Genomic DNA, 288358 nt, shown 5'->3' with positions numbered 1-288358 from the left:
GATACAAGCCGCTTTTGCAAGGTTTCGGGTGTGAAGAAATGACCGCTCACGAACGATTAGCGTTTTCGAAGGAAGAAGAAAAAAAACAACGTATGGGATCCAACCGTATTTTCCGAAAAGTATCTCGCGTCTTTCCAAAAACCCGGTTACTTCCAGCAGCCCTGTTCCTTCGATTCTTTTACAGGTCAGCCTTTAAAACATACTTTTTATCATGCAGAATTTGGAAGTTGTGTGTGTGATCCGAGGTATGGGAATATTGGGGTGCGACTCGATCATCCCTATTATTTGAAAAATAACGATAAGGGCTATAATGCTTGCGCGAATATTTTTAAAAGCGAACCCGATTTCCCGATCCATCATGTGAAACTGTTTGCCTATTTCTACATGTTTGATTATTCGCCGGTCGCGTTCATCGAATTTGAGAATTTAGACCCGACTCAATTATCCTATCCTTTCAATTATTACGTGGTCCAATCCAAGAAACACCATCTACAAATCGAAGAAACGTGGCCTTTTGACTACATGCAATATGTTTTTAAGTACCTTCCCTTTACGGTGCATACGCGTCACTGCCACGAAGATCCTATTTTTCATGTTAAAACGTGCTACGAAACCATTATTCGACAAAACCAGCTCACGCGTTGCCAGTTGATCGAGCAAGAACTGGATGGAAAATTAAGTCAACACGCGAACGCCTACACGCTCCTGTATCGATATCCCGTATGTCTTTTTTCAGAGAAGGATCGACGCGTTCCCGAAATTTATCAAGGCCATGTCGTTCTCAATCCTTTCCATTTACTGTTGAAAACCCTCCCAAACCTTCTTCGATCGAACGGTATTCAGATGAAACCGAATGAGGAAGGCATGTGGCATGTCACGTTTGCTCGAGCTCCTTATGTAGAAACATATGCGGCGACGTTAGATCCAGCCGTCTTTCCCGATATTAAAGGAGAACCCACGAAAGCGTTGGAAAAAAATCATATCTTTTAAGGAGAAAGAGAGAGAAAATCAAAATAAAAGAAAGGGAGACATATAATCAAAATAAAAATGAAACGCGCTCATGAAGAATCCGAAAAGGAAATGGACCATGGAGAGGGGGATAAGGAGGAAGAAGAACCTACCCATAAACGAATTAAAGAGTCGGACGTGTCTCTATTATTAGAGCTTCAAAATAAACACACAGATCCCGGTCAGCAAATGAATCGAGAATTGGAAACGGCTCGCGAAAAATATCTCGTTTCTTATCTACGGAAAGTCATTGAAAAACTGCCCATGAGTAAACATGTTCTAGATTCAACGACCGAAATTCCAGAAGGCTACGAAGGATTTTTAAAAATGTACAGTATCGCTAAAACATGCGTCCATTCGGAAATTCAGTTAAAAAAATTGATGGCGTTTAATTCCATCTTTGACATGTTGAATGGCGTGATCGGGAAAGTCATTCACAATAAATATATTGCTCCATATTTAACGAAACTCGACACCGATCACGATTTGAATCGGGCTTTTGCCGTATTCCAAGAAACTCTGCAAGCAGACGATACGAACGTATCCACGGAACTCCATTACGTTTCGTTTTTGATTCAAGACGAATTGTCAAAGAAGGAACCTCTCAAAGTCCCCAATCCTTTGTATAATCGTTTCACACAGCAAATGTATGCCGTCAGTAAATACGTGACAAGTATATTAATGGCGATCGCAGCGAATCATGCAACTGCATCTACGCCTGACTTTGAAATGATCGGAACACCTAGAAAAGGAGAAAAATAACCAATGAAAAAAAAACTTAGGAATACGAAAGTCCATTAGTAACAAAACATGACAATGTCAGTTGGAAAATTTTTCTAAGAGCTGAAAAAAAAAAAAAAAAAAAAAAAAAAAAAAAAACACCTTTTTGTTAATTTTTATCATGTCTTTAGACATGATAAAAATTAACTCTACCCCCTTTTTTTCTTTTTGTTGTGAATGATGTCTCACCCTTTCTAAAACTAGATTTCTAAACAAAAGAATGAGTCATATCGTTCTTGGAAATTTATTTTAGAAACATGTTGACACCTGATTCAAACCAAAATAGGGGTGAGGGGTGGTAAAGTTAATTTTTATCATGTCTAAAGACATGATAAAAATTAACAAAAAGTTTTTTTTTTTTTTTTTTTTTTAATAGTCGGTTTGATGTGGACAAGAAGTTACCCTTTTTTAACCAGAATAAACTTTCACTTAAGTATTTAAATCGTCAGTCAGTGCTGTGGCTTGGATCCAAGCTTATACTCCATCATAGGAAAAACCTTCTTATTTGGGTCCATATTCTTAAAAAAATTTCTTTTTTTGAATGTCTATTCTCCATTCGATAAACCACGCAACCAACACCAGAAACACGATCCATCGATACTGAAATATATAGAAGAGTTTAGGAAAGAAATGAAATCCATGGAATATAGTTTCGGCCGCTTCATGGTACCGTAAACGCCGATCAAGGTTGACGAGCTGTTTAACCGGTTCAGGAGCGATTAATAATTGTCTGTCTTGATTCACCAAAATCACGGAATGAGCCCAATCCACCTCATTTAAAGAATCCACGTTGAATTTTTCTGCCGAGGGGTAATTGGGATAAACATGTTCCGTTACATATCGTAAATGCGCGTCTAAGAGTTGAGCTGTAAAAATAATATTTTTGGGATACGTCAATAACAATTGACTTCTTAGAAATTCTTCCTGATAAGGAATCCAAGCTGATGAACGATCAAGAATCGTTTCCATCATGATATTATTTCATCTACTCTGTTTTTTTCTTCTTTACCTATTCCAATGTTTCATGTACCGAAATTTACTCGTCTATTATTCGGGACAATCGATCCCTTTTCATTTCAATCTTCTTCAATGGTATCGACAAGTCCATCAAGAAATCACATAATAAAGGAATCATTAGTGGATAAAACAATGTTTGGTTTTAATCTTCGTTCGACTCTCGCCATAACCATTTTAATATGCCTGGTGACAACACTGGTCATCATGGCCCTCATCGTATATCGTCTCTCCTACGGCAGTGTGGCTTTCGTTTACGATGCTGCTGATCCGAATAAAGTCACGACCAAAGGAACGACAGCGAGCGATTTCTGGGCCAACAATAAAATGTTGCTCATTGCTCCAACGGTTGTCAATGTGATCAATATACTAATGGTCGGTTTATTACTTTACGTGTAACCGAAAAGAGAATAAAGACTAGATTCAAAAATACATCACGATGGATACAAAGGCTATCATGGTAATTATCTTATTAGGAACTGTATTTGTCTCGTTACTCAATTTCGTCTACCTGGCAACAGCTATTTACAGTGATGCGACACCCAAAACAGGAGCCGAACATTTTAATCAACGCAACTGGATGTTTTACGGAAATATAATGTTACATATTATAGCTCTGATGCTAGGTGGAGGCATTTTTATGAAAAAGTAATGATTTAATTAAAAAAAATATGACAAGACCTACCCAAGATGAATCCAAAATCTTTCAGAGAAATACTTTCATAGATAACGATGAGTCACTCGTATTCATAAACACGTTCAAGGTGATGAACGGGCGTAACTTCAATCCAAGAAGAAATATACCAACAACTGCTTTTATTGACATCTTGCCCACTCAAGAAGGAAGAACAAGAATGATCAGAGTCAGCTAGAAAAATTTCCCAAAAGCTGAAAAAAAAAAAAAAAAAAAAAAAAACACTTTTTATTAATTTTTATCATGTCTTCTAGACATGATAAAAATTCACTCTACCCTCCTTTTCATTTTGAATGATGTCAACATGTTTCTAAAAATAGATCTCTAAGAATGAATCATACTTTTCTTGGAAATCTATTTTTAGACACATGTTGACATCATTCAAAACGAAAAGGAGGGTAGAGTTAATTTTTATCATGTCTAAAGACATGATAAAAATTAACAAAAAGTTTTTTTTTTTTTTTTTTTTTTTTTTTTTTTTTTACTACTAGAAAATATTTTTCTCAGCTCTCAGAAATTTTCCCAGCCAACTCGATTGACCAGACATCACCATTTTCTTACAATAATGAACTTTCACTTATTCATTTAAATCATCCCAGTTTCACTTCAAAAAATCAGTCTGTGCTATGACCTGAATACAAGCTTCTGTTCAGTTATGTTAATAATATATTTTTTGTTTCTTTGGCTTTTCGCGTTTAGTTTATGTGATTCGTCTTTCGCTATAGAGATCCAATATTTTATAATGGCAATTTTGATTTAAGATGGTCACCATTTTCGCCATTTTCCGTAGCGCTTGATCTGCTCGAGTGTCCATGTTGCGTCTATCTTCATAAGACATATCTAAATACAGCTCATTGGCGTTCGGTTCAATATTTATGTGATACACTTCATGATTGCGTTCTTTGTCCATGAGAAACTTGAACACATCAAATTCATTTGGCCGGCGATCGGATTTGAACGGTTTCAGGACTCTCGGACTGTAAAGTCGTTTCCTCTTCGGATCAAAGACGAAACCCGGACAAGGTCCACCTTTTTGAGAACGAACTTCCACCTCGTCCGGTTCGACATCTTCTTCGACCTGTCGGCCATTGTCGGAACGATACTGTAATTTAAACCGTCGCCAATTGTCAATAAACGCGTCGAGAGTATCCTCCGATTCTGGAAAATATTGTCGGTAAAGCGTTTCGGCTTGAGTTTGTTCTTGGGGTAATAAATTGGCATACTCCACATATTCAGTGAACAATTTCCGGAAAATAGGATCTTTCTCACTTAAATAAGTGGCCATTTCATCCAACGTCATTTCGTATAACTGTTCGACAAAATTCATGATGGAAGTGCTTTTTTCTTCTTATTATTATTATTGAATTTTCAAAGCGGACATTATATCTTCCATTCTCTCACATTGATAGCGGTATTTTAAATATTTGAAAGATGTGATGGCCATGAGCGCTAGAAAAATGACGAGCGTTAAGACCGTGAAATGAAATTTAAAGTGAGTTTCTTCCTCATGCACAATCAACACGCAAATGGAATAGAGTAATCCGCCCGCTAAAGCAAAGATACCGAACGGTTCTAGCTTCGAAATATTCATGGGGATCCTAAAAGCGACTGGGCAACTCTCAAGTTAGTAAATACTTTATTCCAAAATTCTTCGTGAATAGCGAGCGAATTTTATAAAGAGGCCTGGAACGTTTCGTACTGAGGCAGAGTTTGAGCAAACGATAAAATACAGTCTTTGGGATTCTGCATCGGCGTATGAACTAACCATTCGCGTAACCGGTTCCACGTCTCGGGCCAACATTGAATTTCTTGGTTGAACCGATCGGCAATCGAGGGACCGAACGTTTCATTCAAAAACCAAGAAATGCAAGCTACAGTTTGTTTCATAATCGTTTCTGAATTCATGGTTCCTTATTTTTAAATATTTTTTTTCATTTATTTCAGAAAAAGAAAAAGAAGAGCAAAGAATGAATCATTTAGACGAATTGTTTCAGTACCTTCTCCAACACAAGAAAACAATTGTGTTTGGGAACCTGAGTCGATTACCCTATGTGATCAACAATTACATTTCCAAACATTTATCCCACCTCACCATTTTTGTCATTTGTCCCTTTTATACGTACCAGTCTTCCCCTCATGTGCGTGTGATTAAACCGGAAGAATTGAGCACGAACACGTGCGATTTATTATTCTACATTGAACCTTTTCCGCATGCCGTTTTACACCACGACATTAAAACGGCTCAACACCTCGTCATTTTAACGAGCCACATGATTTTTATCGATCGATACCATACGTGTTCCTATTTATTCTATTTTCATTTCCCGGGAAGTTTAGAAAGGTATATGGAAAAAACCAAACAGCTGATGGATTTGGAACAGACGTTCCTTTACAAAACGGATCTACCCGAAGTTAAAGAGTCCAAGAAAGCTCTTTCGATCGGTCCTAGTCCTACCCTGGATCGATGGATCAGTCCCGAGAATCCCGATCCGACTCCCTTAGAAAACACGTCATGGATTTTAATCGATCTCACGTCCTTCCGGAATACGTCGTCACTGTTATTTCATTTTTGGACAGCTTTTGATTACATGCTGAATCATATCGATCGCATTGAAGGCTGGCAATTGTGTTTTAAAACGTCCGCGGAAGCTCGTGCTTATAAGAAACTCGTTCAGAAATGGATCGATTATCTCTGTTGTAGGGAATTCCAGCACGGGAACGTGTTACAATTGAATGAAATTCTCTCCCTCACGCCTTTTTATCGAGCAGGGACGGTCGATCTTCCCATTATTTTAGAAAAGAAACGATTCGGACCTTTGGAATATATTCTTTGCACATCGGTTCAAGATGCGTATCGAGCTTCTATGCGATATAACTTAGATCCTGTCGTCGGATCCGTGTTTCGATTGAAATAAAGTCAGAATGAATGATCCTAACGAGGATGATGTTTCGAAGGAAATTCCACCTCTTGGAACACCCGAAGTTATTTATTATGACGATATTCTACCTTCACAAATTCAAAACCAAGTCGACCTTCCCGACGATTTCGAACTTCAATTTCCTCTCCACACGTATGCCAAATCCGATGTAACCACTAGCCCTTACATTATTCGACCGTCCGTTTCTCCTTCTTCTCGAAGTTCGAGTCCAAGTTCAAGAAGAAGTCCAAGAAAACGCAGTCCGAGTCCAAGAAGGAGCAGAAGTCCAAGTCTAAGCAGGAGCAGAAGTCCAAGTCCAAGAAGAAGAAAAAGTCAGAGAAATCGTAGTCGTAGTTTAGAAATACGTCATTCTAGAAGAAGAAGTCCTGTAAGAAGAAGTCGTTCGGCTTCCTTTTCATCGTCTGCATCTTCTTTTTCCTCTCCTTCCAATATCAATCGTAGAGGAACACAAAGACCCATTCGTAGAAGACCTATGAGAAAACGTCGAGGATACGTTCTTGGATCTCGAACCGTTCGTGTGGGTCCTAATCGATTGCTTCATAAATATGGTAACCATTCCATTACGTTTGTGACCGAAGGTGGGGCCCACATACGAAATAAGAAAATTCCCAATAAAGCTTGTCGATATCTATTAAGTCATTGCTCACGACGGCATCCAACAGCTCGAGATCGATTGCCACGACAAGCTCGTATTGTTTTGAGAAAGAAAAGAGCTTAAACACAACGAGTTGAAAAAGAAACAATATCCAAGCAATTCAACAAAATAATAAAGTTCACTTACCAAAATGTGTATATAATAGACTTTAACTGAAGCTCTTTCGAGGCTGGTATCCAAAGCACAAACTGATCTGAAACCAAAACTCGAGTAATTTAAATAGTTAAGTGAAAGTCCTTTTTCTGGTTTTATCGATCGAACCAACTGGAAAAAATTTCCAAAGCTGTAAAAAAAAAAAAAAAAAAAAAAAAAAACTTTTTGTTAATTTTAATCATGTCTTCAGACATGATTAAAATTAACTATCCCCCTTTTTGTTCAAATGATGTTAATCTGTTGTCTCGATATATTTCTAAAAATAGAACATGACTCATTTCTTTCTTGGAAATTTATTTTTAGAAATATGTTCGAAAAGATAAGACATCATTCCCAGACAAAAAGAAGAGAGAGTTAATTTTTATCATGTCTAAAGACATGATAAAAATTAACAAAAAGTTTTTTTTTTTTTTCGCGAAGCTAAATTTTTTCCTACTACCCAACTTTTGCTTCTCCTTTCTACCTCCCCCCCTTTCGTTTCACAGTATATAAACAGCTGGAGCTGAGACGATTTTCTCATTTCATACTGAGGACAAGATGGATCAGGAAAACACTGTAACCCTGGAGCCTTTGACATTACCCTTGAAGGATCGTCTCAAGTACGTGTTGGATGAAGTCGTGCTGGAAGAATTTAGTCAATCTAATTTGTTTACGACTAAAACCACCGTTCAGTTGAGAGTTTTAAAAAGAATAGCTAATATGATGATGTTTCCGTGGACCTTGATTCAAGATTTGAAACCTCTTGTACCCGTCCATCGATACTGTTTAAATACCATTTGGCGTTTATGGATGGATGTGCAACAGCAGTTGGTACAAAATAAAACCATCTCCACGCCAGATGAATGGAATATGATCGAGAAAGTTTTATCTAAAGACTATTCTAGATCGACCGATCTAATAAGACTTTCCAACATCTTATTCAAACGACAGGAAATACCTAAGATAGAAGTGTATAAATTATTTGCCGTAGACGGATTGCTGGGCGAGGATCTGCAAAAGTATGTTTTTAATCTACAGTACGGAGGAGATGAAAAAACACCTTTAAACGAACAAGAAGCTCTAGATTTTAAAGCAGTTCATGCTCGAATCGTCCGTTGTTTATATCACGAAGTTTCCAAACGATCGGAATCTCTTCTCTACGTGGATGTGATTCGACGTACTATAGAAGAAATAATAAACACTACACCTTCTACCAGTGATGAAGTAAGCGAATGGGGTGCATTGTATTTAAAGTATCTTGGAGAGGATCTATTTTCAAATATATTTTACGAAATTAAAGTCTGGAAGACGAAAGAATTGGAACAATACCAGGCGAAAAAGAATCAACAAGAAAATAATTCTCAAAAGAGAAAGAATGTGAGAGAGGATCCTAGAATCAAGAAGAAAAACAGAAATAATATGTCGGACCCTACTTTAGCTTCGAGTGATTATTTCGACCCTTCGATTGTCGATTTGCAACCTGTTCGTTATCCTTCTCCCAAGAGTCCACCTCCATCGGAAAAGGGGGAAGAAGATCCTATTTCTCCCGAGAGTCCACCTCCATCGGAAAGGGGAGGAGAAGATCCTGTAGAAGCTTCCTTCGAAAGACTAGAGTGTGAAGATGAAAATGTAGAAACTACAAGTAGTGAACAAGGCAAAATGAACCCCTAGAGACTCGGAACATTTTTTCCATGGCTCTTTAATGGAATATAAAGAGGGGACAGTCCAATAATTCATTGAAGGTATGTGGGAGACTATATATATATTTTTTTGGAATAGATTTAAATACTTTAGATGCACAAATATTAGACGAAATGAACTTGTTTTTGTCCTTTACAAGAAGAACTACTAACCATGATAAAATGTTTTTCGAATAGCATCCTTTCCAAAATATTTTTTCATCAGGTTCCATCCTCAACTGTAAAAACTGATTTTGACAAGATTTTATAGATAAGATAGTTCATTAAAAAACATTTTTGAGAACTGGTTTTTATCGCTATTCCATACGCAACTGTAAAAACTAAAATTTATAGGATTTTATAGTTGAGACAATTTATTTTTTAATTAAAAAAAAATTTTTTTTGGAACATCCATCGCTTTTCCGATTTTATGGTTCTCCCAGTATAATCAGACAGTCGGTCACAAAAGTATTCGAACACCGGTACCCTATCAGAAAATGACAAGATGGCGTTTTTTTTTCTCTTTCTCTCTGTGTGTCGTGTTATTCCATCCTAGGTTTTCTTCCCCCCCCATCTTGGAAAAAACTGGAAAAAATTGGTCACGATCTCTTTTTGAATGGGGAGATGCCATTTTGAGAAAAAGCTGACGACCCTATCTTGGAGAATGAACATGACCGCTCTACACACCCTTTTACTCTCTCTCTCTCTCTCTCTCTTTGAATTGGGAAGCCATTTTGGGAAAAAGCAGACGACCCTATCTTGGAGAATGGAAATGAACGCCTCTCCCTCTCTCTTTGAAATGGAAAGCCATTTTGGGACCCTCTATTCTTCGGGAGGGAGAAAACTGAAGTCTGCATTTCGCTGTCTCTGAATACGGAAAGCCCTTTTGGGAAAAGCGGACCCTCTTCTTCTGATCTTGGAGAACTGGAAATGAACGCTCTACACGATCTCTCTTTGAATTCAAAAGGTATTTTGGGACCTTCTAATGTTGGAAAACTGAAATGAACGCTCTACACCTCTCTCTCTCTCTCTCTTTCTCTGAAATGGGTAGCCATTTGAAAACTCCCTAACTTTGGAAAAAAACAGAAATGAACGCTCTACACCATCTCTCTTTGAAAATGGGGGGTGTCATTTTGAGACCTCCCTCCCCTAAACTTGGAAAAAAAACTGAAATGAACGCTCTACACTTTCTCTCTTTGGACATGGGTAACCCTTTGGGGACCCTCTCCTCTTGGTAGAAAAAAAAAAGAACTGAAGTGAAGGCTCTACACAATCTCTCTTGGAATAGGATCCATATTTCGGGAAACGTGGATCAACTCATGCTGGAAAACTGAAGTGAACCACCAAGATTGGACTCTATATAATATTTTTTTTAATTGACATCATGACCCTCCTCCAATTTGTTATTAAAAAAAATTTTTTTTTGTTTTGGTTTTTATCCCATTTCCGATGTGATTTCAGAAATGCAATTCCATAACAGTTCAATTTCATTCGAGGTTAAATGATCTAAACAGTCTTTGACCCACCCATCCGTATGATTATTTTCTTCTCCTTCCTGTTGCACCAAATTTTGTAAGTCCATATAATCATTCCATACGGGAAGGGCTGGATCCTCACAAGGCTGTCTTGAAACACTTGGAGTCTCTTTGGGATGAGTGGAGGGATCTAGGATGTCTGGACCCGGCTGCGATTCTACCTCCATGATTTCTGGACCCGTTGGAACTTGTTTACCCGGCTGAAATTCTACCTCTACGATTTCTGGACCCGTTGGAACTTGTGAACCCGGCTGTGATTCCGCCTCCATGATTTCTGGACCCGTTGAAACTTGTGGACCCGTCTGACATTCTACCTCTACGATGTCGGGACTTTTTGAAGCTTGTGGACCCGTCTGACATTCTACCTCTACGATGTCGGGACAGGTTGGAGAAGAAGAAGAAGAAGAAGAAGAGGATACTGGAAGAGGTTCTGTCTGTGAGGAGTCCGAAAGAGGCTGCCTGTTGGAACAAGTCGGGGAAGAAGAAGAAGAAGCTTCTGGATTCTGAAGCGGATCTTGCACGCCAGGTAGGTTCCGGTAAGTCGACCGTTTTTTAAGAGGTAATTTTTTTTCTTCCTCCTCATCTTCAATTGTGATGACTTCAATTTCATTCCGTTGCCGGGTCGATTTTGTTTCGGGCCATGACGGTTTGGTCCAGCTCCTCTTATCATCTAAGGAAGGGATGGGTAAAGGTGGCGGAGGGTTTTCTTCTTTTTCTTGAAACATCATCGGCGATTGGAAAGAAATCTCCTCTTTCAATTGTTTCCAAAGCGAGTACGAGCACCGATCGACGAGAAAGAGACTCTTCTGGGTTGTGACGATGAGATATTGCGTTTTCGGGGGAACGACATAGTTTTGAAAAGGTCTTAGAATATATTTCTTATATTTCATCCTGTCGCTGACTTTAAAACTTCTTTCCTTCAGATTGGGGGACGATGATTCGTAATAGGCGAGAGGAGCGGCTGTGGTTTGAACAATATGAACTTCGTCCTCAGCCGTCGTTCTCACTCCAAACGTAAAATATCGTTTCGTGAGAAAAATATTCTTCCACCGAAAACTCGTGCGCGGATCCGTATATCGCCGGTCTGTTTGAATGGGCCGTCTCAAAGCTCGATCCATCCGATTCCAAGAGAAGGGAGATTCCTCTTTCGTTTGTTGCGATTCGAATAAATTTCTGTATATATTCTGAACGAGCAGGTTGGAGGATTCGACATCTTGGTTGAAAGAAACGATCGCTTGATGAGGTGGTAAATGCGGAATAAATGTCGCACAATGACACGCCAAAAAAATTTTCAAGTTGGAGATTTGCTTTAGCATCTTCAAATCCTCCCCGTTCGAAATCCGTTGAGTTGGAAAAACGTCTAACAGCGACATGGCTCCCAATGGAAAAGAAATGATCTCGCCCAGTACTCTCGTCTTTTTATATATATAGACACACACAGACACACATAGAGGCTCTATGACGTCCGTTTTATTTCTTTTTTTTTGTTTCTCTCTCTCTTCTTTCCAAGAAATCTTATCTCCATGACCTCTTTTTCTTTTCTTAAAAGATGAATGTGTGTGGGAATGAGGAAGTGAAAGTAATAATTTAATAAACAAAAAATTATCCAACCATGACCTTCTTTTTTTTTTTCAAAGTCACCCTTTCCAATCCAAGGACGTCCAGAGATAGAGGAAGCAGGGAGAGAGGAGGAGGGAAGGGAAGGTCACACTCTCTTTCTCTTTATAAATAAAAGGGGAGAGCCCCAAAGTCGTATTTTTGTCCAAGTGGATCATGAGGAGGCATCCCCAGCTCACTACGTGTATTCCTTTCAAATATAAATATGTTGATCTTTCCTTTTATATCATCCAAGGAGTCGTTTACCTGAAAGCCTCCGATTTTTCCAAATGTGCGGGTTATCATACCGTGGGGAGTTATCAAAAGATGCGGGACGAATTTTTGTCCGACGAAAACGTGTTGATGGCTCGTGACATTCCACCTTTGGATGCACAAATTTTGTTAATGAAACGAGCCAAATATTTTTACACGTCCCACTTTCTAACCGTCTCGCAAATGAATAGGATTATGGATAGTCTTGAGAAGACAAAAGGGATTCTCGTTCATTTTAGTGAATGGTTGCACAAATGTTTTCACGAACCTCTCTCGATCGAGAAGACTGGGAAGAATACTTATTATATTCTTCTCGAGGACTCTCCTCCTTCGTCTCATCTTAAAGAGGCCACGACTTTTGAAAAAATCCTCGAGCAAGAAAAAATAGAATGGTGGAACAACTACCCCATACCTCTCCCCGAGCATCAAGAGGAGCCTGTTCAGAAGAAAAAGAAAAAACCTTTCCAAAAGCCTATCCTCATCCTCCTCGATAATGATGGGGATGAGGAGAAGCCTGTTCAGATTCCTCTCAGCTTGTCAAAACCCGTCGAGGATGAAAAACCTCTCCCTTTCTCAAGACCCCTTGAGGAAGAGAGACCCCTCGAGAAGGAGAGATCTCTCCCATTCTCAAACCTCCTCGAAGATGAAAAACCTCTCCCTTTCTCAAGACCCCTCGAGAAGGAGGGACCTCTTCCTTTATCAAACCCCCTCGAAGATGAAAAACCTCTCCATTTATCAAGACCCCTCGACACTGAGGGACCTCTCGATTTGTCAAGACCCCTCGAGGATAAGGGAACCAAAATTTCTCTCTCTTTCGAAGAGGAGGGACCTCTCAATTTGTCAAGACCCCTCGAGAATAAGGGAACCGAAAATCCTCTCCCTTTCTCAAGACTTCTCGAGGAGGAGGAGGAGAGACCGCTCCATGTCTCATGACAGGACCCCCCTCTATCTCTTGAGGATCCGAGGGAAACGATTCCTATTGAAAAACCATCTATCGACGATCCCCAGAAAAGGTCTTCGGAGGAGATTAGACTTCCATGTAGAAAATGAATCTGCCACAATCATCATCATCATCATAATAATAATAATAATAATAATAATATACCCCCTTCTCAACAACAGAATCCTACAACATTTGCAGATAAATGCATTCAAACCAATCCCTTTATAGTAACCCTTTTGATTGGAGAACCCGTGCATTAGCCTCGAAAAAAAAATGAGATTGTAGACTGTTTCTATGATCAGAATGTTAAGCCAATAGATAAGTCTAGCTCAGAATTTTTCTTTTTAAAAGAAAATAAATAAATAATCCAAAGACTATTCGAAAATATAAATGGTAAACTCTCGAGTCGACTGGAAAAAAATTTTCAGAGCTGAGAAAAATTCTCCAAAAAAAAAAAAAAAAAAAAAAAAAAACCTTTTTGTTAATTTTTATCATGTCTGAGACATGATAAAAATTAACGACCCCCTTCCCTTTTCGTCTGGGAATGTTGTCTCACTCTTTTGAAAAACAAATCGTGATTCATTCATGGAATGATTGCCATTAGCGAAAGGATGAGTCATGGTCTATTTTTAGAAAGGGTGAGACATCCTTCCCAGACAAAAAGGGAGGGTCATTAATTTTTATCATGTCTAAGACATGATAAAAATTAACCAAAAGTTTTTTTTTTTTTTTTTTTTTTTTTTTCATTAGAGAATTTTTATCTCACCTCTGAGAAATTTTTTTTCTCCCAGCCGATTCGAGACTTTACCATTTGTTTTTAAGAATGATTTCTCCCTGATCTATTATTTCAAAATTCCAAGTTTCGCTTCAGAACCATCTGTGCTGTTGAAGAAGTAACGTGATATATGTATTTTTTTTAATGAGTTCTGTCAAGATTGAATTGTGCAGGATCGACCTTGCGAATTTCTTCTCTGTGTCTTTAAATAATAATGATACCGAACCGCTTTTTGTAGAGCGCAATGGAAAAAACCTTTTGTATGGTTAGGACAATTCATGTGTTCGATCCCATTGTATTTGAGAATCTCTTGCGTCGATCCCGAAATGCAATAAATGGATCTTTGCAACCATTTCTCTAAAAACTGCCGTTTCATTTCTCCTCGCACCCAAATCATGGAAAAAGGTTCCGTCAACATCGTTAACACCCATGGAAAAAAACTGTACGGAATTTCTCCTTCGTACCACGACAAGCCGTGATAATAATCACTCGCCCACACAGTGGTTCGTTTTTCTTTCTCGGTGAGCATTTGCCATGGAAACGGGGGTTTAAAAACAAATACCCCTCGAGAAGTACCGTCCAATGTGACGTAAGCCAATTCTTTCACAATAAAGGCTCCTTGAGAATCGTAGAAACCTTCAAAGTCGAGCACGAGTTCCATGTTTTTTATTTCTTTTTCTTTCCAAGGTGACCTTTATTATTATTATGATGGATGTGTATTGAGATACGCACGATATTATTCAAAAAACAAATATATATACGAATGTGACCTTTCCCAGAATTTATACGACCTGTCACGTGCAACCTTCTCTCTATATATATATAAAAGAGGAGACGGCGAGAGAACGCTATCCATTTTTTCCTTCAGGACACACAGCGAGAGAGAGAGAGAGAGAGAATTTTGTTTTCTTTTTTTCCTCAATTGAAGAAGATGGACATTTTGAGTGCCAAACCTCTCAAAGATTCCTACATTGTTCTGGACATGGAATACTTTCACTGTTATGATCCAAAGACGGGAGATATATGTTTCATCTTGAAAGAACTGGGCTACATCACTTGCGATTTAACCTTATGCGGATCCATGATTTTTCTCCCTCCTGTCCATTACGATGACTTATCGTCCCGCAATCAAGCTGTGGTCAACCAGACTACAAATAACCGACACGGCCTGCAATGGACCGAGGGTCGTCTTTCCTACGAGCATCTTCCTACGATCCTGAAAATACTGACCGAAAATGTGGAGGTGATCTACGTCAATGGATACGATAAAGCCGAATTTTTCAGCAAGCTCTGCCAGCGATCCGTTTACGAGTTTTACATCCCAGGGAAAACCGAGTGGCGGAACAAGTCGAAATGCACGCGACACCAATATTTCCAAAAGATGATTCATTGTGCCGAGAACAAGGTGAGAAATTTTCGATACCATTTGATGGAGGGTAGTTACGTTTTCCGGAAATTACATTGTTACCCTTCCGAGAGCAAAGCTGTCGAAGACGAAGAGGAGGCGGAAGAATCTCCCCAGGAGAACTCGTGCGACGATGAGGAGGAGGAGGAGGATGAACTTTCTAATAATAATAATAAATGTCTAAGTTGGGATGCTTTAGAGACCCAAGAATATTCGTCTCAACCCTTATCTCACCTAGACCTGAAAGAGGATCCTCAAGTGTACTCTTTGTGGTCCTCTTCTAAAATTTGGTCTTGGAGAGAACCCTTGAATGTTCATGAATGAAATGGTATGTAAATCCCTAGAGAAAAAAATAGAAAAAAAAAGTTCCTTTTTTTTGTAATGTGTTGATTTCTTTCCAATCCCATTTCTTTTCCATAACTCCAGCCCAATCGACGAGAAGAAGAAGAATTTTCCAAGTTACACAAGACGAATCTTCCAAGTTACACAAGACGTAGAAAGATTTCACAAGGATTTATAAATCACACGCTCCCACATGATATATGTATAGAGAGAAAAAGACCCTCTGTTCTCTAGCCAATACGTCAAGACTTCCCTAAACTAAGAGAGACCATGAGTACCGAGGAAACCTTAGCAGAGCAAGTGGAAAGACTTTCAAAGAGATTAGAAGAGTTAAGACGGGATAGATTTACAGTTCCGCCGACTAAAGAGGAAACTATCATCGATTTCAACAAACCGCTGTACTTTCATCCTCTACCCCAAAGAATGAGACGAGGGGACTCGCCGTTGAACAGTTCCAATGAGAAACAAAATGTCACTTATTTGAATAGTCAATTTCAACACATGAATATTTCATAAGTATTTTTTTGTTTTTTTCCCTAAAGCGTAGGGAGATCGGATCAGTAGTTTTTCCCTTTTCATCGTCGAAAAAGATTGGGAGGAAAAATCTTTCTCAGCTCTCTCAGAAAAATTTTTCGGCCTTTAAAAAAAAAAAAAAAAAAAAAACCACTTTTGGTTAATTTTTATCATGTCTTAGACATGATAAAAATTAACTCTATCCCCCCCTTTTGTCTGGGAATGTTGTCTCACACTTTCTAAAAATAGACCATCACTCCTCCTTTCCTAAAGAATAGAATTCCAAGAATGGGATCTGGTCTATTTTTAGAAACGGTGAGACCCTATTTCCAGACAAAAGGCGGGTAGAGTTAATTTTTATCATGTCTAAAGTTCAGGGTCCATCCATCTTCTTATGTGAAACGGTGACCCTGACGAGATCGAGATAAACAAGTCCTGTGAGTTGTTTTGTAATCTTGACGCGATCCAAGAAAGACTTTTTATTTTTTTTTTTTTTGAAATAGGCAGGGAAGAGAGAAAATGTTCTCACGACCCTCAGATATCTTTTCATAAATATATTTTTTATCAAAATGTTTCTTTCATTCCGATCCTTTTAAGAGGTTGGAATGACCCTGACATTTAGATGGGGTCGCGATCCCGACAGATGTCGTGCGAGTATAAAAGTGTGTGTCCTCCACGAGATTTCTTCAGAGAACAGAAGAAGACGTGAACTGAGCTGGTAAGTCCCTTTGGTCCTATGAATATGGTTATCTATAAAATTGATTTGATTCTTAGTTTTTTTTAATAATCATAATAATCATAACTTCATTTAAAAAGAACTCTCTTCTTAACCCTTTGAAAAGAAAAATGTCTCTTTCAAGACGACGACTCTAAAACGTTTTATTGTTTTTTTCCCCTTTTCTAGATCTTCCCTGTTATACATATATACCTTTTCGATTCTTTTTTTGCTCCTGTTTGTGGGAGACATCACCGTATTCATCGCCATGGCGTGTTCAGAAAACTTTATCGTGCTCGATCTAGAGGGTTTCCAGTCCTACAACCACAAGAAGGGTGAATTTACCTACGTTTTAAAAGAATTGGGCTATGCGACAAAAGATTTTTTGACCGTAGGATCGTTGACGTTTGCTCCTTCTCACCCCTTCCACCAACTGAGTGACAAAAACCAAAAGACGAATGCCTGGCTGACGAGAAACCGGCACGGACTTCGTTGGAACGAGGGTCATATTCCCTACAACCATTTAGGACGCATTCTCCAATCGCTCACTCACAGCTTCTCCACGATTTATGTGGTGGGATGCCAGAAAGCTAAATTCTTTGCTAAAGCCTTGGATTATCAAAAACCTGTGACGGAAATTTATGTGCCAGATGGAATCATTTGGAAGTATCGGGAAAAATGTGCCCGACATCATCAAAGGAGGAAATATTTCCATTGTGCCGAAAACAAAGTGCGCAACTATCGATGGCATATTACGGAAGGAGATTTTCATATCAATCACGTCTATCCAGACGGAACGGAGAAAGAGGAAGCAGACAATCCTCTGCAAGTTTTTGATAAGGCCTACGATCAGTTAGAGAAGGATCCGTCCCCAAAAGCGTACGATAACCTCATCCAGAAATGGGATAATCTGTCCTGTTTCCAAGTGATGGAACATCCGGATGAGCATACGCCTTTAAACTTGATGGGCTCTTCTACTTCTTCTTTGTCGTCAACTTCCTCCAATAACTCGAGGAAGACGGAGGGTTGGGGAGACATACCTGAAAATATTCCCCATTACGATCCAGCAGCCTGTTGGGACGAACCTTCCAAAAAATCTCATGAGACCCCCAAAATATCTTCAGAGGATCCAAAGACAAAATCCACTGAGTGTTGGGACATTGAACGGACGACTCATGCTCCAAAATCCACTAAGACTATGTCCACTGAATGTTGGGACAATGAACGGACGACTCATGCTGCAAAATCTACTGAGACTATGTCCACTGAATGTTGGGACAATGAACTGACGACCCATGCTCCAAAATCGACTGAGACTATGTCCACTGAGTGTTGGGACGATGAAACCGAAAAGACGACAGAGAATTGGGATGACCGTTCTCAAAAGTATTTGAATTGATATATACATAAACTCAGGAGAAAAGAAAAAGAAAAGATTTTTAGAAATAAGTAGGGAAAGGTTCTCCGCTTTCCCTATATTTATGGAAATGGACTGAGAAGAGAGAGAGAAAGAGACGAATCAGGAGACCAAAAAAAATGGGTCTTGGAAGGAATGAGTGCAAATGCATTCGATTCCTTCCGAGACCCATTTTTTTTGGGTCCCTCTCTCATCCAATCTTGGAAAAGAACTTTGTCCTATTTTTCTAGGTCCATTCAAAAAGAAATGAATCTATCCATAAATTTTCTTAAAAGAAAAAAAAAAACAAAAATATCCATTACCTCTTGACGGTCCAAAGTCGAGAATCTTGGAAAAAATCATCCACTCTCCATCTAGTCAAGCTTCTCTGTAGAAAATCTAGTAGGTGCATCTGCATTCTTGAACACCCGGCAGTTATTATTGGACGCGAAACGTCGAATGCTGAAATAGTTAACAGTGAGCCCATTCTTAAAGAAACGGGGATGTTTTATTCATCCAGTCGAGTGCGGAAAATTTCTGAGAGCCGGAGAAAAATTTCTCTGGTTGAAAAAAAAAAAAAAAAAAAAAATATACCCTTCTTTTAGTCTGAAAATTGATGTCTTCAATTTTTCAAAAATTGAAGACATCAATTTTCAAATTTTCAGACTAAAAACGGGGGTAATTTATTTTTCAGAAACTTTTCCCAGCCGACTCGATGTGAATAAAACTTTACTGTTTGTTAAGAATGTTATTTAATGGATCGATTTCAACCTATCGAGTTTCGCTTGAGTTCCGGTCGTGCTGTGGGCCCACCTGCATACAAGTTTTCACCTTTTGGAATAGAATAAAACTTTACTGTTTGTTAAGAATGTTATTTAATGGATCGATTTCAACCTATCGAGTTTCGCTTGAGTTCCGGCCGTGCTGTGGGCCCACCTGGATACAAGTTTTCCCCTTTTGGAATAGAATAAAACTTTACTGTTTTTTAAGAATGTTATTTAATATATCGATTTCAACCTATCGAGTTTCGCTTGAGTTTTAGATGTGAATAAAACTTTACTGTTTTTTAAGAATGTTATTTAATGGATCGATTTCAACCTATCGAGTTTCGCTTGAGTTCCGGCCGTGCTGTGGGCCCACCTGGATACAAGTTTTCCCCTTTTGGAATAGAATTTCCGTCAAGGTAGGCTACTTTTCCTATTTTTGCGTTTTTTATGTCATTTCATTTGTATTACAATATACTGAAAACGGGCGTTCGAACTGATTTCTAGGCTATTTCTATACAAATGGAGCTCTATCCAAGAAAGAAATGATGTCTTTTTTTTTATTTTGTGGACTGCCAATTTGTATTGGAATATACTGAAAACGGGTGTTTGAGTCGGTTTTCGGTATATTTCTATACAAATGGAGCTCGATCCAAGAAAGAAATGATGTCTTTTTTTTATTTTGTGGACTGCCAATTTGTATTGGAATATACTGAAAACGGGTGTTTGAGTAGGTTTTCAGTATATTTCAATACAAATAGAGCTCAATCCAATAAAGAAATGATGTCTTTTTTTTTTTTATTTTGTGGACTGCCAATTTCTATTGGAATATACTGAAAACGGGCGTTCACGTCGGTTTTCAGTATATTCCAATACAAGTGGAGCTGGATCCAATAAAGAAATGATGTCTTTTTTTTATTTTGTGGAGAACCAATTTTGTATTGGAATATACTGAAAACGGGCATTTACGTCGGTTTTCAGTATATTTCAATACAAGTGGAGCTCGATCCAAGAAAAAAAATGATGTCTTTTTTTTATGTTGTGGACAGCCAATTTTGTATTGGAATATACTGAAAACGGGCGTTCACGTCGGTTTTCAGTATATTCCAATACAAGTGGAGCTCGATCCAAGAAAAAAATGATGTCTCTTTTTTATGTTGTGGACAGCCAATTTTGTATTGGAATATACTGAAAACGGGCGTTCACGTTGGTTTTCAGTATATTCCAATACAAATGGAGCTCCATCCAAGGAAATAAATGATGTCTTTTTTTTATTTTGTGGACAACCAATTTTGTATTGGAATATACTGAAAACGGGCGTTCACGTGGGTTTTCAGTATATTCTAATACAAATGGAGCTCCATCCAAGAAAAAAATGATGTCTTTTTTTTTATTTTGTGGACAACCAATTTTGTATTGGATTATACTGAAAACGGGCGTTCACGTGGGTTTTCAGTATATTCTAATACAAATGGAGCTCCATCCAAGAAAAAAATGATGTCTTTTTTTTTATTTTGTGGACAACCAATTTTGTATTGGATTATACTGGATACGGGCGTTCACGTGGGTTTTCAGTATATTCTAATACAAATGGAGCTCCATCCAAGAAAAAAATGATGTCTTTTTTTATGTTGTGGACTGCCCTATTTTGTATTGGAATATACTGAAAACGGGCGTTCGAGTCGGTTTTTAGTATATTCTAATACAAATGGAGCTCCATCCAAGAAAAAAATGATGTCTTTTTTTTATACTGTGGACAGCCAATTTTGTATTGGAATATACAGAAAATGGGCGTTCACGTTGGTTTTCAGTATATTCCAATACAAATGGAGCTCCATCCAAGAAAAAAATGATGTCTTTTTTTTATGTCGTGGACAGCCAATTTTGTATGGGAATATACTGAAAACGGGCGTTCGAGTCGGTTTTCAGTATATTCTAATACAAATGGAGCTCTATCCAAGAAAAAAATGATGTCTTTTTTATGTTGTGGACAATCAATTTTGTATTGGAATATACTGAAAACGGGCGTTCGAGTCCTTTTTCCGACTATTTCTATACACATTCCACTATATTAAAATGACGTTATGGTTGAGTCCAAACAGAGTCGTCCCCGGACAGAGTCGTCTCCGGGCAAAGTCGTCCCCGGACAATTTTATACCGAATTTGTATAGAAATATACTTAAAATGGGCTTGGAGGGGGGGGCGCTTTCTAATATATTCCTATATACATTCGGTTGCATTCAGAAACAAAAAGAATGTCTTTTTGAATGGACAGGATGACTATGGAAACCGGATCTCTCTCTCTCTCTCTCTCTCTCCCAAGATTGGATGAGAGAGTTCCTCCTATTTGTATTGTAATATACTGAAAACGGGCTTTCGAGTCAATTTCTAGAATATTTCTATACAAATGGAGCTCTATTTACGAAAAAAATTATTTCTTTTTTATTTTGTGGACAGCCCTATTTGACATGATAAATGACATGATTTATGACATGATTTATTTTGTGGACAGCCCTTCTAGACATGATAAAAATTAACTCACCCCCCTTTTGTCTGGGTATGTTGTCTCACCGTTTCTAAAAATAGACCAGAACACAGTCTTTTCTTTGAATTCTATTCTTTAAAAGGATGAGTCATGATCTATTTTTAGAAAGTGGGAGACAACATTCCCAGACAAAAAGGGGGGTGAGTTAATTTTTATCATGTCTAGAAGACCTGAGACCTGATAAAAATTAACAAAAAGTGTTTTTTTTTTTTTTTTTTTACATCTCATAATTTTTTTCTGAGCTCTGAGAAAATTTTCCTAGCCGATCCCATTTCGTTTTTCGACTTTCACTTTCAACTCTTCACTTTTCTATAAAAGCATTCCACGTTTCTGTTCAGAACAGTGTCTCTCTCTACCCAAATCTGGAACCCTAGTCACGAGAGAATATGAGACTAGAAAAATAGTTTAGCTTATTGATCTAAAAAATGTCCCATGCTAGAACTCAGAATTATAATCAGAGCGGGCTTTCCAGTATCCACTTCCAAGATTTTAGATTTGCCTCTCCCAAGATTGGAGGAGAGAGTGGCCCAAAAAAATGGGTCTCGGAAGGAATCGAATGCATCTTGAAATGCACTCATTCCTTCCAAGACCCATTTTTTTGGTCTCCTGATTCAACTCTCCAGTCTATGGAATAGGGAAAGCGGAGAACGTTTCCCCTTCTTTAAGCGACTGGAGACCATAGCGCATCATCATCATCAACATCATCTTTCTGATACTTTTCAACGAAGGCTTGATGTCTCTGGATGATTTTGGGGGATGATGGATCCCGAATTGAGTGATGAAAAAGAGAGGACTCTTTTTCCTTTCTTGTTCGTCTTGCACAGTCTCTCGGAGGGTGATATACGTTTCCCCGTCCTCCTCAATTTTCGTCAGAGGTCTCATGAATATTTTACACATCCAAGGGAAGAGCGACTTGTTATGCAGGGATTTCGAAGCGACGAAGGCCGCTTCATTCGAAGTGAGGACAATCTGGTTCGGTTGACCCCATTCTTTGGAGTAGTTGTCCAAATCGCCTAGTCGAAGAAAATGGTGTCGATTAGGAAAAAAGACTTGGAGAACACTCGTCGTATGCGAGACGTTCGTAGGCAAGAGAGTCAAGATATCTTTGGCATTCCAGTACAGGAATCCTAGATCCACATACGCGTGCACGTAATAGTCATCGTTATATTCCAGTTTGAGCAGCATGGCTTTTGTGTTTTTTTTTTCCGTTCTCAAGGCGAAACACTCGTCTGATATGAACAAGAGCTCGCTGGCGATCCGTTTATATAGACTCCTCAGAGAGAGAGAGAGAGGGAGAGGGGAGGAGGAACAAGGTTGATGAATTCTAAAATAAAAAAAAATGATAAAACATGAGTGTTTGTGAAGGTCATAGAGAGATGATTATAAAGTTGTTTTATTTTTTATTTTCTCAAAAGAAAAAACCAAAAGGGTCCCATTCCATACGACATGGCCTTTGAGAAGGTGACGGGGTCGAAATGGGTGAAGATGGGTAGCGTGAAGCGGGGGACACCTGGATCAGGATTCCCGATTAGGGTAGAGAGGGAGGCGTGTTGCCTTTTATAGAAAAGAGAAGAGTTGAAAGTGAAAGTCGAAAAACGAAATGAGATCGGCTGGCAAAATATTTTCAGAGCTCAGAAAAAAATTCTGAGATGTAAAAAAAAAAAAAAAAAAAAAAAAAAAAAAAAAAAAAAAAAAAAAAACTTTTTGTTAATTTTTATCATGTCTTCTAGACATGATAAAAATTAACTCATCCCCCTTTTGTCTGGGTATGTTGTCTCACCGTTTCTAAAAATAGACCAGAACCCAGGCTTTTCTTGGAATTCTATTCTTTAAAAGGATGAGTCATGGTCTATTTTTAGAAAGTGGGAAACAACATTCCCAGACAAAAAGGGGGGTGAGTTAATTTTTATCATGTCTAGAAGACCTGATAAAAAATTTTTATCATGTCTAGAAGACATTTTTTTTTTTACATCTCAGAATTTTTTTCTGAGCTCTGAAAATATTTTGACAGCCGATCTTATTTCGTTTTTCGACTTTCACTTTCAACTCTTCACTTTTCTATAAAAGCATTCCACGTTTCTGTTCAGAACAGTTTCTCTCTCTACCCAAATCTGAAACCCTAGTCACGAGAGAATATGAGACTAGAAAAATAGTTTAGCTTATTAATCTAAAAAATGTCCCATGCTAGAACTCAGAATTATAATCAGAGCGGGGCTTTCCAGTATCCACTTCCAAGATTTTAGATTTGCCATGGGTGACATGTTCCCAAATTCATAAATTCTTCAATTATAGTCCCCTTCTTTGACAAATGGCTAAGAAATTCTTAAAGAATATCATGATAAAGATTTAGCTATCTATATATAACATTATGTTTTCTTTTCAAAAACAAAATCCAGTCTTGATCGAAATGGATTTTACACACAATTTATTGTATCCCCACCTTTCCAAGATTGGCTTGAAGAAGTGATAAAAAAAATGGGTCTGGAAGGAAAAGAGTGCATTTCGAGAAAAGAAAAGAGGACCCTCTTTTTCTCGCAATGCACCCGTTTCCTTCCAGACCCATTTCTTTTGCCTCCTCAGAACTCTCTTTCTTTTCTCCTCCCTCTCTCTCTTAAGAGGGATTGAAAGAAAGAGGCTAGATGGAAAAGTTTCTTTTTTTTTCTTTCGAGAAGATAAAAAAAAATTTTGAGGAGGAGCAAATTTTTTTTTTGGGTGGTGGTGGTTGTTTTTTTTAGAAGGTGATGACTTTAGTGACATTTAAAGAGACCACCAGAGGATCCGTTTGAGTCTCGACGACCTTTTCTTGACGGGGGTCTGTCTGGCAATAAGCGCTGGCATATTGTTTAGGGTAAGTAGAAGAGTCCGTCATGCCTGGATGAGGCGGTATGTAGCGCACTCCCAGATTAAAGAGGGTGATGAAGGGAAATTTCTCCCCCGGATAGAGCAGTCGGTAAACGGGTTGATTGGGTACAACTCGAACCAGCGGCTGAGTTAAAATGCTATACACCCAGGCCAGAAGCTGATTATTTTTAGGATTCTTTTCGGCCAGATCTAACATTTCTTCGCTGGAGAGGACATATCCCTCTTGAGAACTGCCGAGACTTTCGAGATCTTTTATTTTCCTGAAGACGTGGTTTTCGTCGAAAAACACGGAGAGAATGTCCCAGGTTCTTTTACTGGAAGTATGAATCAGAGGCAAAATGTCCGTAGCGTTCCAAAACAATCTTCCGTCATCCACATAACAATGAATGCTCACAAACTCATTATATAAGACGCGGATCATCATCTTGAGTAGAAATATGGATACGCACAGCAGTCTCTCTCTCTCTGGGAAATAGAGTCTGTCTTCCACTCGCCTCTCTATATATACGAGAAGACCACGTGATGGGCGACGTGACGGTTGACTTATAGAAAAAAAAATCAACTTTGTCTACCTCTCTCTTTCTATGACCTTCTATTTTTTTTTCCTAAAGGACACCCCGTCACCTTTTCAAAAGTCATGGGATTGAGAGGAACGAAAGAAAAAAACAACCATCCTTTGTATACTACCTATGACCTTCTCCTAGAGACCCCTGTCATTTTCTTCTCGAGAGCTACGTGATGACAGCTTTTTTTTTATTCTAGAGTTTATCAACTTTGTAGACACATGACCCCGTCACCTTCTCAAAGGCCATGTCGTATGGAATGGGACCCTTTTGGTTTTTTCTTTTGAGAAAATAAAAAATAAAACAACTTTATAATCATCTCTCTATGACCTTCACAAACACTCATGTTTTATCATTTTTTTTTATTTTAGAATTCATCAACCTTGTTCCTCCTCCCCTCTCCCTCTCTCTCTCTCTCTGAGGAGTCTATATAAACGGATCGCCAGCGAGCTCTTGTTCATATCAGACGAGTGTTTCGCCTTGAGAACGGAAAAAAAAACACAAAAGCCATGCTGCTCAAACTGGAATATAACGATGACTATTACGTGCACACGTATGTGGATCTAGGATTCCTGTACTGGAATGCCAAAGATATCTTGACTCTCTTGCCTACGAACGTCTCGCATACGACTAGTGTTCTCCAAGTCTTTTTTCCTAATCGACACCATTTTCTTCGACTAGGCGATTTGGACAACTACTCCAAAGAATGGGGTCAACCGAACCAGATTGTCCTCACTTCGAATGAAGCGGCCTTCGTCGCTTCGAAATCCCTGCATAACAAGTCGCTCTTCCCTTGGATGTGTAAAATATTCATGAGACCTCTGACGAAAATTGAGGAGGAGAAACGTATATCACCCTCCGAGAGACTGTGCAAGACGAACAGGAAAGGAAAAAGAGTCCTCTCTTTTTCATCACTCAATTCGGGATCCATTATCTCCCCAAAATCATCCAGAGACATCAAGCCTTCGTTGAAAAGTATCAGAAAGAGGATGATGGTGATGATGATGATGATGATGATGATGATGATGATGCGCTATGGTCTCCAGTCGCTTAAAGAAGGGGAAACGTTCTCCGCTTTCCCTATTCCATATATTGGAGAGTTGAATCAGGAGACCAAAAAAATGGGTCTTGGAAGGAATGAGTGCATTTCAAGATGCATTCGATTCCTTCCGAGACCCATTTTTTTGGGCCACTCTCTCCTCCAATCTTGGGAGAGGCAAATCTAAAATCTTGGAAGTAGATACTGGAAAGCCCCGCTCTGATTATAATTCTGAGTTCTAGCATGGGACATTTTTTAGATCAATAAGCTAAACTATTTTTCTAGTCTCATATTCTCTCGTGTCTAGGGTTCCAGATTTGGGTAGAGAGAGACACTGTTCTGAACAGAAACGTGGAATGCTTTTATAGAAAAGTGAAGAGTTGAAAGTGAAAGTCGAAAAACGAAATGGGATCGGCTAGGAAAAATTTCTCAGAGCTCAGAAAAAAATTATGAGATGTAAAAAAAAAAAAAAAAAAAAAAAAAAAAACTTTTTGTTAATTTTTATCATGTCTTCTAGACATGATATTTATCATGTCTTCTAGAGTTAATTTTTATCATGTCTTCTAGACATGATAAAAATTAACTCCCCCCCTTTTGTCTGGGAATGTTGTCTCCCACTTTCTAAAAATAGACCATGACTCATCCTTTTAAAGAATAGAATTCAAAGAAAAGACTGGGTTCTGGTCTATTTTTAGAAACGGTGAGACAACATACCCAGACAAAAGGGGGTGAGTTAATTTTTATCATGTCTAGAAGGGCTGTCCACAAAATAAATCATGTCAAATAGGGCTGTCCACAAAATAAAAAAGAAATAATTTTTTTCGTAAATAGAGCTCCATTTGTATAGAAATATTCTAGAAATTGACTCGAAAGCCCGTTTTCAGTATATTACAATACAAATAGGAGGCACTCTCTCATCCAATCTTGGGAGAGAGAGAGAGAGAGAGAGAGATCCGGTTTCCATAGTCATCCTGTCCATTCAAAAAGACATTCTTTTTGTTTCTGAATGCAACCGAATGTATATAGGAATATATTAGAAAGCGCCCCCCCCCTCCAAGCCCATTTTAAGTATATTTCTATACAAATTCGGTATAAAATTGTCCGGGGACGACTTTGTCCGGAGACGACTCTGTTTGGACTCAACCATAACGTCATTTTAATATAGTGGAATGTGTATAGAAATAGTCGGAAAAAGGACTCGAACGCCCGTTTTCAGTATATTCCAATACAAAATTGATTGTCCACAACATAAAAAAAGACATCATTTTTTTCTTGGATAGAGCTCCATTTGTATTAGAATATACTGAAAACCGACTCGAACGCCCGTTTTCAGTATATTCCCATACAAAATTGGCTGTCCACGACATAAAAAAAAGACATCATTTTTTTCTTGGATGGAGCTCCATTTGTATTGGAACATACTGAAAACCAACGTGAACGCCCATTTTCAGTATATTCCAATACAAAATTGGCTGTCCACAACATAAAAAAAAGACATCATTTTTTTCTTGGATGGAGCTCCATTTGTATTAGAATATACTAAAAACCGACTCGAACGCCCGATTTCAGTATATTCCAATACAAAATAGGGCAGTCCACAACATAAAAAAAGACATCATTTTTTTCTTGGATGGAGCTCCATTTGTATTAGAATATACTGAAAACCCACGTGAACGCCCGTTTTAAGTATAATCCAATACAAAATTGGTTGTCCACAAAATAAAAAAAAGACATCATTTTTTTCTTGGATGGAGCTCCATTTGTATTAGAATAAACTGAAAACCCACGTGAACGCCCGTTTTCAGTATAATCCAATACAAAATTGGTTGTCCACAAAATAAAAAAAAAGACATCATTTTTTTCTTGGATGGATCTCCATTTGTATTAGAATATACTGAAAACCCACGTGAACGCCCGTTTTCAGTATATTCCAATACAAAATTGGTTGTCCACAAAATAAAAAAAAGACATCATTTATTTCCTTGGATGGAGCTCCATTTGTATTGGAATATACTGAAAACCAACGTGAACGCCCGTTTTCAGTATATTCCAATACAAAATTGGCTGTCCACAACATAAAAAAAAGACATCATTTTTTTCTTGGATCGAGCTCCACTTGTATTGGAATATACTGAAAACCAACGTGAACGCCCGTTTTCAGTATATTCCAATACAAAATTGGCTGTCCACAACATAAAAAAAGACATCATTTTTTTCCTTGGATCGAGCTCCACTTGTATTGAAATATACTGAAAACCGACGTGAATGCCCGTTTTCAGTATATTCCAATACAAAATTGGTTGTCCACAAAATAAAAAAAAGACATCATTTCTTTATTGGATCGAGCTCCACTTGTATTGGAATATACTGAAAACCGACGTGAACGCCCGTTTTCAGTATATTCCAATACAAATTGGCAGTCCACAAAATAAAAAAAGACATCATTTCTTTATTGGATCGAGCTCCACTTGTATTGGAATATACTGAAAACCGACGTGAACGCCCGTTTTCAGTATATTCCAATGCAGATTGGCAGTCCACAAAATAAAAAAATGACGTCATTTCTTTATTGGATTGAGCTCTATTTGTATTCAAATATACTGAAAACCGACTCAAACGCCCGTTTTCAGTATATTCCAATACAAATTGGCAGTCCACAAAATAAAAAAAAAAGACATCATTTCTTTCTTGGATCGAGCTCTATTTGTATTGAAATATACTGAAAACCGACTCAAACACCCGTTTTCAGTATATTCCAATACAAATTGGCAGTCCACAAAATAAAAAAAAGACATCATTTCTTTCTTGGATCGAGCTCCATTTGTACTGAAATATACTGAAAACCGACTCAAACACCCGTTTTCAGTATATTCCAATACAAATTGGCAGTCCACAAAATAAAAAAAAAGACATCATTTCTTTCTTGGATCGAGCTCCATTTGTATTGAAATATACCGAAAACCGACTCAAACACCCGTTTTCAGTATATTCCAATACAAATTGGCAGTCCAAAAAATAAAAAAAAAGACATCATTTCTTTCTTGGATCGAGCTCCATTTGTATAGAAATATACCGAAAACCGACTCAAACACCCGTTTTCAGTATATTCCAATACAAATTGGCAGTCCACAAAATAAAAAAAAAGACATCATTTCTTTCTTGGATCGAGCTCCATTTGTATAGAAATAGCCTAGAAATCAGTTTGAACGCCCGTTTTCAGTATATTGTAATACAAATGAAATGACATGAAAAATGCAAAAAGAGGAAAAGTAGCCTACCTTGAAGGAAATTCTATTCCAAAAGGGGAAAACTTGTATCCAGTTGGGCTCACAGCACGGCCGGAACTCAAGCGAAACTCGATAGGTTGAAATCGATCCATTAAATAACATTCTTAAAAAACAGTAAAGTTTTATTCACATCTAAAACTCAAGCGAAACTCGATAGGTTGAAATCGATCCATTAAATAACATTCTTAAAAAACAGTAAAGTTTTATTCTATTCCAAAAGGGGAAAACTTGTATCCAGGTGGGCCCACAGCACGGCCGGAACTCAAGCGAAACTCGATAGGTTGAAATCGATCCATTAAATAACATTCTTAACAAACAGTAAAGTTTTATTCACATCGAGAGACGGCTGGGAAAAGTTTCTGAAAAATAAATTACCCCCCTTTTTAGTCTGAAAATTTGAAAACTGATGTCTTCAATTTTTGAAAAATTGAAGACATCAATTTTCAGACTAAAACGGATGTATTTTTTTTTTTTTTTTTTTTTTTTCAACCAGAGAAATTTTTCTCCGGCTCTCAGAAATTTTTCCGCACTCGACTGGATGAATAAAACATCCCCGTTTCTTTAAGAATGGGCTCACTGTTAACTATTTCAGCATTCGACGTTTCGCGTCCAATAATAACTGCCGGGTGTTCAAGAATGCAGATGCACCTACTAGATTTTCTACAGAGAAGCTTGACTAGATGGAGAGTGGATGATTTTTTCCAAGATTCTCGACTTTGGACCGTCAAGAGGTAATGGATATTTTTGTTTTTTTTTTCTTTTAAGAAAATTTATGGATAGATTCATTTCTTTTTGAATGGACCTAGAAAAATAGGACAAAGTTCTTTTCGAAGATTGGATGAGAGAGGGACCCAAAAAAATGGGTCTCGGAAGGAATCGAATGCATTTGCACTCATTCCTTCCAAGACCCATTTTTTTTGGTCTCCTGATTCGTCTCTTTCTCTCTCTCTTCTCAGTCCATTTCCATAAATATAGGGAAAGCGGAGAACCTTTCCCTACTTATTTCTAAAAATCTTTTCTTTTTTTTTTTCTCCTGAGTTTATGTATATATCAATTCAAATACTTTTGAGAACGGTCATCCCAATTCTCTGTCGTCTTTTCGGTTTCATCGTCCCAACACTCAGTGGACATAGTCTCAGTCGATTTTGGAGCATGGGTCGTCAGTTCATTGTCCCAACATTCAGTGGACATAGTCTCAGTAGATTTTGCAGCATGAGTCGTCCGTTCATCGTCCCAACACTCAGTGGATTTTGTCTTTGGATCCTCTGAAGATATTTTGGGGGTCTCATGAGATATTTTTGGAAGGTTCGTCCCAACAGGCTGCTGGATCGTAATGGGGAATATTTTCAGGTATGTCTCCCCAATCCTCCGTCTTCCTCGAGTTATTGGAGGAAGTTGACGACAAAGAAGAAGTAGAAGAGCCCATCAAGTTTAAAGGCGTATGCTCATCCGGATGTTCCATCACTTGGAAACAGGACAGATTATCCCATTTCTGGATGAGGTTATCGTACGCTTTTGGGGAAGGATCCTTCTCTAACTGATCGTAGGCCTTATCAAAAGCTTGCAGAGGATTGTCTGCTTCCTCCTGAATCCTCTCCTCTTTCTCCGTTCCGTCTGGATAGACGTGATTGATATGAAAATCTCCTTCCGTAATATGCCATCGATAGTTGCGCACTTTGTTTTCGGCACAATGGAAATATTTCCTCCTTTGATGATGTCGGGCACATTTTTCCCGATACTTCCAAATGATTCCATCTGGCACATAAATTTCCGTCACGGGTTTTTGATAATCCAAGGCTTTAGCAAAGAATTTAGCTTTCTGGCATCCCACCACATAAATCGTGGAGAAGCTGTGAGTGAGCGATTGGAGAATGCGTCCTAAATGGTTGTAGGGAATATGACCCTCGTTCCAAAGAAGTCCGTGCCGGTTTCTCGTCAGCCAGGCATTCGTCTTTTGGTTTTTGTCACTCAGTTGGTGGAAGTGATGAGGAGGAGCAAACGTCAACGATCCTACGGTCAAAAAATCTTTTGTCGCATAGCCCAATTCTTTTAAAACGTAGGTAAATTCACCCTTCTTGTGGTTGTAGGACTGGAAACCCTCTAGATCGAGCACGATAAAGTTTTCTGAACACGCCATGGCGATGAATACGGTGATGTCTCCCACAAACAGGAGCAAAAAAAGAATCGAAAAGGTATATATGTATAACAGGGAAGATCTAGAAAAGGGGAAAAAACAATAAAACGTTTTAGAGTCGTCGTCTTGAAAGAGACATTTTTCTTTTCAAAGGGTTAAGAAGAGAGTTCTTTTTAAATGAAGTTATGATTATTATGATTATTAAAAAAAAACTAAGAATCAAATCAATTTTATAGATAACCATATTCATAGGACCAAAGGGACTTACCAGCTCAGTTCACGTCTTCTTCTGTTCTCTGAAGAAATCTCGTGGAGGACACACACTTTTATACTCGCACGACATCTGTCGGGATCGCGACCCCATCTAAATGTCAGGGTCATTCCAACCTCTTAAAAGGATCGGAATGAAAGAAACACTTTGATAAAAAATATATTTATGAAAAGATATCTGAGGGTCGTGAGAACATTTTCTCTCTCCCCCCGCCTATTTCAAAAAAAAAATCTTTCTTGGATCGCGTCAAGATTACAAAACAACTCACAGGACTTGTTTATCTCGATCTCGTCAGGGTCACCGTTTCACATAAGAAAATGGATGGACCCTGAACTTTAGACATGATAAAAATTAACTCTACCCGCCTTTTGTCTGGAAATAGGGTCTCACCGTTTCTAAAAATAGACCAGATCCCATTCTTGGAATTCTATTCTTTAGGAAAGGAGGAGTGATGGTCTATTTTTAGAAAGTGTGAGACAACATTCCCAGACAAAAGGGGGGGTAGAGTTAATTTTTATCATGTCTAAGACATGATAAAAATTAACCAAAAGTTTTTTTTTTTTTTTTTTTTTTTTTAAAGGCCGAAAAATTTTTCTGAGAGAGCTGAGAAAGATTTTTCCTCACAAATCTCAAAGAGGACCACAAAGAGTACACTTTAGGATCCTCTTTCAGGTCTAGGTGAGATAAGGGTTGAGACCAATATTCTTGGGTCTCTAAAGCATCCCAACTTAGACATTTATTATTATTATTAGAAAGTTCATCCTCCTCCTCCTCCTCCTCCTCATCGTCGCACGAGTTCTCCTGGGGAGATTCTTCCGCCTCCTCTTCGTCTTCGACAGCTTTGCTCTCGGAGGGGTAACAATGTAATTTCCGGAAAACGTAACTACCCTCCATCAAATGGTATCGAAAATTTCTCACCTTGTTCTCGGCACAATGAATCATCTTTTGGAAATATTGGTGTCGCGTGCATTTCGACTTGTTCCGCCACTCGGTTTTCCCTGGGATGTAAAACTCGTAAACGGATCGCTGGCAGAGCTTGCTGAAAAATTCGGCTTTATCGTATCCATTGACGTAGATCACCTCCACATTTTCGGTCAGTATTTTCAGGATCGTAGGAAGATGCTCGTAGGAAAGACGACCCTCGGTCCATTGCAGGCCGTGTCGGTTATTTGTAGTCTGGTTGACCACAGCTTGATTGCGGGACGATAAGTCATCGTAATGGACAGGAGGGAGAAAAATCATGGATCCGCATAAGGTTAAATCGCAAGTGATGTAGCCCACTTCTTTCAAGATGAAACATATATCTCCCGTCTTTGGATCATAACAGTGAAACTATTCCATGTCCAGAACAATGTAGGAATCTTTGAGAGGTTTGGCACTCAAAATGTCCATCTTCTTCAATTGAGGAAAAAAAGAAAACAAAATTCTCTCTCTCTCTCTCGCTGTGTGTCCTGAAGGAAAAAATGGATAGCGTTCTCTCGCCGTCTCCTCTTTTATATATATATAGAGAGAGAAGGTTGCACGTGACAGGTCGTATAAATTCTGGGAAAGGTCACATTCGTATATATATTTGTTTTTTGAATAATATCGTGCGTATCTCAATACACATCCATCATAATAATAATAAAGGTCACCTTGGAAAGAAAAAGAAATAAAAAACATGGAACTCGTGCTCGACTTTGAAGGCTTCAACAGCACAGATGGTTCTGAAGCGAAACTTGGAATTCTCAAGGAGCCTTTATTGTGAAAGAATTGGCTTACGTCACATTGGACGGTACTTCTCGAGGGGTATTTGTTTTTAAACCCCCGTTTCCATGGCAAATGCTCACCGAGAAAGAAAAACGAACCGCTGTGTGGGCGAGTGATTATTATCACGGCTTGTCGTGGTACGAAGGAGAAATTCCGTACAGTTATTTTCCATGGGTGTTAACGATGTTGACGGAACCTTTTTCCATGATTTGGGTGCGAGGAGAAATGAAACGGCAGTTTTTAGAGAAATGGTTGCAAAGATCCATTTATTGCATTTCGGGATCGACGCAAGAGATTCTCAAATACAATGGGATCGAACACATGAATTGTCCTAACCATACAAAAGGTTTTTTCCATTGCGCTCTACAAAAAGCGGTTCGGTATCATTATTATTTAAAGACACAGAGAAGAAATTCGCAAGGTCGATCCTGCACAATTCAATCTTGACAGAACTCATTAAAAAAATACATATATCACGTTACTTCTTCAACAGCACAGATGGTTCTGAAGCGAAACTTGGAATTTTGAAATAATAGATCAGGGAGAAATCATTCTTAAAAACAAATGGTAAAGTCTCGAATCGGCTGGGAGAAAAAAAATTTCTCAGAGGTGAGATAAAAATTCTCTAATGAAAAAAAAAAAAAAAAAAAAAACTTTTGGTTAATTTTTATCATGTCTTAGACATGATAAAAATTAATGACCCTCCCTTTTTGTCTGGGAAGGATGTCTCACCCTTTCTAAAAATAGACCATGACTCATCCTTTCGCTAATGGCAATCATTCCATGAATGAATCACGATTTGTTTTTCAAAAGAGTGAGACAACATTCCCAGACGAAAAGGGAAGGGGGTCGTTAATTTTTATCATGTCTAAGACATGATAAAAATTAACAAAAAGTTTTTTTTTTTTTTTTTTTTTTTTTTTTTTTTGAGTTGGAGAATTTTTCTCAGCTCTGAAAATTTTTTTCCAGCCGACTCGAGAGTTTACCATTTATATTTACGAATAGTCTTTGGATTATTTATTTATTTTCTTTTAAAAAGAAAAATTCTGAGCTAGACCTATCTATTGGCTTAACATTCTGGTCATAGAAACAGTCTACAATCTCATTTTTTTTTCGAGGCTAATGCACGGGTTCTCCAATCAAAAGGGTTACTATAAAGGGATTGGTTTGAATGCATTTATCTGCAAATGTTGTAGGATTCTGTTGTTGAGAAGGGGGTATATTATTATTATTATTATTATTATTATTATTATGATTGTGGCAGATTCGTTTTCTACATGGAAGTCTAATCTCCTCCGAAGACCTTTTCTGGGGATCGTCGATAGATGGTTTTTCAATAGGAATCGTTTCCCTCGGATCCTCAAGAGATAGAGGGGGGTCCTGTCTTGAGACATGGAGCGGTCTCTCCTCCTCCTCCTCGAGAAGTCTTGAGAAAGGGAGAGGATTTTCGGTTCCCTTATTCTCGAGGGGTCTTGACAAATTGAGAGGTCCCTCCTCTTCGAAAGAGAGAGAAGTTTTGGTTCCCTTATCCTCGAGGGGTCTTGACAAATCGAGAGGTCCCTCATTTTCGAGGGGTCTTGATAAATGGAGAGGTTTTTCATCTTCGAGGGGGTTTGATAAAGGAAGAGGTCCCTCCTTCTCGAGGGGTCTTGAGAAAGGGAGAGGTTTTTCATCTTCGAGGAGGTTTGAGAATGGGAGAGATCTCTCCTTCTCGAGGGGTCTCTCTTCCTCAAGGGGTCTTGAGAAAGGGAGAGGTTTTTCATCCTCGACGGGTTTTGACAAACTGAGAGGAATCTGAACAGGCTTCTCCTCATCCCCATCATTATCGAGGAGGATGAGGATAGGCTTTTGGAAAGGTTTTTTTCTTTTTCTTCTGAACAGGCTCCTCTTGATGCTCGGGGAGAGGGATGGGGTAGTTGTTCCACCATTCTATTTTTTCTTGCTCGAGGATTTTTTCAAAAGTTGTGGCCTCTTTAAGATGAGACGAAGGAGGTGAGTCCTCGAGAAGAATATAATAAGTATTCTTCCCAATCTTCTCGATCGAGAGAGGTTCGTGCAAACATTTGTGCAACCATTCACTAAAATGAACGAGAATCCCTTTTGTCTTCTCAAGACGATCCATAATCCTATTCATTTGCGAGACGGTTAGAAAGTGGGACGTGTAAAAATATTTGGCTCGTTTCATTAACAAAATTTGTGCATCCAAAGGTGGAATGTCACGAGCCATCAACACGTTTTCGTCGGACAAAAATTCGTCCCGCATCTTTTGATAACTCCCCACGGTATGATAACCCGCACATTTTGAAAAATGGGAGGCTTTCAGGTAAACGACTCCTTGGATGATATAAAAGGAAAGATCAACATATTTATATTTGAAAGGAATACACGTAGTGAGCTAGGGATGCCTCCTCATGATCCACTTGGACAAAAATACGACTTTGGGGCTCTCCCCTTTTATTTATAAAGAGAAAGAGAGTGTGACCTTCCCTTCCCTCCTCCTCTCTCCCTGCTTCCTCTATCTCTGGACGTCCTTGGATTGGAAAGGGTGACTTTGAAAAAAAAAAGAAGAAGGTCATGGTTGGATAATTTTTTGTTTATTAAATTATTACTTTCACTTCCTCATTCCCACACACATTCATCTTTTAAGAAAAGAAAAAGAGGTCATGGAGATAAGATTTCTTGGAAAGAAGAGAGAGAGAAACAAAAAAAAAACAAATAAAACGGACGTCATAGAGCCTCTATGTGTGTCTGTGTGTGTCTATATATATAAAAAGACGAGAGTACTGGGCGAGATCATTTCTTTTCCATTGGGAGCCATGTCGCTGTTAGACGTTTTTCCAACTCAACGGATTTCGAACGGGGAGGATTTGAAGACGCTAAAGCAAATCTCCAACTTGAAAATTTTTTTGGCGTGTCATTGTGCGACATTTATTCCGCATTTACCACCTCATCAAGCGATCGTTTCTTTCAACCAAGATGTCGAATCCTCCAACCTGCTCGTTCAGAATATATACAGAAATTTATTCGAATCGCAACAAACGAAAGAGGAATCTCCCTTCTCTTGGAATCGGATGGATCGAGCTTTGAGACGGCCCATTCAAACAGACCGGCGATATACGGATCCGCGCACGAGTTTTCGGTGGAAGAATATTTTTCTCACGAAACGATATTTTACGTTTGGAGTGAGAACGACGGCTGAGGACGAAGTTCATATTGTTCAAACCACAGCCGCTCCTCTCGCCTATTACGAATCATCGTCCCCCAATCTGAAGGAAAGAAGTTTTAAAGTCAGCGACAGGATGAAATATAAGAAATATATTCTAACACCTTTTCAAAACTATGTCGTTCCCCCGAAAACGCAATATCTCATCGTCACAACCCAGAAGAGTCTCTTTCTCGTCGATCGGTGCTCGTACTCGCTTTGGAAACAATTGAAAGAGGAGATTTCTTTCCAATCGCCGATGATGTTTCAAGAAAAAGACGAAATCCCTCCGCCACCTTTACCCATCCCTTCCTTAGATGATAAGAGGAGCTGGACCTAACCGTCATGGCCCGAAACAAAATCGACCCGGCAACGGAATGAAATTGAAGTCATCACAATTGAAGATGAGGAGGAAGAAAAAAAATTACCTCTTAAAAAACGGTCGACTTACCGGAACCTACCTGGCGTGCAAGATCCGCTTCAGAATCCAGAAGCTTCTTCTTCTTCTTCTTCCCCGACTTGTTCCAACAGGCAGCCTCTTTCGGACTCCTCACAGACAGAACCTCTTCCAGTATCCTCTTCTTCTTCTTCTTCTTCTTCTCCAACCTGTCCCGACATCGTAGAGGTAGAATGTCAGACGGGTCCACAAGCTTCAAAAAGTCCCGACATCGTAGAGGTAGAATGTCAGACGGGTCCACAAGTTTCAACGGGTCCAGAAATCATGGAGGCAGAATCACAGCCGGGTTCACAAGTTCCAACGGGTCCAGAAATCGTAGAGGTAGAATTTCAGCCGGGTAAACAAGTTCCAACGGGTCCAGAAATCATGGAGGTAGAATCGCAGCCGGGTCCAGACATCCTAGATCCCTCCACTCATCCCAAAGAGACTCCAAGTGTTTCAAGACAGCCTTGTGAGGATCCAGCCCTTCCCGTATGGAATGATTATATGGACTTACAAAATTTGGTGCAACAGGAAGGAGAAGAAAATAATCATACGGATGGGTGGGTCAAAGACTGTTTAGATCATTTAACCTCGAATGAAATTGAACTGTTATGGAATTGCATTTCTGAAATCACATCGGAAATGGGATAAAAACCAAAACAAAAAAAAATTTTTTTAATAACAAATTGGAGGAGGGTCATGATGTCAATTAAAAAAAATTATATAGATTCCAATCTTGGTGGTTCACTTCAGTTTTCCAGCATGAGGTGATCCACGTTTCCCGAAATATGGATCCTATTCCAAGAGAGATTGTGTAGAGCCTTCACTTCAGTTCTTTTTTTTTCTACCAAGAGGAGAGGGTCCCCAAAGGGTTACCCATGTCCAAAGAGAGAAAGTGTAGAGCGTTCATTTCAGTTTTTTTCCAAGTTTAGGGGAGGGAGGTCTCAAAATGACACCCCCCATTTTCAAAGAGAGATGGTGTAGAGCGTTCATTTCTGTTTTTTTCCAAAGTTAGGGAGTTTTCAAATGGCTACCCATTTCAGAGAAAGAGAGAGAGAGAGAGAGGGGTAGAGCGTTCATTTCAGTTTTCCAACATTAGAAGGTCCCAAAATACCTTTTGAATTCAAAGAGAGATCATGTAGAGCGTTCATTTCCAGTTCTCCAAGATCAGAAGAAGAGGGTCCGCTTTTCCCAAAAGGGCTTTCCGTATTCAGAGACAGCGAAATGCAGACTTCAGTTTTCTCCCTCCCCAAGAATAGAGGGTCCCAAAATGGCTTTCCATTTCAAAGAGAGAGGGAGAGGCGTTCATTTCCATTCTCCAAGATAGGGTCGTCTGCTTTTTCCCAAAATGGCTTCCCAGTTCAAAGAGAGAGAGAGAGTAAAAGGGTGTGTAGAGCGGTCATGTTCATTCTCCAAGATAGGGTCGTCAGCTTTTTCTCAAAATGGCATCTCCCCATTCAAAAAGAGATCGTGACCAATTTTTTCCAGTTTTTTCCAAGATGGGGGGGGGGAAGAAAACCTAGGATGGAATAACACGACACACAGAGAGAAAGAGAAAAAAAAACGCCATCTTGTCATTTTCTGATAGGGTACCGGTGTTCGAATACTTTTGTGACCGACTGTACTTCATTCCATGCAGCTTCAATTCTATTTTCTGGCCAGTGATGGCATGGCAATCTTCCGGCAACTCATGATAAGATGAGTGAGAGATCTAGAGAATGTGCTCATCAGGACAACACTCGAACACATTCTGTCTCAAGGAACATCAGGCCAGCGCAGGCAACATAAGGTCGTGTATCATCTTGTTGAAAGATGGCGTCACGCAGGCCTTGAAGACAGGGCACAGCCACGGGCATTAACACATCAAATGTAAAGACATTTGCCCACATTACCGGTTATGGGAACAAGACGTAACCAGGATGAAAGCGGAATGACACCTAGGTGCTGGGCTCATGTGATTTTCACGAATGCAAGTTGGCAACGTCATTCTTCTCTGTGCCTCTGCACACGAATGCGCTCGTATCATGCTGTACGCAGAATGGGTTTCGTCTGAATCACGATATGGTGCACTCCTGTGCCCAGTGTCGTCGATGACGTCCACTGTAGGTGCACCTGTTTCTGTTGTAGCGTCATGGGAAGCAGCAACAGTAGTCACCGTGCTGACTGTCCGTAGTGCTGCAGACGTCATCTCACTGCCCGCAACGTTCTCTCGGGTTTTAATATCCCAAGGTCGCTGAGATTTTGCACGGCGTTCACTATGGACCCATTGATCTCATATTCGCCTTACAGTCATGGGATCCCGACCAACACGGCCAGCAATGTCGCGGAAGAATGAATCGTAGTCCAAAGAGTCCACGATCTTTCCGTGGTCGAATTCCAACGCATACTAGTAAGAGTTTCTTCTTTTTATAGGGGGCGTAATATAATCTTAATCCGAGCAACTAACGCTTAAATACGATTTCTGAATGAAAAACCCGTTGTTCAATTTTTTCCTCCCCATGCACATGCAATGCAGATGGTATTACTCATACATGCTTTGCGCACATGCACTGGAATGCTAATTGTTCTTATATCCAGGATGTAGTACTTCTAGTTCATGCAAATTTGACATTTATTGCATGTCGCCTTCATGCTGTTGCAATTTTAATAGGCCGTAGCGTAATGTTATCAGCTGACAAACAAGTACTGTTGCAAATAAATTGAAATCGATCGTACGTACATACAGGTATACATACAGCCTATAACATAGAAATCGACTCATTGAGAAGTTATCCAAATAGGTAGAAATTGCGTATGGCTATACCTTACGACGAAATATGGAAATGATTAACTTTTAGTGTTGAATGATTGACAAGCTATGGAGCTCCATCGGAGTATCCAGATGAAATGGATAGCTGTGTCAACACCTCTACACTCCACTGCTCTGCTAACTAAACTATGGACGGATGGTACATAAAACGGAAGATATTCCACTGATAATGCATAACTTCCAAGCAAGTATGGGTCAGTCGATCTAGGTGGACTGTACCAACGTCTCTGAGACGGGCTCGTCAAAAGTACGAGCAGATGTCACTATTTAAGAATAAAGGAATGAGGGTGGCCGCAGGATAGCTAGATATTTGGATCCGAGCGATGCGACCATTCTATGATGTTGACAGGAATGGGTGAACCATGGTTATAGAGAGCGTCAAGAATGTAACGGTAGAGCAAAAGCGACTGCAGAACGCAAGGACAAAGTGATCATCCGAACGCCCTCGGGGCTGAAGTCACAGAAGGCATTGTCTCGGCTACCCATCGTCATTGCACACCGTTAAGCATGTTTGCAGCGGTGCCGGAGGTATTCCACCTGGGATCTAACTGACTGGAATATAATTGCTTTCAGCGATGAGTCCTGCTTCGAAGTGAGTTCCGACACTAGCGAAGACATGTCTGGAGTACGAACTAGCGAAGACATGTCTGGAGACGTTCAGAACAGCAATGCATACTCATCTGGATACTGTCAACGAGACAACCAGGAGCTATGGTATGGAGTGCCATTTCATTTGACAGCCGGCCTCGTTTGGGTGTGGCACCCTTATAGCACGGCAGCACTTCGATGAGATTCTAGCCCTTTATTTTTTCCCTTCCTTTCACGGATCTCTGGGCTTACATTTCACCAGGGTAATGCTCGGACGCACACGGCATGCCTTTCTGCTAATTGTTTTCGTGCGTCTCCAACACTTCCCTAGCCGGCGCGATCGCCAGATTTCTCCCCAACTGAGTACGTTTGGGCTCCGAGGAGCCATGTCCGACCCTCCCTGGATGGCGCAGATCTATCTTGCCGGTCTGAAAGTATATGCCAAGGAATCCTTCAGGAGCACATCCGCCAACTCTACGAGTCAATGCCTAACCGGATTAGAGTTTGCATTAGGGCTAAAGGTGGGCCATTGCATTATTTATTTTGCTTTTGTAGCTGTATTTCCTAAATAAAAAATTAAATTCCTATCACACTATTTCGTTTTCAATCATCTACAGATTTTCGTCTCATTCAGATAACTCCTTTTTGGTGTGTCGTTTTATATGGTACAGAAATGCAACTGAAATTGTAGGTTAAATTAATTGAATATGGCGATGTTTACAAGGGGTATCTTCTTAAGAGGAACGATGCTTTCATGGAGGACTTATTAAGATAAATTGGCTCATATTTACGTTACGCATGGGGAAACCACTAATGGCCTTTATTTGTGTGTCTTTCTAATAAAATCTTACATAGACTGCTATCTATCTTACAGCTAGAATAGAGTATTTTCACAGGCTGATTTCATAAATGTTATCAAAATAATGTTAGAATTAATGAATTGGTTTTTCCTACATTAAATAATTCCTTCACTACCTAAATGCTTAACTTTCCTCTTATTATTCTTTAAATACCAGGGACACAAGTGCAATTTCTCCCATATTAAGGTAGATCTTTTTTTCAGTGTCCTTCAGCTGTTTATGAAAAATACTTTAGCTATATAAATTCTATTTTCATTTTGAAATAAAGATTATTTACAATATTTTCCTTATTTGCTATAACACTTCAGTTTTGCATTGATAGGACAATCAAATTAACCTCTTTTGCAGTTCTTGATAAAGATACCTATAAATCTGAAAATAAGGCATTAAATTGTTTTAAATTTTACATACTGTGCATGTAAGTAATTTTAGAAAAAGTTATATAATTTCATCTTTAAATCTATGGAAGATTTAAGGATGCTTTCATTTGAACTGCTGCCATGGTTTTTGTGCTAAGAAGCATCTTGTTCTAGGCAGATAGCACTTGAAATGCATATGCTTATGATTAATAAAACATTAAACCACATGGTCAAAATTCAGTGTAAAACTTGTCATCCTTTTGTAAAATGTTTTTCAATACTGACATGTAAAGTTGAAAGCCTTGTGAACTTTCTTCTTCTTGTTGCTTTATTTATACAAGATAATCTATACTGTACAATGGTTCTATCTATAACGCATTTTATTTCTCTATGTAACATTGTAATTTACTACTCTTGGTATTCTGAATAACTATTTACAAGAAATTACTCTTGGTATTATAAAAATTTCTGAAACTATTAATCTCAATGTTTTTGAAAGAGAGTTTTTTCCCCTCCTTGAATTTTGCATTTACAGTAAAAGAACTTTAAATGCAAGTTTAATGCAAGACATACAACAAAAGTGTCATCAATTATGATAAAGCAGAATTTATTTTACTCTGTAAATGACAGCACATGTCTTATAACTCACAGGTAACCAGTGGCTGAGTGGTAAAAAATCACTCAATACAGGCAGTTCCTATTCGATTTCAGAAGAGTTGGGTTGGCTGCATGGGTGTTTTCATGGTTTTCCCTACGTGTACCATGTATATGAGCTAGTTTCCCCAAGAAAGTCCTCCACAAAGGCACCCTCTCCTTAGAAAGAGAACCCTAGTTTGCTTTGCAATAATCAACTAAACCAAACCAATTATGACTCACAGTTCAAAATATCTCTAATATATTAAAAATATACCAAGTTTATGAAATGAATTTAGTTACATAATGTGAATGTGCCTAATTTCTTATTAACAGTTTCAGATATATACATACCTTAGAATTTATGATATACTGAGATTTATAATAGCCTGAGATATCTCAATAATTACTTTTGTAAAAATTAAGTAAGTTTAATTAATAAACTGATCACTAAAATTTTGAAATTCTGTAATAAATATAATTTTTTAAAATAATAAATGATGATTAAGTAATAAATGAAAGTCCCAAAACGTGCTCTGAAATGAAAATATATAATTTGGCAAACGTGCTCTGAAATCAAAATATATTTGAAAACATAAGATTGTGTGAAAATATATTTGAAAACATAAGATTGAAAACATAAGATTATGTATGCAAAATAAAGTGCAACTCATTAGCCAATGGTCTTGTATTTATCTTTTTCTATCATCGGCTGCTCTAGGAAACTTTTGCTTCAGCAGAATCCAAATGCCTACATGCCAGAAAGAATATGACATTCACGCCTTCTCTGAGATTTGATACATGAAACTGAACTAAGTTGAGGTGACAAATTCTGTTTGACTATTAGGATTATCTGGGTTGCTTGTAGAAGGCTGACTGCTATCTTGGGGTTTAGATGAATCAAGATGACAACCTTTTTTTACTGGTTACATATTTAGTAGCATTTTTTGGAAGTTTTCTTCTGTCAATTTTAGAAAACCTTTAGGAATACCTTCAGATTTTCTTCATTACTACCAGAAAAAGTATCTGGTTTTCTTTTAAGATGCAAGATTTCATTACTTTGTGTACTTAATTTATCTATTGTCAGGAAGTGTAGCCTGCTATAGAAATAAAAACCCATTCCTTTCATTGCATAACATTAAGAGTTCTCCCCTTTTTTTTTGTTAAATATTTTTGGCAGTTTTCAAAGGTGAATTTATGTAAAGATCAATCTATGGAGTAGATTTGTCGAGCCATACATAGTATCCCTTGATTAATGATTCTATAGTCTGATCCAATTCCTGTACTACCACTTTGATAGTTTCAATATCTATATAATTCAGTAGTATTCTTCAGTAAATGAAGTACCTATCTTGTTATGAAGTATTCACGCACAGGCTCATTCCAATCAATCTTTCCAAATGGAACAACATCACTCGCTGGCGTTCTAAGGCTGAAACCTGAATGCATGATATATACAAGGTATGTCTTATGAATGTGTACAATTATGATTTTTATGAAGGGCACACTTTTAAACTGAATACTTTGCATAATAAGCATTGAGCAAGTTTTTAATTACACAAGTATTTTTGGGGTCACATGTATGAATACAAGTCATTTGCAAAATGACAACACAATAGTCTCAATATCACAGCTTAAAAACAGAAAATAAGTCCATTACTGTTTAAGAGAAAAATGTAAAAATACAGTGCAAAAATTTATTCCATCATAACAAAAATGTGCCCACCAGTGCTTGAGCAGTAAAGTTGCTCAAAGCTGGTAGTTTGACCTGACTGCAATTCTAGGTAAACAGATTGGCTGCATGTGTAATGAGGATACGAGTGAGTGTCTTTAGAAAGTCCTCTATGAAAGCATGCTTCTGCTTATGCAAATAGCGCTCACATACTTTGCCATAAACAAATCATGCAGACCAAGCCAAATCAAATTAAAATAAAAATAAAAATCACAATAAAATAAGTCAAACTATTACTAAGTAAGTAAATTAAAAAGTATGTAATTTGAGTTTAGCTGTAATTCTGTAAAATGTCCTATGCATTATATGTTTTTTTCAAGAAGGGAGGCAATTAGCTAATCTAGAATCAATATTAGTGTTAAACATATTAGTTGAATAACTGTATTGCTCTTACATGAGTAACAGATTTTACATGTTTCATTATTTACATGCCTTACAGATTTTCTATGCCTCATTATTTACATAGCTTACAGGTGTTAAATGCCTCATTTTGTTTTTATTTGGTAAAAAAGGAGATAATAAATTTCATTGCAAAATATTTTGATAGGCAGTTATGTAGATGACTAATGATATGAACTCTATATTCACCTATCATGTAAATACTATTCCTAATATACATAAAATTTAATTTTTATTTGCCTTTATAGTCAACCCTCTAAGGTATAATATACATGGCTTAAGAAATAATTTCTGTAATACAATGTATTTTGGAATGTGAAACATGAATACAGAAACATATTAAGTGCAAAGAACATAGAGAATAAAATGCCATTTTAATCACAGATATTTACAAGAAATAATGCTTGATATTTATCAGAATTGTTCAGATGAACTGTTACTAACTGCAATATATGCATTACAATGACAAAGAAGTGATTGGCATATACTTTGAAAGCTATTCAGCAAGTCTCTGCTGCAGTGATGCTAATTGGCTGACAAGGTCTGCAGTAGAATGAATCTCTGTTTCGTAAACAAGATCCACTGTCATTGTAATGCATGAAGCTTGCATTATCTATTTGTACAATTCATTTATAATTCTCAAATATCTTGCTGTAAACATAAACAATCAGTTTACTTAATTAAATTAAATAAATCATGAAGGAAATACTGCAAAAATTTTCACTATCACATTCTGTAAGTTGGAAATGATTTATATTTATGACAATTAAAATCAAAAATGAAACAAACTATTTTTAGTTTATTCTTATAGCATTCAAATCCACTTTTATTAACTGCATACATCATTATTTTATGACATCAGGAAATATTAATTTATTAACATTTATTAAGACTTCTCAGTTCATAACGAACTACATATATATAAAATACTATAAAGATGAGGAAATGTTTAATGCAAATTATTCTTTCCATTACATAATGCATGTAACTAAATATGTGTTTAGTGTGTGTGATTATGACAAAGCCTCGAGGGCTATCTGCCTAAGGGAAGAGATGCCTTCGTGGACGACTTTCTAAGGGAACTGGCTCGTATACACGTTACACATGAGGAAAACCACGAAAACGCCCATGCAGCCAGCCCGTTCACAGGATTCGAACCTCGGATCGAACTACCAGTGTTCAGCGACTTTACCGCTCGGCCGCTGGTGGGCAAATATGTGTTTAAATACTACAAAATATGTATCCTTCTAGTAGGTTTAATGAAATTTTTATATTTATACTGCAGTTAAAAAATGAAATACAATACCATTGCATTTTGTCGATAAGACTTGAGAGCATTACTATGTCTAACAGCACACAAATTTATTGCATACATATTTCTAAAAAGTTTATATTATTTCTAATTCGTACAATAAATACTAAAATATTAAATGTGCTACAGTCAAAAGTCGTTAATCCTGACTCGTCGGGACTTCGGCGATTTTTCCGGATTATAGATCATCAGTTTAAATCTGGTAAGATGACATGCAGAAATTACAAAATTAAAAATATGAAACCGTAATTTGTGAAATAAAGAACAATTATAATCTAAAGGGTATCAAAATTTACGAAAAAAAGCTTAATATTTATTTGTTTACTTTATTAAACATTTCTTTCAATGTAAGTTGTTTAAGTTGCTTCCTTTCATGTGATAATACTTTCTCTTTAATTCTATTAAACAGACATAATTTCTTGTTTAGTTACAAAGTTCTGCTGTTCAAGTCCTATAATTGCTTTAAATCATATCAAAGACGGAGTACATCGACATGAAATACTACATTTAGTAAGGAATTATAAGCCAAATAAAATAAAAACATCTGCCGTGAAGATAAGGATAGTGCTGACAGATTAACTTCCAATTCATTACGCGTCACGGCGTTTCCCCCTTTCCCCCGCCGCAGAGCAGCGTGAAATTGATAAACAGATTTCGGATTTCGAAACATACTTTCGCTTTGTAAATCCTTTACATATTAGTAAATATATATCTGAGATTCTATTTGACATAATCGAAAGTTCAAGCTTACTTTTATAAAATTGCTCTGACAATCTGCAAAAAATAATAAGCCGGATCCAATTCGAAGATTAAGGAACAACGCAATCTGCAACATTAATTGAATTAGATAATTTTAGCTTACCTTTTACCGTCCGTTATACATTAAACGCTCATGCGCACACATATATTTGCAGCCGTAAAGGTCTTACGCGCACGCGTAAACGCCTATGCGCGTGCGTCAAAGCGACGCATGGCAGAAAGTTTGTAGCTTTGAGGTCCGGATTATAGATCATTCCGGATTATGGGTGTCCGAATTAACGACCTTTGACTGTATAAACTAAATATCGGACTGAGGCTACAAATGCCACAGAACAAATATACTGCAAATATGTTTAGTCTGAGAACTTAGGTCTGTTTAAGCCAGATACTTCTAGCAACTGTGAAGTAAAACTGCCACTCTATAGGCAAATTTAAAGTTCCTCTGAATTCAGATTACTGTACATAACTATGAATATGATATGAAAGCACACATTGACTTATTTTATTGCACTACGATATGAAAGCACACATTGCAAGAAAGAAAGTACAAGAAAATGTTTATAGATTACTTGCAATCAATGCATAAAAAATAAATACTGAAAAGCTATAGAATAAACCATGTTTGAACATCGATAAGTAGAGGGAAGCATAACAAAGCAAATGAAAACAGAAAATAAAGCATTAAATAAATATTTACAGGTGCAAGACACTTATTTTTACATATATTATCAATATTTTATATTTTATTAAATTATGTGCTATTTCTAATTTAATACTCTTTGCTTGATAAGCAAACAGCAAATATAATATTTTCCGAATAAGTATCCAGATCTGCTGCTACGGATAATCCCTTTGCAGGGAAAAAGTATCACGCTGTCCTTACGTCATCGGATGACAACCATAACATGGTCTACCATAATAAGCTGTTTCTCCCCGTTTTGGCGTTAAGGCTGTTCTCCGAACCTTATCCTTTGGTTCCCCTATGTATACAGGGTAAAGCCAAGGAGGTTAGAATAGAAGGAGGGAAGGTTCAACTCAAACCGTGAATCTTGGCGGCCATGTTACTACTGTCGGTGTGTAAAACGCAAGGAGGTTTCTAACCTCCTTGGTAAAACCTAATCAAATCCCTGAAATATGAAGAAACGTCATTTTTGAAGGCTAGGCTTTAATGTTATACACATGCATTTAGATTTCTATTTCTTAATAATTTTATGTACATAGTAAATTATGGATATCATCTTTATTACTTTAAAACAAAAATTTAACAATAGCGAAGCATTTCATTATGAACATATTTTTACTGAAAATACATGCACCACACAGATTAGAAAGACGTATGTTCCACTGCCGTAATGCATTGTATTGACGGAACAAATATGGACGCCGCTTGTTAGGTAGGGTTCATTCCCCGATAGTGATGGTAACTCCTACTATTCTAACCGCCTTGGGTAAAAGCGGCAGTGAGAAAATCTCCCGGTGCCCCCCTTTCCCGATTACATAAGGACCTTTACTGAAGTGCGCTCTTTTATTGATGCCCTAAGCATGTGCTTATATTGCTGAATGAGCATGTGCTTATATAGTTATGCACATAAAATTAATCCATAATTTACTACGTTAGATTTCTACGTTACTTTAGATTTCATCGGCACCGAAGGAAGAAATACTGACCCCTTTTGGAACTTCTGATTTAAGAGAACACTTCTTTCTATGACATGAATAGTTCAAAACTTCTTCTGTTTGTATTGATAATAATGATATAAAATTTCTTCTGGTTGTTAAAAGACAATTCTATTGAAAAATACGTCGTTAAGTTGTAACAGACGCTCAAGGTTACCATTGCTTTATTAATAAAAAGTTCTAATTTTAATTTTTCTACATATTTTGTATGTACTTATGCGCTTGAAAAGGACCAGTAGTCACTTTGCCGTCGTTAGCCAGTTACTCGTCGTTAGTCGCTTTGCCACTTAGTCGTCAGCCAATCCGATGGCGCATACTCATTCTCAGTTGCTGTTTATTCGCGCCAATCAACGAGGTAGGAAACAACTAAACTAAATGAATACCATGTTTTGTTTGTTTTCAAGTTCGTACGAAGTTTGGTTTCAAGAGGCGTATCGCTGCTTCTGTTTTAAATTGTGCCTTTAATGAAAATTTTATTCGAAGCAAAACTTTAAAAATGGATTTGTGCTCTCAGATTCAACACATTTTGGGGATACCTTTTATCTATGTTAAAAAGTGTTCCGATGATGAAGCTTTATGCGTGGTTAGTTCACATATCATATAGTTATTGCTTACGAACAGTTCTCTTGTTATGCTTTATTCATATTTGTGCTGTAATGTGATTATATTTAAAAGGGACGTAAATATGTTTGTTTTATCGACCTCGTTTCGCGAGTTCATTTGTGTATAGGTACGAAGGAGAAGTTTTAATATTATGAGTAGAGGAGCAAGATTTCCCTCAGTGAATAAATATTTAAGTTGTATATATATTATATAAGTTGTGTGTTTTCCGTTTTATGAACTGATATGGAGATTTCTCATATTCTGCTGTGTCTGTCTGATTGTTATCGTACTAAATCGAATAATTTTGTAGTGAATAATAAAAGTGTTCATTCATTAATATAAATTAAGATTCAAATGCCCCGCCGCGATCATCAAGTAAATTTCTGTTCACCTGTTTGCATAATGCCTTCGCCTCCCATGCGAATATTTTTTAAATTATGTGAAAGTTTTATTTTCGGTAAAAGTATATTTACGGGTACTTCTTAGCGATATTCGGCGGTACATGAATACCAAGTTTCTGCAATTCTTTGCGCATTCCCTTGACTTTATCCATACACACGTCGACATATTTTCACTTAAAAAAAACATCAGTGAATTACACAAACTTGCCATTGCGCACTCCTTTGACTTTGTTCATGTACACATTGATATATTTTCACTTAAAAAGTCAAAGGAGCACCCAATTCTAGTTAAAAGTATATTGGGGAAAGTGCAGAATCACCCACTGCTTGGCACGTTTTTAAGAATTGCACATACTCTGTATCCATGAACACATCGACCTATTTTCACTTAAAAAAAAAAAAAAAAAAAAATTCCAGAATTGCACAAAAATGGCATTGCACACACCGTTGACTTTATCCTTGCACACATCGACCTATTTTCACTTAAAAAGTGAAAGAAAATCGACAAAAATCCAGTTATTCTTACTGTTGTAGAAAGTGTAAACAAATAAGTGAGTGTTTCTGCACTTTAGCCCAGTATATTTACAAAACTTTTCAACTACTCAGGTTACCATAAATGAAACAACAACTTTGTGATAATACAAGAGGTACCCTTCAGTCTACTCTAACCTTAGCGGTTTATTAAATTGTAAATGGCTCTTTTTTAAAATATTAGATTTATTTAAAAGAAATGTTAAGAAAATAAGAGTTATATGTCTTGATGAAGGTCTGTTTTGTTATATTTCTAAGAATTGGTTACTTATAATACTGTTTATATGAACTGTAATGGAATTGTGGTGGTCTGTTAAAGGTTATATCACACAGATAGGTTTCAAACAATAGGCAGCATTGTCCTTATTCTTATAGTGTTATAATTAAGGGCAGCCTTCATAACAGTGCCCCATCATAAAGGTGCCCACATCCTTTTCCAGATTGAAAAGTCAACCTTTTTAAGGGTGCTCTAGCATTAAGGAGTATGCATGCTTATGAAGATCAATATCTAACTTGAAAAAACAAACTTTATAAAGCTACAGGCACCTTATGCTAGTGCACCCTAATGCAAGTCCAATTTTCATTTGTCTTATGGGTTAAGTTTGCAATTAAATGTGCAATATACAGTTTTGGTATACTGCAAAGGGGGATATTTATTTTTAAATAAATTTGAGTATGTGTAAAGCAAGTAGAATTTATGCATGATAAAATGGCATTTAAACTGCATAATGAGAACAAAAATGACATTTGGGTCATTCTTCACAAAATTTGGAATATCTTCAGAAGGTTGGGGGATGATAGTTACGTGTAACTTAAACTTTGTCACATGAGACATTTAAGAAATTATGGTGAAATTGCATAGAATTTTTAGGAGATTTAAGGAAATGCATATTCAAGGATGAGACAAGATTAAATGATCCATGGCTATGATAATTGAAGATGCGTTAAAAGCTCGACTGTCCAGAAAGTAGTTCAGACATAAAAGCTGAAAAATTTCATTGGCCTGAAACATGAAAATAAAACATCCTACCTGATTATGAAATTTGGCGGTTGATCTCTACATTATGGTAACTTGGCGTTTTTTTGGCGAAAATTTGGCAACCAACTCTCCTACAGCAACCCTCTATTTTTTTTTTCCCGCCGCCATTTTGTCTTCACGAAGTAAAGACATGTTTCTTTTCTTTTTATCTACTGAACACTTCTTCCGACAATCTAATAGCCGAATTACACTTATGCTAGAAATTTTATCTAACAAAACTGCTTAATCATGACAAATATTCACTGCAAAATTGGGAAAAAGTGCACAATACCATACTCCTTACGCGTTTTTCAAAATAACACATACACATAAACCATGTACACGCCGACTTATTTTTACTTAAAAAAACATCCCAGAATTACACAAAAATGGCATTGTGCACACTCTTCACTATATCCATGTACACTGCTTTTTTCTCATAAATTAGAAAAATTTCACGAAAATACATGACAATTTTCTGAATCTTTAAACCCGGTAAAAAGAACATATATGAAATTACCTGATCGCGAAAAAGTTTATACCCTTTCCAAATAGAACATTTCCACATATAAAATAAATAAAATATCCTAAAACTTTTACCTCTAAATCATCTATTATATTATACACGTCACCAACGAATTCATACCGCGAGCATTACAAATACTTAGTGTCAAATATTTAAATTATTTCCATGCACGTTTACTTCAACTTAAACGTATACCAAATTCCTACAAACATAAAATTCACAAAATAACTATCATTTAATTAAAATATCACTAAACCATGTATACGTCGACTTATTTTTACTTAAAAAAACATCCCAGAATTGCACAAAAAAGACATTGCGCACACTCTTCACTATATCCATGTACACTGCTTTTTTCTCGTAAATTAGAAAAATTTCACTAAAATCCATAACAATTTTCTGAATCTTTAAACCCGGTAAAAAGAACATATATGAAATTAATCGCGAAAAGTATATACCCTTTCCAAATATGAACATTTCCCCGTATAAAATAAATAAAATGTCCAAAAACTTTTACCTCTACATTATCTATTATATTACAAACGTCACTAACTAATTCATACCGCAAACATTACAAATGGTTACAAATACTTAGTGTCAAATATTTAAATTATTTCCATGCACGTTTATGCAAATTACTTTACTTCCACCTTACATTTAGAACAATGCATAAAAATAATATCCTCAAATAATTAAAAATACTAACTTACCTATTCTTCAGAATCTTGATTACGTGTCCGATAAACTTTTCTTATTTATGTTTCAGGATCTTTAAAATCATACTTATAGTTCACACCAAGGTACCAGGTAAAATAAATAACTTAATAAAACATCTTTACTTCTATCTCACACAACCTTAAAGAAACACTTATTACTACCCCTTTCAATCCCACTAAATACCCATTTCGAATTCACTTCAGTTAGGGCCATGGGATCCAAAAATTAACGAACACTGTTTCACACAACACAGAATAAAGGCAAATACAAAATTTCCAGATTTTTTCCCGATTTCCCCCCTTTTCGAATTAAAGAACCGTAATTCGTCCATTAATATCACATGATCTCTCATTTCCCTCACACAAAATAATGCGTAATCGGAACTGAGTACTGCTCACATTATTACCAAAGTCCCAGGTAGTAACCTTTATCGCCTCCAAAATGTCGCCAAACTACCAGTTACCATATTGTAAAGATCAGCCAATTTGGCAGAAATGTTGCTAGATGCACTAATCATTCCAGAAGAAGCTTAATGGAACAGGTTGTTTTTTTATCTAGTCGAATAATAAACAGATGAACTTTACTGATGTAGAATATAAAAAACTTAAAATGGTTATTGTGATTTTTTTCTGTTGCATTGCCATTGATAATCTGTTTTCAAATAAATCCCATATCGGGCCTTTATTTATACCAAGATCCTGTAACTTAAAAATACTTCATTCCATGTTGTCCCAAAGAAGCAGGGGTTGATCTTTGGATTATGGTAACTTGGCGATTTTTTGGCGAAAATTTGGCGACCAACTCTGCTACAGCAACCCTCTATTTTTTTTTTCACCGCCATTTTGTCTTCACGAAGTAAAGACATGTTTCTTTTCTTTTTATTTACTGAACACTTTTTCCTACAATCTACTAGCCGAATTACACTTATGCTAGAAATTTTATGTAACAAAACTGCTTAATCATGACAAATATTAACTGCAAAATTGGTAAAAAGTGCACAATCGCAAACTCCTCGTGCTTTTTCAGAATAGCACACACACATAAACCATTTACACGTCGACTTATTTTTACTTAAAAAAACATCCCAGAATTGCACAAAAATGGCATTGCACACACTTTTAACCTTATCCATCTACAGTGCTATTTTCTCATAAATTACAAAAATTTGCACGAAAATGCAAAAAAATTCTGTGAATCTTTAAACTCGGTAAAAAGCACATATATGAAATTACCTGATCGTGAAAAAGTATGTACCCTTTCCAAGGATGAACATTTCCACGTATAAAATAAATAAAACACCAAAAACGTTTACCTCTAAATTATCTATTATATTATAAACGTCACCAACGAATTCATACCGCAAACATTACAAATGGTTACAAATACTTAGTGTCAAATATTTAAATTACTTCCATGCACGTTTACTTCAACTGAAACGTATACCAAATTCCTACAACCATAAAATTCACAAAATAACTATCATTTAATTAAAATATCACTAAACCATGTACACGTCGACTTATTTTTACTTAAAAAAAACATCCCAGAATTGCACAAAAATGGCATTGCGCACACTCTTCACTGTATCCATGTACACTGCTTTTTTCTCATAAATTAGAAAAATTTCACGAAAATGCATGAAAATACTCAACGTATTTTACTCAAATGTATTCCAAAATACTACAAACATATAACTCACAAAATCACGATCATTAAATTAATATACAATTAAATTAAAAAATACTACTTAAAATATAAATAAGCTCATACATTAAATTAATAAAAGTTAGATTACAATCCTAATTACTTTAAACTAAATCATTTCTAATAACAATTTTCCAATAATACCATATTAATTTATTTACTCCTTACATTTAGAACAATGCATAAAAGTAATATCCTCAAATGATTAAAAATACTAACTTACCTAATCTTCAGAATCTTCATTACGTGGCACGCACACTTCCACTATTTCACACAACACACAATGAAGCTTAATACAAAATAATATAGTACTACAGTTTTCCAAATTCCCCCCCCCTTTTCCGATAAAAGAACTGTAATTCATCCATTAATGTCACATGACATATCTCATGATCTCTCATTTCCCTCACACAAAATAATGCGTAATCGGAACTGAGTACTTTTCACATTATTACCAAAGTCCTAGGTAGTAACCTTTATTGCCTCCAAAATGTCGCCAAACTACCAGTTACCATATTCCAAAGATCAGCCAAAGCAGGCTCCAAATATTAATATTTTTTTCCTAAATTTGAGAGAAAAAACTTACATCCTTCTATACAAAAATTAAAAAGTCTTATTGAGAATTAATTGGGTTTATGTAGCACCAAAATCAAGTTCTTATGATTTTGATGTGATGTCAAGCTTATTCATTTTTAGTGCTTAACCCACTGTTTGGCAACAATTTGTATGTGCTATTATTATAATAAGCTCTGTGATGATGTTGCAAATTTCTTATTTACTTAATTTTACATGGAAAAGTATTTTTCTTAAATTCTGAAATATTCCAGTTACTTGAGAATATTTTCTGGATAGTTGAATGCCAGATAGTCGGCTTTTACTGTACAGTCAAAAGTCGTTAATCCGGACTCGTCGGGACTTCGGCGATTCCGGATTATCGATTTTTCCGGATTATAGATCATCAGTTTAAATATGGTAAGATGGCATGAAGAAATTACAAAATTAAAAATATGAAACCGTAATTTATGAAATAAAGAACAATTATGATCTAAAGGGTATCAAAATTTACAAAAAGAAAAAGCTTAATATTTATTTGTTTACTTTATTAAACATTTCCTTCAATGTAAGTTGCTTCGTTTCATGTGATAATACTTTCTCTTTAATTCTATTAAACAGACATAATTTCTTCTTTAGTTACAAAGTTCCGCTGTTCAAGTCCTATAATTGCTGTGTTGAGAATACCAACTAATTTGTCAATCGAAATGTTTTCGTTTTCAATAACCTCTGGGTCACTTTCTTCACTATCGGAAGCGAATTATAATGACGATGAACTTGATTTAAATCATATCAAAGACAGAATGAAATACTACACTTAGTATGGAATTATAAACCAAATAAAAAACATCTGCCCTGAAGATAAGGATAGTGCTGACAGATCAACTTCCAATCCGCCGCGTGAAATTGATAAACAGATTTCGGATCTCAAAACATACTTTCGCTTTGTAGATACAAATTACATATTAGTAAATATATATCGGAAATTCTATTTGACGTAATCTTTATAATCTATCATAATCTAATAGTGACGTTTCTGCCCTCCCCCTCTGCCGCAGAGCAGCGTGAAATTGATAAACAGATTTCGGATTTCAAAACATACTTTCGCTTTGTAGTAAATATATATCGGAAATTCTATTTGACATAATCGAAAGTTCAAGCTTACTTTTATAAAATTGCTCTAACAGTCTGCAAAAAATAATAAGCCGGATCCAATTCAAAGATTAAGGAACAACGCAATCGGCAATATTAACTGAATTAGATAACTTTAGCTTAGCGTATAACTCCGTTACAATTTAATTGCGCATGCGCACAAACATATTCGCAGCCGTAAGGGTCTTACGCGCTGTCGTAAATGCCTGTGCTCATGCGTGAACGCGACGCATGCGCAGAAAGTTTGTAGCTTTGAGGTCCGGATTATAGATCATTCCGGATTATGGGTGTCCGAATTAACGACTTTTGACTGTAGTAAGTTACAGGCTTTCAGCAAATAATGTAATTTATTTGTTAATTTATTACTGGGTTTTCTGAATAATTTCTCTTTAACATTTAATTAAAATTAATTTAGGTTTTAATTAGCCTGTGCAGAGATATACAGGGTGTCCTATTAAGACCACCTAAACTTTGCATAGCCAGATTCCTTGCTTGGAATACCTAAAAAATGCCCAAAGAACTGAACTTGTACTATTCATAGTTTTCGAGATAAACATGAAAGAAAAATATGACATCATACCCTGTACAAGAAAACAACTTTATTGAAAACATGAATATAGGTATTTGCATATGTTTACATGGGAAGATGTTCAAAATGATCCCAGCATGTTGAGGTATGTATGTGCATTCCGTGGAATGATGTTATAATTTGAATTGTATTTAAAAGGCTGCATCTAGTAGCTATCGGTAATCTTTGCATGGTGATAATGTATTCCATTCGTGAATATTACAATATGTACTTTATCTTTGGTCAGTATAATGGTAATGCTTTATGAATTGCTAGGGAGTATGACGATCTCTATTAGTCACGACGTCCTTCTGATGCCAAAGTCATCTACAAGTTGGACAACAGGCTTTAAAAAGTCAAAGAAGCACCCAATTCTACAGTAGAGCCAAACAAAAATACATAACCTCAATAAACTACATTTTAAATTAACAATAAAATAACATAAAAAAGGAAATTCATCTTATGTATCTAAGTACTACACAAAGCAAATATCCACTTGCCTTATTTCGAAATTCCTGCGTCACACAAAATTCCTTAACAGCATCCAAAAACTTCCTAAAATTATCTGAACTAGAACCGTATATCAGTGTTGCCACATAAATTCACAAAAATAAGAGTAAAAAATATCCTCCGTAGTGTGCCGGACTGTCAGTGGCATTTTTTGCAATAAACCCATTCAAAGCCATCTGAATGATCTTTATGTTCGACCATACACATTTCCTTCCTACAAACAGGACACTTATAATAGCTACTAAGTAAACAAACCTTCACGTACACACCAGTCAATTATAGTCAAAAGTCATTAATTCGGACACCCATAACCCGGAATGATCTATAATCCGGATCTCAAAGCTAAAAACTTTCTGCGCATGCGCCGCGTTTACACATGGGCATAGGCGTTTACGTGTGCACATAAGACCTTTACGACTGCACATATGCGTGTGCGCAAGAACAGAATACGTTTTTTGGGTGCGCGTTTTATGTATAATGGACAGTATAAGCGTATATTGATGATTGCGTTGTTCCTTAATCTTCGAATTGGATCTGGCTTATTATTTTTTGCAGACTGTAAGAGCAATTTTATAAAAGTAAACTTGAACTTTCAATTATGTCAAATAGAATTTCCGATGCTGGAGCTCCCAAAGGATCTACAAACGAAAGTATGTTTCGATGTCCATCAAACAAAAAGTGGAATTGCTGCAAAAAATGGATAAAGATATGAAGGTGACAAGAGAGGTTAGTGAAAACGAAACAATTTCGATTGACAAGTTAGTCGGTATTCTCGGCACAGCAATTACGGGACTTGAACAGCGAAACTTTGTAACTGAACAAGAAATTATGTCTGTTTATAGAATTAAAGAGAAAGTATCATCACATAAAACGAAGCAACTTAAACAACTTACATTGAAAGAAATGTTTAATAAAGTAAACAAATAAATATTAAGTTTTTTTTTTTTTTTTTTTTTTTTTTTGTAAATTTTGATACCCTTTAGATCATAATTGTTCTTTATTTCATAAATTACGGTTTCATATTTTTAATTTTAGAATTTATGCATGCCATCTTACGAGATTTAAACTGATGATCTATAATCCGGAAAAATCGATAATCCTCAATTGCTGAAGTCCCGACGAGTCCGGATTAACGACTTTTGACTGTAATGCTCTTTTCCCCTCTTTTTTTTTTTTTTTTTTTTTTGTTCCAAATTGTACAGAAACTTCAAATTAATCTTACCACATGCAGCCTTTCTACCGTCTAAACCACAAAACAAGCAATGTACTTCGTAACCAACACACACCACAAGCCCTTGCAAATATTTTCCTATCATTAAAAATTTACCACAATCATGCAACTGATTATGTCATACTATGTTTTCCATAATATTCAATTACTTGGGTTACAAAAAATTAAGCAACTTCATGGGAATACAATGAGCACCCATCAATGTACTCTAACCAAGAATTTATTTTTAGTTAATGAAACCTATGGTTATGGGGTTGTAGACATAATCAGACTAGATTTAATTGCTTGGAATGATACTGTTTTTTCATAGTTAATAATAAATCTTAGGTTAGTGTTGCCTGATTTGCTTTTGACCATGGACATAAAACAGGTTATGACAGAAAGAATTTCGCGATTTGGGAGTAACATAACTGTGATTTGGAAGAGTTACTGTAATGGGAAAGCAAACTGTCAAATAGCGACATAATTGCCATTTCAGAGTAGACCACAACTTTGTTAAGAGAATATCCCACTTTTGTTGTAGAGCAATTTATTTTCAATCATTGATAGCAATGCAGCTTCCCACCCATATTTACTTTTAGCTTAGTTGATGGAACCCACCAAAAAAAAAAAAAAAAAAAAAAAAAAAGGACATTTACTGTTGGATGTCTAGTTTTGAATGTTCTGAAGGAGGCTTTAAAGTAGGATGAAGTTGCTGCTCAAAATGACTCTCAATGTCCTAGACAACTATCCAGAAAGTAATTAGTGCAGGGCCATCACTGGAGTGATGTTTTGTTTAAAGCGAAAGAATGCACTGATGTAGAATAACATTATGTGTACTTTTAAAGAATAAAAAAGGAATTTTCACATCTTATTTGGTTTGGACTTCCCAAATCAGGGAGTTCTTTCTTAAGCACTCTGTTGAAACTAAATAACGTTTGCATAATCCGAGTTCAGAAAACAAAACATTTATTTTACATATTTTAAAGAAATAACGTTCTGAAACAACATGTTTCATCTACACAATCAATCGACGCTCTCACCAGAGCATTACGCCATCAAACTTGGCACACATCCAAAAGTTCAAATTGAAGAATTACAGAAGCGTTGTTGCCACACAAGAAAAGACATATAGTTACAACTTCACACAATAATAAAACAAAAACACACTTTTGAAAAATAGACAATAATAATAAAAATAGTAATAATAAAATTCTTAACAATATTTTCTCGATTATGCAACATCCTCCCCCCTTTTTGAGTCAGTGGCAAACGACTCAAAAACATATGTTATCCTATTAAAAAGGTCTAGTACATTAGGCTTCTTAACAAGCCGTCCTGACGACGTAAATTTCTGTTTTATATGCTGTACGTCAGTCTGATCGTTTTTCTTATCGTCGTTAACGTTAGGCTCTTCAAATAAATAATTTTCACTTAGTTGTATCTCTAGTGGATAAATACGCTGAACGGGCCTTATGAAAATCCCATTCTGAGTTTTTAGTTTAACTGTTCGAACTTTGCCATCCCGACCAGGAATTTTCTCTATAATTTTACCCAAAGGCCAATACAAGCGTTTTTTGAAATCATCGCCTATTAAGACTATCTCCCCAATTTTAGGCAACCGGGTTACTTTATTTTGTGGTTGTTTCATTATTAATTGCCCCAAATATTCTTTTCGGAAGCGGTTCCTTAAATCTTTAAGAAGTTTTGTGCGGTATTTAATTCTTCTCAAAAAATGCTGAGGGTCAATTTTATCTATATCTGCTACATTCGAAGTACAATTTTCAATTAAAAACATTGACGGAGTTAAAGGGATAGCATCTTCAGAGTTCTCCGAAATATATGTTAAAGGTCGAGAATTAATTACCGACTCACAATCGCAAATTAAGGTTTCCAGTTCTTCATAAGATAAAACCGATTTTCCCAAAGAACGTCTTAAAAGTTCTTTAACCATGCGAACTAGCCGTTCCCACCAACCTCCCCACCAGGAGGCTGTTGGTGGATTGAATTTCCATACTATTCTCTTTATTTTTGCCTCATTCTCTATTATGTCCCAGTTAAGTTTAGACATTTCGTTATACATTCGTCGGAAGTTAGTCCCATTGTCAGAATAAATGGTTCGTGGTCTGCCACGTCTGGCTATGAATCGTCTTAAAGCCAAAAGAAAAGATTCTGTTGATAACGAAGTCACCAGTTCTAGATGGATTTCCCTGTACACAGCGCATGTGAAGAGTGCCATCCATACCTTCTTACCGTCTTTCAAAAACAATGGGCCAGCTAAATCTACTCCCAAAATTTCAAAAGCCCTATAATCTCCTACGTGATCTTCAGGAAGAGGAGTCACTTCGCAAGACATCGGTTTCGCTTTATATCGTTGATATATTACACACCCTTTTAACACATTATGCACAGTTTTACGTTGTTTTAGTATCCAGAATCTTTCTCTTAAAATAGATTGAAGCATTTGAGTTCCAGCATGACAATGTTTCTTATGAACTGACTCAATTAACAATGTAGTAAAGATACATTTACTCGGTAACAAAATTGGTGTTAAAAATTCAGAATTGTCTTTGCGTTCCAATATTCTAGTTTTAACTCTTATAATTTTTTCATTATCAATGAATACATCAAGTGGATTAAGAGCTCCAATGTCAGGGAAATTTGAGCTTTGAACCAACCGAATCAAAACTTTTTCGGAATTTATGATTTCAGCAACAGTTAGTTTAGATTCTTTACACAAATTTGACTTCTTCCTACAGTTAGAAATAAAACGTAACACCCAACCGGTTACACGAATCATTTTTTCATAATCAGAAACTCTTTTTGCATACCAAGGAGTGGTATCCTCTGAAAAGTTAACATTAATAAGTTTTACCTTCCTCTTTTCCAAGTCAGCTTCGCTCGGCTGACAAACAATATTGGTAGGCCAAAATTCAGGGCTTTCTCTTAGCCAGAGAGGTCCCTTAAACCACTCCGAGTTAATCATTTGTTTAGCAGAGCAACCTCGAGATAACACATCTGCTGGGTTCATATTACCAGGCACATGCCTCCATGATTCAGGTTTTGTCAACTTAGTAATTTCTTTAACACGATTGCTTACAAAGTTTGACCAATTACCAGGATTTCTGATCCACCATAATGCGACTGTGGAATCACACCACAAAGTTACATTTATATCAAAATCATTAAGAGCTTTACAAACAGAATATAATAATCGGGATCCAATGCAACAGGACATTAATTCCAATCTAGGAATCGTCAAATTCTTAATAGGAGCTACTCTAGATTTTGCTCTTAAGAGAGTAAGTTTTACACTGCATGTATCAACACTTCTCGCGGAAATACATCCTGCATAAGCATATTTGCAGGCATCGACAAATACATGCAATTCAACTGTTGCAAAGGTTCCAATGAATCGGGGTATTGCCACATTTTTCAACAAAAGTATATCAGATAACCACACAAAAAATTTACTTACAAAATCATGAGGCAATACCTCGTCCCAAGAAAATTTCAACTTCCATGTTTCTTGTAACAAAAGTTTTGGAAGCAAAGTTATTGGTGCAAGTATTCCAATTGGATCAAAAATTGATTGTACAATAGACAGAATCAGTCTCTTAGTTACCTTAGTATCACAAGTTATCATATTTACATTTATATTACACCTTAAAGTATCATTGTCTAAATTCCACAATATTCCTAAAAGAGGTGTGTCCCCAGAATGTTTTGTAGTATATTTGGAAGCAACATTGCTCTCCCATCCCCTTAAATTAAATCTGCCTCTCGACATAAGACTTTTGGCCTTTTGAATTAAATCCTCTTGTTCCTCAATATTGTAAACACCCGTAATACAATTATCTACATAGAACGAATTTTTTAATTTGTCAGCCACATCTAAAAAGTCAGATGGACAATTATTCAAGAGATATTTAATAGACGCACCTAGTAGATAAGGGCTGCAGGAAACCCCAAAAACTACTCTGCAGTGCCTATACACTATTTCTCCCTCATCACTTGGATAGAAAAATCGCAAGTAATCTCTATCCTTCGGAGAAATTCTTAACTGCAAGAATGCTTTCTCTATGTCTGCACTCAGACCAATAGGAAAAAATCTCATTCTGTCTAAAATATCAGGGACTAATTCTATTAAATTAGGTCCTTTCAATAAACACTGATTCAAAGATGGTTTTCCCTTTTCACAAGATGAAGCATCAAAAACGGGTCTTACCTTAGTGCTTTCACTATTCATCTTAATAACCGGTCTGTGTGGTAAAAAGTGGCATTTATTGTTTAATTCCTTTTCCGGAACCTTTTCTATAATATTTAAATTTTCCCACTCTCTAAACACTTCTTGATATTCCTTCAAAGAATTATTTTCTTTTGCCCTCTTTATCATTTTTTGATGACGTGTCAAAGCAATGCTTTTATTATCTGATAAACTAGTAGATTCACATTTCCAGAGTAATTCTAATTCATATCTACCATCGGGCCGAATAGATAATTTATTCTGAAAATCAATCTCGTAGTCGCAATGAAGATTTTTCGTTTTACTATTTTCCGTCGGGTCGGAAATACCCAAAACTTCAAGCTCCCATAAAGATTTCAAAGAAGCATTATTTACATGCAAGGAAAGACTTATTAGGGCATTATCCCTGACAGTATCATTTTCTTTACCCATAACCGTCCAACCCAGTTTTGTTTTGACTGCAGTTAAACCAGAGGGTAATTCTAGGTATTCGTCAGTTAACAGTTTACCAATGACATCTGCACCTATCAATAAATCAATTTCACTTTCCTCGCAAAATGTGTCACTGACCTCAATTTTCCTGCTTTTCAATTCCTCTATAATCTGAGCATTCTTGATTGTTGGAACAAATCCACATATCGTTTTTTCAGAAAAAGCTTCAAAACAACACCTAAAAGTGTTATCTAAACTGCTTATGTCAATAGCAAAAACAGAATGGGTTACAGGCGCAGTTTCCGCATCTTCATGAATTTTGGAGAATTGGCTCCAAAAGCCTAAAAATTCTCTTGCATCTCCAGAAAATTTTTTCAGTTCAAGTTTAGGAAGTTTGAACTTCCTGTTTTTATTTTCTTTAGGATCCGAAATCGAAAGTGAAGCAATATCTGTAGTAACATTCATCGAATTCAATTGTCCAATTTTATTCTGAAGTTTCACCTTTAAAGCTATAAAGGAATCTCTGTATCCTTCAGCCGTATTAAATTCATTCTCGAAATCAGCTTCCTTGGTTTGTTCTAAAACACTGCTTTGAGTACTGTCCAAGCGTTCAAATTTGTCAATTAGTTGCCCCAACAACACTTGCAATCTCTCAGGATCCGTACAAGTAGGCAATTCTTCTTCCACAATCTTCGTAGTTAACGTAAACGAAGTACGTTCACTTTTACGTTTTGCTTTTAACAACTCCATTTTAACAAAACGCCTAAATCAAAATTACTCGAAATCACACAAACGTCCTGTCAAACGGACGCCAAACTTTTATGTTGAAACTAAATAACGTTTGCATAATCCGAGTTCAGAAAACAAAACATTTATTTTACATATTTTAAAGAAATAACGTTCTGAAACAACATGTTTCATCTACACAATCAATCGACGCTCTCACCAGAGCATTACGCCATCAAACTTGGCACACATCCAAAAGTTCAAATTGAAGAATTACAGAAGCATTGTTGCCACACAAGAAAAGACATATAGTTACAACTTCACACAATAATAAAACAAAAACACACTTTTGAAAAATAGACAATAATAATAAAAATAGTAATAATAAAATTCTTAACAATATTTTCTCGATTATGCAACACACTCTGTAGTATGACCTTTACTGTTACAGCTGTAGCATATACAGTTTGTATAAATGAGCAGCTGAATAAGAAATAAAGTGCATAATGTTAATGACACCCTAACTGACTCCATTAGTTTTCTTTCCTATATTATAGTTGACTTGAAGGATTATTAAGTGCTGATCATGAATCTAATGTAAAATTGGTACTTCCTAATTATCAACATCCTGACTGAAAGATTGTGAATTTATTACTGACTTTGGAAGGTATTTTTTAACTCATTGATTTTAGATATGTGTTTGGGTATCATTATGTCTGTTTCAATTATACACTCTGTGCCTTCTATATTTTTGCATTCTTTTTTAAAAGGCATGTGTTGTTCTTGGAGGTAATTATAATCCTAGTTGTTCTTCACAAGATATCATGGATGTGTATTCCTTTGTCAAACAGTGAATAAAGCAAACAGCTGTTGTAAACAAGATATGGCTATCTTAAAACCAGTTTCTGACCCAAAGTCTGATACTTTAGTTGCAATCTTTCACATTGCATTTTCATAAAATTCGATGATTCAAGAAGTACAGCTTCATAGAATATGAATTTTTTCATTCTCTATTCTTGGGTAATATGGCATGTTTCTGAAAAAATTGGTAAAAATATATTTATGGGTGCCCCTTGGCATAAATTAGCATTTTTGGGCGGTACATGGATACCAAGTTTGAGCAATTCTTTGACTTGATATTTTATCTTTGTGTAGTGGCAATTTTTTGGGCCCAAAATCACCGCTACACAAAGCCAAAATAAAAAGTCAAAGAACTGCCCAAACTCGGTATCCACGTACTCATCGACCTGTTTTCACTTAAAAAAAGGTCAGAGAATTTCACAAACTTGGCATTGTGCACTCCCTTGAATTTGTTCATGTACACATCGATCTATTTTCTTGGAGCCAACGAAAAGTATATAATCTCAATAAACTACATTTTAAATTCAACAATCAAATAACATAGAAAAGGAAATTTATCGTAGCACTACACAAAGGAAATATCCATTTACTTTATTTAGAAATTTCACTGTCTTCAGTGAAACAGAATTCCTTAACAACAGCCAAAAAATTTCCTAAAATGATATGAACTACGAGGGCCATCCAGGAAGTAGATTACGTTTCCGTCTGTGTCCGCTAGGGGCGGGGCTAGCGCGGCCATCTTGGGGTCAGAGCGTTGCGCAGCTCAGTCTGCATCTAGCCGTGCTAGTGAGAGGTTCGTGCTGTGCTCCGTTCAGATACTGTGATGGTTTGAAATGTCTGCGTTAATTGAAAATCCCGCGAGCTGCGAGGTGCGCTCAGTAATAAGGTTTCTGACTGCAAAAAACTGTAAACCGATAGAAATCTATCGGCAGCTTCGTGAAGTGTATGGGGACAACATTATCACTGAAGGTGGAGTGCGTCAGTGGGTCATAAGATTTCAAAATGGCCGAACCAATGTTCACGACGAAGATCGAAGTGGGAGACCCAGCATAGTGACCGCCGAACTTCTCGAAAAAGTCGATGCTAAAGTCCGTGAAAATCGAAATTTCACAATAACGGAACTTTCTTTGAGTTTTCCACAAATTTCGCGAAGTTTGTTGCACGAAATCATCAGCGAAAAGCTTGGTTACCACAAGTTTTGTGCAAGATGGAAGGCAAGAAGAGGTAACGAAGTGGTTGAAGGCGCAGGCGGCCGAATTTTTCGACGAAGGAATTTCCAAGCTCGTACATCGCTACGATAAATGCCTTAATTTGTATGGCGACTATGTAGAAAAGTAGTATTTGAGTGTGGCTTTCATCTGTATATAATAAAATTTGTTTCCTATACTTTATTTATTTTTTTATTCCAAAACGTAATCTACTTTCTGGATAGCCCTCGTAGAATCTGTATATTGGCATCTCCACATAAGTTCACAAAGATAAGAGTAAAAAATATCCTTCGTAGTGCCGGTATCTTTTGACGTTTGACCATTCACATTTCCTTCCAACAAACAGGAAACTTATAATAGCTACTAAGTAAACCTTCATTTACACACCAGTCATTTAATGCTGTTTTCCCCCTTTTGTTCCAATTTGTACAGAAACTTCAGATTAATCTTACCACATTCAGCCATTTTACCGTCTAAACTGCAAAACAGCAGCATATTTCCTAACCAACACACACCACAAGCCCTTACAAATTTTTTCCCATCATTCAAATTCACCACAATCACGCAATCAATTACGTCATAATAAGGTTTTCATAACATTTAATTACTCGGGTTACCATAAATGAAACAACTACTTCGCGATAATACAAGGGGCACCCTTAAATCTACTCTAACCAAGAAATGTAGTGCATTCGTTTCATGCAATCTTCATAGTCCCAAATATACTGATAAATCAAATATACTGATTTGATTTGCTCAAATGACAAATACAAATGTACTCAACATAAAGAGAAATGCTAATTAGAAAAATTACTTTTGAATTTCAAACGTAAAAAAACAATATGCAGTCAAGCATATGTGTGCTAGTCGAATACTTGCTTTGTCACAAAAATGCTTTTTGGCAATATCGTGTGTTACCTCATTTATACTGTTTGGTGACATGTTTCATTGCCTTATCATTGATTTTTCATGATTTTTCGATGGGATTGTTGATAATCAGAAAGTACCAAAAAATCTTATGATAACCATTATTTCACCATTTGTGTTAAAAATTCTGCTTATATTAATCTTATACCTTAACACTGCTTAATATATTTGTTAGCCATATATAATGTAGTGTAATGGAATGATTCCTAAATTATTGCTATGGTGCTTTAAGGCACCATGGTGCATAGTGGAAAAATTCTGATTTATACTGGATGCTGAAAACTGAAAATATTCAGGAACAACTGTGTTAATATATTTGATCTATAAAAAAAAAATAAATAAATAAATAAAATATAAAAAAAAAATAAATACAGATAGAAATTTTATTTTAAATCAAGTATTTATAAAGTAATGAGAAATGACCTTATAATAATTCGTGGACATGATAGGTTACTTTTTTTAAAGCATAAATTAACCAGATTTTATTGTAGCATTTATTATATATATATATATATATGCTGTTATTTTATTATAGCTTATATTTTATTTAATTATACAGAATAATTCTGATGGGGTTAAAGCATTTTCCCAAGAATTAGAATGTTCGATTTTTGTTGTGGAGATGAAAAATCTTACTCTGATAGGTGTTTAGAATTTTTTGGTGAATGTCTCTACTTTCTTGGAGATCTCTATAGTAGCATAGCTTGCATATGAAAGAGTTTTTTTCCATAATAGTATGACTAATTTTTTCAACCTGCCAAATACAATTTATTAGTTTACTAAACTTTTAATTGCCTTTTTCATTATATTGTTTTGTTATCTTTCTTATTTATCTCAACAAATACAGCAAACCTGGAAGCCTTTTTAATAGTTCTCTTTAGCACTAAATGTTTCCATTAACTTTAGCATGGAATTATCATGTATATCTCTTTGAAGCACTTTATCTGGCAGTTATTTGTATTTCAGAAAAGGAAACAAATTCTTTGCTTTTGTTTGAGAATGCCCAAACCTATTTTTAAGAATAAATCACTTTTTATACTATAAATTGAAAGAGCATGTGTGTATTGCTTCTCCCTCTCTAAATAAAATATGAATCTTGATAAAATTGTTTTTTATAAGAACTGTGCCTTGAAAAGTCATTGATAAAAACGATATAAAACTGTATTTGTATCATGTTTGATTCTTTGTATCATTAATTTGATGCAGTTTTGCATTTGTTGAGCATAAGAATATTTTATTGTAGTAACTGATGAAATGTTTGCTAATAAAGATTTTAAGATACACGTCTTTTTTTTTTTCCATCTTACATATCTTTTACTTCCCATCTTTCCCATCTTACTTACATCTTTTTTTACCATCTTAGGTAAACAGGTATTGCTCAGTATAACTGCTTTTTGCATCTGCAATTTATCTCATAATAGGTCTTCCAGCAGTTGAGAGGCTAATAGATGGCATTGTTATTTTATGAAATCCATGTAGTTTTTTTTACAGTAAGCTTAATTTTGAATATTAATGCCAAAAGTTTTGTGTAATTTTTTCATTTAGTGAAACATTTTGCACAACTCCGTTGAAATGTATTTTAAATGTTTTATATTTGTATATTTTTTATACAAAAACTATTTGAAAAACTTCATGTTTTGGGGGACATCAATTTTGTCTTTGGATTGAAAAATACTAAGTTTAGTGTTGCAAATTGCTGAATAACATTTTATTAATAATAGCATAATTTTAAGTACAGTCAAAAGTCTTTAATCCGGACTCATTTTGACTTTGGCGATTCCGGATTATAGATCATCAATTTAAATCTGGTAAGACGGCATGCAGAAATTATAAAATTAAAAATATTAAACTGTAATTTATGAAATAAAGAGCAATTATGATCTAAAGGGTATCAAAATTTACAAAAAAAAACTTAATATTTATTTGTTTACTTTATTAAACATTTCTTTCAGCGCGCGCATGCGTAAAGCATACATTACGCATAGTCGAAATTAGAAAATTGCAACTAGAAAACTATTTGATGTGTATTCGTGATATTTATAATGACAAGGAATTTGATTTAAATCATATCAAAGACGGAGTACATCGAGATGAAATACTACATTCAGTGAGAAATTATAAGCCGAATAAAATAAAAACATCTGCCCTGAAGATGAGGATAGTGCTGACAGATCAACGTCCAGTTCATTGCGCGGTGCGACGTTCTTCCCCCCCCCCCCCAGAGCAGCGTGAAATTGATAAACAGATTTCGGAATGGTTAGAGAAACAAAGGATATGCCTTTATCCATTTTTTGCAGCAATTCCACTTTTTGTTTGATTGACATCGAAACATGCTTTCGCTTTGTAGATCCTTTGGCTGCTCCAGAATCGGAAATTCTTTTTGACATAATCGAAAGTTCAAGCTTTCTTTTATAAAATTGCTCTAACAGTCTGCAAACAATAATAAGCTGGATCCAATTCGGAGATTAAGGAACAACACAATCTGCAACATTAACTGAAATTAATTTTAGCTTATAGTGTCCGTTATACATTAAATGCGCATGCGTAAACGTATTATGCACATGCGTAAAGGTATTAAACGCATATGCATAATGCTTTTATGCATGCGCAGAAAGTTTGTAGCTTTGAGGTCCGGATTAAAGACTTTTGACTGTATCTATAATTTTTAGGGAATTGCTCTTCTTCGCCATGTAAGTTGTTTTGCAATTGATTGTAAACTAACTCTGAAAGTTTTTTTTTGTTGTGATGTTTTCATTCTTTCCCTTAAATTGTTTTTGTGCAAAAAATGTCCTTTTAGAAAGTTTAACGTAATGCAGTACTTTATGCACAAACCATTTTGCTGAATAGAAGTGATGCCAAAAGGCAAAACAAAGTTGTAAATAAAAAAAAACTGTAAATAGTTTTTATTACTATGATGTCATCTTTTTATTACTTCCCAAGTGTTGCAGGACTAATAATGCTTAAAACAGAGATTATAGTGATAACAAAAGTGGATTGTATGCCTACAGTTTCAAGAATGTGTGTGGTAGTGTTCTACAGAAGTAAAATCTTTAGACTTTTAATGTGTGACCCATTAAACAAAAATTTTAATTAGTAAAATATGGAAAAAATTTGCACTGCCTCTTAATTATTGGCTGTGAAATGTAAATGGTCTCGTGATAACAGTTTCATGTGACATTTGATACATTCAGCAACTGATTTTTTTTCATTTTGCATTGAAACAAGCTACCAGAATTTAATAGATGTCACTTTTATAACTGTTACTAAGTAAATATCTTGCCCGAAATCACTAACCTTATACTTACAGCCCTGTGTTGTTTTCTAATCAAGCAAATAATTAGAATTTTGATAATCTTCTGTTCTTAGGAAAGCAGCCAAAATATGTGCAGATACATTAGCAATAGCAATTTTACACTAAAAAAAAAAAAAAAAGACAGAGTGTAAATTGCACCAGAGCCCAGCTCCAGTACTTCTTAGTTTTTAATATTAATAATTCTAGTGGGAGCACAGTGAAGCCTTAAATGAGAAGGGCTGTGGCACTTCCCACATAAATCTAAAACACAATTTTGGCAAGAAAGTTTTCTGATATCGTAAAATTTTATTTAGTAATAAGTAAATCGTGAAAATCGATTCTGACTTCTGAATGTATTATCATTCTCTGGGAAACAACCCTTGGACGGAGGTTGAGACTTAAAGAAAGAAAATCCCCAACATATCAAAAATTTATTCTGTAGGAAGTTGAATAACTAGTTTGTTTGAGAATGAAAATAAGAGAATATATTTCATTCCCCAAAGTACTAGAAATTATCACACTAATCATGCCAACATATCTACTAATAAGTATTAGCAGTGTCAGTTTCAATTTAAAAACAAGAAAGGGGAACCATTATGTTCTTAAATATGCTTCAAGTAGTAGCAGGCTAAACATAATTAAATACTAAGATGCATGACTCAGGCATGGGCAGTGTTAGAACATATCCATGCAAAATAGCACCTGCAGCCTTTTTGAAATGATGTAACCAACTATGCAAGAGGACCACTTGTGCATATGTTTGTTTTCAGTTGATAGATAATTCCTTGGATATAGAGCAAATTTTTCACATCATGTTCCTATACTTCTCCATTCAAATTGTCTTACATACTCTCATATTCTTTGTTGGTATGCTGTTTTATCAGTTTTCATTTGTGTTGTAAAAAGAATGAGCTTTGTTTCAAATAATAACAATTCTTAATCCTTTGAAGCATTTCATTACGGCATAGAGTCATTAGGTTATTTTGAAACAAGAGATGTGAAAAATATGCAGTGCCCTCACAGGGACTCGAACCTGGATCTCTCAAATATGCTACCGTTACACCATGAACACATGCTGGAAGGAGGGAGAAAATACCTTATACACACCCCTTTTTAAAGGCTAACCAGGGATTAGGAGACCCAATTGCCAAATCCTGGTGGTGATGAATTATTGCCCACCACCTTTTAATTTGAATGCCACTCTAGCGTCATTAGGTTATTTTGAAGCAGAAGATGTGAAAAATGTGCAATGACCTCACCGGGACTTGGAACATGGACCTCTCAAAAACCTGGACCTCTCAACATAAAGGCATGCTGGAAGGAGGGAGAAAATACCTTATAACTGCTTATTTAGAACTTGAATTCAATCAGAGCCCAGCTGTTTCTTAGTGAAACTATAATTCCAGTCAGATCCCCAAATAAGACAAGCTTTAGGATTTTATTTAATTATTTATCATTGATTTAACTTCATTTTTTAATTATTAATAATTTATTTTATTCACCTTTCTTGATTGCCTTCCAAAGAGCTCCACTTCTAAATTTAGAAATGAAGCTCTGCCACAACTGTGCCAAATATTGAGAACTGAATATTTTTTATCCAGAGATTATTTCAATATGAGGTTTTGAGAATGGAACCAAGGTGAATTTTATAATTTGGGGCTTGCTAAAGGATGAATTTGCAATTAAATTCTTTCAGGAAAAGTAATTAACCATAAAGAAAGACTTAAAATAACTGCAGTTATATTTTCTCATAGGAATGCTTCTCTAATTTATTGGTAGGTTTACCATTGCTACTTCAGGCTACGTTTTGTCTTCCATAAACATTTGGTAAAGACTGCTGCCTCTTTATTAGAAAAGTGCTGGAGTTTTTAACTTTTTATTATGACTAGAACTAAAAGTAGTAATTTTTGTTCCATCGTAATGGCATATATTGAATAAATCCATAAATTTTATCTGAGTAAAATAGTGAAAAAAGGTATTTAGAATAGCAAAACTATCTGACTGAGTAGGAAATAAATACTCTGTATAATTTTAAGGGAAGAGAAGTCAAACTAGAACATCATAACGTTTTAAAACAAACTTCTTCAAACAGATGTTGAAAAAATGTAAAAAATAATATTCCTTATGCAATGAAATGTAAGATGGTGATGAATCTTCATGAGTGAGCTATGATGAAATACTGGAATATGGAGTTAGCTGTATGGCCTATGAGACTGTGTTAAGTTTGACAGTGTTGTAGCTTTGCTCAGGATTGAGTAAATTCCTCCAAGAATGTTAGTGTGCCTCGTAAACAAAAAAATTGAAAATCCTGATAAGTTTTAATTTTAATTATGCATGTTGTAAATAGTATGCTATGTATCATTCACATAAAACAATTGCAGAATTCATTTCTTAATGTTATACAGTACCAGTTTTGGCTTATCTAGGTTTCCAGTTTGCCATGCATATAAAAATCCTCAGGAATATAGTGTATCTATGTTCTTTAGACGGTTATTTATGTCCTTTTAAAATCTTTGTCAGTGAGGTAATTCAAATCTCCATAAAATTTTTATGCTGTGGTTTTTTTAGTTGAGTGGAAATGGTCTAACTACATTAAGTTGTCATTGTTTTCCTCTTGGATGATGTAAAGCATTAGCTAATTCCCTTAGAAAGTCTCAGAAGCATGCACATAGTTTGCCATAATCAATCCAATCTGGATCATTTTTGGGGGGAGTGAGATACTATAGAGCACTGTTTGCTGCAAATAGGATAATTCTAAGTGAATGTGTTCAATGAATTATTACTTTCTCAAATGTATTTCTTGTCATTTATATAAAATATGAGAAAGGACATTATCATAATTATAACCTTTCTTTTATCATCTGTGTGCATGAAAGTGCAGATCCTACATATATCCATGCATGCAAAGTACCATAAAGCTTTGAAATTGCAAAATTTTCCCTGTTTTGCAGTGTTTCAAAGATAGGACTTCTTTTTGAATTTATTACTGGAAGTGCTGAAGGCATTTTGAATTTGGAGGCCATACATACTTTCCTATAAGTAGATTCTCCTTCTGCAACCATACATCACTTCATCTGAAAGTTAAAAAGCAAAGCTTAACAAATTCATATTAAAATTTCATATTACCTGCTGACAAAAACAGGTAATATATTTTTAGCAAAGGAAACCCTTGAATAAGGAATTGAACTCATGCAAAAAGGGGGAAGATATGCAAATTAGTTTAATATATCTGCAAAGTAATTATTGTAATATGGCAGGATCATTAGCAGACAAGTGAAAGTTGGTAGTGATTGATGAAACACCTTGTGACATAAATTGCTCTGTTTTTAGGCTTATCAATGACAGAATGGATAAAACCATTGAGCATTGGTAGTTTGACCCAGGCAAATGGCCTAGCTGCATGTATTTTGTAATTTTTCCTATGTGCAACAAATATATAAACCTGTTTCCTTGGGAAAGTTGTCCACAAAGGCATTACTTCTTCAGGCAAATAGTGGTGGTGGGCCTTGTCTTTATCAGTTAACCAACTAGCCTAGCCAGTCTGTAGTTTAACTTATGTAACAGTAGGAAATATTAAGAAAGCCTGAAGTTTGATACTAATACTAAGTCAGCAGCTCATTGGAATAAATACTATCATTATGCAAGATGTTTAAAAAGGATTGCACCACTAAATGTCTCTTGAATGGTTGGTATTTCTTATTTAGTCTAATTTTAGCAGTAACTATCATAGCATAATCATTATAGGATTCCAACCTAGAATTTACAGCTGTAAGTGTGGAACCTTGAACTGGTAAGCAAATAATCACTTTAGCTCAGGAAACAGAAACGTAAACTCAAGAAGGTTTAATTACCCGTTATTGCTCAAAATAAGGATTAACAGATGGCCCTTTTCTGAGGACGTATAGAAAAGCCTCCACTTGGACTTGAACTCAAAAGTACTAAGAAAATCAAACTTAACTAATTCTTAACTAAAAAAAAATATAGCTGAAGCTATCAAAATTCTATAGGAGTTGGCCCCTAAATGCTAATTAAATGGCAAAGCTATCAAGGGCCGGAAATAGGCCGAGCATAGTAATAGCTTAGAGAGAGTGTAGGCAAATGCATGCTAATCAGAATCTGTGGCTCTCTAATGAAGTCAGAGGAACTTCGACCTAAGTACTGCTCTTCCTTCATTTGCATTAACAGCAATTTTAAAAACACTCTCTGGCAGGAAATTTGTAAGCTAAAATTAGAATGGACAGGAAAGTAGCTTTAACTAAAGATAACAGAAAATTACCAATGAAGACATTTTGGCAAACATTGGTTAAAAATAATATCTTATATTATTAAAATTACTTAGTTATGTTGTGCTTGATTCATTATAACAAATATTAAAACCTTTATTGGCAAGAATGGTCACAATTTTGGGATTGTGCTTGATTCCTTACAACAAGGATTGAAAATCTTTGTTGGCAAGAACAGTAACAATTTTGGTATCTGTCTTATGATTTTGAAAAAGAGTGTTCTTAATTATTTTTTAATTAAAACATACTTACTGCTTTCCTGCCTGTGTAGTATGTGTACATTACATATATATCAAAATATGTCATTTTTAAACTGTTAATTGATTTGTAGTGTGAAAATATGGTTTGTTGCATAACTTATGATGGAAGTTACATTATTCTTCATAGTAACTTGTTTGATTTAACAAAATAGTAGTATTGTAGCTATTTATATATTTTAAAACATTATAGGTGCACAGAAGCTGGTTACCATATCTTCAGAAAGGTTTGCAAGTTCCTGTTGAACTGCAGGAAAAGGAAAGTGTTGATGAAAACCTATTAAAATTTTTCTTTACATCGAAAGATATTTCAGATCCTTCATGGAGACTTATAGCAGTGTATTGTTGGCAGAAACAAAAAGGAAAAATTCGCAGGTATAATATCTTTTAGTGAATTGCATTAAAAATTTGATTAAGATTTGTTATGTCTAAACATTTTAGAAGGATCAGAACTGTAAATTTTATGTCTTTAGATTAGAACTGATTTTATGCAAAAAAAAACAGTGTAACGCTTTTAAGTTAGTGGAAGAAATATCTATAGTGTTAAATTTTTAAACTGTTTAGCATGCATCAGTCAACAAAATTTACCAGTTATACCATAAAATGAAGTATATTTATGAAACTTCTTTAATCTGATTAATATCATATATTTTCTTTTAGTATTTTTAAATGTTTAATAATATTGTTGTGCTGAATGTATTCATCAGTGAAATTGTAGCTGTAGGAAGGTTTCATCTAATTATCTAGTATTTTCTGTGGGATGTTCTTATGTTCTAGCATCTCTAATTCTAGGATGAAATAATTTGTGCATTTTAACTTTAAGCTGTTGAATTCTAACTTCTGTACGGAGATGAACTGCTTTTAGGTCACCATTCGCTATCTACCCATGGTTTGCAGTGTTCAATCCATAATTCCAATGATTAGTTGCCTTAATGTGCTGTGTTAGTCATTCACATGTGAATTGCCTTTAAAATGTATCCTTCATTGAAAAAAAAACTAAAGCATGACTGTTTCATCATCATCTGCATGCTATAACATTTCATGTGCATCATTATCAGTTTTCCCAAGTTAATGAAATTTAGTCACACCTTTCCTGTATTTTACTCTACATTCATGTGTATGAGACATCTTCTTTATGTGCCACACTAAAGCAGCAACAGCAAAAGGTTAAATTATAAAGCACATTTAACTGGATGAATAAGTTCTTTCTAATATTTTTAAAATGTTTAGTGTGATTGTTGAGTTGAATATACATAACGGTGAAATTAAAGTTATAGCAGATTTCTACTCATTATCAGATGTTTTAAGTTGTTACATTAAAACGAACACACTAGCTATTTTATGTTGAAGTGCTGAAGGCAGGACTAAATAACCAAAGGGAATAAACCTATTGACAATTATGATGAGGAAGGTAATAACCAAACTAAGGCCAATAACATAAGAAAGAAGTGGGTATTGATATTCTAACTTTGATTTGCATGCTTTAAGTTTTGCCATTCAGCTTTACAAGAAGTTCAGAGTTCAGTGAAAATATACTAAATGGAGCTTAAAGCATAATAGCTGTCTCCAGTCACTTTCAACAAATACTAAATTCCAGCATGGTATTCAATATCTGGCACAATAAGCTATACATGAGACTTACCAATATATATCTGACAAAACCCATAACAGGGTTATCACATCCAGTACTGAAAAATCAAAATAAATGGAAGCAGCCTTATAAAAAAAGATATAAATGGAAGCAGCCTTAAAAGTCATTAGTCAGTTCTGTGGTTCTTTATGGCTTATCTTTTAAAGTAACTCACATTCCTGTAAATTCACAGTTTTTATAAATAGCAATTGTTTCTAACCCTGTTGCATTCTTGTGATGAAAATATCATGAGAATCTTTTGATCATGTTTAGCATATTTAATTGGTAATTTGAAGTGCCTTTTATTTATATGATATCTATTTTAGCAAGTGCTTTCTTTATGATAAAAAAAATATAAAGCTATTGATGATCACCAAATCTAAGGGCTAAGTTTTTCCTTTTAAGATGAGATAAAAAGTTCAGATTTCTAGTCTTGAAAGCATTTTTGGGAAATAATGCATGGAATGCATTATTTCCCAATGCATTCTATTATTCTTCTTATTATTATTTATTATTCTTCTTATTATCATTCTTATTTATTATTCTTCTTATTATCATTTATTTATTATTCTATTATTCTTCTTATTATCATTCTTATTATTATTTAATGCATTATTTTTGGGAAATAATGCATTCGTTGTACAGTGGTTAAATGAAGGAAAGGCTGTCTGTAAAGTGGGGAATTTCATTAGATATAAATACAAGTTGTGGGAAAATACTTTATAATGCACTTTAATATTATTCATTTAGCAAAGTTAAGGACCTTACAGTAATTGGGAGAAATACCAGCAATTGTACAATGCAAGAATGCAGTTTCATTTTATTTGAGTAAAAGAAAAATTAGTCACAACCCTTTCAATACAGCTGTAGTGTCGCTATATATCCATGATAAGGGCAATTATGTTTGACTAATTGTTTTTCTGTATTTTAAAAGGATTTATTGCATGGTGTTTGCACATTGATTAAAGGTATAAAATGTATTTTGGTGATTCATTATCAGTTACAGATAAACATATGATTTCATCAGAATAGTAATGCCATTAAAATCAGCTAGAATTCTTAAATTTCTTGAGAAGCATAGGGTTAAATTATTTATTTATGCTAGGCAATCAAGAGCCATCTGCTTTAGGAGAGATGCCTTCAGAGAAGATTTACTAAGGAAAACTTTCTTATCCATTTTATGCATGAGAAAAAAACACAACCACATGCATCCATTATGTCCAGTTACTGAAATATTAACCTGCAATGAACTACCAGTATTCAGCAGCCTTATCCACTTATTCCTTGGTAAATATGTGATGAGAAGGAAATAGCAATTATACATAGACATATTGTTGAACAAAAGAATTTAGGCAGCTTTTCATATTCAGTCATTGATGTTGATTGCTGCAAAATGATGCTTAAGGTCTTTTGACTGATAAAAATTATCTTGTGTCTTTCTTTCGTTAAACAAGTAGCTTCGAAGCTTCGTAAGGAATAAAGAGATAGCAGTGAGATTATCATTGAACTTTCTCTAATCTAACATCACCTGTCATCTTACTTTATGGTAAAAATATTTGAAGATGATTTTGAATTAACTGCAGACATTTAATTATATTACAGTTTATTTAAAGAGTGCATTCTGAAAAGTAGAAACTGATACTAAAGGTTATGAAAAAACTACAGTAATGCAGGACAAAGCATGTTGACAGTTCACTTTTGAGATGACTGTCATTTGAAGTATGTTTAATTCATTTCGATGATATTAGACTTGTGAGTGACATTTGGAAACTATTAGAAAAGTGTAATCTAGAGCTGAGTCCCAAACAATTTCACTACAAAGTCATTTTCACACATGTGCCGAGTTTCTGAGAAAATTGAGATATCTCATGATTTGTGTGCCTTCAAGATGTTCATCAATTAAATAGTTTTGCCTTTATTATTGTAGATTTATTACTTTAAGGATTTTGCATTGATTAATGGAAGCAAAACTAAATATGTTGTAGATTAATTGAGTGTTACATATACTTGTTTAAGTCACTGAAGAATTCTTTGAGGTCCATTTCCATATAAATTTATTCTGAACCTGAATATAAGTATATTCTCATTACAGATGTGAACACTGAAGGAATCGTATTTTGTGGAAAATTAAGGACCATAAACATTTTATTTTCAGTTTCAGTAAAATATGCTCAAAGTCTGAACAAAGTAACTATGTGACCAGGAAAGAAGCGTTTGCTGTTACAAAGCAGTAGAGCATTTTTATCATTATTTTAACTGCAAATCTTTGTACAGGAATGCTAATGCCCTTTCAAAAATATCCTTCATGGAAAAGACTGAGATAGTGCATTTACGACAAAGTTATATTTCCTGTGGTCAATCTGTAACTATTGTTAGGGCAGCAACTGGCCTAGGATGAAAATTTAGCCGAATTGTATGGTAATGAGAGCTACTATGGGTACATTGACAACTTTGCTTTCTGCTATTCAAGATCCCTTTACATGCCTCTGGATGTATAGGAACAGGAAGCACCATTCTGAGAAGGCTGGTAGAGGCTGGACTGACATCTGCCAATGAGTCGGAGGCATCAACAACCATGCTTATTTTGGTGTCACAGCCAGGAAATTCAGAATGCATTGGATTGGTGTTTTTAGCAATGCACCATCATTGTCATTCATTATGGGTAACCAGGGAATCTGTGAGTTCAGAAGACCTAACTAGTGCTGCTGATCCCACATCATTGGAGTGTAGTAAAGATCCAGCACACTTTGCATTACCATTTGGGGAGCTATTGCCTGTGATACTATGCCACATTTAGTTATTCTCTGAAGCTTTTTAATGGCCTCATAATGCACTGATGTCCTTCAAATGGTGTATTCTGAATATTGCTACATGTGTTGGAGCTCATCTGTGAGCAAGATAATTCCCATCAGAACATGGCAAAAAGATCCAAGGAATGTCTGCATGGTATCACAAACTTCCTTTGACCTTGAATATTGCTGCATCTCTGAGGGGGCGATCTATAAGTATAATGCTTATCTTCACATGACAAACAGCCCCAGAGAATATTTGCAGTATCAGAACCCTTTCTTAATTGGCCAGATCTCCAGATCCAGTTGAGCATTTATGAAGTATGTTATAATGGCAGCTGTAGCCATCTCACATTGTGTATAACTTGAGCAATTACACTAATAAGGTGACTAATAAGTAACAGATCTAAGCATTTTTCGTCAATTAAATTGATCAATTGATATTGATGTTTAATCATTTTATCATCTTTTGTCTTCTGATTGCTCATGCCGTAATAAGTTTCATAATGATTAAAGAGTTTGCTCATGCAAGTAGAATTTTTTTTTTTTTTTTGCCATGGATCATGTATTGAGGAAGAACAGTTTGTATCCTCTACTGTCTTCATTTATATATGTAAATAAGGAAGAAATTGTGACAATTCTCAAATGCACATTTTTTTGGTTTAATGATCAGCCAGCAACTAGAAGATGTATAGTTTAATTGATCCATAGAGCATCACTAGTTTCCTTTACAGCACTCATAATAGAATGATGTAAAGATATATTCTAATGGTATGTTATAAATGAAAAGTTTCAAGTTGGTTCCAAAATCCTTTTTTTGGGGTATGAAGTCATAAAATTGTTGAGTAGCATTATGAGCTGAGTAGTGTTGTGTCGCATTATGTTGATTAGTTCCTAAAAATAAGATATTGCTGAATTTCTGATAGAGCAGATGAAAAGAAAAAGGTAATGTATATTTCAAAAGATATATAAAATAGAATCTTTATTTTCAGGTCCTAAAGGAAATTTCAAGAAATATTTTCATCCTAAGAATGGAATAGCAGTTGATGAAGTTATGATAAAGCACAAATGAAGATTGGCTATTTTGCAATATACATTTATGAAGCTTGTAAAATATGATCTGAAAATGTGGATGCTGTGAAGAGAATGATCCAAGCATGAGATGTTTCAAGTTTCTGGAAATGCTTTTGGACATTTTTAGGAATGAAAAAGATGGTACAAAGTGAGGTGTTTATAAAAGGAAAATATTAGACTACACTGCACTGTGAGAGATATAGAAAAGTGAAGATATTAGAAGGCAAAGATATATTTTTGGGTGGTCACACTTAAAAATGTCCTCGCCACCAACAATGTTTAAACTAAGAAAGTGGTTTCAGCAATAGACTAAAATCATCTATGGTATTATTACCATGTGTTCGTCCAGAATTTTACATCAGAAATAGATTTTTTTTTCTATCTAAGAATAGTTTTCTTCACTGTAGCCTGTTTTCACCTGGGATGTGAGATATGTTGTTAAGGAAGTAGATATTCATTATGGAGAGAAAAGTGAATCTTTGAAAACTGCAGTTTGTACCATTTCACGAAATGTAAAGAAAGGTTTATTTACCAATTATTTGCATTTTTTGAAGTGTATGTTATTATGCTATTTCTACTTCCATGTCAGAAAGTTCTGTTTTTGTGTAAATTTTTGTGAATCATGAAAATTGTGATTAAACAGACTTGTGTTAATATCTGTTCATCAGGGCATCCATGTAAATGATGGAGAAATCCATGATAAATGTGCTAATATAGCATAGAAACTTGGTCATACCATTCTGTGAAAAAAAAAAATCTATTCATTAGAGAAGTCAGTACTTAAGTGATTTATTTTAAAACGTTTAATTTAAATAGTGTAGTGTTAAAATCTTACTTCAGTAAGCTACTGTTCAATAATTTTTAATTTTTTATATATATTATATGTTTTTAGCATATTATATGTTTTTAGCAAATTTAGTATCTTTATAACTTATAAATTAAATTAATTTCATTCAAAAATTGAATTTCTTTTTATACCATTTAAATACTTTAGTAATAATTGAGACATTATGTAAAATCCTCAAAAGTTTATAAAAATGTAATTTCATGTATGCAGTTATATTAAACATAAAATATGAATGGTAAGGAAGACTTCTTATTGTTAAGGTTGTTATTAAGACTTAAATGTTAAATACTATAACTTTTTCCAAAAAATGGCATACTGAAACCTTAACATACTAAAAGGCACTTATCATACTTATCTATAAAATGCTAAGCTTTGTGCTCATGATGCGCTTTTTAAAATCATTATCCCTAAATGCTTGGTTTTCCTTCATAAAATCAGTAGCTGAAATGTGACTTCTTTCTTATGTAATAATAATTATAATGTCTTGTGGTGTGGATTTGTACATTTTTAACTCATTCTTTTATGCAATTAAAAAGACAAAAGAATGTTTGGAGGTATTCAGAGTAGCCAGGAGGATAAGACTGCCGAGTACTGATAATTCTAAGCCCATCATTCACCCTGTTTTTTAATGAACCTTTTACATAGCATCATAACAAGAATTGGGAACACATATTTTATTAATATTTTTAAGACAGTTCTTTAAGAAAAATGTAAGCTTTGGTTATGGTTTTCTAAAGTTGTATTGTTTTTGATAATTAGATGACTAGACATTATTTTTTTGTTCTAATTTGACTTTTGATTACTTTTCTGTCACTGTCAGAGTTAAAAGCTGTGTCTTTATAGCCCCCCCCCCCGGGTAGATGTTGTAATTTTGTGTTATATGGGGATTAAATGAGCATAAATAATATTCGAAACAGAAATAAAAATTGTGTTTTTAATATTTTTCTCTATACCATAGAGTACATTTCTGAAATTGATGAAAAATAGATTGTAACAATGATAATGTGACTTCTTTATTGAAAGTTTTTAATAAAAAAATCTGTGCAAGTTTCTTTAACTGCTTCCCTTACAAATTTTTTTTGAAAAAAAGTGCAAAAAATCATCACATTTTTTTTTTATTTTATTATTAAATACAACAAAACAAAACAAATCAAAATATGTAGGTTTTAAATTGAATTTTTAATTTTTTGAAGGTGAAGGTGTAAAAGCTTTTATTTTTAATATTAGTTTGCTATCCCGAGTTATCTCGGGCAAACGAAAAAAAGTTAAATATTAATCTTTGTATGATAGTTTTTGAAACAAGGGACAACACAGAGTGATACCTGACATTCTACACTGATATCTGGTCTCTTTTCTTACTGGCTTACCGCTGGAATCTTTTTCACGGGAGCACAGAGTACACTGTCTCGTTGGATTTTATTTATTTATTTATATTTTTTCCCCCTCTTCATAATCACTATCTGAAAAATCATTGCTTTCGCTATCTTGCATCATTGCCATTATATTATTTTTTTCCAACGCATGCATCCTTCTTTACGCATTACTAATCCACAAGCTAACGTATACTATACAATAGGGAAACACGCGACCAGTCCCTCGAAAAGAACCACGCAACCAACAAAATTTGGCAAACTGCCAATCAAAGCTGAATATTTCTTTGATTTCCTCCAAATCGAGTAAAACCGTGATAAAAGAAATTGTACTAACAAATTCTGCTTCGCCCGAGTTTTCTCGGGATAATAATTAACTGCAATATATACGAACCCGAGATAACTCGGGATAATCAGCAAGCGGTTAAGTAATCCCTCTGCTGGAAAAATGCAGCAAGCTCCAGAACACTATTGATCATTCATTTCATTTCCGAAACTCATTTTATGCATTAATTGTCAGTTTTGCAAATATAATGTTACTATTAATGCATTGTGCAATTCAACCACAAACACCTAATAAAATATCAATCAGTCACTATCTGAAAGGAAGCCCACCAGCGGCTGAGTGGTAAAGTCGCTGAACACTGGTAGTTTGGTCTGAGGTTCAAATCCCGTGAACGGGCTGCCTGCATGGGCGTTTTCATGGTTTTCCCTATGTGTAACATGTATACGAGCCAGTTTCCCTTAGAAAGTCCTCCATGAAAGCATCCTTCCCCTTAGGCAGATAGCCCTAGTGTGCTTTGCTGTAATCTCAATTAACAAAGCCAAACCACTGTCTGAAAGGTAATAAAGCTGTCTTCCCGCCCGCCCCCAAAAAATACAATATTTCAAAAGTGTAAATGAACAAAATAATAAGTAAAAACTAAATCTCTTCTAGAATCCATTTTATATTTTTGCTCAGTGGCCCTAAATACTACTTCTAACAAAAAACATTCTGTATTGTTATATAATGATATTTGGAATAGTTTAATAATGTTTATTTTTTCTTTGTCCTGTGTTTCATTATCACAAGAATGTTGAGCTATCAACAATGGTGTTTTCAATAATCAGTATTGCCCCATCACATTACAGTTAGAGTAGTTAAACTACTGGTTCTACATTCTGCACTAGTTGCTCTTGAATAGTGGCTGCAGAAAGCTGTCTATTTTCTCCCTTCCTCTTTATTATTACTGTTACTATTACAATCAAAAGTCTTTAATCCGGACTCGTTGGGTCTTCAGCGATTCCGGATTATCGGTTTTTCTGGATTATAGATCATCAGTTTAAATCTGGTAAGATGGCATGCAGAAATTATAAAATTAAAAACATGAAACCGTAATTTATGAAATAAAGAGCAAATATGATCTAAAGGGTATAAAAATTTACAAAAAAAGCTTAATATTTATTTGTTTACTTTATTAAACATTTCTTTCTACGCGCGCATGCGTAAAGCATACATTACGCATAGTCGAAATTAGAAAATTGCAAGCAGAAAACTATATGATGTGTATTCCTGATATTTATAATGACGAAGAATTTGATTTAAATCATATCAAAGACGGAGTACATCGAGATGAAATATTACATTTAGTAAGGAATTATAAGCCGAATAAAATGAAAACATCTGCCCTGAAGATAAGGATAGTGCTGACAGATCAACTTCCAGTTCATTGCGCGGCGCGACGTCCCCCCCCCCTGCCCGCAGAGCAGCGTGAAATTGATAAACAGATTTCGGAATGGTTAGAGAAACAAAGGATATCCATTTTTTTAATCCATTTTTTCAGCAATTCCACTATTTGTTTGAAGGACATTGAAACATGCTTTCGCTTTGTAGATTCTTTGGCAGCTCCAGAATCGGAAATTCTTTTTGACATAATCGAAAGTTCAAGCTTTCTTTTATAAAATTGCTCTAACAGTCTGCAAACAATAATAAGCCGGATCCAATTCGAAGATTAAGGAACAACGCAATCTGCAACATTAACTGAAATAGATAATTAGATAATTTTAGCTTAGCTTATAGTGTCCGTTATACATTAAACGCGCATGCGTGAACGTATTATGCGCATGCGTAAAGGTATTATGCACATGTGTAAACGCATTATGCACTTACGCATGCGCAGAAAGTTTGTAGCTTTGAGGTCCGTATTATGGACGTTCGGATTAAAGAGGATTCGGATGTTCGGATTAAAGATAAAGTACGGGTATGCTGTATTATTATTTGGATGAACAAAAAGGAAAATCTGGTATTTCCAGCTGCTGTTGTTCCGAATTAATTCCGTGCATCTCTCGCATCATTTATCAAAGCGAATTGCAATGTCCTAGAGTTTTAAAATGCTTTTTCATGTGTGTCACTGCAAGATGGTTTAATGATTTTATTACTTCTTTTCTTTAAATATCATTTTCATTCTTGCAAATTAATTTATACAGTAAATATACCCTGCATCAAAAAATGACTGCTTACATGGAGAAAATTTTTTTTTTACCTTGATGAAGCTTGAGCAGTGAGGAGACAAGAATGAAGTGATTAAAACTGAATAATAAGCATAGGTCTGTGATCAATACATACTATTATGATGTATAACTGAATCTGGTGGTAGTGCATGAGTATGTTCATTCTGGCTTTTTCAAACTGGCATCTAATACTATCCTGCTGCTAGTTAATGTGTAACTGCTAATTAAGAATACGCACATTGCGATATTGCTGTAACCAGCATCATAACGTGCTTCTATGTGTCCAATTGAAAAGGTCTGGAGATGTTGCTAATTGAAGGTTGTTTATAACATTATGATGACATTTTGCCTTACTTATAAATAGCCTCCAGTAAGTGTAACAGTTTTAGCAATACAAGAAGTAGCAGATTATTGCTCATATTGTAGATGTTAAAGTGATGTATAGTACGGGTAATGATTTTCCCAACAGTAACGGCATCTTTAACTGTGTGTATGCTAGAGAGTGAGCATCAGTAACCCGGCTTTCTTTATGTGCTAATACTCTGGTCGTCGGAGGCTTATGAAAGCCGTAATCCATTGCTGAACGCAATATGGCTCCAATCCGATATTTTGGTCCAGACATCAGAGTAGCTTTCGGTGCCCAAGATTTAGTGGCGCGCATCGCAATAGACATCAGTTTTCTTGCAATGATGTTTTGTGACATTCCTGTGGGTAAGTTTTCTGAATGACACACAGCAAAGCTATTAGTGTACAGCTTTCACCGCTATAGTTGGTTGCTTGCATTGTTTTGGAGATCTTTCAGACTGTCATCCTAGACCTGTTGTTGTCTTCAAGACAGTTATGGACACCCAGTTGGAACTACTAGTGTTAGTGTCTGACTACGTTGTTGCTCCGATTCCTTTTACTCGTCGTTGCAGATTTAGTGTCAGTACATCTCAAAATTATGGTATCAATACTCGTGAGCATTGGTGGAATGACCCGCCGTTTGCTTCGCAGCCCCGTTTTCAGTAAAATTTGCTGCACGATGATTTGGGATCCCCTTTTGATTCGATTGGACGGTGGATTGTTCTACGACAGCATACCGAACGGCGTGCTCCAACATGCGTAATCCGTATTCACTCTTACATAAATTACTTGTGGGGGAGTATAGCTTTCACGTCGAGTTTTAGGAAAGACTCCTCTTATTATCCAGCTCTCTTAATGAAGATTACATAGCAAGCTTTGAAGATGCATTATTCACCTGTAATGGTTTCACTATAATTTCCATGACAAGTAGCGAGCAGTGGCGTGCCATCAGTGGACTAGAGTGACTTGGCTAGTCTCCTCATATTTTATGCTTGAACACTTTCAATAACATCATTTTTACCTAAGCCTCCTCATATTTTATGTATTGACACTATGAAGAACATCATTTTTAGCTAACATTCAAAAGCATCAAAAGAAACACCATTTTACCTCTTTTGAAAAAAACGTATCATTCGAATGTAGTGGGGTTTTCTCGCGAAAGGGAGGACATTGAATTTCTTTGGCTGTAAGCCAAAGAGGACTAGCTTGCTTTAACCTGTTTCATGGGTCCTGTACACATACTGTTAACTACTGGTGATAAGTCAAAAGAAATTTTAATTTTCTCGCGATTCTTATTAGCTAAGTTAATTTAACTTTTATCGCTATGTTGTAGTTCGCCTTCATGAAAACATTCTTATGATATATGAAAGAATTCGAAATAAAATATATTGATGCAGTAACTCCAAGATGCAGTAACTACGGAAAGAAAGCGGTGTGAAAAGCTAGTCCTTATTCAAGAGATAATTATAAAGGATGTGCTATCAATCTTTTAAGACGTTTTATGACAATGCTGTCAGAAGCTGTCAGTGTTGCAATCCTATGGTGTCGATCGCTTGTCTGTCATATTCTTTGGGTTAATATATTTAAAAAAATCATGATAAAAAGCAGATCTCCACATTTTCTCGATTGTACTAGCAGAAAACATTATATCCATCATTCCAAAGTGGAATATTATATAATTTTAAAACAATGAAAATAAGAAATAATCCGTTTTGCTGATCTTGTGATCTTTCTTACGTAAAATGGTTCAAACTAAATATTTAGTATGACATCCGTCAGATTAAAAAAGTTACTTATTTATCACGGTACAGTCACTTGCCCTCTTTATCCGATTTTCATAAATAAGATTTTATAAAATAAAATAAAATTTCATAATTCAGAGCATATTAACCATTGTTATAGTTATTAGTCACCAAATTATATTGTTAGGATTCGCAATCAAATGCAATAAACCATGTCGTTATTATCACCTATCTAAGATGACCTAATCTGAAAGTGACCAGTTTTCCCGAGAGCATAGATAACCATTAGTACTGAATTTCACCCTTCTAAGAAAAGCACCATCGTCCGTTAGCGGTTATCTTAGAGACGGTAGTAATTTTTCTTCATATCTAGTCCTCATCGGTTAAAATTACGGCATGCCAAATGGGAACCAGTTATACATGTTATTGCTTGGGAAAACCAGGTGTAGAATAGGTAAAGTGTTAAAGCTTAGGTTGGAGCCTTGATACATTCCTACTTTGGTACTTCTGAAAGTTGAAGAACGCACATTTACTGTTGACAATAAAGATCTTATGCTGAGGAAGGAGTTAATGAGAGGTATCATTTTTGTGTCAAAGTTGAACTCCATCATTATCAGGTGAGAGACCTTTTCCACGTTTAATATAAGGAGAGTCTAGCATGATAGTCATCTCAAAAATATTCCTTGGGATGACGAGAAGCCTATTGGCATATCCTAGTTTATGAAGCAAGAATATGTCATTGCATACATTAAGAATAACCATAAACTAAAAAAAAAAAAAAAAAAAAAGTTATCTGTGTTTAATCGCCTTCGAATCGATAAACTTTTATTATTAGTCTATGCCAGGCAAAGGCTGTATTTTTGTCATATTTTAAATTTCATGTTGGCGTGCTTCTCTTCCAATTTCATCTTTATTGATTTGATTAATCACACCTTGAATGGTTATAATAAAAAATTCGGTCCTATTCTTAATCTTACTTTCTAGATCTGTGTTACACTTAGTCTTATTTTAGATATTTTCTGCCTCTGCCATGTTCGTGTATGCTCATTTGTTACATGTTTGAAATTCTGAATTTTGTTGCTAAAAGATACAACTATGTTTATTTTTCAACAGCAGGATAGTAGTATGTTTGCATATGATCGCATCAATTCACTGCCTCCATGCTGTTGGGTATGCTGGTTAGCGGAACCCAGTGTCATATCTTTGGGCCTGAGTCCCAAGCCTAGAGAAGGCATGGATGTCTATAATTATGCATCCCTCTTTGTGGTGCAATATCCGTCAGTTCCTGCGATGCACCTGAGACAACATTCTTGGTGAACAGACGTCTAAATGATTGTGGATTTGGGCATTCCTGCTTTGTTGGCTTTTACTAGAAGCGTGTCTGAAGGTCAGTAGTATATCTCGTGTAAATCAGACGAGGGAAGAAAATTAAAGAAATAAGAAAAAGTATTCCTTTTTTAGGAAATAAGTTAGGTTACTTAGATGAGTTTCGGATGATCTGGTAACACTTGGGCATAAAATTTTTTGAAGAAATTCCAAGTGGAACAAGAAAGTACAGAAAGACTTATCAAGTGAGTATAGAAACGCAGTCTCTCGAAATATCAGGTGAAGATGTCCTGTCTTTGACGATATTTATTATAGTGTTTTAATAGCTAAACAAATTTAATTAAGGGAACGAGTAGTGCTGTTATATGGTTGGGTGCTATTTTTCCGAATATCTGTGTTTAGTTTACAAATTTTTGGAAAAAAAAGTGGCAAGCCAGAGGAAACATTATGCAATTAACTAAACGAAGCTAATTGCATATTTAGAAGATATTTTGAAAATTTCTTGAATTAATCGTGAGCATATTTACGCGGTAGCTTTGCAAATCAAATGATTGGGAACATCGAATATATTCCAAAATACGGCTTAGCATTTAGGGGGGGAGGGACTGATCCGTTTTGTTGTTTGTCAGTCACGGTGCATAACGTTTTTATTCATACACCTTAAATAACAGTCTCTGCTTTATTTTCGGTAACTGCCAATGCAAGCGCAAGAATTACGTAATAAAGTTTTTAAAATACATTTAACATTATAAAATGGAAATACATTTAATTTATTTTGATTGAGCTCTGACCGTAGTATAACTAACAAGAGGATGCCATCGTAAAGGAAATTCGAGAATTTACTGAAGGAAACTTTCAATTTATCAGTGCCTGCATCTGTAGAATGACAGGTGTCAAAATGATAGAGATTGTAATGATGATGAGTACGAAATTAAGAAGTGGTGTGATCAGTTAAATTAAAGAATGATAAAAAATGAAAAGAATACAAATAAACTATTAATCTCCCTTTATTTAATGTTTCTAACAGGATTTTTCAAAGGGTCAGTATTTAAAACATCAAACGGGGACGATTAATGAGAGCCGAAAAACATTGTGGAGAACTCTTTATTATTATTATTTGTCCACTGGCCCAAGAGCTACCAGCTTTCTCCACTAGGGAAAATTCCTGTTCCTGACTGCCGTCAGTGAAGCACGTGCTCACCTCTCTTCCGCTTCGTGATGTCTTCGTAGCTGTGATATGACTTTCATGATTTTTTACGTACGTGGACTTGCTACCTATAAAAATGCTTATCGTGCGAACTGTAATCAACGTGATTGTGTATCAGTGAACGTGTATTGAAATATATATCTTTTTCTAATTGTTAAATAAAAATGTTAAAATGCTCGAGGCAAGCTATCATCGTTTTATCTGCAGCAACCCAAAGATGGCATCCTTAGACGAAAGCCATAAAGGGTGACCCGGACGTGATTTGGACACGCAACCTTCTGAACCCAAACTTCACTGAATGAACTCTTAAAAATTCACGTAAAAATGATAAACGCTCCGTTCCTTGGAACGACGAACTGAATCAGTCATTTGAAAATGTAAATACGACCTTATTAATGCTGCAACTCTCTCCTATCACTCTCCTAACCAAAAGCTGAGTATTATGATAGACGCTTCTGACATTTCCATCCGAGCTGTTTTAAGCATTCGACACTCTAGTAACTACCAGCCGCTAGGATTTTTCTCACGTAAGCTGTCCCCCACCGAACAAAAGTACAGCACATATGACAGAGAGTTATTATTTATTTATGCAGCTATAAACTATTTCAGGCATAATCTCGAAGGTCAACACTTCACTATATTTACTGATCACCGAGCTCTAACTTATGCATTCTCATCAAAATCAAATTCTGCTTCCCCGAGACAAATTCGGCATTTAAATTACATAGCTCAGTTCAGCACAGATATTCAGCATATATCAGGTTCCAGCAATGTCGTCACAGATACTCTCTCGCGTATTCAAGGCATCGATGCCAATGCACTGCTGGATTTCACACTTATTGCCCACTCGCAAGCCACCGATAAGAATTTAAAACGTTCTGAGTGAAGACTCAAACTGCTCATTGAAATTCCTGTCATTGCAACTTACTCAGGACCTCCAACTATCGTGCGATACTTCTAACAACAGACTTCGACCTTATGTACCACTTGACTTCAGAAAAAAAGTTTTTGACTGTTTCCACAGCCTGTCGCACCCAGGTATCCGGGCTTCCAAAAAGCTCATACAAGAAAGATTCGTTTGGACATCCATGCTAAAAGACATTGCCAATTGGACTTGTTCCTGCATCATGTGCCAACATTCGAAAGTTACCCGGCACACACATAACCCTTTGGAAAAAATCGTGATGCCCTCCGAACGATTCGACCATGTTCATATAGACATCGTCGGTCCTCTGCCACCATCTGACGGTTATCGATATCTACTCACCTGCGTTGACAGACTTACTCGTTGGCATGAAGCTTTTCCCATTCAGGACATCTCTGCTGACTCTGGCTCGACAATTCATCTCCGGTTGGATTGCACGATTTGGTATACCATCCATTGTGACAACTGATCAAGGTCGACAATTCCATTCCCACTTTTTCGCCTCTCTGACATCTATGCTTGGAATACGCCGAATTCGCACTTCGTCATACCATCCTTCCGCCAACGGCATAGTGGAACGTTTCCACCGCGACTTAAAAGCAGGTCTAAATTGCCATAATGACCACCCGTTGGACTACATCACTCCCTCGTGTGCCTCTTGGTTTACGTTCTTCCTTCAAGCAAGACCTCGCATGTACATCCGCTGAACTTGTCTACGGCACAGCCCTTCAATTACCATCTGAGTTCTTTCAGCCATCCTCTGCTCCAGTCTATCCAGCATCCTTTTTCCAGACTTTCCGAGAGGCGATGAAGAAGCTGTCTCCGACTCCTACATCATGCCACAACAAATCCTCCCCATTTGTACACCATGCACTAAGCACTTGCACTCACGTGTGTGTGCGAAACGATGCGGAAAAATCACCACTCACTCCTCCATACGATAGACCCTTCAAGGTCTGTGCACGTAACAGTAAACATTTTACTGTTGTCGTGCGCGACAAGGAAACCGTTCTGGGAATAGACCGACTGAAGCCTTTTTTCTTCGAAGCTTCAAACACTCAGGTTCCTGTGACCAGCAATCCTCCTGCTTCCCCGGACCCAACTGTTTCTCCAGATGCTCTTCCTTCGATCGACCTTACGCTTCCTCCCAGTGCTCCACCAGTCGTCACACGATCGGGAAGACGTGTGCGCTTCAACACCAGGTATTTGTGAACTGGTTCTTTCATCGTACCTTTGGTACTCGAGGGGGGGAATACTGTGATCTCTTTTATTATTATTTGTCCACTGGCCCAAGAGAGGTCGCTACCAGCTTTCTCCCTCTTCTCCACTAGGGAAAAATTTGGACTGCTTACTCTGTTCCTGGCTGCCGTCGGTGAAGCACGCGCTCACCTCTCTTCCACTTCGTGATGTCTTCGTAGCTGTGATATGACTTTCATGATTTTTTTACCTACATGGACTTGCTACCTATAAAAATGCTTATTGTGCGAACTGTAATCAATGTGACTGTGTATCAGTGAACGTATATTGAAATATATATCTTTTTCTAGTGTTAAATAAAAGTGTTCCTCGAGCTAAGCTATCATCGTTTTCTCTGCAGCAACCAAAAAATGGCATCCTAAGACGAAAGCCATAACATGTTTCATTCTTCTCGACATTATATGACTAACGTGACCATTTATTTTTTGACTCAAAACGAGACATTGGTTATTTAGGTCAAATTATAGGTAGTCAATGAAAAAAACAACGCTTTTTTAAAGTTATTTATTCAGAAAAAGTTAGTTGGCTTAAAAGTTACGAATCACAAAATATAGATACCCAAAATGTTTAGTTATATTTATATTTATTAGAAGAACAAATTTGTTTTAATATAGCTGGTGACGATTAAGTAAGAATAAAACTCTTGGCACATTTTTTTTTTATATTCACCTTAATTATCAACATCGCCTTTAGAACTGAAATTTTTAACTGGGTTTTCTCAGATGTCCACAATTTGTTCATAACAGAAAATACTCTTTCTACTGGAGCATTTATAGCAGGCAATCATAAAATATATTCAATTACAATAAAAAAAGTTTTCATGCTGAAGATTGTTGGCGCGAAAGTGTTTGAATACTTCCACCCAACGGGTTTCCGTGGAAACATTTAAATTATTCCATTCCGTTATTTTTTGCGATGTAATGTAATTAGAAATTAATGAAAATTCGTCAAAAACTTCAGTATCTTTATTACAGTCAATATATTGCTTTTCAATTAATACATCCAGAGATTTTTGAATGTCTTCCCAAGTGGGGACCTTTTTTAAATCTGCCCAATAACATATCTCCATTTCTCTGGTAAGAAAGCAAGTCCACTGATCCAGATACTCACGGCTTGTTTTATAAAATTCTGTAGCCGTTCTTTTCACAAATTCTTCATCGATATCAGTACCACTATCTTTCAATTTTAACATTAATTGACGAACCATAAATGGAAGAAACTGATTGGTCTGTTTCTGAGTTAAATTGTCTTTTAGTTGATTGATTTCTTTTGCAGCTCCAATTGCCGATACAGTCTGACCTTCATGTTTTAAGACAGCTGGATAAAAGCTTGCTGACTGAGCGTGTAAAAAATAAAACCACAATACGGATGTGGAATCTTCAAAAAAGTTTTTTAGTAACAGGGGACATTTTTCAATACTCAAAAAGTAGCTTTTTAACGGCTGATACAATTTTAAAACCCTCTTCAAAGCAGCCATAAGAGCAAGCCATCTGGTTTTGCTATAGCCGAGCATTTGTTGATATTCCGTTTCAGTTTCGGCACAGAACTCCTTTAGAGCTTCAACTCGAATCGTATAAATAAAAAAATATATATATATATTCACAATAACGCTTTCGTAATCTACGGGTAGACCATCTGCAGCAGATTTTATTGCATTGTGAATTACAGGGCTCCACATCCAATACCTATTAATTCTTTTTTCAGAGATGATTGTAATTTCGTTAATACATTGTTAGTTCCTCGCCTAACTGCACCTCCGAAATTGACGTTTGCATTGTCCCCACAAAATGCTACGACTTTTGCTGTCAAATTATTATCTGTCAACACTTGGTTTAAATAATTGACAATGATGTCAGAAGTTTTACCAGGTTGGTCTTGGAAATCTAAAATTTTTACTTGCACACCTACGTAAGGTTGAAAAAAGCGCACTACAATGGGGTATATTTTCTTGTTACCGTGGTTTGACGCTTCGTTTAGTATTGTAAAACAATTGCACTTATCACTTTTAATTCTTTCATTGCTGTAGGCGTCAAAACATTTACTACAATAGCTTCTGATTTCGTACGCGCGCATGTAAATTTGGGATCAAAACATGATTGAATCAATTTCGATGCACAATCATTAGAACGAAAACTGTGATTTTCTTGTATCTTGTGATAAGCCCAGACGCCTTCTGCCGCGGCGATATCCAAGTCCTTCAAAGTTTTCTTGAAATTTCTTGAAAAATTTTAACAATGAGAACTCGAAGCGGCGGCACGATCGGCATTTTTATGTTTGCGAGACTTTAAATGCTGTTCAATATCACCGCCCCCACTGTGAGAAACACTAAATTCTGTACAACACTTTTCACATCTGACGGAGTATGTATTTGCTTGATAAACGGATATTTTTCTTGTAAGCTAACATTGAACGAACACTTGCGTTTCGGCATTTTAACTTGTGATTCCGAAGCAAAAGAAATTTAAATTATTTACTACACGAGCATCAAACAAAAACAAAACAAATAGCGAGAAGTGGGCAAATGAGAAGTTTGTCAAACAATAGTCAATAAGTCAACAAAACACGAGCGATATGACGTCTTGGCCACTCTCGGCTATTGTTGCGTCGACGACGAAGCGGTCTCGCTCTCGCACACCGCTAGCTCGCGTCCGGTTGGTGCGGGAGTCACATCGTGGCGGCGTGCAGGGCGGTGGCCGGCCGTCTGCTACTCAAATTTTCGCGCGGTTTCTGAAAACGGGACAATTTTGCATCCCATAGTCCATTTTGGGGACACCGGAACTCGTAATTGTAAAAAGGGACAGTCCCGTTCAAAACGGGACGTCTGGTCACGTTACTCAAGCCGTTGTAAGTTAATTTTCTTGTTTGCAAAATTATTTTTCTAATAATGTCAATAAGACTACCCCTACATGTCGCTCCTCACTCTATGAATTACAAGCACAGAAAATAATAATAAATTTTAAAATAACCTAAATTAAACAGTAAAAATACTAAATTACGAAACCAAAGCATACTGAAAGAAAAATTTGAAAAATTGTACACATTTACTTTCGAAAGCGTTATTCCTTTAAATTAGAGATGTACTGACATTTCGCAATTATTTTTTGTTTCTTTTAACCTCCGAATATGCCATATTACAATGTCGCCCTTAAACTAGAAGAGAAACCAGCTAACTTGACAATCAAAATCGTAAAAACAACCTTGTATTTAGCGTAGGTATAATGAAACACTCAATCGATTTCGAGGGCAGCTAAAGGTCCCTCCTCATCAGGGGAAAGAAATACCTAGAAAGAAGAAAATAAAGGAGAAGGAGTCTCAGAAACACGTTGTCCTTATCAGCACTGCACGTGGTTATAACTGGATTTTTAATCAGAGTTGCACTGGCCGCCTACTTTTACTGAGCCAGGCTATCTGATCAAGCATAAAGGACAAGAAAAATTAGCGAATTTAAAATAGGGAGCGAGGAGCAAATGCACCTTCACGCTCAAAATCTGAACTTCAAATAATGGAAAGCAACCACTCAACGAATTTTTATACTCTCTGGTAGTACCAAACGCGAGGAGGTAACGCCATCTATCGGCAAAAATAACTGAATTAAGATAGTAAAATTTTAAAGGCATTGGGAAGGACTGGATTGGACTTCAAATCATTAACTAAACCTGCCAAATCTTTGTGAATGTGAAAAGCCTCAAGAAAATCCAATTCACCTATGGAAGAAGCCTTTCGGATAATTTTTGCAGACCCAAAGTCAAAATTATGGTTAAATGTCCAACTATGATACGCTATTGAAGACTTGTTAATTTCGCCTTTTCTGACATAAGATTCATGTTCCGTGATACGAAACTTCAACGCTCTTTTGGTTTGGCCAATATATCTTAAACCACACTGACACGATATACTATAAATTCCCCAAGAATTCAAGACAGAAACGCAATCTTTTAGAATCGAAGGGTGAATTTTATTAATAGGGGAGAAACCGACTTGAAAATTGAATTTCCGGAGAATCCGTGCAATTTTATAGCTAACAGAAGGATAAAATGGAAGCATGACAAGGTCATTCGTGTTATTTCTAACAGTGGAATGTCTTCTTTGATGGGAATCTGAAAAATTTTTAACGGCTTTATCAATAATCACGGGAGAAAAATCCACGGTCAATCGCAACTGCTCTCAAATAATTAAGTTCATTGGTAAGCAAAGATTCAGAGGAACAAACTTTAAGCGCGCGGAATACATAATAGTAAAAAGAAGCCATTTTTTGCTTAACAGGGTGGCAGGACTTGGCATGGGGTGGTAAACAAACTGCAAAGGGTTTACGGTACACGGTGGTGCTAAAATCAGTTTCATTGCGGATTATAAGAATATCAAGGAAGGGGAGGGAATTGTTGGATTCAATTTGAAGAGTGAATTGGATGGCTGGATCAATTGATTTCATAATAGAATCTCGGATAAATCCTGTTTATAACCGTCAAAAAGTGCGAAAGTGTCGTCAACATACCGAATCCAAATACGAAAAGATAGTTTATCAAATAATTTTATCTCAAAATAGTGCATATAAATGTCAGCAAGTACCGGACTGAGAGGATTACCCATAGCCAATCCTTCAACTTGACGAAAATATGCATTTTGGAAAACAAAGTGGGTTTGACTCAGAGAAACTTTAGTAAGCGAAACCAACTCATTAATTTCAGTATGTGTGAAGTGAAATTCCCGAAGCCTAGTTTCAAGACAATTTAGTGCTCCTTCGACCGGAACATTAGTAAACAGTGATTTGACATCAAATGAAACCATAATGGAACAAAGTGGAGAAATATTTTTAAGTTTATCAATGACTTCAACAGAACTTTTTACAGTGTGAATATTGTTAGCAAGTAGAGGAGAAAATCTGGAAACTAAATATTTGGCCAAATGATATGAAGCAGTACCTATGTTGGAAAAAATTGGTCGAAGAGGAATACCGGTTTTGTGGACTTTTGGAAGAGCATAAAGCCTAGCGCAATTAGTAATAGGTGGAATAAGTGATTTCTTCAACTGAGTTGGCAGAATGTGGGAAGATTTAATAGCACTTTTAACTTTCGTGAGGTCCGAAGTTGAAGGATCTTTAGGGATCGAGCAGTATGGGCCTTCATTTATCAGTTTAGAGACTCTAGTAATATATGTGTGTTTGTCCATAACAACGATCTGTCCGCCCTTATCAGCTTTAGACATAATGATATTAGTATCAGAATGAATTTCACGTAAGATCTCATTTTCCTTTTTGCTAAGATTCGAACCCAAAGATTTGTTGTTAAAATTAACTTTATGAGTAATTAGGTGGCGGATTGTATTAGCGTAGGTATAATGAATAACCTTGTATTTAGCGTAGGTATTCATTATACCTACGCTATATACAGGGTTGTTTTTACGATTTTGATTGTCACATTAGCGTGTTTCTCTTCTAGTGTAGTTTGTGCTATGAACCGGCATTTTCGAGAATATTTTACAGTTTATTGTTTAACCACGTGCACCATTTTATTTACTTCTTTCCACGTGGTTATTAGTTTTTCGGATTTGGTTTATGCTATCAACCGGCATTTTCGAGGAAATTCTACTTTTTATCGGTTTACCACGTGCACGATTTTGACTTTCGCTGCTTCTTTCCACGTGGCTATTGGTTTTCAGTATTGGATGTTTCTCTCCTTTTGGAATGTTTTTGTCATATGTTGATGAAAATTGTCTTCATTATTTATTGGTGTTTTTTCATGTTATAAGTAATTACTTGTTTGGACTTTCGGAATTATATTTCTTTTGTTCACTTGTTTCTTGCTTGTACCCTTTTGAAAATATGTCCACTGACAGGAACCGATTTTGTAAGTTACGCCTTAAGCGTACGAAATGCTTGAATCATCTACAGTTTCTACTTAAATGCAAACATCAAAATATCATTCCCAAATTTATACATGTGAAATGTAGCCTTAAAGCTTCCGTTCACGTTTCAAAAATTTTGCATAAATTCAAATTGGCACTTCTTCGTCATATAATAAGGGACACGCGCAAAACGTTTATCTAAAATTGAATTTGAATTATATTACCTCCATTTAAAAATTGCTAATTCAACTAAAATTTTTTCCTCATTTGAACATACATCCTGGTCTAGAACCGATACCGTTTGTCAACGGCTTAAAAATGTGCTTTTTTCTAAATTCCTTAAACTCGCACACCAGTCGGATAGTCCCACCTATCTAGCTGATCTTCCCACTGTAAACGTTAACCCCATCGTTAATATCTCCAATAGGAATCTTTCGGAGGATCAGTTAAAAGTATTAAAATATAATTTCAACTTTTCAAAGACATCTAAACCTTCAATTCCTCAAATCATCGCCCCTATAGAAAAAGGCCTTTAAATTCTCCAAAATTTTGGAAACGCAGAAGGATACAATCCGCCACCTAATTACTCATAACGTTAATTTTAACAACAAATCTTTGGGTTCGAATCTTAGCAAAAATTAAAATGAGATCTTAACGTGAAATTCATTCTGATACTAATATCATTATCTCTAAAGCTGATAAGGGCGGACAGATCGTTGTTATGGACAAACACACATATATTACTGGAGTCTCTAAACTGATAAATGAAGGCCCATACTGCTCGATCCCTAAAGATCCTTCAACTTCGGACCTCACGAAAGTTAAAAGTGCTATTAAATCTTCCCACATTCTGCCAACTCAGTTGAAGAAATCACTTATTCCACCTATTACTAATTGCGCTAGGCTTTATGCTCTTCCAAAAGTCCACAAAACCGGTATTCCTTTTCGACCAATTGTTTCCAACATAGGTACTGCTTCATATCCTTTGGCCAAATATTTAGTTTCCAGATTTTCTCCTCTACTTGCTAACAATATTCACACTACTTATTAACTTTTGTTTTCCAAAATAAATATTACAAGCAAACTGAGGGATTAGCCATGGGAAGCCCCCTCAGTCCCATCCTGGCTGATATCTACATGCATTATTATGAATCAAAATTGTTTGAAGCTTTAAACTTCCCGGCATGGTTCCGCTACGTAGACGATACTTTTACCCTGTTTGAAGGTAATAAAGATGATTTAAATAAAGTTCTTTCAACAATGAATTCTATTGATCCTGCTATTCAGTTCACTTTTGAACTTGAGACTTGCAATTCTCTTCCGTTTCTCGACATTCTGGTCACACGTAACACATCCAACTTCAGTACTACAGATTACCGTAAACCTTCATCGGTTTGCCTTTCACCACACTTTAAATCATGTCATCCGACTAAACAAAAGTTAGCTTCATTTTATTCCTATGTTTTCCGTCCTCTTCAAGTTTGCTCCTCCAAACTAGCCCTTGATGAAGAACTAAATTATTTAAAAGCAATAGCTATTGACAGGGGCTTTTCACCCAACATTATTAATCAAGCAGTTAAAAAATTCTCATCTCAACTCACTAAAAGCCACACTCTTATTTTAGGAGATTATAAAAATTCTGTTGTCATTCCCTTCTTTCCATCAATTAGCTATAAAGTTGCACATATTTCGCAGAAATTTAACTTTCGGGTTGTTTGTTCTCCCATCAATAAAATTCGGACTTCTATACTCAAGGACCCCATTCCGGATATGAATTCCTGGGGTATTTATAGGATTCCTTGCCAGTGTGGTTTAATTTACATTGGCCAAACTAAGAGAGCCTTAAAATTTCGCGTCAAAGAACATGAGGCATATGTTAGAGAAAAGGAAACACAGAAGTCTTCTGTTGCTCAACATTGTTGGTCCGAAAATCACACTTTCAATTTTTCTGCTGCTAAAATTATTCAAAAAACATCTTCCATTGGAGAACTGGATTTTCTAGAGGCATTTCACATTCATAAAAATCTTTCTGTTCTAGTTAACGATCCTAATTCCAATCCAAATTTGCCTTCAGCTTTTAGAGAAATTATGTTTTAGTTCTGGTTTCGCCAACAGATGGCGCCACTTGCTTATTCTTCTCCAGGCTTTCTTATCTTATCTAATCATTATTTCCTATCTTTTTCATTTGCGGTTTTGCAGCTGAAGATGGTGGTTCGGTAAAACCATCGAAACTAGTCCTGTGAAAATTTTGTAAATATAACGCTGATTTTTGTTGTTTGACTTCTGAATTAATATTCACACTGTAAAAAATTCTGTTGAAGTCATTGATAAACTTAAAAATATTTCTCCACTTTGTTCCATTATGGTTTCATTTGATGTCAAATCACTGTTTACTAATGTTCCGGTCGAAGGAGCACTAAATTGTCTTGAAACTAGGCTTCGGGAATTTCACTTCACACATACTGAAATTAATGAGTTGGTTTCGCTTACTAAAGTTTCTCTGAGTCAAACCCACTTTGTTTTCCAAAATGCATATTTTCGTCAAGTTGAAGGATTGGCTATGGGTAATCCTCTCAGTCCGGTACTTGCTGACATTTATATGCACTATTTTGAGATAAAATTATTTGATAAACTATCTTTTCGTATTTGGATTCGGTATGTTGACGACACTTTCGCACTTTTTGACGGTTATAAACAGGATTTATCCGAGATTCTATTATGAAATCAATTGATCCAGCCATCCAATTCACTCTTCAAATTGAATCCAACAATTCCCTCCCCTTCCTTGATATTCTTATAATCCGCAATGAAACTGATTTTAGCACCACCGTGTACCGTAAACCCTTTGCAGTTTGTTTACCACCCCATGCCAAGTCCTGCCACCCTGTTAAGCAAAAAATGGCTTCTTTTTACTATTATGTATTCCGCGCGCTTAAAGTTTGTTCCTCTGAATCTTTGCTTACCAATGAACTTAATTATTTGAGAGCAGTTGCGATTGACCGTGTATTTTCTCCCGTGATTATTGATAAAGCCGTTAAAAAACTTTCAGTTTCTCATCAAAGAAGACATTCCACTGTTAGAAATAACATTAATGACCTTGTCGTGCTTCCATTTTATCCTTCTGTTAGCTATAAAATTGCACGGATTCTCCAGAAATTCAATTTTCAAGTCGGTTTCTTCCCTGTTAATAAAATTCACCCTTCGATTCTAAAAGATTGCGTTTCTGTCTTGAATTCTTGGGGAATTTATAGTATATCGTGTTAGTGTGGTTTAAGATATATTGGCCAAACCAAAAGAGCGTTGAAGTTTCGTATCACGGATTATGAATCTTATGTCAGAAAAGGCGAAATTAACAAGTCTTCAATTGCGTATCATAGTTGGACATTTAACCATAATTTTGACTTTGGGTTTGCAAAAATTATCCAAAAGGCTTCTTTCATAGGTGAATTGGATTTTCTTGAGGCTTTTTACATTCACAAAGATTTGGCAGGTTTAGTTAATGATTTGAAGTCCAATCCAGTCCTTCCCAATGCCTTTAAAATTCTACTATCTTAATTCAGTTATTTTTGTCGATAGATGGCGTTACCTCCTCGCGTTTGGTACTACCAGAGGGTATGAAAATCCGTTCAGTGGTTGTTTTCCATTGTTTGAAGTTCAGATTTTGAGCGTGAAGGTGCATTTGCCCCTCGCTCCCTATTTTAAATTCGATAATTTTTCTTGTCCTTTATGCTTGATCAGATAGCCTGGCTCAGTAAAAGTAGGCGGCCAGTGCAACTCTGATTAAAAATCCAGTTATAACCACGTGCAGTGCTGATAAGGACCGCGTGTTTCTGAGACTCCTTCTCCTTTATTTTCTTCTTTCTAGGTATTTCTTTCTCCTGATGAGGAGGGACCTGTCGCCCTTTTTTCTAAGTCATATTCTATGTTAGCAATGTGTAGGGGTGCCAAAATTTTCATTGCCTGCGCTCACTCTTGCACCGTTTGGGAAGGCTTTTCTGAAGTAGTACTGAGTTTTAGAGTCTCTTGCTCTACAGTGCGCCAACAGAATTTGAACTGAAGCCCGCTGTGTCGTAGGACTAATGCTTTATGGCGAGGTTTTGAGAAATTCAAAAAGTGAACATGTATAGTTTAATTTATTTGATTATGACAGAGCAAACTAGGTTATCTCTCTAAGGGAAGGGATGCTTTCGTGGGGGACTTTCTGAAAGAAACTAGGTCGTATGCATCTTACACATTGGAACTTAAACATTCCTGAAAACGTAAACATCAGTTTCTCAATACTTATTTTTCATTGGTGTGCGCTCGTGCTTCCCATGCATATTCACTTTAAGGTTTTGGATAATTGCAAAATTTATACGAAATCAATGAAAGGAAGGTTTCAAGCTTTCCTCGATAGAATAAAAAATCTGTATGTGATTGTTTTGTACATCTGTTTTCTGCTTCTTATATCACTTTCAAGATTGCCGGTATGACCATGAATATAATATAAAATTTATTTCTAGTATTCAGATATGCTTCTGGTGCATCTCCGTCTGTGGTTACACTCGTTTCGATGCATTTGCGAGCCCTAACTGCCATGTAATCAATGTCTAATAGCATTTCCTTGTAGTCTAGATTCATCTTATGAAGAGCAAAATTCGACAGCTAACTTTTCTTACAAAAATTTGCTTATGTGTAATGTATCTTATGTTAATTAACCAGCTATTATAATTTTGATGTTTACTATAATTTCTTCTTTCCGTTTTCCTGATCAGAATGTAAATTAACTTTGAATGTATTTAAGCTGAAAGTTTTTAATCTTAGTTGAGAGAGCCTCTGGCAGTCGCGTGTGCTTTTAGTACGTAGTTTCGTCAGCTCTGTGCAAAAGTAATAATTTGGCCTCGGTATTCTCGCTAGCCGATGCTTTAAATTGTGCAGCAGTAAAATAATTTGAGCCAGCATATTTTTTATTTTATTGCATGTGTTATCTTAGACTAAATTATCAGAGTTTTAATTTAATTGTCTGTTATTGCTTAATTTAAATAGCCGTAATGGTAGTTTTGTCTGTAGCACAACTCGTGCCTTTGTGTTCAATTTAGACTAAAACAAAAAAGGTTTTTTTTAAACATACTTCAGGACTTTATGACTATTTAAAACATATCGATAACTCTGCAAGATCTGCAGAACTTGACTTTAGTTCCCAGGTACAAGAGTAATTCTACACATGTTTAAGCTCATAGGCTTAGTTCATAGAACTTGGGTTAATGAAACTTTCTAAATCGTGCCCCCAAAAACTCATCATGAAAAGGGATTCGTGTTATTGTATCTTATTTGCTTTTTTTTATAATGTGTACTTTATTAACAGATCTCTAGGGTATACCGACGTATATGAAGAACTGCGTACCTAATATGTTGTAGGAATACCCTTGGCATTCAAAACTGTTTTGAAATTTTTCCGAAATAGAGTCATACGAGTTCTGAATGGTGATAATAATATTTAAGTCTTGTGTTTATGCAGACCAGGGAAGAAGTGCAACTTCATCTCTACATTCTTCAAACTACGACTGAACAGTTTGGTGAATAGGGCATTATCATCTTGAAAGATGCATGGAAACCAGTATCTGAGCACTGAGTTGACATGGTCGCTTAAAATGGTTATGTATTCAACAACATTTATTCTTTTATTTAAAGCCGTAATTGGACCTGTTTCAAACCCCGATATAGCTATCCAGAGCATAACTGAACCACTACTACGTTTTACTGAAAGAAGCAAACAGTCTGGATCTTAAACCTTTGCTTGTGTTTTCCACGTATAAACTCATCCTGGGACGGGAAGTAATGTGAAGGTTGACGCATCTGAAAATAGTACTTGTTTACATTGATCAACATCTCATGTTTTACTTTCCTAATACTATTTTAGTTTCTATTTGCATTCTATTTTGCATATCTTTATGAAACAAGAAATCTTGAGGTAGCAGCGAATGTGTCGAAACTGTATTTTGTATATTGCTATTAAGTTTAGCTGTCACATTCTTCGCAGTATTTTTCTTTTTCGTTTAACAGTCCTTTTTAACATTCAGGCTGTGCCAGAGTTTCGTTTTCCTCCCGCAGTTGTGTCAGCAAGTGATGTTTTGCCAAGAATAGTATATGGTATTATAAGTTAAAAATAGTATTTTTCGATATCCTCATTAATTTTACAACTGTGGTTACAGTGAGGTTTAACAAGCCGGACACCAACAGTCTGTTCTCTTTGGAACTTAAGTCACGTATTTGTGTTCTCTATGAACTAATTTTTGCAAATCATAACTGAAATTTTCAGTTGTACACAATTTTGAGAATGTATTTAAAATAATCACGCAAAAGAAGTAATGGCTTCCATTACAGGTTACTCTGCAATCGATAGAAATAAAGTATAATTTTTTAAGCCTAGTATTTCCTTTGTTTTGAATAGCCACTGTATCTTCTACAGCTACTAAAAATATTATTCAAGGATCTCAAAATTGCTGCTGTTTGAATGCATCCGTATTGTAATTTTCTATATCTGTGGTTCTAAAATTCTGTAAATATTTTTTGGGTGTTATGTGCGTAATTGTTTTGTCAACTTGCTGTGTAGCTCTGCGACATCTTATCAGGTTCAATGTTCCTTCTAACGTTCTTCGGGAACATGCAAGGACCTGACTCGGAACAGAGAGCTTACTAAAGCTATGTTCACTAATTGTGGGAAGTAGACAGGATACACAAGAAGGGTATACAAAACCCTTTATTTTTCTCTATTTACAAAAACTTCCGTACTTCGGAATACACAGACCCGCTACTCGGGGTATAACGTAAAAATATAAAAATAAAACTAAACTCTAATTTAACTTTAGAATAATAAACGTGGAAGATTGGCCTTATATTAACAGGAAGCGTATGTAGTACAGAGAACTGTGAACACTACAATACGTTTAAAATTTATCAAGAGGATTAAAACCTCTGGCCTGGAAGGCAACAAGCAACTGCGTAACTTCTAAGGTAAGCGGCCTGCTTCATCTCACTGCTTCCTCTCTCTCGCTTGGCAAAAAGCCACAGCTTAAATACTTGGCGTTCGCCAGACAAACTTTGCATAAAAACCTTAACGCTTATAATTCTGGCCGGAAGTAGAAAATAAGAAGTGATAGTAAAGATTTAAAATAAAATAAACGTTAGTAAAACTTAAGATCCTTACATACTTCCCGCCGGAGTTAATTAGTTTGAAACTGAGGTCTAAAACGACCTTGTTGAAAACTTTTAGCTCTAGAATCTAACGCGAGGCCAATCTTTTACAAATATTTTTCGCTAGAAACTAAAAATTTAAAAGAAAGAAATTTGATTTTACAATAGCAGCTCCCAGGATACACAAATTTTTTTTCATCTGTACTGCATCCAAACAGGAGCTCTTATTCAAATCTGGTTCCTTCCAGAGATCTGGAAGGAAAACTAGTTTAATGAAATGTTACACAATGAAATGGCAAGTAACATGTATAATTATATTTCACTTAACATTCTTATTTCATTCATGACTATTTTAATTATCTCTCCCCGTGCTCTCTGACATGTGTTGTAAAAGAACACCAAACACGAATGTGTTTCTGTCTACGTGTTCCACACTTCCTCCTACAATCAAAACACTAACGTGTTAAAATTCAACATAACAAGACCTCTTAACACACCCTAATTTCAACTCTAAACCCTGAGGTACTATTCTAAAAGTGGCTAACTCTAAAGTGTAGCGTCAGAGAGCCTAACTACATCATTCAACCTTTAACACATATTCGCCATGCTTTAGTCTTTTTACAGTCACACGAATAAAAAAAAATTAACATTCACTTTTACCATATCACGGTATTTCTTAACATTTAAAATAACAGTTCACATTGTATATAAGAACATATCAACATGCCGTTAATTTTACACATTTGAAAACATACATTAGTAGTACATTGTTAACTTCTATTCTTTTCAAAGCAAGTGCCAATTCATTCTACATTGAAATACTACATTTCAAAAAGTCTTTCAGACTAAACTTCTTTCTTGCTAGAATGTTTTAAATAAAATTTATACAATAACTTTTTACAATATTTAAGTCTTTACACAACGCTATTATACATCAACTTTAGTTTTACGCGCGACTAATTGAAAAACATAATATCAAAATCGGTAACAACTGATTTCTCGCCCTTTTGGCGATAAAGGTAGACCTCGCATGAGGTAAAACTTGAAATCTGCCACTTGCAGTAAGAATGAAAGATTAACTTAAGTTTGCAAAGTAACATAAAATTTTACTTATCTTTGTGATATTCGGACATCCTTTTCTGGGCTCAGTCTTTAAAGGTATTGCAGATAGTAGTTTGATTTATCCTCCTTCTTGTACGGGCTCTCCCTTCAGTGCCTTCCTCTGGAAGCTTCCTTTTTTCACCAGTTCGGTCACCCTTGAATACCTTCTTCTTCTCCTCTGTTTGTGGTCTTGGCCGTTTGATGGCAGCTGGTCTTGGCGGAACCGGGAAACTTCTGTCGTGTTCCTGCTTGGACCTCGTTGCTGGCCGTTCAAATTTTCCTTGTAACTTTTCCTCCGCCGCTGATGGCCCTTCCGCAGTTCGGCTACATTTACTGCGGAGAGTCCTGTCGGATGAGTAGATCTTCCGTTTTAGAGCCGGGTTATAGTTGCCGTCATTTCTCCTGGTCCTCTTCACATACGTCGTCCTTCTCCCTTCTTCATTCTGGGGGTGTTCGTGAACTCTCTTCTCTGGACGGTGGAACGGCTTCTTTTTCTTGCTCCCTTCAATTTTTCCGCGGGGAAATTTTCTTTTCACTTGCTCCTGCCTCTTACTGGCTTGCCCTTGTACTTGTCGTTTTTCCACCTCTGGAGCTTGTGCCTGCGGTGTCTGCCGTGCCGGATCCTGCAAAAGATCTGAAAATATTTGCATTTTATTACGATCGAAGTAGGGTTTGATTTGATCAATGTTTGCGGAGCAGGTTTCACCATTTCTGGCTTTTAACACTACTACAGCGTGAGTTATTTTTTCTATAACATATGGTCCTTCAAATCGTGGAAAAAATTTGGCAGTCTTATCTTCTGGTGCTGAAGAAAGTGAATGCTTAATTTTTAAAACTTCATCCCCTACTTTATAAGTTACTCCCCGTCGTTTCAAATCATAATAGAGCTTCTGTTTTCTTTGTGCTACTTCCGTATTCTTCTTTGCTTCCTTAATTAGTTTTTCTGTATCACCCATTTTAAATTCTGGGGCTCTTTGTTGCACATAAAATAACTTATCTAACGGCGTTATAATCTTTCTGCCTAGAAATAACTCAGCAGGAGTTTTGCCCGTTGTATCATGTTTTGCGGTCCTAAGGGCGAAAGCAAATTCATTGACATAGTTATCCCAGCTTTTATGAAAATTTTTAACATAACTACGGATAATTTTCACTATATTTCTATTGACCCGTTCCGCTATATTTGATTGCGGCCGATACGGGACCATTTTTAAATGACGTATGCCCAGTTTTTGGCACATGTCTTCAAATATATTACTTACAAATTGAGGACCATTATCCGATATAACTTTTAGGGGCGCCCCGTATTTTAAAATATACTTATTTAAAATAAAATCAGTAACTAATTTCGCGGAGGCTCGTTTTAAGGGAACAATTTCGGTCCATTTACTAAAATGATCAACCATAACAAGGAGATAGCGACTTTTATTTAACTGACTTTTTGGGAAAGGGCCCAATAAATCGATGCCAATTATTTCATTTGGAAATTCGGATTTAATACTATTTAGAAACCCGGCCGGGCTGAAATTAATATAATTAACGGCTTGACATGTTGGTCAGGACTGGACATACGCCCTTGTTAACTTTTGCAGTTCAGGAAAGTAGACTGCCTCGCGTACGCGTTGGATAGTTTTTCGAATACCAGCATGAGAAGCTAAAGGGCTGTCATGGAGCTCCTGCAGGATATTTAATCTAAGACTAGCTGGGAAAACAGGTCGAAATTCGTTGTTGGAATTCGTAGTTTTTGTATAAAATAATAGACCATCTATTAGTTCGTAATGGGCCGCCCTATTTCTTATCGCCACAATATCTTGGTGGCTAAAATTTTCAGGATCCTTCAAATACTCATAAATGCTTCCAAACTCAGGATCCTTACCCAGTTCAGTTATTACAGTTTCTCGGGAATTTATTGTACATGCTGTAAGCATTGCCACCTTTACGGTATTACCTTGTTCGTCTATTTTAATTCTTGATAGGGCATCTGCTACGATATTTTCCTTTCCGGGGGTATGCTTGATTACCAGATTATATTCTTGCAGCTTGAGTGCCCATCTTATTAACCTTGGGGATAAATTTTTCCCTGAGTACAATCTAGTTACCGCCGCATGATCAGAGTACACTGTTATCGGCGCCTTTCCAAAATAGACTCGGAACTTTTGCACTGCTAACAGAACTGCAAGTGCCTCTCTCTCGGTCGCGGAATAGTTTCTTTGTGTTTGATTTAAAGTTCGGCTAAAAAATGCCACGGGCTGCTGATTTTGCGAAAGTACCGCTCCTACCGCATAATCCGAAGCATCCGCTGAAATTTCTAAATTCTCATCCTTTTCAGGAAATTTCAACACAGGGGCTTGCGTTAATGCTTGTTTTAATTTTTCGAAAGCACTATTGGCTTCGGCCGTCCACGAGAATCTTGCCTTTTTCCTTTTTAATTTTAACAATGGTTCAGCAATAGCTGCAAAATTTTTTATAAAGGACCTATAATATGAACAAAGTCCTAGAAAAGAAGAGAGCTTCTTCGCCGTGGTTGGAGTCGGATACTTTTGTACAGCAATTATTTTTGATTCGTCTGTCTCGATTCCTTTTTGAGATATTTTGTAACCTAAATATTTTAATTCAGGGGCTGCAAATTTGCACTTTTCGATATTAACTTTTAGACCGGCCTCATTTAATAAAGAAAACACCTGTCTTAAATCCTGTACATGTTGGTCGAGATTATCACTAGTAATAATGATATCGTCTAAATAGATAAATGTGGACTTTCCAAGAACAGGTCTTAACACAATGTCCATGCATCGCTGAAATGTTGCCGGGGCCCCTGAAAGGCCAAACGACATACGCAAAAATGCATAAGTGCCAGACTTGGTTATAAAAGCAGTCTTAGGCACGTCTTCAGGCCTAACCCCTATTTGAAAATAACCAGTCGTTAAGTCTAAAGTCGTCATAAATTTGGTTGATTTTATGTTCCTTAGAATTTCTTCAATGATCGGTAACGGATATACCGGATATTTAGTTATGGAGTTTAATTTACGGTAATTGATAGCGAATCTCCACCTTTTTGGATGCGTCAAAGGATAGTAATTATTTTTCTTACATAAAACCACCGGGCTAGCATAACTACTTGAGATGGGCGTTATGATCTTTTTACGTAACATATCGGTAATATGCCATTCTATAATTTTTTCCTTATTCTTATCATACCGGTATGGTTTTTGACGAACTGGCATTGCATCTCCGGTGTCAATACTATGGTTAGTAACCTGAGTAAATCCTGGAATATCACCAAATAACGAAGCAAATTCACTTACCACTTGTCGGATTCTTCCTTGCTCGTCATTAGGGAGGTGGTCAAGTTTTAACATCGGCAGTTCAGCCTTTTCAGTACGAACTGGTTTCATTGTCAGCTTAAGGGACGCTTCATTAAAATCTAGTGTTGCTTGTGCGTCTGAAAGAAAATCTATCCCTAAGATTATATGTGCTTGCAGATTCTTTACTATAAAAAACATCACCTCTACTTGTTCGTCCTTGATACGGACATATAGCGGTACTTTACCTATACACTTACATAGTTCTCCTTGCGCCGCTAACACTGTCGTATTATCCGAATTATATATGCGGTATTTCCGAAAATACTTCCTAAAAAAAATCTTCTGCAACACAGGAACACTGCGCGCCTGTATCCAGGAGTGCGGTGGCTGGGAAATTATTCACCAACACTTCAATCTTCGGAAGAGTCAAATTTTTCACCATTACTGTATTTAACTTAAAGGAAGAGGGGTTTTCGTGGCCTTCGGATTTCCGCACCCTCTCGTCAGCAGAAATCCGTTTTAGTTTAAATTATTTTTCATTTCCGTGCTTTCCTTCTTTTTCCCCTGGCCTTGAGACTTTTTTCCTGGCTTGCTATTGAACTGTCGACGTTCGCCGGCTGTTTTTGAATGCTCGGGTTTCCTTGCCCACTGATTCGCTTTGCTTCCGTAGCCGTGTGCTTGAGTTTGCTGTAGTCTTGGCGTACCAAATTGGTTTCGCTGTTGATATTGGCGTCTTCTTTCGATGTCCGCCGTTCTTCTACTTTCAAACTGGATTGCTAGCTCAAATAACTTTTCCAGTGTAGTCGGATTTCTTAATTCAATAAAGTCTTGCACTTGGGGCAGTAACCTCGGCAAAATCACTTGAATTATTTCAGGATCCGGACGGTTTCCATACAAGAGTTTGAAGACGTGAATTTTTCTTAAAATATAGCTTGAGAGGTTTTCGATTCTTTGTTGATATATACTAAAAAGTTCCGTTTCTAATTTCGCACGATCCCTTACAACAGGGAAGGCTTTTAGTAGGGCAGTCTTGAAATTTTCGTAAGTATAGGTGGGACTTCCTGCTTGCCCCAAGAGACTTCTGCCTATACATTTGAACCAGTTAAGCGCTTGGCCCCTCAAAGCGCTGGTAGCTAAGGTAACTTTTTGAAACTCGTGCACGGGGTAGAGCATGAAGTGGTCATCCAATTTTTCCAAAAAACTGGTTACCGGTGAGTTTCCATTAAATGTTGCTTCTGGTTTCATCGAAGCGCGCATGGTCTGGACAATGTAACCAAATCCTTCCAGGGCGGCAGCTGGCATTTCTGGATTTTGAGCCGTTTCTGCAGGCAGCACAGGTTCTTCTTGAAACTCGGCCATGGTTATTCTTTTTCGTTGGGCGCCACTATCAGGTTCAATGTTCCTTCTAACCTTCTTCGGGAACATGCAAGGACCTGACTCGGAACAGAGAGCTTACTAAAGCTATGTTCACTAATTGTGGGAAGTAGACAGGATACACAAGAAGGGTATACAAAACCCTTTATTTTTCTCTATTTACAAAAACTTCCGTACTTCGGAATACACAGACCCGCTACTCGGGGTCTAACGTAAAAGTATAAAAATAAAACTAAACTCTAATTTAACTTTAGAATAATAAACGTGGAAGATTGGCCTTATATTAACAGGAAGCGTATGTAGTACAGAGAACTGTGAACACTACAATACGTTTAAAATTTATCAAGAGGATTAAAACCTCTGGCCTGGAAGGCAACAAGCAACTGCGTAACTTCTAAGGTAAGCGGCCTGCTTCAACTCACTGCTTCCTCTCTCTCGCTTGGCAAAAAGCCACAACTTAAATACTTGGCGTTCGCCAGACAAACTTTGCATAAAAACCTTAACGCTTATAATTCTGGCCGGAAGTAGAAAATAAGAAGTGATAGTAAAGATTTAAAATAAAATAAACGTTAGTAAAACTTAAGATCCTTACAATGTTGTATTTTGTTCTATAGTATATTTATATACCATGTTTCAGCATTCCATTGTGTTTCTTTGTTTTGAACAGGCACTATATTTTCTAAAGCTACTAAAATGTTATTCAAGCATCTCAGAATTGCTGATGTTTGAATGCATCCAAATTATAATTTTTTAAAGTATGTTGTTCTAAAATCATGTAAATACTTTTAGTATTATGTGCATAATTATTTTGTCAACTAGATGTGCAACTGATATATTTAATATTTTGTTCCATAAGATATTTATGTGTCATATTGTAGCATTTCATTGTAAGAATTTCTTCTAGGTTTTCAAAGCAACTTGAGAATTCATTTACATCAAATCACATCACGTATGCGCAGCTTATTGACTATATTACGAAGACAAATTATAAAAATTTATGGGAACAGGCTTGGAGAAAATATAATGCTGGTGATATTCCAAAGAGGAGCAAGCATAAACAGGTTTGTTAACAATATGCCAGTATAAGTTTTTTTTTGGTATAAAAATGAATTTTTAAAATCTATATGGTTCAGAATAAAATAATATATATGATTTATGCATGGCTTAGCTAGAGGAGGCAATGGGGGAATATGTCCCTGGCCGCAGCATCCAGAGGGCGCCAAATTAATAGTACGAAATTTTAGAATTAAATGTTTTCCATGCCTGGCAAACAGGAGGGAGCGAAATTTTCTGTTGTCCCCGAACTTAACTAAACTGACGATCCAAAAAATTATGACCATCCCCAAATCATTTTTCAATGAACTCGTCTGGATGACTTGGAAGGCACGTGACCAGGTGGGAATTGTAACTGCTGCGGGAGAGGCTCAGGAATCATTCTTGCTCTTAGTTTTGCGAGTGAAAGGCTGCTGATCTAAACGAATTTTATAGAGGGCAGATTGTAAGGGCCCGAAGACTCGGAACGAATATCCTCGAGACTACACGACTGGTAGTACGTTGATGAACTGCCGTTGTTAGTGTTTATGCAAAATGGATAAGTGACGGTAAAACCAGCAATAAACGTTAAGGTGTTAAGAACGTTGGAGACTGTCCCGCTTGGTACAGCAAAATCGGCGCCAGACAGTGGCTCAACTGACAGCCCAATGCAATGCAGGTCCAAGTGTTCTGGAACACAGTTCAGCAGACACTGTTGGATATGGAACGGCGCAGCAGACGTCCCTCTTGTGTGCCTCTGTTGACCAAGCATCATTGTCAAGTGCGCCTACAGTCGGCCGGGGAACATCGAGACTGGACCATGTATAAGTGGAAGACATTTGCTTGGTCGGATGAATCACAATTTCTCGTTCATCATGTCGATGGTCGTGTGAGGGTATGCTGTCTTTCAGGCATACAATTGCACCTTCCCGTACAGCAGGTCATACACAGGCTAGTAGTGGTGGTATTATGCTTAGGGGGACGCTCTCATGGGCGGCTGTGTGACTCTTAGTTGTGGCAGAACAGACTATGAAAGCTGTTGACTATCTGAATATAATTACGGATCATTTGCTCCCTTACATGGCGTCTGTCTTTCCAACTGGAAATGGAATTTGCCAGCAGGACAACGCCCCATGTCACAAGGTTCGAATTGTGTTGGAGTGGTTCGAGGAGCATAAGGATGAATTTCAATTAATTTTCTGGCCACCCTCGCCGGGTACTTGCTTCGGCAGTACATATACTAAAATTGGAACGATACAGAGAAGATTAGCATGGCCCCTGCGCAAGGATGACACGCAAAATCGTGAAGCGTTCCACATTTTTTTAATAATCTTCGCCAGAAATATTTTAATAGCTGTGACTTACCTCTCGACCGTTTAATCGGAAGAGAGGTCAATTCTAATTTATTTTATTATTTAAAAGAGATTGGCTTTTATTGCCAAATGTAATTTGTTTTGAAGACTGTGTCTTGAATTTTAATATGTACTTTTAACTTGTGTTTATATGATTTGATACACTGGATTTGGTACACTTATCTACTTGTTTTTATTATTTGAATTTTAATGTCATCAATTGTAATCATCTCATCTTTTGTTTGGCGCGTCATAATCATCTCTGGTTTTTGCGCCATAATCACTCACTCACTCACCCCACCCTCGCCGGATCTTAACCCGGCAGAGAGCATTTGGAATGTCAATCAGAGGCATCTCAAAGCGCAAACACCGCCATGTCATAATTTCTTCACGTTGCGTAACCGCTGCTTACATTTGTTACTACCTGTCTCCAGCCATCTACCAAGAACATGTGGCATCCATGCCAAGGTGAGTTGCAGCTGTTTTGCTGGCCAAAGATCGCGCAACATTGAGTAGGTTGTTATAATATTTTCGCTCTTCAGTGTATATGCCACGCGTACAGCATCAACATTGAATTGTATTAAATCTGGTGTTGCATACCTTGTACCAAAGTCATATCATAGTTTTTTATTTTGAATAATTTATTATTTTTAAATTTATTTCTTAAAGGAATTTTTATATGAACTGCATATAGCCTTCCCATAGGTCGAACAGAGAGTAGTTTCCGAACTTCATATTATTCAGTTTGACAGAAGTAGTTTGAATTCTGAAGAGCAACATAGTTTCTGTTAGGCTGCTCTCATTTAGTGTGAAAGTTCCTCTTTCAGTAACTTATCTCGGCATTTAAGCTCCTTTAATTTGGGTTATATAAAACCTTTTCAATGATTGTAAAGTTTTAAATCATACCAAAATGTGTGATGAAATTTTCTTTTCTGACTAAAATTTTTATGCGTCAATTTTTACTGATGACTGAAATTCTGTTGATTGCTCAAAATTAGTTTATCTTACTTTATAATGTTCTCTTAATGGAAATATCTTGGCATTTATTTTCAGATTTTTAATTACAGTGCAGTCTAGTGCTGTGAGCAAAAGTCTTGGAAGTGTCTGCCAGTAATTTTATGTACAGACACTCTTTTTCTTTATACTTTTAAAATATCATATCTGTATTTACTGGGTCTTAAGTTTACTTTTTAATAATATCAGGTATGTATGGGATCGTCAAAGAGATCTAAAACTGATCTGGACCTGCCATAAGAATAATATAGTTTTAAAGAGAGTTGAAGACAGTTTGCCACTGTTTGAAATATTTCTGTCATGTCTTAAAAATATAATTTTTAGCTTCATTTGTAGCTCACAGGGAAGAAAATTTACTCAGTTGATGCTTTGATATAATTTATTTATGTAGTTTTTGTATTGCTACCTATAAAAAATGAAATTTAATGTGCTATATTTCAAAAGAAATTTAAATAAAAAATATTTAAATAAGAATATTTAAATAAAAAAAATTAAGTCTCTGGTGGCTAGTTGAAACTTTTGAAAAGAAAACTGTAATGAACGTCTTTAAATATGTAACCATAACTCAAAAGCTGTCTTTCAGATGCCACTTGCTCATTCAGCAGAATGTGTATAAACAATCAAATAATTTGTTTGAGACTTCAAGTTTGCAAACATATGCGTTTTTTTCTTGCAGTTAACAAATAAACAGTTTAACTTCGTAACAAAATTCATAATGTTTTATTTGTTTTACAGACGTATTAGGAAAATTGCATATTGTAAAAACCATACTTGGCTGTTATGGTTACAACTAGCTGTAAATGAAATGTTATGTGGAAAGTTGCTTTCGAAAATATAAACTAAAAAAAAAAAAAAAATATGCTTATTGGTTAAAGTTTTTCAAAGTTTCAAATAATTGCATGTCCAGTTATGCAATTATTATTATTTCTTTTTTCAAGTGAATGCCAAATTGAACATCTGCTCCTGCTCCTGCATTAGCATATGAAATATGTAAGTTAAGCAACTGATAATGTGTACGCATATTGAAATTTGAGTGTCTAGTGGTGTTTAAATTTAATGTGGTTTCTTAGAGTGATTAGGATTCATTAGTTTTGACTGAAAGGCATAATGTAAGTGAAAGACAAAAGTGGTGGTTAATTAGTAAACTCGATGGGGAGCAAACACAAATGGAGGTCGCAAAAGATCCGAATAACCCTCGAAGTGTAATATCAAGAACTTCGAATTGCTTTATAAGCAGTTAGTCAATTACAGTTTAACCACGACTGTAAAGTACCAAAAACGCATGTACCATTTGGTGCGATTTATTCACGAAATAGGTTGGATGTACATGAATCATGTAGTAAAGATTTTTTCCGTTTTTTTCCCCCTATTTATTTTCATTTTGTTCAAGGAAGCAAAAAGTTAATTTTAAGTAATCTAAGATAACATGATGTTGATTATCATTTGTAAATAACTGTTTGGTTGTGTTGTGTTTAATTTTGTACATTTATTTATTTATTTGTTTATTGATAAAAAGCTTAATTCTTTGCAAACTTAATTTTATGATAACGTGCAATAAATATCTATTATTGTATAGTAATTATTATATTTTATTGTATAATTTTTATTATTGTGAATTAATAATGATAATTTGTAATGAATCATTACAAAGAATTCTAATATAATAATAATTATAATTGATTGTAATGATTCTTCGATAATTAATAATTACTATACTTATACTGTAGTTAATAATTATATATCTTTTTTATCTTTCAGCTAAAATGTATGGATATATCCTTAAAAATAAATATATATATAATATATCCTTAAAAATAAATTTCTTAATAATACGATAATAAATTATTATTGATTATAATAATAATTATATTATAATAAATAATTATTATATATTACCTCGAATTTATTCACAGATAGATGATTTTAGTAATTATATGTGAAATTGTATTTTTCTGTAACTCGAAGAATTTTAAGAGAGAAGCTATTACGGAAAAGTAAAAGGTTTTCAATTCCTGTGTCCTGTGCCTTGCGAATAATATGCTTCCTGAGCTAGCATTCTTTCATGTGCTTACTAATAGGAAGCTTAATTAACTTCTTAAGTCATGTGACTTCCCTTCCTTTTTATTTCTTTTTTATCTGGGTCCCAAGGTTTTACCAGTGCCTCTGGAGATGATTTCTCTCTCTGATTAAGGTAACGATTTAATTTAGATATTTTATAAATTTATGGCGAGAGGTGACTGTGTTCGTATCAATATTGTATACTTTTTTGATAATTTTCGTGATTGAGCTGACAGTAAGGTCGATTTGATTGGGCATGCCAAGTTGTTGGAGATTTGGGGAATTCATATGCAGCAAATTGTGAAAACGTCTGCAATCAGTAAAATGTTTTGTGTTCATAGCACATGACCTGGGGACTCTGAGGGGTACTAAAACCTGAAAAAAGTCTGATAAAAGTTGCGCTTGAATGCAATGGGAAGAAAAACAATGGAAATTATGAGATTCAAAATGTCAGGATGTCTGCGGAAGCAATTAGACTTATGGGTGGTATCTTCATGTACATATAGTGCTACCGGATGATTTAGAATTCAATCATGAAAATCTTTTCCATTTGAGTTAATGCTTTTATTTCCTCATTCTGCATGCTTCGCATCATAAGATTAACCCGACAGAAGAGTTATGTGAGATTACAAAGGATAAATGTCTTCTGTAATGCTATTGTTGGGAGAATTATATATCGCGCTAAAGATGGGAATACCATGTAGGATTTTATGTAATAAACCAATTATTATGGTCTAAAACTTTACTATAATATTTTCTTTCCATTGTCCTAACCAGAATACAGATTAGTTGTAGAGTATTTATTTAAGCCGAGCATTTCAATTTGGAGTTGAAGCTTTTGATAACCTCCCTTATAGTATACGCCATATCGCCAGCTCTGACGAAATTTATCCGGCTTTAGCCGTTTTGTTAGCCATCTTTAAAAGCGTGCTGTTAATTACTTGAGCCAGTTTAAGTAAAATATTTTGTGTTTAGTCTCCGACTATATTACTTAAATTTGAATTTGAGATGTGTTATTTTTAAATGCCCGCAGGTGGCAGAGTATCATTCTGTAGCATAAGTAGTGCCTTCTGTTGAATTTCAAGAGTTAATAAAAAGGCTATTTTAACCTTCGTAAGACTTTGTCATTTTGAGTTAGACTAGAGCGATAACTCGTTTCTCAGTTTAGTACAGGTATGGTAAACCTATGGTATGCATGCCACTAGGTGGTAGGCGACCGATATTTCGGTGGTACGCCACAAATGCATATTAAATTGCTTTTATTCACTTACATTCACTGAAAGCAGCAATTCAAAAAGGGGAAAAAAAACCTGAAATCTTGGCCGAATTTTTCAAGTACGGTGGGCAACGGACTCAACGCAGAAAAAGGTAATGCAGTATGCAAAACAACTTGCTTGTTTTGCATCTTCTTTTTAAGCCTGTAACGCTGCGCGCTTCCAACCTGCACGCAACAATAGTGATGACTGCTAAGAACTGGAAAGTAGACCCAAAGTCTTGAGAAGGGTTTAAATCCCTTTTTATTCAACTTTAGAAATTACAAATGCGTGCTCTTGACGCTCACAAACTACGCCGACCCGGCGGTAAAATAAAAATAAGAAACTGAAAAGAGATAATAACAAGTGACTAACTACGAGGCTCTCTAAACGTAACTAACCTCACCGCGTTCTAAAATACCGCTGATAATTCAGCAAACTTCTGAATATTAAGTTGAAAGATTCAACTATCTGCCTAGCCAAGCCCACAAGCCGAAACGCGTGGTTCTTCAAATTCTACCTAGCCACCTCCACGCTCGTGAAGCAAGAAAGCACACTTTCGAACTCGTTTCCCTTCTATTTAACTCAAATTACTTCCGCTGACAATTTGAATACTTTGCGCATTCTACTAAAATTTACATACTCTGGCATTGGCAATTCCAGGGGAAAGTAAGGCTTGACAGGAAAGATAGTTTAAACTTAAAATAAATATAAACCCTACATTTGCCGCTGCCAGAATTTGGTAAACTTGGAAGCAGGTCCTGGGAACGACCTGTTGAAAAGTTTCCACAATTCTGAACTAAATTTTAAGAGCCTCGTTTACATAAAAAAAAAAAATCTGTTATCTCACAAAAGGTAGAATAAATTTCTCTAGATACTTATTTAATTTTCTCTTCTTACAGCAACTTTTCCTGGACTTTGGCAATCAATCTGTTCTCTTCCTTCCAGCATCTGGAAGGAATAAGTATCAATATCTTTCTAAATACATTATAATTTACACTTTCTTGACACTGAATAAGCTTTTGTTTTTGAACGATTTATTTTCCTTAGTTACTGCTTAATTCACATTCATTCAAGTATTCAAACATGAATTTAACTTTATCCTGGCTCTCCACCATGTGTGGTGTCAAACGGGAATATTCGTGTTTTAGTATTGAAACACTTCCCCTAACCACAATGATTTGTTAGAATTCAACGACCAAATAGACACACCTTACTCGACATTCTAACACTCGATGAGCTACTTTAGCATTCTTAAAATTCAAGTGTAGGTGGAGAACCCTACAAAACACATTCATTCTAACTTCCCCTTCATTCATCTTTAGACATGCAGGCTTTCGCTCTAAAGCATGATTTTATCTACAATTTAATACTTAAATTTGAATTCATTGCTTTTGAGCATTTACTTTTAGCATCTAAAATTTTATGCTTCTAGACTAAATTCTACTTTTACTTAACTTTCAAGTATTTACGTATATTTACAAAATTCTAATACATATGATTTTTACAATTTACCATAAAATGAATAAGAGAAAAATAAATTTTTACTTTACTCATTCTTCGCCAAGCTGGCGGCACTGAAACTAAAGTTCTTATTAATACAAGAATACGAAGTTATTTTTATCTTCGGCCAAATTTTGGGTTTAACATAACAGAATTAGTCTTTCGACCAACAAAAACTGCTTGTTCTTAGATTTTATACTTAAAGAAAATAATACTTTTGCCTTAGCTAAATAAAGTAAAACAAAACTAAGTCTCAACCGAGACACATTGACTTCCGTCAAAACATAGAACTTCGTATTTACGCATAACATTTCGGAACAAAAGAAAAAAATTTTATAGAAGATTTTAACTTATCTTTGAGTTTTCGATGATTGGAACTCCGACATCCTATTCTGGCAGAACTGCTCCCACGTTATAGGTTTCATCGACGTCAGTCTTCTCTCTAGTGTCGTCCACGTTGCTTTTTCTTTTTCGCCCTCTGCATGCTGGCCTCTTGGAGTGGTAGTCGTCGGGTTGCTGTCTTTTCCGTTTTTCCCCTGGACGGCTGGTCTTGGCGTCCTCCGGCCTGGAATCATACTTGAATTTCTTCTGTTGGTGGTGGTCTTTTCGTTCCTCCTGTTGTCTTTTCGTTCTCGGGAACGGCGGCCTTGTTTGCACCTGACTCTCTGGCCCCGGAAGCATTCTCCTCGATGTAGAATTTCTACTGCGATACGTTCTAAGCGGTGTTTTCCTCTTTACCAAGGTTTCTTTACACGGCGGCTTTGCTTTCTTGTATTTCTTAAATGCTGGAGTCTGAAAGTTTTCGTTTCTTCTTTTCGGTACCGTCGCATGGGTTGTAGAAGGGCTAGGTTTCTCTTCAGTTCTCCGCTTCTTGGGTGGTGGAACGGGTGACGTTACTTCTGGACGTTCTACTTCTTTTACGCTTGAGTCCTGCAAGAAACTTTTAAGGATTTCAAAATCATTTTGATTATAATATTTTTTCACCTGGTCGGGACTTGCTTTTCAGATTTCCCATCTCTCGTTCTTAAGGTACAATACGACTCCCTTGATTTCCTGAATTACATAGGGGCCTTCAAATTTCGGAGCTAACTTTGCAGTAAAATTGTTTGGGGCACTTGATAAAGAAAATTTCCGCTTCAACACTTTATCCCCAACTTTAAAATCTGCTTCACGGCGTTTTCTATCATAATATAACTTTTGTCTATTTCTTGCCGTATCCGAGCTTTTAACCGCCTGGTCAATAAGTGTTTGCACGTCTTTCTGTTTAAATTCTTGCTCTCTTTGTTGCACAAAGAATAATTTATCTAATGGCGTAATTAACTTTCGTCCTAAAAATAATTCTGCTGGGGTTTTTCCCGTAGTATCGTGATTTGCCGTTCTTAAAGCATAAGCTAACACATTTATGTAGCCATCCCAGCGCTTGTGATGTGTGCTAACATAACTTCGAATTATTTTTACAATGTTTTTATTAACTCTTTCTACTATGTTTGCCTGTGGTCTATACGGAACCATTTTGATATGGCGTATGCCAAGTCCAGTGCATATGTTTTTAAATATTTGACTAACGTTATCGCTAATGATTTTTATTGGTGCACCGTATTTTAAAATGTATCTGTGTAAGATGTTGAACTGCAGTGCTTAACCACCAGGGTGCCTGGGCGCCATAGCCCTACCCCTCATCGAATAACGTGATAAAAGTTTCGAATTATGAGAAATATAACTGAATGTGCTAAATAATTAAATGAGCAAGAGTTTAAATTCATAATTGCTAATAGTTAAATACATATTTTTTCCTTAAATACCTAATTACTAATCCATACATAATTAACTATATTTTTAACAACTATTTCACAGAAGAATACATGTACACACAAGAGAAACAAAATACGAAGTGCGACGCCTTAGTGCCACTAGTAAAAACAAAAAGCAATCAGGAGGAAAAAAGAACAATATACAATAAAGAATCTGAGCAACAATTTGCATAACACATATACAAAATTACACATTACTAACATTTAGGATCGCCCTTGGGCGTTTACTGAAATTGGGGTCCCTAGTATCATAACAATAGTTAACAACCACAGGATTGTCCAGAAGTTCCTGTTTATCATAAAATGCCCTAGATAGGCGGCAATAAAAATCACAAAGATCCTCTATTCTTAACTCTTTACGAATTTGGCTATTCCGAATATACCAGGGGGCATTACATATCATACGCAATACCCCGTTTTGGGCAGCTTGTAACTGCCTTCTCAAACTTTTGCACGAGTATGCCCAGACGGGGCATGCATAACTAAGAATTGGACGCAACATGGTTTTGTAAATGAGTAACTTATTATCAATAGATAGAACACTGTTTTGAGCAATTAAGGGGAAGAGTGAAGCTTTACTAGTTCGAAACTTCCTGAGAATATGTGTAACGTGTGGGTTCCATGTATGAGATTTACTGAGGATCACCCCAAGATAAGGGACCTGCTTGACCCAGGGAATGTCCACACCATACATTTGCAGGTGAGTCGGGAAATTCTTCTTAGTAGTAAACAGTATGGCATGTGTCTTGTCGACATTCACTTTGACTTTCCATTTGGTCAACCAAGTCTCTAGCGAGTGGATGTGGTGTTGTAGCTGTTGTATTGCTGAACTAACAAATGCACTTTGCGTTAGGATCGCTGTGTTGTCTGCATACATGGCTAGTGTTGTGTTGTGTGTAGTGGGGATGTCGTTCACGTAAATATTGAATAGGGTAGGGCCCAGAAGGGATCCCTGTGAAACACCAGCCCGTATAGGCCGGTTTGTGGATAATGAACCAGAAACATCAACGACAAAGTGTCTACCGGTTAGGTAGGATTTAATTATGTTTGTGATGTAGCCTGGGAGTCCCAGGTTGTGTAATTTGTATATGAGGGCATCCAGCCATACTCTATCGAAGGCTTATCTGTGTAAGAAAGCATCTGCGACTGTTTTGGCTGACGCGCGTTTAAGTGGAACAGTTTCTGTCCATTTTGAAAAATGATCTACAATTACTAAAAGAAAACGATTTTTTATTTAACTCACTCTGGGATAAAGGACCAAGAAGATCTATGCCTAAAATTTCATTCGGAAATGTAGCGCGAATGCTATTTAAGTACCCGGCCGGGCTGTAATTAATATCATTTATTAACTGACATTGATTGCAGGACCTGACATACGCAGTTACTATTTTGTATAATTGCGGGAAATATACCGCCTCGCGTACCCTTTTTAAAGTCTTTCTGACCCCTAAATGACCCGCCGTTTTCGCGTCGTGTAATCCTTCCAAAATGCTTAATCGAAGCGAGGCTGGGATGACTGGTTTGTACTCGAGATTTTCGTTTGTTGTTCTCGTATAAAATAATAAATTATCTATTATTTCATAGTTTTCTGCTCTATTTCTTATCCCATCGATATCTGTGTGCTTAAAGCTTTCGGGGTCTTTCAAATATGCATAGATACTTCCAAATTCAGGATCAGCTTTCAATTCAGCAATAATTGTATCTCTAGAATCTAAAATTTTTGAAGTCTACACAGCGCATTTAAGTTCATTGCCTTCATCGTCCAGTTTTATACGAGAAAGTGCGTCTGCTACATTGTTTTCCTTACCCGGTTTATACTTGATTATTAGATTATATTCTTGGAGTTTTAAAGCCCATCTTATTAACCTGGGCGTTAGGTTTTTCCCCGAGTAAAGTCTACCAACAGCCGCAGGATCCGAAAAGACTGTTACTGGCGCTTTGCCGAAATAAACTCGAAATTTGTGTACAGCCATTAATACGGCTAATGTTTCTCTCTCTGTAGCTGTATAATTCCTTTGTGTATGATTCAACGTTTTACTAAAAAATGCCAAAGGATGGCCATTTTGCATAAGAACAGCACCTACAGCATAGCCCGACGCATCTGCTGCAATTTCCAGGTTTTCGTCCCCCTCCGCGAATTTCAAAACAGGGGCACTGATGAGCGCTTCTTTTAATCTTTCAAATGCGGTATTTCCTTCCGCTGTCCACGTGAATTTACTTTTCTTTCTTTTAATTACTAACAAGGGTTCGACAATATTAGCAATATCTTTTATGAATGACCGATAATAAGAACATAACCCAAAGAAAGAAGAAAGTTTCTTAAGCGGTGTTGGGAGGTGGGAAATTGTTGATTGCTTTTATTTTTGAATCTTGAGTTTCTATACCCTTTTGCGAAATTTTATAACCCAGATATTTAAGTTCTTTAGTTGCGAACTTGCATTTTGAGGCGTTAATTGTAAGACCGACCTCCTTTAATAATTTAAAAACTTCTTCTAGATTTTTAATATGTTGTTCCAACGTACTACTCGTTATAATTATATCATCTAGATAGATTAAAGTCGATTTTCCAAGGAAAGGCTTTAAAACAACGTCCATAGCTCTCTGGAATGTTGACGGGGCCCCACACAACCCAAAGGGCATGCGTAAAAATGCATAAGTGCCCGATTTTGTTATAAACGCGGTTTTATGTATGTCTTTGGGTCTCATAGCTATTTGATAGTAGCCAAACGTTAAGTCCAATGTAGTCATATATCTCGTAGACTTAATCTTTCTAATAATTTCCTCTATAACCGGCAAAGGGTAAACTGGGAATTGAGTAACACTATTAAGTTTTCTGTAATCGATAGCAAACCTCCAAGCCCTTTTATCCGAAGGAGGAAACTCGTTCTTTTTCCTACATAGTACGACTGGACTCGCGTACTCACTATTTATGGGTGTTATTATCTGGTTCTTTAACATTTCCTGAATGTGTTCTTTGATGATTTGTTCTTCTGTTTATCATAGCGGTAAGGTTTATTCCTACAGGGTTTGTCAGCAATTAACTGTATATCATGCGTAACAATTTGACAACTACCAGGCCGTTCTGAAAACAAGTTTGAAAAAGTACTCACCACTTGCTGGATGGCTTGACTTTCATGGTCATTCAAATGGCTAAGGTCGACTTGCGGTTGTTCCACTGGTTCCACCACCCTCCGGTCCATCTCCAGCACAATAGAACTGTCCTGAAAATTCAGTTTGGCCTTCGCGACTTTTAAAAACTCCATACCTAAAATAAGTGGATTTTGCAAATTTTTTACTACAAAAATTAATACTTTAAGGCTTTCATTTTGTACCTGTATCTTTAAAGATAGTTTTCCGATACATTGACAAGTTTGTCCTTGCGCTCCTATGATTTCTGTGTTTTTATGTTTAAATAATCAAAACCTATTAAAGTTCTTCTTAAAAAAAATATCACTCATAAAATTACCTTCTGCTCCTGTATCGATGAGGGCTTGTACTGGTACATCGCCAACCAGGACTTGTATAGTTGGTAACTGTGAGTTCTTTACGATGACCGTATTTAAGTGTCTTCTTGAGGTTTTTTTTAAAACTTCCAGGGTCTGGACCCTCGCTTTCACAGGCCCCTCTACTCGTTTAAAACTTTCCTTTCAACTTCTACCTTCTGGGTACGCGGATGTTTGTTTTCAAATTTCCTTTTTGGGCCTTGACCTTCGAGCTTCGATGAGTTAGCTTGATCGCGTCGGGTTTCTTCCCATGCAGCATATCCATCAGCTTAATTTTTCGCAGAATAAAGTCCGTCAACTCTTCTATTATATTCCGTTGATAAAAACTATACAGTTCGGCTTCTAGCCTTGCTCGGTCTTTCAGTATGGGGAAGGCCTTTAATAACGATTTTTTGAAATTTTCAAATGTTTATGTCTGGCCTCCGAATTCCCCTAATAAAAATTTGCCTATATTCTTCCACCATAGCTCGGCCTGTCCTCTTAGTGCAGATGTGGCGATGGCAACTTTTTGTCTTTCAGGCAAAAGGTAGAGCTGGAAGTGATTTTCTATGCCTTCTAGAAATATCGCCACCGAATTTTTTCCGTCGAAATTGACGTTTGGCTTGATGGACGCTCTCATCGTCTGGACCAGGTATCCAAATCTTTCCAATTGACTTGCCATTTCTTGTTGTTGTCCAGCAGCTTCCATCCAATTTTTGGCCATTTCAGTTCGACAAGTGTTCGGGCGCCAATGTAACGTTGCGCGCTTCCAACCTGCACGCAACAATAGTAGTGACTGCTAAGAACTGGAAAGTAGACCCAAAGTCTTGAGAAGGGTTTAAATCCCTTTTTATTCAACTTTAGAAATTACAAATGCGTGCTCTTGACGCTCACAAACTACGCCGACCCGGCGGTAAAATAAAAATAAGGAACTGAAAAGAGATAATAACAAGTGACTAACTACGAGGCTCTCTAAACGTAACTAACCTCACCGCGTTCTAAAATACCGCTGATAATTCAGCAAACTTCTGAATATTACGTTGAAAGATTAACAAACTGCCGAGGCAAGCACACAGGCCGAAACGCGTGGTTCTTCAATTTCTAACTAGCCACCTCCACGCTCGTGAAGCAAGAAAGCACACTTTTGAACTCGTTTCCCTTCTATTTAACTCAAATTACTTCCGCTGACAATTTGAATACTTTGCGCGTTCTACTAAAATTTACATACTCTGGCATTGGCAATTCCAGGGGAAAGTAAGGCTTGATAGGAAAGGTAGTTTAAACTTAAAATAAATGTTAGTTAAAATAAATATAAACCCTACAAGCCAAAGAATAATATCACTGAAGCGAGTTTTCGTATGTCTCACTCAGGACTTAATTTCTTAAATTAGAAGTACCGGGGCTTTATGAAAAGCCGTCAGGAAGAAGTGGAAAAAATAAATAAATAAAATTAATAATAAAATAACTAATAATTAAAACAATTAAAGTTCAATAAAATATAAAGATATAAATAAAAAATTAATAAATTATTAAATTAATGACAAAAAGTTAAATAAAAAAATAAAATATCGGCTGAACTTAGAATTTCATTCGAAAACTAGTAAACAGCTCAACCAGTCTCTGACTGAATTTAGACCCTAACTATACGATATAGCGTGCAATTTCAATGAATGAAAAAAAAAAAAAAAAAAAAAAAAAAAAAAAAAAAAAACCTTTCTTTTTCTAGCACACTAGTGGAGAAAAGTAAAACGATTAAAATTTTACTAATCAAAATAGATAATGCTAGAAACAATAAAAGTATGGAAAGAAATTTTACTGGAGATGTGTAGGTTCGAAAGCAAAGAGAGAAGAGTCCAACGCTTTCGAACCGCGACAACCTGCCAATATAATTCTAGCTGTCAAGCAGAATGTGAGTGGGCAAAAAAATTTTCTTTGAATCCGATTTGATGACAACATGAAAACAAATTTCAGATCTGAATAAGACACAAATTTTTGTTCTCCGTATTTGGTTACATAGTTCAAATCTGCAGAAGCTTTGCAGTAAGAGGTCAGTAACGCTGGACATGGACGACCAAATTAATCACTTTTGATACTTTCGACAACAAAACATTTTACCCACTTTCATAAATTTATTGCCCCTACCTGGAGAATAAGCCTTTTACATGCGGGTGGGGGTTTTTCATAGATCATTTACCAATTAAGCAACATCGAAGATGTCTACCGATTGCTAAACAAGAGGAGGTAAGAAACTTTCTAAAGGAAATGCAAGAAAGTGACGTTATCAAGCTTTCGGCTTGTCCTTGGTCCTCTCCCATCGTCCTAGTCAGAAAGAAAGGTGGTTCAACTAGATTTTGCTTTGACTATTGACGATTGAACGAGGTTACGAAGAAAGAGAGCTAACCTCTTCCTAGAATCGACGATATTCTTTACACTGTTTCTGGAAGTAAGTTGTTTTCAACGCTTGATTTAAAGAGTAGATATTAGCAGGTAGACATAAACCCTTATAACCAATAAAAGACCGTATTTACTATTGGGCAAGGAATTTGGAATTTCAAGGTAATGCCGTTTGGATTAAGTAATACGCCAGCAACATTCGAACGCCTCATGGAGGTCGTATTGAGAGGTGTTTTCTACGAAGCCTGTCTGATATACCTGGATGACATCAGTATCGCCGGGAAGAGTTTTTAAGAGCATTTAGAAAATATCAGGAAAGTGCCTCAGAAATTGAAAGAAGCCAATCTAAAATTAAGTCCTGCCAAATGTAAATTTTAGATCGAGAGTGACTGACTTTGGCCATTTAATCTCTGGCGAAAGTGTGTATACGAATCCAGAAAAAGTGTCAGCAGTTGAGAAGACTGAAGACCCCCGAAAATATCCATGAGTTGAGAAGTTTCTTGTGGCTTTGTACCTATTATAGGAGATACAGCACCACATTGAGCCACCAGCAGATACGTTGAGCGTATTATAGGAGATACAGCACCACTGTAGGTACGTCAGATATTTGGAAAACTCACTCCTAGAACACAGAGAAATTAAAGATTTTTAATTTTTTATCTAACTTTGAGCATTTTGTTTCCGATGTAATGCGATATTTATAAAAGGTAAGAGTTTAGTCTGTGATAAAGAAACAGACTAGAAGTCTCGATGATGATAACTGATAGAAGGCCTTTAGTGGCCCACTACTGGTACACTTGCCCTACGATTAAGCTTTGTCGAAGTATAAGCATTTGCCGATGGATTTGTAAATTTGTTTAATCAAGGCCAAGACTTTTCAGAATCTTTTGAAAGGTCTTATCTCAAATGCTGTTATTTTCATATTTAGCTGTGTTAAAATTTTTATGCTCGAATTTTAAACTGCTGAGCCATACGTGAAATACAAGGTATTTGGAAGTATTTTAAGATGACTCTGAATATCAGGGTAATTATGTATTATTATCGGGGTTTCTGTGGCCTATAATTTTCGAACAAAATTGTATAGAGATTCTGAAAGTCTAACTCAATTTTTTTAATAATTTGCTGAATCAGTAACATAGAATGCTAGAGTTTTCAAACTTCAAGGCATGTCAAAACGTATCATATCTTCTTTTTTCTTTTTCTAGTGACAGCTTTGAATACTTGAAAATTAAAAGGATTTTATGGTCTCCATACATTGAATTTTTAATGATTTTCTTTCAAAGTAAGATACTAAATCTTCATCTTCTAAGGTCTTACTTCAGCTTTGATAGTTGACAAAATGTTTTGAAACCTTCAATAATTCATGTTTATCGCTAACTTTAAATCCTGCACATCTTTTAGTTTCTGCACAAAGAAATGTAACTGGCTCTCACTTCAGTGGCTAGAATAATCCTGTAAACTGCTCTTACGAGATGAAACTGTTATGCAAACAGTTTTCAGTAGCTAAGTAAAGCTGCAAGGAACTTAACGGCTAGATTTTTGTGGGCATGAAGACAATCCTTCCTGAATTTAGTCAATAGGTTTTCACAGAGTGCTTGGTCTTATCACTCTTTATTGTTACAGAGCATTACTAGTCCCTCAAAATCTCTTTAAATCAGCTCATATAGTATTCGAAATGTATCTTTGTAGTTATGAATTATTTAATGACGATGTGGTATAATTTTGAAGAAGCTCACTATGTAAGTTTTTTTTTTCTGTTGAATGCTTGCTATTTTATGATGTAACTTTATATGATTTATCTCCCAGACATCAGCTAGCAAGTATGGCATTGTCAAATGAAATGTTTTGATCTAAAATTTCATATTCCACAAACAATTTTAGTTTATCAATTACAGTTTGTAAATTATAGGCCACAAAAACCATGGCAATGATTTTGAGAAACTCGGTATTTGTAGTTAACAATTATTTACAGTTATTTCAGGATTGGTCAATGATAGTTTTCTTTATGGCTTTATATAAATCATCCGGCTTTAGTCGAGTCGATGAGAGCACTGAGGATTGCGATTTTTTCTCAACTGTCCGAGCTTTTGCGGTGGTTTGCAACAGCTTGACTGTAGATGCCAGGGTTCGAATACCAGATTAGGTATGGATATTTGTGACTGTAGACTCAAGAATGAAAATATTTAAAATCTATTAATCGGTATGGCCTCTTGAGGGAAGAAAAAAAAAATGTATGGTAAGAGTGATACAAGCCCCTTCACTTCCATCTCTTAGGAAGTTCGCGATAAAAATAGAAAAAGACCCTTCGGCAGATAACTGTAACGTGCTTTCCTAAATTGAAGAATCCGCTCCCAGCATCTGAACAGCTTAGTTGCTTGGGATTTTTGTGGTTTCTCTTGTGTGTAATGTGAACTAATTTCGTTTAGGTAATCTTCACTATGACGTCATTTTAAAGAAATTAGCCATCTTATGCTTTGCCGTAACTAAATAACCAAACCAAAACGGAGCTTTATTTAAGTGTACGGTTTTATTTTATATTTATTATCATGGTTATGCGATTATGCTAGAAATGGAGTATTAATAACATGTCTGCCTAAATTTAGGAAAATTTCTTTGTTTTACAATTTTATAAAGAGTTTTTTGGTACTTACGTATTAACGGAAGCACCTTGGAGCAATATGGCGTTTTTTTTACAGATGAAAGGTTAAATACTTATCGGGTGCAAGCTGGTGGTTTTCGCGGCCTTTTTTTTTTTTTAGAAAAATTCTCAAACTATTAATATTTTTCATAAGTCAGTAAACATTATAAACATATGAAAAGAAAACACTTTGTAGCAATTTAAAGCATAAATTTTAATTATAAAACAGGAATTACCTGATAGATTAAAAAACATTTACATTCTTCTTCAAATCTTTCTGTAATTTATTTTTTCACCCTTCTCAAGTTTCCAACCATGTGTTTTCGCTTGAAAAAAAAAAAAAAAAAACACACACAAAAAAAAAAAAAAAAAAAAAAAAAACAGAGAGAATTGCGGAGACTGCTTTTTGCTAACCTCAGCAGCAGCGACTAGCTAAGCAAATTCCACAAACAGTATCACGATTTGTTTATAAAAACTGTTGGAACTAGAATACAACAGAAAAGATTGCACCATGCGAGTATGGCGGCGTTGCTTGACTGAAGAAATGTGATGAACATGGCTGCCAGAGTTTGGCACATTCTGAAAACTTCGCGACTTCTACTAAGGTGGCTGCGAAACACGTAAGTACCTTTTTTAATGTAATAACCTGCTAGTCAAAATCAGAGGATAGTGACAGAAATAAAACTAAATATTACTTGTTAAAAAATGAGTAAAAACAATTTATACGAAAACATTTAGCGTGAATTACCATGTTTGTTTTCCAATTGATTAAACTCAAAATATTAGATTTAAACTCAAACTTAGGAAAACTTCAAAACTGAGGAGAAATAATCTCTCCTGTTTTGAAATAAATTTTTCTTTAATATAGTCTGTGGTCACCTCTGACAGAAGTGCAAACTTCAGCTCTTGATTTCATAGAATTTATCAAACTGTTGATCAAGTTTTGTGGAATTGCTCTGCACGGTTTTGAAAATGCACGTTTCAGATGCTGTAAGATCCGAGGGGGTATTTGGCAAGCTGCAGTTTGGAGGGTCTAAGGCATCCCCCACATGCTCAATCGGATTCAAGTCTGGTGAGTAAGCTGGCCAATGCATTCGAGTGTTATTTGCTGTTTCTAAGGTTTCTGACTCCAGAGATGGTCGATGCGGACGAGCATTGTCAAAATATTTACGCCAAAAGCACCCCTAAACAGCCTCAAAAGGAGTTAAAATACATCATCCACATACGTGCACTTGTTACAAAATCTACCTCAAACATACACAGCTCGGAACGACTATTTTTGATGATTCCAACCTAAACTATAGAACCGTTTCAATGGAAATCGATTCTTTCATGAGTAGTGAAAGGTAAGTTTCATTTCCTTGCTCTCTACAGATTAAAACCACAGTTCAGGTTACATCTTGATGTATCAGTAAACAGTACACGGCGTCTTTGCATTAACAATTGACGACAACACCACTTTTAATGAGCCTCTTTGGAAGATGAAGCAAGCAGAACACAAATCTTTGATTTTTGTCGCATAAAATTCAAGTCTTGTCGCACTCGTCCTGCGGAAGAACGGCTGATTCAAGTTCCCGTGACATCCTGAAAGTATAAAACCAACTCTATTTTAAATACCTCACGCTTTCTCCGAACGGATAACGTCAGAAAACGGTCTTCGGATGCAATTGTTGCTCTTAGCTGTCCTTGACCAGGTTAGAATAGAAGAACCACTTACGAATCGGTTCCAAGTGCTTCTTAACCACTTGCGCTAAAAAGACGTGCCACGAACGTCAAGATACTTTTGTCTCAAATCGCAAGCGACGTGAACGCCACGTCGATAGGCATTTATCGCAAAAATGAAAATAACGTGGTGCACACTTCGCCTAACAACGAGATTGTTTATTTCTCGAGTTACAGCTTGCTTATTTGTTTATTTCTCGAGTTACAGCTTGCTTATCGCATCTCCTCGACTTCACAGTAAAATTGTATGCTTTTGCAGACCTGAATTTCGCTTTACGGTGAGATGTTTAGGCACCTTTTATTTTTTAACTACTGCGACTGGCCTTTGGCAAATTACGATCGACGGGACCAAGACTCCTCGTAGTCAGTGCCCGGTTACGACAGCAATAGATTAGATTAGATTAGAGTTACAGCTCTGGATTGCACTCGCAGACGCGGAGCGGCGTAAATGAGACACTTTACCGCTTGTTATATTGTAGCGCACGGCACCGCAACCGTGAAGTTTAGCCGTAGCGCAAGTGGTTAAGTGTACCAACTCACTACTTAAGAAGCGGTTCCAAGTGCTTGGTATGGTTATTTGTAGGATTTTCCGAACCTGCTGACCTCCATATTTGTGGGCTGGCCACCGAATCTACTAATTAATCTCCACTTTTGCACTTCACTTAAAGGATACTTTTTTCATTACTAATGAATACTAATTGCTTTCAGAAACCATGTTAATTTAATCAACTTTTCATACTTAAATTCCAACATGCGTCTGTTGCGCTGCAGATTGTTTATAGCGTAATGTGCATATTTTCTTTGCTAACCTATGCGCTGGAGTCCAGTTTTGCTTTTGGATGCAAACAATTAACATAAAAAATTATACCATTGGATATTAATTGAAAATTTTAATCTGTGAGCATATTTTTTTCAGATTATCCTTTAATTTTGATGAGCTGTGTATTCAACAAAAGAAAAATTTCATATGCATTAAAATGCTCCCCTTCCGCAAAAAAACTGGTACAGGTAAACCATACCATACAATAATACTGCTCCCAAAACATGCTGCTGATTACAGCTTCCAGTGGGTGTACAAAGTAATAGGCTTAAAATTCTAGCGATAGGTGTAAACTTCTAAAGCCTTTTCCTGTTTTTAGAATACCAACGTTTTGCAATTACAGATATTTTTAATGCAATCTAATAATTAGAGTTAGGGCGATGTATTTCAGAGGTAGAGATGAAATTCGGATATTAACATATGACTATTTAAAGGGCCACAGCAACAAAAATTCTGGCAAAATTTCGAATTTCTAACAACAATATGGCTGCAAAAAAATGCTGGATGCACATGACCAGCTTCAGGTGGCAAGAATCATTTCATGCAGTATGAATGCAACTCTGCTTCAAGTAATATCAGAATTCGATACTAGAGCCTCAAGTAATATCAGAATTCAATACTAGGGCCTCAGAAAACATCTGCATGAAAAGCATGGAAAGTTATCTTCATTATATGGTTTTAGGAGCTGACAAAAAACAGAGTACCTCTGATGAGCGTGAAACTCAAGAGTTAGCCATTGGCCCGGGTTTCGCAGTTCAGACACTAAATACTTGCTAACTGGAAAATAATACCCTGGTTTGATATGTTGTATTTTCAGGTGTTTAGACCAAATAGAAAAACTTGTGTGTTGAGAAAAACTTATGAATCTATGGATCTCACAGTCAGCAGGAGACTACAAACTAGGATGGCTCGCTTAGTATAAACGTCTCTGATTGATGAAACCTGAGTGCGTATTCTTTCTCATGGCTTACTGTCATTCATTCTGACGGGTTTAGCTTTGTCAATGTGTAGTCACTCAAAGCCAGAGATTGAAAATTATGGTTAGAGGAACACTCATCTGAGTGTTTTTCACCAAGTCACCAAATCTCAACGTTGCCAAATATATCTAGGATGCCATGCAATCCTCTGTAGAACACATAAATCCTACACCTTACGAACACGCAAAAATGATGGGCCATTGAGTTTGAAGTATGATGTTCTTTGCTTATAGAAATATTTGTTTTTCACATTTCAGTGTAGTTCTTGCCATGACATTTATATATTTACTTGTAAAATAAAAATTGTGCAACTAAAGAAAAGGTTCATATGTGTAAATTGTGAATTGCAGTATTTGCAAATATGTTTTCTTCTTTTTTATCATAAATTTGTTGCAATGTTTTAAAATGTATTTTGCTTTTATTTTTCTCATAAATTTTGTAAAATTTCTTGATTATTGTCATTTATTTTTAGAGCTTTAATGATGCACTTCAGGAAATACTTAAGCGTTTGTACAAAACAACAAGAATAGAAAGGGAAGATGGTATGATCATTCATCTTAGTCCTCCTCCAAGTTCAGCTCCTAATCAGTTTAGCGATTTCCAAGGTAATTGGGAGGATTTCTGAATTGAATACATGGAGACATTTACTGTGAATGTTAAATGTAACCTGAACGCAGCTGCATTATATTTGAATTTAGTTTTTTTTTTAAATTAAATTCATGAAACAAAATGTTAATAAGCAGATTTAGATATAAATGAATAAATTATTTTTCTATGCAATCCTCCCCAACATGATGACATCAGAATGAAATTCATTTTAAACAGTACAAATCAATTAAAAGAGAAAAACTGAATATGAAATATGCAGCATTTAAACATTGTATAAGAAAGAAAAATAAAGTATTTCTTATTTAATGTAGTTTATAAGAATAATTGATATACATGCTTTATGTATGCAAATAATTGTAAGTAGAAGCAAAGAGTATATAGTAATTTATGTAAGCTAGTATAGTAATATGTTGGGGGAGTTAGAGGTATAAGAAATCAGATAATGTTCATAAATTTGCTGCTTCTTTCTTGCTTTACTTCTCCTATAATCATTATTCGTCATGTTATTTTAACTCAAATAGTATAGCTCAAATAGTTATACTCAAATGGTATAACTCAATAGTATTTTAACTCAAATAGTATAACCCCAAAATACCATATACCAATTATGTGCAATGTAATTGATACATATTGATCTGTGGTACATAAATTAAACTTTGGCTATTCAATTTTTCATCACATATTACAGATGAACTTTGTGAGATCTTTTGCCCCATAACACCTATCTAGTCTGTAGACCGAAGCAGCAAATGACAATGAGTTCCTCATCTCATCTCGAAACTCCCCAGTCAACAAACATTACAATTTGAGAAGTGTATGCTACTGGTATTGTCTTTGTACTTTTGTTGCTATCTGACCATGATGAACAGAAATTCTTCATTATCCATGTCTTTTCAACAGTCATGTTGAATGTGCTTTAATGTGTGTCGGTTGAAATGAGTAACAGAATGAGTGTGCATTGCATCTGTGATGTGTGACAAAAAACAAGAGTAGTCAAAGTTTAATTTGATGTAAAATACATGCCAGTTCAATTGCTTCCTGTAACTTTTTGTAACGTGACGATATTAGCAAATGAGATTAATTATTCCAGAATTTCAGTTCCTATTATGCAAATAATTCTTTGAATATATGCAAATAATTCAAAGAATTATTTGCATATATATAATTTTGGAAAACTGGGTATTTCCAACACCTTTTTAAACACAAGCCTCCCTACTGAAGGCTCGTAGTTTAGTGACGTCACAAACTGTTGGCCTTCTCGATGGGGTTCGAAAAATCGCCCCTAAACCAAGGCCATCTAGATGGCATTAGCAAGTTAGGGGAATTTCGTCCTTGGTCGTGAGAAGGTGCGTGAACCAAGTCTCCTTAATTTGATATTGATATTGATTTTTTTTTTTTTTTTTTTTTTTTTTTTTTTAAATTTCAATCATGCCTTTAAAGTACTGTGTGCCGTTATGCCAAAAAAATTATTGTGACGGTTCAGGATCAGTGTATAGATTTCCTGAGCAACAAGATGTATTACATAGATGGTTAAAGTCGATACCGCGAGAAAATTTTACCACTTCGAAGTATTCTCGGGTATTAATTCAGAAGTCAAACAACAAAAATCAGCGTAATATTTGCAAAATTTTCACAGGACTAGTTTCGATGGTTTTACCGAACCACCATCTTCAGCTGCAAAACCGCAAATGATTTGCGCAATCATACGCTGATTTTTGTTGTTTGACTTCTGAATTAGTATTTATTCGGCGTGTTATTGTGTCTTAATTCTCGGGTATGTTAAGCCTAACTTGAAATTTAAATCTGTTAAGGTATTTGCTTCTACATTTAAAAGAATGGATACGTTAATATTAAGGAATTTCATTTTTATAGAATACATTGTGTAATTACGTATCGATTAGTATAATTATGTATCGAATTGTATGCTAAATATTCACTTACTTATTAAAATGTCCAATTTTTTACTTTTTGATTAATTTTATAACTTAGAACTTTTAACTTCATACGTATATGGCAGCAAATGAAATTATTTAGCTTAATATTTAATATATTTTGGTACTAAAAGTTTTTTCTAAAGAAACTGTGAAGGCAATAAATATGCTTATGGTTTTTTTAAATTGTAATATAAAGTGCACAGTTTTGTGACAAACAAGAAATAATTTAAATTCCTAATACATGAAAATTCAAATATTATTAAAACTTATGTCACTAAGAATCCTTTTCTTCTCCCCCTTCTCCCGAGTGAGAGACAAACACACATATGCTTGCTATTACCTGTTTTGTTAAAATATAAATTGCATTACTAGAAATCCTACTTTTATTACTTTAAAATTAGTAATTAGGTAATTATAGTAATCTGAGTGAGCTTTCATCATGTCTAAAAAATGTTAAGATACCTGATGATTTAACAGTTGTGATTAAAGAAATAGTGTATTTTTTCTCCAGATAAGACAGAATTTGCTCGTTTTATTTCTGCATCAGTCGTTATCCATGATGATCTGCAAGTGGAAGCATATTTTAGAGATATTCCATTAACAAAAATTAGTAACCATGAATTCCCTTTAAAAATTAATGATGTGCATAATCTCTGTTCATTGCTTAAAGAAGTTGCAAAAAATAAAGGTGATAATAATGAAAACAGCTTTAAAAATTTATTATTCGTAACTCAAGGCCTTCATGAATTAGAAAAAAATGTCCCTGAACATAAAAAGAAAGTAGTTCAGTTTATATTTAAGCAGCTGACATTACTCGTTTTGCATAAAAATAATAATAGGTATAGTTCTGATCTGTTAATATTATAAAGTTTGATGTTTTCAATTTCTCCACATTGCTACAAATTTTTAAGAAATAGTGCATATGTTACTTTGCCACATCCTTCTACATTGAAAAGATAGTGTTCTGAATATAATGTTGATCTAAAGTGGAGCAAACTCCTGAAAATTTACTGAATTATGCTAAGGAAAAAAAATCCGCTTTTTAGACGAAAACGATAATATGTCACTTTAATGGTTGACGAAATTCACATTAAGCCATTCTTAGATTTCAAAGGTGAAAATATAATAGTAATGTAGCAAAATATATTTGTGAAAACGCTGCTAATTCTACTTGTGTTTTTATGCTGCAGAGTATTAGATCTTCATATAAGGATGTTATAAGTATTGTCCCAGTAAAATCATTATCAGCACAATTTTTGCATGGATATATTGTGAAAATAATAAAAGGTTTAGAAAATTTAGGTTTTTCATGTAATATGTGTGCTTATAAATCTACCCTGCTAAAATTTTAAAACTTCTGATATCCTTAAAAATATTTCCACACATCCTTCTTATATATTTTTTATGCAGTTAAGTGACTTGAATATTATTAGTATGTGGAGAGAGATTCCAACATAACCTCAAGTCCTTATCAAAAGTCAACCGGTACTTTAAAGCATTATTTTAACTGTAAACATACAATATAAGATCATACAAAAATTAATAATATATAATATATTTTGTGCAAAGGAAAATGTTTCCAATATTATATCCGTGAATGAATTGAAAATATATATTTTCAATATATATAAAGTAAAAAAAAAAGAAAAATAATATGTATCTACATCATTAGAAAGTACCATCCTGTTAGTAAAGCTTTAAAACCATATGTAGTTTAAAGGCAGGTAGTAGGTGATCAACGGCGGTTGTCAGCCGCCAGTTTGTGACGTCACGATCTCGTAGTTGGGCTTCTGTTTAAGAAGGTGTTAGTATTTCTTCACATTTCTTATAGCTATGTAGGAATGTACAGTGTCATACTCTTTTGTCATGTAAAAGTCATTTAATCCAATTAAAGCTACCAAATTAATCAACAGGTAACAAGAATTCGTCCCTTGACTAAACTTTGCAAACAAGTATGATGATTGGCCAAATTCTGAAAAAGTATATTTGGGGGGGGGGCAGAGTTGCGAATCTTCCATAAGTCATTTCTATTTTCCGTTTCATTACAGAGCCTCCTGAATTTATCGAATGATCAATCAAAAAATTATCATTTAAAATATAAAAAAAAAAATTATCATTTAATTATTGTCATTTAAAACATTCTTGTTGTATTGTTATATGGCCAAACAGTTTGTCTAGTGTGGAGAAAGCATTAAGGCAGTTGTCCCATTGAAAAATCAGATTAAAGATGTCATTTGGGTGGAAACTGCTGTATACAATATTAAAAAGAAGTCCATTATGGCTCTTTTTACATTATTAAGTAACTAGAGGGGTATATTTTTGGGGGGACCAATGATGAAATAAGTTCACAATGAGAAATCTGGACTACATGGCCAAGGTCTTCCATTTAAAAGTATCTGATATCTGCTTCTCGATCATGGGAACATGAAAATCTGCAGTAATAATGCAGTAGAAGAAATGTTTTATAGAAACCGTCATTTTGGGGGGGGGATTCCATCCTGCATTTGAGAAGTGAAACCAGATCTGTATCCATTTATTTAAGTCCTTTTGCACAAAATATTTTATGTTGGTGTACTTTTCATTCATTTCAGAGGAGTGATTAGTATATCTAATACACCATTCGCAGTTTTCTGGGTGAAACAGTTACTTCATCCTTTGCATAATCCAATCTGTAAAATCATGTTATGTATGCAATTGTACAAAGGTATGGTACACTTGATACATGTGACTGCAACATTTTTTTTAGTAAAAACTTTCTGGTCATTCTCTATATAAAAGAAATCCTGTTATTAACTGTTCTTAGTTTTATTATATTTTTCACATAGAATATGAAAATATTCTTGAATTGTGGAGAGAATTTTAAGCTGAACATTTAATGAATCCATCTTAAACAGATTTGATTAATAGCAGTCTCTTTGAAGGTACCTTTATGTCCGGAAAATAATACGCATTTGGTAATAAAAATATAGTCTGAAAGGAGCTAGTTAAACAAAATCTTTTTAAACACATAGCCTCAGGTTTTTATTCCACATAGGAATCCATGACACTGGGGAATTTATCATGTCAAGAAAGAAGTTTTTATATACCATGTCTCATACTTCTGCCAGTAGCCCTTTAAGATATACAGTTACTCTTTGTCAGAGCTCTTCATTATCAACAAAATGCTTCTCCCAAAACATTTCTTTAATTTTATGAAACTATGGTAAGTTCTGGGTAAAAGGTCAAGACTATGGGATATTTGTTTCCAAAACCTTCCAGCAAAAACCATTAACATAACTACAGAAGCAGATGTTCATATGATTGCATGTTAGCATGGAGGAGGATTGTTCTTCCTGGTGGGAACTCATTCCTTGATAAAGAATATTTCTAGGAAACAGTAACTGCATTTTTGTATGGACTGGCAGTGTAGAAATGTGTAATGAGAATTTAAAAAAAATATCTCCTGGTATGTTAAATGCTAAGTGCTTATAAATTCTCATGCTGATAAAGGCTACACAAAATAATAACTCAAGTATGTACTTTTAGGATAAAAAAGTTTTCTAATTCTTTCATTCTTTTTATATTACCAAAAGATAATTTATGGATATGCTTAATATCGACATAAAGACAGTAAGATAGAGACCTGACTTCCTTGTATTATATAAAAAGCTCTTGAATAAGTTTTAAGTGTATGAAAGTAACCTATTATCCTTCAAAATAAAAGGAACAATAGTTTTATAATATTTCGCAGTTTGATTTCTTGATCCAAAGTGAAGTCATTCTATGTGTATCCTTGTAGTTTTTCCTAATGTGTAGTACAAAAAGCTATGCCCAATTATCTTTAAAAGTTTTCAAAAATGCACCAGACACTAGGCTACTAACTTGAAAGTGCTTTGCTGGGTTAGCTTACCTACTTGTATGTTTTACATAACTGCTAGAATTTGCTATCTGTATTGACAGAGTCTGCATAGATGTCTTGTTTAAAAAATTTATTAGTCTGATTTTTCTTTCAGATATTATCCATCCAAACTTGTTAGAAATATTTTGTGCTGTTGAAAGTCCACAATCCATTTTTCTGATTTGCGAAAAAAATGTTTCTACCCTGAAAGACTGCTTAATGTTTAGCCCATTTGTTTTAAGTGGTTCAACTATTCGACCATTATTTGTGGTATATCAACTTCTTCAAGCATTGTGTTCAGTTCATAATTCTGGGTTGTTCATGGGTCCAATTACACTGTCCTCCATTAGCATTAAAGAAAATTTATGGATACAAGTTATGCCATTAACTTGTTTACATCTTGACTCTGACAAAACTACTTCTGAGCAATATTTTGTTGCAAGTGACAGACATCTTACTGACGGTGAATGTTCGGATAATAAAGATGATTCAGTAATTTCATCGAGCCTTACTTTTAAGCCTGCTGATCAAAATAGAGAGGGAGACTGTTCTTATCATGAATTGACCCTGGCTTCATTGGTACAAGATTGGGTGAATGGCATTATTAGTAATTATGATTACTTAATTGCGTTGAATAAGGTAAGTTTGCAGTGTCATCTTATGTAACATTTGCTAAGTGTTTAAAGTGTATTTTTAACTATGCAAATACTGAATATCCTTTCAACAGCTAGCTGGAAGGGAGAAAGATAATCCTCATTCTCATTATGTAATGCCATGGATCATGGACTTTTCTGTGCCAGATGGTGGCTGGCGGGATCTCTCAAAATCAAAGTTTAGATTGAACAAAGGTGACAAGCAATTAGATTTAATCTATGAATCTGCTACAGAAATAACCGGAACTAATTTATCTTGTAGCTCTGCAAGTATTCCTCAAGATTCTGCTGTTATGGTTTGTAGCTTCCTTTTCATTGCATGTTATATTTTAAATAGTATTTATTTATGATAAAGATTTTCCATGAACTAATGTTATCTTTAAATTCTAATGGTATTAATATCTTATGAATTCTTCTAGGTTGCTCATCACACATCTGAAGTTCTTGCAGATATTACTTACTATGTATATAAAGCTCGAAGAATGCCCAAATCATTTTTATGCCATCATGTAAGACAAAAATGGGTACCTGCAGAGTATCCAGCCACAATAGAACGACTTCAGGTATTTTTTTAATTTATATTTTGGAATTTTGATATAAAATTTAGAGACTAAAAGAATTCTGAAAGTGAAATGCAGCTTCCTTAGGACTTTACTAAAAGAAGTTATTAACAGATTTATGTTATTTCATGTTTGTTTTACTTTATAATGGAAATACGTTTTATTTTGCAGAAAGTAGAAATATATGGTTTTATTAATTCTTTTATTTTGTGAATGCTTTCTCATCATAAACTTGTGGGTACTTTTGCTGATTTATTCGAAAGTAAACTTAATTCATTCCTTGCTGATGTTGAGCTTTTGTAACATTTTATAAAAAACAAAATATAAATATTTTCAACAAGAATAGTAATGAATATTTTTTATATCTTTTTATTAATCTGTTATTTTTTTTAATTAGGATTATAATTTAGAATACCTTTTACAATGTACACCACATACACAGTCATAAATAACAACCCAACGCTAGAATGTTTTAATTGTTATAACAGATTGCCATATCCAGTTAAGTAGTCTTGATTCACTTACTACAAATTTAATCATTCCGGTTTGCATGTAAAATGCTTTTCAGTACTTAAGCAAATGGAGAAAAGTAACCATGTCCATTGATGGGACACTCGTAAAATAGTACATTAATATTACTTACCTGTTAGCCCAGGGCTTAAATTCTAAGATTAGAAGTGAAGGAGCTCTATGGAAGACTGTCAGTAAAGAGGAACAAGAGTAAATAAATAAATAAAATGACTATTAAACTCATTAATAATTTTAAAATTAAATAGTTCATTATTATCAAATTAATTAATAGTTACTTAATTAATGCTTATAAATTGTTATTTAATCAATGATTATTATATCTTAATATTAATATTAATTAATTATAATTTAATTGATAATTATTAGATAATTAATTATTATTTGTTGAAATAATTAAAGATTTAAGTAATTAAATAAAATGTAAAGAGATAAATTGAAATTTAATAAGCGATTTTTAATATAATCTTATTGTTAAAATAAAGTTTTCGAGATAAAATTTTTACTGAAATTGTTATTCAATTACATAAAAGTGCCATAATCTTCTTATTCAGGGATTTCTCGTTCCGTTAATTAACTGTTGATAGGAACATTTGCCATATCAATAAAGACTTTTAACCATCATCTTTATTTAGCATTTCTTTCCACCACTACACATATTGCATTTGTCACAAAATTACGCAGTTCTTTTTAACAAAGCCGCTTGGTGCCTTTTTTTTTTTTTTTTTTTTGTTTGTTTGTTTGCATATTTTCTCGGGACAGACATCGCCAGTTTGGTTTGACCTCTTTTCTAATGCAGCTATGCTTTTCATGTTTTTTGTTTTAATTGAAATGGATTTTTGCGATTTGCAATTTGCCAAAAGATAAACAAACCGCTATTTTATTCATTCAAGAAAGAGTTATGCTGCAGAAATAATAATAATAGACTGAACCAGATAGTAAACAGGATGAAATCAGAAAGTTAAAAATGAGTGCCATTGGCACTGGTGGCTGAACTTAGGTTAATTGAGTTCTGTCTCCCTTCTGTGCTATGCCTGAGTTCTTTTTCCCTTCTGTGCTATGCCTGAGTTCTTTCTCCCTTCCGTGCCATGCCAACAAATGAAGTTAATGCATAATATTTGTTTATAAAGTATAATTTTAAGTTTTAATATTTTGGCAATATTGATATTTCTTAAAATTGTAAAAGATGAATTAAAAAAATATATGGGGCATCTAGAGAGTTTGTTATGGTTTTGTAGAATGCAGTAAGGTTTATTATGGCTACCATCAGTTAATATTTCTATGTGACTGAAATTTATCATATTATATGCCATATTTTCTAATTTATATTCACTGATTATAATACAAATCTAATTTATCTCTTAGAGAAATTAGGATGTTGTTAAGCCTAAACAACTTCAATGTTCTATATGAAAGTTCATCAATAGAGGGAACAACCACGCTCCAACTTTAACATTATTTTTATCAAACTGTAACTTTGATCTTTGATGTAAATTACTAAGATAATCGTTTTGCCACAACTGCCAAATTTTTTTAACATAATTAGTTAATTTTTGCAACTTGGAAAGTCGATTCTTGGGGATATCTGTTAAATTAGGCTTAGGTATAGAGATGATTTCTCTGCCGATCAAAAAGTGTCCGGGGGATGAAACTCTTAAAATCATTAGGATCGGAAGACATAGGAGAAAGAGGGCGTGAATTCAAAAACCCTTCGATTTGTATCACAATTGTTAAAAACTCTTCTATACTCAAATTAGTATTTCCCACGATGTGTTTCAAATGGTATTTGAATGACTTTATGCCAGCCTCCCAAAGACCGCCAAAATTGGGAGCCTTCGGAGGGATGAACTTCCAGTCAACACCTTCGGAAGATAAATATCTTGCAAGAAGCTCATCAGGAGAATTCACAATATTAAACAATCTTCTTAACTCTGCTGCCGCACCTGCAAATGTTTGTGCATTATCTGTAAAAAGTTTCCTAGATTTGCCTCTTCGAGAAACAAACCTTATAAGACAAGAAATAAAAGTTTCGGTTGTTAGATTTGTTACGATTTCCAAGTGAATTGCACAGATTGCAAGGCAAACAAATATGGTAACATAAGTTTTGTTAAATACACCTTTACATTGGTTTTTGTATTTCACAAGAAAGGGTCCACAAAAATCGATTCCTGTATCATTAAATGCAAAATTTTCATTAACACGCTCAGATGGCAGATTTCCCATTAACCAAGAAGAAGTAGAAGGATTTGCCTTAAAACAAACAACGCACTGATGGCAATTCTTTTTGCAAATACTTCTCCCATTTATGGGCCAGTATTTTTCTCTCACATAATATAATAAAGTTTGCGGTCCCACATGAAAGCATTTTTTTGTGAAAATACATTACAATTAAATCTGTTAAACGGTTTTGTGGGGAAGCAACACAGGATGTTTTTTACAGAACTCAAGATTAGAATTTTGGAGGCAACCACCTAATCTAATAATAGAATTTTGATCTATAAAAGGAGCTAAACCTTTTATCTTACTATTGGGGGATACTGTTTCACCCTTAGATAAACTTTTCAGCTCTGCTGAAAATTCTTGAGATTGTTCCTGTCTGATTAAGAAAATCTCTGCTTGTTCTAGTTCAGCAGTGGTTACATATCCTGACCTTTTTGTACTCGGATGTCTTGTATTATAGATGAACCTGAAAAGAAAACTTAAAGCACGTAAAATATGCATAAAATCATTACTTAAGTCATAAATATGATTTAAAAAGTTAAAGTCCTTTGTTATACAAAAAAGTTTCAAAGAGTCGGTATTATAACAGTCTTTTTTTCAGTTCATTAAAATATTCATCCTCAGTGACACTAAGTTCTGGAGGCTCAGGAATAATTTCCCTTGAGAAGGCAGGTCCAGTCCACCAAGTTGAATTATTTAGAAGAGAATCAGTACTTGCACCACGCGTAAGTATGTAATGTTGCGCGGCCTCAACCTGCACGCAACAATAGTGGTGACTGCTATGAACTGGAAAGTACACAAAGTCTTGAGAAGGGTTTAAATCCCTTTTTATTCAACTTTAGAAATTACAGATGCGTTCTCTTGAAGCTCACAAACTATGCCGACCCGGCGGTAAAATAAAAATAAGAAACTAAAAATGAATAATAACAAGTTACTACCTACGAGGCTCTCTAAACGTAACTAACCTAACCGTGTTCTAAGATACCGCTGATATTTCAGCAAACTTCTGAATATTAAGTTGAAAGATCCAACTATCTGCCGAGGTAAGCACACAGGCCGAAACGCGTGGTTCTTCAAATTCTACATAGCCACCTCCACGCTCGTGAAGCAAGAGAGCACACTTTCGAACTCGTTTCCCTTCTATTTAACTCAAATTACTTCCGCTGACAATTTGAATACTTTGCGCGTTCTACTAAAATTTACATACTCTGGCATTGGCAATTCCAGGGGAAAGTAAGGCTTGACAGGAAAGATAGTTTAAACTTAAAATAAATGTTAGTTAAAATAAATATAAACCCTACATTTGCCGGTGCCAGAATTTGGTAAACTTGGAAGCAGGTCCTAGAAACCACCTGTTGAAAAGTTTCCACAATTCTGAACTAAAATTTAAGAGCCTCGTTTACATAAAAAAAAACTGTTTTCTCATAAAAGTTAGAATAAATTTCTGTAGATAATTATTTTACCCTCTCTTCTTAGAGGAACCTTTCCTGGACTTCAGCAATCAATCTGTTCTCTTCCTTCCAGCATCTGGAAGGAATAAGTATCAGTATCTTTCTAAATACATTATAATTTAAACTTTCTTGACACTGAATAAGTTTTTGTTTTTGATCGATTTATTTTCCTTAGTTACTGCTTAATTCACATTCATTGAAGTCTTCAAACGTGAATTTAACTTTACCCTGGCTCTCCACCATGTGTGGTGTCAAACGGGAATATTCGTGTTTTAGTATTGCAACACTTCCCCTAACTACAATGATTTGTTAGAATTCAACGACCAAATAGACACACCTTACTCGACATTCTAACACTCGATGAGCTACTTTAACATTCTTAAAATTCAAGTGTAAGTGGAGAACCCTACAAAACACATTAATTCTAACTTCCCCTTCACTCATCTTTAGACATGCAGGCTTTCGCTCTAAAGCATGATTTTATCTACAGTTTAATACTTAAATTTGAATTCATTGCTTTTGAGCATTTACTTTTAGCATCTAAAATTTTATGCTTCTTGACTAAATTCTACTTTTACATAACTTCAAGTATTTACGTATATTTACAAAATTCTAACATATATGATTTTTACAATTTACCATAAAATGAATAAGAGAAAAATAAATTTTTACTTTACTCATTCTTCGCCAAGCTGGCGGCACTGAAACTAAAATTCTTATTAATACAAGAATACAAAGTTATTTTTATCTTCGGCCAAATTTTGGCTTTAACATAACAGAATTAGTCTTTCGACCAACAGAAACTGCTTGTTCTTAGATTTTATACTTAAAGAAAATAATACTTTTGCCTTAGCTAAATAAAGTAAAACAAAACTAAGTCTCAACTGAGACAAATTGACTTCCGTCAAAACATAGAACTTCGTATTTACGCATAACATTTCGGATCAAAAGAAAAAGTTATAGAAGATTTTAACTTATCTTTGAGTTTTCGATGATTGGAACTCCGACATCCTCTTCTGGCAGAACTGTTCCCACGTTATAGATTTCATCGAAGTCAGTCGTCTCCTTTGTGTTCTTTGAGTGTCGCCCATGTTGATTTTTCTTTTTCGCCCTCTGAATGCCGGCCTTTTGGAGTGGTAGTCGTCAGGTTGCTGTCTTTTCCATTTTGCCCCTGGACGGCTGGTCTTGGCGTCCTCTGGTCTGGAATCATACTTGAATTTCTTCTGTTGGTGGTGGTCTTTTCGTTTCTCCTGCTGTGTTTTCATTCTCGGGAACGGCGGCCTTGTTTGCTCCTGACCATCTGGGCCTGGAAGTGTTTTCCTCGATGCAGAATTTCTACTGCGATACATTGTAAGTCGGGTTTTCCTCTTTGCCAAAGATTCTTTACGCGGCGGCGTTGCTTTCTTGTGTTTCTTAAATGCTGGAGTCTGAAAGTTTTCATTTCTTCTTTTCGGTACCGTTGCATGACTTGTAGAAGGGCTAGGTTTCTCTTCAGTTCTCCGCTTCTTGGGTGGTGGAGCGGGTGACGTTACTTCTTGACCTTCCACTTTTTTTACGCTTGAGTCCTGCAAGAAACTTTTAAGGATTTCAAAGTCATTTTGATTATAATATTTTTTCACCTGATCGGGACTTGCTTTACAGATTTCCCCTCTCTTGTTCTTAAGGTACAATACGACTCCCTTGATTTCCTGAATTACATAGGGGCTTTTAAATTTTGGAGCTAACTTTGCAGTAAAATTGTCTGGGGCACTTGATAAAGAAAATTTCGGCTTCAAAACTTTATCCCCAACTTTAAAATCTGCTTCATGGCATTTTCTATCGTAGTATAATTTTTGTCTATTTCTTGCCGCATCCGAGCTTTTAACCGCCTGGTCAATGAGTTTTTGCACATCTCTTTGTTTAAATTCTTGCTCTCTTTGTTGCACAAAGAATAATTTATCTAATGGCATAATTAACTTCCGTCCTAAAAATAATTCTGCTGGAGTGTTTCCCGTAGTATCGTGATTTGCTGTTCTTAAAGCATAAGCTAACTCATTTATGTAGCCATCCCAGCGCTTGTGATGTGTGCTAACATAACTTCGAATTATTTTTACAGTATTTTTATTAACTCTTTCTGCGATGTTTGCCTGTGGTCTATATGGAACCATTTTGATATGGTGTATGCCAAGTCCAGTGCAAATGTTTTCAAATATTTGGCTAACGAATTGTTTACCGTTATCGCTAATGACTTTTATCGGTGCCCCATATTTTAAAATGTATCTGTGTAAGAGTGCATCTGTGACTGTTTTGGTTGACGTGCGTTTAAGTGGAACAATTTCTGTCCATTTTGAAAAATGATCTACAATTACTAAAAGAAAACGATTTTTATTTAACTTACTCTGGGGGAAAGGACCAAGAAGATCTATGCCTAAAATTTCATTCGGAAATGTAGCGCGAATGCTATTTAAGTACCCGGCCGGGCTGTAATTAATATCATTTATTAACTGACATTGATTGCAGGACCTGACATACGCAGTTACTATTTTGTATAATTGCGGGAAATATACCGCCTCGCGTACCCTTTTTAAAGTCATTCTGACCCCTAAATGACCCGCTGTTTTCGCGTCATATAATTCCTTCAAAATGCTTAATCGAAGCGAGGCTGGGATGACTGGTTTGTACTCGAGATTTTCGTTTGTTGTTTTCGTATAAAATAATAAATTATCTAATATTTCATAGTTTTCTGCTCTATTTCTTGTCGCATCGATATCTGTGTGCTCAAAGCTTTCGGGGTCTTTCAAATATGCATAGATACTTCCAAATTCAGGATAGCTTTCAATTCAGCAATAATTGTTTCTCCAGAATCTACAATTTTTGAAGTCAACACAGCGCATTTGAGTTCATTTCTTTCATCGTCCAGTTTTATACGAGAAAGTGCATCAGCTACATTGTTTTCCTTACCCGGTTTATATTTAATTATGAGATTATATTCTTGAAGTTTTAAAGCCCATCTTATTAACCTGGGCGTTAGGTTTTTCCCCGAGTAAAGTTTACCAACAGCCGCATGAGCCGAAAAGATTGTTACTGGCACTTTGCCGAAATAAATCGAAATTTGTGTACAGCCATTAATACGGCTAATGTTTCTCTCTCTGTAGCTGTATAATTCCATTGCGTTTAAACGTTTTACTAAAAAATGCCAAAGGATAGCCATTTTGCATGAGAACAGCACCTACAGCATAGTCCTACGCATCTGCTGCAATTTCCAGGTTTTCGTCCCCCTCCGGGAATTTCAAAACAGGGGCATTGATGAGCGCTTCTTTAATCTTTCAAATGCGGTATTTCCTTCTGCTGTCCACGTGAATTTACTTTTCTTTCTTTTAATTACTAACAAGGGTTCAACAATATTAGCAAAATCTTTTATGAATGACCGATAATAAGAACATAACCCAAGGAAAGAAGAAAATTTCTTGGCGGTGTTGGGAGGTGGGAAATTCTTAATTGCTTTTATTTTTGAATCTTGAGTTTCTATACCCTTTTGCGAAATTTTATAACCCAGATATTTAAGTTCTTTAGTTGCGAACTTGCATTTTGAGGCGTTAATTATAAGACCGACCTGTTTTAATAATTTAAAAACTTATAGATTTTTAATATGTTCCAACGTACTACTCGTTATAATTATATCATCTAGATAGATTAAAGTCGATTTTCCTAGGCTTTAAAACAACATCCATAGCTCTCTGGAATGTTGACGGGGCCCCACACAACCCAAAGGGCATGCGTAAAAATGCATAAGTGCCCGATTTTGTTATAAACGCGGTTTTATGTATGTCTTCGGGTCTCATAGCTATTTGATAGTAGCCACACGTTAGGTCCAATGCAGTCATGTATCTCGTAGACTTAATCTTTCTAATAATTTCCTCTATAACCGGCAAATGGTAAACTGGGAATTTAGTAACACTATTAAGTTTTCTGTAATCGATAGCAAACCTCGAAGCCCTTTTATCCGAAGGAGGAAACTCGTTCTTCTTCCTACATAGTACGACTGGACTCGCGTACTCACTATTTAAGGGTGTTATTATCTGGTTCTTTAACATTTCCTGAATGTGTTCTTCGATGATTTGTTCTTTCTGTTTATCATAGCGGTAAGGTTTAGTCCTACAGGGTTTGTCAGCAATTAACTGTATATCATGTGTAATAATTTGACAACTACCAGGCCGTTCTGAAAACAAGTTTAAAAAAGTACTCACCACTTGCTGGATGGCTTGACTTTCATGGTCATTCAAATGGCTAAGGTCGACTTGCGGTTGTTCCACTGGTTCCACCACCCTCCGATCCATCTCCAGCACAATAGCACTTTCCTGAAAATTCAATTTGGCCTTCGCGGCTTTTAAAAACTCCATACCTAAAATAAGTGCACTTTGCAAGTTTTTTACTACAAAAATTAATACTTTAAGGCTTTTGTTTTGAACCTGTATTTTTAAAGATAATTTTCCAATACATTGACAAGTTTGTCCTTGCGCTGCTATGATTTCTGTGTTTTTATTTTTAAATAATCGTAACCTATTAAAATTCTTCTTAAAAAAAATATTACTCATAAAATTACCTTCTGCTCCTGTATCGATGAGGACTTCTACTGGTACATCGCCAACCAGGACTTGTATAATCGGCAATTGTGAGTTTTTTACGACGACCGTATTTAAGTATCTTCTTGAGGGTTTTTTCGAAACTTCCGGGGTCTGGACCCTTGCTTTTACAGGCCCCTCTACTTGTTTAAAGCTTTCCTTTCAACTTCTGCCTTCTGGGTACACGGACGGTTGTTTTCAAATTTCCTTTTTGGGCCTTGACCTTCGAGCTTCGATGAGTTAGCTTGATAGGTCTTTTCCCCATAAGAGCGATTTGCCTTTCTGGTCTGCTCATTTGAAGATAGCCTTCGGATACTTTGAGAATATCAGATTCAACTATCTGCCTAGCCAAGCCCACAAGCCGAAACGCGTGGTTCTTCAAATTCTACCTAGCCACCTCCACGCTCGTGAAGCAAGAAAGCACACTTTCGAACTCGTTTCCCTTCTATTTAACTCAAATTACTTCCGCTGACAATTTGAATACTTTGCGCATTCTACTAAAATTTACATACTCTGGCATTGGCAATTCCAGGGGAAAGTAAGGCTTGACAGGAAAGATAGTTTAAACTTAAAATAAATATTAGTTAAAATAAATATAAACCCTACAAGTAGATCAGCTGGATTAGCCATGCCTGGACAATGATGCCATGTAGCATCAGTTTTCAAGCTTTGTATCTCTTTCACATGGTTTGATATAAATTGTTTCCACTTTTTGCTTGGACTTTGAATCCAGTATAAAGTGACCTTCGAATCATTTCAAAAAAAACTTTTCGATATTTGTTTTTTGTCAATAATTGGTTTCAGTTCACTAGCTAATCTTGCCGCAAGTAAAGCACCCATAAGCTCAAGTCTTGGCAATGACAGCTTCTTTAACTCTGGATTTTGAAGCCACAAGATTGATTAAGATTTGTTTCTCAACCTTTAACTTAACGTAAACAACTTCCCCATAAGCTTTAATACTAGCTTCTGAAAATGTATGAATTTCCAGTTCTGCATCTTGATCAGTAAGACAACCAAGTATATATCTCAGAACCTTTAAGTTTTTAAGTTGTGGAACTGCTTTACATTACTTCATCCACTTCTCTCTTATATCAGGAAGTAAAGCTTTATCCCAAGAAAGTTTTCTTTCCCAGATCTCCTGGAACAGACACTTGAAATGGATAGTAAAAGAAGTCACTATACCCATCGGGTCGAAGATTCTTCCAGCAGCCATTATTAGAAACCGTTTGGTGTTCTTTTTCTGTTGGAGAAATACTAGCAAACTATTAATTTCCAAGGACAGGTAATCACTACATGGATCCCATAAGAGACCAAGAAATCTGTGTAATTTATCCTTTCAATCTTCTGGACATAACTGCTTAAATTCCACAGTTTTCCACTCCTTTATTAACATTTGAGAATTTGAAACTTCCTTAATGTCATCCCAGTGTCTCTCATTATTTAGTCGCACTCTTAGAAATTTCAAAGGCAGATGGAATGTCATCATTACTCCACATTTTACAGTTCATATATCAGGGAGGTGAGACTGAACAATATGTATCGGACTAATAAGATAGGAAAATTCTAAACCCTCTCCCCACACACATCAAGGGCTGAAAATGAAAATGTGGTTTGTTAGCCGACAGGCAAAACAACGTGCAGAATCATTCAGCACCATTGTGGATAGTGATGCTTGTTGGCAAAAGAAATATCTCAGCTAAGCGGGCCAAAAATTGACTTACAGCATACTTTCTTTTGAATATAATAATCTCCGTTCACACAGAATTTGAGAAAAATGAGACACAAAAAAAAAAAAAAAAAGAGAGAGAGAGAGATTTTATGGAAGGTTCAGCTATTAGATGTCTGGATGAGTCATCGTTTCAGTTATTAGATGTCTGGGTTTTGGACAGTGTATTGTATTTTCTTTTTGACAGAGAGTGAGTTTAGTATAACTAAATTAAGAGAACATAAGTGAAGTATTTATTTCATTTCATTTGGTGAGATTTTCATTGACTTATTTCTTGAGGCATAATATGAGTTTCAGAAACAACAAATTAGTCTTTTACAGTCTAGATCTATATTATATGGAAGACCAGCTCTATTTCTTTAATGCTTTAACTCTTATTATTTGTCCATCAAATGTGTTTTAAAAACATAATTTTGAAATTTTCAAACCTGACAAACCTGAGAATGTTTTTAAATGTTTATATTTCTGCAATTATTTTTTTACTTTTCTATCTCAGAGGCTATTAAATGATGACCACATGCCAGTTCTTTACAAATGATCTTGCATTGAGGTTTCATTCTCTCAATTGCTAAGCCAGATCTCATCTCTTTACAAAGTGGATATTTTCCTGCCCCTACTTTGCATATTTTGTCTTGGTTTTCAGATTTGTTCCCAAATTTTAATTAAAATAAAAAGCTTTTTATTTTGTAGAAATAACTGAAAAGCTTAGATACCTTTAAGAAATGATGAGCTTGCCTCTTGTTTTATTTGTATTGTATCATAAAATATCTGCTTTCCAAAACTTAAATACTAGAAGATAACATGTAACATAGTGTGCCAATCAATATTAAATTAATTTTAAATGCAAAATTTGGGGAGGAGGAGACATTAGGAAAAGCATTCTTCTGTTCTATTGGCAAATGAAAGAAATGGGGAATGACACCACTTACTGTTCCTTATTTTATGATGGTTTCATATGGAACTCATTCTATAAATTCAAAGCTTTTAAGGACATAATAAAGTCAACTGACAAATCACAGGGAGACTGTTGCCTTATGCTTTTGAAGTATATAATCAAATGTAAGGACGGTCGGTTGATTTTTATTAGGCTGCCAAAAACAGTTAATAAATAATATCCTTGGATGTGAATACCAAACCTTTCTGTGATTGAGCTCCTGGTGAAAGAAGGCATAACACTGACTAATATTCTGAATATCTAATTTATCTGATATATTAAATATTCCAAATATATGATACTACACCTTTGCATGCTAAAAGCTGTGCTGCTGTATTTAGACCCAAGAGAGTATCACTTGAGGATGATCATAGACAAGACCCTGGTGGGCATTACCAATAAAGGAAAGGGATATATGGTGATAAATCACTGTAGGAGAGTGTACTAGATTGTGATAATCATCAGTGTATAAGAAAATATGATGGGTTGATGGTATATGAAAATGAATAATGGAATGGGTAAATTTGGTAGGAAAAAAGAGTTACTTCAAAGTTCAGTAAGGAATGTCTACCTCAAATACTAATGCCAGGAATTAGGGTGGGTGCATACAGGCCCCACCCTGTATAAATTTTTATGATTTTACATTTGTGCTATTTTTAATGTGAATTATGACCCAGCTTTTCTTCCATGAAGGCATATTTTCTCTTAGGCAGATAGTTGTGTGATTTGCTGCAATCAAATGCTCCAAGCCCAAACATGCAACTAAAGAGCTTGTTATGGAACCACAAGGAATCTTCTCAATTCCACAAGTTCAGAGTATTGAAGTCTGCTCGGAAAGATTTTAACCATCATATTTTGGGGATAAAGAGGAGCTGTTGCTGACTGTGTAGCATAACACCATAATAACATATGTTTAATATGCCAACTTGTTGATTGAACTCCAACAAGCCATAGAAAGAAGAAAACTCCTTAGCAAAACTTAGCAGAAAAGTATTGTTTTTGCATGATAATGCAGCTGCATACAAGGATGGGTTTTCCCAGACTTCTTGTTCAGCGTCTGACATATTCACCATTTTCAATACACATGGCTCCAAGTAACTATTTTTATTCCAAAATTGGAACAAAATTTGCATGGTTCACATTACAGTGATGATTGTGCCATGAAATATGCCAATTGAGATTGTGACAAAACTTTTTTTTCTACTGGAAATTGATGCCCTAACTGATAATTGCTTTGAAATTGATGCCTAACTGGTAACTTGTAATTGCTAAGTGGTAATTGCTTTGAAACTGTGATAAACTACGTAGAAAACCATAAATCAATGTAGGCATTCATCTTAAAACTTATTGAAAATCCTTTTTACATTTAAGTGTTTACCGTGGCCAAAGAGTATTGTTTTCAGTTAATGAGTATAAATTTTTATCAGCTTTAATGCTAAGAACATGATGATATTTATGGATAATTGTTTTGTGTGTTGCTGTAGTTAATATAAAGTACCTTGCAGATCTTGCCAATAAAAACATTTTATTTTTCAGTTTAGTGTAAAAAAAAGCTAGTGTTAAGTTTTGGTAACAACTTCCAGTAAATGCTGTATAGTTACTATTGTCTAACTTATCCTATTTGCTGGGTAATTTTCGGTTTGTGAAAATCACCTACATATCTTTAATTAAAATTGTACTTAGCTGAAAGAGAATTTTGAAGTAGTTTTAGAACTAGCTGTCGTTTGCTTACTTCAATGCATGACCTTCTGTTATGTCATTCTTGTTGTTTCTATGGTGAAGTAGACATCTAATTGAAAAGAATAGTCTTATAATGTCAACTAAATGTATAATCATGATTTTGCCTCTAAAAAGAAAAGCTTTAACATGTGAAGCAGTTGAAATTCAGCAAATTAGTAAAGAAATGGATGTAGCATTGTTACATTGATAATTCACTAATTTCAGATATTAAAATCAAAACCATGAATTAATAATTTGTTCAACTTGATGCAAAAAATAGTTTTACTATACAAAAAATATGAAGGGATAATATGTCTTCTGACCAAGGCATATTATCCATTCATAAGTTTGTAATAAGAGTTGAAATGTGATGGTTTGGGATATAGATAAACAATATTATTCGGCATTAACTTTACTTTTGCAAAAATGATCCTAGCATTTGTACGCTAATTTTCATTTATCTGTAAATAACTGAAAGATAAATACCACAAACAGAATAAGATGCCAATGAATTTTCAAGAACTTACTAATAAGTAAAGAACAATGCTTTGTATAATGTGGAGAAAGAAAAAAAACAATGAAAAGAAATAATGTAGATCAAGAATTTCTGTCTTTGTTGATTGGTGGGAAACACAGATCAGAATTTAAACTAACTGATGCAGACAGTTAACTAACTGATGTAGACATATTTTTATAGATGTGGAAAGCTTCATGGAAATCTAATTCACCAAGGAAGTTCTACGGATGATTTTGTATTTGAACAACATTGTATTTATGGATGACAAAATTGTGTTTATTGTTTACAGATGAATCGTGTGCAGTGATTAATTTACTTGTTTCCTTTTTTTGAATTTAAAAATCATGTTTGGATACACACACTTTTCCTGAATTGAGAATTTTCGGGAAAGGCATAGGAAAAAATTTTCTGTTCCAAGTGTTTCTTTCAGGTTGGCTGTTGCTGCATTTCACCTCTTAACATGACTTATTGATGCCCATTTGTTTCATGCTAGACTAAGAAACTAACCAGCTGCTGGCTTTTTAACTCTGGACAACCAATGAATGCTGCTTATATCGACTCTGCCTCATATAAAAAGTATTGGGAAGCCAGAAGGCAATTGGGATAGTTACTAGTCATCTGGCATTTGTAGATGTGTAGATTCATAATATTTGACTCAGAACTTCAATGCATGGATGGTTTGACTAATGTATAACAAGCCTCACTGAGAAGAAATATTATACATTCCCCTAGAATTCATGTCAGGAATGGGATAGTCAAGGACAGAATTGCTAATTTTTTACAGGAAGAGAAGTAACACAAAAGTTGAAGTTATATAAAATACATTCAGTTTTGTAGCTGATAGTGGGAAGGATAATCTTGTTATTTGTCCCCTATTAGAATGGGAAAATGCTTGAAAACTTGATCAATAATTTAAGATGAGAAACTTCTGTCTGCAGCAATAGCTTTCCGATTGTTGAGCCATTGACCAAGAGCTGACAAGTGGTGCTAACCTTGAGTGCTAAAGTTTATAAAGAAGCTAATTTTTGTGTAGTACATTGACAGGATCTGGCATGTGATAGATGACAAAATGAGCAAAACTTTCACTGCCCTTTAGTATTTAATATGCTTGCAGAACCGCAGCTTGTGAACAGTTTGTTTGGCATATCATTCCATCAAGTGATGATCTTTTAATATAATTAAAATCTAGCTCAGTATAGTTTAATTTCAGTTGCAAAGGAAGGTAGAAATTGAAATTTATGAGTCTGTTTAATAGCTGTGAAACTACTGAATTTCTCTGATGTTTTGAAACTGCATTACCTTAATATCTTAAGTATTTTGCTATCACTTTCATAAGTAGAAAAGCATTTTTTAATGCATTGAATAGCTACAATGAATTAAGTCCCATGAATGAATTTAAAAGTCCCTCTTGGTTAGTAGATAGAAATGAAAAGTTCATTGGAAAAGAAAGCAGGCACCATGATATGTCTTATCTAGGAGACCAATAGTGTACTGCTATTTGCAGTTGGTGACACCAGTGAAGGAATAAGTAGAAATTGTTGTAGAAGAAGTGTTAGTTAATTGGATTGAAAATTTATAGACTTGTTGATTTCGAAAATTAAATAATTTTATGTGGAATTGTTATATAAGAAAGCAGAAGCATAGTTCTCTGAGATCAGATTACATATGTAGTTAGTAAGGTAAATGCAACATGTTTAAAGCTGCAAGAAATGGATGTTTATTTCATATTTCCTAGTTAAATATAATATTTTGATTCATTTTAAACAGTTTTTATTTGATGATACTGTGGGTTTTTTTTTTTTTTTTTTTTTTTTTTTGCATAATTCTTATTTTTTTTAAATATCTTATTTAGTACTGTAATACATACTTAACATTAGATAGTACATTATTGTGTACTATATAATGTTATGGGTTCTAAGAAATACTTTATAAGTATGTGCATTTTCAATTTTTTAAAGCACGTTGCATTTTAAAATATTCACACCGCCATTTTCTTTTTTAACAGCTCTATATGAAATTATTTAATTTTCAAAATTTAAAAAACTTCATCCAATTCGCAATCAACTTCTTTTGCAACAATGTTTATCCCTTCGATGCTGAAATTCATTTTTTTAGTGTGTTTTCAGTCTTCCTGCTACTTGTTATATAACTTGATATTAATCTTTTCGAATGTCTCCATCTACTTTATTTGGTATTACAATACAAAGTCTGAAATCCGCATGTCCAATATCTGGATCACCAGCTAAAAAATAAATACATACATAAACTAAAGTAATAAAAAAAATTTCCTGCCTTGTAAAGTCTAAGATTACAGTACAATGTCCGAAGGCCTGACATCTAATATCTGGAATTATCTAACATCCCGGACCTTCAAACCACTAGCCAAAGAAACAAATAAATAAAGTAACAAAATATCCCTCCTTGCAAATTCTAGGAATGGAGAATATAGTGCTCAAAAAAAGGAAGCAGTTGTGCCATAAATCTGGTTTTTTCTCTGGACCAACTGAAATTCCTGCATATCACTTTCAAACATCTGCTGGCTAGGGAGTGGTATTGATTGACATTACAGTTACATTGATTGACATTGTATTGATGCTGACCAAGGACTTTCTGCCCTTGAGTGGTTGTAGGGAGCAGGGCCGGAGGTACACATTTAGCCGCCCTCTGCAATTTCTGTGGGTCTTAAATTCTGTTGCCCCTTTACCTCCCAAAATTCTAAAAATATTACCTAAATTCTGCTGCCCAGTGACTCTACTAAATTCTAAAACTTTTCATATCCTTAATTTTAGTTGCTCCGTGCTCCTCTAACCTTTAAAATGTTTGCCGCTCTGGCTCTGGTGCGCATTGTTAGGAATTAGCATTCGTCTATCTGACTTAAACAATAAGTGAAACCTAAATATTTTCATGTCTACATGTCATCTCACTAGATTTAAACTGAAGATATAAAATTCGGTGTTGTTGAAGTCCTGACAATTCTAGATCTCAGACTTTGTACTGTATTTCCTTTTATATTAGAGTAGTTAACATTCCTTATAATTAGGTGTTATTTTGTGACACTTAAGATACACTGAACTGTCCTCATTTTCATTCAAACCAGGTAATGGAATTGTATTACATGAAGCATTACAATTTAATGTAAAATAACCTTTTTTTTTAAACTCATTTGTCTTCCTATTAAAAGAAAAACCTAGTTCTTTAGAATTTTGTGCTGAGTAATAATTTTACTTTTAGGAATGGACACCAGATGAATGCATTCCAGAGTTTTTTTCTGATCCTACAATATTTTATTCCATTCATCCTGATTTGAGTGACCTTGGTGTTCCTTCATGGTGCAAAAGTCCTGAAGATTTTATTAAGAAACACAGAGAAGCTTTAGAAGGTTACCATGTTTCAGAGAGACTTCATCACTGGATTGATCTTGTTTTTGGCTATAAAGTGAGTTTACTATGTATAAGAAGTACAATATTTCATATTTTTTACTTACTGTATTTATAGTTAATAACTATACTCATTTTTATAATGAATTATCCAAATGTAAATTTTTTCTTGAAACTTTATACTGTTGTAAAAACTCTACATTATTGTTTACAAAATGTGTTGAGCTACAATTAATATCTTACTGATGCAGGGAAATGGGGTAATTCTTCCTCTTCCCATTTATATCTGTGGTATAGGATGCATCAATTTTGAACATATTATGCATTCCAGTGTTATGTGTTAACTGTTGTAAATTCCATAAATCATTCCTTATTTTCCCCTTCTTTTCCTCCTTAAAAAGCTATTGTTTATATCTCAGATCATTATAAAATTTCACGTACTCTGAGCAGGATTATATTTTATTATTTAAATTACGGTCTTCATCTTTCCTTTGTATAGTGAAAAATATGTGTGTTATAAATAAAATTATTCCTTATGCAAGAATTTTTCAGATGTGTACTCAGTTGCTTATGCAGTTGAATAGTAATTTCATTTTATGGTAAAATGTGCTTAGCATTTTGACTGAAAAGTTTGAAGGTATTGAGATATGCCTTGACTGAAAAGTTTGAAGGTATTGAGATATGCCTGTTATTTACCAAATAAATTATTGTCATTAGGTAAAATATGATGTTAGAGGCCCCAGGAACTGTACCATATTAGTTAGTTTAAATATTTAGTTTCAAGTGTTTAGTTGGAATGTTTAGTTGTAATTATGTCATGAACACATTTGTGCATTCTAGAACCAATGATATGCCCGAAATATGCAAAATTCATTATTTTGTCATATACATTTCTGAATGCTTATATACTAGATCTGATCTTAGGAAAATGTATTTAGTTACGGCAATTGCTCATTTTATTGTTCTTAATCTTTCTGCTCAAAAATATTTCTAACATGTTTCTTCTTTGACATTAATATTCGCTAAATGTAATTAATTTTCCTTTTTACTGTAAATAACTTTATGCAGCTTCATAAGATTGCATTGTATGTTCTTTTTTATTTACTTTTTTTTATTCCACTTGTAATCAGTATTCTTTTATTTTAAAACTAATTACTGCCTTAGTCTTTCCTCTGTAATGTATTTTAACTCTTTTGGTGGCTGTTAATGAGAACCTAATTTTATCATTAATATATGCATGTGTGTTTCATTAAAATAGCCTACCATTTGCTGAATGGAGTGGCAATAGAATACTGCCAGTTTATAGTCCTTTTCTCCTGTCATCTGAGCAGGCTGGCTGCTGCATGGAATTTTTATTGTTTTTCCCTATGCATGAAAAAATATGAGATTTTCCAATAAAAAGCCTTATAAAGTCATTCCCTCCCTAGACCCTTGTATGCTTTGCCAAATTAATTATTAATACAGGAATCTTAAGGTATTTGATTTTCATTCCATTTCTAATCAATGTTTTATAATATCATGTATTGTATGAAATGTGTCATGTGAAGTAATAGAACCAAACCTTTCTTGAAACTTGTAACATCATTTGGATGTAAAGTATACACATATTTTTCTAAATGTGAAATAGTTTCTTCTCTGAGTGAAAATAATCTCAAAATTTTGAGTTCTGAGTGTTGACTATCAGTTTTAATCTGTTCTCTGATAGCTGATCAATATTTTAATTTTCTTTTAGTTTCCAAAATATCAATGTTTCTGAATTTAAAGCAGCTGCTGATCTATTCTGTTTAGGTGAGGTTTATTCTTAATTTCTTGAACACATGTGTGATTAAAAACAAAGTTGGATGTATATAATATTCCCTAGGTTTGTGCTTTGTGTCCATGGTTTTTTTATTTTTGAAATCCATGTTTTCAAATTAGGTTGCCTAGATGTTGTTTTAAACCAAACTTAAAAATTCTTCAATTCAAAGTTTCGTTTCTGAAGTGGAAGCATACTTTTACTTTTAAATAAAGAAAAGTTACTTTATTTCCTTAATTTTAACATAGATTACATTAATATGTGTAAATATTTTGAATTGTAAATGTGGAAGGCTAGTTTGTTATGATTAAGTCTAAATTTGTTTGTTCTTCTTAACTCACAGTAAAGTTCTGAGGGAGCACATAATCTTTTAAAAGCAGGATTTTTCCTTTTCCCCCCTCCCCCTTTTTTATCTTAAGAGTGTATGCTACTGCTTCTTTTTTCCCCTTTATATAATACATACGTATTAAAGTTTAAAGTTAATTGCTGTGAAGCAACTGTCTAGTTTTCCTAATTTATCTAACACTTTAAAAATATACAACATATCTATTTGTTATTTTATTTATTAAAGCCGAAAAGATCTTTTGCAGGTAAAACCCTGTTTGGGTTATTTTCAGCATGAAGCTGTGGTGATAAAACCTGATATGAAGAATGCACTTTGTGTATCTGATCTTTTATGTGTAGATATATGGTGCTTCTTGAGTTTTGCATTTATGCCCCAAAACAACCTTTAAATGCAGATTTTGTCTGAAGATACATACTCTGAAAATTAAAACTTCCTTGAAGGACTGTTACATGAAACAGGTGACAAATAAGAGAAGGAATATTTGCCATTTGAACAGTATTCTGGACTGTAACTACGAAATAACAAACAAAACTTAACTTCATTGGAAATTCATCTTTCATTTATTCATAATCTAATCACTCAATTAGCAGCTATTCAAACACGAAACGAAGATCAATCTCTCAAATCACTAGTATCACAAATAAAAAAGCTATATTGGTGCACGTGGGGCATTACAGGATTCGTTGCTAGTCAGACAGCAAAGGAGAAAGTTTTCGCTTAGTAGACTATCAGGTGCTAACATCTCACTCGAGATTGAAATTCTAATTTCAGAACTAATGTACATAAATTAAGGCATTCATATAAAAAATTAAATGCAATAAATCAATTCTGCAAAGAAACTGAATTTTACAGTAAAAGAAACATGCAATATTAATACAAGGAATTAGTAAACAATTTCACTACTTCAGTCAGTAGGCAGAATAAATATATTAGAAATTCTACAGTTTACCAGTCCTTGAGTTTTTATAACAACAATACGGATTTGGCCATTGCTTTCAGGGATAGTACCATAGAAGTAGTTTATCCTCTTTAACTAATATAAGAGTACATCTTTTTATATTTTCTTTTTGAAAGAACAATTTGCATATCTGCTGAAAGTATCTTAAGATAATCTGTGGACCAGTTCTTCCATATTATTTGGTTAATTTTAATTTTCTGCCAGTGGGAAGTCTGTTATCGGTAATTTCTGTAGAGCCTTCAGGAGTCTTCCAATTAAACAATGGTCAGGGATCAAAGTTTCGAAGTCACTGGGATCTGAAGATAGAGGTAACAATGGTCTACTATTCAATGTACCTTCAATTTGGTTTATGACTTATGACAGTCAAAAATTCTTCAATTAGTTAATTTTGCATTTTTAGTAGTTCGTTTTAGATTATATTTAAAGGATTTAATGCTCATAAATACCACAGAAACTGGGAGATCGAGGTGGATTGAATTTCCAGATTGTTTATTCAGAAGCTAAATATGATGACAGATTAGGCGAACTTTCGACAAGGATTAACAGCTTTTCATGACAAAGTTGGTAGCATTATCCAAATATATAGCCCAGTTAAAGGCCCAGCCGTGGAAAAATCTTCTTAATGTTGCAATTTACAGTCTGCCATGTTAGATCTGTAGCAAAATCAACATGTATCACTCAGCGTACAAAAATGACAACGTGTATCTTGTTTAAGGTGCCTCTTCACTGATTTTTGTATTTTATGTAAAAGGGTCCGAATAAATCAATGCCAGTTACGGAAAAGGGGAGACTCACCAAAACTCTTTCTTTCAGCAATGGTGCCATAGGTTGTTTGGCTATTTTGGGTTTTATTTTTTAGACAGGTAATGGAGCTATGTACTATTTTATGGCTGAAATTCCTGTCGAACACAATGCAACAAAGTTTTAGCACCAACATGTAAATATTTTAAATGAAATTAAAGCAGTTAATTTATGATCCCTGGGGTGCTTTTGGTTATAGGACAAAGACGATGTATTTAAACTACACGATTACACACAACACAATTTCCAAAGTTTTGAGTTGGTGTGGTGAAGAGTTAATCCATGCTACTCTTATAGTTGAATTAGAATAGAATGTTACCTTTTCAATGTCTTAATTTAAAAAAGTCAAAACTCTTTTAATAAGCTTAGCAAATAGAAGAGAAGCTGAAAACTCCAAACGTGGGAACGGTAAGAGACCTCAAAGGAGCTACTTGAGATTTGCTTACCAGTAACTTTAAACAAGAGCTATCTTGATTGGGTTTTAGGTAAACGACCATTCCATATGCAGAAGTTGAAGCGTCAGTGAAGCCTACAACAGCCCTTTTATCAGCTGTAGAATGCAAAAAATATCTTTCTATAATTAAGACACAATAACACGCCGAATAAATACTAAATTTTGTAAATATAACGCTGATTTTTGTTGTTTGACTTCTGAATTAATATCTTTCTATCTCAAGTTTTTTTTTTTTTTTTTTTTTTTTTTTTTTAAGTATTATAACTTTGAAACAAAATTCCATTCACTGGTAAATGATTTAGGTAATTCATCATCTCAGTTCAATTTTAAAGACCACAGTTACTGAAGAAATATTTTTGCTTTACAAATGACTGCTCTGATAAAACCAATAGGATCATAGAGCCCATCAATAATCGAAAGGACATCTCTTTTCATAAAAGATGACTTGTATTGGAAAGCAACTTTAAAAGTCAAGATGTAGGATTCTGGTTATTAGATTATGCCAAGAGTTTTCGTAAATTCAGTGAAAACAAATTGAAACTCTTGTTTAGACACTGAAAGGTCTAATACGGTCCTTAGAGTTCCTGTAGAGACATTCCACAGCTTCTGAATATCTTTATGAGTTGATTCCTTAATTCAATGGCAGATTCAATATTAAGGGCTCCCGTTGCTATGCCGTCAATATAGACATTATAAAGAGTTCAGAAGTTAATGGGTATTTGGGTATTTTTGCTGTTCATCCAAAGGTAATTGGTTCAGTGTCCTTATAGCTAGAAATGGAGCACATTTAGTACCATATGTAACAGATTTTAGTCTGAAGACACTAAATGAATCATCTTCGTGCTCTTTCCGTGGGATACATAGCAGATCTATTTGTGAGGAGTTAATTAAAATCTGGCTAAACATTTGCTTAATATCTGCAACTAGAACAATTTCATGTTTACGAAATAGAACAATTAAATCAAAAATAGCTTCCTTAACTTTTCCTGATAGTAAAATATCATTTAGACTTAAGTCTGAAGTAGTAGGTCCTGATACATTAAACACAGGTTGTAATTTCATAGATGACTTTTCAGGTTTGTAAGTTTCATGGTAAGGTAGATAGAATGTAATGTGTAGAGGTTTTTCTTCTTTAGCCCTTTCCATATGATTTAAGCTTTCATAGTCCTTGATAAAATGTGTATAAAGCTTTTTTAGGTTTGGGTTTCTATTTAGCCTTTTAATCGTTTGATTAGAACGTTTGTTAGCTATGTTTCTCGAATCGCCTAATTGATGAAGTGCTTCTTTTCAAATAGGCATCTATACTAAAATGTCCACTCTCGTCTCTCCTGTGTGTCCTCTGATAGTGCAATTCACAAAACTCCTCTTCTGTGCTTTGGAGAGTTTCGTTAGCCATATCTTCAGTTTGCCAAAACTGATGAAAGCATGCTTCTGAGATTTTGGACTAAGAGTTTAGCTCGCCATATTGATTTGAACTTTCAGTTTCAATAACATCACTAGTAATAAATCCGAAAATTGAATCTTGGAAAAAGAAAGTACTAGACGATGGTATCTCTCGCTGTCTCACCAAATCAGAAAAGAGCTCAGTCCCCAATAAGATGTCGATCTTTCCTGGCTTGTCAAAACCTGAGTCCACTAAGTGTGTTAATTTCTTTATTTTTCTTCTCTTTCTAGTAGTTTATTCTGACTGTAAAAGTGCAGTTTTTGGCATGACTAATTACTTTTTTGCAGCTCTTGTTTATTGGCAACTGTGTAAAAGTTTGCAGCATAATTTGATGCCAAAAAGATTTAGTTTGCAGTATGATTTGGTTAAATCTCTTAAGCATATTTCAGAGAAGAATGAGATGAAAATGCAATAAATGTAGACATATAAGGGATAAATATATCATAGTGCAATAATGCAGTTAACAACCCAGGAACACTTTTGGGAGATAAAAGGTGTCATGCTGGAGAAGCTGCCTGAAAATTATAATATTTTTTTTAAATGGCTGAATTTAAAGAGCTTCAATGTAAAAAAAAAAAAAAAAAAAAAAAAACACGCATACTGAGGGGCTAAGCGATATCTTTCAGTTTCCATTTCCTATCATCAGCTGTTTAAGGAAGAATGAAATGTGTTTCTGAAAACCTCATTATCAGGGATGATATATGTATATCCATTTCTTATGCACTTAGAGGAAAATATTTTCCTCATCATCATAATCCAAACAGTTGAATACCTGAATAATGAGGTTCTAAAATGCACAAGGTGATTTTTTTTACTTAAATTTATGAAATTTGAAATAAAAACCTCAGTTCATATCAAACATAGAAACTTTTACTACACCTAAGCTTTATCTGATTTTCTCTTTTTGAGTAACTGAAAGACAATTTTGAGGGCAATACTGTACATATAATATTACAGTACAGAATGCAGACATGAATGGTTTAAATTTCATCATTTTTTTTTTTTTTTTTTTTTTTTTTACTTGGAGTTTCATGTAGCCTTGATATTTGCAGAGAGCCTGATTTTATTGTATATTTTTCATTCTTAAGTTCGTCTATCAAGGTGGGATGAATGCGGAAATGTACTTGGAGACTGTATTTTAAAGGGACAGAAATGAGCTTAACAACTTTTCATTTTATTTATTATATAATTTGAAAATTAAAAGTTTATATGGTGCATGGAAGTATGAGTTTTGGTTATCCCTTAAAAAACAAAATATTCGGATTATGCATAGCCTTTGAATATGCGTTTGTCATTAAGCTATTTAATATCAGGCTATATGATTATTCACTATGTCAGTGTATAATATTTCATGTTCTGTATATGATAAAATAATTGAATAAAAATTTCACATACTGATATATATCAAAAGTTATGCTTTGAATGCCAGTTCTTTTAAACGTTTTGTATAATATTTTGTGTTCTGTATATGGTTAATATGAATTTAGCATGTCTGAAAGGTATTTATGATAAAATAATTGAATAAAAACTTCACATACTGATATATATATAAAGTTATGCTTTGAATACCAGTTTTCTTTTTAATGTTTTGTTACTTTGTTGATGTTTCTCCATGATTTTTAGAATGATGAAATATTGATCACATCTTGTTTGGCGATACAATGTGTAGAACTGCCTATTTATGCAAAATTTTTTCAGGACCACCTTCATCGCCTGGCTTTCATTTCAGTTTATGCATTGCCATATAATGAATAAATTGAATATATATTTGAAGATATGAATTATGTATCTCGTAATGCACTGGTGGAAAAAATTAAAGGAACACCTAATAAAAACTAATATAACTTGAATGGTTTTCAACTAAGAACATGGAACTTGCACAAGCTCTTTATTTTGCTACGCCTGACATAGTTTCAAAATAAAGAACTGCTTATTTATTCAAAAAAAATAATAATAATAAAATATGATTACAGTCAAAAGTCTTTAATCCGGACTCGCCGCGACTTCGGTGATTCCGGATTATCGGTTTTTCCAGATTATAGATCATCAATTTAAATCTGGTAAGATGGCATGCAGAAATTATAAAATTAAAAATAGGAAACCGTAATTTATGAAATAAAGAACAATTATGATCTAAAGGGTATCAAAATTTACAAAAAAAAAAAAGCTTAATATTTATTTGTTTACTTTTTTAAACATTTATTTCAACGCGCGGATGCGTAAAGCATACATTACGCATAGTCGAAATAAGAAAATTGCAACCAGAAAACTATTTATTTATAATGACGAAGAATTTGATTTAAATCATATCAAAGACGGAGTACATCGAGATGAAATACTACATTTAGTAAGGAATTATAAGCTGAATAAAATAAAAACATTTGCCCTGAAGATAAGGATAGTGCTGACAGATCAACTTCCAGTTCATTGCGCGCCACAACGTTTCCCCTCCTCTCCACGCAGAGCAGCGCAAAATTGAAAACAGATTTCGGAATGGTTAGAGAAACAAGGATATGCCTTTATCTATATTTTGCAGCAATTCCACTTTTTGTTTGATGGACATCGAAACATGCTTTCGCTTTGTAGATCCTTTGGCAGCTCCAGAATCGGAAATTATTTTTGACATAATCGAAAGTTCAAGTTTACTTTTATAAAATTGCTCTAACAGTCCACAAAAAATAATAAGCCAGATCCAATTAGAAGATTAAGGAACAACACAATCTGGAACATTAATTGAAATAGATAATTAGGTAATTTTAACTTAACTTATACCGTCCGTTATACATTAAATACGCGTGCGTGAACGCATATGCGCATGCGTTTACGCATGTGCAGAAAGTTTGTAGTTTTGAGGTCCGGATTATAGATCATCCGGATTATGGACGTCCGGATTAAAGACTTTTGTCTGTATAAGAAATGTTATATAAAGTAGGGTAGGAAAAATTTCTTCTAACTTTTTAGAGACACATCAGAAAAATTTAATGTGGTTTGTTATCACCCATAACCAAAATGCAGGCTTTACAGCAACTTTCCTTGCTCTCTTAGATAGTCTAGGAGTTCCTATGTTAACAAAGTAACTTCAGCAGTTGTTGAGAAATAATGGTCCTGAGTGTCTGTTATGCTACTTTTTTTACCTAGAACATACCCATGTCATTAAACCATTTTTAGATTCCCGGTATGATGATTTTGGTTGCTTTTAGGTTACAGACCTGTGTCAGTATCTGCCAGGCGCCCATTTTTCTAGTCTGTCAGATGCCTTCTAGGCATGGTCCACCTTCTGTATGCACAACATTTATGCAGCTACTCTCACAATTCTTGAAATTAAAATTTGAATTAACTTCTTGCACTCCTTTTCTCACGTGCTGAAAGAATGGGAGCAATACTTTGCATATATCTATAGAACGAAAGTGAATCCCATTGAATTACTTAAAAATGTTGACCTTGAGCTATCAAACAACTATCTTTCAATGGACTTCATTTAAGAGATTTTCGTTTAATTTACTCCGGTAGTGTATATATTAAAATCAACATAAGTTAGTTACTTTTAGCAATCAAGTGTATTTTTTATTTATCATATTTAAATTTCTGTAATAAAAATAGTGTATAATTTTTATTTTGAATTTGCTTAATACTCATTTTCTGTTTATTACGTTCAAGTAAAATGTTTTATGATTGTATACATTTAATTCGCATACCTTAAGAAAAATTACTATATCGCATTGTTTGAGTTTTTAATTACTGGTGTATGAAGCTTTTAATTTCAGAAATGTTCTAGCTTACAGGTCCTGCTGCTGTTAAATCCAAAAATGTTTGTCTGCCATTAGTGGATCACCATACATCTATTCGTAACTATGGAATGGTTCAGCTCTTCTCTCATCCCCATCCTCATAAATTAAATAAATGTATTTTCTCAAGAAGCATTGCTCCAAAGACTTTTCGAAACATTGTCTTTAAGGTAATATTAGGAATGAAATTCATTTTTAGCGGGATTTGAAATTATTTGAGAACACTCTTTTTCAAGTTTGTTTACAATGCATAAATTACAATGAAAAATGATTTTTTAAATATTTTACTTAAATAATAGTTTAATCAGTGTAATTTGTGTTCATGTTTCATTCTGTGTTTTCCAAAGCTTTCTTAAATATATACTTCACTAATAAATTATGAAATATTTTGTAGAGACATTAGGTTATTTCGAAGCGGGAGACATGAAAAGTGAGCAATGCCCTCGCCGAGACTCGAACCTCTTGAATACGTGATGAGCATGCTGACCATTACTTCAGGAAGGCATGCTACGAAAGCGGAAGAAATACCCCCTTTTAAAGGGCGACTAGGGATTAGGGGACCCAGTCACCAAATCCTGATGGTGGAGATTCATCATCTGCTACCTTTTAGTTACGACGCCATTGTAGAGACATTAGTTTATTCAAAGCAATAGACATGAAAAATGTGTAATGCCCTCACCGGGACTTGAACCTCAAACATCTGGAATACACGCCCTGCGTAACAACAGCTTAGACCTGTATTAGGAGGTGGATAACTCTTGATTGCTAAGATTTTAGGATTATCTGTTTCGTTTCCTTTTTTTCGAGATCTTATACCCGAGATATCTCAGTTCCTTGGCCGCAAGCTTGCATTTCTTAGTATCACCTTGAAGCCGGCTTCATTTAATAATGAAAAGACTTACTCAACGTGTTTAATATGTTCGTCTATAGCTTCGCTCGTAACAATTATATCATCTAAGTAGATGGCTGTACTTTTGCCCAGGACGGGTCTTAATACGACATCTGTGAATTTCTGGAATGTAGGCGGAACTCCGCTTAAGCCAAACAGCATTCTCAAAAAGGCATACACGCCTGACTTCATTAGAAAAGCTGTTTTCTCGACATAGTCGAGTTTTACCAATAATTTGAAAATATCCTGACGTCAGGTCTAGCGTAGTCATATACTTAGCAGATCGGATTTTTTAATTATCTCATCAATTATCGGCAGGGGAGACGTGGGATATTTCATTATGCTATTTAATTTATGGTAATCAACGGCGAATCTGCATGAATTCGGATTTGAGGGTGGAAAGCCGTTTTTTTTTTTTTTTTTTCTACATAACTACCAGGCTTGCTTGGGGGCTGCTGCTCGGAACAATTATTTTATTTGCCAGCATTCTTTTTATATGCTCTTCTAAAATTTCTTCTTTTACCTGGTCATAGCAATAAGGCTTAGACCGCACTCGGGGGGGGGGGGGGGGAGAGCATTTCCTACATTTATCTCATGCTGCACCACCTGGCAGAAACCAGGTTTCTCATCGAATAATTTACAAAATTGTCTTACCAAATTTTCCATTTTCTTTTCCTCCTCTTCCTGGAGGTGGTTGATGTCAACATCTGGCATATTAAATTAGCTAGCGAAGCTATCAAGGGCACGTAATACGGCCGAGCATAGTAGCAGCTTAGAGAGACATAGCCGAAAGGCAAACGCGCGCTATTCAGGAAATCTAATTTTCTCTCTCTCAAAGTCAGTGAAACTTCGACTTATTTGCATTTAATTTGATTCTAAAATCTCATTCTAATACAGAATTGTAAGCTAAACTTAGGGTATACCTTACAAGGTGAAGCGTTACTTTCTACGTTCTTTCTTCGGATTCTGTATATACAGAACCTGGAAGACAAAGTTACTCCCCCCACCCAATTAGTGACTGAAAGCAATAAGAACACATGTAAGGCAAATTCCATCCTGTTTTATAGAAATCCAGAAGTTTTTTCAACAGTGAGAGGCCTGAGAAACATTCAAGGGGAGGGAAGTGATGCTGACAGGAATAAATATAGTATACTTGTCGGCAAACGGAGGCATTGGGAAACAGATTTATCAGGCAACCTGATGTGCATCAAGGCTGTGATATTAATACTCCGTGGGACTGACGACAGCCAGCTGCTCGCAAAATATTTGTTCCCATTGTGTTCATTTACATTCGTCGCATCACGAGTGTGTATAATAATTTGCCTTTCAGTATATTTCCTCAATATTTTTTATGCTGCAATTCATTATATGAGAATTTCTTTCAATGGAATAATAAAATGAAAGAATTTTTTTCCTTTGTCATTTGTATTTCTGAAGAATTATTTCTTCTACTGATGAAGTGTTCCTTCATTAAAGATTTCTTTCTCTGTATGAAAGAATTTATGTTATTTCTTATTGCTTGTATTTGGTATGCCTTTGGAAGTAAGTTAACAAGAATTCTGAACTTTCAAAAAACTATGTAGAAATAAATATAAGAAACAGCATAAATTATCCTTTTATATAGATGAAGGATTAAATCTCAAATGGATTTATGTTCCATCTCTGTTTTCTTTATGATAAATATAGTAAAATTATGAAGAAATACTTTTCGTGCAAAAGAGAAAACAGTATTATGAATCATATTCCAATTTCCGCTACTACCCCACTTAATAATAACTTGCATTGCAAGGATTATTGAAATCTGAACATTTAGAATATAGATTGTTTTATTTACTATAATACTGTTTTAACTGTACACTGAGTTTTTCTATAAAACTGTTCTGTAGAATTTAGTTTATAAAGTCATAGCAAATAGTTAGTAAATAATAGTAATTTAATATGACTCTAACATTAATTAACTAATAATAGATGCAAGAATAGTATGGCAATTTAAAAATTAGTACTTGACGTTGATAAAAATTAAGAAGGTGAGAGTACAAAACAGTGATCTCGTATATTAAGAAAAGATAATTACGTGCAGCTGTCCCAAACTATCTTAAGTAATTCTGCTCAGGAATGTAAATGACCTTGACAAACCCGTGAGTATGCCTGAGCGATAGACAATAGAATTTAAAACAAAGGTTTTCAATTTAAATATTGGTAAGATACACCGAAGAGCCCATTTTATTATGACCACCCTCCATCTAATAACAATGGGCTCGCCCAGTAACAAAACCACTGCGTATGTGTGGCTGATGTTGGAGTATATAAAACGGTTATGCACTCGTCGTCGGCTTTAATAAACTTTTTTCTCGTTAATTAATGCACCACAACTGACTACCAGTGCAGTACTTGGCAAGCCACACTCTTTCATGACATTAAATTCTCTGCTTTATGCCACGTGACCAGTGCCTGACCACAGCCCCTCCTGCAGCTCCGTCCAGTCTTGGCATTTTCTTGCAGGAGGCAATGGGCTTCAAAATTTTTCCCTCCTCAGCTTAAACCTCATTTCGCGAATACTATTTACTTATTTCCTCAGATGTCAGGCCCAATTCGGGATTCACTCAGGAATCTGAAAAGAGCAGGGACAGGAATTCCCCGCTATATGCCAGAATAATAACAATAGTATCAAAGTCTCTCCAAACATAGAGCAATTAGCGATATAATGGGAAAAGCAGCTGATTTGTCAGACTTTGATGAAGGTCAAATCGTTATGGCTCGGCGACTGGGAACATCAATATCAGAAACGGCGCATATAGTGGGCTGTTCACGTGCAGTTGTTGTGAGCACACATCGAAATTGGTGTATGGATGGTGAAACGACAAGTCACCGGCCAGCAGTGTGTTATCGACAGCGCATTAATTCCAGAGGTGGTGTTGGTGTGTTGAGTTATGGCAAAGCACACGAGGGCTATCTGCCTGAGGGGAGGGATGCCTTGGTGGAGGACTTTCTTAGGGAAACTGGCTCGTATACACATTACACATGGGGAAAACCACAAAAACACCCATGCAGCCAGTCCAATCGTGGGATTCGAACCTCGGACCGAACTACCAGTGTTCAGCGACTTTACCGCTCGGCCACTGGTGGGCCATTAATTCCAGTGGAGAGCGGAGATTGTTAGGCATTGTTCGCCATGACTGAAGAGCTACAACAGCCGAAATCACCCCAATTACAACAGTGGCGACCCAGACAGTGTTTCTCAACACACTGTGCTGCGTACATTGCTGCATATGAGCTTATGCAGCCGGAGGCCGAAGCGTGTCCCTGCACTGACGGCACCTCATCGCCAGCTATGTCTGCAATGGGCCAAGAAACATCGAAATTGGACATTAGATGAATGGAAGAAAGTTTTATGATCCGACGAATCACGTTTTCTAGTCCATCACATCAACGGGCGTGTACTAATATGTTGATTTCCAAACGAAACCCTGGCTCCAGGATGCACAGTTGGACAGAGACAAGCCGGTGGCTGGGGTATTTTGATGTGGGCAATGTTTTAATGGAGCAGATTAGAACCCATAATCCCCATAGAACAATCCCTGACGTCTGTGCTCTACATAAACATCGTTGCAGACCAGGTTCACCTATTCATGACAACAGTATTTCCTGTGGGGCATGGTGTTTACCAACAGGATAATGCACCATGTCATAAGGGTCGAATCGTCAGGGAGGGGTTCAAAGAACATTCCAGTGACTTTCAAGTCATGTCTTGGCCTCCAAATTCACCTGACATTAAACCAATAGAGCATTTGTGATCCCACCTGGAAAACCAAATTCGTGTTGCCACGCTAGCCCCTCGCAATGTGCGGGAATTGCAGGACCAGTTGGCGAGCGCTTGGTATCAGATACCTCAGACTACCTATCAACACCTTATGGAGTCAATGCCATGGCAGTTGCAGGCAGTTTTGAGGGCTAAAGGTGATCATACATGTTATTAACAGGTGGTCATAATGTAATCACTCTTCGCTGTATATAATTTATAACATGTTTAAAATTTATTCTCTGCAAAATGTTTGATGGTTTATAATTTACCTTATTCGGTTTTGAATTTAAAAACTATTTGTAGTTTACAAGAGTGATTAAAAAAGTGTTTACACCAACTGTACAGTATTTTTTAAAATTTTCTGTCAGGCATCATGTTTACAATAATGCTGCTATTTCAAATTTTTTTTAAATTCCTAATAGTTTTACCTTTGTGTGTGGTTGCGTTTAAAATCTAAACAAATCATTCTGATTTTAATTCTAATCTTCTTATCTTCATTAATTTGCTTTATAACCAATGTAATTCTTTGTTAAAGATTGTTGTTTTTACATATTATTGTATTATAATTTTACTGTAACTTCTACTAGTCTTTAAAATTACTAATTTTTAAAAAATATATCTGCAGGGGTTTAATCAGATTCATTTATGCAGGAGGGAAAAACTGATTAGCTTGTTTTCTGAATGATTTGATTGTATTTTACGTATTAAAATATAAAATTTTACTGATATGTTATAGGTCTCAGATACCAAAGATAGTGGTGATGATGAGACGTCTTCAGAAAGCATAGGCAAATCTGGATTTTTGAAAAGCTTGCGGTAAGTTCAGATATTCTTTTAAATTCTCAAAACTTGTGTAAATAGCATATTTTAAGCAGAGAATGTATATTTTGTAAAATGACCCAGATTATATCAAAAATTTAAGAAAAATCCATTCTCCCTGATCTTTCGTTAAAGTGTTCGTTGTCTTGCATATTCGTTACATCTTTCACAACCTTTCTTCTTTCAAACAGTGCTTCTTCTGGACAAGTTATGGATTCATGTGGCCATACTTCCTTGGAATTCTTCATCCACAAGCATCCTTTCCACCATTTGTTTTCTTTCATGAGCTCTTTCTAAATACATGATCAAGATGGGAGGTCAGCAGGATTAAGCTGTCCCGGAATATATGATGTACTAAAAACAATTGATTTGGGTTAATATAGGAAGAGACATTGACAAAATGTGAAAGCAACTACTATTAAATAATTACCTTAAAAGCTGAAGTTAAAGACAGATTAGAACTGTGTTCATTAACTAGAACATGAATGTGAAATGCTCTAGAACAGAGGTAATCAAACTCTAATGCAGTACCCCATAAAAATGCAAATTACGCCCAAAAACAATCTTATGATCCCAATCATAGAGTCAACTTTTAGTTATATACCATCAAGCCATATTTTTTATGATTTTTATCCTTGCAAATCCGCTATAAATGTTCACAACCCATAGTTTGAATACCACTATTCTAGGAAATAAAATTCACCAATGGAAGATTTCTTCTTAAAAATAATTTTACCTGCACAGAAAAGGAAAATGTGGTTTTTCACCAGCTATTAGGACAATACATGATTTTCCTACTATGTCTCATGCTCTTTAGTGTGAAATTTCAAGGGTATCATGGTTTGAACAATGCAAATTATGCTACATTGGCTAGGAATACTGTAGATATGTCAGGATTTTATATCTAGGATAAGATATTTAAGCCCTGAATTGTGAGTTTTATTATTAAGAGAAAACCATGAAATTCCCATAAAATACATGCAATTTCATAACTAATTGACGGAAAGATATAAATAAACGAATTCTTATCAGTTATTCACTCAGAAAGAGAGAATGTTTTTTGCTGTGCTGAGATGGAAATTTTGTAAAAGCTTGGTTAAATAATATGAAGCGAAAAACCTCTTCCAGTGTAAACTTCTTAAACAGTTGGATTCTTGATGAAGAATTGACTTGCAGGAGTGCATAAAAAAAAAGAAAGAATACAAGGAAGCCAACTTCTGTTCAATGGAATGAAAAAATTTGAAATGTGGAGGAAGGCAAACAGACGAAGATTTATGATACACAGTAATACTAAAGTTAGATATATTACATATGATGAGGATGTTGTAAAATGGAAGGGATGTTGCCATCTCAGATTATAAAAGGAACTATATAACAACTACATAAGAGAATCAATGGAATTCATTATTGCATATGTTAAGCATATGTTTTTCCTTTCATCATTTACATTCCTGAAGGTGAAGAAATTTCCGTTCAGCCTACAAAACTGTAATCTTGCAAATGAATGAATGAAATTATTGCTGTAGTAGTATGTTTAACGTTGTTCTCCAGCATGATCTTTTTGTTATAATGTTAGAATGGAGGCATTGCACACAGTACCTGGGCTTTGAAGCGTGAATATAGTTTTGTCTATGAAATTTACGATATCTAAATTGAGGTGATGAAGAGGAAAAGTCATACTGTCACCACTAGCATGCAAAATGTTTGGCTAGTTTCAGAATTCTATTACATGCCCACAGTTCTTAAGCTTCTGAAATATGAACAAAAGTAATAAAATTTTTGTACTTGCTTTTAACCTATATGATTGTAATAGAATTATGGACGTTTGGAGATGTCTCGCTGCTTTGACGACTTTCAGAAAGATTTGGGAAAACATATTTTGAGGATCCTGCAACCAATTTTTTTAAAATCCATACTACAATATATAAATATGGCTGTAAGAGGTAGGATGAGTTAGTTGTCAGCTGTGAATTTAACGGTTCAAAGAGATCTAGCTGAGTTGTTATTTAGAGTTTACTGTGTGAAAGATTTTGGGAATTGACAATGTTTTTTATATGCTAAAGAGGAATTGCATAATAACTGCATTCTGTCTGAGCTGTTTCCAGCTACTTACAGCATTGTGTATGATGAAGTTTTATAATAAATTGTCAGTTTTTTCCTCCTTATCTGGGGCAATTATTTAAAGTGATGTCAATGAACCTGTAACTAGAACAAAATTTTTGGTATTGAAAAGATTTATGGCACAGTGTGGACTCAAAGTCTCCAAGATCGCTGACTGAATTTTTTTTATCTGATAGCCATTTCAGATGGATGATTGGATATTTTCTACAAAATGTGGTTATTGACAAAGAGAATACATATGAAGCATCACATTTTGTAGTCTCAAAATCCAAAACCTTCTCTAAACTACAGCAGCTGTGTGACATGCTGTCAGTAATGAGTTGGAAAGAATGAAATCCAAAGTAGAATATTGAGTACTGAAGAGAAACCAAAGAGAGGAAATACTTCTAGCTTATTTGTGAAACATTCTCATGTCACAGGAAGCTCTTCAGATTTTAATTCTTTTATAATTTTAAATTTCTTAACAACAGATCTTTCTCTAGTTGAACTAAATGGGGCAAATTCTTAAGATAATATTTTAAGCTTTTCAAACGTCATTTAAAAAACAGTTTTTGTAAAATTTTATCTATATTTTACCATTTTATAGAATTGTGTATGGAAAAAAATTGTTATTAGTTTCATTTTCTCAAACATAGTTAGGCATTCGTTTTCAGTTATAAAATTCCTGAAAAAAATGTTGGAGAAAGTTACGAACACTTTCAACAACAAGAAATTAAAGGTTTTCGTAAATGCAAAATTTAATAATTTCTGTTGATCAATTAAAGCAAAAGGTCCGATTAATAAAATGCTCACTAAACTTTCATTAAGTTCAATACCTATATATGCATAATTCTGTAGTAGTTTTATAAAATCTTATTAAAGTAAATTATTAACATTAAAATTGCAAAAATAGCATGAATGAAATAAATTATTACTATCATCCCATGATAATGATGTAAGAACGCACTTATGAACTTATGTTAAGCTAAAAGCAGAAAGAAGTATGAGAAATTTTTAAACTGTGCTGATGTAAAAGCAACCGTTAATAACTGGATTCATAAATTTATATCAACATAAAAATGGCTGGTCTTAAGTGTTAATATCAATTTCTAGACATACTTGTGTGGCTGTAGAAGAAATGATTCATGTTTTAGGAATACCAGCTATATGAAAAATTTGTAGAATTTCTAAGATTTATACGTTTGAGAATTTCTAAGTGTGGGAAAATTATTTTTACAGTTAAAATTACATTAAATTTACTTTTACTGTTATATTTTAGAATTTGTAACTGATTTGATGAACTGTTATTTTAATATGTGCATGGCATGATATAAGTTTATATTTTCATAATTTTAAACATATGTTAAAGAGAGAGATTTGAAACAAAATTTGTCTAATAGGTGAAAGAAACTGAGTTTGTAAGTTATTATTACTTTATACTTGTCTTCGTCTATATAATCTATTTTCTCTTTCATAGGTCAAAATCATTAGTCCTTCCAGATAATGCTCGACATGAGCCGAGGCCAGAAAACCAAACAATTGTATTACCTAAAGATTTTAATCCTTTAGCAACCCTATCTCATTTTGAATCTCTGTTTACATTCTTGTGCTGGGCAGGTGGAGGGAAAGTTGGAAGAGATGAAACTAATGTATGTATATTTTTTTATTCCCAGGCTGTTTTATTATAAAGGTAGATAATCTCTATTTTCTTTCTATGTTTCATTACTGATGGTAAATTATAAGTTCATGATTATATAAAGTTAATATTTTATATATTTAATTGTGTTGTTGATTAGTTTCTAAAATATCTTTAAGGATTTTTCCCTGTAAAGCTGTTCATGCTCAAAGTCTTTTCATTATATTTATTTATGAAACTTGCAATATATTGTAAATGTAAAGGCTGAATTAAGTTATTTTTATAACTGGTGACTATCTGAATAAAAAATTATAGGTAACTTATGATTGCAAAAGTTCTCAACAGTGAAGATAAATTTGGTAAATCATAAAAATTATGAAAATTTAGGACACATAACAGGTATTAGAAATAAAACAAGAAGGAGCTGAGTTAATTTTAATGACTAAGAATAGCAGCAAATTTAGGTAATTTCGGTTTCAGGTTTACTCGTATGCAAAATTAAGAGAATTTTTAAACAAAGGTACAAATTACAATGCCGAAGAATTATGCAAATATTCAGAGAGGAATATGTAAGCGTACACATGCATGTCTGTAGAGTTTGATTTTGAATGATATATAAGTGGACTAGGGTTTTTGGTAATTTGTGTACTCATACTCCTTCACGACATTCACTATATTCTCACAAGTGTTGGATAAGAGAGTATCAGGTAAAATGGGTAGCCACGAATATATGGATGATGGAATGAAATGGAGAATTGTCAGTAGGTTGAAAACAGGCCAATCAAATGCGGGTGGCTACATAGCTCAATGTAATGCCCAGTGTTGTCTGCAATTTACGGAAATGTTTTTAGGATCTTGGATCCATATCGAGAAGATCTGGACAAGGTTGACCATGATCATCAACAATGAATGAGGATTGTTATTTGGCATTTTCAGCAAGGTGACACAGGCCTGCTACAGCTTCATAGCTCTCATATGAGCTCTATGTGGCCACTGGAACCTGAGTTTCACGGTCTACAGTTGTCTGAAGGCTTCATAAGGCTATATGCCAAAAGACCTGGTGTTTGCATCCCGCTCATTGAAGCACACAGGATAGCCCATTTAGCTTAGTGCAGACAACGTGTACTTTAGATCAGATTTCAGTGGAACACCATGCTTTTTACAGATGAGTCCAAATTCACCCTGGACAATTATTCTTGGCGTATCTGTATCTGAAGACGTATCTGAATTTCTTATCGCCATTCCCCTCTGAGAACCAACCATCCATCCCCTCTGAGAAAACTGCCTTGCTGCAGGAGTGGAATCGACTGCCACAGGGACTGCTCAGCTGCCTCCTGTCCAGTATACTTTCACTCTGCTTGAACTGTCTGTCCGGGAGAGGGTACCATGTCCCATATTTAATTTATTTGCAGTTCTATATCGCAATGTGGATTTTGGACACCCTTCATTATGAGCTTTACTGATAATCCTGCAGACATAAAAAGACTTTTGAATGGCATCTCTTACTCTGTTATACATATATATATTCATACTAAATTTCATTAAAATCTGTCCATTAGTGTTTCAGAAATTCGAAATAATGTGTAAATTCTCTTAATTTAGCGCGTGAGCGTAGTTTGTAATCTGCAAACAGTTACAGCCCACATCTCCTGAGATTATATGACATGGGGTAGTTAATTAAGGCTTCTAAAATAGGTATTTTAATATATGGAGGTATGCAAATTTTTCAAAAATTAATCACTCACTGTTTTGTTTCTCATTATCGTGTGCTGTTGTTCAGGTACTTACTGCATCAGAACAGTTATACATATCATTTTATCCCTGATAATACTTTGCTAATTTTTGATAAAAGCTAAAAGTAAAAGCAAGAAAATTTAAATTCTGGATCTCTTTTTATGAAACAGTAAGTATCTTGCATACCATCAGTATTCTAAATTTTACAAATCAATTTGATGTTAGTGAAGAATGAGGCAGCTAATTTTTTTTTTTTTTTTTTTTTTTTTTTTAACCATCAGTGTTTCTGTCATAGGTTATTCAAATATGTAGCATTAGTGTACAGAATTGTTATTTTTGTAGAGATCAGTGAATTTGTGTAGTTAGAAATAAATATTTAACATTTGAAAATAAATGAAGTAATTTCTTAATTGTAGAACATCTTACCTTTAAATAAAATCTGTGTCAGTTTCAAGTGAATGAATGTCATTTTTTCCATGCAGTAGTACCCCAAATTTAAGTTGTTACTAGGACAGACAGCATAAGTGGAGTTGCATTGTTGAAATAGGGAGAATCCTACAAAGCAATTTATTTTCACCAAACAGATAAAGTCATATAAGTCACTTAGTATATCAAGAATATATTTTTAATTTATGCTGTTGCATGTGATTATTAATTTTTGGGAATGTATTTTATTTACATCATATTTCTAAAATTAGATAATCTTGCTGCAATAAGAGAAGACTGGAAATTTGCATCAAGTGAGATCTTGTCCCCTATTAAGTCCCTATCATACGTAAGCTATTTGATACAGTAAATTCTACAGAGTGATTCAGAATTCATCATCAATATTTGGTGGGGAGGTAGGGAATAGGAAAAGAAGGAGATTTCACATAGGAATGCATGGGCGCATATGCCATGTAGTAGGCCTAAATGATCCCAGTTCAATGATGGAAAGAACACATAAAAAGGAAGTAGTAAGGAAAAACATTTATTATCTTACATGTAACATTTTTTTGCATCGGTTTTACACACCTACAAGAGATGCTCAAACTGCTGACCATGTGCTAGAATATATGACTCACAATGGCATATACTGGTTCATGTTACTTCTGCAAAGTCACCTAGTTGAATGCCGACTGGTTACACACGTCAAACAGCTGTGCTTATGTATGGAAGTTGTGTACACACAGTGCCCTCTACACGACCATGCATTCGTCTGCACCATATTTTCCTATGTGAAATCCCCTTCTTTTCTATTCCCTACGTCCACACCAAATATTGATGATGAATTCTGAATCACCCTGTATATTTTTCTACCGGTTTTGCTCTTAAAATAGTGTTTCTCTCCCACTGTATGTTCAAAGTACTAGCACCGCAGATAGGGAATTTTATACCAATAGTTATCAATATCAAGACTTTTGTCATCATTATCTTTCAAAACTACAGCAAGCATCAGCTTTCTTGCATCTAGCAACCCTGTAGAAAAAACTAACCAGGGTATAGATAGCCATAATTGTTTCTGGTGTCATACTAGCTTTAGAAGCTGCTTGTAGCATGGCTGATTCTTGCTAAATGTTGCTTGTATGAATTAATGTTTTTAAGGATATTCTTCATAATATCAATTAGATTTAACCTTCTATTCAATTTGGAAATTTGCGGGGTGCCCCCCCCATAGGCATGGAATCAAATTTCTCTAGTTTAAACTTGAATAATTTTTGGAAAACTTTCTGTCATGAGTTCCTGAGCAATGGTATTCAGGACTTGAACAATGTTTTTAGCACAGAGTTGTAAGTTTATTGCCATTTATGCAAGTCCTCCAATTAATTGTGCCATTGTTTGGTTTTGGAGATTTTTTTTTTTTTATCTCAGAGTTTTAGTAGTAGTAGTCTTATTATCTTAACTGAAAAAGTAGTATTGACTCATAACATTTTCATAAGGATGTATGGTCTAGTCCTGATTTACAGATTGTCAGTCACGAAAATAGTGATATAATATGAGGCTTAGACCTGAACTCAATGATACTTCAACCTCAATACTGTGGTTGGTTAGGTTATATGAATCTAGCAAACCACACGAGGCTATCTGCCTCTATCAAGGGATGCCTTCATAGGGGATTTTGTAAGGGAAACTAGCTCATATTCACCTTTGCTTGGGAAAAAACATGAAAGACAACCATGCAGCCAACCCCCTTGCCTGGGATCAAACTGGGGGTCAAACTTCCAGCCTTCAGTGGTCTTAACCATTCGGTCACTAATGGAGCGAATACTGTGGTAAGTTAGCAAAGTAGTGTCATAGTCAGTTATAAATATGTTATATCTACAAAGAAGGAATTGATTAGCAATATGATCTTCCGGCTGATGTATTGTATTAATTCATTAATTTATAAATAAGCCTTTATGCCAGCCAGGATTGAATGCTTCACCACGTCAAGTTTAAAACATTCACACCGGCGTCGATATTGATGTTTTTTGCTGTGAGACAGCTTTCAAATTCATGCTTCATCTGGTGGAGCAGTGCTGTCGGTTATTCAGACGCTGTATGCACAACTCCTCGCCCAGTAACAAAAGTGTGTGCGCTTACTTTGCAAGTTGTGTAACTCGTGCCGTTTTTTCATCCTGACCTCTTATTTCTTCCAGTAAGTGTAACTAGAAAGGTGTTTGGCAATTGTTTTTTAATTTTTGCTCATTTAAATACTACATAAGATGGATAAGTGATTCAGTTATAAATTTTCCTTAGTGTAAGAGCTGAACTGATGACTACAAAACTTTCAGGTTTAATCGTGCTCTTTTTAGCTTTTGGAAAATGGGATATGTTTATATATTTTCAAGAGCTTGTTAAATACTTATTTACGAAATTGGTATTAATAATGCTTGACAATTTAGCGTTTGCAAAATAAACCTAAACTGTGAGTACTATTTAAATGAGTACTCGCATATCGCATCCCAGTGATTGCGGTTGTTGCATGTTCAAGTGAAAGAGTGCTGTAAAGCCCAATGACAACTAAAGTTTATTTCTTTTGATAAAAAAATTGTAAAAGGGATGAAGTCAGGTTACATGCAACCTTACTTCTTGGAAACTGCTGCCATCTCTTTTCAGTCATTGTCTAGTTATCAGAGAAAATGTTTTTCAGTCCCCATGGAAGAGTTATGCCTGCCTTTCATGTGCTTTTATGTATGAACAATTAAAGGATGCATTTGCAGCATGTAATATTGCTTTGTTTCCAAAAAAGTAACTGTACTTGCAAATCAAGGTTTTACTGTTTATGGAAGTGATGCTATAGGATTTCAGACTATACAGGCTTTCAGACAGTTTGCATTTGACTTAAGAGGTTAAGACCTGGCAATTTTAGTTCGGAAAATGAATGCTGCAGCGGCCGTCCATTTATTACAGATACATATGTCCTGAAGGGCCCACCAGCGGCCGAGTGGTTAAGTCGCTGAACACTGGTAGTTCGGTCCGAGGTTCGAATCTCACAAACGAGCTGGCTGCATGGGCGTTTTCATGGTTTTCCTCATGTGTAACGTGTATACGAGCCAGTTTCCCTTAGAAAGGCCTCCACAAAGGCATCCTTTCCCTTAGGCAGATAGCACTAGTGTGCTTTGCCGTTATCTCAATAAACCAAACCAAACCATATGTCCTGAAGTCCATTCTTGACTAAAACATCCATTAATGCTTTAAACATTCTAACATTTATTGAGGAACAGTGCACAATCATCTCATAAAGTTGTTCTGAACTATGGTGTTTGCATTGAGTTGGCAAACAGTTCCCTTCTTCATCATGTTTCTACAATGGATTTGTTTTTTCGGTGAACCATTCTGAGAAAATTAGTTATTGAAGATGAAGCTTGGATCCTCTATGTCAGTGGTTACTAACCTGTGGTATGCACATTCTGGCAGGTACATGAAAAATTTAACAGTAATGGCAGAAGAAAACAAAGTATTTTAATGAATACTGATAAAAAAAAAAGAAAATGTTCAGAAAATGTAAATTTTCCGTTCAATAAAAGGAAAGTAATTGCAAGAAATTTCATTGTGACATTCTTTGACCAAAATATGTGTGAAAGCAATGTAATTAGGTGTAACTAGCCCCCACACATCATTTATATTGCCCCTCTTTTTCTTGATCATAGTGGGCCCTATAAAACAGTTTGGCAGCCAATAATATTTTTAATGAAGCAAATCATCATGTGAGTTATGTAGCTGTCTTTCTTTGCAGTTATATTATAATCAAATTTGTTTGAGGGTGGAGATTTATTTTATATTAGTTTTTGTTCCTTTAGAGCTGCTAAATGTAAGATTTGTTTAAATAAATATGAATAAAGGGTAGAATAAAGGGAAGTAAAATTTCGCAGAGAACTAAAGGTATCATGAATAATAGCTCTGATCTGGCATCTGCACCAAGCATATCCAAAAAATCCAGCTAAGGGCTGGGATGAAGCTGTTCCTCTTTAAGAGAATGGTCAACTAGTAGTAAGAAAATCCCAAATAGTGGTCCTGCTTAGAAGAAAAGAATATATTCTGATGGATGTTAATGTGCATTTTCATTGACAAGTGATAAGGACTGCCCAAATCCTCTTTCTACAATACATAGGACACTTTTATCAAATGAAAGTATGAAATCTTTATTTTTGCATCATTTAGAACCCAAACACTGTAGTTAGAAACCAAAATTAATAAACTTTTTTCAGTGATTGGCTAAAAGTTCTGGTGTTATCTAATATCAGCTGACACAAATGATGAAAATATAATTGAAGAATCTTTCAGAATAACTTAATGTTACAAACAAAAACAAAAAAAAAAAAAAAGAAAGAAAGAAAGAAAAGAAAAAACTATGCAGTTGCTGAAAATTTAATAATGCTCGATGCATGCTTGAAGAACACATTTGAAAAATTAACAATATTCTTTTCTCAAATAATACAGTTTCTTAGAGAAGTAAGAACATGTCTCATGATTTTAAATTGATAGTAATTAAGAATAAAAAATAATCTTCCACCCCTCCCCATACATGGTGATGAAAGTGCCACTGTATTGAACCTTTCAAAGTGGAGTCTTAAGTTTTGTTTTAAGTTTAGTGTATACAAAGATATGTATTTATTCATTAAAAAATAACTATAGGTTTGATAGTTTACTGTGGTACAATGTTATTTCAAGTCTACTTAGGGATTTAGTATAGGCTTAGGTCTTCACAGCAGTAAAAAAAAGTCATGAATTCTTTTATTATTTCCTTTCTATTTAAAAGAACATAATATTCAAAACAATTAGGTACATTAATAATAGTACGTTTTAGTTTAAAATATTTATCACTGTATCTATTTGAAACAAATAATGTAATAATCAATATTTGTTTCATTTAATAATATTATGTTTTAATTTAAAATATTTATCACTGTATCTATTTGAAGCAAATAACATAATAATCAATCTTTGTTTCATTATATTTTCTGATCTTATTCATTGCAGTCTATTAATTTTATGGTATTGAAACAGTACTGTAGTAAGATATATTGCGAGAATAGGCTAAAGGACTAAGGGAGGGGGGTCACGATTCTGAAAGGGAAGGTTAGGGGCACTCTATAATATAAAATATTATTAAGGGATACCCAAGAGAGAAAAGTTTCGAAACCGCTGCTCTATGTAAATGTTAATTGTAATTCTTTGTAGTCCAGCCATAATTAGCCTCAAATACTTGAAATTGAATTTTACCTAGTTTCAAAGCTTCTGTTTTTTGATACAGTGATTTATAACTTGATACTTCATTTTAACATCTATGACTTGATCCTTTTATATTTATGATTCTTATGCTAGTGTTGATTTGTTATTTCAGGCATTGTAATGCTGTAAAGATTTTCATACAAACAAATTAATGTGTGTTTTTCATTATAAATAAAACATGTTGCTATATGTATAAATGAATCTCTAGTATTCAGTGTTATTTATATTTACAGAGCCAACATAGTGCTAGTGAAAAAATGACATTTTATAACCAGGTTAAAGATTTACTAGTGCTAGGATGTCTCATTAGTGAAATAGCTGTTGCATCTTACTGCAAAACATTGCCTGAAAATGCAGTACTAGAAGAAAGATATAATAATATTTTGAAGCTGTTAAGACTACATAAACAAGATGTACCGAGGTATGTTAAACTCCACAGAAATGTATGCTAGTATGTTTCTGTTGGTAATGTTTCCACTAGTGAAAATTTTATAATTTTAATTTTATATAAAAAAGATTGTAAGGTTCTAAATTTAGAATTCTTTTTGATGCCATACATTTTATTGCTAAAAGTATTTTAACTTATAATATTCATTATAATATTCAGTACAATATCGTGTGTATAGGATTTTCACAGGGCATTTAATAATCATCCTTCATGTGTGGGTTTGAATTCCAATTTTGTTGCTATTCTTTTGAATTTGAATCAATATACTGCAAACTGAATCATAGCTGAATAATATCCAATAACAGACATCATTTTTAGGTATTTTATTACATTCAGAGATAAGAAGTAGCTATATGCTGAAAAATAACATTCTGCCTGGCGAATTGAGAAAATAGAATTATGCATGTTGCCAGAATGTCTAAGATAAAAGTTCATGGAATAAAAATAGACATAAATGATGTTGCCAGTTGCAAAGGTACAACAAATGAAGTTACGCACAAGTTATAATTTTGTCTAGGTGAGAACAATGTTAGTAACTGAGTGTTTCAAAAGTAATAAAATATCATTCAAATGATAAATTAGGTATAAGTTATAAAAATATCTTTCAAATGACAAATTAACTATAAAATAAACTGAATTTTACATTTTGCAAAACTTTTGGAGCGATTTCAAATATAGTTAGGTTTATTAGGGAACTGCTGCGCTGTTCGCTATGACGATTATAGTAGCCAGCTGCCATATAAATAGGTATGTATTCGAGTCTTGGAGAAAGCATTTATGTTTATAATTGTCTATCCCCTTTACTGTGGGTGTAATATCTGTTGCCTCCTATGCTATTTGTTGGGCAATTTTCCTTGTGATGAAAATGGCTAAATGATTGGAAGCTTTGGCCATTCCCAGTGAATGATAACCATTAAGTATCAATCCATTCGGGGGGGGGGAAAAATTAGGAAATCAAGACTAAATTTTTGATCAATGAATTTTGTGAAAGATTTAGTCCTGAAAGTGTGAAAGTAAATTTTTATTTAAAAATTCAATCTAAATGAGAAGTTAATAAGTTGGTTCTATTCATTTGTCTTCCTCCCCAAATAAGTCCTCAATATCTTTTTGTCTGCAAATGTTAAAACAAATTTTGCAATTGGTATGGTCTCAGATACTGATACTTCATTGTTACATAAACATTAAAAGTAAAAGAAATACCACACTATGTAAAATGCTGAAAATTAAGAACTGATTGGTAATAAGCATTCAGTGTAATACTCTGTCATTTTAAATTGTAAAATTTCTTTAGTTTCTAAATTTAATAGTGCTTTTTTAACAAATATTATTAAAAACGAAAAGAAATTTTAGCAGAAACCATGTATGTCTCTGAGATATTTGTGACTATTTCAAGGAATTTTCTAATATAATGTTAGTTACTGGATAACATTTAAAGAGTGGGTTTCATTCTCAAATTTGTTTTACAGTTATGTTAAATATTAGATTTTGTATTATAATAATGCATCCTACATGTACTTCTCTCTTATTCTTACAATGTTGTTACAAAAGTGAAGTAGATTATATAGAAAATTGCCTTAATTTTTTTTTTATTGGTGGGGTCATTAAAAGTATTGAATTTCCATGTTAGAAATGTGTATGAACCTAAGTAAAATTACACCTGCATAGTAATTTTTATATTCATGAGTCATGCATCATTTCAGGAGACTTAAAGGAACTCAAGTTTCCATTTAGAATTTAGTTTCTTGTGATCTATCTCTATGCTCATTAAGCTTGTGAAGAACTTCTTTAATCTTCTTGTGTGTGTATGTATATGCACACACACACACATATATATATATATATATCAAAGATTGAATTAAATTAAATACTTTAATAAATCGAAGTAAATTTCCTAATACTTGCACTCAGTAGCTGCAAAGTAATAAAATAATAATTTATTTACTAATGGATTATTGAGTATATTATCTCCTTAGATAAAGTTATTAGAATTGTAGTTGAATGAAGTAACTTATTCTTATCTTGAAAAATATTTAAAAAAGAAACTTCAATCTGAATCATGAAAAAACTGAAATGGAAACTTTTAAAATGAAAAATTAACTGACAAACCAAGTAATTATCGTCATTGATCGGAAATTGATTGACTTTTCAAGGAGAACAAACCAACCCCTGATCAATCAACAATAATTAATAAATGCGAAAGTGTTTCGTCTTTTATATATATGTCTGTGTATGTGTGTGTGTACATGTGCACATGCACAACAAGGTATTAATTTATTTTAAAATTTTGCATATGGGTCTATGCTTATAACTATGTAGATATAATTGCTATATATTTATGTAATTTTTTTCATGCAGGTCTTTTCAAAAAGTTATCCAGCTTCTTTTGCAAGTCGACTCCTCATATCATCAAGAATATGAGGAAATCACACCTGTTCCATCACGTTATCCACCAGTGTCTGCATGTGGTCTTCCTCTTCCATCTGCGCATCAGTTACTTTTATCCCATGTTCATACAATACCATTTCCACATTACTTTCCTGATTTGTATTTGTTTCTCCTGAAACTTAATCAGTTTACTGCTGAGATTAATTTGTTATCAGAAATCACTGATGAGAATGGAGAGAACAGGAAAAAAATAGAAAATCTTGCTGAAAAAATGGTTTGTGAAAATTTTTTTGTATTTTTTGTTTTCTTAAAATAGTTCTAGAAGTGGTTTAGGAAATTTTTCTCGTTGTGTTTTACGTTTTCTTAATATTGTTATAGAACAAAAATCTATTGTTGTTGAAATGAAAAAAATTATATGCAGTATCCTAAAAGTATTTTTATTTAATTAGGTTGAATACGCTGCTGAACAACTAAAGGTATTATTACCTTTGTTAAATGTTGAAGGCATTGAATTGCTGACTCCATACCTCCAAGAAATTTTTGAAAATCGTCACACTGCTTTACTTGCTACCTGGCATCTCTTTGGAATGGTTTCTCAAGCATTAGGCCCTCAGCAAACATGTAGCAAATTACTCACACGGTTAACTAAAGTTTTTGATACTGACAAACCTTCACCAAAGCATCTGAAACTGTATCATCGAACATTTCTCTTGCAAATTATTGTAGGCCTAGGCTTACATAATTTTCTAATACATTTTACCACAATATTAATTGAAGCTATTGGTGGATGTAAGGATTATTCATCAAAAAATTCTGAAAGGTTAGTTCCAGCATGTAATTTTTCCAAAAAATTGTATGAATGTATATATGAAAAAATCCCTTTTAACAGCAAATTTCTTATTATTTGGTATGCTAAGCAATAGTTTTTGTTTCAGGGTTTTAGTGTTTAATAATTGAAATGTTAGTTTAGTGTATAATGAATTTATTTATGCAAGAAAATTAGATTTCTTACCATTGCAGTTGCTCCACTGATAAAAATAAGATAAGCAGCTGAAAGTTTATATAATATTTAAACAACTAATACCTACATGAGTGATTTAATGCAGAGTTATTGGATGCAAAAGTGGAACTTAGTAGCAAGGTTTTTGTCCATGTAGCATGCAAAGTGACCTGGGCTGTAAAATGTGATGGAATTTATGTTAGCTTCTATCGCTAGGTAGGTCAATTAGGTCATAGTCAGTAATATAAGAATGCCATTTTGATGTCCAAAACTTTTCTTATGTCCAGTTTCAAAATTTGAAAGTGTTTACATTATTGGAAGAGCAGAGGCATGTTCATCACTATAATAAATTATGATGTGAAAAATCATAATTTTGTAAATATTACTAACTTCAGTGGCTAATGAATATACTCTGATACACTTTGCATACAAGAATATCCAGAACATCTAAAAGAAAAAATTGTTATGAATGATGATCAGGGCCAGATTAAGACTTTTAGAGACTTAAAAGATTTTCCCACATGGATTTACACCTGTTTTTCCCCATTCCTTTTCTGTCGGTCATGATTTAGCTGAACCATACATTCTGTGGTAAAACCAGCTATCGGAAATTCTTGTAATGCCCTCTTTCCTTGAGCTCTAAGCATCTTTTTGTGGTGCCTACTTTGTTTGATGCCCTAAGCATGAGTTTGTATTGTATAATGGTTAATCCAGTAGTGTGGCGACTAGCTATGTGAGAAGGAACTGCATGAGTATGACATATTGCAGATGCTCTGTAGTCATCTTTATGTGTTTTCGTGTATGTTCTCACTTTTGCTGATTGTAAGAACAGTCGTACAATCCTTTACAATTACATACAACCCATTACTGATCTTCCAGTCATTCTTTGCCATTTGTCAAGAATATCTACAAAAGCAGAGATAAAGAATTTGCTGTATTATCTAGCAATGAATAACATTCTCACAATAATTGTTGAGCATCTGCGGGAGCCTGTATACAAAGGCAGGCTGGTGTCAAAGATAATCTAGCATGTATCCTGTAGCTCCATCGGAAGTTAATTCTTCGTGTTCCCGTGCAAGAAGCTTTTCATCATGGACTATTATGATCAAGGTAGCAGTAATGTGATTACAGTAAGATATACTAAAATTACATGGGTTGTTACCTATAATCAGCATGAGAACCTTTCAGAATTATCTTCCTTAACACATTAATACCCAGCTATATATTGATGATTAGTTTATTTAGACCACCTAACAATTTCATGTAAATCAGCTTTAACATTATTGCTGTTTCCTCTAGAGGAGAGACTGGTAATGGCTAAATCATTGTAAAAACTGCAAGTGCATGGCTTGCAAAGGAATAAATAAAAAATGTTATTTAATTAACTTTTAACATCATATAATCATGCATGCTTTAAGCAAGAGTTTGTGAAGGTTTTCAGAGTACCTTTGTTTATGATTACAGTGAATAGAATATTGAACAAAAAGCTGGGTCTGAACATATGGCTTATCTTTGGTATCTTTTGGTTCTTATGCTTGAAGAATGCTAGATATATAAAGCAAAGAAGCCTAGAAGAGTGTCCAAAAAGGGTAACTTTCAAGCATTTGATAGAAGGGATGTACATCAGATTACAGTTAATCAGGAACCGGCTCTGGTAATCACTAAACACTGTAGTTTGTCAGCTGTGGACATTGAAGACCTATTCTTTGTCTTACATAGAATCATAAGAATTGGTCAATAAATGAAAAGAAAAGGGTGAGGGCTCTGAATAATTGTTTCCAACACCATCATACAGATGGCAGGATAAAAATACAAGGGAAAATAATAAAAGCATTGACACTAACTGCTGTATCATAACACTTCAAGCTGGTAGATGCAATATAATTGCTTACAGATTATTTACCTAACCTTGTTTGGGGCCGTTAACTTGTATGGATCAACATTCAAAGGTTTTATTTATTTGATCATGGCAAAGCAGTAGAAAGCTATCTGCCTAAGGGGAGGGATGCCTTTGTGGAGGATTTTTTAAGGGAAACTGGCTCGTATACACATTAGACATGGGTAAAACCACAAAAATGCCTATGCAGCAAGCCGTGTGAGATTCAAACGTTGGACTGAACTACTAATGTTCAGCAAGTCACTGTTGGGCCCAACATTCAAAGATATCATTGATCAAACAATTCAGATTGAGTATTGTCACTGATCAAATACTGTCAGTTATGATAATGCTTTGCCACAACTGAATTAGATACTTTTAACTAAACAGTGCTTTGTGTTATAAAGCTGGTATTGCCTGGCTTTACTTTGACCTTCATGGGTTCGAGATCTCAACCTAGTTGAGCATTTGTGTGATGATGCCAAAAGGGACATCAGACAGTTGAATATAAAGTAATTAGATCATAAAATTAGAAAATCTAGCTCATAGAATGTGATCTGATATTCTTCAGGTCACTTATCAGTAGCCCATAAAGTCCTTGCCAAGGAGAACTAAAATAGTCCTGAGAGCGAAAAGTTGCCTGATGATGCATTGAGTGTGTGGTCTTAATTAACCATTCAGTATATATTGCTTTGGTTCCTTACAGTGTCTTAATCAGTTTAATATTGGCCATTATATTCTGCTTAACAAACATGTATGGAATATCATCAGCTAATATTTGCTGTTTCTTGCTAACCCACTGACAATAATCAAGGAACTGATTACAAATCTGTAAATAAATAAATAAATAAATAAGTGATTGCACATCCCTTGAAACAACATTTGACTTTTCAGTGGTTGGAAAAATAGAAGTTATTTATATCCTGCTTCCCCTTTAAAAAAAAAAAAAAAAAAAATCTTTAGATTTACTTCAAGTCAATTTTGTTAATCTCTCTCTCTCTGCAATTTCGCTCAAGAAATTTCGTTTTGCATCCATCCTTAATAATTTATTTTCTCTTTATTTGTGTAATTTTTAAACCAGCATAACTCTGAATCTTTGTAACTGTGTGAGGAATAATCATATTTCCCCATGTGTGCTCTCAAAAAGCAATTACCATCTCCAGCTCGAAGTTGGAAGATTCACAGTTCTAATCCTGTTTTTTCCATGTTTCCACTTAGAAAAACCCAAATAGTGTATACAGTAGGGTGAAGAAAATTGTAACTGATCATTTGCTTAATTTTTCATGGAACATAAATATTTAATTTCCTTACTACTAATCCTATGGATGATTTTTAATTAACTGTATATACCAGGGGTGGCCAACCTGCGGCTCGCGAGCCACATGTGGCTCTTTGAAGGATTATCTGTGGCTCACGATAAATGTACTTTTCATTTTTGTGTTATTATATGTTAAAAAATTATTATCGTTCCGTATGTTTCAAAATGTCTTTTAAATTACTGAGAACAAATGCGAAAGACTAAGTGCAATGTTGTAACAGATTTCATTTCCATCCAATTTAAGAATGATATGACTTATCGAAAACTGCGCGAACAAACATAAGCAGGGGCATAACAGTTCCGTTCGTGGGATTTTCTTCCCCTTCGACTGCCTCGTCAATTATGAGAAACATATGGGAGTCAAAGCCTTGTCCGGCCGATTGCTTCTTGATGAATGACGATCTACTATCTGTGTAATTAACCGACTCCAGACCGATTTTGAATTTGTAAACTTTCATTGCAATGGACAGTTGACATTGTGCTCTGGAGGAAACAATTGGTATCACTCTTGCTACGGGTATAATTTGTAATCTGGAATTTTGGTAAGTTAACTATAATTTGTTTCGTCGTATGTAACACATGTTGTTATTCTTTTAATAACACAAAACTTGTGTTTTCTAAATTTCTTTATTCATTTCCAGTTCTTTTAAAAATATGACGACAGAGAACGAAAATAAAAAATAAAATACAAGCAAGAAAATAGAAGTTTTAATAATGAGTGGGAGAAGAATTTCTTTTTTATTGACAATAATGGAAAAGCATTATGTGTTATTTATAATTATACGGTCACAAATTATAAAGGTAGCAATTTACATCAACATTATGAAACCAATCATCCTCAGTTTTCTAATCAGTATATACCAAATTCCAAATTAAGATCAGATAAACTTGCTTCTTTAAAATCAAGTTTAAATACGCAACAGTCAATTTTGATTACCTTTAGCAATCAAGCTAATAATGTGGCTGAAGCCAGTTTTGTTATTGCCTGGAATATTGCTCGTGCAAAATGCCCATATGGAGAGGAAAGTTTATTAAAAAAAACTTGGAAGATGTACTTAGATACAGATTTAGATTTTAGATACAAATAATGCAGCATTGCACAAAGTGTTTTCGCAAATTCCATCTCAAGACACACAACCAAACGACACGTAATTGCAATTAATGCATCTCTTAAATATAATTTTCAAAATGATTTGAAGAACTGTATTGCATTCAGCTTAGCCCTTGATGAATCGACAGATATCACAGATCTTCCGCAATTGGCAGTTTTCATATGTTTTGTTTCACCTGACTTCGTTGTTAAAGAAGAATTATTAGATTTAGTAGCATTTCAAGAGTCAACCCGCGTTGTTCGTATTAAAAGTGCATTAGATTCCATAATGAAAATTTTTTATATGCCTCTTAATAAACTTGTAAGCATTGCAACTGATGGAGCACCGGCAATGCTGGGTAAAATAATCGGTCTTATTTATGCTTTTAAGAGATAATTCTCAGATTCCGCAATTCATACTGATTCATTGCATAAATCACCGAGAACATCTCGTTACAAAACATTTAAAATATCCTGATGTTATGAAAATAGTGTTACTCTTTGTAAATTACATTCGCACCACTGCAAAAAATCATCAACAATTCAAAAATTTCTTTGAAGAATTAAAGGACGAAGAACTTCCAAATGAAATTAATTTCTTTTCCATTGTTAGATGGTTATCTAGCTACAACGTATTAAATAGATTTGTAGATTTGTTTGATCCGATAACCGCATTTCTAAAAGAAAAGGAAATATCCTATTCAGAATTAGATGATGTCTAATGTTTAATGACAAGACTTAAATTTTTGGCTGATGTCATGGAATATTTGCAAACACTGAATTTACAATTGCAGGGGAAAGATAAAATAATATCTGACCTCTCAGAGTGTATATTTAGTTTTCAAACTAAATTACAACTTTTTTAAAAGGACATTAAAAGTAAAACATTTTGTCATTTTCCTCGAATTAAAAAAATTTGTTCCAATATTAAACAAGAAAAACTCAACGAGTATATAGCTAGAAGGAATATTGACGGAATTCCGAAATAGATTTCAAGACTTGAAATATTTTAAATCATCTGTTGATTTTTTTCTGAATCCATTTGAAATTAACATAATTTAAAGTGAGTTTTCCATTTTCAATATAATTATGACCCAAAAAGCATCTGGAGAATTAGAATTAATAAAGATGCTAGAAAATCAAGCTCTACAATTAAAATATAAGTCAACGTCGATTACTGAATTTTGGAAATTCGCACCAGAATTAAAGTATCCTGAATTAAAAAAGGCTGCTTGTCAAATTATTTCAATATTCGGAACAATGTACTTATATGAATCATTTTATTCCACTTTAAAATTCGTGAAATCCAAACACCGATCAGTATTAACTAACCAGCATCTCAAAGAATTCCTGAGAAGTGCTGTCACCAATTATTCACCAAATTTTAAAGAATTACTAAGAGAAGTAAAATAAATGTGTTTAATTTTTAATATTTAAATTCAATACACATATTTTGTACTTTTATTTATATGTTTTCAATAAATATAATTTCTCTAAAAAAATGTTTTTAATATCTGTTTTGCATACCTTTTAAATATGTATTTAATTGCAGCTTGCGAAAAATTTCAAATTTTGAAAAATGGTTCGGACTATCAAGGAGCTTGCTCACCCCTGGTATACAGTCATATCAGCAGTTCATAATGGAGGGGAAAAAACCTTTGAAATTTCAAAATGTTCTCTAAGGGATAAATAGCCAGTGGCCAAGCGTTAAATGCAGCCACTGAAACAAATTATTTGCTATGTTCTAATGGTAATCATGATTATATGCATTTTCCTAACAGATGTAACTAAATGAGAGAGAGATGAAAACGGACATCTTCAGAATCTCATATACCTTCTCAGGTTATAAATTGCTTCTCAGGAATTGTGCTTTTATCAAGTGGTCATTTTCCCATGATGGCTATAAAACTCTCAGCTATAGACCATGGCTTCAGTGATTGAAATATCAGACTCCTTCTCCTGCCTCACGTACCCAGATTTTTCCACTTAAATTTCTGTGAACTCGCTTTTTAACAATGTCCTTTTCCTCATTAGGATTATCTTATGTGATGCTCAAAAATGTTTTATTTACTTTGCAGTGGCTTCCAAGCATAAGACTAGTGATGCTACTAGTGCCTTTAAAAGAAGCCATGATGTTTTATTGTTTAGTGAGGAAGCAAAATTTTTGAAAAGTAAATTTTGCATTATTATGCTAACAGTTAAGTATATTGTTGCATGCTTACTGGTTTGTTATGAATTGAATACACAAGTAAAATGAAAAATGAACAAAATTTATTATTATCACAAATAAAACAAAATGCTTAAATTTCCTCAGATATTCGTTCGGTTCAGTATTACAATATCTCACAGTAGGTATCTTTTAGAGGCCCGGTGGCGTAGTGGGTAGCGCATCACGCAGCAGAACCACAGGTCCGGGGTTCGATTTCCGGGCTGGGCTAGGTTGACTCAGCCTTTCATCCTTTGATTTGCATTACTTAGGTTGATAAGAAAAGAGTATCAAGTTCGCTTGGGGACTAAGCACTGGGGGTCCTGCGACAAGCTGAGCACTTGTTCAGGGCATATGCTTTACGCACCCCAGGGCCCACGGTGAAGAAAGCAGATTTCGGGCACTGCAGGCCTTGGCCCATTACGCCACTGAGTTTTTAGTTTAGGTATCTTTTAACTACTCAAACGTTCAACAGAACTTATTCAAAACAGCTAGATAAAGCTAATCCGCGAATTCTCTACAGTCAACAAAAGCAGTTTTCTAAACAAACTCTTAAAACAACAAATTGAGAGTTTTTCATGCCGCTTATATAAGCTTTTTAGATGAGCGAGAATTTTCTAGCACTTTCTCGAAATCAAAAAGAGTTATTTATTTATTAAATGTTAAATGCACGTGCTCTTGTATTTTTAATTTTTCGGCTTAGCTTTCCCTTAATATTCGTCATGCGCTACAATAAATAAACGGGGAATAAAACAATTTAATTTATAATTCAACTGACATTAGCTATTTAAATACCAAATCCGTAACAATATGAAGTTGAGCTAATTTATAAAATTAGAAGTGCTAGATATGTTATGCCATTGGGAATGATGAATAAAATTAGTATAAACAAAATAATTACAATTAAAAACAATAAATTATGTGCAACTAAAATTAAATAAGATATAAAACATATAAAATACATTATTAATTCATATAAAACAAATTACAAGCAGATAAGTAATAAATTAAATAATAAGTATAAAGTAAAAGTTAAATTAATTGTGAAACAAATGTAATACATGGAGATTAATAATACAGTAAGTTCCAAGTTCTCTTTTGTCGTGATTATCAAGCAAAATGCATGATTTGTCCTGGCTGTCATCAAGTGATTGCGCAAAGGACGCAGAAGGTAGACTGAGTTTGAACCCAAGGTTCTTTAATATTAACCGTTTGAACCGTATGACCAAGAGCGCAGGAGCTGGTGGTGAAAGGGGCATGACAGCTTGTCACATGAGCTGTAAGCAGACATGGCATTGGTTGTGGGATTCCCAGGGAAATTCTGCAAAGTTCAACAGGAAAGTTAACAAGACATAATGATAGAGAGTCCGTAGGTCACGCGAGTGGTCACCCACCCAAGTGAAGGCTCAGATGCATGCTGCTTGAGTTTTGTAACTTTGCAGGAATGTTACAGCAGTAAAGTAATTAAGTGGGAAAGTCATGATTTTTCTTTAATAAATATGCAGCATAGGGACGTAGAAATCTGTCCTCATCTAAAATCTCATAATTGAAGAGTTCAAAGTCTTTGAGATGATCGCAGTTAACTGCTCCGTTAAAGAAGTTAGTATTGATTTTATGGATGAATTTTTCCAGAGGATCAATTTTCAAATCATTATGCAACACTTGATTCTGAACAAAATAGTGTGCTTTCGTCATGATTCTGAGGAATTTATTTTGCACTGTCTGAAGCTTTTTTATGTCCTTGTTGTTGCAGCGGCCCAAGCAGGGGCAGCGTATGTCATTATCGGTCTTACTGTTGAAAGTTAAATCAGTCTCTTTCTCTGGAGGCTCAGTTTGGAGTACTTCCCAATGATTGGATAGAGGCATTTCATAACTCTCAATGCTTGGTTTCGGATGTTTTGGATATGTTTGTGTGTGATTATGGCAAAGCCTCGAGGGCTATCTGCCTAAGGGGAGGGATGCCTTCGTGGAGGACTTTCTTAGGGAAACTGGCTCGTATACACGTTACACATGGGGAAAACCACAAAAACGCCCATGCAGCCAGCCCGTTGATTCGAACCTCGGACCGAACTACCAGTGTTCAGCTTTACTGCTCGGCCGCTGGTTGGCCCCTGTTTTGGATATGAGTATTCCAAGTTAGCCGGCTGTTAATTGTGATACTAAGGTATTTAGCTTTACTGACAATCGGCACAGGTTCGTTAAAAAGGTACAAGTCCTTCTTTAGTGGGGCATTTCTCTTTTTCACAATGAGGAGCTGCGATTTTTGTGCGTTAATTCGCACTTTCCAGCGCTTGCACCAATCTTCAATGAAAGGAACATTGTCTTGCAGTTTCTTAATTGCATGATTAATATTTGCTGACCTAACTGCAAGAGCAGTGTCGTCAGCATTGCATGCTAGAATTCCACTATTATTGTAGTGGATTTTCGGGAAGTCAGCAACATAATATAAATAAAGAATCGGCTAAAAGGACAGAACCCTGTGAAATACCGCTTTTTATACATCTCACGGTGGAGAGCGTGTCTCCTACAGAGACTCTAAAAGTTCTGCTGGAAATAAATGAAAGAAGCACAAGGAGCATTTCTCTTTCAAAATTTTGATCGATCAGCTTGGAGTAAGTTACAAAGAATAAAAATGTGAATAAATACTCTAAAAAGTAAATTTCAGTTTATTTGTACTTTGAATATATGGTTTTCATTCAATTATTCCTGAATCAATATTGATCTTCATTTCTGTGAATGAAATTATTTATCCTAAATAATTTTTCTAGAGAAGCGCAAAAACCTGTAGGTAAATTTTTTAAACATAAAATTTTAAATTTCATCTTGTTTCATACTAGCTATATTTTTAGCATTAAACTTTATCCAAAAAGACTTTCCTAAATTTAGATTTTCAGTTAATTCTGAAAGAGGGTAAAATCATTTCCATACTGTATGCTTCAAATTATGGAGCAAGGAAATACTGATGATAAATATATGCTCCTTAAATGTAAGGATTTTATTACGAACTGCTGATCAAAATAAAATATTGTGTAAGAATTCTATTATCTCAACCTTTCGACTAACGCGTAGCATCTAAACAAAAATTGAAAAGCTTTGATACCACCATTACAAAGTACTACTACCACCACCACTCTTGAACAAAGCTCAGATCGCATAAATTTACAAGTGTTAGAGAAAAAAAACTCAATCAGAATGTTGGGGTTTTAATTTTTTAATTTAATAGTTAAAAATACTTCGCTTCTTTGCATACCACCTATTTTTCTCTTGCGCACCACCGGTTGAGAAGCCCTGGTTTAAAAGATTTAAAACAGGCACCTTGGTGCCAGCAAAGCCGCTTTAAAGGGTGCCGTTGCAAATGCGGTTAAGAAGGAGAGAATGACGTTAGTTATGAATGGGAATGTACAGTCAAAAGTCGTTAATTCGGACACCCATAATCCGAAATGATCTATAAACCGGACCTCACAGCTTAAAACTTTCTGCGCATGCGCCGCGTTGACACATGCGCAAAGGCGTTTACGCGTGCGCGTAAGACCTTTACGACTGCGCATATGCGTGTGCGCAAGCGCAGAATACGCTTTCGCGTGCGCGTTTAATGTATAATGGACGGTATAAGCTAAAATTATCTATTTCAGTTAATGTTAATCATTACGTTGTTCCTTAATCTTCGAATGGGATGCGGCATATTATTTTTTTTTTTTTTTTTTTTTTTTTTTTTTTGCAGACTGTAAGAGCAATTTTATAAAAGTAAACTTGAACTTTCGATTATGTCAAATAGAATTTCCGATGCTGGAGCTCTCAAAGGATCTACAAAACGAAAGTCTGTCAAACAAAAAGTGAAATTGCTGCAAAAAAATGGATAAAGACATGAAGAAGGTGACAGAGAGGTTAGTGAAAACGAAAAAATTTCGATTGACAAGTTAGTCGGTATTCTCTGCACAGCAATTACGGGACTTGAACAGCGGAACTTTGTAACTGAACAAGAAATTATGTCTGTTTATAGAATTAAAGAGAAAGTATTATCACATAAAACGAAGCAACTTAAACAACTTACATTGAAAGAAATGTTTAATAAAGTAAACAAATAAATATTAAGCCTTTTTTTTTTTTTTATATATATATAAATTTTGATACCCTTTAGATCATAAGTGTTCTTTATTTCATAAATTACGGTTTCATATTTTTAATTTTAGAATTTCTGCATGCCATCTTACGAGATTTAAACTGATGATCTATAATCTGGAATCGCCGAAGTCCCGACGAGTCCGGATTAACGACTTTTGACTGTATATGGAGGTACTAGGGGTTATAGGGGGAGATATACTAAAAAAAAAAAAAAAAAAAGAAATTTAGGTCTCATTCAGTATCAATATAACTTGAATAAAATCTTGACTTGAGCTGGAAGTGGGTCATTTCAAAAGCAATTACTAATGCATTTATGTTTATTGTCAGATGAAAGTTTCCCAAAAAATCAGCAAATAATTAATTTTATTTCTTTTGTTCTTTCATATTATAACAGTTTATTGTTTAACTGCACAAAAACTGAGGTAATTAAAAAATAAGCTTTTTATAATTAAAATATAAAATTATATTTATGTACTATAAAATAAGCTTTTTTTATAGTACATAAACATAAAAAATAAGGTATTTATAACTAGTATATTTGCTAATAGTTTCTACAAATATCAACATCACTAACGTAATTACTGAAAACCGTGTGAAAACAAAATAAGATTTGCATTAATGAATTGTAGTTAAGAATAATGCCCCCATTTTTCTGAATATTATTGGAATAATTTAAAGATGAAATTGGATGGTATTTTAAGATGGTTTTGCAGTCGAAAAAACGAAAATATAACTCATTTTGATTCACCTTTCTTTTCTTTACAAATTCTGAATATATGTTTGCCATACACTTGATCAAATAGTGAGTAAGGGTTTAATCCAGATGATAATATTAAGCATAAATTAACAGTTCTTAGAATTACTTTTTAATTAAGGCTTCCTATGAGCTACCCTGCTTAATTTTAACTCGCAACTTTTATTTTTAGGCCAGGATATGAGCATAATGTTAATGTACCTTTAAATAGTGGGACTTTTATTTTTAGACCAGGATATGAGCATAATGTTAATGTACCTTTAAATAGTGGGATTTAAACGCTGTGGCAGGACAATGCTTAGCAAGCGTCACTAAGAATCATTTTCTGGGTTCCGATATTGATTTTTTCCAAGAGATATTAAAAGTTACAAGTGATTTTTTACAAAGACCAAAAATTGAAATTCTTAAGTAATAAATTTCAAATAATCCAATAAATGCAAAAAAGAATTTAAAATATGTTAAAACCAAAACTCTTCAAACAAGCAATACCTCAATTAAAAAAAAACAATGAAATTTAAAGAAAAACGAACGTAATAGAAGAGAAATTTAATCAACTTCAATGACACTTCGTCAAGAGGAGGATATACGAGCCAGTTTCCCTTAGAAAGTCCTCCACGAAGGCATCCCTCCCCTTAGGTAGATAGCCCTCGAGGCTTTGCCATAATCACACACACACCACACCACCTGTCGTCAAGAGGAGGAACACTGAAATCAATTGAAATCTCTCTTCCTAAAAAATCCTTCTTTTTCTGTATCCAGAATTAGCCGATGAACCATTTCAGTGTATTTTAATTATAATAGTTTATCCGAAAATTCTGGCTCCTTCCTAAAGCAAGGAAAAGAACAAAGTAAATTCTAAGTAGAATCTTGTACCTTAAATAAAGCGAATTCTATTTAAAGAATTGAAAACGTAAGTGTAAGTAAAATACTTCAGTGAGAATTCAAATCAAAAGTTTACCTTTAAACAAATAGCACATATATCCAAAGTGTTAAAAAAGTAAGTGAAAATTATAAAACTTGAGTGAAAAGACTTAACTCACAAAAAGTAATTAAACGAATCCAACATATCTAAAAAAGGTTATTGCAAATACTATTATTAACCAAATCAGCAGAATAAAAAAAGTTTACACTAAAATAGAAACACAAAAAGAAGAAATTCTAATTCCCACCAAAATTTTAAAAGAAAATGAAATTCCTTTAAAATTCATCAAGTCTTTTATAAGAATCTGGAGTAATCTACACCCTATAATACTTTTTAAAAGCATGAATTTTTATTTGAAATCTCCAAAAGAAAAGGATGCTTTAAAAGCTTTATAGGATTTTATTTATTTTATCATTTATTATTATTTTTTCTTTTAATTACTATCCTGTTATTAAGCAAGGGTCTTCTATATTCAAAGTCGTCATGATAAGCCCACGACGTAAAAACTTTACTTCTCAAACAAAAGTTTCTTTACTTCCTTTTTCAAGCTTTCTTTTACCTTTTTCTGTAATTTTAAATTTAAAAAAAATCTGATGTGTACACCACATGACTTCCTTGCACGGAATATTAAATTATACGCATTTTTTTCTTGCATTTCATTCAAACTTATTCGATTGAATTAAATCTACTTCGACGACAGCGCATAAACCACAATAGAATAAATCCATTGTTTAAAATTCACTCTGTTTGTTTACCATAGCAACACTCTGGCGCTAGGTTCACTTAACAGTATTATATTTCGTTCATATTATAACTCAGAATGCGCAAAATTTATACCATTTATAGAATTACACATGTTCTATGCGAATACTAGAATAAAGCTGAATAGAATAAAGATGAATAAAAGAAATTAAGCAAACAAAACAAAAAAGAAACAGTTTTTCACAGACGATTGAGCATTTCTCATTCAATTAATTCAGTTCTCACTTCGCGACAAGGCAAAAATACATAAAAACTCAAAATATCTGTATTAAAAATTACGAAGTAAATCTTAAACACTTATTTCCTCGAAAAAATTCCAGAAAGGATTAAGCATGATTTAATTCGCAATAAATGGAAGCGTTATCTTTGTTGTTGCGAAGCTAAGTTTCTCTAGATTGGCAACAAATCCACTATTCTGCCTTTTCAAAAGTAAACAAGCAATAGTCGCCATCAAAAAAATTATTAGGCTTAGCGGCACTCAAACAACTTTAAAATTGTTGATAATTCTAAAATTATTTATATACAGATTTACTAAAGGCATAAAAACCTTAACCGGAAGATAAGAACAACATAATTCAATCATTTTTAAAGCAAAAAATGTACAATTTACAAACATATAAGAGTAAAGAAACTGAGATCACTGAGCCGGGTAACAAAGTGGATCTATATATAAATATATTTATATAGGTTTGGTGCGGCCGATTGCAACCAAAATACGAGGTGCACATCTACATGTTATAGCAGTCGTATATACAAAATTTCAACATTCTGAGGCTACTCGTTTTTGAGTTATGCGAGATACGTACATACATACGTTCATACAGACGCCACGAAAAATTCTCTTCAGAATTCATTTTAAAGCAGTTTTATAATTTTTTTGGAGGAAAAAAGTCTTTTATTCTGTCCTTACGTACAGATATCACGCAAAAACATCATTAAATTGCATTCGATAGCGGTCAAAATGGATATTTTCGTTGAAATATGCTGACTGAAACTTTTCGCGATTACAATACTTCATTTTTACTTCGTACAAGGAAGTAAAAATTAAAGAATCTAAAATTCAACTTTATGGGGTTTTCTACTGATATCTACAAAACAATTATTAAAACCTTTTTGAACACTTTTTGGGCATCTTTTTGAAACGAATAATTTATTTTAAAATTTAATTAAAGTTTTATACTGAATATTTTTTATTCACATTTTTGTTTAAAGAGAGTCAGAATTTACTTATATTTCATTTTAATTAGTTAAATATCTATTTCTTTGCCCAAAATTAGAATTTTCATAGAAGTATTATTAAAAAGATTTTTTTTTTTTTTTCCAAAATTCAATCTTTAGTTCCAATTTTTAGCCTTTTGAGCGATTACTTTCTCGCCAAGGCACTTTTGTTTTGCCATTAAAGCCATTAAATCACTACTGTAACGATCTTATTCATAGTTTCGATTGTATTCTAAATGAAAGTGCTCGAAGTTTTTAATTACTTCTTGTGAGTTTTAATTAAGTCTTTTCTCTAAAGTTTTATAATTTCACTTGCGTTTTAAATTCTTTGGATTAGGTGCTATTTGTTTGAAGGTAAAATTTTGATTTGAATTCTCACTAAAGTATTTTACTTTCATTTACGTTTTCAATTCTTTAAATAGAATTCTCTTTATTTAAGATACAAGATTCTACTTAGAATTTACTTTGTTTTTTTCCTTGCTTTGCCGAGGATCCAGAATTTCTGGGTGAACGCTTTTAATTAAAATACATTGAAATAGTTCATTGGCTAATTCTGGATAGAGGAAAGCAAGATTTTTTGTCGAAGAGCGATTTCAATTGATTTCAGTGTTCCTCCTCCTGATACAGTGGCATTGAAGTTGATTCAGTTCCTATCTATTATGTTAATCTTTTTTTTTTGGGGGGGGGGGGGGTACTGCTTGTTTGAAGAGTTTTGGTTTTACCATTTTTTAAATTCTTATTTGCATTTATAGGATTATTTGAAATTGATTACTTATAATTTGCAATTGTTGGTCTTTGTGAAAAGATTACCGTATATACTCGCGTATAAGTCGACCCCCCCCACTTCGACATAAAAAATTCGTAGAAAATAAGAAACCCGCGTATAAGTCGACCCCCCCCCCACTTCCGAAATCGATCGAGAAACTTCCAAAAAAATTTTTTATGTACTACATTTATTCAAAATCATCTGAGAAAAAAAAGTAAATATGCGATAAAAAATACCTTGGTAAATAAACAAAATCAAAATCCTTCAACGTCCGATTCATGGTCAGATTCGCAAAACATTTCATAGAACTCTTCTGTCGTCATTGGCTCGTCATCATACATATTTTCAGTCTCGAACTCCGTATTGTTACAATCACTACTAGAGCCTTCGTCGTCATTTTCACATTCAAAGACAGCATCATCTTCCGTGCCGTCTAGTTCGTTGCTAATACAACATTTTTTAAATGATTTTATAATCATTTCAGAGGGTATTTCGTTCCAAGCATCTTTAACCCACTGAGCAATTAATGTAATATCGGGCTTTCTAATGTTGCCTCCCTTTGTAAATTGTTGTCGACCGGAACTAATCCACTCTGCCCAATATTTTCTTACATTTACTTTGAAGGGCTTATTGAGGCAGACATCTAGGGGTTATCGAAACTTACTCTAGTTAAAGTATGAAACTCTGTAATTAGTTCGTCACATAATTTAAGTCATGAAATTACTTCAAGTAAGTGACTTATTTGAAAAGTCGTCCAATTTGAGTGCGGGAAGAAAACAACTGCATTATATAAATAAATTTTTGAACTTCCGATTCTGTTAATTTTTTATGGCCTCGCGTATAAGTCGACCCCCCACTTTGAAGTCTTTTTTTTTGTCCAAAATATCTCGACTTATACGCGGGTATATACGGTAGTTCTAAATTTCTTACTGATAATTTTTCAGAAGCTTAATGCGCGAAAATGCTAGGCATGATTATAAAAATTCTTTTGTAAACTTCTAATTTCTTCAAAACCGTACTAACCATTTACATTGATATTACATAAATACACTCTTTTTCAAAAAAAAAAAAAAATCGAAGCCTAAAAAAGAACTTTTGCTATCGTGACGCAATTAGGTATGCAAAAACATCTTGATCGAACATGCAAATGATCAAAGTTTCAAGACAAATGAACAGGAATTGCGATCATAGCCCGCATTTGTAGTGCGCAATTCGCAAAGTATAAAACCAGTAATAGTCAGAAATTTTATCTTTTTTTTTTTTTTTTTAAATTTAATTTTATTTATTTATTTTTATTTTTTCTGTTATTGTAATTCCGTGAAGAAGCAACTAAAGATGCTATTACGACGATATCGAAGACTTAAACGTCTTCGAACGTGATTGCATTTTAGCCTTGCGTGAAGCTGGGTGGTCATACCGAGCAATAGGCCGCCACCTGCAGCGTACAGACACTGCTGTGCAAAGATGTTGGCAGCAATGGTTGGTACAAGGAAATTGCCGAAGAAATTAAGGCTCTGGAAGGTCAAGGAGCACAAATGCGAGGCAAGATAGGATGATTGTTCGTCAGGCCCAAACCGCCCCAACGGTATCATTCTCGACTATTCAACTCACTACAGCCACGGTTATACCTCCCGTGGTACCGTCCACCATCTGACGGCGCTTGTCTGAGGCGGGATTACGCTCACAGAGGCCTTTAAGACGTTTGCATTTGACCCCACAACATCGGCGGAGTCGTCTGGAGTGGTGTCGCAGTTGATCATCATGTCTGCCATCAGACTGGTATCGTATAGTGATCAACAATGAACCCCGCTTCACTCTTGAAGCAGATAACCACCGTGTTCGTGTCTGGAGAGGACGGGGCCAGCGGTTCCAATCAGCTTTTGTTTGCAAAGGCATACAGCCACAACCCCTGGTGTGATGGTGTGGGGCACTATTTCTTATGATAGCAGGTCATTTTTAGTCATCCTCCGTACATCTTTAACAGCTCAGCTATATGTTGATACCATCCTGCCGGTTGCATTACCCTTCATGGCGTGTCATCCTGGGGCCATTTTCCAACAAGACAATGCGAGGCCACATTTCGCTCGCATATCTCTGGACCGTCTCCGTGCGGTTGAAGCTCTTCCTTGGCCAGCAAGTTCACCAGACCTTTCACCAATCGAGCATGTCTGGGACATGGTAGGCGGCCAGATTCGGGCACCACAAAATATCGCAGATCTGGAGCGACAACTGATGAATGCCTGGCAGAATGTGTCGCAGGATGACATTAGGAACCTCTACCACTCCTTCCCTCGACGAATTCAAGCGTGCATTGCCGCCAGGGGCGGTTCAATCAACTACTAATTTGAACACTCAATGGGACCGTGGACATGTGATTGTGAGCCGTGGACATGTACTATGACCTTAATAGTTTAATCATTCTATTATCTGTATATGAGCTATACACATATTCAATTTCATCAAAAACAATCACTCCCTTCGTGGTATTTCGATTTTTTTGCAAAAGAGTGTATATTTACATTAATGAACTTTGTATATTAAAGATATTTTTCTTTGATAATTTGTACCTTGTTCTATATTTTGTTTCATATATGTATGTCTTTACACATATATATAATTTAATGATTCCATACTAACTACTACATATAAAACTAAAAAGTGCATCAATAATGTATTTTTCAGTATTATTAACTTCATTCTGAAAAAATATTCTGCAGTCTTGTTTGCGTTATTTTATTCATAAGTCTCAAAGTAAAAACAATCAGATGTTTTCATGGCATTAAAAAATTAACCAAAAAGCAGCGACCACAATGTAATTGAAAAACAGTCTTTTAGACGTGAAAAGGTTGAAGGCCATTTGGGTTAAGACTATTTTCTCAGATACTCAGATACTTCGTATATATGTTACGGCCGAACTTCTAATGGCACTGAGCACCACTCAGTGCCATTAGAAGTTTGAGTTAGGAGAAATTATTCGAAAAATTGTTGTTTGCTGTGCTTGGAATGCATGTACAAGTTCTTGAAACTGAGTTTGACCCATAGTATAACAAAAAAACAAACGAATATTGAAAGGGCTTACCTATCCGGGGAAAGCACACTAACCCGCAATCGAAACTATTCCGTAAACAATAACGCGTCGCCAGATTCGTGATTCGATACATGGATGCCAGATACACTGAAAATATAACACACTGTCCTTGCTACCGTGTGCATGCCGTCATCACACCGGAATCATCAGCTGCGCCCCCTACCAAACAGTCTTGATTCAGCACATCGGGAAGTGGCCGGCCAAAGTCGCATATACGCTATTCATTTGCAGTACATCGGACATTGGCCACACGCCCCGGCCAGTTCCCGAAATGGCCGGCCAATTCGGGAACTGGCCGAACTTCGGGCTTTGGCCGTAACATATATAGCACTCGAAATGCAAAACTCAATATTTACATTACAGGTGCATTGATGAAACAAATACTCTCTTTCTTCTTCTAATACTCGCTTTCTTAAAAAAAAAAAAAAAAAAAAAAAGATGTGTGTTGCCTTAAAGTTATCGTTCAATAATTCATTTTCTTCGTAGAAAATTCCATTCATTGGAAGAAGTTAAATTGTTTTCTCATTTTCCTCTGTATAAAACTGAATGCAGAGAAGTTAGATGTTTAAACGACCCCCATATTTTCCTACGACTGCGATGGGGTTAGTCTCCTCTTTTTCAGTTTCCCGTGTTTAGGATGGCTTGTGATTTATGGCTTGACCGCATGGAGTCAGCATTCGTTTTAAAGTGACCACCGTTCAAATATTCAAACTGTAAAATTTAGATATTTGGCCAAGAAACTGTTGTAATTGTAATGAATAATGTTTGTAAAAATTCTTATTTTATCTTCGACATTTTAACAATTGTATGAACTGTAAAAAATAACTTTTGATAAAAACTCAGTCTTAGCAGCATCTAAATAACGCTATATGACTTGATGAATCAATTTTCGGTGTTTCTGATGTTAAGTTGTAAAAAATAAAATTAAAAAAAAATATTGGAAAAAAAAAGGAAGCTTTATATTTCTCTTTAAAATAATGAATCACAAAAGCACTTTCAATGTATTTTTAAATGTAGCAAGTCTTTAAAAGATCCTTTTCCTTTTTTCCGCTATTTAGACTTTTAACTGCTATCATATTGTTACATAATATGATTCTTTATAAAATGACATGAATTTGCGACAATACAATATCTGACCAATAACTTCATTTTTTTTTTTTTTTTTGAATTACGATATTTTGCTCTGTCATTTAATTTAAAGGAAAGCATCTTACGCATAGTACCTCCGTATTCGTTTGTGGTATGTTCCAAGGCTTCTTACGGATACGTGAAACGTGGATAAAGCAGATCTTATATGTAGCACAGGATACTCGTGCTAAACATGCAGAGTGTTTCAGCACAGCGATTGGGTAGAGTAGACTTTAAGGTACCCCTTGTATTATGGCAAAGTTGTTGTTTCATTTATGATAGCCTGAGTAGTTGAATGTTATGGAAACCATATTGTGACGTAATCGGGTGCATGATTCTGGGAAATTTTGATTCATGGTGTGTTTTGTAAGCGTTTTTGTGGTGTGTGTTGGTTTGATTCTTTAGACGGTAGAATGGCTGAATGTAGTAAGATTAATTTTGAAGTTTTTGTACGATTTGGAGCCAAAGGGGAAAACAGCTTTAATTGACTGGTGTGTAAATGAAGGTTTACTTAATAGCCATTATAAGTGTCCTGTATGTAGGAAGGATATGCATCTAGTCGAACGTAAAAACCGTTTAGATGGATTTCAATGGGTTTGTAGAAAGAAAGGTTCAGATGGTCACTATGTGAAGTGTTCGATCAGAAAGAGTACCTGGCTTGAAAAAAGTCATTTGAGTATGATTGATATTTTGATTTTTACGTGGCTCTGGGTGTACGAAGCGAACTCGAAAATCATGGTAAGTGAATATTTGCTTTTGGTAGTGCTTAAATGTATAACATGTTTTTCCTTTTTTATGTTATTTTATTGTTTGGTTTAAAATGTATTTTATTGAGATTATGTATTTTTTGTTTGCCTATATTGTAGAATTTGGTGCTTCTTTGACTTTTTAAGTGAAAATATATCGATGTGTACGTGGACAAAGTAAAGGGAGCGCGCAATGCAAGTTTGTGCAATTCTGGGATTTTTTTTTTTAAGTAAAAATAGGTCGACGTGTACATGGATAAAGTTAAAAGAGTGCGCAATGCCATTTTTGTGCAATTCGGGGATTTTTTTAAGTGAAAATAAGTCGATGTGTACATGGATACCGAGTTTATGCAATTGTTTGTCTTGTTATTTTGGCTTTGTGTAGCGGCGCTTCGCAAGCCAAAATAACGAGTCAAAGAATTGCACAAAATCAGTATCCATGTACCGCCCAAAATCGCCAAGGGGTACTCTAAACTAGACTTTTACCCAGCGATTTGAACTCGCGCGGTAGAGACGACACAAAGCACAAGAAAGGAAGGACACGAATAGGGTGAGAAAACATGTTTATTATGCTTAGTACAGCTAAATGTTGGGGATGTTTAATTTTAGCTTACATTAAGAGCCTTGATATGCGTCTCCATCTGAATGCAACGTATCCTCAACATTGGATCGGCAGGAGTGGTACGGTGCAATGTCCAGCAAGATCGCCAGTCTTCACTTGCATTGACTACTTCCTCTGGGGGTACGTCAAAATGCTGGTGTACGAAATCCCCGTTAACAGTGCTGAGGAACTTGTTACACGCCTCTTGGCAGTTACTGGCAAAGTCCGGGACACGGCCGGTATTTTCCAGAATATCAGACCTTCGCGCCGAAGATGTGAGGCCTGCATCGCGATCCGGAGTCGTAATTTCGAATACCTGCTTTAACGACGATCATTGTTTTTATTATTATTATTATTCTTTCATGATTTCTGTTGTATTAAGCATAACAAACATGTTTTCTCACCCAGATCGTGTCCTTCCTGTCTCGTGTTTTGTGTTGTTACTACCGCGGCAGGAAATCGTTTCCGATCATGCATTGATTGCTGTGTGATTTTCCAATGTCTAGGTGTGTTGTATCTCTCCAGAAAATTATTAACCACTGTGCTGAAACACCCTGTCTAAATATGGTCAAGTTTAATTGGGAAATTATACAATAAGGCAGTGGTCTCAAACTCACATTGCATGCAGACCGCATGCACGATTTGAAAGCAGTTGATGGACCAGAAATTTTAACAAAATGAAAATTTTTTTTATTGGCAAAATAAAAAATATTCTAGTCAGTTTTAAATTTTGCTTACTAAATATTTCTTAAAACACACATAAATAATAATAATATCGCAAAAAATTAATTGAAATTTATGTTTGTTTTCCATCTGAAATCTAAAATTTGGTGCCTGCAAGACATTTTTGTTGGTTACACTTTGTAATTCATATATACTGACAGCTAAATATTAAATTTTCAGACTAATATTTATTTAAGATAATTGCACCATGTTTAATTAATCATTAATTTACTTACTTGAATTTAAGCTAAAAATAAGCAGATCATGAAAACAAAGAAAATTTTCCAGGTTTGACAAAACTTGAGAATAAATAATGACAAATAATGAGTAATATTCTGTTTCTGTTATAGATTTTTCATCGACCATAAATAAAAATTTATATGTTAGCGTATAAATGGTTATAAACTTCTTTATCTCTTACTACAGCTTGACTCTTGATTCTCGTTTCGATTCTGATAGAAAGTCTTGGAGAGAAATACTAGAAATGGTCTTCATTATGGATTGTAAATGTTCGTCGGTCAATCGGATCCATTTCTTATTAATTTTCAACTGCGAAAAAAGGTTGTTGACATATAAATATATTCCCAAACAAAGTGGTTATTCTTAGTGCAAGAATTTGTAACTGAGCTTATTTATTTTTTGACAAGTTAATAAAACTTTTATGTTCAAATCTTTGAATAAGATTTGTATCACATACTAAATTAATTAGCTTCATGTATAGGTTTTCTTGTGTGTTATTCATGTTCGTTTTGGATGGTGATGAAAATACTATGAACTCGGGCTTCAAATAATAAAATCTTGAAATTTTTGCAACAAGTATATAAGTGAAATGTATTCGCGAGCCACATAAAGTTCCTTAGGCGGTTGCATGTGGGCCGGCAGTTTGAGACGCTACAATAAAGTATACTGGAAGCTGCACTATCTTACATACTGTAGTATTTTATAAAGTAATGTAAAAAATATACTGCATATTCTCACGTATGTGTGGAACGTAACGGATTTGGAAGAATTAGTGTCCTCCAAAAAACGAGTGAGAAAGTAAAAAATGCGTTTTTGGTAATACACTATATGTACTATTTCAAGGGATCGCAAAGGCAGTGGCGTAGCGAGGGGGGGGCAAGGGGGGAGGGTCTCCAAACAAGATTTTCATCACATCACTGTGTTTTTTTCTCGAGGAAAGGGGGGTGGCGCTAAAAAGGTATTTTGGCCCGGGGCCAGTTATGCTCGCTACTCCACTGCGCAGAGGAAAACAAAACTTTATTTTATCAGCACAAAAAATTAAATGTAGTTAAGCTATCAATAATGAGTATATAGACAATGCTAGAAACAGTACGAGAAGGAAATTTTGAACGAAAACGAACGTGTATCGAGAGCTCTTGATGATATAATTATAGCTGTTAAGCGAAATGTGCATCAGGGTAAAAGAAATCCGACTCCTGGCTGAGAACAACGTGAGATTCCCGTAGTAGTGATACTTCTTGTCTCCCATATTTGGTTATTGAGCGAATGCGATAGTATAGGACGTGCGTGAACAATTTATCTCAGTATCTCATTGTATTATGCTCGATTGAATTAATCTCATTGTATTATGTAATGAGCATAATACAATATCTCAGTATACATATTGTATTATGTCACTTGACGCGCATTTGAGAACCTAAATTTCGCATCCAGTGAGGATAACTGATTGCGAATGCTGCATGTATGCGGTTAAGTCATAAATTTCGAGCCCCTCTAAACACGGGGGAAAATGGAAATGAGGAAACTATTCCCTTCAGAGTCGTGGGAAAACGTGGGGTTCGTTTAAACATCTAACTTCTCTGCATTCAGTTTTATACAGAGGAAAATGAGAAAACAAATTGAATTCTTAGAATAAATGCAACTTTGTACATTGAAAATGGATTACTGAACGATACACTTTAAGGCACATAACATCTTTTTTTTAAAAGCCGTAAGAGTAGATAGACAGATATTTGTAACATCGAAGAATCTTTAGTGTAAATATTGAGTTTTGTATTTCAAATGCTATGTATACGAAGTATCTGAGTATCTGAGAAAATAGTCTTAACCCAAATGGCTTTCAGCTTTTTCACGTCTAAGGACTGTTTTTCAATCACATTGTGATTGCTGCTTTTTGGTTAATTTTTTAATGCCATGTAAACATTGAATCGTTTTTAATTTGAGACTTATAAATGAAATAACGCAAACTAGACTGCAGAAAATTCTTCAGAATGAAGTTAATAATACTGCAAAATACAATTATTGATGCACTTTTTGGTTTCATATGTAGTAGTTAATATGGAATCCTTAAACTATATATAGGTATATATAAATAGAGCAAAATATAGAACAAAGTATAAAATGTCAAAGAAAAGTATCTGTAATATACAGTGTTCATTAAAGTAAATATATTTATGTAATATCAATGTAAATGGTTAGTTAGGTTTTGAAGCAGTTGAGAGTGGTGAGCCGGGAGCGGGAGCTGAGGAGCTGAGAGGGAGCTCCCGAGAAGGAATGGTCAGCTGTGGGAGGAAGGCTTTATTTGAAAATGGGGACAGGGAGCCTTATAGAGTAGAGTCAGTTGCTACGTCACAGAAAAAGGACATGTGCTTAGATTATTTTCTTTTTTAATTTGTGATTACATTTAGTAGTTATATGATAATGTGTAAACTTGCTTATTTATATTGAATTCTTAAAAACATATATCAAATAGGTGTTTTAAGTGACTGATACAGTTGATTTCTTGAAACAGATATTAGTATAAAATGAAATATTTTCTTCTCAGTATAACCTCTTTGGAAAATAATTATTTTCTTACTTGCTTTTACCCGAAGGTTGAATGTCTATAATACTGCTACATATAATGGGTTTCACACAGACAATAAATTTTACAATAAATAAGGACACAATAAAGAACTCCTTTTCCCCAAAACGGATTATAAAATGGATGCAGACGAGATTTTTTTTGGTGACGTCCGTACGTAAATATCTCGCATAACGAATAGTCTCAGAACGTTGAAATTATGTATATAGGACTGCTACAACATGTAGTTATGCCCCTCCCTTTTTGGTGGCAATTCGGGCGAACCAAGAGGGGCGCTGCCAGCGCGTCTTCCACTGTTCGTAGCCCTTCTGGAAGGCCTCGGGCGTCATGCTGTTAAGGGCTCTCGTCGAAGTCTGATGGATGGTGTCGATGGAGTCGAATCGCTTTCCTTTTTTATGCCTGTCTTGATTCGGGGAAAGAGGAAAAAGTCACTTGGAGCCAAGTCGGAGCTGTAGGGTGGCTGCGGCAGTGTTGTTACGTTGAACTTCACCAAAACTTCGGCGGCGGCGTTGTCGTATATATATATTATATGTACCTGTATATATACATGTACATACTCACTGTGTTACTCGGCTTGGTGAGGTTTTTTTTTTTTTTTTTTTTTTTTTTTTTTTGTATGCTGGTAAATAGCGCATTTTTTGCTTGCTTTTACTTAAAATAATTTAGGCTAGTTAGTAAGGTGATTAAATTATGTTGTTCCTATGTTCCGATTAAAGTTTTTATGCTTTTGGTTAATTTGCATGCAATAGTTGTAGAATTATCAACAGTTTGAAATTTGTTTAAGTGCGACTAAGCTCAACAGAGCAGTCATATTTGTTTACATTTGAAATTTAGCAGAATTGTGAATTAAGTCAGTTTCTGCACCTTCAGTGTCGTTTGGCCGAGTGGGACCAAAAGTAAACTTTCACTTTTGTGCTCCGAAAAATCTAGCTTCTTGTTCGCTGGCCGAATTGCTTGCTTTTGCGTAGAAACTCTTAATTTTAATTGTAATTTTTTAAAGCTGTTTTAACTGTATTTGGTGTTTTATTTTTTCTACATTCTTCAATTTTAATGAAGATATTTTTAGTTTTTATGTATTTTTGCCTTGCCGCGAATTGAGAACTGAATTAATTGAATGAGAAATATATCTCTAACGATATTGAGGAAATAAGTTTAAATGAAATGCAGCAAAAAATGTGTATAATTTAACAAGTCGTACAAGGAAATCATGTGTGTCCACATCAAAATTTTTATATGAGAATTTCTGTTTGGTGCGTACACAGAAACAGAAGTTTGTATCGTAATTTTATCTGAACAGAAGTTTGTATAGTAATTTTATCTTTTAGCTGAACTGTAAGTTACCTTACTTCTAAGTATAAGGTATTCAAAATGACTGACCGTTTTTCAGATCGACACAATTCCATTCTTATTAGTAATGTGTTAATTTACTACAAATGAAATGACAAATGAAAACTCGAATTTTAGACTTTTACAAAAATGTGATATAGAACGATATGTTTTCAGAATCGGCTGTTCCCTGAATTTTGGCGTAGCAGCACCACAGGTCCGGAGCTCGATCTCCGTGCTGGGCAAGGTTGACTCAGCCTTTCATCCGTGGAGTGGGTTTGATAAAATGGGTACCAAGTTCGCTTGGGGACTAAACACCGAGGGTTCTGCGACAAGCTGACCACTTGTCCAGGCTAAGATGCACAAGAACTCCGGAACCCACGGTCTGGAAAGCAGATATCAGGGCACTGCCGGCCATGGTTCTCTATGGGCTGTTTGTGCCGCCGAGTTTAGTTTTAGTGTCCTGAATTTTATTTCTCTAGATAAGTCTTCATGAATCCTAACACTTTGTGATTACAGTTTAATGTGTTAGGTTACCGGATCTTATGCCGTGCAATTTTCCTCCAGGGTAAAGGTTAAAAATGGTGTTTTCATTCTGTCTTTGGAGATGTACAAGTGTGAGGATTTGATTATGCGACCTCATGTACTGTTCACGGATTTTACTAGAACTAGCCTAAATTATTTTAAGTAAAAGATTGTTTCTCTTGAATCTGTTGTCAAATCTTGAGAGTTGAAAGAAAATTTTTTGTATTTCATCGAGAATTTATGAATTCAAACTGAATTATACTTATTCAGTACGGTTTTTGTTATTTGTAAAAGTTTTTATTTTTGAAAAATCTGTGTTAATTCTTAATTTATTTTTCAATTTTTCATATTTTTTCTGTAAATTTGTTCAACACAGAAGGCATTAAACTTACTTATTTGTTTATAAATATATGTCTTGACAGTGCATAAGGGCTTTCAAGTTTGTGCTATTTGTGAAACAAAATAAATATGTATAACATCTGAAATGTTTTATATTATTTCGTTATATTTTACTTATATTTTTATTTATATAGTTTCCTCCTAATCCTAAATTTAAAAAGGTTTGACTTGAACTAAATATAGTTTTAACTTTTATTTATTTGTAATCAAATTATAAATTTGTTTCTATTGTTATCAACTTAGGCTGCATTTGTGTCACAAATTTACCTATTTTTGGTGTAGTTTTATTAATTCCTTTGAAAATGTTATTAAATCTTTAATTTTTCTTTCTCCAGTGACTACATTTATATGCAGAACACTTTTGAGCCTGATGTCAGTAAGTTAGAACACATGACTGAAGATTTAGATGAGTGCATTATTGATGACGGAGACGGAACATATGATACTGCCTTTAGACAGTTAAACTCATCTCAGGAAACCCTAAATGTTCAGTCTGAAATAAACAATGATGAAGATAATGAAATTTTTGATTTAGATGTGAATGAAGAGGTATGTGGGTACATTCACTGTTTTAATATGTTTTATTTATGTCAGGATTTTACTTAAGGGCGTGTATATACGAATTATTGGTATGAACGCTGCATAATTCAAGTAAATTAAGGTTTCCGATTATCATATGACGTATTTGAGACATTCGCAAATAAAGATTTGAAGGGAGGAGGAGTAAAAGTAAAAACAGACTCATTTTAGAAAGAGCTTCAATATCAGCTTTTCTTTCTCTTAAATCGTCATATGAATTTGAGTTTGAAATGTCTGAAATGTACGTTGAAAACTAGAAAAGCCTCGGTAGAAAACATAGATGTGCCATCGGTGCATGTCATTGACTGCATCCGCCAGTATGTAAGTAAATTGACAGACACTTGTAGAAGCATCTGCATCTTTTCCATCACAAGTTATATCGCTTTGTGGGATGGATCGATCATAGCATTTCAGAAATAAAGGCCAAGTTTCGATTTTCACATGCAACAGTTTCAAAGTTGTTTTGTGACTATAATAGTTTTGAAGAGTTTGTCTTCTTTCTCAACACAGAAATAATTTTCTTAAGGATAGCGCTTTGTTTTCTTTGAGTAGAAGTCTTGAATCATTCATCATATAACTCATTTGCCAAGTTTCAGAGTTTTGACATGTAGTGCTTTTATGGTGTGTTCCAGGTGTGCTGTTTTGTCCATAAATGAAAATTCATTCTTAATTTTTGTAATTTTAAATTGTGCTATTTCTATTGATTGAGAAGCGCTTTTTAAACCTTGTGGAAGGGGAACTGCCAAAGACTTCACGGCAGCTTTCAAAGAAGGAATGAAAAGTCATGACTCATTCAGCATTTAGCAACAGCAAAATAAAAATTAGACTTCCATCAGAATAATTTCTGCTTGAAGCAGCGACAGTCACCATCCAGACTTACCCATGGAAGTAGATCTCGGGACTGACAGACAGTAATGTACTGAAGTCGTTCACCTGGATTGTTATCTCAGGAGATGGATAAACTTGCGTATGCAACTTGATGGGGCACGTAGGTCCATATGTGACCCCCTTCAATTGCACATGTATGTTTGCACACCTCTAGATCATCCGCGATTCCCTTTGCAATCTTTTAAGCAGATGTGTCCAAACTGCGACTTTCATCATATAGCGAAATTATAAATGATGCGACATTAAATTTGGGAATAAAAACTGGTTGTATAATTTTTAGTGAACATGACTGTCTGTGAAAATGATTTGAACATGTATGTTTAAAGACAAAAGCAACTGAAAAATGATATTTCAAGGAATCGTGGTATTTTTGAATAAAACTGCAGCAATATCTCATTAGAAGCAACATTTTAATTCACTCTTTAATTCTGTTTGCACAAAGATATCTAAAGAACGAAAAATAGGCTGATTGCAGTTTTATGAGAAGATTTTTTTTGAAGATTTGAATAGCTTTTTAAGTTTCAGAAAATGCCAACCGCATTTCATACTTCCTCAACCGTTCTAATTTAAATTGAATGTATGAACTTGCTGCTGAAATGTATAGTTGAATTCAGGTGCATAAAGTAAAGTAAATTTATCTACTAGTTCTTTTTAAAGGTTATGTATACAAATTTTTCGATGCTTAACATTAATTATGTCACTCATGACTTTTCTTTTTGAATGAATATATATATATATTTGAACAACGTTTATCCCATATGGAACATGCAAAACGTTATGTAAGAATAAAAAAATCAGGTGAGCAACTTAAATGTATCATTCATAATCACTAACAGCTCTGTCAGATTCGCTATATAGATACGTTGGTATTCAAAACAGGCTAAGGATTTACTCAAAAGATTTATGCTCATACATTTTGCTAACAAATAGCTTTTGAATCAATATTAAATTCTTCGTGGGTCTCTTGGAGCGTTTTTTTTATGGGATCATGAGAGGAGAGTTTGTCTTCTTTCTCAACACAGAAATAATTTTCTTAAGGATAGCACGATTCCCTTTGCAATAAGAAGTTGTCCCTAAAGTTGGACATCTCTGATTTTAAGTTTGATTGAGTAGAAAATACCACATCCTGCTTTTTCCAGTTGACTACACGTTGTGTAGCTATGTTCATCTTTAGAATAACGGGTGGCCATAATTAAACTGACAGTGCTCACAGTGTTCTGTAGCGCGATGTATTTGCGAGAATGATGCCACATTTTGTTGGAAGATTAAACAAGACGGGGGACGAAGGATTCCACGAAAAAACAAATTAGTTCCAAAAGTCACTGCTAGGGCAATATTTGGCACTGTGTAATAGAAAATAGAGTGTTAACAAATGCAAATCAATAAGGAAATTACCTTTTATTTTGCATTCAAATGAGGTTCAATGTGGCTGCCGTAGTTGGGGACCACATATTGCATTCTGTGCACAGTATGTACAACAGCAGAAAGTAACATGTCTGCAGGAATATCCCGTACAGTCCGTGATATGTTATCCTTCAACGTAGCCAGGTCCTGGACCACTCCTTGATAGACGTTGGACTTAAGGTAACCCCATAGCCAGAAGTCGCATGGGGTAAGATCAGGCGACCGAGGTGGCCATGCAGTTGGAAAGTAGCGGCTAATGATTCTTTTTGTTGTGAATTTCTGTCGTAGCATCTGTTGCACCCTTACAGCAACGTGTGGAGTGGCTCCAACTTGCATGAAAATGATTTCCCCCAGGCATTGTCTTTTATCGCTTTTAAAATCGCTTTTTTAAAAGTGTTGCCATATTGCACTTGAACTAAATCAGAAAATGTACATAATAAAAGGTAATTTTATTCCGTATTAATTTGCATTTGTTAACACTATTTCTATTACACAGCGCCAAATATTCCCCTAGCGGTGACTCTTGAAACTAATTTGTTTTTTCGCGGAAAATTTTTTCGTCCCCCGTCTTGTTTAATCTTCCTACAAAATGTGGCGTCATTCTCGCAAATAGATCGCGCTACAGAACACTGTGAGCACTGTCAGTCTAATTATGGCCACCCGTTACTTATCTGGACCTTAACTCATCTAGCTTAGTTTACAAATTTAGCTAGTACGTATTCTACGGATTAGTTTTGACTGCTTAAGTAACTAAACTTCTTCAAAGAAAGAGACGTAAATGTACTTTACTTTTAAATTATTTTACTTATCACTTATGAAGATTAAATTAAAATATAATACAACACAGAAGTACCAGTCACCTAGACCTAGCTATAAATATAATATTTTCTTTAATCTGATTCTAATTACAATATCTAATTTATCCTAACTATAGGTAGTTCTAGCCAGGAGTCATTAGGTATTCTATCCAGGAAGAAGGGGCACCTAGACCTGGTTAACTCGAGGCTGCTTTTACACAGTTAAACGCCCCAACCCTAGAGGCGATCCAAGGAGGCATACCCCCTGGTCAGCACAGGGAGACAATTTTGATCTCACAAAGTCTGGGTAATTGCACACAAAGTCGGTGATGGACGGCCACACATCCCCTCAAAATCAGAAGAACGCTTGTTTGACATCGACCGTCCTTCAGTGGTGAACAAGGGGAGCCAAATCCCCAAGGAGAACCTTTGAAATCAAACCATATAGCGCCCCCAAAACTAAGGGGCAGACAAGACAGTACCGTATGGTCCCTGCCGAGGCTGAACCTACCATCATATAAACGATGGTTCTAGTCACAGTGAAAACTGTTAATTTTTCCCTAGAAGTCGATCCTATCTAGATATTGACCTAGCCAGAATGCTGAGATTGCTTTCAGCCGACTCCCGGGAGGATCTAACTAGAGGCAACCGCTCGTAGTGACACAAATTGTAAGCTATTAAACCAAATCTATTTTGCAACCTTCAATCTGACACGCGACAGCAGTTACTCGCCAAGAGATAAATTCCATAACAGGCAGTCAGCATTAACACCAAAGTTGTCACATCCCGGCAATGCGCTATTCTTCTGTTCTAATTTTATAGTAGAACTGCTTGCCACTTAAATCAACGTGATTTCTGGAATGAGCTGGGGGTGAAATGAGGCAAAGAAAAGGTGTAAATGAAATAAAACTTTATTAGAGGAAATGAAACATAATGCCACATCTTGATAGTAATGCTAAATGAAGTATTTTAATTCCTTTTTATTAGTTTGAAACATCAGCTGTGGAGGTAATGTAGGGACGTCTTAGACTCTAAGATTCATAAAACCAAAGTCTCAACCATCTCTAATGAAAACCCATGTGCTTGTTGGATTAGAAATTTCAAAATATGTCTTTTTTTTTTTTTTTTTTTTTTTAAGGAAGTGTAAAAACGATTTGTTTCCCTGTAAAAATAAACTGCATTTGGAGACATGGTTTTGTGAATTAGTGATATGAAAATAACAGTGAAAAACCTTATTTCTCAAAATGCATTTTTGGATGTGGCTCAGTTCCAGTGTTTTCACCAGATGCAGTAATGCTGATTCAGTCATTGATTCGAAAGTGAGTTTTGAAATATATCAGATCGTTGGAATAAAATATGTTGTTAAGTGTACCCTGACATGTTCAGTGGCATTACATCTACAGAAAGAATGTTTCAGTAAAATAAGGCCAATATATATCAAGTTCCGATTCAAAAGACTTGCTTTGAAATGAATGGTATTAAAATATGTGAATGTTAGTCCTGCTACCTGGATTGAATTCATTATAAAATCTATCTGTATTTTAGATTAAATATATATACAAGTACTTCTGTTAATAGAGAGAGAAAACAATCATTTATTGATGCCGAGAAACGTCTCCGGAATTTGTAAAACATCAGTAATCATTCAGTTCCTCGGTAGCTCGTTAAAGTGTCTGAGAGATAATGTGTTTGTTAATTCAATTAAAGCCTCCCAACCGGTATAGTGGTTAGCGTCGCTGAGTGCCGTGTCGAAGAGCCCGGGTTCGAATCCTGGAGAAGTTATGGATGTTTGTAAATGTATAGCGTCGGTGTGGCACTCTAAATATGCGGCGAGCTGAAAGTCCTCTCATGTGGCTTGGTGGAAGGGAAGAGGTGTGGGAGACCCTCGGACCCGTTCCCATCCCCCGAAATGCTCTCTGTCAAAATTGGGCGCGGAACTGAGCTAAAATCGCACTGTCACCTGAATGGTGCTCAAGGCTGTTGCCAACGGTAGGCGTAATCTAGCGCTGCTTGAGCTGACTACGTCAGACAAGTGAGCATAAGCTACAACAAACTTTAGTTGAACTTTAGAATCCGTTACTTATTTCCAAATTGCAATCTTTCAAATTTAAAATAGTTCCCAGTTTGCTGTCGCTTTTTTTAGTGTTCTTTTGTAAATGAGCTGTTTGTGCTGTCGTAATAATTTTCCCAGTTTTTTAATTGAAGACATAAATGGCTTTTAAACTTCAAAAGCATGCTGAGCAACAGTTGATATTATCAAATATCATGACCCAAACGTGCCTGGTCTTGTAGTAGTCCCAATCGTGAATGCGGACACACAGGTGCTATTCGAACTGATTTTTTATTATTTATGTGGTAATTTGATGTAAGAGCATGATATTTATTGTTGTATTATCCATTATTCAGAGTACAAGTCTTCCCCCTCCCCATTTTTTTTTAGCATTAGGATAGTGTCAGAATCCCTTTTTTTATATACACGAAAATGAGAGATGGTGTTATTAAGTGTACAATGCACTTGATTGTTACCTTATTTAATATTATTAATATTGTACTTAATGATGCATAATTAAACATTACTGTAATTATATATGGTACTTGAAATCGCATTATATACGGCCTTGAGTGCTATCTGCAGTTCTGAGTAATTGCTGTGATCATAGAATGTATCGTTGATAAGAGGCATCTTTCGTAATATTTGTATGAACTATAAAATTTATTAATGCTGCATAGGAAGGGAAGTTCTTCCCATAATAATGACTCAGCAAGTAACTTGAAAATATTTACTTGAGAAACACAACATAAACATTTACAAAAGAACATAAAATTACAGATGGCAGTAGATCGCATTCCCTTATGCAAGTGGTGTCTCCAGAATCACTCGTTCATTTTCTATTTATTTACCGTCAACAGCGCCATAGTCCCGGTCCTAAAATTAGAGAAAGGAGAGACAAGAGAGAAAGTCCCTGCAACCAGGCTAGCCTCGGAATGAGAGAAAAAAAAAAAACTATAGTTAGTTTTTTTTTTTTAATTATTATTATTATTATTATTATTATTATTATTATTATTATTATTATTTGTTTCATTAGTAGATTTTGAGTTCTATCATTTATTTAATTCGTTATTTCTGGTGATTTGTTATGTATGTCTTATTAAGTCTTAATCATTTTTCGAAAATCATATTGGTTGGAAAATAAAGTTTGACAGTATTCCCTTGCTATAAAATTACATTTTTCAGAGTTAAGTTATTTGAAGCCTTGTTTTGTTTGTTGCATTTCTATGAGGTTTCGTTTCCTGCAGTTACTCATTTATTTGTCTCTTGGAGTCATTAATATTATGGCATTTGGATTTTTCTTGTTAGGTATTGAAAGATGATAATTTCATCCAAGTCCCTTCTCAGATTGACAAGAATAAAGAAAAAAGTAAAAGTGATGATGAAAATGATGTTCATAAAAATGATTCAGGCTTCAGAATTCCTGTGGATGTACCAGTAGATCAAAATAATATTTTGACTCCTTCACAACCATGGGATATGGTTCAAGATTCTTTATATTCACGATCAGCTCCTAATTTAACATCTCACCTCTCTGAATGGATGCAATCCAGCACTGATGAGAGTATGGATTTAGAAGTGCTCAAGAAGAAAGGGAAATCAGAAATGGATGTTAGTAGTTCTAGAAGTGGCATAGAATATTTTCCAAATGATGGAACTTGTGAACTTGGAAGTGACTTGAATGTTTCTGATGTATCTGTGGAGAGCATGCTATGGCTTGCTCACAGACTTGGGCCTGTCTTAACTGCCAGATATCTCACACGCAATTTATTACGTATGCTGACTTTATGTTATGATAGCTCTGAAAAAAGGGAAGTTGTTTATATTCCTCCTGGAAGTAAAGGTACAGTGCTTAATTCTTTCATTGTAAATTTTATATTTCTTTGTCTATATATGTTCTTTATTAATGAATAGTTAGTACTGCAAATTATGATAAACACATTTAAATCATAAGAAATTTTAATAAATGTATTAAAGTTGTTTTCTTTTATAGATGCTAAAATGTTGAGCATTAGTGGTAAATGGCTAAAAGGTGATATAAGTGCTTTCAAGGTTTTGGATTGTTTATCACGTATTGCATCATTGTACGGTGAACAGTTCATAATGCTGCAATATATAAAACATATTGCAGATCTGGTAAGATATCCCCCCCTCAAAATGTTTAGTTTTTTGTTTTTGATCTACTTCTATAACTAATTCCTTCCGTTTTGCTTTTGAAATATATGTCTTTCATTAGTAACGCATAATTTATTTCCATGGAAGTGTTAAATGTAGGAAGATAAATCTGTAAATCAGATAAGGAATCCAAATGGTTACTTCCTTAATTACTTATATATATATTTTTTAGAAAAAGTAGTTAAGAATCTTTTATTTTTAAATTTTTGTCTTTTTAACTTCAAATAAAAATGTGAATTTTGTTTAAGCTTAATTTATGTCGGAAGAAAGTTCCTGCTACACTTGAATCAGGTCTACATGGAGCCATGGCTCTCTTACAGCATATTGTCCCATACTTGTCTGATGTTACACTTATGGATCATTTGCAGGTAGCTTTCAGTTATATTCTAGCGTTCAGTTTCTAAGTGTGAAAACCCATATATTTAAAATTTTAAGTAAAGAAAAATGTCACTGTGTTTGTACAAAATTATGATTTTTTGTTCATGTTCTAATGTTTAAAAAATTATTCTTTACTGTATTTAACATATAGCTTCATGTAATAGTTTAAATTATACTAAAAATCAGTAGCCTGTTGTGGATTAATTATCAGTGTAATTAACTACTTGTATCCTTTATTCATCAATAAATTCAAAGCTGATTTTTTGTTATATAACAATATGCATATGTATGAAGAAAGTAAAGTAGATTTTATTCAAAATTCATTTATCACTAAATTTTTTTTTAATAATCTTTCTGTTAGAATGGTCACTTACCAAGATTGTCATTGTTTCAAGTTTTGCTATATTTTCTTAATGACATATTGAATGTGTTGAATATCTTGTGCTTGATTCAGAAATATTTGTGTTTTATCCAGGATGTTATCATTAAAGACATACTGTACTTTGCATTGCGATTGATATCTTCCTTGAGATTGGTATATCCTGGTAGCGGAAAATCTCGCACAATGATAACATTTCGATTGTTGGATGTGATCTATACTATCGGTTTGAGAATTGGACTTGAAATGACTAGAAAACATCTGTCTGGTTTGCTTCAAAAGTTCTTTTCCTGTTTTGATAAAATTTATACTGAAGAATGTGAATTTAAAGATTTGAAGCACATTTTAAAACCTGGGGTAGCAAGTTAGTATATTTTCTTGATATGTAAGTATATTGTATTTAAAATATCAAATTTTTAATAAAAAATTAACAGAAGAAATTAAAGTGCAATTTATCCCAATTTTGTGAGTTTCATCTTTTATTATTTATTTGTTTATTTTTGTTGTGTAGTGTTAAGATAATTGTATAGCTTTATTTAAGATTTTTTATGCAAATTGCCATGTGCACATACACATATTTGTCTTCCTTTTCCATTTATATACAGTCAAAAGTTGTTAATCCGGACTCATCGGGACTTCGGCGATTCCGGATTGTAGATCATCAGTTTAAATCTGGTAAGATGGCATGCAGAAATTATAAAATTAAAAATATTAAACCGTAATTTATGAAATAAAGAACAATTATGATCTAAAGGGTATCAAAATTTACAAAAAAAAAAAAAAAAAAAAGCTTAATATTTATTTATTTACTTTATTAAACATTTCTTTCAGTGTAAGTTGTTTAAGTTGCTTCGTTTTATGTGATAATACTTTCTCTTTACTTTATCGGAAGCGAATTATAATGATGAGGAATTTGATTTAAATCATATCAAAGACGGAGTACATCGAGATGAAATACTACATTTAGTAAGGAATTATAAGCCAAATAAAATAAAAACATCTACCCTGAAGATAAGGATAGTGCTGACAGATTACCTTTCAATTCATTGCGCGCCGCGGCGTTTCGGCGTTTCCCCCCCCCGGGCCGCAGAGCAGCGTGAAATTGATAAACAGATTTCGGAATGGTTTGAGAAACGAAGGATATGCCTTTATCCATTTTTTGCAGCAATTCCACTTATGTTTAATGGACTTCTAAACATACTTTCGCTTTGTAGATCCTTTACATATTCGGAAATTCTATTTGACATAATCGAAAGTTCAAGCTTACTTTTACAAAATTGCTCTAGCAGTCTGCAAAAAATAATAAGCCGGATCCAATTCGAAGACTAAGGAACAACGCAATCTGCAACATTAACTGAATTAGATAATTTTAGCTTAGCTTATACCGTCCGTTATACATTAAACGCGCAAGCGTAAACGTATTACGCGCATGCGCACACGCAAATTCGCAGCCATAAAAGTCTTACGCGCATGCGTCAAGTGGACGCATGCGCAGAAAGTTTGTAGCTTTGAGGTCCGGATTATAGATCATTCCGGATTATGGGTGTCCGAATTAACGACTTTTGACTGTATATAAAAATATTGGTGTTGGTTAATGGCTATTCTTGATTCATCCAAGCTTGAGATTTTTAATTTTAGAGGTGATAGGTTTACCTTTCATGTCAGTTCATATTTTAAAACGAAACCTATGTCAAGACTGAAGTTACCATATGAGTAAAGAAAAGAATCTTAGAGTCGGTGTTTTGTGAAAAACCATGTTGGAAAACGCTAGCCCAAAAAAATTTGTGAGTGATATGTTTCACTCGAGAATTTAAATTATGAGAATACTGCTGTTTCATTTCTAGAATGTGCGATTGTGACATGGTGGTTGTTAACCCCCATTTTTTTTTAAGTATTCTTTTCGTAAAATTCATTTTGTCTGCAAAAGGATCAAGCAGTTCTAAGAAACAATGGCAGAAAACGTTTTGTAAATTTCTTTGGTAAACATCATTGCATTTGGATGCTGTTTACCTGTCAGCTAAAATTTGTTAACTAACTTTATTTTAAAATATGTTGAATTTGGTTACTAGACAGTCTACTATTTACATACTAGATTTTGAATGCTGTTAAAAAACTCTAAAATATTTAATAGATATATAATAGCGCCCTGCATCAATCCTGCCCATGCTTCATCCATAAAAAATTATGCTAACAGTAAAGCTAGAAAGGTAGTATTTTGGAATGGTGGAATTAATTTACTTCAAAAATAAACATAGTATTTTAATTTATTTGTACTATATGTCACATTGACATTTTGTAACATTTTTTGCTTGTATTGAAATGAGCGGGAAAAGCTCTACTTTCGCTACTTCTAAAGGATTAAATGTAAAATCCAAGACCGACGCTAGAGCCAGTGCAACTGGCAATACTTAGGGACATTAAAATTGTATGCGCGTCATATGGCAAAATCCAGGAGAGGCAGAGATTGCACTGGGCATGCAGCAGAGAGACTAGTGCCAGCTGTAGGGCAAAACTGATACATATGCTCACATTTTTGTGTCACTTGGGCCTTTCAAATTTATTTGAAAATATCAGTTATTAAATATTAGCAAAATATCTTGTCACTTGGGCCTTTCAAATTTATTTGAAAATACCAGTCTTTATTTTTCTTTTGCTTATACCATTGATCATTTTTTATTTTCAAAAATGGTTACTCAAAATATTTTGAGGAAAAAAAATAGTTTATTCAAAAAGTAGTGAAATTGGATTCCTGTAAGTATTCAGATACTCTGAGAAAATAGCTTATATTTGATAAAAACATGAAAATTACGGGGCATTCAGTATTTTGTTGTATATTCTTTAGCTAAAATTATGTTTTTCATTCGCTCCAACATGCATTTAAATTATTTTAAATTATTTTTTTCATATAAGAATGTTCCATTTTATTCCATTCCTGTGCAATAATTGCTTTTAATAGGTTTTTGAAGAAATGTCAGGTTTTCTTATTCATTTCTGTAACTCGTTCCATATATGTTCCCTTGGTTTTAAGTATATAAGTATTCAAGTTTTAAGTCCTTGGTTAAGAATATGGAGAGCAACTTCAGAGCGGTTGTCTAATAAACACAAGTGAACACATATTCATTATCTGGCCAGTCCCATTTTTTTTATCATGCAACTGGCTTCTGCTGGCTAGGAGGATCAGGACTGTGCCCTTATAATGATAATGATTTAGGTTCATTATCCTGACAGAACTTGAATATTTATATATTCATTTACAATATCTTTTATAAATAATAAATTTATCATCCTTCCATTTGAAGCATTCCCAAACTAATATGCCTCACCTTCATGCTTAATATTAGGCAGTAGATTTTTCGATTCAGTGATTCATTCGGCTTTTTTGCCACACAGCAATTCAACAACAGGGCTCAAATATATTAAATTTCTATTTATCTGTAAGTATAATATTATTTTGGCATGATAAATCGGTGCTTATCTTGGATTTTTGCAAATGCCGGCCATATTTTTGTTTTCTTGTTGACAAAGAATTTACTTCTTTCTGATTGCACATTGTAGTCATATGCCATAATGACCCTTCTGATAGTTTCAAGATTAACTTTTATTGCAAACCGTTCTTCTAAATCTGCTGCAAGTTTTTAGCACTAATATTTGGATTTTATTTAATTTTCATAGGGTAAATCTCTTATTCCTTCGTCTTAGCTTGGAAGATAATCCAGACCTCAGTGCATTTTAAACCATTCCACGCAGTTTCTTTAATACATCGAAAATAGTTGAATGCTTTAAATTGAGGATATTTTGAATGCATTAACCATTTTTAAAATGGCAAAAATAGTAAATATATAACAGAACTTTAATTTGTAGCCTCTTGGCCGTCTTCAATTCAGATATGTAAGTGTTTAATATTGCAGCATGTGTACGTGTTCCTAATAGATTGAATGCACACGGAACCATAATAGCTTGAAAATTTTTTTTCCGAAAGAAACTTTATGGTTCTGTAACTTTCTACAAAAGTACATTATGACAGAGTACGATCAGTAGTTACCACTTCAAATTACTAAGAACATTAAACACAACGCAATGTAAAGCGGATCTGAAGAGCGAAGCTCGCCATAACCCCAGGTCAACTCTGAACTAAAAACTGAAAACTGATGTTCTCTCTGAACTTACATGGTTTTTACCCGGCCGCCGAGAAATCTCTAGTACCTTCCATTTCTTGAAATCCCTTGAAGGCGTATACGATTAAAGACGGGCAGCTAAAACCCACCGGGAACTCGGGAAATTCAACCAATCAGAGAGTACCATTGTGCCAGGAACTTTTGGCATCATTTTTGTGCAAAACTGGTATACAAGAGAGCAATAGAATATGCATAGATATGCATAGATGTTCTTTGGTTAATGTTATGGTAACTTGTTCATACTTCTTGGGTTCGCACTTCTTGGTAGTTCATTTGTTTTGTTTATTTTGTGGTATGCTGATATGATTTAATATTTAATTTACTGTAGGCACGATAAGTGAAGTATGTAAATCTCAATTTTGAAAACAGATACAACTTTATATTCTACTTAATTTGCTATCTCGATACTGAATAACTTTTTGATACACTTTTAAATAAAGGGTAAAAATAATAGTTGATAAAAATTACTGTATTGTGAAATGTTTGGGCTCTTTGTATATTTGAAAATGCTTGGTGATATCTTGATTCTTATTATTTGATGTACTGTAAACATTGTAAAATTCAATAAAGAAAAATATTTTAAGAATACGTCTTTTTTTATTTAAACTACTTTTAAAACCTTTAGAAATCTCTCTTTTGTGCATTTTTTTTTTTTTTGTAGGCAAAACAGTACTAACAAAAGCTCCTACTGAAATATAGAAAATACAATGATTATTCAGAGAATCTATATATTAAAATGCTGATGTGGGATAACTCATAGAATAACCCAGTAACTCCCAAAAGAAAAAATAATTGAGAAATTAACATGAAACTTGTTTATGCATTATTCTCCATCTAAATAATTGTATTTCATTTCATTGTGTTATGTAAAAATAAATATGTAATTTTTAAAGCCTTGCAACACTAGCATAATCAAAAATTTTTTATTTATGACGAATCTGTGGAGTATTTTACATTCTATATTTCACTATATGTGTTGCTATAAACATTATTTTCTCTTATTGTCAAGACTTTTCTGAATAATCTGCTGTAATTTATCACCTTAACTAGTCTCCATAGTTTGTAATTATATGTTAGGAAATCACACAGTCTTTAATCTGCAATTTTAATTTCATTTGCTTATGATTTCAGATGTCATGTATTAATCCCTAGCAGAAATTCTGTATAAGTTTTCTTGAAATCCTATGCATTTTCTTTATCTTTTTAAATAAAATATTCCAACAACAGCTACCACCATTGGATGCCTCTAATTTTTATTTTGAAAGGAGCAACAAATTGTATACTGCAGCCTACATGTCTGCTGCCCATGTTCCTATAATTTGCTATAATTTCTGATTGGAATTGTGGTGAGTTTTCATAAGTCTGCATTTTTGAAGTAGAAATGTAAATATGAAAAACTAAATTTGTAGTATTTTGATAAATAAATTTTTTGTAGTCTTAAGCCAGAGCACGCATAAAAATATTTCAGTTGATAAGAGATTGCACAAGTTTTTTTTAGTTCTGCCGGAATGTAATGTCGCTTTCTTACATTAAATTCACACGAATAAATTTTAACACGTTTTTATTTTTAATCAATAATGTAATCACTCTCGTTATCAACAACCTTTTGCCATCTAGTGTGCAGATTTTCAATCCCCGGACCGATATAAATCAATTGGTTTTTGAGTAAAATATCTCAAGATGGCATTTTGGACATCATTCAAATTTTCAAATTTTTTGGCACTAAGAAAATGTTGTAGGGATCGGAATAAATGGAAATCCGAGTGTATGATATCGGGTGAGTATGGTGGGTGATGCAGCACCTCCTATCCCAATTCATTCATTTTTTCCAGTGTCCGTCTTGCACAGTACTGTCTTGCATTGTCGTGTTGCAGAATGATGCCTTTTCTATTGATAATCGCCGGATATTTTTCGGTTAAAGATTGGTTCACTTGATCCAATTGTTCACAATAAAAATCTGCATTAACATTTTGTCCAGGTTTCAGCAATTCAGAATGAACAATTCCACGAATACTCCACCAAACACACAGAAGCGTCTTTTTGGGATGTAAACCCTTTGTAACCTCTATTAAAACTGCCTTTTGCGTTTTGGATTATCATATAGGACCCATTTTTCGTCTCCAGTAATCAAATGATCCAAAAACGGTTTTGTATGGTGCCCTTGAAGCAATACATTGCATGTGATGGATTGGTTGGCTTTGTTCTCTTTGGACGGATTATGGGGGACCCAAACACCTGCTTTGCTTATTTTTCCATTCTGCTTTAAATGTTCTTGGATGGTCGACCAAGGTTGTTTAAGAGTGTTTGACATGGATTTGCTTCCACTTCTGCCCTTAGCATGTTGTTGTCGACATGCGCAGAAACGACATTACTTTCCGGTCCCCCTATTATATATTTAAAAGAATATGACTTCTGGTCATGTGACACATGAGAAATATCCCATGCAGCTAGCTTGTCCACCAGCGTTCAAACTATCACTGCTCCTTATTCTTATCCACTCGATTGCTGATGAATAATAATTATGGAAGATAATAATAATTTTTCTTAGTGTGAAAATTTTATGACCATTTTATAGAAAGTTTCTCATTCTAATCTGCTCCAGAATCTTCAGATGAAGTTATCATTACATGATGTATCAACGTTTTTTTCTTCATAATGAAACTGATTTGAAAACTGCATTTTTTTTTTTCATTTGGAGTAATTGTAGCAGAATAACTGCACACAGAGGACTCTGTTTATAATTGTTATTCTCCAAGCAGATTTAATAAATTAACATCATGTAGTTTATTATATCATTGTTGTATAAGAGTCAAAAGTGGCTTTAAGACAAATGGATGGTATCTGAGTATAAGTGTGCATTTAATTACATAAGTTAACATTCATTTACTGTTTTACAATGGTTTACACTAATGTTATGTTTTCCCAATATCTAACATGTTAATCAACAAATCTATTTTGCTTGGTTTAAGGTTGGTTCCTAAGGACCAATGCTATATTTAATGTGTTAAGAAATTACTGATTGGTAAAAACGACTTATTTGTATATAGAAAACAAAGAAATGAAATTTTCAAATTCAGGTTATATTTTGTGATTATGCATATGATCCATGTGCAAAAAATATTTTAAAATATAGTATTTGAAACTTAAAATCTACAGAATTGAAGAATTTATAAAAAATATATGCAACATAATCTGATGTTTTGGGCAATACATATTAAATTGTAATTTATCAACCTAAATAAAATTTTGATTAAAATATCTGGTGGTGAACTATTAAAATATTAACAAAAAGCACATACTTTATTTTATAAAACCAAAATACCAAATTATAATTAAATGTTTTAATTTTTACAAAAACAGAAAACAAATAACTGTGCATGAAAAAAAAAATGAAATAATTAATATCATGGAAATTACATAAAAGAGCAAATAAATTTTGTGATATGCACAATTTGTGCCAGAATTTGCCACTCACTATTTTCTTCTCTCACCTCAGTTGATCATTTGGAAGGTTTTAAGAACCAGCAGAGATTTTTCAAAAAGTTTTTACATTCTGCTAAATGTTTCCCTATTTAACATTGTCTTTACATCTAAAATTTATTGTAAGTAAAAGAAGATATATTGTGGAAATACTTCATCGAGCTTAAAGCCTGTTTAGCTTCACTTCTGTTAATACCAATAGTCTCCATAATAATTATACCTTCCTTTACTCTAAATATGTTTTATTTAATTTTGTTACTATTATGTTATTTATTGTTTTAGTTGCTATTATTTTTATTTATTTTTGTTCAGTACTCCTGATGGCCTTACGGTGATGAGAATTCCAGTGATTCTAATTTTAGAAATTAACATCTAGTAAATGTATTAATATGAAAACATGTAATTCTTTTTTTACGAAATCCTGTAATTTTTGTCAAATTACGCAAAACGGCCTTGCCGAAATGCGGTTCTTTCAGAAAGAGAAATTTTTGTGAATAGCTTTGTCAGAACTCATTTTGTTGAAAACGCTTAGATGGATTAAAAATCAAAATAGGGAAACAAAGTTACCTGTCTCTGAAGAACACTTCTCAACACCCTGACCTTGGTACTAAGTTTTGTTATTATTAATTTACACATCCACTGTTATTTAATTATTAATTTGATTTTAGTGAGATACATTTTTGAGTTTACTTTATTTATTTCATATGATTTTGTATACATATAAATTATCAAAATAATTTTTATATCCTTTACTCAATTCCAATAGTTAAAAAAAAAAAGGCTAATTTATTTGCGGGGTGGGTCAGAAAAGTAACAGCATTATCTGGTTTTAAAATTAACATAAATTTATGTGTGGAAAGGTTTTCTAATCCTTATTTAAAATTTATATGACTATATATCTTAAGTAAGACTTGCTGTCATGCCAGGTACTGTAGCTTCAGTAGTATTTATGTGTTAATATGCATTTCATTTCATATGCTGAATAAATCAAACAAAATATTAAAGTCTTTTAAGATTTGTTGCTTAGAATTATATGTAATTTAGACTGAAATTGTCTAGAAAAACTGAATCATAGCTTGACAATCATTTGAAAGGAAAGAAAATTGTTGTAAAGTAGGTATAAGGCTTAAAGGAAAAGGAAATATGGTTTAATGCTCATCTTATGTTTGTTTGCATTTTTCCTTTTAATTTTTGATCATTATATTAATAAATTTTTTGGCACAATTTGATCATCTTTATCTTTTTACTTTAAATGAAGGAGAGTAACTTTTAATTCATATTTGTATATTTCCAGCCAACTGCCCACTGAAGGAACAAGCCTTGGAAGAAATGAGACAAACATTTTCACCTGAAATGGCTTTCCTTGCATATATACCATTTTCCAAATTGGCTGGAGGGTATGACATATTTTATTTCCTGTAGTTTTTCTTAATTGTTGTCTAGTTTATTAAGATTTAAAGGTAAGACTCTTTTTAATTGTTTATATAACTCCTCATATGATGTAGCATCCTTCACATTTCATTTAATAAATAAACTGGTTGAATTTTTAACTTATTTTTCATTTAGTAATATTAATGTGTATATATACTAGATATTTATCTGTTCATTAGAATACACATGGAAAAGACTCTGAAAAATGATGACCTTATCCGTAATTTGTGTTTGCTGCATGATAAAAATATGGCAAGTTCCAATTCAAAATATAATTTTTCTGATGAAAAAGTTTCATCTGTCTCATCTATAATGACCCATCACAGAGATCATTCCTTGGGTAAGTAATACTGAAACGTTTTTAATTCAATTGTTCTTCATATTTCTTTAGGCTATTTTTATATGCATAAAACTTTACATATATGTGTAACTCTAAAAATTAGTTATTATTCAATGTTTGTCATGCTTTTTTCAGTTTTATAAAACTTGCTAGAAACCCAGTTTTGAGGGTGTGTAATGCTATGTAGTTTTCCAATAAAATGAGTCTAAAATTTGCTGTTCTTGAAATTGTTATCTGAATGAAGAATTCCAACAGTTATCAGTTCTGTCTTTATACAGCAACTGATATACACAGAATATTTACATTAGGTTGAAGTCATTGTTGCAAAGCCTCAAGGGCTATCTTCCTAAGAGGAGAGTTGCTTTTCTGGTAGATTTTGTAAAGGAAACTGGCTTGTATGCACATTATATTTAGGGAAAACCACGAAAACGCCCATGTAGCCAGCCCATTCGCTCGATTCAAACCTTGAACTGAACTATCAGTATTCAGTGACTTTACCGCTCAGCCAATGGTGGGCCCAGAATATTTATAATAGATGATTATATGCTGTATTTCCTTAAATAATGATATTAACATGTAATTTGAGTTATAAATCTTCTTAAATAATGTAGAGACTTTAATAAAAATCAATTTTAACAGTGGAGGTAAACAGATTTCATAAACAGAAAATTGAACTTTTTTATATCTGCATGGTCCAGTTGCATAGACGAAAAGTTCTGTATTTTATCATTAGATCTATGAAGACCATATATTTTACATGTGAAAAATTCATGAAGATAATTCACCAAATGAATTTGTTGACTTAGATCACTTTTCAAGACGTATCAAATTTGAATATTTTTTGTTTAGATTACGGGGAAACTGCAAATATTGCTCAATTTGGTGATTAATGGTTTTGCATTGGATAAAACAACACTCATCATTAACTTTGCAGATGATTTCATGAAACAATTAATTTCAAATATGTATGCTGATTTTGCACCTAATATATATGTACAATATATGTATGTATAATATATGTAATTTTGTTCTTAATGTATGCAGAGTTAGGAAAATTTTATTAACTGCACTCTCTGCTATGCAAAGACCATTTAAAAAGCAAAGTTTGAATTTGCAAGATCATTCTAGTTAAATTTTACTCCTAGTAACTCATTCCATAAAACGCACTACCTTAAATTTTTAATTGGAAGTTTCTGTCTAGGAACACTATTAATCGAATATCTTATATAGTAATTTTTGTGCAAAAAACTTTTAGTTATTCCCATTCCATTCAAAATTAATTGTAGAAGGTTTGTCCATCTTACAAAGTTAATGGCGAGTACCGTTTTACCCAATACAGAAGTACTAGTTGTTTAAATAAATAATTAATGTTTTGTGTTTGCTCCCTGATTAAATACTGTCAAATTTTGATCAACATTAAAAGTAATCAAAATCGATATGGAATATCTACGCGAATTTTGCTTATATTGGTTCAGGACTTCTTTCTGTTTAACTTATTAAATCATAATGAATATTACTGATTGGACCTTTAGATTATGAGAATTGTAGAAAAAGTTAGTTTTTGTATTTACAAAGGCATTCTGCCTCCAGTACTGAAACAATTTTCGTAACGTTTTCTGCCTCATTTAAAAATAATTCATATCGTAAATATCTCTAGGATCATTATCTAATGAAGTAACGCCTGTAGGTATCTTTTTCAAACACCTTGTATTTTGATTTGCAGTTCTGCATGGTTGCTAAATATTAAGCGGCAGCGAAGATATAAGCGCAAACAAAATTAAATGTGTTTAATGAAAGAGGATGAAATACTCAGTACTGCAGGTGTCATGAAAGGTGTCAACATGTTGCAATTAGAAAGGAAAGGAACCACTAGTAAATAAATAACAGACACTAACGTTACTATGCCTGGATAAATTTGAGTGGTCTTGTTAATATGCTATATGATCTTTTTGACTGTATCATATACAGATCTGATTATTATGTATCATTTTCTTGTCATATAAGCTAGTTTTCTGTTTGCTGCTTAACATCTGCAATCATGGGTAAAATTTGAAGTCTTAACGTCGTTTAGCGATATTTTTAGTGTCAATTTAGCTGTAGCTTCAAGAAGGAAACACTGAAATCTTCTTTTGCAGCTTCCAACATTTAGAGTGGAAGGGTATTTTTTATATTGAAGTTAATGTAAATTTGTTAAATTTTCTACCAAGTACAATGATATTGAACGTGCTTCTGTGAACACTTCTGAAAATGCTTGTAAATTTGTTGGTGTTTGCATTTCTCCCTACCACCACTTAAGTTTGTTTTGAGGGGCGGGAGAGTGATAAGAATTGTATGCCCAAAATTTTGAAACCGTGTAAAGGCTTTTTCAGCCCTGTTTCATTTAACAACCAATGGGATAACAAACCAAAACAGTCATTTGCACATGAGAAAGCGTTGACAAACAAGCTGGTTAAGGAATTAGATGGTTTGTTTTGCACCCATTAAGTCTTTTTAAGTTAACGCAAAATGTCAAACATAAGTCTGGCGGAAGAGGCTGAAAGAGAGCAGTAAGCTTAAGAAATGCTATTATATTTCGTTGCAGACATGATTACACTTTATTTCCATTTAGGAATTAATTTTTATTTATTCTGATTTATAATTTGTTTTTGTATATTTTTCCACGTTTTGGCTTTAATTATAAACTGATGTAAGTCTAAATTGCTGTGAAAGAAGGCATTTTATGCAAATGTTTTTATCTGATTTCAAGGTTTTATTATTTAGCAATATTTGCAGTATGTTTACATTGAAGAGAAGAAGAGAAAGAATAATTAGGAAGCTTTTTGTTCATTACAGTTTAGTGTGTGCGCCACAAGTAGTCTAAATCACATGATGTTGATGTTCAACCTTCGTCCATATGTTGTGGATCATGTTATGGTTATCTTTAGCATACAGTTTCTCTGGTCTGTTTTTCATAACTGGTAGAAGGGGACATATGTAAATTTGTATAATTATGTGATGTATTTTACTATAAAATATAGCATTAACATAGTTTTAGCATTGTTGCACTAATATAATTATAAAAATAAGTTTTGTCCTTTTTTATTAGGGCAAGAAGATTCTTTTGTCAGTGGTATTTTTGGAAAAAATGTAAATGTTGTAGGAAACAGACTTGATGTGCATTTAGGTGAAGAAAGCCATCTAGTGACAGCAATGGGTGAACCGGTTCCAACAGTGGATTCAGGCAACTCATTTAAGTTACCAGATATACCAAAATATGATATTAGTTTGATTAAACGGTTAGTATTTGACATATTTTGAAATGTATTTTAAATTTTAGACTATCATGAGGTAATTATTTGAGAATTCTGTTTGAAAATTAGTTGAAATGTTAGAAACAAATTGGCAATGTCTGCACTTTTGTAAACTTTCTGTAATAAATTATGGCATTAAGTAATATGATTTTTTTCTTTCACAATAAATTTAGAAACATTTTTGCAAATATAAACTTAAAACTGAAGTTGGAAGTACTTAATCTTTCTGTTTAATGCATGTTAAATGTTGTGTAGTAGAATATAGAGATCAAAATATACTCTCTTCAACATACATCTTTCAAAATATGAGTAATATTTTACTGATTCTGGAACATTTTTTACTGGTCTGTGTTCTGAAACCTCTACTTGTGTGGAATAATAATATGTCTATGATTTTGTCCAAGTACTCTAGAGATAATATAATCATGAAGAAGTTAATCATTTATTTGTTATCATCCTGAATTATACTGCAAATATAATTGCTATTATAAATTTATGACTATGTAAATTTTGTCATAATTACATTTGACTGAATTGATCCTGATGAATTAGAATCAAGAATCCAAGTAATTTTATTTTGATGCACTCCCTCTTTTGTGCCTATGTTTCCTTGAAACTGTGCTGTAAACAAAATTGCAGTTTCTTCTTCTCCCTACTTGAGTGACGTAATGTGCTTTAAATATATTATTGTCATTTTTTTAATTTTATGGGTCTTAAAAAATATATTTGTTAGAAATCATATTAGAATTAAGAAGGTTGGACAAAATTATTGAAATACCTCGTAAAATGTATGTTTGAACTGAAATTTTTATCCTTGCAAAAGCTATTGATGGCGCTGTTATGTTTGCACACTAACGCCACCTGTACGACATCCACAATACTTTGAAAGTGTCATTCGTTATCGAGGCAGTGCTCTGTGCAATTGGGAGTGCATCATGTCGGAGCTGAGCGAATTTGAACATGGGCAAATTGTTGGGGATCGTATGGTGGGGACTTCCATAACCAACGTAGCTAAAATGTTTGGTGTTTCAAGAGGCACAGTTTCTAAGATTTTTAATCCATACCTGGAAACCGGAATAACCGCATCCGCTCAATCACAGCACGGGTGAAAATGTGCTTTGCTTGATCATGAAAGATGATCATTGAAGAGGATTTTGATGAAAAATAAGAGGACTACAGCCACAAAAGTGACTGCTGAACTGAATGTTGCACTTGCAAGTCGTGTTAGTACCAAAACAATACGAAGGGAGCTCCAGAAGCAGGGTGTGATTGTGTGAACTGCAAATCAAAAGCCACTCGTCAGGGATATGAATGCCTGTAAGAGGAGAAAGTGGTGCCAGAGTCATAAAACCTGGATTGTAGAGCAATGGAAAACTGTCATTTGGTTGGATAAGTCTTATGTCACACTGTTTCGGACTTCTGGGCGAGTTTACATCTGGCGAACGCTATCCCAAGCATATGATAGAGATTGCCACAGAGAGTGCAACATGGCGGGAGTTCGGTCATACTAGTTTGAACAGATTATTACTGTACAAGGTCACATTACTGCCAAGGATTATGTCACCACTTTGGCTGATCACGTCCATTCCGTGGTATAAATTTTATTCCCCAATGGTGATGCCACAGTCTAAGATGACACACAGCTCCTGTTCACTCATCTCACATCTACCATGGCCACCACAGTCACCAAATATCAATATTATTGAACCTTTATGGTCTATTTTGGAGAGAAATCTGCATAAGCGCTAACCGTCGCCAGCATTGTTAACTGAATTTGCCAACATTTTACTAGAAGATTGGTGCAGGATTCCCTTACAAAGCATACAAGACCTCTGTTTATCCATTCCGAGAAGACTGCAAGCTGTTTTGAATGTTTTAATTTTGGTGTTTCAATATTTTTGTCCACCCCTTGTATTTTTATGGCTGAAGAACAAATCATCAATGCAAAGTATAAAATTTTTTTATGACGTTGTAAAGACCTTTATTTATTCTAACCAATTATTTTTAGTTGTGAAACTTTCCTTTCTCTTCTGATTTCAGTTTCCTGCTAGAATGTAAATTTTAATGACGTAGTATGCAAATCTAATTCAGTTCAGAATCAGTATTTAAGCAGTGGTGTTAAGAGTAGTTGTGAATTGATGCCGCATGTTTGAAGTAGCTTCGTACATGAATAGTTGGTGCAAAGCCACTCTCTTTAGATCATATTGATATTCTAGTTTCGGCTTTGCTGTGTGCAGCCGATTTAGCAGTTTACATAATTAAGGAGCCAGTTGTGTAACACATTTTACTTATTGTGATTTTACATTTTTATTTTTCTGTTCGAGTTCCTTAATCACGAGTGGTGGTAATTGTAAGCACCGTGTGAGTGCAATCCTTGTTTAGTTCAAATAGAAAGGTTATTTAAATCTTCTTTTGAAACTATCTATTCTTCAAAGACATAGCGAGATTTTGCTACTCAGTCTTTTTAGTAGAGTTTATCTTTGGACGATCTCCGAAAAGAAGAAGGAGACTCTACAACGCCATTGAATAATATTATTATCCCTTGTTCTTCTTCATATACAGTAACCGCAATAATATATACTTCTCACAGCTTTTACTGATGGCTTCATATGCCGATTGTCTCTTAAGCACGTTTGATATGGTTGGCCAGCAATTTTAATTATTTACATATCTTATACGTGCAAATTTACCGTGCAATTTGCATAACACCACTATTGCATTTTCATAATGTAACTTTCTCCTTGTCAAGCAGTAGGTATTGCATTCCCTGACTTAATGTTTGTAGAAATTTAACAGATGTCAGAACCTTTCTAAGTTCAGCAGTACCTTAATCACCTGTGAAATTTAACAGATGTCAGAACCTTGCTAAGTTTAGCAGCACTTTAATCACCTGTGGATATACAGATGTGGTGGCCTAGCTTCTACCTGTACCTGATATTGCAAAGTGCATTAACATTGACGTAATCATTATGACAACATATGTATGCATATCCTGAAGAGAATTACCAGTTTTTGAAAAAAAAAATACATTCTGTGAGTGTGAAATTATGCATTAATTAATAAGGTACTCTATTGTTAGCTTTAGTTAGAAATCTGTACAGCCTTCTTGTAAAACAAATTCAATATGACATGTTTAGATCAATTATGAATAGAAAATACTCCCTACTTGGTTCTTGATTCTTCTGAGCTTCTCTAAAATAATAATTGATCCAATGTTACCACATTAATCCTATATTTGATGAAGGATATTGGAGACATTATGGTTATTGCATAACAGTACACATCTCAGAAAATCAAAGACTATGAAGCAAAACAGTTCTCACATGCCAGTGTGCTATCTAGTGTTCAGTACATGGCATCTTCTAAGGCTGAATGTTCACCAAGAGACAAAAAGTCCATAAGTGCTGGTGTAAGTCCTAAATTACATAGCAGTTGCATGGGTTTCCTAATGGGAACTCCATTTGGTAGTCTTGAGTCTATGCACAGATGCAGCCATCATGATTCATCCACAATGCAGGTGTTTCGCAATCCCATTAGACATAAAAGTCTGGGTGATCTATCATCACTTATCAAATCACTTATCGCTACCCCTTCAACTGTTAATGGAATAATTTGATGAGTAATTTACATCACTCATGTCATATATCTTTAGTTTGTTTATTTCTTTCGCCAGTGTGCTTTTCGTAACTGGTCCTTGCTCACAAATGTAATGACTGTATTTTCATTGATAGTTTATGTCCTGTATGGGATTGTGGAAAAATCTGGAAGCATGAGATCTTTTCATGCAATTAAAGTAACATCCAATACATAGCAAGACTTTCCATTTACTTTTATAAATCATGTTCATCGTTAGAACGAAATATACGCACATTTTTAGTTGTGGTATTTAGAAGAGCTGCAAGTCATTTTTTTTTTTTTTTAATTTCTTGCCATATCATTTTGAAACACTTCCCGATTCTGTGACATTTTGTATGAAAAAATATTGCTAAGCTTCTTGAACCTATCCTATCAGCCAGATCAGAAAGGTATTTCTTAGATTTATTGGCCTTTTATTTGTATATCTTTAATCCAGAACTTTAATCTTCTAATATTTGGACAGCCGACTGCAGCTTCCTTGAATGGTTAGCCGTTTCACAATACTTCTTCAACATCTTTACTCAGAGCTTTTCTCAACTTCTTCCTCGTATCCAAATTTTTTTCTGTGAGCAGAGAATAATTTCAATTTTTGATACCACCTATAGATTTGAAGAAATATAATTCCCTGCAATATTTATTAATATGGCTACATCCATTGTGCATTTTGCGAAAAATGCTACATGTGTACTATGTAGAAGGCTTTGTGTGTACCACTTGCTTTACAGATGAATTTTTGGTACACATAATTTTCACCAAAACAGAGTGAAGAGAGTTAGTTCAAAGAGTATGTGAAGTTTCACCTATCTAGAAAAGTTGAAAAAAAGGTCATTTCATCACTAATGTGTCCTATCCACTGTTCATTGAGAATGCATTTATTTCCTTAAGATGTTTGCAAAGCATTTATAAAAAAAAATTTCCTAAATCTTTCAAAAATAAAAAATGTTGGATTCAGAAGACTAAACCTGAATAGGATTTCACATTCCGAAAACAGACCGATAATTATAGAAAAAATTTTATCCCTAAACAACAAATCACTTGTATAGCCCCAAGATTATAAAAATCTGTTGTGCCCACCAGTGGCCGAGCGGTAAAGACTGTAAACACTGGTAGTTTGGGCCGAGGGTTCGAATCCCGCGAATGGGCTGGCTTCATGGGTGTTTTCGTGGTTTTCTCCATGTGTAACGTGTATACGAGTCAGTTTCCCTTAGAAAGTCCTCCATGAAGGCATCCCTCCCCTTAGGCAGATAGCCCTTGTGTGCTTTGCCATAATTAAATACATCTACATCTAATAAAAATCTGTTCACTGCCTCAACTTTCCCCCTTCCCAATTTCGATATGAGCCTTGACTAGAGCTCTGTCTGACAATTTATCAAAGAATTAGAATGGAATTAGAAAAACGATTTAGATTCTTTAGCTCAATAATCACTTGCACCATATAGTGTCCTAATATTTGCTTGTTACATATCCTGGTTCTCCAAGCATTAGATGCTACATCTGCTTAGCATTGCCTTTATTTAAAGCCTAGAGAAAGATGGAGGTGAAGCTGAAAGAATGGTAATATAAAGATTTCCCATTGTCTTTGCATTGAAGGAATGTGTTTGCATACATTCAGAGGTTTGCTATAGCCATGTAAAATAACATAAAGTATATAGGACATTGAAACAGGGTCCAAATGCTCATTTGCTTTAACCTGGGGTTCATTTGAACCAGGTTTGCAGTAGTAGGGTTTGACTGTGATACTAATAAAGCTAGCACTCTTGATGGTGAGATTCAAACTGAAGCTGAATTTATCATGCTAGGACTTCATCATAAGGCTATTGAAGAACTCCTATGGGTAAGAAAATAATTAAATAATGCAAATACTGATGAAAACTTTAGCCTTGTGTGTTCTTAATTATGTAAGAGGGGTGCATGATGGCACATTATATACATATTTTGCTTTAAGGTTCTGTATCATCATTTTCAAATTAAAATAATATGGGGCTCTAGATAAGGTTATGCAAAGCTTCTTTCTTTGAGGAAAAAATTATTATTAGGAATTACTGGGTGACTTTATGGGCCCTAAAATCTGATGCCCTTTTTGATCATATGCCTGTAATTAAGAATTTTATTTGTTTATTATTATTCACAGTTTCAAAAACTCAAGAGTCCATGTTTGCTGAAATGTGTGTTGTACACTCTGTTTATGAATGTGTTTGGTTCTTGAGAACAAACAGTATGATTCATTAACAATTTTTATTCTGCTTTTTATATTACAGCAAAATGGGTGACTGTCAAAGGCACTTGAAAGGCAACTGGCTGGCATACTGGGAACATGAAACTGGGAGAAGTGAAAAGGATTACCATTTTGATTTCAAGCAAATCAAGCTACAGACATTCATTGGTAAAATTGTCAAACACTTTTATTGCCAACAAATTTACAAGAAGCTTATTCAAAATAATTTCTAGTTATGTAATTTTATTAATTATTTGTATTTTAATTATTAAAAGTTTTTATGAAAATAATTATTAAATATGAAAATATTAACATGATATGTATTTGTTTATGTCTTATTTTTACATGTTGTACTGCAATAAGTTTTGATGTAATAATGCATATTAAAATTTTGAAGTGTTTTAGAATATAAATTTCCAAAATATGAATGGATTATTAGGTAAGTTGTTTAAAAACCCATAAAAACAAAATATAATTATAAAAAACAAAATTTCAGTTTCTGAAATTTTGAGATTTAAACTTTAACTTTTTACATCAGCATGACATGGTTTTACTTTTAAACTGACTGCATAAAACTTAAGAAGACATTTGATATCTATGTGAACATTTTTAGCAAAGATGAAAATGCTCTTGTGTTCTAAGTGTTTTTATTCAGGCTTAATAAATAGGCTACTCAAAGGAAAACAATACCTTTATTAAAACTTCCAAGTGATTACACTGAATGTTGATTACAAAGAGTAAAAATTCGCATTCAGCTCAAAATATTGCTGGCTAATAGTCCAGTACACAAAGAAAAATTTTGAAATTTCACCTCCAAAATCAAAGTTGCTAGAACATTAATCGCCGTAAAATATAATGCAATCCCAGCAATAGCTTATTTATTGTTGACTGGGAAAAACTTGTAATTTTAAATATATTTTATTATTTTGTTTTCCTAATTTCTGTAAAAATTTTGCATTAAGTTTGAACCTTGCACAGGATTAGACTAATAAAAATCCTGAAAAAACATAAAATGAATAATAAATAAAGGTAATATTTATTTTTAACATTTGCAACACATATAAAACTCTAGATCTTTATATATATTTACAGTCATCCTCATTGAAACAATTGCACTTTCAGCTTAGCCCTCTTTATTTAATCTTAATTGTTTTCTGATCTTGTTGAAGAACTCAAATGCTTGCAAAATGTTTTTGAGAATAGTACTTCTATACTAGCTCTCAGAACTGCATCAAAAGAGTTCAGCTGCATTCTGTTTCATGCTTTCATTTAAAATTGATATAAAAGGTTTACACCTTCTATATTTTTACTTTTTCTCAGACAACTACACGTGAATATGCTCATTTAGAAATATGTAATTCTAAATATACAGTCAAAAGTCATTAATTCGGACACCCATAATCCGGAATGATCTATAATCAGAACCTCAAAGCTAAAAACTTTCTGCGTATGCGCCACGTTGACACATGCTCATAGGCGTTTATGCGTGAACGTAAGACCTCTTACGACTGCGCATTTGCGTGTGCACAAGCGCAGAATACGTTTTCGCGTGCGGGTTTTATGTATAACGAACGGTATAAGCTAAAATTATCTAATTATCTATTTCAGTTAATGTTGATGATTGCGTTGTTCCTTAATTTTCGAATTGGATCCGGCTTATTATTTTTTACAGACTGTAAGAGCAATTTTATAAAAGTAAACTTGAACTTTCGATTATGTCAAATAGAATTTCCGATGCTGGAGCTACCAAAGGATCTACAAAACGAAAGTATGATTCGATGGCCATCAAACAAAATGTGGAATTGCTGCAAAAAAATGGATAAAGACATGAAGAAGGTGACAGAAAGGTTAGTGAAAACGAAAAAATTTCGATTGACAAGTTAGTCGGTATTCTCGGCACAGCAATTACGGGACTTTGAACAGCGGAACTTTGTAACTGAACAAGAAATTATGTCTGTTTATAGAATTAAAGAAAAAGTATTATCACGTAAAAAGAAGCAACTTAAATAACTTACATTGAAAGAAATGTTTAATAAAGTAAACAAATAAATATTAAGCTTTTTTTTTTTTTTTGTAAATTTTGATACCCTTTAGATCATAATTGTTCTTTATTTCATAAATTACGGTTTCATATTTTTAATTTTAGAATTTATGCATGCCATCTTACGAGATTTAAACTGATGATCTATAATCTGGAAAAATCGATAATCCGGAATCGCCGAAGTCCCGACGAGTCCGGATTAACGACTTTTGACTGTATTAGTAAGTAATATTTTATAGATAATCTTAAGTAAGGAGTTTTAAATGACCCATTTTGGAGAGTTTCATAGAATCTCTGAAACAGTGCTGTATTACCAAATCTAATTTGATATGTGGATTTTTAATTTCCTATTTGCATCGATTTAGTAGTTAATTTATTTTTAAAATTATGAAACTCTCAATGAGTAACAGAATTTTCACTCTCTATATATTGCTTTATTTCCAATAATTTTGTTGCGTTATAAAAAACGCTTCCTCAGTTTTTCAACAAAATTTCAATTTGTACTTGCTTTTAATAATTCTTGGGATGGAGAATGCAGTTGATTTTGCATTCTTAATAAGAAAGCTATTAAGTAATAAATAACAGCTGAATTGCAATGGATGAAGCAAAAATAAACAAACAAAAAAAAAAGTACAGTTTTTAGTCACCAAAGGCAATTTGTTTCTCATTTGTACCACATTTTTTTTGAGGGGGGAAGTCATCAGCTGACATCATGCATTCTAATATCAAGCACATTTACTATAATTCTAAATGTATCAGTTCATGAGACTAATTAAGTATGAGAAGATTATTCTTTTTGTTGCGACTACGTGGTCACTGATGTTTCTTTAAATAATAAGTACAAATAAACAAGAAGAAATTAATAATATATTAGGAAAACAGGCACAATAACAGTACATGCACTGTAGTAATGGCTGGAAATTACTCAAAGAATTTGAGTATTTAGCCATTCCTCCTTAATACATGAAATAAATCATTAAGTTTCTCAAATCACTCTTAGGGTAAACTCTAATTCATAATTCAGCTAGCCACTAACAGCTAAACTCCATAGTCTCCCATCTGTGTTTAAGTGCTGCAGCATGGAATCTGGAAACTTCTAGAAAAGTCAGTTGAGGGTTTCAAAAAAGTGTTTTTGTGAATCTTCCAGAAAGTCATCAAGTGGCGAGAAATTTCCAAAGCTTCTTAGGAACAAAATTGCATTTATTTCACCTTTGTGGTGTATAATCAATTGAATGGTATAGTATAACATAATTCATCTGACCGTAAAGTGCACTAATCACAATACTTAGAATATAATATTCATATCACTGACAGTAAGCATGTCACTATTGAAAATGTTAAAGTGTGAATATGTTCAACATCAGTAACATTTCTCAACCAATCAGTGTAAAAATACATTCAATAACAATTTGTGCATTGTGAGAACAATATAAACGTAGTAAAATTAGAGTATAATGGTCCAGTACCACAAATTAATTAAAATTAAAAATAATACGCTTCCAAACAGTCATTTTTATCTCGATGTAAATAAATATCTTCAGCTTAGCAGGGTGTTTTCTGCATTGTCTCTTGGGGTGTAAGCCCCAAGGTTCGTCTGTCTCACAGGTCAGCCATAAAGGTGATAGAAGTAGGTAGCATGTGTTTTTCAAATCAGACCGCTGCTGCACACACCATGCTGTATAGTAGACGCGACTATTTCTTTTCTTCTTCGCAGCTCTATGAACTCAGAATTCTGAGAATCTGAATGCCATTGAACTCAGAATTGAAAGATTTAGAGTTGTATGCAATAAATAAATACTTAAATGCAGCACATGTGGCCAGAAATTAAATTAAATGCGAAATAACCATTCTAAAAGCAATAAAATAAGTAAATCAGTAAAAAATACTGCAGCAATATAGAAAACCAAAAATGCAATCGAAAAGGATTAAAATATATCACAAATATTTATAACAGTATAACAGTTGAAGGTTTCATGAAGAAGAAAATACACCCCGGGTTTAAAACCCCAGCAAACAGGTTAGCTGTGTGGTAGTTTTCATGGTTTTTCCAAATCTGTGACATAAATAAAAGCCGGTACCTTTTAAAATGCCATCCATGAAGGAATCCCTCTTTTTATATAGATAGCCTTTGTATGCTTTGCTGTAATCCAGGTAAGCAACAAACCAAAGGAGTAGATGGCTCAGTCAGCAGAAATTTTATCAGTGATTGGGACTACCTTGCAAAGGTACAATCACCAAATCGTCTCTAACAGCTAACTTGTTCCCCATATTTACTTTTGAAATCTGCTAAAGATTTTAAACAAATAAATAAATACATTTTCTAAATGTGATATAATAAAATAATTTACATAAATAAATAGGTGATATCAGAATTAGAGTGCATCTTATACTTTAGGTAATGAATAATTTCAAAGCACTTTATTGTCATTTATTGTGAATGCATATAAACTGATAACTTTTGGTTTTATTTGTCACTTGAGACTTTACTCTTAAATTATATGAGATATACTGCATTGTCTTTTGACTTATCCAGTGCAGTCAAAATGATGTGATGTTGAAGTTCCACCTCTAATCATGATAGAAGGCCATCCTAAACGAACTGCTGATAGATACATCAAGTTGTTACAGCATTTAATTCATCTTCGCTGGTAGCAAAGCCATGTGTTTTCTCCTCCATCTTTTTTTATGCTTTTGGCCAGATTACCTCATGAGCTATCAGATAATGACATAGCAATGTCTGACAAAACCCCGCTGATTTCAACCAATTGTATGTGGAGTTCTTCTACAGGATTGATTTTGAACTCATGCCAATATTCCAGATGGCAGTTTTTCTTTTAGCAGGGTTTTACATCTCAAGATGATGCAAGATGGCATCATGTTTCAACAATGATGCAGAGGATTAAGGTATAATGCCGTTGTTGTTTTTTCCTGTGCTTGTATCATAATTGTATCTCTATCTTCTTGGTTGACTGTAGTGTCGCTTAGCGTATCAAAAAGAGCAGTTTCGTCAGCAATTTTGTCCTATTTCCCTTTATGTGGTAGCCATGTCTACACTGGTGTGCAAAAATTAAGGACGAAGTCGAAAAATTAGCATATCAGCTGAACGAAGAGGGAGAGCGGACAGAAAGACCAATCAGGAGATTAAGTAAGGTGATGTACGGTAGCACATGCGCAGATATGCAGGTAGACGTAATGGGGGAGTGTCTGAGTAGTATAAAGCATGTTGTCGGTGTAAGATCAGTATTTCTGGCAAAGAGATTGCACGCCGTATAGCAGTTAAAATCACACCGAGTTGCTGCCTCAGTGAGAAATGGCGAATAATCAATCTGTTAGACAACATCTGGATGCTTTTACCCGAGGTCGAATCATTGGGAAGTTGGAGGAAGGCCGCAGTGGGACAAGTGTGGCTGAAGAGTTCGGAATTGCTCACAGAAACGTTTCACAACTTTGGAGACAATTTCAACTACAGGAACAGCTATCCGGGGGTTTAGTAGTGGTCGTCCACGAGGAACTACACCCGCAGATGACCGGTATATTGCCTTACAGGCCAGAAGAAACAGGTGGCAGACAGCGGGAGAAATCGCTAGACACACGACACAGGCGACTGGACGACCGATATCGCGTTTTACCGTGGCCAGAAGACTGCACGGTGGTGGTCTCTTTGCACGACGCCCTGTACGGTGTGTACCTCTAACGCCTGCCCATCGGAGAAGGCGTTCTCTGTGGTGCCGGGAACACCGGAATTGGAGAGACAATGAATGGGGATGAGTACTCTTTACAGATGAGAGCAGATTCAGTCTGAGTAGCGATTCTCATCGCATACTCATTTGGAGAGAGCGGGGAAACCGCAATCATCCCTCGAACATCATTGAAAGGGACAGGTATGGAGGTGGCGGTGTTCTCGTTTGGGGAGGCATCATGCTTGGTAGTCGTACAGACCTTCACATCTTCGACGCAGGTTCAGTCAACGGGACCCGTTATTGTAACGAGATTCTTCTTCCATATGTGCGTCTTTTTAGAGGCGCTATGGGTCTGCAGTTCCTTTTCATGGACGACAATGCACCATGTCATCGCACAGTAGCTGCCGAACAGCTCTTAGAGAGTGAGGATATTGAACGTATGGATTGGCGTATTGGGGATCTTACGGTATTAAATGTGTTGATTTGGAAAGCTTTTGTACAAAGTTATATTGAAAAAACCGTCTCGTCCTTAATTTTTGCACACCAGTGTATATCTTAACTTGAAAATATATTTTTGCTGTAGGAGCAGTTTTCCTTGGTATTTGTCAGGAAGCCATTGTGGCAATGAAGGTAGATGCCAAATCATGAGCTCATGTCATGCCATGTCGTTAATTTCATTAAATTCATTTTCAGGAATTTTTTAGTAATATTAGGTCTTCAGATTGACTCATTTTAACCATCACAAACAATGCATGTATCACAAACAATGTATTTCAGTACATTTCCTTCCAGGTCAGAATGCTTTTCTATCTTTCTATAACTCTATAATTGCTAATTTCTTAATGTATCCTCAATAACTTCATTTGTTTAATTCCATCGTTTCACATTTGTTTGCCTTCATCAGTCTTTCTTCCTTCTACTCAATTTCAATTTTCTTGTGCGTGATGCACCACTTGCAGTTTAAACTTCACTATGTAGATCTCTCTCACTCAGCACTAATTTTCTGATTAATTCAAAAATTTTGAAATAAATAAATTAATTCAAAAATTTGAATAAATTTAAAAATAAATAAAAGATAATTTTGGGCACCAGCCTAACAAACATAGTAATTGAAATATGAGTAATTTTATGCATTGGATTGCATTATTTTGAATATTATCATTAGTTTTTTATATGTGTTATGCACGTTAAGCTCACACTGATGCTGAGAGTAATGTATTGCGTCATCTGAAAATTTCTATGGTTTTTCAAATTGAAGCGCATTTGCTTTTATTTATTTTGTTACTCATGATATGAAGTGACCAAGATCAAAGTGGATGTCTAAATACTGTCTTTTCTGCTCATATTACATAATTGTAGATTGTGTTGTCGCATAGATTTTTTTTACAATGCAGTTCTAAGAATGGAGATTCCAAAAATCCGTTTTCGTCATCATATCATCATTTATTTTTAAAAAGGAAAAAAACTGCTAATCAGACTGCTCATAAAATTTATGCTATTTATGGAGAAAAGGCTTTTTCTGATGACACAGTTCAAAGGTTTTTTAAGATGTTCAAGAATGGAAATTTCAACCTCAAAAATGATGTCTGCTCTGGAAAAAAGAAGGACCTAATTGCTGAGAATATGAATTATGCAGTTCGGGAATTATCAGACAGTAAAAATATTCCAAAAAGAACGGAACATGAGGATTTGAAGAAAACTGGTTATGAGAAGTGGATACCATTCAATAATATTACTGGAAAAAGATTGTGGAGTAAGCCAAAAGAATCTTCTTTAGTGACATGGGGAAAATGCTGCATCCCAAAAATGTAATGCTTTATGTGTGGTGGGACTAAAAAGTAACTGTGTATTATGAATTAATGTCACCTAATCAAACAATAAATTTATAGAAAAAATGTTCCTGAATGGCAGTTTTAAATGCAGAAATTGAAGCCAGGCTGCCAGAACTGACCAATCTTCAAGGTGTTGTCTGCCATTATGACAACGCTCGGTACCACATTTCGATGAATGTTAGATAAAAACTTGTTCAATTAGGGCTGAAATGTTTTGAATCACCCATCATATTTATTAGGCCTTGTCCTTTCGGATTTTTATCTCTTTAGGTCACTGCAGTATTTTCTGAACTGTCTGGTGTTTTATTTCTTTGGAAACTATCATAAAGCTCCTCAATAACTTCTTTTTGAATGAACCTAATGGTTTTTTAAAAAAAGAATTTTCTGGCTGTCTAAGAGATGGCAAGTCATGGAATAAAATAATGCTTGTGTGCTTTAGTAAAATTTTATGTTTCCATAATGCTTCATGTGTTTTTGTCATAAAAGTACTGCAAAACTTTCCATATGACCAATATTTAGGTGTTTTCAGTTACTGAAATTAAATCAAAAACTAACAATTAGAATCCCATTATATATTTCCCATTTCATTTTTAATAAAATTTTAATTTACCTTATAGCTAATGTTGAATGATATGTATGACAATACAATATTAAAAACAGTTATCTGATCAAAGTAAATCAAGATTATATAAATTTTCAGTAGTGAATCTTTTTTTATATGATTATTTCAATATATTATCATGTATTCATATTTCTAATTTAGTAAAAACATTTAAGCTGATGTATTTTATGATTTCCATCAGTGTTTTGTGTAATCTAATATAGACATTGAAAAGTTATGAAAGGAAATCATATTTTAGTATTAAGTTTGGTTTTTATTTATTTATTCCCCTCCCCCCCTTTTTTTTGCAACTATGTTATTGGTATTTCAGTAACACTGTAAACAAACTAGAAGAAACATTAAACAATAATTAGAAGCAGCTTCTTACCTTAATTTTGAGTGTAAATACTATAACATCAAATTAAATACAATATAAGAATATCTAATATAAATACTCAGTTTAGAATATATTTTTCAGTATGATATACAGTCAAAAGTCATTAATTCGGACACCCATAATCCGGAATAATCTATAATCCGGACCTCAAAGCTAAAAACTTTCTGCGTATGCGCCGCGTTGACACATGCGCATAGGCGTTTACGCGTGCACGTAAGACCTTTTACGACTGCGCATATGCGTGTGCGCAAGCGCAGAATACGTTTTCGCATGCGCGTTTTATGTATAACAGACGGTATAAGCTAAAATTATCTAATTACCTATTTCAGTTAATGTTGATGATAGCGTTGTTCCTTAATTTTCAAATTGGATCCGGCTTATTATTTTTTGCAGACTGTAAGAGCAATACTATAAAAGTAAGCTTGAACTTTCGATTATGTCAAATAGAATTTCCGATGCTGGAGCTACCAAAGGATCTACAAAACGAAAGTATGATTCGATGGCCATCAAACAAAAAGTGGAATTGCTGCAAAAAAATGGATAAAGACATGAAGAAGGTGACAGAAAGGTTAGTGAAAACGAAAAAATTTCGATTGACAAGTTAGTCGGTATTCTCGGCACAGCAATTACGGGACTTTGAACAGCGGAACTTTGTAACTGAACAAGAAATTATGTCTGTTTATAGAATTAAAGAAAAAGTATTATCACATAAAACGAAGCAACTTAAACAACTTACATTGAAAGAAATGTTTAATAAAGTAAACAAATAAATATTAAGCTTTTTTTTTTTTTTTTGTAAATTTTGAAACCCTTTGGATCATAATTGTTCTTTATTTCATAAATTACGGTTTCATATTTTTAATTTTAGAATTTCTGCATGCCATCTTACGAGATTTAAACTGTTGATCTATAATCTGGAATCGCCGAAGTCCCGACGAGTCCGGATTAACGACTTTTGACTGTATATGGCATACAGCATATCTTTCCTATGACTTATTATACTTGCTTAACTGTAATATCAGATTAAGGGCACAGTTTTTATCATGACCAATATACAAGGGCTGTGCCTATCTATGGCTTAGGCCTGGAGCACTTTATAGGTGATAATATGAATTTTTCCTTTTGTTCCTCGATTTTAAAGACGAATTCCTCGATATGGATCTGAGGGTTGGAAGAAGGGGTAGAGAGGTCCCACCCCTTTTCCCCTTCAACCAACCTCTGAAAAGGATTTTTGGCTCGATAGTATCTTAAGTGCTTCCATGTGACAAAGGTACTATATACATAAAAATATCACTGCCTTCTCTGGGATTCAAACCTGAGCTGGGCCTGAAGTTGTGGCAGCTGCATTCCTGTTATTACCAACAGGATGGCATTTTGTTATTACTGTGGTAGGACTTTATCAACAATAAGCAACAATTTCAGCAGATGCAGAAAAAGAAATAGCTTTAAGCAAAGAAAAGAAAATAGCTGTAACCAAATGGGAGATACTTGTGTTTTCTGGTACTCAGTTATTGCTTGGCATATATAAAGTTTCTTAGGAGGTCAGTTATTTTTCTGTATTAAATTGCACTTTAATTTTAAAAGTGGTATTTTTTGGCATATGATGTATGGCAGCAATAGTGATCATAAACATTGTTAATCAGTCAGGATTAATAGTGCTTTTTATAAACATAAAGTAAGTTTCAAAATAGTTTGATCTATAATTTGCTTACTTGTTGTAAAAGTATTTTACAGTTTAAAACTCTATGAAAATCATTCATTGATGGTAATGTTATTTATAATGATTTAATTAAAACAGCATCAGATTTTATTACTGCAATTTATTATTCCAAAATTGGTTTGCTATATATACATACATGTACACACACACACACACACACCACATGTCTACATAGTGTGTGCGGTAATCTGCTGTAGGAAATGCAAGAGGAAACCAGAAGTTTAACATGCATATATTTACTTTGCTTTGAGTTTAACATGGCAACATTTATTGTAGCAACAAATTTAAATGAATTTTAAAAACATAAATTGTTGGGGAGTATTCTCTTAAAATAAATATAGCTATATTGAAATCTTTTAAAACTTCTTGAGATACTTTTATATGAGATTAGATTTTAAGAAGTTATTTTCCTTTTAAGGTCATAGTGGTACTGTAAGAGCAGTTCAAGTACTGGACAATGAAAATTCCTTTCTGACAAGCAGTAAAGATAAAACAGTAAAACTATGGTCTCTTAGAAGTTGTGGTGATGGTTCATCCCTAGTTCCTTGCCAGTGGACTTATACACAACATCGGAAGTCAGTATTTGCGGTATCATTTCTAGATTCTCTGCGTCTTGTTGGATCCTGTGACAGCACTGTTCATGTTAGTAATATACATTTTTAATCTTTTTCATAAACTTTACTATTAAAAGTATATAAGATGCTGCATAAATAAAACCGATCTGAGCACAAATAGTTTTATGTGAAGTTTGAGCATTGTTAAGAATTAATTGATAAATACTTGAACATCATAAAAGCCTTGGGGTTAAATATTAATAGAAAACTACCAAATTTTAAATATAGCTACAAAATAAGTGTAAAAATAAGCAATTGTAGTCATAAATCTACTTGCTGTAAAAACGTTTTTGACAGATTGCAGTAAAAAATAGCTTTAAAGTTTCAGTAAAAAATAGTTTTAAAGTTTCTTAAAAAACTCTAAATTAAAAAAAAATTAAGAACCTGTAATTTCAAAATTATATTTATATTTTGAAATTTGACAGAAAATTCGTAATACATTTAAATTAGAATTCTGTAAAAGATATTGCATACTATAAAAGAATATAAAAATTGCATTTCATCTTTGAAACATTTTTCTGCCTTACTATTTTCATTTGGCAGAACTAAAAATTGATTAATTTTAGACTCTACTTATCAATTAAAATACTAGTTATTAGCTGTATGGCTATTTATAAGCTTTATATGTAAATTTAGCTAAAACAATCATTATAAAATGCAAAATGAATGGCATTTTGAACTTAATTGGCTATATTCAGTATGACTTGAGCCTTTCTTTCATCAGAGTAAGTAGATTGAAGTAAAGATTGAATTTTGTCGATTTTTAACTCTTTCATCAAAGTTAATACAAATGAAGATTGAATTTTGTCTGTTTTTAAATAGCTAATATAAATATTAGTTAGGTTGTTCGTTTCTGCTTTCCTTTCCTTAATTATTTTAACGCTTGCAGATATGGGACCCTTTCTTAGGTTCTTGCATTAAGCAGCTAGAGCCCACTAAAGGAAGTCCTATAACTGTGCTTGCTGCAATGCCTGCTCCAAGTATGACTTTCTTGGCTGCTACTACCAACTCTACTGTAAGGTAAAAAATATGTGTTCTCAGTTTGTCATGCATAAATTCATAATGAAATTCTGTTTCATAGCAATATAGATAAAATGAAACTGCCTCCTTGAAAAAAATGCTCTAAAATTTACAAATGCAATATTTATATTTTGGGAGGTTTGTTATAAGGCAGTTCACTTCAGTTTAACATATTGCAATATGTTTTCTGGAAACTTTGTTATATTATAATAATGTTGTGATTTTTTGTATCTATCATCATTATTAAAAGCGTATGTGCCTAACCCATAGCATACCAACAATTTGTAATGTATCCAACCTTCTACTACTTGCTCATTCGGAAATTCTTATTAATCTTCTGTTAAGTCAGCTACTTTTCTCATATAAATTGTAATTTCCTTGCATGAACAAGTTTTGTTTATTGCATATCGTGAACAAGATATGTGCCTTTCTCCTCTTATACTTCCTTCATTTACTAACATTGATTGAACAGTCATATTATTTTAACTCTTTGGTGTGTGTACGTTTGAATCTTTTAAAGTAGTTGTTGATTTTTGTTTACATCATAGTTTTTATTAAAGAATAGTTCAGATGACAGATTTACTTATATACTGGTAGACAAAATTTAAAAAAAGGTACGGGTTTTCGAATGTAGCGTTGTGTTCTAAATCATCCACTTTGCCCACAATCATACCGTAAGATTCCCAAGATGTGAAAATAAGGGACAAGTGACCAAAACCATTCAAACAAGGAATAGAAAAGTTAAACAGCTCTTTATTGTAAAAATAGCTGCAAGCACAACTGGAAGGAAGATAGAAACGTCCATGTGACTGGCGCCAAGCAAGAAAAATCCAGTCTCTAGAAGGGGATATGATCATCCCTATCTGCGATGCATCCCCCAGGGTGGGGCTATTACCTGTTCTTAGAAAGACTCGGCAGCTGACGTACATAATCAATTTTCACAGGGACTAAAACCATCAATTCTTTGGTGGTAGGTTCAGACTCGGCAGGGATCGTACCAGTACTGTCTTGTCTGCCTCTTGGTTCTGGGGATGTTACGTGGTTAGATATCAAAGGCAAAATATAAAGATGACAAGAAGTTATGAAAACACGTTATGCAACTTAAGAAACAGTAGGAAGCCTTTTAAGTTATTGCAATATCATAAGGCACTGATTAGGAAGTAAATATCATTTTTTCATTCTTTTACATCAGTAATACTTTTTTCATTAAAAACTTTAGTAGTGAAAGCCAAAACAAATTTATTATTGGTGCCTCTGATGTAAGGTCACACAAAAATAAACTTGATTTAGCAAATTTCTAAAACATTAAAATCAAAAATAGTAAATTACAGTAACATACATTATTAAATTATTTTAATTACACATAAAAAATTGTCTGAATTAAATTAAGAATCACTGACTAAGCTTGTACAGCATTTTAAAACATATTTTATGTTGATACATTGGAAATAAATTGACAGCAATCGCAGTTAAATGAAAGAGCTGGAAATACAGTCTACATGATGTATAAATACAGTCAAAATTATTCGTTAAATACCTAAATTGATGCTTACCTTCTTCAAAATGAATATAAATACGATATAATAACGTTACTTTAAGGGAAACATTATATAATGCATAATTCCAATCATATTATCCAGTGTTTACATTTTTTTTTTTTTTTTTACATTGGAGGGCCGACTGACAGATTTGGCGACAATACAATAAGGTCAAAAAATAACATACGATTTTAAACCATGAATCCCGCATTAAAATTTAAATAAAAAGTGCACTTCATAGTTATAATCACGCACAAAATTGAAATCAAATGTATAATATAATTATTTAAACTTTGTCCTTTCGCGATAATAACAATAAAGAAAATCACATCAGCATCTACTTATCGCCATCGGTATCTGTGTATTGACTATACACATTCTGATATTCATTTTGTACATATAAATCAGTTTGCCATTAATTAGCAATAATTAAATGATAATACACATTTCGCTGAAACATGAACACTTATTTTTTAACAATTATGAAAACATACTTCAAAAGCGCACGGTCTTGCGATCGGAATCTATTCCAATGGACAAGAATTAATTATCCATTTTCTTCGTATTTCTTCATTTCTCGGGAAATAGAACATACTAAAGTTATTTCTGGAACGATATGAATAATTTGATGCAGTGCATCCACGCATATTTCTCTGAATTAGGTAGCAATCCATCAACACAAATGTAAACAACACAACGCTAAATCAATGTCCACTAGCAACAAGTGCACTTAATTTGGATACAACACAGATGATGTGTCGGCTGCCCTTGCTAGGATCCTTATACACCCTATACTTTGATATAAGTTGCTGCTCACTCAGCAGATCTAAAGCATTTTCTTTAGCACACTTGATTTCTGTCCTTGTGAAAGCACAAACAACACAGCCGCCATATTGATTCGATCGTTTTTCGCCGCGGAATGATGGGTTCCAAGTGATCGCTATGAGAATGAGCGATCGCGAGCTCAGAGTGATCGTTGAGTTTCAATTGAATACCAAAACAGCAAAATCAATCGCAACTGATGACGTATGACAACTAACGATCACTAAATGTTTCAAATGAATGAGGCCTTTAGATTCGAAGATTTTGGGCCGAAATTTGTATACAAGCTCGAGCAGCGTTCGGGACATTTGCACCACTTGTGTAACACGCTAATCCGGGCAATCATAAACATGACGAATTATGTAATTTTTGAAGAAAGTATAGGCGAATAATTATTGATGATACATCCGATGACGATCAACTACCAGAGTCCTAGCTTTGGAAAGAAATAGTCCAAAAATCTGGGACTATACGATGACTCCTTGCATAAGAGAGGAAGCCTTATGTCAATTAGGAGGAAGTAGAGGAGAAATTTAATCTCATATTTGATGACATATTTTGAAACAATATTGTAACCGAAACGAATCAGTATGCAGCTCTATGAGAAAATCCACATAGAACACGAGTGTAAAAAGTGTAAAGTTCCGTTACATGTACCAGAATGCTTTGAAATACACTCAAGAGCCAAAATATTATGACCAGCCCTACATTTTGCGATGAACGCGCCTGGATGACGTGGGAGGCACGTGATCAGGTGGAAGTGGTATTTAACTGCTGCTGGAGAGTCTGAAGAATCATTCCTTCACTTACTTCTGTGTGTGATGGGAAACGCTACGGATCTAAGGGACTTTGATAGAGGGCAGATTGTAATGGCTCGGAACTAGTATTTCCAAAATTGCACGACTCGTGGGTTGTTCGTGATCTACAGTTGTTAGTACATATGAAAAGTGGATGAATGATGGTAAAACCAGCAGTAGACGACATGGTGTTGGACGTTTACACGCTATCAAAGAAAAAGGTCGTCGGAGACTGTCTCGCATGGTGAAGCAAAACCGGGGCCAGACTGTGGCTCAGCTGACAGCCGAATACAATGCAGGGCCAAGTAGAAAAGTATCGGTGCACACAGTTCAGCCGTCACTGTTGGATATGGGGCTATGCAGCAAACGTCCCACTCGTGTGCTTTTGCTGACCACACGTCATCGCAAACTGCACCTGCGCTGGGCCCGGGAACATCGCGACTGGTCCACGGATCAGTGGGAGAGAGTTTCCTGGTCAGATGAATCACGGTTTGTCATTCATCACGCCGATGGCCGTGTCAAGCTATGCCGTCATCCAGGAGAACAGTTGCTCCCTCAATGCACAGTAGGTCATACACGGGCCGGTGGTGAAGGTATTATGCTCTGGGGGATGTTCTCTTGGGCGTCTCTGGAACTCGTGGTTGTGGTAGAACAGACCATGAATGCCACAGAGTATCTGAACATCATTGCGGACCAGTTGCGCTCTTACATGGCCTCAGTTTTTCCAGCTGGAAATGGAATGTTCCAACTGGACAACACCCCGTGTCACAAGGCTACAATTGTGTTGGAGTGGTTCCAGGAACAGGATGCTGATTTCCAGTTAATGTCCTGGCCGCCTAACTCACCGGATCTCAATCCGATAGAACACATTTGAGATGTCATGGGACGGTAGCTCAGAGGTCAAAGACCACCAATTCGCAATATCTCGGATTTGCGTGACCGTTGCTACAACATCTGGTACAATCTATCTCCGGCCATCTATCAAGGACTTGTGACATCCATGCCAAGGCGGGTTGAAGCTGTGTTGCGTGCCAAACGTGGCCCAACTTGTTATTGACAGGTGGTCATATCATACCGTTACAGATTACTAATTCTGTACTTTGGAGTTTTGTATAAATAAACATTTTGTAATACTTGCGTCTACCACAATTATTCCATCAGACTGTCATTGCGTATCAAATATTCCACGTAATATTCACTTCTGGCCCGATCACCGTAAGCGGGCGAAAGTTAGGTTTGGCCGACCATCATACGCGGGCTATGCCCGTGAAAGTTAGGTTTGGCCCGACCATCGTACGCAGGCTATGCCCGTCATTGTAGATTAAGGGGTTAAATTAAGCAGAGGACTGCATTCCTGAGTTTCCTATAAAAGTAGGAAGTATAAAAATCATTAGTCAGTATAAAAAATCTTTGAAACAGATCTTGAACTTGTGATTAAAAGTTTCATATGTTATTATTATTTTTTTTTTAAGTTGAAACTACCATTACTGTTTTTTGAACTTTGTAAATGAGCTACATGCAGTAGACAGGATTAACTTATAATTTTATATATTTTTAAGGTTCTTAGATGCACGAACTTGCAGATATATGCATGAATTTAAAGTGAGTGTTGGTACTACAGGACTGATTCGTTGTTTGGCTGTTAGTCCAAATGGTCACTGGTTAGCAGTAGGTCACTCAACTGGTATGTTGTCTGTACTAGATGTCAGAACAGGTCTTTTGTTTGGTACCTGGCTTGGACATGAAGGAGAAGTTTTACAAGTAAGTTAAATTGTGTGTTTTTTAGCTTATTTCATAACCTGGTGTGAAAAAGCATAAATGCTAGGTCTCAAGTTACTACTGCCTATGTGATTAAATTAGGATATGTCGTTTAATCTTTTCATAGCTATTCTCTGAATGTGATTACTGTAAAGGGCTGTATCCTATAGAGGCCTTCTAATAATCTCGTAATTCTTTATAATTATGTTTTTTCTTAATAAAAGCAAAGAAAGTAGGTATTGGGTGCTTTAACGAAATGCTGTGACTAGGATCCCCCATTCTCTTAACTGGGGGTTGAATGGGAAAATATATGTCATCATCATTTGCTCAATAACCAATGTGAACATTATCTACAGAAACAATGTGTACAGTCATAGATTATGTAGATGCAGAAGAAATGTGAAATATGTAGTCACCCTTACCAAAAAAGAAAAAAAAAAAAAAAAAAAAATCAGACCTTCCAATTGCTAGCCGGATGTCCTATCCATTTACACCATGAAAAACGCATGGTAAAGTGGGTAAAAATATTTTATATATTTCCCCTTTTAAAGAGCGACTAGAGTTAAGGAGATCCAATTGCTGGAGCCTGGTGGTGATGAATTATTGTCCAACTTTTAGTGTGGGTACCACTAGTAGAGTCACTGGGTTATATTAATGCAGGAGACGTGAAAAATGTGCAATGCCTTCACTGGAATTCGAACACCGGACTTAACTGGACGTGCTATCCATTTACATCAAGAAGGCACATGGTAAGGAGGGAGGAAATGCCTTGTAAATGCATTATCAAGGAGATTCGGTAGTACCTGAAGAGTATTCTACTTTAATGCATGAATTTGATTTCCTAAAACAATGCAATTCTGAAATGTGCTTACCTGTGCAATTGTTAACAGAGGGAATCTGAGATGGGCTATTTGGATGACAAATCAAGAGATAAACAGTTAATGACTACACACATGCCTATATTGGCTTGTTGTAATGTGATCAGAATGTATATATGACATTTTCCTGTTGGCAGATGATGCTAAGAACAATGTAGAATAAAGACTGTAATATTGGTTTCATAAAAAAGTATCATTGCACTTTTAGTGAAGAGATATGGGTTATAGGGGTGCATTTATATATTATGCCAAGGGTGGCCAAAGTGCGGCTCGCGAGCCTGACATGGCTCCTGCAGGCAATTTGTGCGGCTCATGCATATAAAATATATGTATGAAATATGGTAAACGAAAATTATTCAGTGTCCAAAAGGAAGAAATTAATTAGTTTAGACTCTTTTTACAAAGTTATGAGGGATTTCTTTCTATTTAAAACCTCATCCACTACTTCTATAATGATGTAAATATGAACTTGTGCCTTTTAGAAAATCTAGATGCGGCTCTTGAACATTCATGAATTCGAATGTGCAACTCTTACTGACATGAAGTTTGGCCAACTCTGTATTATGCCATCCTGCACTACATAGATCAACTCTGGAAGTAATAATTTGTAAGGGAATAACACAGTGGCATACACAGTGTAATGATGTAAATTTAACAGAATAGTGGCAGTAAAAAGTCTAGCTTCATTACCAGCTTCTTCTAATTCTCATAGGAACATTAGGTTAAAAAAGGGTGTTATATGATGCTGATAGGGTGTGCTCATAAATTGAATATTGTGGGTATGTGCATTAAAGAATTTGTAATATCATTTCCGATCACAAAGGATTAAGTTGATGACAAACTTTGTAAATGTGAAGTATTATAGTGCAATATATACATGCAAATTTTGATGAAATGAAATGCAGTGAGCCTTCTCTAGAATGGCTATCCATGCTCCTAAATTTTTTTTCTCATTTGTGGAGGGGAAATCTTAGAGAAGACACTACTAGTGATTGTGATTGTTGACATACTCTTTACCCATGTTGGCTGTTGGAGTCTATTAAAGAAAAATACTGACATGTGAGTGTGGTGTATTGGTTTATTAATGCCTGTTATATTAGTAAAATAACAAATTAACAACAAAGATAAATAGAATAAGAGTAGTCCAAAAATAAAAAAGTAAAAAGTAAAAACATTTCTTGATTTTTCTGAACTGTAGTAAATGAATATTTTAAAATATTGAAAACAAACTGTATATTTAAAGAGGGAATTACAAAATCCGAACATTATATAAATTTTGCTTAATAGTTTGTTGAAACATAAGATCATTTCGAAGCAGGAAACATGAAAAATGTGCAATGCCGTCGCCAGGACTCGAATCACGGACCTCTCGAATACGCGCCGAGTGTGCTGACCACTACACCACAAAGGCATGCTAAGAAGCCGGGAGAAATATCTTATAAATTTAAAAAAATGTTCACGTTTCATCCAATGAAATATGCCTGTTTCATTTTGCCTTTTTGTTAATAACTTCTTTCCTAAAATAGTTTGAACTCCCTAAATTAAAGGAACTAGCACAATTACTTTTCAAAATTATAACCTAATTGTTTACAGAATTTAGAGCTTATTGAGAAACTTACAAATTATGTGAAGGCTTTTACTTCTTGTTCTGCAGATATGCTAATTTAAAGTAATATCTTAATCTAACATTATTCAATTGAAATTCCTGAAATTAAAAATTCAATAGAAGCATATGCATGCATGCACTGAACTTCTGTTTCAAAATAAATATAATCTTTTGCAAATACCCTGAAAAACAGATTGAATTGCCTTGGTGTCATTTGAACATTGATTTGCTATGCAGACAGAAGATGAGAAAATTCATATAAATAATTTAGGAATATGATGAATCATATAAAAAGTACTGTTTCATACTTGTAGAATCAAGGTGTACAAGATAAATTAAGCTCTGTTGAGAAAGTCTTTAATTAATGATTCAGAAATGATTAATTACTGCTTTCAATAAACATATTTTTTGTTATTATAAGAACTGGAAATGTAACTCTTTAGTACCGGCGCTGTTAAGACTACGTCGATTTACACAATGCTACTTTTGACAGAGAATTAATGAGACCCTGATAAACGTGACGGCAGCTATTTTATACAAAAAGTTAATTAGAACTAGTGACCATTTTGGATACAATACCAATCTAGACCCAGGAATTTGAAGAAACAATTTGGTATTGGCCAGAGAGTACTAGAATGGCGTCCTACTTTCAATCTAGATGATGAGAAACAGGATCTGTAGCGGCCGGCTAATCCTTGTGAATATGAAGCAAGAAATGTTTGTTTGGAATTTTATTGCCCAGCTTATTAAAAAGAATGTCCTCCTGAAATCTTGCGCTATATGACGAAGACTCTACAACCTCGTTATCTGAAATCTGACTGGCTTAGAGTATACACTAATGGATGACGTTCAGTCGATTCAACAAATGTCAGTGCAGGAATATTTTGTGAATTATTCGCATTTTATATTCCCATCAGACATTTTGGAACTGTTTTAATTGTGAGATAGAAATTTGATTTCTGTTATGGTTGCGATAATGTCTGATTCGAAGGTAGCTATTCAGGCTATTGCTTCTGATGCCGCAGCTACATCTTTAGATATATTACAGTGTAGAATTTATTTGCAACAGCTCCAAGAGGAAGGAAATCCACGTTATCCAGGTAGATCCACACTGCAGAAAACCGGTATCTACCGGCTCACTGCAGTGCGGATGATAACGAACAAGCCGATCTGTGAGCTAAAAAGGGATCCATGGTTTTCACAGATGGATAAAAATGAAGTTTCTTTTCAACTGCTAAATCTATTGTTAAACACATTTCGGCCCCTAAATGCCATCGAGATTTGGTGTGTAGAAATTCTACAAAGAGTTGGTTGAGGATTATTGAGTACAATATCCCTGATTGGCCTCATCCTGTAGCAGTGGCAACATTTCTACTAAAACGAAATGCTGGACATGATTGCTTGACCTCGCACCTGTTTAGTATCCTGCCAAGCTCATCTTACTCAATGTGCAGCAATGGTATTATGGATAGAGACCATTTTATGCAGTGCATTGCAATTCATAGAAAATCTGAAACTGGGTGATAGTGGTTTACGAGACTGCGCATGGGTCAATGACTTTTAGTTATGTGTTCTTTTGTTTATAAATCTTATTTATATATTTCATTATATTATCTTGTTTATATCAAGCACCTTGCCATTGAGGGGGCGGGACTTTTGTTAATTTCCTTAGTGCATAAAAAATTTTCATTTGATACCAAAATAAGACATTTTAGGAGTCATCTTAATCCATATTTGATTATCTTTGTTAAACTGCTGTTGACCAGGGAAAATTTTTGCAATTATCAGTATTGTTTGTCTATCACATCGGAAATACTAGTCATTCTCCGAGATGGTCATTAAAAGATTTGGTCACATATGAAGCTTCAGTTCAAAATTTATTTTATTTCGTTTTCTGGTACTAATTTTAAAGAGAAGAGTAATTCTTCATTCATTCAAAAGAATTTATGCTGCTTTCAGGACAGAACTTTTATTTTCCAGTGTGGCACTGCTGATTATTAAACCAGAAACATTGTTATTTGGTGAATGCAATGCCGAGTTATGCAATACCCAAATATGAGAAATGTCTGAAGCCTGACTTCAAAAGCATCTTCTTTTCCCTAATACCAGAATAGTGTTAAAAATTCACTTAACTATGCTTCTGTGTAAAGCAACAGAAGAAAGTTCTTTCTCTGCTTTAAAAAATTATTTAGAAATTTTAGAAATTTGGTAGGACAGGAAAGGTTGTCTTTATCAATGCTTGTTCTAGAGGAAAAGACGCTCTTGAATGGAAAGATTGCAAACATATTGATCAACTTCCTGAAATGGCAATCTGAAAATTTAATAAATAAATAAATAAATATCAAAGACAAATTAATCATTATATATTTTTTTAAGTTAAAATAGAAACTATTGTATTATACAGTTATCACTGTATTAGTGTTTTTATTCTCTAAAATAAATAAAAATTTTCAGCAACATGATTTAAGATATAATTAGATGCATCTTATATAAAGAGGTTACAGTTCAAGTTTTCCACAGGGCCCACTAAGGCTTCATCGGGCATTACACTCCAACCTGTGAATTTCAGATTTCGTGACATTATCAGCTATAAATCCATTATATATTTTTAATTATTTATTTATGAAATTAGCTTTACTGATAACATACATAATATTAATGCTGTTCTCTTTATTACAGATTAAATGTTTTCTGACTAATTTTTTGTTTTACTAGCTCAAAGCATTTAATAACTCATATTTTGTCACGTCTTCTCTGGATCATACTCTCACAGTTTGGAAATTTGAAGCTACTCAAGCAAAATGCAGCTTGAAGGGTAAGCCAACATTCTAATTTGCATAAATGTTTGTTTTCCTTGTATACAGAGGGAGAGTGAAATATGACTTCGTGTTTTGTTGCATTGTGTGATGAGAGTATTGCAGTTAGAGGAAATGAGGTAGTGACATTGGAAAATTAAATCTTGAAGTCAAGGAACAGTAAATAACAGTACCAAGCAAACTTAGTTTATTACCTCAAACTGCTTGCTGTTTTTATTGTTTTACAATCCTTACCGATGTTGCTGCATCATTGCTAAAAGCTTTTGTGGATGTCTGGCGTGTTCAATGCACTTTACATGTCCAATTCATTCCAATATATCCAATCCACTTTCTTCACTTTCCAACTCTCAATGGCAATAATACTGCATGCATTAAAATCACATCTCTCCAGTCTCACACTCATTTTGATAAACAGTCAGCCACACAGCAACAATAACTTGCTACTGCATATTCAGCTGCTTAATCTTGTCTAATGATAGGAGCTTAGGCATGTGATGGTTATTTTAATGAAAAGAAGGATGTTTCAAGTTTAACATTAAATTCTCTATTTCTGTGTACAGTGTAAGGTAACACACTGTATTTGCTATAAATGTGCAGCCATATTTCATAATATACATATGCAGCTTGTGTTATCTTCTATACTGTGGGAGATTTTTAAGTACAGCTTAGTATAATAATCCTCCAGCAGTTAGGCTTCTCGAAGAGAGGGTTATTTTTTTCATAATTTTTATAGAAATGCTGATATTTTTAAGTCTCTTTACGAAGCTGTTTTTAAATTGTTGCATTATTTACTGTATTTAGAACATATTAAATCTTTTAAGATGAATTTAAATGCTCAAAGTGAAAAATTGTTGCAGAAATAATGTACCAAAGTGTATTTACTTGTCTTACATTCTTAATACATAGAACTCTGTTTTAGATCGGAGTACTTTTATTTAAGACTGAGTTTTTTTTACTAATTGAATGTAAATAATCTAGACATTGTTTTGCTATCTAATGTAAAAGAGGCACTTGAAAATTTTTCTCTTAATACTTTTTATAGCCATTATATTTTTGATAAATAAAATTTTTAACTTCAGTGTAGAAATATAAACTGAGTCTGTGTAGTTAGTTGATACAGTCAAACTTTCTAATTATTTCTCAAAGCAAGAATACTGTAACTTTTTATATTTGGGTAGCTGTGTGATTTCTCATCATATTTTCAATTCCTTTTAAAACTGACATCTTTGTAATTGTAATAAACCTGATAACTAGTAACAATCCGGATATTGAATTTAATAGTTTAAACTTCTTGAAGTTCTAAATATAGTTTAGTGCAAATTATACCAACCAAATATTTTGTTGTGTTCTAACTGAGTAGCGATTTAAATTAATGTCCTTCAAACACTACTCGACTGACAAGCTAGTTGCCGCTCCAGTGTGAATTTAGATGACAAAGTCTTATGAAGATTAAAATAACCTTTTAATTAATTCTTTAAATTTAACAGAAGGCACCGCTTCCGCTTACAAACAAAACTCTGCAGCTTATGGGTATTTAAAATTCATGTAACATAGACAACGATTACACAAAATGTTCTACATAAGGTGGCTAAAATATTTCAATAGCATGTTTTAACATCAGCTAGCATAATGGCTAAAGCCGGAATAATCTCTGGTAGAGCAGGCGATGAGACGTTAAGTGCGGGTAAGGCTACAAAAAGCTTTAATAATGAAACATTCAAAATACGGACTTAAATATTCAAACAACTAACTCGCAGTCTCGTGAAAACTACGGAAAGAAGAACTTTATAGTAAAGAATCATAATAATTGGTTAATGAACATAAAATATCTTGTAAGTGTCTTCACGAGAATTTAAACCAAATGAAAATGAAAGTTTTAATTACCTTGGATGAGATTTTAAATTCTCAAATCTTAAAAGCTTGAGCCAAATCTTACAAAATCTTATTTAAATTATGCCTACATTTAAATTTACATTTCACGCCTTCAAAGAACTTTTTATTAACATTTTCTTTCTCTCATTTCTCGTTCCAGAAGGTAAAATAATAGGTGGTCAAAAAGGGTATCAGCACTATGATTTGGGTATAAAATAAAAAATCTAAAATTTCTATGATCATGAAAAAGGAATTTAAAGTATTTATGAACAAATAAGTGTACAGATAATAGAAATTCTGAGCCGAAAACAGTATTGTCTAAATGATGTCCTTTCCATTGTATGCATTCTTCTAGTCGAGAATGAAGATTACTGATAACGCATGCCTACATTTCTCACGAGGTCAGTCTTATTGTGCTCCTCTAATGTTTGCTTTTAACTCTTTTGGTACAGAAGAGCTTGACGCAGTTATACATTCATGGTACGAGAAAGTTTTCCACCAGAGTGTTGCACTGTACGGCAGCGTAAGCCTCGAAAACCTGTTTTACGGCATTCATATTCATTCATTTTAGACATACGACATTTTCAACAGTGAAAAGTATTGATCTCTGCTCATAATTTCACTGAAAATATTGCTTCAGAGAAGCTTATCTGTACACGAATATTCCTTTAATGATAAAATTTTGTTTCGTGTCATTAATAATGGCACAGGAAAATAAAATGATATAATTTGTTTGATTCCACCTTTTCTGAAACCTTAAGTGATCCCTTTTAAATTATCTACTCCAGTAGTTGTTTTTTCCACAATGAGTTGAATTAAATCTTTAGAAAAAAGTACTCGGAAGTAATCTAAAATTCTTCTACGAGCAATTTAAATTATTTCCTACTACTCCCAAGTGTTGTGGCGTAAAATCATGAATTTTTGGGCTAAACTTCTAATAAGTCCAGATTGATACTAAAAGGAGTATCAATTCGAATTTAGCTTCCACTGTTTCTTCAGATTCTGAAGTGCTAAGTGTACATGCTGGATTATTTTTCCTCCTTTTGTGAAATGCTAAATTATACTTATTTTCTTCATCAGATTCACTTCCTGAATCAATTATTTCTTTTACCCATTGTTCTCCTTTCAAACGTTTCACACTCATCCTGAAGGGAACTAAATTCAAATTGTAAGAAAAACATTAAAAAATGTACAATATAAGCAAACATACTAATTTGTTTTCCGAAGCGTATTAGATTATTATAGAATATATATAATTAAGGTACGCTGTTATCTGTTAGTAATCATACAATGGAATGATTAAAGCAGCCAGCAATTTTACTCACACAATAGTAATGTACTAGATCACGCGCAAAGTAAAGCGTACTGTAGAGAGTAATAACACCCCCATAACTTTTCGCAAATGCCAGTTTTAGGTGGTGCGGCTGTCGTAGCCATAGAATGTTTCTTGACCGTCGGCAAAGAGCAGCGATAGTACCCAGACAACGTAACGCTGGCAAAGGGCGACAGGAGTACCCAGAGAACGTTTCGTGGCCGTCGCCAGTGGACAGCGGTAGTACATAGACAATGTTTCTTGGCCACCGCCAATGAGTGGCAGTAGTACTGGAAGAGTTAATTGATTTTGTAGAAGCTGGATTTTTCTCCTAGACCTTACTTTTAAGGTGTCAATAAGTCGGAGTTTCTAGGGAGCCAGTTAATATGCCGTCTTCTTGATATCACTTTATTGGAAAATAATTGCTGAACAGCTTCTATAGCCTGATTCGATGTGTGGCATGTGGCTCCATCTTGTCAAAGCCAAGTTTCTAAATTACCTTGAAACTGCTGTAGGGATGGCGCAAGAAAATATCGCAAATTTACACAGTATCACTGGGAATTAACGGTAAGTGCTGGTTTATTTTGATCCTCGAAAAAGTACTATTTGATGATGCTGTGAGAAGACATGGCAGCCTATGCGATCGCCCTGGGGCTGTGCACTGGACGTTCATGTTTCTGCGAGGATTAGTGTTAGACCAGTACCTGCAGTTTTGCTTATTTACAATGGCAGTCGAGATGAAAATTAACTTCATCTCCGGGGGGGGGCATTTTCACAATTCACTTTTTCTCTTAACCTTTTTTTCACTGTTCAAGCTTTGTATTAGGTGAGTAAAGAGTGTAAAATAAGTGTTTTTAACAACTTCTACCTGCTAGCCGACTTTCATTTAACTAATTTGTAAAAGTGTTGACTGGAGAGCCTAACTTATAGATTAACTCATTTATAATATGCTAACTTTTAATTTTTATTTACAGTATACACTATGAACAACTCATTTTACTTTTACAATAGTTCCATTAGTTCTTAGCATCTGTTAGTAATACATTCAAGATACTAAACTTCAAAGGATTACATTTACTTAGTTTTAACTTTAACAATAATAATACGAAAAAGGATACACTAGTTACTATTTTGAATTGAATGCTCACCAAAATTTTCTCTTATTTACAGTTTTTTCGACTAAACTAATATAAGCATGTTTAATACACAACCATAAAATTCTTAAAGGTAGATCAGTGCATCATCAAAAAAGCTTCTTAGATTTCTTCGCTTGAAGTACAGCAAAAATATATTAGCAACTTTGTCTGCACATACACTGATGTCCATAAATTAAGGATAATTCAGAATCACATGGCGAATTGAACCCTACAGTCAAAATTTCACCTGTAGAATTATTGCACACATCTTGAAGAATAATATGCAAATAACAGAAGCTATCAGATGACGCCAATAGTACGTCACAATGATGAGAGTGTAAGAGAAATGTATATAATTAATGGTAGCAAAGAAGTAAAATTGTTCAGAAGAGTTTTGTAAGCCACTCAGTGCCACAACCACACAGAGGATACATGCGGATGATTTTTTACGTGGTAGAATTATTGGTCGCTTGAGAATATGGGCGTACTCAGATGGAAGTGTCCGAGGAACTTGGAATAGCCCCAAGTATCATCTCTAGGTTTTGGTAATTATTCCAGAATGATGAAAATGTCAGGAAACGTTACAGTACAGGTCGCCGCCCCCCCCCCCAGTTATAACGCCGAATGACGACTGGTATCTGGCAGCAACTGCCAAAAGAAGAAAATGAAGCACAGCATCAGACCTGTCTCGTCAGCTGTCTTCAGCCATGGGTAAGACAGTTTCAAGGCAAACCATGGACAGACGTTTGGGACAGATTGGTCTAGATGTTCACAGGCCTGTCATATGTCTTCTGCTCACGGCAATTCACTGTCGCTAGCGGTTAACCTGGAGTAGAGAACATGCAATTTGGACATCGTCACAGTGGGCTTGTGTAATGTTTTCCGACGAGTTCACGTTTAGCATGCTGTCTGATTCACGTTAGACTTTCATTTGGAAAAATCCTGGTACCCGCTACTACCAAGATGACACCATTGAACGACACCGTTTCGGTGGTGCAGGATTACTCGTTTCGGGTGGAAATGTACAGTACTCCAGAACAGATCTGCATGTTCAAATCGGAACCATGACAGACCAGATTTATCGGGACATCATTCTGGAACAACATGTCCGTTTCCTTAGGGGTGCCATGCGCACAGCAACGCCCGTCCTCACCGTGCACACATTGTAAAGGAATGCCTTCAATCTGAAGATATCACCCATATATGGAATGGTCAACATTCTCACCTGGCTTGATTCTGATAGAGCATGTGGGGAACATGCATGGCTGATGAATTGCAGCTTGTCAAGTACCTCCTACATGTGTACCGGAACTTCGGAGAGCATTGCTTGCTGAGTGGAGTAATCTTCCCAAGACCAGTTTGATAATTTGATACTCAGCATGCCTAGGCGCTGTACGAACTATATTTCATCGTCTGGGAGATGTACAATGTATTACCCACCATACCAACCATGTAATGTTAAGTTTTTGTAAGGGAAATATTTTTTGTAATTTCTCCCGGGAGCAAAAATCGTAGTTTTTATGAATAGTATCATACATACACCATCTTTTTTGTTCTTTATCTTTTGTTTAACAAATGGGCTTAATGAATAAGTCACGTTTGCTTTGTTTCTGAACCTTTCTTTACTGAAGCTGGCATTATCCTTAATTTATGGACATGAGTGCATTTTAACTTATATAAAATAAAACTCTTGTAGAAGTAAGGCAAAATTTCACTTATCGTTTGCTTTTGTTGAAGTAAACTTTTTTTTTTTTTTTCCACAAATTTTTGCCAACTTGGGTATTGACTCTAATTGGTGTACAGGAGTGGTTATCTTTTTCATCTCCCGGCCTCATCCATTTTTTTAGTTTGTTCCTTGATCCTCGTCCGATTTCCTTTGATCCCTTGGCTTTTATTCTTGCGGCGGTGGTATCTTTCTTGAAGAGTTCGCGGTCTTCATCATATGATGTGCTGTTCGTCTGCGTTTCAAGGTAAATTACTCATTTAAATTTTTCTCCTTCCTTGTCCAGCATTTTCCCGTAACTGACCAGTCGTTTTTCCCACCAGTGCAAGCTTCCTGCTGATGTTGTTCACTGGGACATTTTTTTTTTTTTTGCCGTCCTTTAAACTGCCTTTGTTTGTCACATGGGTGATCAGGAGATTTCAAAAGTACTCGACCTTTGGCTCATTCCTTGCTCTGTCCTCCTTTTTGGCCCTTCTCCTCTGTAACTTTTCTTTTCAATGGTGAATCCTATCTGGGCCTTTTCTCTTTTTTTCTTCCCCGGAACCCTTTCTTTTGCTCTATATAGGGGCTTATTTCTTGTTTCTGTCGAGTGACTGAACACATGCATTAGCCTTGGAATATCATCAAATAAATCTGAAAAACTTTTTGCCATCTGCTCAAACTTTAATTTTTTCTTCAGGAGGTAAATCCTAGTCCAAAGCTGGCGGCACGACCTCTTCCTCTTTTAATCTCTTCTTATCTAGCTGTACCGAGTCTTCCTGAATATCGGTATAAGAATTCCAGCCCCCAAATTATGCTTGCCTGCAAATTTCTAACCCCTCCCACACACACACAAAAAAAAAAAAAAAAACCCACTTTATGCTGCTCATTCTTAATTTATGCATTCAATGACACTCCTCCTATGCATTCATAGTGTTTTCCCAGTGCTATTATCACCTTCGCTCGTATAACATCAAAGAACCGATTTAAAAAAAAAAAAAATTCGTATAAAACTTTTCTGTCAAAAAGTTACTCTGTGCCCTATAATCAGCATCGCTACTGACTTGATTCCATTTAAGATGATTTGTATATTTAGAACTGAGATTTTTTATTTAGCATCATATATTAAATTGCACCTGAGAGAATTCTTTATTTGAAGAAACTGACCTTTCTGACCTACAGCACCCCTAACTAATTTAAAAGTTTCTGCTTATGAATGCCCACTTTCCTTTTTTCGAAACTTTTTAAAGATTTATCTTGGCGATTGTCATTAGTGGACGAAAAATTCTGCCGGCCGCTGAACATTTTCTCCTGTCCAATTTGTCACCCTTGTGGGGTACAATTGTTTTTTAATTTCAGCTAAATCTTTCATCAACCTCCCTCCTACGCATACTCTCTGACTTTGAGATTTCATTAGAAACTCAAAAGCTTATTCTAACCTATCAGATTTTCTTAAATTTACGAAGTCCTGGATATGCAACGACAACATAGGCAGTATTATTTCAATAACTTTAAAATACTTTTTCCCCATATAACAATTTTACCACCTGGACTTTTCTTTATATAATATCAGTTAACTTATACGCTCTTGTCCGGTATTTACCATACAGTTCTGATTCTACTTTCGCCCTATTAGTAACCATGAGAAACGCTTTAAAATGTGCACTTTACATCAGATTTATAAATCTCACTACCATATTCACCTAGTAGACATTTTCTAATGCCTTTGTCCATATCCAACACTTGACCTCGCAATGCTGTTGTTGCTGTAGCAACCTTTTGAACTTCTGCAACCGGGTTTCAGTAAGTGGGTAATAAAAAGTTCTCAATGAAAGCCCAAACCGAGATTTTGCCATCAAAACTACTGGATAGTTTCACTGATGCACACATTGTGTGCAAAATATACCAAATTTGGGGTTTTAATTATGAAGAATTTTAAATCAATGCACTTCATACCCTACTTAGCTGAGAAGCGAGTTACCGCTTCGGTCTGAATTAAGATGATAAACACCTACGAAGATTAAAATAACCTTTTTATTAACTCTTTAAATTTAACAACTTGTGCTTGCAAACAAAGGTCTGTCACTTGTGGGTATTTCAAACAATATAAATTGAAATTCAGATTCAAATAACATAGTGGAAGACTACACAAAATGGTCTACTTAAGCTGGCTCAAGTATTTTAATATTCATTTTAACTCCGGCTAGCGAAAACGGTTGAAATCGGGATAATCTCTGGCTTTAGAAATGAAACATTCAAAACAATCGACTTAAGTACTCAAACAACTAATTTGCATTTTGCTAAGGACTATGGACAGAGAAAGTTATGATAAAGGTTTAAATCATAATAATCGGTTAATTAACATAAACTACCATTCTATTCGTGTCAGGCATTTGAATCCATTTTAAGAAGTAATGCAAATTCCAGATATTATAAGTAGTGCCCTCCTTGACAGAGAAAGTGCGATACTTTGAAGAAGCAACGCGTTGGCCATAGAAATTTTTATGAGAGTGCACATATGTGAGTTAATGTAAATGACTGCATTTGCAAGCCATTCAGGCTATAGCTCATGGAATTCAAGCAGTGCTCGAAACCATTCGTTTTGACGGTGTTGGGGTTATAATATGTGAATTTTTCTAATGGTTCCGAGTGTTGTGAACGAAGAAGACTAGGTTATGCCCTAATACTATGTTGTCGTACTCAGTATCAGCAAATGGATGAGTTCACAAGGGGCTTCACGTTAGGCCTTTCTACTTCAAGTTGGTCCTTGCGCTGTATTAAGAAGGAAACATAGATTGATGCTACAACTAATGGTTGCATTTCGTAACAAGAGATCCAGGATTAAAATATGCAGCGCTGTAGGCGGACCACAACAAGGACACGGACGTCAAGCCGTACTAATCGCCGCATACTATGTCACACAGTATCTGATTCAAGGTCTACAACTGAAAACGTTTTGTGAAGTGTGCAGAATATTTTTCAGTTCTTCAAGGACAGTTTCACAACGCGGACAGTTTCACGGCGTGTGGCTGATTCAGGTTTAGTAACCAGCAAAGGCTTCCATTAACAGCTAGCAGTTATTGTGAACGTTTGCACTGATGTTGCTGAAGAATTGCTTCGAGTTCCGACCGAATAGGAGAGTGTATTAATTTAGAAGTCAAACAGCAAAAATCAGCGTTATATTTTCAAATTTTCTTGACCTAAATTAATACTTGTTCTTTGTGTTATTATATCTTAATTATAGGAGCTCAAACAGACTTTTTTTTTTTTTTTTTTTTTGCCACGTGGTTTCTGTCATTTTGCGATTGTATGAGTTTCGGAGGCTCAAACAGGTTTATTTTTTTGCTTCCTTTTTTCCACATGGTGTGTTCGCCATTTTGTGATTATATGAGTTTCAAGACTATGAAAATTTGAAAATGTAACCCTGATTTTTATTCTTTGACTTCTAAATTAATACTTGTTTGGCGTATTATTGTATCTTAATTAAGGAGAGTGTATTCTTGTGCAACAATCTAACTACTGCCTCTCAAAGGATGATCGGTAGTGCCTCGGAATGGAAGCATCTACCATTTTTTAACGAGATACAGCTCATCTGATAAAGTTTGAGTTATTTGTGGGTTAAAGAAACGACATAGTCCAGGTTGAACAATAAAAAATATATTGGGAATATTAGGTTACATGGGAACAAGCAACTACAGCAATGCACACCAGATAAGGACTGAATGACAACAAAAACTACTGTTGCTAATTTTCATAAAGTAAATATTGGGAGAGGCACATATACACATATTTTTAACATGCCCCCTTGCCAGTCACACTATTTGCAAGATATTTACATACTTCCACAAAAATGAATCACACTGTGGTTCTACACATTTACAGAAAAACAATGTAGCTGCTATTACATGCATAAACATTATCGACCTCTACTTATGAATTACATCATTAAATGAACACATATTAAGTTATACTAGGAAACACAATGTTTACATGAAAACAATTAAGAAAAATTTGTATCTAGGCTTCTTTCTGAAATTTTAAGTCAAGTCTCTACACAGTCACTATCATAATGGTTTATGTTCAGTCATAAACTTCAAAGGAAATCATTTTTACATGCAAGTCCCGGCATAGTTCATGTCATGTAAAAGTTTTTTCGAGGTCTGCTTAGTTAAGAGATCAGCGAGATTGTCGCTGGATGGCACATGATCAAATATAATCACATTTTCTTTCACTAGGTCTCTCAGAAAATGAAATTTAATATCGATGGGCTTCTTTCAGAAGTAACATGGTTCTTGACTAAGAAGATTGCTCCCTGGTTGTTGACTAGCACTTTTTGAGGTGAAGCAGCTAATTCACTACAGATTTCCTTGATCAAATTTTTAATCCATAGGATTTCCTTGCAGCGTGACACATTGTCACATACTCTGCTTCTGTCGACGATAAAGCTGTTGTGGATTGCTTCTTGCTCGACCATGAGATTGGAGCACCTGCGAGTAGCATTAAATAACCACTGTAAGATTTACGGTCAGTTCTGTCCCCTCCCCAGTCAGCATCTGAGTAGACTTGAAGTGGCTCGCCTGTCTTCTGGAATCTTAACTTTCTGTGTTGTGTTCCCTTTAGGTATCTTAGAATTTTCTTCACACCTCTCCAGTGTTCTTCAGTATGTTTATCATTAAATTGGCTCATGTAGGTGGAAGAATAAGCCATGTCTGGACGAGTACCACAGGTCAGATAAAGGAGACTTCCTATAGCTTGTCTGTAAGGGATTTCTTTGCTGTTTTCTTTGATTTCCTCCCACTGTTGTTCATCTACCTTCTTATATTTTATGCTGGGGTCCAATGGCGTGGATGCACGTTTTGCTTCAGTCATTTTAAACGTTTCTAGGATTTCCGATACATAAACGTTTTGATCTAGTGTGTATGATCTAGTGTTTTATTCTTTGCATATTTGCATGGATAAGATCTGGCTTGCAGGACCTAGGTCCTTGACACTGAATCTTTTCTTAATGCTTCCCTTGAATTCATTTATCTCTGGCATGTTTCCAACTATCAGGAGGTCGTCAACATAAACTCCAATTATGATGTTCTTCTCATGACAAAAATAAATACAAGGTTCTTCACTTAATCTTTTCAGTCCATACTGGATCAGGAAGTCGTTCAAGCAAGTATTTATGCACGTCCTGATTGTCGAAGACCATAAATGCTTTTCTTCAGGTGGCAGACAAGGTGTTCTTTCCCTTTCTCAATGCAGCCTTCTGGCTGTGCCATATATATGTCCTCTTTTAGGATTCCATTAAGGTATGCAGCTGTCACATCCATTTGGTGAACCTCTAGGTTTTTCTCTGCACCTATGGCAAGCAGTAACCTTATATATTTAAGTTTGATGACTGGTGAAAAGGTGTCTTGAAAGGCCACTCCAGGTATTTGCAGATAGCCTTTTGCTACCAATCTGGCTTTGAACTTTGCTCGGTTCCCAATCTCGTCTTTTTTCTTACGAAACAACCATCTGGATGGTATTACTTTAGCTCCTTGTGGTTTCGTAGTTAGTTCCCAGGTTTGAGCGTGAGTGAGGTTTTGAATTTCTTCCTCCATGGCTTTTAACCACATGTCAGCTTCGGGTGATTTCAGGACATCTTTTAGAGTTACTGGATCCTTTTCTTCAGATTGTTGTATCTCTTGGGCATCGTACAGATAAAAATCTTCAAAATGTTTAGGAATTTTGGTTTTTCTTTTTTCACCTCTCTCACTCCTATAGGTAGGGTTTCTGGCTGCTGCCTCAACTTCAGGGTCTAGGTTGTTACCAACATCTTGTATCTCTGTAACTGATTGGCCTTCATCTTCGTAATCTGGAGTATTTCCAAGCTGTATGTCTGGGCATCTTTCGAAATTTTGTTCAATAGGATCTGTATTTAGACGTTTGGTTTCATCCAAGTCATTTACTTCAGGAGTTATGTGATCTAGAGGTGAGTCACAAGCTTCTGTTTCAGGTAGGTTCAAGTGATATTCTGATTCAAAGTCTTCAATTTTAAGAGTAGCTTCTTCTGCAGGATTGTCACACTTGCTTAGTTTTAAGTAGAAAACATTTTCTTCAAAAATGACATCTCTGCTGACAAAAAAACTGTTTCTTCTTCATGTCATACAATTTGTAGCCTTTAATGCCTTTAGTTTATATAATGTTTAATATCCCACAAAAACATATTCTGCAGCTTTGGGATCAAGTTTGCTTCCTCTTGAATGTGAGCGAACATTACTCCAGGCTCCTTAATGTTTAATATCCCACAAAAACATATTCTGCAGCTTTGGGATCAAGTTTGCTTCCTTTTGAGTGTGAGCGAACATGACTCCAGGCTCTGCATCTGAAAACTCTGAGGTGGTCTGTTTTGCTTCCAGATCCTGACCATCTTTCTTCTGGAATATCACCATCAATTGCCATAGATCGGCGCTTGTTGTGGAGATAGGCTGCAGTGGCCATTGCTTCAGCCCAAAACCTGTGATCTGCTCCGGACTCGATAAGTAAACATCTTGTCGTGTTTATCAATGTTTGGTTCAGTCTTTCTGGCAAACCATTTTGTTGAGGTGTGTCGGGTACAGTTAGTTGTCTTTGGATCCCATGCGCAGTGAGGTACTTGTCGAATTTTCCACTTATGTATTCCCCACCATTGTCACTTCTCAAGAATTTTATTTTTCTGTTTTGGAGATTTTCTACCATGCAACGGTACTCCTCAAATTTTTCTAGTACTTCACTTTTGGCTTTCATAGGGAACAGGGAATGCTGTGGTATAGTGAGAAAATTCATCCGTGAAAGTCACAAAGTAATTTGAGCCTTCAAAGGAAGGGGGAGAAATTTTACCAACAACATCTGAATGTATAACTTCTAGGATGTCTTTAGCTTTTGTACTAGCGGCTTTTTGAAATTTCTTCCTTTTCATTTTTCCCTGAATACAGACTTGGAAAGGTCCATTCACTAATACTGTTGATTTCAGGTTTCTGCCGATGGGGACAATATTTTTTTGTTGTACAAAAATGTGGATGACCAAGTCTACGATGCAGCAAGTCGGCACTTTCAGTTTTCGTAGCGTAGGCAGTTGCAATCTTTTCTTCGATTATGTATAGTCTTCCTTTTTTCTCACCAGATAAAAGAGTATCTCCATTCTTACCAATCACTTTGGCTTTTCCTTCAGCAAATTCTACTTTTAAGCCTCTTTCTTCAATTCTACCAATGGATAATAGATTTCCTCCTAGTTCTGGAACATATAGGACATTTTCAATAGTAATGTTTTTTTCTCCATCTTCTTCTCCAACAGAAAATGAAATATTTCCAATTCCAGTGACCTTTAGTCTTTCTGAATTAGCAACTTCAACTTCAGATGTGTACTTCTTAAGGTCTGAGAATTTTCTTTTATCAGAGGTCATGTGTTCTGTAGCTCCACTGTCTAAAATCCACAGATTACTTTTTCTGGATTTTTCTTCGTTTGCCAGAAGTGCAATGTTTGCCTTGAGGTCAACTGCAGTTTTGGTGCTGTTTTGGTTCTGATATTTGCCCTCTTCACAATTTTTAGATATGTGCCCCCACTGGCCACAGCTGAAGCATTTAGTACTTCTTCCTCTGTTAGTTTCTTCTTCATTTGGCCTTTTAACTGCATACTTCTTCATGGGTTTTCCAAATGCAGGCTTCTTCTGGTTGGTGGCAAAACCTTTAGTATGAAGAGCTTGTTCTTCATGATACACTTTGGCTGAACTCTCATTTCTAATTATATGTTTCTCTTCTGCAAGTAGCCTTGGTTTCACGATCGTAGTTGTCAGATTTGCTTCATCTTTTTCCAAACTTAGGATGAGTGATTCATAACTTCTAGGCAGTCCCAATAGCACCACTAGGGCCACTTCTCTATCTGTGAATGCATATCCACCATTAGCTAATTTTCTGTGTAAGTCCATTAATCTTGCTAAATAGGATTGGACGGACTCATTTGGCTTCATATTTATGTTAAAGAATTCTCTTATAAGTTGCAGTACATGAAGCAGACCGAATTTTGTATGCATTTCTTTTAAACAGTTCCAGGCGTCTCTGGCTCTAATATAATCTCCGATATCATCTAGAAATGTATCTTCAACTATGAGGAATAATAGAGTAAGAGCTTCATCGCTCTTTTTGCTCTCCGCTTCATTCATTTCTATTCTATATCCGGGTTCCACTGCTTCCCAACATCTCTTCTGCACCAGCACGGCACGCGAGCAGATACACCATGTGTGATAATTATTGCCGTTTAGTTTCGGCATTTTATAATCTTCAGATGTCATTCTTCAAGTAAATGTATCGCGCTAAATTCACAACAAATATTTTTGTTTACTTCGTCAAAGGATGTTTATCCGCTCACTTCAGATTCACAACGTGGTTAGGCTTCGGCGATCCGCGAGGTTAGGCTTCGGTGCGATCTTCAATCCTTGATCATAATGGCATTTCCTTTTGAGCTTTTCGTGCTGATAACGTGATAAAGTTTGAGTTATTCGTGGGTTAAAGAAACGACATAGTCCAGGTTGAACAATAAAAAATATATTGGGAATATTAGGTTACATGGGAACAAGCAAACACAGCAATGCACACCAGATAGGGACTGAATGACAACAAAAACTACTGTTGCCAATTTTCATAAAGTAAATATTGGGACTGGCACATATACACATATTTTTAACACCATCAACATGCATTAGGGCTAACAGCAGTTCATCTGTAATGCGCGTTTCAGGTATTAACGGATCACAACTGTTTTAACGACATGCTACAGCTCATTCTTCCTCCGTTGTTTACAATGCATTTCAGTCACCATCTTTCTGTGATATAACGCGTAGCCGCACACTGATTGGCTCAGCCTGAATGCATTGCAGAACGAGTAAATGTTTCCTTGGTCAATAGGATCTCTCACCAGTGAAGCATTTGGGGGATATGATTGGGCTTTAGGTGGATGTCTCTCCTCGTCCGCAAAGATGAATTTTAGTCACATTAATAACGTGATGCACGATGCCGAATACATGATTCGAACAATCATTGGCTCAGTGCAACAAAATGTTCAATGTATTACGCGAAATCATTTTTATACGTTGTATATCTAAGTAGCTTATCATTGTACATCTCTAAACATTAAGCCAGATGTTGAGTGCTTCATTATCTGTATACGTACAAAGTTTGGTGTGTTTCCAATCATGCTTTCATGGCCTTTTCTCTGTCAGGCAGAGTATAGCAAATTAGGTATTTATTTTCGTATAACATTTACTCAGACCAGGGCCGCATCAAAGCATGTGCAACATGTGCAGCCGCACCGGGCGCCAGAATTTAGGATCGGCAAAATTTGTAAAATGTGGGGAGTTACAGATTCTACGAATCGAAGTATCCTAAATATAAGTGTTATCAAAAGACTATTTACATGAACTAATAGCCATACTTATTAAACTGATTAACTGACACAAAATAACTCATAAACTACCCATTATGTTTGTAGTTCCTGTTGTAATTCACAAACATCAAGCATAGTATATACAAACATCATCTGCCTTGTACTAGAAGATCACTTTCTGATAGCCTTCAACTCTTACAGAAAAAAATTAATTACGTCAGTTGTTATTTTGAAAATACTTCAGCTTTATAAATTCTCTTATTATAGATTTGTCTCTTATTATAAATTACTTATTTGTTATTCTGTTATTATTAATCTTATATTTCTTATTCTCTTATTATAGATTACATATTTTCGTAGCTTATTATAAACATTATTTCAGGTTAAAAAAAAATGTTCCCGCTGTATGCTTTCAATTATGTACTAACAGAGCAGTCGAAGTGACAGCTTTCACGGCTCTAAATCTAACACTTAAAACTGGGACATAAATGACATTCAGACTTTGCATACATATATCTAAGTAATTTTAGGAAAGGTCATGGGAGCCAGGCATATATTTGGTTATTTTAGGAGTATATAAGCCATACATTCAGGGCCTATGTACTATAATGATGTGAAGTTTCTCATGGGTTAATTTGGCCGCTACAGTGGTTCAAGCGTTAAATATGTAGAACTTTGGTAATCCGTCCCTAACTGCTGCCTGAAAATTTAGCATTTTCTTCATGTGTAACGTAAGTATTAGTCGTGGTTCCTTTAGAAAGTCAGCCGGGCATCACTTCCATAAGACACATATGCTTTATGTGGTTTCTCTTAAGTAACCAACCAAATGTGACAGCTGAAACACAAAGAATTTTCTATTTACATAAATAAAATAACCTTATTGAATGCTCTGGATAGCCCTCGAGGCTTTGCCATAATCACACACACACACACACACATATTGAATGCTCTGTATTTCAGATTTACTATTTTGCTACTCAGTATCAATTGCACAGATCCCCTACAATTGAATGATTTATTTAGCTAATGAATGCTACTTATGTTAACTTATTCTGGCAAAAATGTTGAGCTAGTCTGCATGAAGAAACATATCTCCATTGAGGATTTTCTAAGTGAAACTGGCGACATATGATTACTGATTAAATGAATAGCATTAACAAAATTATGGGATACATATATAATACATTGATGCTTTCAGGTCCTATGGAACCGGTGACTAGCCTTTGTTTTTATGGAAATGAAGTTATATCGGGAACTACTGGTAATAGGATTGGATTGCATTCTTCGATTGATAAAAAGGTAATTAAATTAGTTGAAATGAAAATTTATTTTTATTATGTGTTATTTATTTATAAAATGGAAGAAAACAACAAAAAAAAAAAAAAATTAGCCAGTATCTAAACTTTGACTGAAAATGTATGAAGCTTTTCTTTTGAAAAGCACTTTGCTCTTATTACTTATTTATTTATTTTTTGGCGAAGAACCACTCATATTCATAGCATCCATTTAAAAAACTTTCTTGAAAATGAAATACTCTTGTATGCATATGCTTTTGAGCTTGTAAGGTATGTAATGTTTTATCTGAATTATGGACCAATAACAGCATTAAAAGGCATAATTTATATTTATAGAAGCTCTAGAGTATATTGAATGTGAGATTTGTTAAACATTACTTTATTTAACACGTTTCAAATCACATACATTCAAAATATATATTTTCCATAATGGCAGATTTATAATTTTGCTTTCCCCTTATTCTGCCGCTGCTAAGCTACAGTCTTTGTTCCACTTTCCTTATTTATTTATATCTATTTACGAGTTTTATTTAGAATAGTAATAAATCAGAATATAATAATGTAATGTGAAATTTTAAAAGTGCGAAATGTAGTTTTAAAAATATAATAAAATATGAGAAAATCACAATTCAGTTTCTACGCAGGTTTTGGATAAATGTTGTGCAAATCATTAATTATAAAAATATTTGTTTGTTTATAATTCTCTATTGTACATTTGCTTCGGCAAATCTTTTAAATGCGTCATCAAAGGAAACATCATCAAATCAACATCAAAGGGAGCTCAGTACATCATATTCTATCCTTAAAATTGTTTAATCCTTTAATCCTCCCTCAGACCTTTTTTGAGTTTGAAATTTTATTCCTCAAAAGTTTTATAACAGTGATAGTTTTGAATATTCTTAATTCTATGCCACCGTTTGGGTATATACTGGTAAAAACTGTTTTTTCGCAATCAGTTGTAAATTGCTCACAAATATATTCACGTTTTCATCTCAATTTAAATGTTTCATAATCTATGAAATTTTCCTCAGTGTCATCAATAAAATTTTTACTAAAATCGGTGTCTGAATAGTTGTTTTTTTTTTTTTTTTTTTTCCCGTAGATATACATGCTAGTTATTGTTTTACTTGTCACATTAATTCTCTTAAAAACAGATTTCAATAAACTGTTGTTCTTTATATTTCTAAATGTTCTCCTTTTTTTTTTTTTTTTTAACTTCATTCCTGGTTATGCTGCTTGCAATACCGCCATTTTTGATGTCATAAATTGTTAATTATTTCTTACCACGATTGTATTATATTAAGGTCAACAAGCATCATCTCTTGAAGACTAGAGAGTTATCAATAAGATTTTTAAAGTTAAATTGTCACTAATAGCTGGTAGTATTTACTTTTGCCATCTGCAATAAGTGGATGTAAAATATTTGCACAGTTCTTGTAACAAACTGGAAAAGTGCGTTACAATTCGACGCTGTAATGTCCAATAGAATAAGCTGCACGCGTACATATTTTGCATGATAATTAATTTTTTTAATATGTGCTTGGACACCTGAATAAATTTCTAACAAGTTATTGTCACAGCTGAAAATTTAGAATATTCTAATTCAGAAAGCGCAAAACATCAACCATGCCGCTAGCGAGGATTAGAACCACAGATCTCCCAATGCGATATGCTAACCACTTAACGTCAGAGTAGCAGGCATGGGTGGCATGGGTTTTGATTAGGTTATTAGAATACGGTGAAACAAACCAGGATTCTAGGCCTTTATGGAGAACTTTTTAAGGAAAACTGGCTCGTATTCAATTTACACTGAAGGAAAACCTTGAAACCGAGCTATGCAACCTGCTCATTCGCCCAGACTAGACTTCCAGTATTCAGCAGTCATATCCACTGGTCCACTCGGGTATATGTGGGGCTGAATGGTGCTTTGTCTTTAATTAATTAATTTTTCAGCAGAATTAATTTTATGTTCATTTTTTTAAAAAAAATTCCTATATAATATTGTTATAATTGTAATAATACATATGTGTATGTATGGATAAATTGTATAATTTCTTACAATAAAAATATCCCAAATCATTTCCGCTCAGAATGCTGCTGAAATATTAATTAATTATAGATAAGAACGTAATAAATTTACAACCCAAACAGCTAAGATATAAAAGAAATGAAATATAAAACCTGTAAAATCCCAAATTTCCCAACAACAAATGTAAAAAGACTCAGTAAACTCAGTGTATTGAAACCAGAAGAAACCCCGATAAAAATAGAAATACATAAGAAAGAAAATAAAGAGGAACATAATCGAAACCTGATTCAACTTTATAAAAAGGAGATTGATCAGATTCCATTTGGGTCAACCTCCTAGAAAAACCATTGTGTTTCTGTTCACTCAGAATTAGTTGATGAATTACTTTAAATTATGTAATCATTGTAGTTCATCCAAAAATATCTAATGCCTCCTCTACAAGTCTCCTTCCTGTCAATAATAAATAAAATAAATTCTAATGAAATAAATTCAGTTAGTGTAATAAAGCAAAAAGTAATATATACAATTACTAATATTAAAATTAAAACAAAATAATTTGCTAAAACTAGAGAATTCAAGTAATATTTAAATAATGAACTGAGAACAAAAATGTGTGAACTTATCTGTTTTGCAGAAGAAGGTAAACTGATTCAAAATGGGGAAGGAGACACCTAGAGTTGCCTATTTGGTGCAATTGGCCATAAAAATGGCAATGGAATTTATAAATCTCCCTTCAGGTGAATTTATAGTAAGATTTTTTTTAAATAAAATTGGAAAGCATTAACCTAATGCAAGACAGAAAGTTCAAAGAGTAGGTATTATTAAGTTAGCCTCAGTTATTAAAAGTATACTCAAGAAAAATTGTACAGTAAATACATATTTACAAATTACATTATAAACATTTTTAATTCATCCTTCTCTTATTTGAACTTTCAGATAATCAGATAAAAATTCATCACCTTAAAAATTATTTATAGTGTATAGACCACTCTAGCTTTTTTAAGTTGATTGTTTCTAGTAAAATTTTAGTAAGAATAAGAAACGCTTGCTGTTGTTGTTCAGCCTCAAGGCAAACTTTTTTAATTTGGGGAATTTGATTAAAAATTGTATTTGCAATAACTTTTTTTTAGAGATGTTACTCCAGTTTATATGTTTAACTGTAGAAAAGTTGAATTTTCTTCTCTTACCAAAACGTTTTACTACTTTTATTGCAAATGCTTTGTTCTAGGTAATCTGTAATTAATTTATTCTTATTTGTTTTGTTTAATTTTAAATAGCTGGTGTAGGTGTTGCTTTTTCAATAAGATTATTATTGTTGAATGTAATTATATCATCTATATACCTGAACATATGAGCAAATTATTGAAATCATCTTCTGAAAGATGTTTAAAAAACTTGTATTCTTTAGCAAATAAATATATGTCATACGTAACATATATTTATTTGAGTGAGTTGAATTATTTATTTATTTAAGTGAGTCGAATAAAAACTTCCCATTTAAAGTTATTAAAAAGAGAGTGATAGAGATAATGTTTAAATTTTTGTAACTTTAGTATAGTAAGTATTTCAGGAAATAAAATTGGAAGTTCTAGAAGACTTACTACGTATATATTTACATAATATAATATATAAAATTAATAACAAAGAATGTTTATAATATAGTATTTAAGAATGTTTATAATGAAATATAATAATAAAGAATGTTTGTTAAATTTAAATTTCATTCCTTGCAGCAATGGCACAAGATAATTAGTTAAGTTTAATATATATATATATATATATATATATATATATATATATATATATATATATATATGTAAGAATATATACTATATACATAAGAATTTATTAGATCAGGTTTTGAATTATCTCTTACAAAAAGTTAATGAATGAAATTAGGAAAATGAATATATATAGAGAGAGCGAGAGAGAGAGATAATATGGAGAATTTTTATAAAAACTAACACATTAATATATAGATTTTGTATTCATCCGTATGTTACAAAATTCTATAGTTACAGATAATGAAATTTTCTATTGTTTGTTTATTCAGTTTAATTTATTAAAATTATATTAAATAAGTACTTTTTGTTTTGTCAGTTTTATTATGTGTTGTGATTTACTGTTGTAATACTTCAAGTCAAGATGTTTTTCTTGCTCTAGGCCACTTACACTAGTACAAGGTTACGTTCTGATACTTTTAAAGGCGTCCTTACGGCCATGGCACTTCTTCCTCTAAACAGATTGTTACTACTTGGGACTGATAATGGAAATGTAGTTCTTCTGTCTTAGTATTAGTTTTCATCTCTTTTTGAGTTCCTATCAACCTATTTAAATTATGCACTGTATTAAAAAAACTATTTTGTTTATATATTTATATTTTCATTAATTATTGTCTATTTATATATGTGCGTATATCCATATTCTTAACCAAATCATTTGTTAATGTATGATAAAAGCTCATCCAGATACTGTGATAAAACATATTTTTAATATACCTTATCAAAATGGTCATTGAAAGCTAATTTTGTTGTAATTCAACATGAGAATACAGAATATTAGGAAAAAATATTGCATTAAAAATGAAAGCTGGATTGCAGAGTGAACATTATTATCTGTAGAGATATATCTATTCTATTCTAAACAATTTAACCAACAGTGTTATTTCACATGCATTTTTTGATGCATTTGTGTTCTAAATAATTTTATCATTAGAGTTACTTCAAATGCATTTTATATGAAGTATAAAATTTTAATTTAGCAAAGTACTCTATTGCAGTATTCCATATAAAAGAAGAAAATTTAACTTCTTGAATTTGTATAATAAATATTTATTATAAAATAGTTTATTAAAATTTTGTACTATATTTTTCATTATATGATAAACACTGAGAATTTCATATTTAACTGGTTCAATAGAGAAGTCATCACGGTTTAAAACATTATTAAAAAAAGGGCGACATAAATCCAATTCCAAATTTATTTACTGTCATACACAACAGTAGTTACCTTTTTTTCGTCAAATATCCTGCAGATGCTTCACCTTTGAGTTCACTTTAAATAAAGGCTAATCTAAAAGATCTGCAGTGCATGTCAAGTTCCATAGTTTCAGTGCTTTAATTTCATGTAGCCTATGTTCAAAGACTTCATCTTTTAGCTATCTGTAAATAAAAAAGAAATCACAAAGGTGATAAGGTTCCTTACCAGATCTGTGATAAAAAAAAAGAGAAAAAATAAATTAAAAATTAAAAAAAAAAAAAAACTATTATCAACGTGAAATGAGGCATCTTGGAAATATTCCTTATAGAGCTAATGAACATTCTTTTACCAAAGAAATGCAGACTTGAAAAAAAAAGGGGGGCCAGTTCTATATCTCCAGTTCTACTCTGCCGAAACCAGAGACCGTTCTATATCTCCAGTTCTACTCATGAAATTCAACTTCGGTTTTTCATGTCTCGAAAACGCGACTTAGGATATGTATTAGATTTATGTATAGTGTTGTTCTAACACGTAAGATCGGACTTTTTCTGAAATGACATGACAACTTCTTTGAATATTTCAACTGTATGACTAAAATTATGCTAAAAAATCAAACTTGTAAAGTTTGGCGTGGAACTTTCCAAGTAATTATGAAATATAGTTTGGCACACTTTTTTCACTTTCCGCCAAGAGTAATTCACTTTGTGAACTTCTGGGTTTGTGTTAACCGTTTCGCTTTCCTTTTAATTCTGAACGCACTGAAAAATGCAGCGTTTCTTCTTTCTTGGAAATATTTTTATTTTGTATTATATGTTTTTTTTTTTTTTTTTTTGTATTTATTTCATTACAATTGTTATTTTTAGATTTTTTTACAGAATTTTATTTTAATTATTTGAAGTTGAGGGATTGATCTTGAAATAGTTATTTAAAAAAATTATTTATATATTCACATTGTGTACTTTAAGCATGTTTATTCATATAATTTTTTAACTCTTTTTATTTACTCGAGTAGCATTTCTTTTGAAAATATATTTTGTGACCCAATATTCGTCATGATGTCTCTAAAAACTGCATTCTGTATTAAATTAGAAATACTGTAAAGTATGATTAATATGTCTTTCAATTGGTGATTAAGAAAATATCTACACATGAGAAAGATGTATACCATATTTGACAGCATATAAGATGCACTTTTTTTCCTAAATTTAGTCTCAAAAAAGTTACCTGCGTCTTATACGTGAAAGACACAGGTTAACTTTCAATACTGAATGCTATTTTTAGCACGGATAAAGATATAAACACACATAACTTTTTCTACATCTGCCATAATTATTTTGCGCATGCATGAAATATCTGTCGCCAAAAAGCGCCAAAGCTCGAAGCTGATGTCGAAGTTCGAACAGGTTCGACAGTCACATTACGTCTATGGAGCCTTTCCTTCTTTACGTAGACTACTCTGTATAACCGTGTCGGTATCGGTGCTTAAAACTATTTGTTTAAAAGAATACCCAGGAAACAAGAGATTAAGCTATACAATTCAGTATAAACTAGGAGTGTTAAACTGCACCAAAGTGCATAGAAACAGAGCAGCAGCAAGGCATTTCGATCCACCACCTACCGAAAAAATGATACGTACTTGGCGATTGCAGGAAGATCAACTGAAGACTGCTAAAAAACAAAAACATAACCTTCGATGCCCAGCTCCATCTTGGCCTGAACTTTAAAATGCCGTGAAAATGTGGGTGATAGATAAGAGGAAATCTGGGATAAGTGTTTCAACTAAAATGATAATCAATGAGGGCAAAGGATTTGCAGAAAAACATGGGAATCAGAACTTTTCAGAGTCTGAGAGCTGGTGCTACAGTTTTATGAAAAGGCAAGGATTATCAATGTGCACAAAAAAACAACTATTGCACAGAAAATGCCAGCAGATTATGAAGAAAAAATACTAGCATTTCATAGGTTTGTTATAAATGCACGCAAGAAAACTTCTTTTGAGCTCGGTCAAATAGGAAATATAGATGAAATTCCACTCACATTTGATGTACCATCCAACAAGACTGTGAGTATTAAAGGGTCTAAATCAATAACCATAAAAACCACAGGTCATGAAAAAACCCGATATACGGTAGTTCTAACATGTTGTGCTGATGGCACAAAACTACCGCCGTTTTTCATATTCAAAAGAAAAACTTCCAACGAGTGTAATTGTTCATGTTCATCCGAAAGGCTGGATGGACGAAGCTGGAATGAAACTGTGATTACAGAACATATGGGCAAGGCGACCTGAAGGACTCTTAAGAAAACCCTCTCTTTTGGTTTTGGATCAGTTTAGCGCCCATAGAACTGAAACCATAAAGAATAAAGCGAGAGAATTAAAAACCCAGATAGCTGTCATTCCTGGTGGACTGACTAGCCAATTGCAGCCTTTAGATGTATCAGTGAATAAACCATTTAAGGAAAAAGTCCGAGAACGATGGAACAAGTGGATAGGAGAGCCACATCGCGCCCTCACACCCTCAGGTAGAATGAAGCGGCCCTCTATTTCACAAGCGTGCGAGTGAGTAAAAAGATCTTGGGAGGATGTAAAGGCTGAAGTAATTGTTAAGTCCTTTAAGAAGTGCAGAATCAGTAATGCTCTTGGCAGAACAGAAGACGACGCATTATTCGAAGAAGGTGATACTAGTAATGACGGAAACAGTAGTGATGACGATATTCTCGTTTTCGATGATGATGATAGTGAAAAGGATTTTTATGCTTTTGAAAGTGATTAAAGTCTAATTTCATGATAGGCAATGAAATCCTTGAATCTGTGTTTTTTGTTGTTTCTGCTTTATTTTGCATTATGTTTGATTGCTTGCCGTTCATTCATTTATTCATTATTGAAATTTACATATCATGTTCAAAATAGCTTGCCGTTTGTTAATTTTCCTTAATAAAAATATGATTGGTAATTGCATGGAATGATTGTTTATTTGGCTTTTATGAAACGTGAGAACTAAACGAAACCACATTTTAAGTTATTGTGGTAACGCGCTGTCGCGCGGACTATTGGAACTTTTTTTCCTTGTGTGTGGCCTTCTAAATAAGGGTGTGTCTTATATGCCGTCAAATACGGTAATCTACGTTTGAATTTAGAATGATATGCATACAAATAGCATTCCACAGGTTTTATTACCATGCCATTGCTTTACACATTTGCATATTATCTTACATTTAGTTTGCTAAAATACTATCTGTATTTCCTTGTAAGTTCAAATATTTTAATTGGCAAAAATCAAATAGCATAACATAAAAGAGACTAAATTTTCTTCAAAATAAATAAATAAAATGTAATAAATAAAAATAAATAAATAAAAATTATTTTATGCTCTTAATGCCTTGAATTTTTCTTTTTAATCGCTGCTTGCTTCAAGAAAACCTTAATCTTCTTGAGGCTTTCTGGAGAATTATCCGCAGTCGTCCTCCCTTTTTTATTCACTTATAACCTACTCACTTTTGAAACAACTTGTTTTCTGTGACATTTTTATGAGTAGAGGATTTGCATTCCCTTTCATCAGTATTTGGTCTGAGTAAAACAGTGAAGTGATTTTGTTCATGATACTGAATACCTTTAGAGGCTAGGCATTTTCAAGACAGAAGATGAAAAAAAGACGGTTTTAATCAACACTGAAAACATTTTTAGCTGATATCGATACAGTTCTTTGGATAAATTCGTGAATTTTCAACAAATTCGGTTAAGACATCTATGGATTCCTCATTTATATTGTTGCGTGCGTACAGTTTGGTAATGAATTGAATGCTCAAAGAACCGATGATAGCTTTAATAAATTTAATTTCCAAAAAGAAACACTTTATAGTTCTGAAACTTTCCACAAAAGTTCTCGTACAGAATAACAGAGCACAATCCGAAGTTACCACTTCAACCTACTGAGAACGTTAAACACACAACAATGCAAAGGGCATCTAAAGTGCGGAGCTCGCACGCACGTTTGTCAATACTCCGAAGTCTACTCTGAACGGAAAACTGAGAGCTGATGCTCTTTCTGGTCTTGTATAGTTTTCCTCCGACCGATGAGAATTTCCTGTACTTTTCATTTCTCAAAATTCCTGTCCCAAAGCCGACTTTCAAACAAAGTCTGGGGTAAATCTCTCAACACAGCAAATT

At 34.6% G+C, this 288358-nt stretch overlaps 1 protein-coding gene and 1 non-coding gene across 4 annotated transcripts; both read left to right on the top strand.

Moving 5' to 3' along the window:
- Nucleotides 1-48710: 48710 nt before the first annotated feature.
- On the top strand, nucleotides 48711-285374 carry Wdr81 (WD repeat domain 81). Of its 3 annotated transcripts, XM_085809249.1 has the most exons (29): nucleotides 48717-48960; nucleotides 74295-74476; nucleotides 110799-110955; nucleotides 132423-132555; nucleotides 138486-139009; nucleotides 139098-139319; nucleotides 139443-139586; nucleotides 156511-156714; nucleotides 166230-166409; nucleotides 171667-171746; nucleotides 175327-175498; nucleotides 183147-183334; nucleotides 185717-186020; nucleotides 186196-186566; nucleotides 213476-213689; nucleotides 220167-220701; nucleotides 220852-220994; nucleotides 221282-221401; nucleotides 221887-222154; nucleotides 230740-230842; nucleotides 231056-231216; nucleotides 234302-234491; nucleotides 240401-240525; nucleotides 251047-251270; nucleotides 252132-252262; nucleotides 256979-257180; nucleotides 262377-262476; nucleotides 279086-279186; nucleotides 283375-285374. In XM_085809249.1, exons 1-29 carry the CDS (start codon nucleotides 48874-48876, stop codon nucleotides 283501-283503), a joined length of 5694 nt encoding a protein of 1897 aa, XP_085665375.1. In that variant the 5' UTR covers nucleotides 48717-48873; the 3' UTR covers nucleotides 283504-285374. The 3 variants fall into 3 exon arrangements, 2 of the variants coding, with proteins under 2 accessions (XP_085665376.1, XP_085665375.1); XR_015038979.1 differs by lacking the exons at nucleotides 279086-279186; nucleotides 283375-285374 and adding an exon at nucleotides 259018-259114 and having other exon boundaries at nucleotides 48713-48960; nucleotides 262377-262478; XM_085809250.1 differs by lacking the exons at nucleotides 252132-252262; nucleotides 262377-262476; nucleotides 279086-279186; nucleotides 283375-285374 and having other exon boundaries at nucleotides 48711-48960; nucleotides 256979-257164.
- Nucleotides 112143-112249, top strand: LOC118204029 (U6 spliceosomal RNA). Its single transcript, XR_004760715.1, has one exon. It is a non-coding gene; the product is annotated as a U6 spliceosomal RNA (small nuclear RNA).
- Nucleotides 285375-288358: the final 2984 nt, after the last annotated feature.

This window comes from Stegodyphus dumicola, chromosome X2 (assembly GCF_044657685.1).
Source record: "Stegodyphus dumicola isolate Sdum_Otavi_A_Nest chromosome X2, ASM4465768v1".
In the NCBI taxonomy this organism is placed as follows: domain Eukaryota; kingdom Metazoa; phylum Arthropoda; class Arachnida; order Araneae; family Eresidae; genus Stegodyphus; species Stegodyphus dumicola.
This window is presented reverse-complemented; position numbering and strand designations above follow the sequence as displayed.

Coding starts and splice junctions, on each gene's coding strand:
- Wdr81 (XM_085809249.1), top strand. CDS start 48,874: ATGGATTTGTGCTCTCAGATTCAACACATTTTGGGGATACCTTTTATC. Junction 132,556..138,485: donor TCAGTTTAGCGATTTCCAAG/GTAATTGGGAGG, acceptor TTTTTCTTTCAG/ATATTATCCATCCAAACTTG. Junction 175,499..183,146: donor TTGGAAGAGATGAAACTAAT/GTATGTATATTT, acceptor TTATATTTACAG/AGCCAACATAGTGCTAGTGA.